The sequence below is a fragment of the Schistocerca piceifrons genome, chromosome 2 (genome assembly GCF_021461385.2).
Source record: "Schistocerca piceifrons isolate TAMUIC-IGC-003096 chromosome 2, iqSchPice1.1, whole genome shotgun sequence".
NCBI lineage: Eukaryota > Metazoa > Arthropoda > Insecta > Orthoptera > Acrididae > Schistocerca > Schistocerca piceifrons.
Genome location: NC_060139.1, coordinates 896,074,016 through 896,362,373, shown reverse-complemented (window position 1 = coordinate 896,362,373; position 288,358 = coordinate 896,074,016). Strand labels below are relative to the sequence as shown.

The following is a 288,358-nucleotide window of genomic DNA, read 5'->3' as shown; positions in this document are numbered from 1 at the left end:
ATTACTCATCACACACTGGGGCTTGAAACTTGGTAAGTAGACTTTCATGTAGTAGATGGCGCCTATCTTCAACACCATTCTGACAGTTCACGTTTTTCAGCTTTTTCGTGACGCCTTCCTCTGCAACAGGGGTGTATATACTTGCTAAAACCATGGGCCACAAACCCCATAGTGTGACTACGCGAGAACCGCAAGTTCAAAAATATTGTGCCATGAGGCAGCTTACAATTCCGAAATGGGATACCCCTGCCTCAGCGCCAGCTAGACTGGGGTCAAAAGAACCAACTTGTATAAGGGTCTGTTCTTCCCATTTTGGGAAAGCGTGAAAGGTGAGTAAAAAAAAAAAAAAAAAAAAAAAGAAAAGAAAACATTACGAGAACGAATGGTGAGGTTCAGACCACCATCCGATCAATAGTTGGTAGCATTCTCGCATGCCACCGCTGGCCGCTGTCTGTGCATATCTAATCTACAAGGTCACTATTAAGAAACATCAAATGCAAGGGTTCCAAAAAGCACCTGAAGCTATTACTACATCTACCGATGACTCTGCATCCATCCTAAGAAGAAATCCAGTCGTAAATTTCGCTTGATAGCGCGTATGATAACATTTTTATTTTTTGGTAAGGGTCAGCGTGGTGCTGAATGGTTCAAATGGCTCTGAGCACTATGGGACTTAACTGCTGAGGTCATCAGTCGCCTAGAACTTAGAACTACTTAAACCCAACTAACCTAAGGACATCACACACACCCATGCACGAGGCAGGATTCGATCCTGCGACCGTAGCCGTAGCGCGGTTCCAGACTGTAGCGCCTAGAACCGCTCGGCCACTCCGGCCGGCGGTGCTGAATAGAACGCTTTTCGGAGGTCAAGAAACACTGCATTGATCTGACTACAGAGACGCATGGTTACGTAAGAAAAAAAAAGAGCGAGTTGAGTTTCACATAACCCGTATTTTAGAAATCCCTATTGGTTAGCATGGAAGTGGACGGTCTATTCGAGATACCTCATTGGGTTTGTGTTCAGAATGTGTTCTAAGTTCCTATAACTGACGGATCTCAATGACAGTGGACGGCAGTTTTATGGATTACATTTGCTTCGCCGGCCGCTTTGGCAGAGCGGTTGTAGGCGCTTCAGTCCGAACCGCGCTGCTGCTACGGTCGCAGGTTTGAATCCTGCCTCGGGCAAGGATGTGTGTGATGTCCTTAGGTTAGTTAGGTTTAGGTAGTTCTAAGTCTAGGGGACTGATGACCTCAGATGTTAAGCGTCATAGTGATTAGAGCCATTTGAACCATATGAACATCTGCTTCACTTCTTGTAACCGCATGTGACCTCTGCTTACTTTCAACTACTGACCGCTATTTTTGTTCAGGAGATCTGTAATATTTCACGGTTCAAACTCGGGTTAACTCTACCGAAAATACCGCATGGGATCTAAAAGGGATTCCTACGGATTGTGGGGTCTTATTCAAATTGAACGATTTCCACTGTTTCTCAACGCCAATTAAACTACACTGAGGTGACAAAAATCATGGAATACTCCCAAACATTATATCTGACCTTCTTTTGCTCGGTGTAGTGCAGTAACTCGATGTGGCATGGGCAGAAATGTTGAGCCAAGCTGCCCCTATAGCCGCCCATTACTGCGAAAGTGTTGCTGGAGCAGGATTTGTGCACGAACTGACTTGTCCCGTAATGAAATTTTCACCCTGCAGCGGAGTGTCCGCTGTTATGAAACTTCCTGGCAGATTAAAACTGTCTGACGGACCGCTAGTCGAACTCGGGACCTTAGCCTTTCGCAGTCAAGTGCTCTACTGACTGGGCTACTCAAGCACGACTCACGACCCATCCTCACAGATCAGTCGGTACACAGTTTTAATCTGTTAGAAAGTTTCATGTTCCATAAATGTTCGATGGGATCCTTGTCAGGCGATATGAGTGAACAGAGCATTCTCTCTAATTTTCCAGAACGTTCTAAAGTTCTTCAAGCCTAATGTGAATAACTGTGGCCAGTGAAAAGACATCGTTGTCTGGGAACATGAAATCCATGAATGGCTCCAAATGGGCTCCAGGTAGCCCAATGCAGATAATGACCGGTTCAGTTGGATCAGAGGACCAGGCCCGATCCACGTAAACACAGCCAACACCATTAAGGAGCCACCACCTGCTTGCATACTGCCTTGTTGACAACTTGAAGCCATGGCTTCGTGGGATCTGCGTCACACCCAATACCTAGCATCAAGTCTTATCAACTGAAACCGTGACTCATCAGACCAGGGCACGGTTTTTCAGTCGCCTAGGGTTCAAGCGATATTGTCACGATCCCAGGAGAGTCCCTCCAGGCGATGTGCTCTTAGCTGAGGCACTCGCGTCGGTGATTTGCCGCCGTAGCCCATTACCGCCAAATTTCGCGGCACTGTCCTAAGGGATAAGTTCATCGTACGTCCGAAATTGATTTGTGCGATTACCTGACGCAGTGTTGCTAGTCTGCTGGCGCTGACAACTCTAAGCAAACGCTGCTGCTCGTGGTGGTTAAATGAAGGCCGTCCCCCGCTGCGTTGCCTGAAATGTAGTATTCTCGGCACACTCTTGGCACTGTGGGTCTTGAACACTGAATTCTCTAACGATTTCCGAAATGGAATGTCCCGTGCATCTAGTTCCAACTATCATTCTGCGGTCAGAGTCTGTGAGGCCATATTCACGTCGGAAAGCGTTTCACATGAGTCACCTCATGTACAAATGACAGCTCCGCCAGTGCAATTGAAGGTTCTGTAAATATATAAGTATGGTCTGAAGTACTGAGTTTGTTATTGTTAAGCCTCAGCTGTGATAGTAAATCAACTATCGTACAGTGAAGTTAGGGCTGCACTGCGATAGTAATTATTTGTCATAATGTGTTCAAGTGTGTGTGTGTGAAGCCTTACGGGATTAACTGCTAAGGTCATCAGTCCCTAAGCTTACACACCACTTAACCTAAATTGTCCTAAGGTCAAACGCACACACCCATGCATGAGGGATGACTCGAACCTCCAACGGGGCTTTGTCAAAATGAAAAGGGAAGTCTTTCATACTGTAGAAGTTAGCAATCTGACTGCAAGAATTTTGAACAGTATAAATTGTCTGAATAATTGACTTGGACATAAAACCTAGAGACAATTGCTTTGCAAAATTCGATCACGAAAATTGTTTCTCAATAACGTAAGTTGGCCCTGACTTAATGAATAAAACAATCAAAATATTTTCTCCTTACCTCTAATCTGCGCAAATTTGGATAACGCGTTGTTGTACTGCTCTGTCTTGCGTGCCTCTATGCTAAAGCTGCGCCGGCTTTTGTGGCCGAGCGGTTTTAGGCGTTTCAGTCCGGAACCGCGCTGCTGCTACGGTCGCACATTCGACTCCTGCCTCGGGCATGGATGTGTGTCGTGTCCTTAGGTTAGTTAGGTTTAAGTAGTTCTATGGGACTGATGACCTCAGATGTTAAGTCCCATAGTGCTCAGAGCCATTTGAACCTCAGATATTAAGTCCCATAGTACTCAGAGCCATTTGCTAAAGCTGCAAATTACTATCTATCTGCAGAGACACTCGATAGGTGCAAGAGTTCTTCGTTAACTGCAAATCGTAATGCTTGGTTGGATCATCTTCTAAAAATAATTATAAGAGAAATGTTGGTAAGAAAATGAAATGTGCGCATAAGTGACAACACACTGTTTTCTTCGTATATTGAGAAAAAGTCCTCAAGGCAGATTTAAATTTAATGAACTTCTTAACCTCCAAACAATACACTATCCTATCACTCAAATGTAACAACTTTCGGCACAGTAATCAAGTTCGTTCGATGGCGCATCAATAATAAAGAGTAATAACATAATTATTGTATTTACCTGACATTCCATTAGATTTCTTCCTTCACAAATCAATCTCGTAATCATGTTGATTGAGCAAAAGATACATTTTAATTTGAATCGGAATATTTCCATAGCTTCCTGACTAACACTGCTTAAAATTATCAGCCTTACTCTAACACAGTTGTACTTCGACGCCACTAGTTACCAGAGCTAAACATTGTCTGCTTTGCTTAAACGCAGCTAAACTTCGACTGCACTCGCTACCAGAGCTAAACATTGTCTGCTCCCACTGCGCCCTCACGCATCGCAAAGATGTTAGCTTAACTTCTGCGATACAGCTTACAACATCGCTGCTCGCTCACAATTGATTCAGATACCAAAAATTCACATACCATAATTATACATGACACCTATCACATCGCCCCTTTATACGTTGAGTGCGCGGTACTGCCGGCATCTGCATATGTCCATATTAGTATCCCATCTCTTTTGCCGCCTCAGTGTAATATCAACGTCACTCATCTTTGTAGTGGTTCGGGAATTAGCTAAGGACTGTACTCTTGTATGTCACTTGGGAAAGGAACATCTGAATGCGAAGCCCCGTATTTTTGACTTTGCTTTGCTATCCAATATTTCAGTTCTTGTCATCCGTAAGTATATGACACAAACTTTTATGCCCCTACAGAGTTTGTATTTTGTTGTTGTTGTTGTAGTCTTCAGTCCGATGTCGGGTTTGATGTAACTCTCCATGCTACGCTATCCTGTACAAGCCTCTTCATCTCCGAGTAACTGCTGCTTACTATACTAGTCTCTTGGCCTAATCTCTACAGTTTTTACCCCCCCCCCCCCCCCCCCACACACACACATCCCTGCAATATTACAATACTAAATTGGTGATCTGTTGATGCCTCAGAGGGTCACCTACCAACTGATCCTTTCTTTTACTCAAGCTGTGCCACATGCTTCTTTTCTCCAGAGTCCTCTACATTACCTCCTCATTGGTTACATGATCGCCCACCTAATCTTCAGCATTCTTCTGCTGCAATACATTTCAAAAATTCTGTTCTCTTTTTGTCTGAAAAGTTTATCGTCCAAATTTCACTTCCATCCAAAGCAACAATACAGACAAATACCTTCACAAAAGACTTCCTAACACACAAATCTAGATCCGATAATAACAATTTTTTCTTCTTCAGAAACGCTTCTGCTGCCATTGCCAGTTTTCATTTTATATCCTCTCTACTTCGGCCATCACCAGTTATTTTACTGCCCAGTAAGCAAAGCTCTTCTACTGCTTTTAGTGTCTCCTTTAGTAATCTAATATCCTCAGCATCACTTGATTTAAATCGACTATATTCCATTGGTCTTATTTTGCTCTTGTTGATGTTGACATATATCCTCCATTCAAGACACTGTCCATTCCATTCAACAGTTCTTCCAAGTGCTTTGCTGTCTCTAACAGAATCATAATGTCATCCGCAAACCTCAAAGTTTTTATTTCTTTTTCTCGAACTTTAATTCCTACTCCTAGATTTTCTTTGGTGTCCTTTACTGTTTTCTATTTGCACAGGCTACAATCCGTCTCGCTCCCTTATCATCAGTGCTTCCATTTCATGCCTTTCGATTCCTGTAGCTGCCGTTTGGCTGCTGCGCAAGTTGTAAACAGCCGTGCGCTCCCTGTATTTTACCCGTGCTATCTTCAGAATTTCAAGGAGTGTGTTCCAGTCAACATTGTAACAATCTGTTTTTAAGTCTAGAAATGCTATAAACGTAGGCTAGCCTTTTCTTAACTGATCTTCCAAGGGAAGTCGTCGGGTCAGTATTGCCCCGCATGTTCCTATATTTCTCCCGAATCCAAACAGATCTTCCCAGAAGTCGGGTTCTACCAGATTTTCCAGTCGACTTCTACATATGACTCATGTTAGTATTTTGCAACAGTGATTTATTAAACTAATATTTCGATAACATCCACATCTGTTAGTACCTGCTTTCTTTGGAACCGGAAATTACATCCCTCTTGAAGTCTATGGATATTTCCCTTGTCTCATCAGCAGTCCTGACGGAACGTCGTCTATTCCAGAGGCCTTGTTTCGACTTAAGTCTGCCAGTGCTCTATCAGTTTCTTCTCGCAGTACCATATCTCTTATCTCCATCTGCGTCCTCTTTCCTTTTTATAATATTGGCTCAAATTGGTTTCCCCTGTACAGCGCCTCTATGTACTCCTTGTGCCTTTCAGCTTTCCCTTCTTTGCTTAGTCCCGGTTTTCCATCTGCGCTCTTGATATTCATATAGCTACTTCTCTTTTCTCGGAAAGTCTCTTTAATTTACCCATAAGTGGTATCTATCTTTCCCCCTAGTAGTATAAGCTTCTATATGCTTACATTTGTCCTGTAGTCATTCATCCTTAGCCATTTTTTGCTCTCGTGTCAATCTCATCTTTATACGTTTGTATTCCACTCTGCCTGCTTCATTTACTTCATTCTTATATTTTCTCTTGACATCAATTAAATTAAATATCTCCTCTGATATAAAAGGACTTCTCCTTTTTGACCCTCTTCTGCCTTCACTATTTCATCTCTCTAAGTTACTCATGCGACTTTTACTGTATTGTATCTTCTTCCTGTAGTCAACTGTTGCCTAATGCTCCCTTTGACTCTCACAACAACCTCTACTTCTGTCAACTTATTCAGATCCCATCAGTTTAACTTCCCACGTTTTAGCAATTTGAGCAGTTTTAATCTGTTGTTCATAGCCCATAAATTGTGGTCAGAGTGCACATCTGCTCCTGTAAATGTCTCACAGCTCAAAATCTGGTTCTGAAATCTGTCTTACCATTAAGTAATCACCAGAAACCTTCCGGTGCCTTCATCACTCTTCCACGTGTTCAGCCTTCTGCCATGATTCCTAAACCAAGTGTCTACTAGACGGCTTCCTCTTTCATTTCTTTCTCCCAGTCTATATTCACCTACTACGTTTGCTTCTCTTCCTTTTCCTACTATTGAATTCCAATCCACTATCACAGTTAAATTTTCGTCTCCATTAAATAGTTGAATAATAATTTCTTTTACCTCATCATACCTTTCTTCAATCTTTTCATCTGCGGAGCTAATTGTCATATAAACTTCTACTGCGGCGGTGCGTGTGGGCTTATTGTCTCTCTTGGCTACGATAAGGCGTTCACCATGCTGTTCATAGTAGCTTACCCGCATTTTAATCTGCGTTATTGAACACACCCCTGTATTACTCTTAATTATTTTTATATTTTTGACACTATACTGACCAGAAGTCCTGTTACCTCTGCCACCGTACTTCACTAGTCCCCACAACACCTAACTTCACCCTATTCATTTCCCTTCCTTTAAATTTTTTACCCTACTTGTCGCAATAATCCTACGTTTCGATCTTTGGAATGCCAGTTTTGTCTGTCTTTATATCGACAGCTTCCTGAGTAGTCCCTCCCGGAGATCCAAATGGAGGACAATTTTACCTCCTGGACATTTTAGCCAAGAGAATGCCATCATCTTTTAACCATGCAGTGGAGCTGTATGCCCTTGGAAAAGATCACAGCTGTAATTTTCTCTTGCTTTCAGCCGTTCGCAGTACCACAACAGCAAGGACACGCTGGCTGGTGTTAGAAGGTCAGATCAGGCGATAATCCAGACCGTTGTCCCAGCAACTACTGAAAAGTCTGTCGTCCCTCTTCGGAAACCATTTGACACGCAAGGCACCACGCCGAGGCAAGGTTCATGCTTCTTGGGGGAGAACAACTGCATATGATCAGAATTTCAATGGGTTTTGTGACAAGTGTTTCGGTAGTATTCTGTTGCCAGTAGCCGTCGAAGGCTTCACGCATAGCCCTTTTGACGCCAAAGCTCGTTTTAGTCAGCATCTTGTAGCGGAACGAAACTCTTAACTAACTAAATGCTCATAATGTGCTAGGGCAGGAGTAGAAAGTAGCGAGAAGACAGGTGCCTGCCAATAAAGTGTTTGAAGAGCCGGGGTGGATAACTTCGTAGAGTAGAAACTGTCGCTCAACTCCTTCCTGGTGTTGCGATTTTTCCGTCAGTGTAGTTCTTAGCAGTCAGCAAGTTATGTTAGAAGACATCAGTGTTTCAAACTGAGTGCATCAAGCACCTGTGGAAAGTTGCATAAATGTATGGCAAAGATAAAATATATCGCAAATTACTAATGTTTCGCTATGGCATATTATACGATTAAAATAGCCGAAGAGAATCGGTGTCCTACAAAGTCATCCTGAAAGGTGTAATAATTTTCTCGAATCACAGATATTGCAGATTTAATTAAAAAGACTAGTAATTTGGTAGGAGGAACTTGTGCCAGATTGGCTGGAACAAACATCTTTTTAGCGAATTAGACTTTTGACGAGACCACTCATGAAATAGACTTCTTCCTTTAGTGATCGCGGGCAGTGGGTATGCTCTTTCAGGACGCGTGGCCGAGGCAAGCAGCATCTTCATTTATTGCTTATTTAGCCTGACCAGATTAGGGTCTTAGGATCCTCTCGTACTTCTGACCAGGAACAACATATACCAAATATTTTACAAAATATTCCCATTAATAATAATAATAATAATAATAATAATAATGGTAAAGGGCATTTAGAATTATGTAGATTAACTTAGCACACTTGAAGCCGTGTTTAGTATTATCAGAAGCGGAATGGGTGAAGGAATAGGACAAGATTGAAATGACACTGAAAGTCTCTGTTAGGAAAGAGCAGAATATAAATGGAGAACTCTGCCAACAAGGGAAATGGGAAAGTTGTCGAGGAAGGGGACTGATGTGCTTGAGCAGCATAGAGTATGGAAGAGCTGGCTGTTGTGATACAGACGTGTTTTTAAGCTTGGAAGGAGTTTAACTGCTTTTATATTTCGAGGAAGACTGCTCCTAAGTCGGATTGTTGATACAGAAACTGACAGTGAATGTGACAGTGTTATCTGATGGTAAAGAGAGTATTTCTGTTGTGCTATTCAGATGGTGGTGTAAGAGTTAAAGAGTAATAAAAGCGATTGCAGTGACTGAGAAACGGTAGACCAAACACAGATTGTGATAGTCTCTACGCTTATCGGCAGGTAGCCATGATAATTGTTTGTAGCCTGGTTTGATACGGTCGGAAGAGCATATGTCCAAATGGATCACAGACAAAGATTCATCAACAGTTCCAGCCTGTGTGAGGTTTCATACCAAAGTCCTTGGAGAGTGGCATCATAGTAGTCAAGTATGGAGAGGATAGGTGTCTCTAGAAGCTTCTTTTGAAGTTCGAAAGAAGCTACTTTTCTATACTTCTGTTGCGAGTTCTTATAGGCTGCAGTTGAACACACATCAAAGAAAGTGTTGCATCACCCCAGTTGCCAGAACTCCTGAAGATAGACGTTGACTGTGAGTATTGTATCACAGACACAGTCCCTTTGACTTTTCAGAAATGTCACTAAACCCACCCAAAGATGTAAACAACCATGCATAAGGAGCGCTTATTAGACGGAGGGGTCCGACAGCCGATCAGTTCCAGTCATTCCACTAGGAAGGAGGCACACGGCTAGTGTTGTCTGTAGTTCAACAATACCTAGACGGTCAATACCGCGATTCGATCGCGTCCGCATTGTTACATTGTGCCAGGAAGGGCTCTCAACAAGGAAAGTGTCCAGGCGTCTCGGAGTGAATCAAAGCGATGTTGTTCGGACATGGAGGAGATACAGAGAGACAGGAACTGTCGACGACATGCCTCGCTCAGGCCGCCCAGGAGCTACTAGTGCAGTGGATGACCGCTACCTACGGATTATGGCTCGAAGGAACACTGACAGCAACGCATGTTGAACAACCATGACACCATGCAGCGCGGTACAGTTGGGCCCAGTAACATGCCGAATGGACCACTCAGGATTGGCATCACGTTCTCTTCACCGATGAGTGTCGCATATGCCTTCAACCAATCGTCGGAGACGTGTTTGGAGGCAACCCAGCAGGCTGGACGCCTTTGACATAATGTCCGGCGGCTGCAGCAAGGTAGAGTTTCCCTGCTGTTTCGGGATGGCATTATGAGGGGCCGACGTACGCCACTGGTGGTCATGGGAGGCGCCTTAATGGCTGTACGATACGTGAATGCCATCCCCCGACCGATATTGCAACGATATTGGCAGCATATTGGCGGAGCATTCGTCTTCATGGACGACAATTCGCACCTCCATCGTGCACATCTTGTGAATGACTTCCTTGAGGATAACGACATCGCTTGACTAGAGTGCCCAGCATGCTCTCCAGACATGAACCCTGTCGAACATGCCTGGGATAGATTGAAAAGGGCTATTTATAGACGACGTGACTCACCAACCACTTTGAGGGATATACGCCGAATCATCATTGAGTAGTGGGACAATCTGGACCAACAGTGTCTTGATGAACTTGTGGATAGTACGCCACGACGAATACAGGCATGCATCAATGCAAGAGGAAGTAGTGCTGGTTATTAGAAGTGCCGATGTGTACAGCAATCTGGACCACCACCTCTGAAGGTCGCACTGTATTGTGGTACTATATGCAATGTGTGGTTTTCATGAGCAATAAAAAGGGCGGAAATGATGTTTATGTTGATCTCTATTCCAATTTTTCGTACAGATTCCGGAACTCTCGGAAGCGAGGTGATGCAAAACTTTTTTTGATGTGTGAATGTTCACTGCAGTCTAAGTGAATTATCCCCAAGTTCTTTTCAGGAGAAGAAAAGGTGAATTCTATGCCATTTAAGATAGAGATTCTTGAACAGTGGGGTAAAATGTCTTCTGTGCGCGACTAAGACTACTGGTATTTTAGATGGGTCAAGTTTCAAACCTATGCTCTGTGCGCACTTGATAGGTCAAATAAATAAGCGTTTACATGTTAGATGGCTATGCACAGGCTTGTTGCACTTGCACTTAGGTATAACAGAATGTCGTCAGCGTATATGTGATGCTTGCAATGGGAGAGAATAGTTCACGTCACATTAACATAGAACGAGAAGAGTAAAGGGCCCAATACTGATCCTTGTGGGACCGCTGATACTACATCCCTCAATTGTGACCATTTTGTTCCACTCATTGCATACCATTGGCGAGATGTAAGGTACGAGTGGAACCTGTACACATGCACTTGCAGAAAAACTTTGACTTGTGAGAGTGTTGTTGTTGTAGTTGTTGTCTTTAGTCCTGAGACTGGTTTGATGCAGCCCTCCATACTACTCTATCCTGTGCAAGCTGCTTCATCTCGCAGTACGTACTGCAGCCTACATCCTTACTTGTGAGATTAACAAGTGGAATGTCAAAGTCGACAGTGTCGAATGCTTTGCCGAAATTCAAAAAGCACATAAGTCACCAGTTTTTTTTTTTTTTTTTTTTTTTTTTTTGTCCACAGCTTATTTCAGTTCGTCAGTCTCTTTTTTAACACTATATTGCAGTGCCTGAGTTGTTCAGAAGTACGATGCAACATTCCTTCGGACATGCATGCATCATATTTCTGAACAACACAGACACAACAACGTATTTATCCAGCGACGTTGGTAAGCGACTTTCAATTAAAATGTCTCTCCTGTACGAGAATATACATAATGGATGTACAAGTGCGGGTTGTAAACACATGGTTGAAGACATATGAAAGTTTTGATCCGGCCATGAAGGTTGCTTGAATGGCCTACTGGTAAGGCGGTCGCTCGCGATGAGTGGAAATCCGGGTTCGAGACCCGGTTCACCACCAATTTTCATTGCCGTTATTTCATTATACAGCTGATGGTGCTCAATATTTGCACCTGTGGATACATTTCATGTATTTTTATAAGAGTAGTCGTCCTGCTGCGCATTTGCTAAAAAAAAGCAGGACTGCTATTCGTCTAAAAGATTATTTGATGTTAAATAATTAGTAAGCTGTTTGTGGTTTGTCTACGATATTTCAATGCTTGGTAAGATGGTTGCCGATTGACTTGCTCCATTGGTTTTCGCCGTTAAGGAAGAGATTGCTGCCTAGATAATTTCGAATAAATAATTGCCGTTAAGATATGAATATGACCTGAGCTCCGTTAACTGAGGACATACAGGGTGGTCCATTGATAGTGTCTGGGCAAAATAACTCATGAAATATGCATCAAACGAAAAAAACTACAAAGAACGAAACTCATCTAGCTTGAAGGGGGAAACCAGATGGCGCTATGGTTGGCCCGCTAGATGGCGCTGCCATAGGTCAAACGGATTTCAACTGCGTGCGGTTGAAGCGGTATTGAATAGCATATTTCATGACAGGTGGATTGGTCGTCGAAGCACCATACCATGGCCCGCACGTTCACCGGATCTGACGTCCCCGGATTTCTTTCTGTGGGGAAAGTTGAAGGATATTTGCTATAGTGATCCACCGACAACACCTGACAACATGCGTCAGCGCATTGTCAATGCATGTGCGAACATTACGGAAGGCTAACTACTCGTAGTTGAGAGGAATGTCGTTACAAATATTGCCAAATGCATTGAGGTTGACGGACATCATTTTGAGCATTTATTGCATTAATGTGGTATTTACGGGTAATCACGCTGTAACAGCATGCGTTCTCCGAAATGATAAGTTCACAAAGGTACATGTATCACACTGGAATAACCGAAATAAAATGTTCAAAAGTACCTACGTTCTGTATTTTAATTTAAAAAACCTACTTGTTACCAACTGTTCGTCTAAAATTGTGAGCCATATGTTTGTGACTATTACAGCGCCATCTATCACAAAACGAAAAAAGTGGTCCAACTAAAACATGCATTTTTGTTTAGGTACCACACGAATATGTAATAAAAAATGGGGGTTCCTATTTAAAAAAACGCAGTTGATATCCGTTTCACCTATGGCAGTGCCATCTAGCGTGCCAACCATAGCGCCATCTGGTTTCCCCCTTCAATCTAGACAAGTTTCGTTCTTTGTAGCTTTTGTTTGACAGTTATTTCGTGAGATATTTGGCCCGGTCACGATCAATGGACCACCTGTATATTGTAGATGGTTTGTGATACCAATAATAATAGAAGGCAGTGTTCTTTAAACTTTGCTTATTCTGGACTGTGAGCCCAGTAGCAACGTTGGCGTTTTATTAATCCTTGCTAATATTATTTCACATGCCGTATGCTGTGGATGGGTGCATCCGTTGTGCGACAGGACACCGAGGTGAATTGGCGTGTGTCAATTGTGTTTGTGCAGCAGAAACAAAATCACGATCCTCTGGTGTCACCACTGCGCGGAATCCACACGCGCAAGCACAGAACGACCAGTACTACTATTAATATTACACCATCGCAATCTCTGTCTGTGCCTTTGTCTTACACCTATTGTGGAGCAGTTGCTGTATATTTATGGGTTTCTTTACGAAGATCACCGAAGTTAAGCGCTGTCGGACTGGGCTAGCACTTGGATGAGTGACCATCCGGTCTGCAGAGCTCTGTTAGCAAGCGGGGTGCACTCAGCCCATGTGAGGCAAGCTGAGGAGCCACTTGATCGAGAAGAGGCGGCTCCGGTCTCGTAATTTGACGTACGGCGGGGAGAGCGGTGTGCTGACCGTACGTCCCTCCATACACACATCCATTGACGCCTGGGGGCTGACGATGACACAGCGGGTAGTCGGTACCTTTGGGCCTCCATGGCCTGTTCGGGCGTAGTTCAGTTCACTTCATTACGAAGACTGTTCAAATGTTCAAATGTGTGTGAAATCTTATGGGACTTAACTGCTAAGGTCATCAGTCCCTAAGCTTACACACTACTTAACTTAAATTATCCTAAGGACAAACACACACACTCATGCCCGAGGGAGGACTTGTACCTCCGCTGGGACCAGCCGCACAGTCCATGACTGCAGCGTCTTACGAAGTCTGTACGCCATTGTATTATAAATAAGTGACACATAAATAAAATGTCTGTGAACTAAGTGTCGATAATCTGCAGGGTTTTCTGCATTTCTCAGCCCTGTGTATTCAGTAATGAAGACTGATAATTGCGAAAGAGAGCTACAGATGTCGTCTACGACGCCAATGATATATTTATCAAGCAGTAATAGGTCCATCTGAGACTGAAGTACACTCGTGTAATGATATTAGCTGTTTTATTTATCCACCTACGTTTCTTCAGATTCCCGCTAAATATTTGTGGAGAAATGTAGAGAAACGGACGCCAGTAATACTTTAAAAATTTCTTAAAAAGCCTTACTTTATGGGTATGATGTAATGATGGCAACCACCTATGTAGATATTTTGGGCAATTCATAAACTTGAACCGACACATATTTAATACGAAAACTGTGTACACATTGCTACCACGTTTTCTTCAAAAGCAGCTCTCAACATCTTGGTTTTTTTTCTATTCCTTCTCTCTTACTAAAAATCCAATTTGGAAGCTGTTTTGTTGACTGCGAAATGGCAACAGATCGACTTCTTACAAACATACTGTATTGTACAATCATAAAGCGGAATCAATGAAGAAGAAAATAGGAAATAGTATCAGTTATTAGTTAATTTTGATGCAAGTCACACGTGGCATATTTTGGCATAAACTACTTTTGTTATCGACAGTAATTACGTTTTTCTCCAAGTTGCGAGATAAAGAGCTCGGCTAGCGCCTACAAATGGCCGTCTAACAATGACAAGGCCAGGCAGTAACCACAATAAATAACCCAACATATGTGTGTGTTTTCCTATCTCTGTTTTTCTGGAAGGTATCTGCCGCCTTTGTAAATTACAGTATGGTTTTCATTCTGAGTCAGTAGTCGAACCACCGAAATGTCGACGCTATTGCTGTTTATGTAAGCGTTTTTCTGTAACGGATAAGCATTTCCTAATATGAAAACTATCAGTTTTTCTAGAAATGAAAACTAAACTGAACTCCGCCATCAGGCTCCGTAGACTAAGCCATGTCGACCAAACGCCGTTCATGTTCTCCCACGTGGCGTTATGCAGATGCGGTATGGGGAAGGGGGAGGGGGGCATGTGGTCAACACACCGTTCTGCCGGCCATTGTCAACTTTTCAGACCTTAGAGTCGATAATTGTCATTCGGGTAGCTCCAAAATTGGCAATCTGTGCGTCAATGTGCAAAAACGGAACCATTATTGGACGGCTTTGTTGTCCGTCCGTCTGTATGTCTGTCTGTCCTACTGTTAAAACCCCTTTTTCTCTGGAACAAGGATACGTGTAAAGATGAAATTTATGGCACTTATGAAGCTCTGTGGTTCCTTTTTGATAGTAAGAAACTGAAGCTTCTAAGTCAATGCAATCAACAAATACGTCACATATTTTGACACTCGTAAACTCACTGATTAAAACCTGTAAGGATGCTTCGGTTGATCTACAATCACGAAATTCGCTAAGAAGCAAGGTCTCACTACCAAAGGAAAAAATCGAAAGCTTGTTAATTTGTAATTATATCACACGAAAAAGTTTTTGTCATTTGTTATTAGGCAGTCTGTCTGACCGTCTGTTAAGACCCCTCTTTCTCGCGAAGTTGATGAAGACCGAAAAGATGTTTCCCATTGATCTAGAATCATGAAATTTCGTAAGAAGCAAGGCTTCACTGTAAACCCCCCCCCCCCCCAAAAAAAACGAAGATTGTTAATTTGTACTTAGATCACAAGGAAAAAAATTGTCATTTATTATCAGCCTCCAGAATGAGATTTTCACTCTGCAGTGGAGTGCGCGCTGATGTGTAACTTCCTGGCAGATTAAAACTGTGTGACGGACCGAGACCCGAACTCGGGACCTTTGCTTTTCGGGTGAAAGAGCTCTACCATCTCTTTTTTTCTTTTTTTTCATTTTGATCGTTATTGTTCGTTGCGTTTGGTCGTAGCGGATGTCACATGACATCCGTTGAAGTTCGTCGTTGATCCTTTCACTCAGTTTTTTTATTACAGAGCACAGCTAACCCTCTGGCCGAGCTACCCTGCCGGCAAACCATCTGAGCTATCCAAGTACGACTCACTCTCCGCCCTCTCAGCTTTAATTCTGCTAGTACCTCGTCTCCTACCAAAGGTCCTGAGTTCGAGTCTCGGTCCAGCACACAGTTTTAATCTGCCAGGAAGTTTCATATTATCATCCTGTTTGTCTGTCCTGCCATTTGATTTTCTGAGAAACTGGTAGACATATCAAGTTAATATTTATGTCACATACTGAAATCTATGGTTCAAAAATGGGTTCAAATGACTCTCAGCACAATGGCACTTAACATCTGAGGTCATCAGCCCCTAGAACTTAGAACTACTTAAACCTAACTAACCTAAGGACATCACACACATCCGTGCCCGAGGCAGGATTCGAACCTGCGACCGTAGCGGTCCCGAGGTTCCAGACTGAAGCGCCTAGAACCGCTCGGCCACACCGGCCGGCGTCTATGGTTCTTTGGTCTGCTAAGTCAGTGTGATCATACGATCGGCCATTATGTCACATATTTTGATACTTGCAGAAGTATTCATTGAAACATAAAGGGCATTTCCCATTGACACAAAATGATTAAATTTGGGTAGACGCATGGTTTCACAGTACAAGTTAAGGAAAAAATTCCGAAAATTTTTAATTGGTAATTACGTCGCAGCGGAAAATATTTCTTTTGTTGTCCTGTTTCAAACCTGACATCAAAACATTTTCGAAAGTCTTGGAATTGCTTGTACCAGTATCTTGCGAGTATTAGTGTCGATAACAGACAAAAATCATCGAGATCCTCGATTCACGGATTGGATGAATCGCACCTGGCCATTTTTTTCCTCTTACTTTAGGTCTGTTTCTCCGTCTTTGTGTCATCAGTGGTTCTTGTCACATGACATCTTACCAAACTTCACTGAATATGCTGACCAAACACTCTGATCTACTGTGCCAGTAATATACAAATTATTATTTAAATGCCAAAAATGAACAGGGCGATCCATCGTATTTGGGTTGTATTATGGTCGTTGGTTTGCTACAGCAGCTATTCTGAGTGATTTTTGCAGGCGATTTTCCACCCTTGTTTACGCAAATACACAGCTGCTCCATAATGTCTGCCTCAGAAAATGTGAAACACAATAGGATAATATACAGAACAAAGTTTACATGATTCGCAGACAAATGGCGCGCAGGACATTTCTGTCTTAGGTTAATTGACAGTAAGGTGGTAAAATAAAAATAAACTTATCATGAAAACAGCGGACTCTTTACGATGACATAAAGGCTAGAAGAAGCATATCGGTAATTCAAGAGGTAAAAAGAAAGAGACCTCTGATTTAGATTCTACTTAGAGTACCGAGGCGTATTTATCGTATGTAAAATGGGCGATCGAAATCCTTCATCACCACTTTTGGCCTTACAAATGACAGTGTGAACAATACAGGGTGAGTAACTAACTATTGCCACCTAGAATAAATCCGAAAGTATGATAGTAGATGACAAAGTTTGCGGGACAAACGTTGCGTGGGACAACGGGGGCCATAATATGACGTTGGTTTTTTGTTGCTAGGTGGGGTCGCGTCGGAGATATGAAGGCCAACATTGTTTATTTAAATGGGATGCTATAGTTTGGTACTCATTTTCTGATAGCGGCTATCGAGACGGATCCAGTGGTGTGTAACAGTAAGCTCCTTGAAGATCAACGAAGGTCAAAAAGGTGGCAAGAACGTCCATTTACAGAAGGTGTTGCCGGCCGCTGTGGACGAGCGGTTCTAGGGATTTCAGTCCGGAACCGCGCTGCTGCTACGGTCGCAGGTCCGAATCCTGCCTCGGGCATGGATGTGTGTGATGTCCTTAGGTTAGTTAGGTTCAAGTAGTTCTCATTCTAGCGGACTTATGACCTCAGATATTAAGTCCCATAATGCTTAAAGCCATTTGAACAGAAGGTGTTCGAAGTGATGACCATTGGTATCAATGCAGTGCTGTAATTTTCTTAGCATGGATTGAGTGCATTCCTTATCACATAGCACGTGCTCTGACACGTCTCTCTCGACGGTCGCGGTGGTCTAGCGGTTCTAGGCGCGCGGTCCGGAACCGCGCGACTGCTACGGTCGCAGGTTCGAATCCTGCCTCGGGCATGGATGTGTGTGATGTCCTTAGGTTAGTTAGGTTTAAGTAGTTCTAAGTTCTAGGGGACTGATGACCACAGATGTTAAGTCCCATAGTGCTCAGAGCCATTTTTGAACATCTCTCTCGTATATCGCGCAAATATTCGCCGAATACAGCGTATCCATCTAACGTGCCGTTGTCATGTAAACACCATTCGACGGTTTCGCAATACAGCACTAATAGGAACATTAAGACTAGTATCGTCGAATCAAGCGAATGTCAATGATGTATTCCTTCGAAGAACAGGTCGATAAAATGGTTCAAATGGCTCTGAGCACTATGGGACTTAACTGCTGAGGTCATCAGTCCCCTAGAACTCAGAACAACTTAAACCTAACTAACCTAAGAACATCACACATATCTATGCCCGAGGCAGGATTCGAACCTGCGACCGTAGCGGTCGCGCGGTTCCAGAATGTAGCGCCTAGAACCGCTCGGCCACTCTGACCGGCACACGATGACATGCTTGTCCATTACGGAGAATGCCAACGAAATTCAGTGCGAGCTGGAGACTTACACGCTGAAAGATATCCTCAACGTACTCACCCTACACGTCGTACATTTAAATATGTGTATGATAAACTGAGAACAACTGGATCTTTAACGCATCGGAAACATATCCGAAAAAGGAAAGTTACTAACAAGGAAACGAAAATTGGAACTCTTGCTGAAACGTCCCCTTAGAAAAATTTATGAATGACTGTGCTGATAAACCCCTTACATTATTTGATTTTCAAACAGTTGAGCAGAACTGAGCGTACTCAGACATTTCACTCTTTACCTATTCTGATCAACACTAAACTGACACACAATATTCTTAGTGCAACGCAAAAGAATGGCCCTGACTAACATTAAACTATACCTTTCACAAATCACTTACCTCACAAAAATCTTCGTTACTCGAACTACTGCAATACAGCGAGCGCCACTACTGCCAGCTAAATAAAAGATTCAAACTACTGAAGGCACTAACTACTCATAGGCATAGTTAGCAAATGAAAGATTTTGATAGAGAACAAACAATGTATTTACCTCAATAGTGTTCAAGAGTCATAATATATATAGCAGTTCATGACATCCAGTCTTACAAATGTACTGTTTCTGATGGACACACGTCCAGATCATCCACTCTCAAAAATCCGCCATCTCACTTCCCCACATCCACCACTGCTGGCGGCTCACCTCCAACTGCGCAACGCTATGCGCTGTTAACATCCAGCTGCCCAACACTACAATAGCGAACAACAATGAAAACCAGCCACAGACTGCACACAGCACAGCCAGTCATATAGAGCGCTACGTGGCGTTACCAATAAAAAAAGCTAAACAGCCTACTTACATAGCCCCCATGCTCCCCACAAAAAATTTTACAAATTGTTTTGGGGACTGGCCAATACATATTTGTTAAAATTTTTTCACAATTACAATAACAAAGAAATCAAATGCACACACTTATTGATACAATGTTGGTCAAAAGCTAAATTTTCTCACAGTTCATAAAGACAGTCCTGATCATTCATCACATTAAAATTGCAGTTTTTTTTTCTCAAAGTCTGAGCAGTAAAAGAAAATGCACACGGAAGTAGTGGATTTCCATGCAGTCTTGAAGAAGTAGTGTTGTCCTTCCAACGGAAAGACAGTGCTGACTCTTAACATGCAAACAGGTAATGGGCCACAACAGAGCAAACCCACAGCAGAGTCAGTCGAAGTTTTGAAGAATATTGGTAGGTAGGTCATCACAGAGCAGACCCACTGTAGTCCTGGAAGAGATTATAGTATTAGTGGGCCATCAAAGATGCAGACCCACGTTAGTCCTTGTAGAGACGGCCAGCAGCCATCTGTTGCGACTGTGCAGGTGCACAATCACCATTGAAGAGTCTTGCGGAGAATATAGCAAGTCCATGAATCACTACTTGTGCACCCACAAAAATTTTTTTTTGAAATGTCCTTAGAACCAGCAATGCTGTTATCCAGTCCCTTGCTGAATTATTAACACACGTGCAAACACTAACAGTCCCAACTTCTCACATATTGTGCATTACTATGACCAACAGAAACGTGTGCAGTGAAACATTCTTTTATAGGGATTATTGAAAGTCAGATAGCGTTGCGCTAAAAATATTTTGGGTCAGTTTAATGTTGATCAGAATAGGTAAAGAGCAAAATGTCTGAGTACGTTCAGTTCTGCTCAGCTGTTTGAAAATCAAATAATGTAAGGGGTTTATCAGCACAGTCATTCATAAATTTTTCCAAGCGGACGTTCCCTTGCCACTGTGGTTCGAGATCCTTGTGTTAGTTCGGGTCAAATCGCAAGGGAATCTGGCAAGAGCCAGAGAAGTGCTGTTCGTGTTCTGCATCGCCATAAATATCATCCTTACGGTATCAGTCTCCACCAAGAATTAACTGTTACGGATTGTATGCGTCGCATTAGATAACACATTTATTAATTTGCTTTTATTTACTGACGAGCCTACATTCACGAACCATGGAAATGTTAATTTGTACAACATGCACTATTGGACAACTGAAAATCCATGTTCGATACGGCAAGTTGTACACCAAACTCTGTGGTCGGTCAATGTATGTGAACCGTGAATTTACTACTTTCAAAATCTTTTCTTAAATAATTTACTTTATTTACTGGCGATTCATCAAAAACATGGACACATTTAATCATACTAGGTGAGCGTGAAAGTAGTTGCCAGCAAGTAACTGATGGAATATTACTTATAACAAATGTAAATTTATTCCTAAAAGCCTTTTCAAAACAGATTTAAAATTATGAGCAGAAAAGCACACTCGAAATATCAAGTCACAGTTTTATTTAGAGGCAAGAACAATATTAACAGCAGAAGTCTTCGGGCTGAGAAGCTTGCCTGCTGCCTCTCAACACGGCCGTAGTCATGACCGCTCACAACAACGTCTGAAAGAGTACAGTGGTGCAAATCTGCAACACACCAGATTACTTTAAACAAAAATTTTAACAACTCATACAAACATGTCAGCCGCGCGGGATTAGCCGAGCGGTCTAGGGTGCTGCAGCCATGGACTGTGCGGCTGGTCCCGGCGGAGGTTCGAGTCCTCCCTCGGGCATGGGTGTGCGTGTTTGTCCTTAGGATAATTTAGGTTAAGTAGTGTGTAAGCTTAGGGACTGATGACCTTAGCAGTTAAGTCCCATAAGATTTCACACACACACACACACACTCACAAACATGTAAACTATGCACTCCGTAAGAGGAGTGGAAATGATACAACCCTCAAATTATTTGCCACCGAAAGTGCAATTTGTTTTTATTTTTTTAAAGGACTCTTACAGTGGAAGGGTGGCAAGCTTATAACCTAAAATGACTATTTAAATAAATCCCATAAAATGCGGACTTACATAAAATGTACAACATGCTCTACATTACACGTATACCACCTCGCAAGATCATAAGCAAGATAGAAACATATTTCAAGAATTCGGTCTTTAAGCAATAAATTCGTTAACACCGAATCCGACAAACATGACAGAGGCAGCTATTAACGTATGGCAGACCGACAGACAGACTGACAGACACTAACTACCTAACAAATGCGGACGACAGACAGACGAGCAATCTGGGGACGAGAGACTGACCAAGAAAACAAGTAAAATTTAACAAGTAAATGAAACGACATATCACAAATCAGTTAACTTCTAAAAACTGCGATACCTGGCGAAGACGTGGCTCAGTACCCCCAAAACGCTCTCCCGAGCCGTCCGCTGCCAGCCGCTTCAACGGACGCAGGAAGGCGCGCCGATCTCCCGTCTCATGGCGTCGCAGCTCGCCCCGGCCAGACCGATGTCGTCGTTTGACTCCTGTAGCTCTCGTGTCGGCCGCGAAGCCACTCCTCCCGCAATACGACGCGGCCACTGGACTCACTTGGCGACCTCACATGCGCCGACGCTCCAGGCGGACAAGTCATCTTGCGTGCCAGTGCGCAACCGACAACCGATCGATCCAACCGCCAATGACCATTGCCTAAACGAACTCGAGCAGACTGGCGGCCTAACACATACAAGCACTCCGGACGATAGACAGACACTGCCCCACACTGAGCCGGCTGACCAACTGACTAGCCTCGACTGCCCGACTCAGGCTGACAGACTGAGCGACTCAGACTGACTTCCTGCCGAGCTTTTTTTTGTTTTTTTTCCTTTATTGAATTTCAATTCCCCCCGAAGGGGGCGGGCTGGCAGCAGCTTAGTATGCCGCTCTTCAGCATACATTGTTAGAAAGATGAAGAGAATAAATAATAAAAACAGGCGATAAAATCGGAGACTTAAAGAGTAACATGGCGAAAAGAAATCGTGGAACTTAAAACAAAGAACAGAGGGATGATGACGCTAAGAAAATACATACAAAACAGACAGGTAAAACAATAGACAGACAATTAAAAAAACACGGCGACAGTCTGGTTTCTGTTCGCAAAAGACATAAAATTCACACCCAGCGACAGCATGGTTTCTGTTCGCAACACGAGAAAGACGAACAACACTGAACAGTCACTGGAACACTGCACTAAAAAGTTGGCAAATGTGACATACCACAGCCGAGAGCAGGTGGGGGGGGGGGGGGGGGGGAAACTGGACAGATGATGGGAAAAAAAGGGGGGAGCCGGGAAAGGAGCTGATGGAGGATGAGGACCCATAAGAGGGGTGGGGGGCGTTGGGCAGACGCGACAGGGAGTGGGGTAGGCAGAGGAGGGGAATACAAAAGGACTCAGGGGGGGAAGGGAGATAGGGAGAGGTTTAGTGGGGAGAAAACAGGATGGAATGGGGGAAGAGGGAGCCCAGGGAAAGGACAGAGGAAAGGAAAGGAAGGGGAGTGAGGACCAGAGTTGATAGGAGGGATAAATGGAGGGAGAGAGGGCATCATCCGGGAGGGGGAGTTGATGGAAGCCACCTTGGGAAAGGAGATGTAGGGTGTAGAGATGGAGGGTAGGGGGGACACAACGGTGAAGACGTAGCAGGGGGCAGGGATGGGAGAGGAGAGGAGCAACCAGGGGGTGAGGGGGTTCAAGATGGCGGGAGGTGTAGAGGATGCGGATATGTTCAAGGAATAGGAGCAGATGGGGGAAAGGAATGAGATCATAGAGGATCTGCGTGGGGGATGGGAGGCGTATACGGAAGGTGAGGCAGAGTGCATGACACTCAAGGATCTGGAGGGACTTACAGAATTTGGGGGGTGGGGCAGATATCCAGGCAGGACTGGCATAACAGAGGATGGGACGGATTAAGGATTTGTAGGTGTGGAGGATGGTAGAGGGGTGCAACCCCCATGTCCGGCCAGAGAGGAGTTTGAGGAGTCGGAGGCGGTTGTGGGCTTTGGATTGGATGGAGCGGAGATGAGGGATCCAGGTGAGGTGACGGTCAATGGTGTGGCCAAGGTAGGTGAGGGTGGGGGTGAGGTGGACAGGACGGGCGCAGACAGTAAGGTAGAAATCCAGGAGCCGGAAGGAGCGAGTGGTACGATCTACGATGATTGCCTGGGTCTTGGAAGGGTTGAGTTTCAGGAGCCACTGGTTACACCATGCAGCAAAAAGGTCAAGGTGATTCTGGAGAAGGCGTTGGGACCGTTGGAGGGTAGGAGCGAGTGCGAGGAATGCGGTGTCATCAGGTGTACTGGAGAGGGTGGGGGGGTTGGGGCATATCTGCAGTGTACAGGAGGTAGAGGAGAGGGGAGAGGACAGAGCCCTGGGGCACACCTGCAGAGGGGTAGAAGGTGTGGGAATTGGCATTATGGATGGTAACATAGGAGGGGCGGCGGGAGAGGAAGGATCCTGCCGAGCTCATAGCGCCCCTTAAATGCACTTGAACAGGCAACTTTTCCCCTTTCCCACCACAGGGAGACACCAAAGCTGCGATTGCCACAGAGGCGCCAACGCCAGAAACAGACAGCGATTGCTTTACACTACGTGCTGCGGCGCGCTCTTCAAAGTAGCAAATTTTACCACGGCTCAGTATGATGTGGGACTCTGGAGGTCAGAATTATAGGCTCCTTTTTCATCGAAGGAAATCTTAATGGTAGGAAGTACATCACATTCCTGCAAGAAACATTAAGTCTGTTATTGGAAGAAATACCTTGAGGAACAAGGGACAGAATGTAGTATCAACACGATGGGTGTCCGGCACATTTTATGCCGATGGCTAGATATGAGTTGCAGCGACAATTCCCAAAACGTTGGATTGGATGCGGAGGAGATGTGTCGTCGATGGCTCTTCCAACAGACTTGACGCCTCTGGATTTTTTCTTGTGGGAATTCGTAAAAGGCATTGATTATAAAGACGTTCCAACTACACCTGAAGATATGCGAGAAAGAATTGTCAGAGCAAGTGCTTCGACAAGTGCCAATGTGATAAGGAATACCACTCAGTCCATGATAAGAAGATTGCAGTACTGCACTGATACCAATGGTCATCACTCCGAACACCTTCTGTAAATGGACGTTCATGTTACCTTTGTGATCTTCACTGACACATCATTGGATTTGTCTCGATAGGCGCTATGAAAAACTGAGTACCAAACTATAGATCCTATTTAAAAAAAAAAGTCGACCTTCATATCCCTGAAGCGACCCCACCTAGCAACAAAAAAACGAGTGTCGTATCATGACCCCCGTTGTCCCAGGCAACCTTGGTCCGCGAAACTTTTCAGCTCCTATCATACTTTCGGAGTTATTCTTGGTGGCAATAATTAGTGACTCACTCTGTATAATGTATATTGGAGCAATATTAAGTTTCAGGTTCAACTACAACTCTCCATATTGAGTTGCAATATAAAAGTAACACAGAAAAGAAGACATAAGACACTACTGGCCATTAAAATTGCTACACCAAGAAGAAATGTAGATGATAAACGGGTATTCATTGGACAAATATATTATACTATAACTGACATGTGATTACATTTTCACGCAATTTGGGTGCATAGATCCTGAGAAATCAGTACCCAGAACAACCACCTCTGGACTCAATAACGGCCTTGATACGCCTGGGCATTGAGCTAAACAGAGCTTGGATGGGGTGTACAGGTACAGCTGCCCGTGCAGCTTCCACACGATACCACAGTTCATCAAGAATAGTGACTGGCGTATTGTGACGAGCCAGTTGCTCGGCCACCATTGACCAGACGTTTTCAATTGGAGAAAGATCTGGAGAATGTGCTCGCAAGAGCAGCAGTCGAACATCTTCTGTATCCAGAAAAGCCCGTACAGGACTTGCAACACGCGGTCGTGCATTATCTTGCTGAAATGTAGGGTTTCGCAAGGATCAAATGACGGGTAGGTTCAAATGGTTCAAATGGCTCTGAGCACTATGGGACTTAACTGCTGAGGTCATTAGTCCCCTAGAACTTAGAACTAGTTAAACCTAACTAACCTAAGGACATCACAAACATCCATGCCCGAGGCAGGATTCGAACCTGCGACCGTAGCGCCTTTAACCTAACGGCCACTTAGGGCGGCATGACGGGTAGAGACACGGGTCGTAACACATCTGAAATGTAACGTCCACTGTTCAAAGTGCTGTCAAAGCGAACAAGAGGTGACCGAGACGTGAAACCAATGGCACCCCACACCATTACGCCGGGTGATAAGCCAGTACGGCGATGACGAATACACGCTTCCAATGTGCGTTCACCGCGATGTCGTCAAACACGGATGCGACCATCATGATGCTGTAAACAGAACCTGGATTCATCGGAAAAAATTATATTTTGCCATTCGCGCACCGAGGTTCGTCGTTGAGTACACAATCGCAGGCGCTCCGGTCTGTGATGCAGCGTCAAGGGTAACCGCAGCCATGGTCTCCGAGCTGATAGTCCATGCTGCTGCAAACGTCGTCGAACTGTTCGTGCAGAAGGTTGTTTTCGTGCAAACGTCCCCATCTGTTGACTCAGGGATCGAGATGTGGATGCACGATCCGTTATAGCCATGCGGATAAGATGCCTGTCATCTCGACTCGATGATACGAGGCCGTTGCGGTCCAGCACGGCGTTCCGTATTACCCTCCTGAACCCACCGATTCCATATTCTGCTAACAGTCATGGGATCTCGACCAACGTGAGCAACAATGTCGCGATAAGACAAACCGCAATCGCGATAGGCTAGAATCCGACCTTTATCAAAGTCGGAAACGTGATGGTACGTATTTCTCCTCCTTACACGACTCATCATAACAACGTTTCACCAGGCAACGCCGGTGAACTGCTGTTTGTGTATGAGAAATCGGTTGGAAACTTTCCTCATGTCAGCACGATGTAGGTGTCGCCACCGGCGCCAACCTTGTGTGAATGCTCTGAAAAGCTAATCATTTGCATATCACAGCATCTTCTTCCTGTCGGTTAAATTTCGCGTCTGTAGCGCGTCATCTTCGTGGTGTAGCAATTTTAATGGCCAGTAGTGTAGACAAGAATTCACAGTAGTATTCTAGTTTGCTATTGAAAAGCAATTCATTTGCCAAGATCGCTATGTTAACACTGTGGTGACGTCGAAGATCTAGAGCGGCGCAAGAAGTATCGACTACCGCAGAGATACTGCACAGCAAAGCGGTATCGCGATGCGCCAATGGGATGCTGGGAAGAAGGCGTACCTTCCGTAGTTCCGAGGTGCCACCTCTGCGTCTCTGCTATGAAACAGCGTCGCGAGAGGCCAGGAGGGCAGTTCTGTTCGAAGTAGGTCCCTGTTCACTTCCAGGAAGTTGTGTCGTGCTGCCTACTCGTCATGACACAGACCGTGAAGAGGCTTCCTTCTCGTATGAATTGTGCCTACACGCCAACGCTGTCAGAGCTGTATCAACAAGTGTCTACGAACTGGCTATGGTGAAGGCACATTACACCGTTCTGAACTTGTAACAATTCACCACTCGGTACTCCCGGGTCATTTAGTATGTTCAAATGGTTCAAACGTCTCTAAGCACTATGGGACTAAACATCCGAGGTCATCAGTCCCCTAGACAGAACTACTTAAACCTAACTAACATAAGGACATCACACGCATCCATGCCCGAGGCAGGATTCGAACCTGCGGCCGCAGCAGCAGAGCGGTTCTGGACTTAACTTAGTGTGTTCTGAACAGCATGTTCATATGTGCTGTTTCATTGTTGTAGCCGAGCTCTGCGAGCAAAGATCAGTTTACTTTTACTAGAATAAAGTATTACTTCTTCCGAGTGTTCTAATTGCTATGACAGTGAATATGCCTGTGTTCTTCTTTTTACGATGCAAAGTTCCTTTGCACACACATGCTTGTCCAAATGAACAGGCATTGCGACGACCACAGCCGTTTCGAAACACATCAAATAAATTCGCAAATGCAAGTAAGGACTACCATCGGCTATAGAATACAATGGCGACAGTGAAAATTTTTGCCTTACCGGCACTCGATGCCGGATTTTCCGATTATCGCGAGCGGTCGCTTTAGCATTTGGCTACCCGTGCACGACCCGCGATCGGACCCAACTTCCATATGGCGTCAACCATGTGTCTACGATCTGTTCTCGTACATCCATTATGTGTATTCCCATACTTGTCAGACGTTGTACTTAAAAGTCGCTTGCCCGTATTCGGCAGATAAATACGATAATGCACTGCTTGCATTATTCTGATTACAATGGGAAGTTCCTTTAGACATTAATCGGGTACAGGTCGTATACACATGGTTGAGGGCATATGGAGATTTGGATGTGACCGTGGGTCGTGTAAGGATAGCCAAATGGTAAGGCGACCGCTCACGATACGGGGAAAATCCGGGTTCGGGTGCCGGTCCGACACAATGTTCATTGTCGTCATTTCATTCTAAGCCCATGGTAGTCCTTATTTGCAACGGCGAGTTCATTTGATGTTCTAATTATTGATAGCCAGCTCAGTGTCCAAGAAGTCGGACACAACGAACACTATCACTTGGTTACTAGTTTCGGTGATATGTATTGCCATCCTTCAAATGGCTCAAATGGCTCTGAGCACTATGGGACTTAACATCTGTGGTCATCAGTCCCCTAACCTAAGGACATCACACACATCCATGCCCGAGGCAGGATTCGAACCTGCGACCGTAGCAGTCGCGCGGTTCCGGACTGCGCGCCTAGAACCGCTAGACCACCGCGGCCGGCTATTGCCATCCTTCCATTCATAGAACTGAGCAGTGGTTGTTACGTTATACAGTGCTAACACCACTCTGTCACATGAAAACTATACCATATTCATAAAAACTAGCGGAATTACAATGATATGCCCTGGTGTTCGATCATGACACTGTAATACCTCAATATTTTATGAATATTGTACACCCTTCATGTGACAGTACTGTGTAAACGTTGTATGACGTAACTACCGCTGCCCGGTTTTATGGGTCTGAGGATAGAATACGTATTGCCGAAACTAGTAATTCAGTAATCCTGGAAAATAAATTAGTTAAAAAAAAACAGACTACAATACCAAATTATAGATCGCCTCCTGCTCTGAATGATCATGCCAGGAAACCATATTGTCAGTAGCTTTAACGTGTTTTTACCAAAAACACACAGACTGACATCATTCTGGTGGCAATCTGAGGAAATAAGTTATGAATTTCTGGTAAACCGCTTTTTTTTGTCAGGAATGGTGCTAACCGTCCACTTCCAAGCCAAGGTGCAGCTCCGGATGTTGAACGAGACGGTCACAAGTGATGTCAGTCATCAGGGGAGGCAGCCCATTACGTTTAGGCGAGGGGGTTATTGCAGTTGCAGCTGACGCATGATGGCTAGTGAATCATTTCAACGTGGCCACCGACATCACCTGATATGTGGACACCTGTGATTTCCAGCATCTGCTTAATCATCAGCTGAGAGGCGTCAGCCTGAGGCTGGGCTGCCTTCTCTCATAGTTAATTCATTTCTTCATTCTGATAAGCAGATTTTGAATCTAATTGAGACACAGAGAATCATAAGAGCCCAAGGCATAGAAACAAAGGTTTGAGAGAAATAGGTGTTTTTCAAAATAAAATTTGTATGCAAACTCATAGGTTTGACTCTTTTTTTTTTTTTTTTTTTTTTTTTTTTTTTTTTTTTTTTTAGCCAAGCCTCTACATCCTGTACCGATACCGAGCGAGGTGGCGCAGTGATTAGACACTGGACTCGCATTCGGGGGAGGACGACGGTTCAATCCCGCGTCCGGCCATCCTGATTTCGGTTTTCCGCGATTTCCCTAAATCAGTCCAGGCAAATGCCGGGATGGTTCCTCTGGAAGGGCACGGCCGACTTCCTTCCCCATCCTTCCCTAATCTGATGAGACCGATGACCACGCAGTCTGGTCTCCTTCCCCAAACCAACCAACCAATCTACATCCTGTAGTTCCTACAAAGATCATGTGCCCACTTTGTATTACGAAATTATAGTTAATATTTAGGATTAATAGTGTTCATGTTAATCCACAAAATTTTCATGTGAGGGCTAGCGGCAATAGTGTCTTTTCAATTGTTATGTAGTTTATAATTATTGTGAAACTAGAATCAGAACATAAAGAACAGATACTAAATGCAGCAGTCACGCAATTACGATCGATCCCAACATTCGTGGCCCTCAGTATCATCATTTTCATGAAGCACGCTCTCCGCCATGAGGTTCAGGTAAATGTAGGCATGAAATCTAGCAGTTTTGTTAAGTCTACTTGTTTCAAGTTTGATCTAGCCGTTTTTTTAAGTCTTCGTGTTTTCAAGGATGCTATTTGCCTTCCACCTACATATTTGGACACAATGTTTCGCAAGGAAACTACAAATTGTGGGGAAATTTAAAAAGTGGTCTCCCTCGATGTGAGCTGAAGAAAATGGTGGCTTTCCACGACTCCAATGAAGAATATGTTAACATCTTCAACTTTTGTAGTTCTGTCATCCTCAGTTGCTTATAACATTGCTGTATGTTGATAATATTTACCTTCTTGTACATACATTTGGACCTCCAATCAATTGCTGTTTATTGAACTGACCAGCCAAGTCAATATCAATCGCCTTCAAACTGCGATACACAGGTACACTGCGCCGCCAGCGACGACGGTAACCACGTCGCACGTTGCTGTGGCACGTTAACACAAGTGAACGTAGCAAGCCAACGCCCAGCGAGACACCCAGAGCTATGCGTCCGCACTCCTCGACGTTCGCAGAGCGAATGACGCTCCGTGCTGCGGCGCAGCTGGACCCCAGTAGCGCTTATCGCAACCACAACATCCGGTCGCCATGCGCTCGCACAGCGCCAGCACGCCTTATCAGTCCCCACTGCCGCGACCGGAAGTGTATTATAGCGCAACACGGGCCTAGTAATACTACGGCCCGTGTTACCCGGCAGCCTCGTCCACGATATATAGGATATAATCAGTTACCGCAGTTTGCTTTTCTATTGTGTAATAATTTAAAGTTCTACTTACAGGTTTCATGGATTGTTTCTACACTTTGTGTTTTTTCCATTTTATAATTGCCATTTGAAAAAGAAGATCATGTACATACCATCACATACTCAAGCGAAAACAAATACCATTATAGACACTCACACAAGCTGGGCCATATATTGCGTTTCCAAGGATGTCCTCCGGCAATGCTGGGTGATAATGTTTCCCTGTGTTGACATTCTTCTGCGTTGCATGAAAAGCAGGTACCGCTCTTGGCTATGCTTTTTTTCTGTTTTATGGAGGCGAAAAGCCCCAGTCTGCCACAGAGCCTGGGAAAAGATTTGATTGCTTGATTGTCTGTGTCCATTGGTTGACTCAGAAAATTTCCATGGGGGTGGGGGGGGGGGAGATGTAGCTTTGCTCTTACACTTTCCATTCGACTGAAACTAGCCCTCGGATCGGCGGATGAAGGAGCACTAAACTATAATACCGAAGACTGAAGCAGAGAAGCAGAGGAGCCCTGGGGAATGGTGGGCACTCTAGGAGTACAGTTGTCTCAGTTTCTGGTTTTCATGAAGCACTCTTCGTGCTCACCCTGAACTTAGAAAAAATTGTCGCTGATGAGCTGCAGAGGCGGAAGAACGTCGGAGATGCGGGACATCAGGCTGTCCCACAATTATGTTTTCATCTCATCCGGTTGCGGCAATGCGCGTCTTACAGCCTCAGTTTCCAGTACACAACTGGTAAGATGTGTCTTTGCCTTGGGGCTTCGAGACTATGATGAAGTTTGAGCGTGATCGGACCATAGGTTGTTTCCAATCTGAAATCGTCATTCAGTATATGTAAATGATGGTGTGGCTCACCAACTATATATTGGGACAGTGTGGTGTCTCAGGCTGCATATAACAACACAGTTAGATTCGTGTAACCAGTCACCTATTACTAGCACATTCTTGCCACCCTTGAGTTGTACTGATTAACTGCCTCAGTGTTTGTGTGTAGTGTGATCTCATTATTCCACCATATGTCATGCGACGCTAAATGACAGGGACAAAATTTGCAAATTGCTATACCTTGGTTATCTCATGTGAACACAAACAATCAAAATAAACCTTATAATTCCACCGAACCTTGAATTTTAATTTAAGTAATCAGAAATTGTATCCCATTTCCTGGCAGGTAGCTGTTGTAAATGTAGAGGTACCGACACAATAACCCATTTACATGGCCATATTTTGATATCATTTATGTAACTAATTTTCATTGAAATAATTTGCATTTCTGTTTATGGTGGCGCGAGAGTTATGGTGATGTATATCGTGAGTCAGTTATGGTAAAATAAATGTCTTATCAATGCTGTGGAAGCAGATAGGCCCGGTGTATCGCACAACGTCATCGAGCCCACAAACAGCTTTAAGCTTTAAAGTCTGCGAGACTCAGTTATCTACATTGCCGAAGCTAGTACCACTGTAATAAAGCTTTTAGTAGCCTTTGCTAGCACACATAAAAATAGGTAATAAAGCTTGAGAACGTTGATGTTTCAAGCAGCAGGTAAGGACGTGGTTAACGCCGATTGCCGAAACAGCAGCTGCTGGCAACGGGCAAGATTTTCTGCGGAGTTCCGTCCTATTCAAACGTTACGCCGTGGTGCTCGTTAGAAGGGAATAAATGTACCTGTGTCAGTGAAAGCTTCAAATGTACCACAGTGGCCTTTTACAAACAAAAAGAGCCCAATGATAAAATCTTCACCACGTAAATAAGTACGATAGATTATTGATCTCACACTCTTTTATTTGTCATCTCTTTACGCATTTCAGTGCTTTTACTATTCTCGCAACAATTTTCAGGTATTGCGACATTTTTTTTTGTACTACTTCACACACTGCGCAAAAAAAAAGCTGTACATCATCCTTACACTAATATCAATTGGCTGGACTATATTAATTTTCTTGTACCATCCCGGTGAGGCAACTCCCCTATCCTTTGCGTCTGTTTGTCCGTGTAATTTATTGTGCCTTCGAGACTTCTTTCGTGCGGATGTTTGTTTATCGTCAGTTTATTGTGCCTTCAAGACTTCTTCCGTGTGTGTGTGTGTGTGTGTGTGTGTGTGTGTGTGTGTGTGTGTGTGTGTGTGTGTGTGTGCCTGTTCATCGTCACTGTCGCCATCTCGCCACTGTTTCGTCACCGTTCCACTGTCACCGGCCTGCCGTTGTGGCCGAGCGGTTCTAGGCGCTTCAGTCTGGAACCGTGCGACCGCTACGGTCGCAGGTTCGAATCCTGCCTTGGGCATGGATGTGTGTGATGCCCACAGGTTAGTTAGGTTTAAGTAGTTCTAAGTTCTAGGGGACTGATGACCTCAGATGTTGAGTCCCATAGTGCTCAGAGCCATTTGAACCATTTGAACCACCGTCACCTCCGCCACCGCCACTGCCACCACCGCTTTCGTTAAGCATTCAACGCCACTATGCCTTCTCCAACCACTATCATTGTTTACACTCCTCCTCCCAATCCCCTACTACCAACACTTGGAGCACTTCCTCTTTCCATCAGGACTATTCCCCTTTCCCAGTGCTCTTCTCTCTAGGCACAGGATACTCAGTAGCACTTTCTTTAGATCCAGCACAAGGACCAGCATCATTATGTACAACTGGGTCACGAGAACTGCTATCACCATACATCGATCCACCTGAGCTGTCACCAATGACTCAGCAAGATGTTTCCGCAACAGCTTCCTGTACTGTGGTACCCTCTTCATCCAAGCCTCCTTCCAAACAATACCATTATCTGTTACCCCCCAGTTGTGCCCATCATACCCTGCTTATCCACATCCATCCGCAAGATCACCAAACGACTCAGTTTTGTTGCTGCCCCCACCCCTGATCTCAAAAGGCACCAGACGTCTTGGACTGCCAGGTCATCCATTACATTTACTGAATTGCAAATCTTTCTTATCTCCCATCGTGAATCCACATTCCTCAAATCCAAAACCCTCCTCCTCGAAATCAGAAAATATATCCTTTTCTTATCTATCAATCAGCTCATCCTGAGAAGAGACTCCCTCCTCATCAAATCCTCTGATCCAGTATTCCACAAACTATTTCAGAAGATCCTCTGTGTCACTTTCGATCACTATGACTACCTCGCGCACTTTCCCACAGCCACCCAGACCAAACAAGCACAACCTCCTTGCTATCCCCTCACCCTCACCACCATGATCAAAGTGATCGACTCTGAGACCAGGATAGAGGTGGTGGTGTCTGAGCTCAACTCCTATTCTGATCTCTCACTCCAGAAAACACTCAATATCTCCTATGATTCTGCCTCAACCTTCAAAGTTCACATCTTCACTGAATCCCCTTCCACAATCAACCACCTTCTCCTCAGTGAGACACTGATCTACAAATGATAACGTGCTGTTGAGCCATCCAAATCCCATCCTCAATCCTACCAATGGCAAAGAAGCCTAATCTATAATGACCACCTAACCATTGATTGTAAAAACCCACCCACCTGCCCCTACTGTAAAGCCCACAGTTCCCTAAGCAATATCCTAACCTTGCTTCCCCTCTCTCAAGTAATACCTGTAGCCTGCATCAACCAACCAATTCTCCCAAGTGCAAGGCTCAACCTACATCTTCGAAACATGAGTTGACAGTTCCCATCAAACCTACTGACAATCTCCTGCACCCCAACAACTGCCTCCATCCTCCTGCCACAGCTGAAGACATCATTTGCTTTACGACTATAGTTCTTCAACAAATTCACCCTTTCCACACACCTTAAACCAAATTTCCCTTGCTGCCCACACTGTCTTCCACCTCAACACACTAGTCACCTATTCCTGCAATAAGGTCCAGTACCTTTTCCCCCAACTCGATACTTTAAACCTATATGAGCCATCCATCCCCATCACCCTTTCTCTCCCTAAATCAAGACGCAACAGCAGTATAGTATCCTATTCCACAATATATCTGCACATTTTCAGCCAACGAACACCTCTCCACGCACACACCCTCTCCTAGTGCACACACCATCTCCTACAACCATGTTGATGCTTTCATCATGAATGAAAGCTTCCTCCAACCTCATCATACTATCTGAAGTTTGACATACATCCTCCACCAAACAGATAATCCATTTCCCATGGCCTGAGGTGGAGTTGCTCTTGGCCATCACAAGAATCTCCCTGTTTTGCCACACTCCCTCTACAACACTCCTACTGAACACCTTATTCTCATCCTCTTCCTCAAAACCGTAACTATTACCTGCGCCGCTAACTATATCTGGCTACGCCATCCCACTCCATACGACTTCCTCACCTGCATAGACCATACCATTTCAACCTATATTATTGCTGCTGTCTTTAACATCCATAGCCAGTCCCATGCTGAATTCCAGTGGTGGTATCTCTCTCCCACTACATACCTACACTGAAAGCAGTTCCAGTCCTGAAGTTATCTTCGACTCTCCTACCCTCCTTTGGAGCATTACTGTAACAACTCTCGACCCCATCGTAAGGGATCATCTTCCTGTCCTAATCACCATCCCCCACACCACACTCCTTACCAGTACACTCACTCCTCCCACCTCTCCCAGACACATTCAGGACTACTCCTGTGCTAACTGGGATACCTAGAGCGAATTCACTGTTATCAAACTCAGAAGCTATTCCTTATCCTTCCAAGACTCCCATGACATCCACCATGCTGCCACCCTCCTCCAACAGACCTTGTCAAACGCTGTAAATCAGACGCCATAACACCGACGAAACCATCTACCCGCACTGTCCTATACCCTCTCTATGTCCTCTTCTACTCCTATGTGAATCCCGTCGCATTTGATGACCATTTCTGCAGACCCATGACCTAAACACACTCACATGCCACTGGCAACTACTACGACACATCCGAAATCTGCTGAATGTAAAGAAACGACACCTTTACCACCAAACATGCACAAACCTTAACACTACGCTGCCCATAAACTCTTCCAGATACTGGAAGGCATTTCACCACCACACTGGAAACAGCTCTGCTCCCTCCTAACCCTCTTGCATGATAATCACCCTCTTCCCGACAGCCTAAGCCAAGACAACCACTTTGCGTCCTACCTCTCTGACACCTTCACCGCCCCTGATGACCCCCACTTCGATTACTCCTTATCCCCAACAGTCTACGAGTCTAGCAATACCTCTCTCCAAATCTTCGCTCCTAGCTTCCAGTACCTCAATAACATCCCAGAGACAGAACTCAATACTCCATTAACAGCACATGACATTCAAAACAAATACTCCATTACAAACGCAACATGGCTCCCAGTCATGACTGCATCACCTACAGACATCTGACAGAATGCCTTTTCTCCTTCGTGGAAACCCTAGCCTCCGTTTGCAATGTAATCCTCCACACGGGTTTTTATACTGAGCTGTGGAAAACTACTCAAATCCTCCTCTTCCTCACACTTAATAAATCTGCCACTGACACCTCCTCCTACCGTCCCATCGTCCCGACCTCCATGTTTAGCAATGTCCTTGAGTCAGTTCTATCCTGACGTATCCATAAACACCTACAGCAACACTTAGCCATTCCTGTCCACCAAAGTGACTTCCGTCCCATTTTTACTCTGATGGCCAACTCCTGTACCTTACTCATTTCATATCTCACCAAATGAACAACTGAAATCCGCCATTTTTTTCTCCCTAGATCTTGAGAAAGTTTATGATTGTATATGGCATTGTGAGCTCCTCTTTAAATTCCTGATCTATGCACTTCCTATAAATTGTGTGCACCTCATCGTCTCCTTTCTCTTTAACCTCCTGTCTTATGTCACCATCAACAACTCCGACTCCCATATCTTCTATCTCACTGCTGGTGTGCCCAAAGGTTCTGTCCTCTCATCTCTCCTGTATCTCATCTACACTGACGATATTGTCCAAGGCCCCTCCTCCTGCTCATATCGTCCAGAATGTCAGGGACACTTCCTTCATCGCCCTCTACCCTGCCTTCCAGAAATCCCGACGATTACTCCAGCTCCATGTCAATCAGTTCACCTCCTGGCGCAACCAGTAGTTCCTCAAAATCAACCCTACCAAAACACAGGCAACCATTAAAGGCCAAACAACCTGCAGCTTCTGTCACCACGACTTTTAACTTACCATTTACGAGCATCCTATCTTGTGAACCAACATACTAAAATACTTCAGACTAACACTTGATCGCCAACTTACATTGAAGCCTCATCTACTACCTATTCAACAGAAAGCACGCAATGGACTAAAATTACTAAAACTACTAACCAGCCAAGCTTGAGGATCGCATCCTTCTACAATCCTCTGCTCCACACATATTCAGCCCTAATCCAACCCATCCTCTTCTATGCTAATGTGGCATGGATTTTCGCTCCTCTCTCATCGCGCCTTACAGATCCTCGAATGGCATGCACTCTGCTTAGCCTTTTTGATCCACTTACGTTCCCCCACCTGCATCCTCTACCAATTTATCAAATTCCCCAGCCTATACTTCCGTCTTGAACACATCCAAACACCCTTTCGTTACCTGTAAACTCGACAGTGCCGAACCTCTAGTTCCCCCACTGCTCAAGATCTGGTACTCTGCCACACCTCTACCACCACACTCTCTCTCTCCGTGCCCTCCACATCCTCTCCCAAAGAAACTTTAATTGCCTTCCATTACCCGACTGTGAGATCAGCAGTGTTATACACCCATCCTACCAGATCTAGAAGGTCCCTACCACCCTACCTGTAGTTAGGACTCCCTTCCCTCCATTCCTCTCTGCTCACTTCCTAAGTCTGGGTTTGGAACTACATCACTCTCCACTCTTTCCCCATCCCTTTCCAGACATCCATCTACAAAGCCCACTCCAATACACTACCTTTAAGTACTATGTTCCCCTGATTCCCTTCTCCCTGGCAGTCTATTTTAACTCATCTTTTCACTCATCCATACATCTCTTGTAATAAGTGATACATCGGCCGTTCCTTTTTAGTATAGGCAACTGTCTATCTGTTTCCATATTTTCATGTGCGACACTCATTTTCCATTCATCTGTGTCCATATTTTAATTAATCATCGAATTAGCCTTTTATCTTTTAACATACGCAACTGACGATTTGTCTTTTTATTGTACAAAGAGTTTATTTTTTCAAACGTCATGTTCAGTTTTTACATTATGTTTTTTTTTTTTAAATTTTCTCTCATGCCGCTGAAGAGAGGCAAATTGTATCCTCTGACAGCGCACCCCCTTCCCTTATGGGGCAGGAGGTTGGGGAGGGGGGCTGGGGGTGGGATGAAATTACAAAAAAGAACACACACACACACACACACACACACACACACACACACACACACACACACACACAGTCTCCGCCATTATCCATCAGATCATTTGCATGTTTCGGCAACAGTAAGAGTCGTACAAAACTCTTGTTGAGCGCACCTGATGTTACTTTGACATATGACAATTTCGCCCTATATGTCTACTTTCAACAACACGATGCCCAACTCCCTGGCGTCCACATTATGTCAAAAGGATTCGAAGGAAGATTAGGAGTTAACATAGCGTCGACGGAACTGACAATTGTTAGCGTCCATCCCGTCGTTCGGCGTCCACGTCTTCGTGATTTGTCAACTTGTGTATTATCTGAACTTTGTAGCCGGAAGCCACTTCCTGGCCTACAGACGTCAGCTAACGTAAAGGGGTAAGAGGTGTGCGCAGTTGTGTGAGAATAGCTTTGATCAGTATATTATTGTATTTAACTCTTTATAAGGTACATTGTATTTTCTGAGTCTGAGATTTGGGACCAGCCGAGTATTTGCCTAAACGAGCATCGAAAACCACCTGCAGTGGAGGGGCACCACTGTTGTGGGCCGGCCGTAGGAATCCAATGGACGTCCAAGACGTCCGAGTCCTCCGATCGGTCCTCACCGGTGGCCAGCCCAGTTACTGCTCACACTGAGGTTGACCCCTCACCTGTGGTCGAGTGGGAGGTCGCACCGGAGCGTAGCAGGCGGCGAAACACTTCCCAGACGGTCGCACGTAAGGCCTCCCCGGTTTATTTGACAAACAGGTTCCAGGTAATGTCTGTGGCCGATACTATCGCTGAGCCAGATGCTGTCGCCTGTCCTGTTTCAGAGGAAACCTCTCAGCCTGCAAGATCCGGACAATCACAGAGGGTGGGATTATTGATAGTTGGGAGCTCCAACGTTAGGCGTGTTATGGAGACCCTTAGGGACATGGCTTCCAAGAATGGAAAGAAAACCAGTGTGGACTCCGTGTGTATAGCGGGTGGAGTCATTCCAGATGTGGAACGGATCCTCCCGGATGCCATGAAGAGCACAGGGTGAAGCCAACTGCAGGTGGTTGCTACGTCGGTACCAATGATGTGTGTCACTTTGGATCAGAAGAGATTCTCTCTGGTTTCGAGCGGCTAACAGAAGTGGTAAAGGCTGCCAGTCTAGCTTGCAAGATGAATGCAGAGCTGACCATTTGCAGCATAGTAAACAGGACCGATTCCGGACGTCTAGTACAGGGCCGAGTGGAGGGTCTGAATCAGAGGTCAGACGGTTCTCCGACCGTGTAGGTTGCAGATTCCTCGACTTGCGCCAAAAGGTGGTTGGGTTTCGGGTTCCGCTGAATAGGTCCGGTGTCCACGACACGCAGAAGGCGGCTACACTGGTTACAGGGGCTGTTTGGCGTGGGCTGGGCGGCTTTTTAGGTTAGAGGGTCTCGGGAAAACACAAGAAGGACACGCCGAACACAAGAAGAACGTAGATACAGGAACCATCGGTATAACGGTTGTAAGTTGTCGTAGCTGTGTTGGGAAAGTACCAGAGCTCCAAGCGCTAATTGAAAGAACTGATGCTCAAATCGTTATAGGCACTGAAAGCTGGCTAACGCCGGAGATAAGCTCAGCCGAAATGTTTGCGAAGGACCTAACGGTGTTCCGAAAGGATAGGCTAAACACGGTTGGCGGTGGCGTGTTTGTTGCTGTTAGAAGTAGTTTATCTTGTCGCGAAACTGAAGACGCTAGTTCCTGTGAGTTAGTATGGGCAGAGGTCATTGTTGGCAACCGACATAAAACAATAATTGGATCCTATTACTGACCTCTCAATTCAGATTATACAGGTGCTGAAAGGTTCAAAGAAAACTTGAGTTTGATTCAAACACGTAACCGAGTGACGTATTATAGGTAGTGGAGACTTTAATTTACCCTCGATATGTTGTCGAAAATACGTGTTTAATTCCGGACTCAGTCATAAAACATCATCCGAAACTGTGCTAAACTCATTCTCTGAAAATTATTTCGAACAGTTAGTTCATGAGCCCACGCGAATAGTAAACGGTTGTGAGAACACACTTGACCTCTTAACAACAAATAATCCTGAATTAATTAAGAGCATCAAAACTGATACAGGGATTAGTGAACACAGGGCTGTCGTAGCGAGATTGAGTATTGTAACCCCCAAATCCACGAAAAATAAACGAAAAATATACCTACTCAAAAAATCAGATAAAAATTCACTTGACGCCTTCCTGAGAGAGAATCGCCAGTCATTCCAAATTAATAATATAAGTGTAGACCGGGTGTGGCTTGAATTTAAAGAAAAAGTATCGGCAGAAATTCAGAGATTTATACCAAATAACAAACGACGGAGATGATCCTCCATGCTACACAAAACGTGTCAGAAGACTGTTGCAGAAATAACGAAGCAAACATGGCAAATTTAAACAGACGCAAAATCCCCAAGAGTGGCGATCTTTTTTAGAAGCTCGATATTTAGTGCGGACTTCACGCGAGATGCTTAAAACAATTTCCACAACGAAACCTTGTCTCGAAACCTGGCAAAAAATCCAAAGAGATTCTGGTCGTATGTGAAATATATTAGCGGCAAGAAACAATCGATGCCTTCTCTGCGCGATAGCAATGGAGATACTATCGAAGACAGTTCTGTCAATGCAGAGTCACTAAACACAGCCTTCCGAAATGCCTTCACAAAAGAAGACGAAGTAAATGTTCCAAAATTCGAATCAAGAACAGCTGCCAACATGAGTAACGTAGAAGTAAATGTCCTCGAAGTAGTGAAGCAACCTAAATGACTTAATAAAATCAAGTCTTCTGGTCCAAACTGTATACCAACTAGGTTCCTTCAGAGTATGCTGATGGATTAGCTCCATGCTTAACAATCATATACAACCGTTAGCTCGACGAATGATGCGTACCCGAAGACTTGAAAGTTGCACAGGTCACACCAATATTCAAGAAAGGTAGTAGGAGTAATCCACTTTACTACAGACCCATACCATTAACGTCGATATGCAGCAGGATTCTGGAACATATATTGTGTTTTGAACATAATGAATTACCTCGAAGAAAACAGTCAAGATGGGTTTAGAAAACATCGTTCTTCTGAAATACAACTAGTCCTTTATTCGCATGAAGTGTTGAGTGCTATTGACAAGGGTTTTCAGATCGATTCTGTATTTCTGGATTTCCGGAAGGCTTTTGACACTGTACCACGCAAGTGGCTTTTAGTGAAATTTCGTGCATATGGAATATCGTCTCAGTTATGTGACTGGATCTGTGACTTCCTGTCAGAGAGGTGACAGTTCGTAGCAATTGCCGGAAAGTCATAGTAAAACAGAAGTGATTTCAGGCGTTCCCCAAGGTAGTGTTATAGGCCCTTCGCTGTTCCTTATCTATATAAACGATTTGGGAGACAATCTGAGCAGCCGTCTTCGGTTGTTTGCAGACGACGCTGTCGTTTATCGACTAATAAAGTCATCAGAAGATCCAAAAAAAAAAAAAAAAAATTGCAAAACGACTTAGAAAAGAGATGTGAATGGTGTGAAAATTGGCAGTTGATCCTAAATAACGAAAAGTCTGAGGTCATCCACATGAGTGGTAAAAGGAATTCGTTAAACTTCGGTTACACGATAAATCAGTCAAATCTAAAGGCCGAAAATTCAACTAAATACCTTACGAACAACTTAAATTGGAAGGGACACATAGAAAATGTTGTGGGGAAGGCTAACAAAAGACTGCATTTTACTGACAGGACACTTAGAAAATGTGACAGGTCTACCAAGGACACCGCCTACACTTTGCTTGTCCGTCTTCTTTTAGAATACTGCTGCGTGGTGTGGGATCCTTACCAGGTAGGACTGACGGAGTACAACGAAAAAGTTCAAAGAAGAGCAGCACGTTTCGTCTTATCGCGAAATATGGGAGAGAGTGTACTGAAATGATTCACGATTTGGGCCGGACATCTTTAAAAGAGCGACGGAATCTTTTCACAGAAATTCCAATCACCAACTTGCTTCTCCGAAGGCGAAAGTATTTTGTTGACACCGACCTACATAGGGAAGAACGATCACCACGATAAAATAAGGGAAATGAGAGCTCCTACGTAAAGATATAGGTGTTCATTCTTTCCGCGCGCTGTGCGAGATTGGAATAATAGAGAATTGTGCCGCGCGGGATGGCCGCGCGGTCTCAGGCGGCTCTTCACGGTCCGCGCGGCTCGCCCCGTCGGAGGTTCGAGTCCTCCCTCGGGCATGGGTGTGTGTGTTGTCCATAGCATACGTTAGTTTAATTTAGATTAAGTAGTGTGTGAGCTTAGGGACCAATGACCTAAGCAGTTTGATACCATAAGATCTAACCACAAATTTACAATTTAGAGAATTTTGAAGGTAGTTCGGTGATTCCTCTGCCAGTCACTAAATGTGATTTGCAGAGTATCCATGTAGATGTAGATGTGAAACAGCAATTCGACTGGCCTGTGTGGCAGGTGCTGAGTAAGTGTTTGTGGTGACCAAACACCTAAGGTTATTAGTTTGCTATTCGCTCGATCCTCCAAACTAGGGCACCTTCCCTATACTGACGTGAAACTGATAGTTGTGAATAAAGCACTATCACGCAGCTATGCCACTTTTGGAAACAAGTCATCACTCTTGAATTTTTAATTGTTATAATTTTTATGACAATTTAGATTGTTACTGATTGTTGAATTTTTTAATTGTTATTCACAATTTCTGCGAGCTGTGGTTGCCAAACTCATGGAGCTGTTTGCTGGTTGGAGACGGGAAACAAAGAGAGACGGACACAGTCGGTCATAGGGGGTAAGAGAGACGAATGTTGGGGGGAGTTCCGGTAGTAAAAGCACGGAGAGGCTACGAAGGCTAAGTAGTGACTGCTCACTCAAATCGCTGAATCGCTGTCTCCTGCACACTGCTCACAGTACACGTAGACTGTGGTAAGCATAGCTCAGAGCTCCGGTATATCAGGGCAAACGAGTGTGTATTGCAGTTCAATTGCAAGATACCCATAACTGGATCATATTAAATATGCTTTCTCAGTGCTTTCTCAGATCTTCAGGATTATTGAGTGTTAGTTACATACAAAGAGTCACCGTGACTGTTGCTGCACCCATTCCACGGATTTAGATGTGAGATATTATGCGCCTCCATCTCTTTCTGTAACTTTGCGAATTGAGAACTTTAGTTTGCAGTTCTTACAGTAACGTCTAGTTTACACGACGACACTAGGTTGCAGGCAACTGCGCTACCCGCCACTGCGCATGCGCGCCGCGCGTTTACGCAACTCGTTGGTGAAACTAAACACTTTCGGCGTGTTCCAACTTTGGCGACACTCATTGCATGAGTTTTGAGGTTATGTTTGTCCGTAGAGTGTAGAAAAACTGAAATATGAAGTGGGGAACGGAGAATAATGTTTATTTTTGGATATCTAAGCTTGGCATAGGTGTTTGTGGGATTTCAGTGATGCTGATTGCAAAAACAAGCAACATATTGCTGCCGCTGAGATCGTCATGTGCGATTATAACATAGATGGTTTGACAATATCTGAGCTGCAGTGCAAAATTTATTGAGTTAGGAGCACACATACATCTGAATTAAGAAAAATACAAGCAAGTGTAATTCTAGCTGTGGCAATGCTCTCGTCTACAAGACTAAAATCCCATCGTTGGAGTTGGCCAACTGTTTGTTAAGGAATATTGTTGACAGGAGGGAAGGCTATACAAATTCAAGAAGCAGCATTCTTTATTCAATATCCATCTTTCTAAAATGTCGCTGCAGTGCTCCCCATTCACATATGTTAGAATTTTGAAATATTACCACTGTAAAAATCTCTCTTCAAGAGAGTAGTCTGCAAACCATTCTCTTCTTAATGCGGCCTGCTTCGAGTAATTATTGTTGCTAATGTTAATAATTATTACTGTTAATGTTAATAATTATTGGTGTTAATGAAAAAGCGTCATCACTAACTAAAACCGCATCTTATAGCATACTGAGTGTTCTCGATTGTAATACATACAATGTGACATGTAATTTCAGTTCTGGCGACAGTGCTTCATGCATTACAATATCTTTATTCCTTATCGCATAATTAACTCTATTTATATGAATCGTTAACAGCTCTGGTGACATTCTAAGATAATTGAAAGAACTTCTGGGGTCTTCCACTACAAATTATTTCAGCAAGGATGCTGAGCAACCGAGCTGACGTCTTTTCTTGATCCAGTCACGAATCGAAACACGTTTCTTATTTAGCGATTGCATGCAACAAGCTTTAACTCACATCTCGTGCCTCGTGCAGCTGCCAAAACTTTCATTTTAGACACGACTTAGGAACTCACAAAACGACGAAACTGAAGTATATACTGGTTTCGCCGTGTCTACAGTCAAATAAGAGACCATTTGCGTGCAACTCATTCCAAGCAACGAGTGGCGCAACCCAATGCCGTCGTGTAAACTAGGCTTTAGGTACATCTTTGACGGGGGGTTCAAAAAGTACAGGTAACACATTGTTTTCCTCTGCCAGTTTCAGCTGAAAAAAATACACTATGTGTTGCGAGACATCGTGGGATATTTCGCTTCATTCCTATGGTTTCATGAAGTTGCGATAGTGACGGAGCTATATGTAGGCTTCAAAATGGCGTCGGTAACGGAGGTGCGACCCAAGCGGAGAACTGTCATTGAGTTGCTTTTGGTAAAAAATTAATGCATAGCGGATATTTATAGGCGCTTGCACACTGTCTAAGGAGATGTAGCAGTGAACAAAATCACTGTCAGTCGTTGGGCGAGGCGTCTGCCATCATCGGAACAAGATTAGGCAAACCTGTCCTATCTCCCGTGTGCCGGCCAGCCGCATACAGCTGTGACTTCTGCAATGTTGGAACTCGCGAACACTCTCATTCGAAATGATAGACGGATCACAATCAAATACTAGCGCTGACACACTCGTCCACCAGTTGAGGTAGTAAAGGGTGTGTGCCCGCTGGATTTCTTGCCACCTAACAACAGACCGTACAGAGAAAAGGACCATCGCTTGCGCTTTACGAGGCTGGTCGTGACACTTTTTTGTCGAACACCGTCACAGGCTATGAAACGTGGGTTCATCACTTCGAAACAAAACGACAGTCAATGGAGTGGTGCTCCACCCCCCCACCCCCCCCTCCTAAGGAAAAGTGCAAAACTGCACCCTCAGCTGGTAAAGCCATGGTGACGATCTTCTGGGACTACGAAGGCCTTCTTCTCTCTGATGTCCTCCCTCATGGTACAACGATCAACTCTGAAGTGTATTGTGCTACCCTCAGGAAATTGAAGACGCGACTTCATTATGATCGTCGCCACAAAAACGCAAACGACCTTTCCCTCACAATGACAGAACGAGGGCTCACAGAAGACCACTCATCAGAGAGGAGCTCACAAAACTTCTTTGGACTGGTTTTACTCATTCACTCTACAGCGCGGATCTCGCAGCTTTCGATTTCCATCTGTGTGGCCCAATGAAGGATGCAGTCTTCTGGAAGCAGTACGTGGATGACGGGGAGGTTAGTGACGCAGCAAGATGTCGGCTCCGACATCGACAAATAAGGGTGGCACCGTGTGTACCTACAAACCCTCCCAGTAAGGTGATGTAAGGTCGTCACAATGAACCGAGGTTATAATGAAAAATAGGTTTTTTTAGCCAAACGTGTGGGGAATGGTATGGCGTTTTGGAATCCTGAAGAAAACCAACATGATTTCAGCAAGGATATGTGTTGCATTACTTACTGAACGCCCCTCGTAAGGTTGTTGTCCACATAATTGCGTTTTGTTGCATTATTATTCACGTATGTTTCATAATAATCTACGGTAATATAAAAATGTTTAGTTAATTATCGCAACCTCTGCCTTTAAATCATAAATATTACGTCAATACCTCAGCTTCAGATTCATTTCTGTTGTTGTTGTTGTTGTTGTTGTGGTCTTCAATGGTGAGACTGGTCTGATGCAGCCCTCCATGCTACTCTATCCTGTGCAAGCATCTTCATCTCCCAGTACTTACTGCAACCTACATCCTTCTGAATCTGCTTAGTGTATTCATCTCTTGGTCTCCCTCTACGATATTTACCCTCCACGCTGCCCTCCAATGCTAAATTTGTGATCCTTTGATGCCTCAGAACATGTCCTACCAACCGGTCCCTTCTTCTAGTCAAGTTGTGCCACAAACTCCTCCCCAATTCTATTCCATAACTCCTCGTTAGTTATGTCATCTATCCATCTAATCTTCAGCATTCTTCTGTAGCACCACATTTCGAAAGCTCCTATTCTCTTCTTGTCCAAACTATTTATCGTCCACGTTTCGCTTCCATACATGGCTACACTCCATACAAATACTTTCAGAAAGGACTTCCTGACACTTAAATCAATACTCGATGTTAACAAATTTCTGTTCTTCAGAAACGCTTTCCTTGCCATTGCCAGTCTACATTTTATATCCTCTCTACTTCGAACATTTCAATTATTTTGCTCGTCAAATAGCAAAACTCATCTACTACTTTAAGTGTCTCATTTCCTAATCTAATCCCCGCAGCATCACCAGACTTAATTCGACTACATTCCATTATCCTCGTCTTGCTTTTGTTGATGTTCATCTTATATCCTCCTTTCAAGACACTGTCCATTCCGTTCAACTGCTCTTCCAAGTCATTTGCTGTCTCTGACAGAATTACAATGTAATCGAACATCGGGGAGAGGCTACAACCCTGTCTCACTCCCTTCCCAACCACTGCTTCCCTTTCATGCTCCTCGACTCTTATAACTGCAATCTGGTTTCTGTATACATTGTAAATAGCCGTTCGCTCCCTGTATTTTACCCCTGCCACCTTTAGAATTTGAAAGAGAATATTCCAGTCAACATTGTCAAAGGATTTCTCTAAGTCTACAAATACTAGAAGTGTAGGTTTGCCTTTCTTCTAAGATAAGTCGTAACGTCAGTATTGCCTCACGTGTTCCAATATTTCTACGGAATCCAAACTGATCTTCCCCGAGGTCGGCTTCTACCAGTTTTTCCATTCGTCTGTAAAGAATTCGCCTTAGTATTTTGCATCCGTGACTTGTTAAAGTGATTGTTCGGTAATTTTCACATCTGTCAGCACCTGCTTTCTTTGGGATTGGAATTATTGTATTCTTCTTGAAGTCTGAGGATATTTCGCCTGCCTCATACATCTTGCTCACCAGATGGTAGAGTTTTGTCAGGACTGGCTCTCCCAAGGCCGTCAGTAGTTCTAATGGAATGTTGTCTACTCCCGGGGCCTTGTTCCGAATAAGGTGTTTCAGTGCTCTGTCAAACTCTTCACGCAGTATCGTATCTCCCATTTCATCTTCATCTAGATCCTCTTCCATTTCCATAATATTGTCCTCAAGTACATCGCCCTTGTATAGACCCTCTATATATTCCTTCCACCTTTCTGTTTTCTCTTCTTTTCTTAGAACTGGATTTCTATCTGAGTTCTTGATATTCATACAAGCGGCTCTCTTTTCTCCAAAGGTCTCTTTAATTTTCCTATAGGCAGTATCTATCTTACCCCTCGTGAGATAAGCCTCTACATCCTTACATTTGTCCTCTAGCCATCCCTGGTTAGCCATTTTGCACTTCCTGTCGATCTCATTTTTGAGACGTTTGTATTCCTTTTTGCCTGCTTCATTTACTGCATTTTTATATTTTCTCGTTTCATCAATTAAATTCAACATTTCTTCTGTTACCCAAGGATTTCTACTAGCCCTCGTCTTTTCACCTACTTGATCCTCTGCTGCCTTCATTACTTGATCCCTCAGAGCTACCCAATCTTCTCCTACTGTATTTCTTTCCCCCGTTCCTGTCAATTGTTCCCTTATGCTCTCCCTGAAACTCTGTACAACCTCTCGTTTGGTCAATTTATCCAGGTTCCATTTCCTTAAATTCGCACCTTTTTGCATTTTTTTCAGTTTTAATCTACGGTTCATAACCAGTAGTTGTGGTTAGAGTCCACATCTGACCCTGGAAATCTCTTACAATTTAAAACCTGGTTCCTAAATCTCCGTCTTATCATTATATAATCTATCTGATACCTTCTAGTATCTCCAGGATTCTTCCATTTATACAACCTTCTTTTATGATTCTTGAATCAAGTGTTAGCTATGATTAAGTTATGCTCTGTGCAAAACTCTATCAGGGGGCTTCCTCTTTCATTTCTTAGCCCCAATCCATATTGACCTACTATGTTTCCTATCTTTCCCTTTTCCTACTCTCGAATTCCAGTCACCCATGACTATTAAATTTTCGTCTCCCTTCACTACCTCAATAATTTTTTTTATCTCATCATACATTTCATCAATTTCTTCATCATCTGCAGAGCTAGTTGGCATAAAAACTTGTACTACTATAGTAGGCATGGGCTTGGTGTCTGTCTTGGCTACAATAATGCGTTCACTATGCTGTTTGTAGTTGCTTACCCGCCCTCCTATTTTTTAATTCATTATTAAACCTGCTCCTGCATTACCCCTATTTGATTTTATATTTACAACCGTGTCTTCACCTGACCAAAAGTCTTGTTCCTCCTGCCACCGAACTTCACTAATTCCTATTATATCTAACTTTAACTTTAACCTATCATTTTTAGGGACATTAAATTGAAGTCTTAGTAATTTCGTTGCGTACATTTTATTCAGCTCTGGATCTCAAGGATGTACCTCATTCTAGATTAATTCTTGTTACATTCTCACACAAACGGAGTTTTGCAAGCTCAAAAAACTTGTAGACTCTCCTCCTCGTCGAATTCGAGTAATTATAAAAATCAGAGGCTGAGTTACACGGCTTAAACGTGACGTCTCCTGATGGTGACCAATTTTTTGACCACTGTGTTAACTGCAGGCAATGAGACACGTGATTCCAGTTCACCTGCTTGAGAGAATGAATTTTCCTCTGCTGTGCTGAACCACAGAGCCGTAGACGCTATCGACAGAGGACAGAGAGTTATTAAACCCCGACAGAAAATGAAAAGAAACTTTCGTTCCGAGGCAGAGTGCCTGTTTTACGGCGTGAGTACGGTTGTACGCGAAGAAGTTGTACGGTGGCGAGGACAAAGGAACCATTCTATGGCCGCTTGGCGCTACCATGTTATCCCCGGCAGATATAACGAAGGCCGTCAATTTAGAGAAGAAGTGATAATGCGCTGCAACAACGTTTTAGTGCGTAACTTAACAACCGGCTAGGCGACCCGGGTATTGGGAACCGCGAGCGGACAAGGTAATACGGCTGTATCGGAGCAAGTCTGCCCGCGATAAGGCTCATAACGTCAGGGGAGGTGGCGGTGGAGGCTCCGCGACGCCCTCCTAGCGAGTAGCGCACCGTCTGACCAGTTAGTCCTCACCGCTCACCCGGTTCACTCCTGAGGCTGCCGAGGTCCACCCAGGTACGTCCCGCTCGCATCTCTGCTGTTGCATTTTACGCTCCTCTCTCTCTGTGTGTATGTGTGTGAGTGTGTGTGTCAGTCCTTTATTTTAATGGCTTTAGATAAGGACTCCCGACCAGAATTTTGCGTTCCACTTCGTCAAAATATATGACGGAAGAAAGATAATAGAGTTTAACGTCCCATCGCCAACGTGGTCAGTAGAGAAGTAACACAAGCTCGGATTGGGGAAGGACGAGGAAGGAAATTGCTTTGAACAATCTAAGGAAATCACGGAAAACTGAAATCTGGATGGCCAGACGGAGAACTGAACCGTGGTCCTCAGGAATGCATACTGCATGTCCTAACCACGGCGCCAAATATAGGCTCCCGTCTGATTGATCAGTAGGGTGGCTTACATTCGTAGATGGCATTTTTTGCTAACAATGATCGTGTGCCGTTAACAAATACGTTCAGGTGCGCCGGCTATTGAAAATTAATGTTGTTGTTGTTGTGGTCTTCAGTCCTGAGAATGGTTTGATGCAGCTCTCCATGCTACTCTATCCTGTGCAAGCATCTTCATCTCCCAGTACCTACTGCAACCTACATCCTTCTGAATCTGCTTAGTGTATTCATCTCTTGGTCTCCCTCTTCGATTTTTACCCTCCACGCTGCCCTCCAATACTAAATTGGTGATCCCTTGATGCCTAAGAACCTGTCTACCAACCGATCCCTTCTTCTAGTCAAGTTGTGCCACAAGCTCCTCTTCTCCCCATTTCTATTCAATACCTCCTCATTAGTTATGTGATCTACTCACCTAATCTTCAGCATTCTTCTGTAGCACCACATTTCGAAAGCTTCTATTCTCTTCTTGTCTAAACTGTTTATCGTCCACGTTTCAGTTCCATACATGGCTACACTCCATGCAAATACTTTCAGAAACGACTTCCTGACATTTAAATCTATACTCGATGTTAACAAATTTCTCTTCTTCAGAAACGCTTTCCTTGCCATTGCCAGCCTACATTTTGTATCCTCTCTACTTCGACCATCATCAGTTATTTTGCTCCCCAAATAGCAAAACTCCTTTACTACTTTAAGTGTCTCATTTCCTAATCTAATGCCCTCAGCACCACCCGACTTAATTCGACTACATTCCATTATCCTCGTTTTGCTTAAGTGTCTCATTTCCTAATCTAGTGCCCTCAGCATCACCCGACTTAATTCGACTACATTACATTATCCTCGTTTTGCTTTTGTTGATGTTAATCTTATACCCTCCTTTCAAGACACTGTCCATTCCGTTCAACTGCTCTTCCAAGTCCTTTGCTGTCTCTGATAGAATTACAATGTCATCGGCGAACCTCAAAGTTTTTATTTCTTCTCCATGGATTTTAATACCTACTCCGAACTTTTCTTTTGATTCCTTTACTGCTTGCTCAATATACAAATTGAATAACATCGGGGATAGGCTACAACCCTGTCTCACTCCCTTCCCAACCATTGCTTCCCTTTCATACCCCTCGACTGTTATAACTGCCGTCTGCTTTCTGTACAAATTATAAAAAGCCTTTCGCTCCCTGTATTTTACCCCTGCCACCTTCAGAATTTGAAAGAGAGTATTCCAGTCAACATTGTCGAAAGCTTTCTCTAAGTCTACAAATGCTAGAAACGTAGGTTTGCCTTTCCTTAATCTTTCTTCTAAGATTAATATTAAATTAATGTGGTTTCTCTAAACTGCAGTTCACAAATGTGTAAGTGAGTGCTGGGTGCTGGGTCAAGCGGAAAAAAAGTCTGGCTTAGAGACGATCAACAAAATGTGTATAGCAGCTATACAGAAGCAGTGTAAAAGTCGTGGGTCGCGACACGAACACGATAACTATACAGGTTTCATTAAATGAATTCGCAATTGCGAATGACAACCATCAGCTGTAGAATGAAATGATGACAATAAAAATGTGTGCTTGACTGGGATTCGAACTTGGATTTCTCGTTTATCGCGAGCTGTCACTTTTCCGTAAGGCTATCCGAAAACGGCTTATGGCCAGACCCAAACATCTGCATGTTGTGAGCCATGCGTCTACGATCTGTACTCGTATACAGGTCAGACGCTGTACTTGAAAGTCGTTTACCCGGTATCGGCTGGTAAATATGATATTACAGTGCCTCTGTTATTCTGAATACGATGCAGAATTCCTTTAGACATGTATGCATGTCCAGTGGAACTTTCCATCGTAATCAGAATAACACAGGGACTGCAATATCGTATATACAGGTTTCATACCATATAAGTGTTTTTAATCTACGTTATTAGATTTAAGAGCAGAATTATACAAAATTTTAAGGAAATGAAACGTTCCATATTCAATAGTCTTAACATAAATAACGATACAAGTGCCATCATATCCATTTTCACTCAGTTCACAAGATTCTTGTTTTCCTCTTTTACAAATGGAATCATTTTACCAAAAGCCCTTTTTGTTTTCTTCAGACATCCTAAGTTCACGGTGTAGTGTTTCCAGCTGCACCTGTTAAACATCAGAAGGCTCCACGTTCCTCGTCAAGATGTAATGTCCGTGAACTCTTAATCTGCATTGAGAGTTGACCGAATTTTCAGTATCTCTAGCCTTTCGGCAGTCAGTCTGGTCGTCTGTGCTTTTGAAATAATCGTATTGGTGAAATTCATGTGTAGTACGCCTAGATTCAGCGACGAGGCTAGCTAAATGTTTCGAAACGTCACACATGGTCATCCTCTTTCGATTCTCAATGTGAGCAAAATCACGATCGCAAGACATCAAAGAGTGTCCTTTCGCCAAAAATATATATTCCGTTTCCGTAAAGTAACCCTTTTCTCATAGGGAAGTAAATGAATCTGTGCAAGTAGTTAACTAGTACCCCATAGCATTAAAATACTTAAGAATTACTTGCGTTGATTCCAAGTTTTGTAAAAAACATTAAAATGACGGTCAAGGTCTCCTGGTGCTTGGGAGACACATTAGCTGAAACCACAATATCGTCACTTCGGGTGTATTCCTTTCCTTCGCTGCCTACTTTCTTCCTTTCACTTCGAGCACTACCTTCGCTTCTCTTCCTCCGTTTTGGCGCACTTTTCCTTTCCATTTCGCAGTATCGTGCGTTATTTACATATAATAATTACTTCACAAAAGCCCTGTTGCTACATACAAAGCAGAGAGCTACTTCAGTTGTTATCAATTCACACAAGTGCACTCCAAGACGCTAAGAGTTCGCGCATGACTCATTAATTGAACATCGATGTTGGCCTTAGACACGACTACAGTATTTAGACAGCTACAAACACTGTTTCCCGCTGTTTTGGCGCTTGTGTCGGAACATATGTTATTGGCCTTGGCATTTACATCGGAAATTGACCAGTAACTCGGATATTACTTTTTTGGTGCTTGTCACAAATGTTGAAAACTAACCACTTTTGAAAAACCAGTTTCTGTATTTTTGAATGAGCACCGCTTAATAAAGGTAAACAAACTATTGTTCACTGCGTTCTATTTTCCACAGCAGCTATTTAACACAAAAAAATCCACAATCTGCATATAATTGTTTTATTTTTTCAAATCTTTGCGTAATTTCTAATTCTAAGCCACAAACAATGTGTTCCTACGAGTAGTGGGTCGTTCGACGAAAATGTTCGCCACAGTGTAAAGGATGAAGTTTTCTGCTTCTGGTTTATGGACATGCACGATGGCGTTGTAGTTCAGTTTCTCTTGCTTCATGGTGTTGCGCAAGTAAGTTTTCAATCTTCTAAGGGCGGAGAAAGAAAGTTTTGCTGTAAGTTTTGAAACTCGTATAGGATTAGAGAGATCTTTATCAATTCACCGACGTGCATGTTTAAGGTAAAGGACCTCACTAAGTCTTCCGCATTTTCAAAGAAACAATTTTTAAATTTACTCTCATTTAACATCGTATTTCTGTGCAAAGTAAATCTTTCTGGGTCAAAGTCGGTTTTATAAAATTCTGTTACGTATATGCATCTTTCGTTTTGGAAAGAAGAAATGTTTGCGTTTCTTTGAAGTGAGTCAAAGCAGCTTCAGAAAATCGATCCTTGAAACACTGAATCACACTGTCTGAAACCTCAAAATAAATTCTACGGTTGTAACCACGGAGGCAATAGAAATCTTTCGAACTTTTGGAAGTTTCGGATCTTCAATATCAAATAATTTTTTGGCCAATTCCAAGAGAAAGCTCCATACCTCATGGAAACTTTCATCAGTTCGAGATGACTCGGACTCTACTAATATTCCATGGCCTTTTGGAGCTGTCGAGATAAATTTTGCAGAAAAGCGTTCAGATTTCCAACTGGCTCTAAAATTTTAATAAGATTTGTACTGACAAAGATAAAAGCAAAAGAACACAGAAAGTTTCGGAAACCTTTAGCCTTAATACCTGTATCGGATTTTTCGAGCTCGAGCACCTCAGAGAACAAAATGAAGCTCGTAATTGTGGAAAATAGTTTTCAGCGGACTTATTCAGCCGGCCGAAGTGGCCGTGCGGTTCTAGGCGCTGCAGTCTGGAACCGGGAGGACGCTACGGTCGCAGGTTCGAATCCTGCCTCGGGCATGGATGTGTGTGATGTCCTTAGGATAGTTAGGTTTAACTAGTTCTAAGTTCTAGGGGACTAATGACCTCAGAAGTTGAGTCCCATAGTGCTCAGGGCCATTTGAACCATTTTGGACTTATTCAAATGCACCGACTGACATGGCGAAAAGGTCGAAGAACTATACGCTGAACAAAGTTAGCACCTTGGAAAGATTGCACATACTTAAATACTGCCAGTCGCTTGGCTGGGCGAGTAAAATATTGGTCATTTCTTTCACATTTGAGATTCTCACCATGGTCTCATTCGAGATTGTGTCTTGAATCACATGGTTCAAAGAAGAAGCCAAACAGTGAACATGCAGAACTGGCAGCTCACTTTTTTTTATTTCTGCTTACAACCCAGAAAAAGTTCCGGTCATCTTTGCCTCTCCGTCAGTAACAATATCTCTGAATGACATGATGTCTGCCGGCCGGAGTGGCCGAGAGGTTCTAGGCGCTACAGTCTGGAACTGCGCTTCCGCTACGGTAGCAGGTTCGAATCCTGCCTCGGGCATGGATGTGTGTGATGTCCTTAGGTTAGTTAGGTTAAAGTAGTTCTAAGTTCTAGGGGACTGATGACTTCAGAAGTTAAGTCCCATAGTGCTCAGAGCCATTTTGAACATGATATCTAAAGAAAAGCGCGTGAGAAGATCCATTAAAATTGTCAACAATACTGGATCTACAGTACATTCAGTATTATAGAAAAAAAATTCATTAATTTGCAAATCATCACCACTGAGACGTCTAAAGCAAATCGAAACATGCCCGTGTTGACAGACGTCGCTAGTTTCATTTAAATGATACCGTGTTACGCAAAATGTAAACTAAAACTTACTACTCTACAAAGGATGGTACTGTGGGAATAAATATCTTTCGACGCAAAGCAGGCCGTTTTCCGCGAGACAGATAACGCTGATCACTTATTAATTGTTTATGGAGGACTGAGAAGCCTGATTGCATGGGCCAACGGGACGTCAAAATTGGCATAATTGACAGATTTGAATTTATCCTAAGTTTTTCTTTTTTTTCATTTATGGTATTTTTCTTCCTCACTTTGTGTGCGTGAAATAGAAATTCGGGGTACGATCACTGTTGCGAGACTTCCTGCTCATTGTTGGGTGCCGGATAGATTAACCGAAACTAACGCCCCTTTTATTTCGCGAATCGTTGGAAATATCGGAACGACGTTTTTGGCTAGTGGTAGTAGGCAGAGGGCGGGTTACTTTCGTTGTACAGGCAGTATTCTCACGTCTTGTATCAACCGAGATTCTGAAGCAAGAATGTTATTTTAAGTGGAACAATGAAGTGTTTTAGCGGTTTTCGAAAGCTCTTGGAAACAGGAAGGCAACGATGTAACTCAAGTCACTGTCGACGTTGAAACTCATAGCACAAATATCCGAGAAACATGCTAAAATTGAATTGCGATGCCGCCGGAAACGGCTATTGTCACACCTCCAAGGGTGACTCCCATTCCAAGCTCCGCTATTGTTTCAAGGACTCTTATCTATTCACCTTGTTTCCACAAAAGCTATTCACTTAAACATGAGTATAAACACAGAGCTGCAATAAATATGTTGTGCAGGTGGAGGCTCTGAGCACTATGGGACTTAACATCTATGGTCATCAGTCCCCTAGAACTTAGAACTACTTAAACCTAACTAACCTAAGGACAGCACACAACACCCAGCCATCACGAGGCAAAGAAAATCCCTGACCCCGCCGGGAATCGAACCCGCGAACCCGGGCGTGGGAAGCGAGAACGCTACCGCACGACCACGAGATGGGGGCTTGTGCAGGTGGAGGTGGTGAGGTTTCTTTTGCTGTAAACAGTGCTCCTACCTGCCGAGATGTTCTCAGACTAGTTCTAATGTATACTATCATTGTTGTCAGTGAGTTTAATAGAAAAAGGTTGTTACGTTTTTTTTTCTAGAAAACAATTTTCTGATTTTTCAGTCAACTGGTGTAAGGTAACTCATTTATATTACTCTTCTTGCCTCAGTTACACGTTGAATAATGCTACTTTTACATATTCGATGTTGAAATCACGTATTTTGTCCTAAAAGTATAGTTCCTTGTTGTTTCTTTCGATCTGATAGTTTCATGTGCCGACAGGAAAAGTGGTCAGTGACTTTCATATACGATACGTAACACTACATGCATCAGGTTTACCCGTATACCGTTTTATATACAAAATTATCATGCGTCATTGTATACTTTTGTGACGATTTTGAATTAATTTATCAATAAATGACTCATGGAACCAACCGCTTGCTCGAAGTCTATGTAACTTTTTGGCTGCATAAATCATTTATTGAAAGTTTTTTTTTACGACTGTTGCTGTCAGACACGTTTCAAATTGCAATTAATTTGTATTATTTAAAACCATCTCTGCTCTGTTGTATTCGACCTAATACAGATAACCGACTGCAAACGGTCTGCTGCAGCCACTTGACATTGTTACACATACTAGGGCAACAAATGCTTAGAAAATATATCCGGAACTCAGAACAATCAACATGGAGGGGGCCCTGGCCACATTATCCCCTTACGCAGGAAATGTAAGCCTTCGGAAAAATGCACATAGTTCCTATAAATTATTTTCTTTTTCACTTAAAATATTTGGTATGATACGTTACAATATGTAGATTCGAAATGTGTAAGTGACAAATGTCTATCAGTAATCGTGGTTTGGTAAAACTTCAATCTCGCTTAGGCGTATCGGAGTATCGTCTCAGTTGTGTGACTGGATTCGTGATTTCCTCTCAGACAGGTCACAGTTCGTAGTGATAGACGGTAAATCATCGAGTAGAACAGAAGTAATATCTGGCTTTCCGCAAGGTAGTGTCATAGGCCCTCTGCTGTTCCTGATTTACATAAATAATGTAGGTGATAATCTGAGCAGTCCCCTTAGATTGTTTGCAAATGACGCCGTAATTTACCGTCTAGTAAAATCATAAGACGATCGGGAGTGATCTGGAGAGAATTTCTGTATGGTGCGAAAAGTGGCAATTGGCACTAAACAAAGAAAAGTGCGGGGTCATCCACATGAGCAATAAAAGAAATCAGATAAATTTTGGGTATACGATAAATCGCACAAATCTAAGGGCTGTCAGTTCGACTAAATACCTAGGAATTACAATTACAAGCTACTTAAATTGGGAAAACCACATAGATAATATTGTGGGGAAGGCGAATCAGAGACTGCGCTTTGTTGACAGAACACTTAGAAGATGCGACAAACCCACTAAAGAGACAGCCTACATTACACATGTCCGTCCTCTGCTGGAATATTGCTGCGCGGTGTGGGATTCTTACCAGGTAGGATTGACGGAGGACATCGAAAAAGTGCAAAGAAGTGCAGCTCGTTTCGTGTTATCGTGCAGTAGGGGTGAAAGTGTCACTGATATGATTCGCGAGTTGGGGTGGCAGTCACTGAACCAAAGGCGGTTTTCTTTGCGGCGAGATCTATTTACGAAATTTCAATCAGCATCTTTCTCTTCCGAATGTGAAAATATTTTGTTGACGCTCACCTATGTACGGAGAAATGATCATCATAATAAAATAAGAGAAATCACAGCTCGAACGGGAAGATTTAGGTGTTCCTTTTTCCCACGCGCCATTCGAGAGTGGAATGGTAGAGAAGTAGTATGAAAATGGTTCGATGAACCCTCTGCCAGGCACTTAAGTGTGAATTGCAGAGTAACCATGTAGATGTAGATGTAGTTTTAGGCGCACACTTTACCCCACATACCCCTACACAGGGTAGCACTTTTCTGAATGAGTAAGCATTGCGGTTGTGGAATTCGCAGTTAAACAGATCTTACGACCTGTCGGTGGTCTGAAATTAACCCAAATCAATAGTCAAAAATTAATTATGTGGTACGGGCGTGTGTTGTATACAGCAGCTCTTAACAGTTTAAATATTTTTACTAACACCATTCTGATAAGCTAATAGTTAACAGAGTTCCGTTTACATGATTGGTAGCTGACCCTTTATGTGTGTCGTGCAAACTAGAGGCCAACAGGGTACACGTTTTATCTTGGCAGCGAAGGCCCTATCTTTTCGTTGCATATAAGGACAGAACCTTGCCCCACATGGCGAAGTTTACACCGGTTTAGCCGACTCCGGCAGTCCGCCCTTTCAAATTTAGTATACTTCTCTGACAATTTTGCGAAAAACATCAACGAGAGTTGTGTCACCTTACGATGCGCACTAGCACACCACTTCCGGGCCAACTCGCTTCAAAACCTGGGCATTATAAAACAAAATCCTATAAAACTGTGTTTTTATTAGATCCTTCGGGCTGTTTATTAGGAATTCGATGTCTGAATTATAAAATTTAAAATGACATCTCCAGTTTGGCAGATCAAAAATTTGGATTTAGTGGATTGGAATAAAACTTAGGGTATACAGAATTGAGATCGCTGACAACGAATCAGGAGTTAAATTTGCCGTATTGAAGTATTTTATTCGATACTTCACATTTTTCAGTCTAAATCACAGTCACATTCGTAGCTTGTGTCTTTATTACTTCCGGAAGGGCCACTGTTGGATTGTCCATCGGGAGAGGTCCGAAAAGCAGGTGTCATATGTTTATCTTCTTCAGTTATTATTTTCACAACTCTCGGGCTGAGTTGATACGAAGCTGCCAGAAACCGATGGAATGCGATATCCATCGTTTTATCAAGGGAATATTTGCATGTAAAATCCCCTTGGTAAAGTTGGGTTCAAATGGTTCAAATGGCATTGAGCACTATGGGACTTCACTGCTGAGGTCATCAGTCCCCTAGAACTTAGAACTACTTAAGCCTAACTAACCTAAGGACATCACACACATCCATGCCCGAGGCAGGACTCGAACCTGCGACTGTAGCGGTCGCGCGGCTCGAGACTGTAGCGCCTAGAACCGCTCGGCCACTCCGGCCGGCTCGGTGAAGTTGGGTATCCTATTCCCTGCTTCCTGCGCATCTTCAGACGGTCGATCAAACGGGAACGGAGCAACTTCGGTTAAGGCATATCGGGCGTCAAAACTATGTCGACTGATGTCGCCAAGAGGCATTACTGCAGAATGTTGTGGGTCCGGAGATGCTGGCACCCGACTTTCGAGAAATATAGACTTTTTTCGGAGTTCTTAATAGACTTACTTTAGTTTTAGATTTATATGTACAAAATTTCAATAATTCTGCAGCATTTCGCGAAAAAAAAACAATATTATTCAGGAAAATTTTAATCTTGTAAAAACTTATTTGCTAATTTACAAAAAAGTATGATTACAAGAATTACGAATGTCTCTCCAAGAATTCTACAGGAAACCCTATAACACGTGATTGTGCAGAAAATAATGTACGAGATTAAACTTCCTGTCAGATTAAAACTGTGTGCCGGACCGAGACTCGAACTCAGGACCTTTGCCTTTCGCGGGCAAGTTCTCTACCAGAAGAGTTTCTGTGAAGTTTGGAAGGTAGGAGACGAGGTACTGGCAGAATTGAAGCTGTGAGGTCGGGTTGTGAGTCGTGCTTGGGTAGCTCAGACGGTAGAGCGCTTGCCCGCGAGTGCCAAAACTCCCGAGTTCGAATCTCGGTCCGGCACAGTGTTTTAGTCTGCCAGGAAGTTTCATATCAGCGCACACTCCTCTGTAGAGTTAAAATCTCATTCATTACTTTACGAGATAATTGCAATAATGAGCGACCCATTTTTACCGTGTGGAACTGCTGCACGGTCGAAGAACGACCGTCTCCTAAAAACGTGAAAAATGTGCACACGAATACATTTCAACTCGTTAACTACACTATTAAGGTAGCAGGACAGCCATTCACAAAAGTGGAGCAACGTAGAGGAAATATTGTAGCCAACGATTTTGGATAATATCGGCAGTAGTTTAATGTCGATATACTTCACTGCATATTATAAACATACATTCTGGAGTGCTATGCATCCTATTTTGACAACCAGGGAGGATCATAGTCATGTATTAATAAACAGGCCACGCTAACAGTACCTGAAAAATGTGTCGCTGTCCGATTCACTGTTCGCTGTCCAGTGTCACGGCAAGTGTTGTATCGACTGGAATGTCACCGCAGCATTGGCCAAGTACGCACTAGTGCAATTTATACAAGACTTCGAGGGACTAAAGTCGGAAGGTGCATCTTTTTTTCCTAATCTGTCCATGTTTTGAAGCCGGTTGGCCCATTGGGAAGCAGATTAACGAGTAGGACCAGCGTGGAGGCGATTTTTAGGCTGTTTTCCACATCCGACTAAGTGAACATCGGTCTGGTACTTACGTCCCTCCTCATTTACATAATTCCCAAACGTATCGAAAACGTTCTCACAGTTTCACGTGGGATACCACTAGACGTAGACAGATGGGGGAGGCAGGGGAATGGGGAGGGGGGGGGGGTTGGTGACATGAACGGTATCCGTCCAGCCTCTGCCCCTAAAATTCTCAAATGCAATTCAAAATGCTGGCCCCGTGAAGATAAGGTAAAGGGCAGGGAGTCGGTTCCGAATGCCACAACAAAGATTCACTTTCAATTGTTGGTGGCGGAAAGGAGTCGAGCCCACGGCAGGTGATTATAATTGTGCTGAGATCAAAAGTGGGCACGTCACTGCACAGTAGTTTTGAAATATATTGAAACAAAACTGAATAAACATTAACAGTATTATTTCTAAACCTTATAGTTACACCCACAGGCTCATCAGGAAGACTACAATCGTAAACCAATATATTTAATCGCACAGTAAAGGCAAATAACAGAACATGTTAATAGAAAGCTACTGACAGCTTTCCTTTTTGATTTAAAGAAGATTCATTTTATCATAAATATCATGTATCTAAATAAATAGTAGATTTCCAAGCAAAATATTCTTTTTAATCATGTCAAAATATTCATAAACATTCCTATTATTTCTATAAACATCCATACTTAAACAATACATATCAAGATAGACAATATAATGGAAGTCAATATCCTATTTAGTGCCTTAGCTTCTAGCATGTGAGTGTTAAATGCACATTTCTTTATTTAATAAACAACCCTGTCTATTTCGAAGCATACTCGATGTTCATAAACTTCCCACTCTCAGTAACTGTCCCAAACTTCTCTTCCATATTCATTCTCTTCCTCTCCATTAGTCACTGTATTAATGACAGACATCTTTAGGATATTATCAAAATACTCACGAAACTGCAAAGTGATAACGTCAATCATGCATGAAGAATTCTGTAGTGTCTCAGGTTTCAGCGGAATGACGTCCATGTATGCTCTCGGCACATTACAAAAACGAGAAACTGTCCTAGTCTTCACTGGAGGAAATTCATTTTTCACCATTCTACTGCTGTTGGGTGAAACAGAGGAACATTACGGCTGAACAGTGTATTCAAATATTTTGTATTATGTAATAGGCCAATTCCCTCCATTCAGTGTTACAGATTTCTTAGAAAACGAATCTAGATGTTTGTGATAGTCAATAAATGCGTCTTTTGTGTACACCTCAACATGCATGTGTTTCCTTAATTTCTGTATTACTGTAGGCCATTGGGGGAGGGGGGGATATATACAGGGTGTTACAAAAAGGTACGGCCAAACTTTCAGGAAACATTCCTCACACACAAAGAAAGAAAATATGTTATGTGGACATGTGTCCGGAAACGCTTACTTTCCATGTTAGAGCTCATTTCATTACTTCTCTTCAAATCCCATTAATCATGGAATGGAAACACACAGCAACAGAACGTACCAGCGTGACTTCAAACACATTGTTACAGGAAATGTTCAAAACGTCCTCCGTTAGCGAGGATACATGCATCCACCCTCCGTCGCATGGAATCCCTGATGCGCTGATGCAGTCCTGGAGAATGGCGTATTGTATCACAGCCGTCCACAATACGAGCACGAAGAGTCTCTACCTTTAGTACCCGGGTTGCGTTGACAAGAGCTTTCAAATGCCCCCATAAATGAAAGTCAAGAGGGTTGAGGTCAGGAGAGCGTGGAGGCCATGGAATTGGTCCGCCTCTACCAATCCATCGGTCACCGAATCTGTTGTTGAGAAGCGTACGAACACTTCGACTGAAATGTGCAGGAGCTCCATCGTGCATGAACCACATGTTGTGTCGTACTTGTAAAGGAACATGTTCTAGCAGCACATGTAGAGTATCCCGTATGAAATCATGACAACGTGCTCCATTGAGCGTAGGTGGAAGAACATGGGGCTCAATCAAGACATCACCAACAATGCCTGCCCAAACGTTCACAGCAAATCTGTGTTGATGACACAAGCACCTTCAATTGGGCCAAGTGGCGGTGAATCGAGGAAGTACAGTACATACTGACGAAACTAAAATGAGCTCTAACATGGAAATTAAGCGTTTCCGGACACGTGTCCACATAACATCTTTTCTTTATTTGTGTGTGAGGAATGTTTCCTGAAAGTTTGGCCGTACCTTTTTGCCACATCCTGTATATACTGTCCTGTTTCCTTTTTCATAATTCCAAACTTGTCAGATTCCTATCACAAGTATTGTGGAAATGTCCACGGGTTGGAAACACGTGTGGGAAACGTTGGAGAATCTTCCACTATGAACTAAAGTGTGCCTAAATTGAACCATTGTGTGATTACTGTTCTGTCCTGTACAGACATCTGAAAATGTATACAAAGTTTTCACACCAGAGACCACATGTTTTCGTTATGTAGTCCATAAGGAGAGAAACCACTGCATTAGGACCCTTTTTTGTTCATGTAGATGAAAGCTTTGTTATCAGAAAACCTATGAATGCTTAACTCGTGTAAATAGTCTCCGAACTCGTCTGACGGTTCCATCACCGAAGCCATTTTTAAACCTCGCAGCTGTTTTCTGCATCCCACTACAGAGCAATATAACGACTTGTCTCTGTGTCAAGTCCTCTTTCTGTACGAAACAGAACTTTAACATTGGTTTCGACAAGGAAAAAAATCACTGAACAAGTCCAATTATAGAACCAACAGATGTGGAATCTTGTTAAAACGACAACTAGAGTAATAACATATGTAACTTAAAAATGATGAAAAGTCCTGTTTTTGATCTCAATGCCTCAATTGCACCTGTCGCCCTCAGACGTTGCCGCGATCGGTACAGAACACAGGGTTATTCAAAATGATATAGCCACTTTCAAATTATTGTCAGAAACGTTTGTATTGAGGTTAGTTACTATATGTGTACATGTATGGAAACAGCAACTCATGTTCAGAAATGTTCAATGTTTGAATGGTCAGTCTCAAGGTAAGTGTCCAGTCGGTCAAGACTCGCGCCGAAGTGTCCACATCTCTCTTTTAAAAAGTATTGCGTGACTCTGGCTCAACGTCATCAAAAACTTTTAAGTGCCATTTTGGTTCGACGCGACTACTATTTGTGAGATGACAAACACTCCGCCAGTAATCTGTTTCTTCCCACGTCCATTGCTGCAAATCGGGCATAACTTATGCAATGACAGCGTACAATCGATTTTTCAGGCCTGGTAAACATACACACTGTCTTTAATGAAACACCAAAGAAAGAAATCTAGTGGTGTCAAGTCCGGGCAGCGACGTGACCATGCGACTGGCACTTCTCTGCCAATACACCGATTTATTATCGAGTAAACCTCTAACTTCCGCGATCCCGGCTCGGCCTTCTTCATCAATATGTGAAATTAAAAAGTTTTCCAGCATATCCAGACACGCAATACATACAGTTTTCTTCATGAAGAAGAAAGAATCGTACACTATAAATTTGCTAGGGGCACAAAACACATTAACTTTGGGGCTGTCACGAACGTGTTTCAGGCTTGCATGTGGATTTTCGCTGCCCCATATTCCGCAGTTTCGTCATGCCACTGTTATGAAATTTTGACTCTTAGCTGGAGATTAAGCTTTTGACAATGTTGACTGGAATACTCTCTTTCAAATTCTGAACGTGGCAGGGGTAAAACACAGGGAGCGAAAGGCTATTTACAATTTGTACAGAAACCAGATGGCAGTTATAAGAGTCTAGGGACATGAAAGGGAAGCCTCTCCCCGATGTTATTCAATCTGTACATTGAGCAAGCAGTGAAAGAAACAAAAGAAAAATCCGGAGTAGGTATTAAAATCCATTGAGAAGAAATAAAAACTTTGATGGTCGCCGATGACATTGTAATTCTGTCAGAGACAGCAAAGGACTTGGAAGAGCAGTTGAACGGAATGGAAAGTGTCTTGAAAGGAGGATATAAGATGAACATCAACAAAAGCAAAACGAGGATAATGGAATGTGGTCGAATTAAGTTGGGTGATGCTGAGGGAATTAGATTCGGAAATGAGACACTTAAAGTAGTAAAGGAGTTTTGCTATTTGGGGAGCAAAATAACTGATGATGGTCGAAGTAGAGAAGATATAAAATGTAGACTGGCAATGGCAAGGAAAGCGTTTCTGAAGAAGAGAAATTTGTTAACCTCGAGTGTAGACTTAAGTGTCAGGAAGTCGTTTCTGAAAGTATTTGTATGGAGTGTAGCCATGTATGGAAGTGAAACATGGAATAGAAGCTTTCGAAATGTGGTGCTACAGAAGAATGCTGAAGATTAGATGGGTAGATCACATAACTAATGAGGAGGCATTGAATAGGATTGGGGAGAAGAGAAGTTTGTGGCACAACTTGACTAGAAGAAGGGATCGGTTGGTAGGAAATGTTCTGAGGCATCAATGGATCACCAATTTAGTATTGGAGGGCAGCGTGGAGGGTAAATATCGTAGAGGGAGACCAAGAGATGAATACACTAAGCAGATTCAGAAGGATGTAGGTTGCAGTAAGTACTGGGAGATGAAGAAGCTTGCACAGGATAGAGTAGCATGGAGAGCTGCATCAACCAGTCTCAGGACTGAAGACCACAACAACAACAACAACAACAACTGGAGATTATTGTGTTCAGGAATGTGTCGTCATCCTGTATCTGACGCAACATTTCCGCAAATATTTCCCCACGAGCAGCCTAATCTGCATCACTAATGTGCTTTGCCATTGTGGTTCCGTGTGATTTCAACTGCAGACTTTTACACTGTACTCGGCAAATAGTCTTTTGTGGAGCGCCCGTCTCGCGAGACGCAGGTCGCGTTGATTTTTTGTGGACTGAGGGAAAAGCTCTTCCTAACCTGTTCAACAAAATCATCAACATGTGGGCGACCTGGTGATTTTTCATGTCGCGGTCAATAATCCGTCTCAATAAAGTTCTTGCCCCAAGAGTCAATTGTAGGCCTTCTTGGAGGTTCTTTAGCATATTCGGCACGAAACTGATGCCGAACAATTGTTTCAGAGTTCGTTTGTATGAAACCAAAACAAACAGGTAACACGCCCAGCACCAGTGAAAGTAGTAGTCTGGCGCTCCTGGTGGAGTAATGGTGTACTTATGCGCTACGTGAATCAAACTTGAGGGTGTTTGCAAATCTACCCCTTCTGTAAATTATCTCAATAAATTCCTATATCATTCCAAAGTTGTGTAGCCCTTTTTGACTCGCTCTGTATGCCTTCTTGGCACAGATAGAAATGTCTCCATCCGGACAGGCCTCGGAAGGTCCAACGGGACCGACCGACCGCCGTGTCATCCTCAGTCGATGAGTGCCACTGGGTGCGGATAAGAAAGAACATGTGGTCAGCACACCTCTATCCCCGGCAGTTTTCAGCTTTCATGACCGCTGTTTCTCACTTAAGTAGCTCCCCAGTTGTCATCACAAGGGCTGAGCGCACCCCGCTTACCAACAACGCTAGGCAGACCTGGAAGGTCACCCATCCAAGTGCTAGCCAAGCCCGATTGTGCTTAACTTCGGCGATCCGACGAGAACCGCTATCACCACAGCCGCGAGGCCGTTGGCTGGTGGAGACCTAGGGCATTTTAAATAAGGTGGTAGAAAACCACAGACCAGTTTCTTGTAATATAAACCAACTGTTCTACGTTGACTTTGTCTATTCCGAGTCTGTGAATTAGTAATTAAATCTAGTTGTTGTAAGAGGGAATATATAAATTCCCTAGTTAGCAGAAAGCACTATGTCGTTGAGTGTCGAAATCAAGATTAGAAACGACCGGCGAAGCCACTGAGCCGATAGAGAGTGACATAGGCCCTGTGGCAGTCCGATATAGAGTGTCATATGTGTCGAGTGATGATATCGACAATGAATGCAACCGTCAATGTTCTGGGCACTCGTGGATGAATGCTGATATCAGTCCTTCCCTTGACCCTCTCTCTTTCATGTTGTATGTCTCCAGACAAAAAAAAAGTATGATGAAGCAGACACAATATTCCAAATCAAAAGTATTTGTACTTTTTAATGTCCCAAACGTGTATCTAAGCATTTATGCCATCCTTAAATCATTATCTTTGTTTAAGGCAGTAAAACGTTATATCGGACATCATTTGTAGCTCAACACACAGATTCATTTCGTACCCTGAATAAAAAATCATATGTGTTGTAGCAAAATGGGAAGGTTTCAGACATTTACATATATTACTAACGTTTTTGGTGAGTAACAAACACAAATAAAACGATATTTCATGCTTGAGAAAGAATGATCACGTGAAAAATTTCTGAATTCGTTTGTCACAGTTACTGCATTTATAAATATCCGATTACAGTTTCATTATGACCGTAGTCGTTAATGATATGGTGTATAGCTAAGAAATGCTGTAAGACAGCAATTTGTTGGTACGCCTATACCAAAGACGATGATGGTATGAAGGTGATCAATGTCTGTGTTGCCGGTTGCATGGGGGCTTAATTAAATAAATGATTGAAAATGATTTTTTTTTTTCGTTGCTGTATGTCCGATTACGCTGTGTCTCGTAATCGGTTGGCCCTGACTAGTATTATTACGCAATCTGACTGCAAAGAACAATGTAAGAAAATTTTCGTAAACACAGTTAATTAATTAAGTCCCCAGCAACTATAAAACCTACAAAATCCAAGCACAAGAGTAACTGTTCTGTATGTGGGAGTGTGACTCAACGCCCACATCTGGCACGGTTCTTTTCCGACAAGACAAGAATTTTTTAATACCAACTATACTGACGTGACAAAAGAAATTTAGAAAAACTATAATTACGCAAGAAAATCACAATTACACTCTAATCCAAGAACACGAGCCAGATGCTTTGTTGACTGAACCTGTAGTGACACATTATTTCAGATACACAACTAATAAAGGAACATTATAAGTTTTACCTTTATATATATTGACGAAATGCACACAATACAATAACATCTGCTATCTCTCCCATCAAATAACTGCATACAACATGGAACAACACTCTTTACTACAACATATCCCTCCGATTTCACGACAAGCAGTGCCCACTAGCACATCTCGGTATGAACTCTCAACACACACTGTCCTCTACGAGCTCTCTGGTAGCACTGACTGCCACGAACTCTCAACAGGCACTGTCCTCTCCGATCTCTTAACAACCACTGACTGCTATGAACTCTCGACAACCACTGACTGCTATGATCTCGTAACACGCACTGTGGAGGCGGCTTAATAGTACTCTTTGGCGCACTCTCTGGCGCAGTGGCACAGTGTAGCCACCTTTCACGGTTCCTCAGTGAATCGCAGCGATCTTTCTGAAACCTGTTGTAAGCGTTTTTCTGTGTCCCAAGCATTCTGCTTTCATAAAGCTTGAAAATGCCCATGTGTCGAAATTGCAATCGCATTAAATAATGGAGCCAAAAATAATAGCCAAGCGCGGAATGATTTCATTTAAAAATGTGCTTTCAAGACCATGTCGCCAGTGCCGTATCGATGGCAACGGTCGTATATGCAGTTTAGTCATCCAAGCCCAACAGAGGCAAAACGTAGAGCACAATGTCTTACAGGAAGATATGTCTTTTGTCTGTAACAGCTTTTACAAACTGGAGAATACTGATGTCTGAGGACAATTTGTGTGATGAAATGAAATGATCGTATGGCACTGATAGCCGGGTGTTCCCATTTGGGGAGTTCGATCGCCGAGTTGCAGGTCTTTTCTGTTGACGCCATATTGGACAGCTTGCTTGTCGAGGATGCTGAAATGATGATGAGGACAATACAACACCCAATCCCTGAGCGGAGAATATCTCCGACCAGGCCGGGAATCGAACCGAGGCCCGCTGCATGGCAGTCAGACGCGCTGAGCGTCACCTAAAAGGACGGCCAATTTAGATGATAATAGACTTGAATAAAAGAAACAAATTCTACACTTTCTGGGTCACTGTTTTTTATTCACGACAATGTCGCAGCTTGTGAGAGAATATTCATTCTTGCCAAATTTTGTAATAAACTGACGCAAAGTCAGTCTTGGTGCACTGTCCTTGGTGAGACATGGATCAACAAAGATTACCTGTATCTCTATCCATATCATCTCGTTAAACACCCTGACTACTCTTATTACCATACCAGAACGTTTCCAAACAGCATCCCTTTCGGTTATCTGAACCGGAGGTACCTCAGCTCTTTTACACATAGCGATGTCTTATCACGCAATACTTCTAAAGTAACTGCCACAAAAGTTCTGTAGGCTGGGCTGCACAGCTGAGCATTCTTACTCTTGAAGCAACTAAAATGCCTTCCATTCGGCATTCCTCGCCGGAATTCTCCAACACATTGGAAAACCATATTCAGCAGTTGTCCAGCGACCAATTGCGTTGCTTGGAGCTTTAGCTTTACAGTTTCCTTCATCACACTGCAATTACCATTTCATTAGAGCCAAACTAAAGGTGTTCATTCTGTAATTTTTCAATGCCCATGATTCACTTGTCCTTGCTATGAAGTATAGACGACAAGACCTTTAGCATCAAAGCTTATTATTATACCTCAAACAGAACCTCTGCATTCTGCTCGGCCATATGTATAAAATAAATAATGTGAAGTATTGATGCGTCACGGACCCAACCGGATAGCCCCGTATGTTAGCACGCTACTTTCCGGGATTCAGTGGATCGAATTTGCCTGGCAGATTAACTTCAGGGGTCAGCGTGCAAACGTGTACCAGGCCCTGATCTGGCCGGTCATGGAATATGCGTGCCCTGTATGGGGATACGCGGCGAAGCAGCACCTGGACAAACACCAGAGGCTGCAGAACCGCGCCCTCAGGAGGACATTGCATTTACCTCTTGGATTCCCCACAGATGATCTGCACGCCGCAGCTGAAATCCCACTCCTGAGAGAGCGTTTCCAAGATCTGGCAAGGGCCTTCTATGAAGGTTCTTCCAGATCAGGAAACGCCCTAATCCACCCCCTAAGTCGGTATGACATGTCCCGCGAAAAGCACAAGCTCCCCAAGACGCTCTTCGACGATTAAGTCGAAGAGAAAATCCCAATACCCAATCCCTTAATCCTGTTCTCTCCTAATATAACACCAATCATCTCGCCTACCTCAGGCAAGTACCAGACACAAACAGAACAATCATCACATATCACAGACACCAAAAAACTACACAAATAAATCACATACACACGTACACAGGGGAGTAAAAGCCCAAAGTCTACAAACTCCCCTTCACACTTCCCCACAGAGGGGAAAGTAAAAGATGAGAGCAGCAGGCTGGTCAGCGTAAATGTGGTTTTAAAGCGGTTCCCCACATCCGACTAGGTGAACACCAGGTTGTTACCGACGATCTGCCCCCAATTACACGATTCCAAAAATTTCGAAAACGTACACACATATGGATTGGATGATACTAGATACAGACAGATGGGGCACACAAATCCCGTGCCTGAGCACCTAGAGCTTGAGGAGCTATGAACACTTGTTCATCTTCGCAACCGTGCAACACGTCTCCGCTACTGTCGTATACATTTTACAGCCCGAGTTTACTGAATGTTTTTTTCTTGTTTTGGCTGTACCATCACCTCTGAGGGTTGCTTACCCTACAATTTTAGCAGCAGCAGTATCTATACATGTATGCCACTGTCAGAAGTATAAGAGCCATTTCGCTTATATATTTCGACTCCTTCGTTTTTCGGACCAGTGACCCCTACCTCAAGCAGATTCATTTACCCATCTACGTTATTCCTGATGGTTTGTTACATCATCATAGATTCACACTGCACGTACATACACACTATTTACAGGCGCCGGCGCCTATAATTTCGACGCTCTGTAGCGTCGCTGGGCGATGATTCCGGACATGGGTTCCTGTCCCCATTTTGTTCCTTAAGACACCTTCTACATCCGCTCGAAGTCTGTCGGTGTAATTTTTAACACCCTGTATAATAAAACTTTCTGGCAGATTAAAACTGTGTGCCGGACCGAGACTCAAACTCGGGACCATTGCCTTTCGTGGGCAAGTGCTCTACCATCTGAGCTACCCAAGCACGACTCACGCCCCGTCCTCACAGCTTTACTCCTGCCAGTACCTCGTCTTCTACCTTCCAAACTTAACGAAGCTCTCCTGCGAACCTTGCAGAACTAGCACACCTGAAAGAAAGGATATTGCGGAGACATGGCTTAGCCACAGCCTGGGGGATGTATGCAGAATGAGATTTTCACTCTGCAGCGGAGTGTGAGCTGATATGAAACTTCCTGGCAGATTAAAACTGTGTGCCGGACCGAGACTCAAACTCGGGACCATTGCCTTTCGTGGGCAAGTGCTCTACCATCTGAGCTACCCAAGCACGACTCACGCCCCGTCCTGACAGCTTTACTTCTGCCAGTACCTCGTCTCCTACCTTCCAAACTTTACAGAAGCTCTCCCGCGAACTTTGCAGAACTAGCACTCCTGAAAGAAAGGATATTACGGAGACATGGCTTAGCCACCCTGTATGATATATACAATATACAGGGTGTTTCAGCACGGCTGTTGTCCGTTGAGCTTATGGATTGCACATCGCTATCCCCGCCATTTTTACGGCTATCTCGAAGCAGGACCGGTAATTCTCCTTCAAGAATTCACTAAATTCTCTTCATGAGGTTGCGTACACTTCATTTCAACAAACGGAACGCAACCTATGAAGTCGTGTTAGCAACAGAAACGCGATTGCATTTGTAGACCTGTCGAGCTTGCGTTACGCACGAGTAAATGGACAACCTGTTTGTGAAGCCATCACTCACGAAGCTATGAACGTCATTATATGTTATGTACATGTTGCAGTGTTATCGTAATGCAAGAGTAATAAACGGGATCCGCTGTGTGCAATAATCTACCAAGTGCGTCTTGATCATATTGTGGTTATTCGTCGTTGTACCACTCCCTCGACACGGTGAATCTATAATTCTTATACATAACCTTGCACGTCTCTATATCAGCTCTTAAAGTATCTCCACATCCGTCCCGGTAGAATCGTCGTCCAGTTGTCCGGTCCGAAGGCTACAGTTATCAGCGAACATTCATGGTCACACCTGAAAACTGTGTCGACACTGTTTCGTACCTTGCGCGACTAATCTTTGGAACCAGTTTGCGTTCACTATCAGCTTTCAACTCTTTCTGACCAATGGATACTTCACGTGTTTCGACTAATGGTGGCGGACAAGGAGGAGAGGGGGTGTGGGGGTGGAGAGGAAATCCTGCTCTATTCTCACCGGTCTATCGCTGTAAGTTATAATCGATGTTGCGCATCATTAGTGCATAAATGAAGCTTTGCAGCTCAACGTGAACACTCAACGTAGTTCAGTTCAATTTCAGATTTGTCGAGTAAATGTACATGAAGTATTTCGAACATGGTTTTATGGAGTCTAATGGCCTAACTTAATTCAGAACATGAATGGAATGGTAGGGAACATCGATATCTTCCAGAAGCTTATGAAGTCTTTATCGATATCGCCCATGCATCCTTTGCGGATGCAAACTCAAATGGTGCAAAATTTTGACATCAGTGCTACGGAACAGCTAGAGGAACATACTCTGCTTTACGAAGAAATTATTTCAGCGAAGAGCAAAGGAGGATGGCTAACAATTCATCCGGCATTTACACAACATGAAGAGGAAATATTGAATCTAGTTGATGATTTCTGTAGGAGATGCATCGAAGTCTGAAGACTGCTGAGAGATTGAACAATGACCCTACCAAATTGTCTGTCTACATTGGCGAATCATCTAACCCGTCGATTACTGGTGAGTGGTTAAATAAAACGCTACAAACGTTCATCAAACCTTGTAAGAGATACTGATGAAAAGAGCACTGAACCATCGCAAATATTTGTATTGGGATGCAGGAAAAAGTCATTAGAGTGTATGGTTATGGGGGCATCAGATCTGGATAAAATTCTTGTGAAATAGAAGGGACATTTTAGAAATGTCCCTAAAATGCAGATACTGCAATTTTTTTATCTCTGTAGAAGACCATTAAATGCTCGAAGTCTGCATAAAGACTGTTGGAATTTCTATGAGATTAGAAATAAGGGCGTTAATCCAGAGAACATCCGACGATCTCGCCCTTACATCATACGCAGAAGAAATTTGAAATAATGCTCTTTAACCCTATAACACACTTCACTGAGACACTTCTAATCCATCTTCAGACTAGAAATATACTAGCCAAGAATCTATTAATAGAAAATCTCCCCCAACCTGCAGAAGCTGGTTTCTAGTCATGAAATATCACCGGAGGGGTCTATGATACCGTATAGCACCAATTTATTATGTGCTAAGTTGGTCTTTATTTTCGAAATACGGCTTCGACAGATATTACTATAGTATTCTGGTCTGTAATATAAAGCATATGCATGACATGTATCTCTTTTCATGATTTGCGACGTAATATTTGACAAATTATTTTTACGACATTACAAACAAGGGAAATGGAAACTGAGCATTTACATGTCTTCAAATATGTTTTGTTACAGTGTGATTTGGAACCTCATGCCATGCTGTCTTTATCGTGGATAAAATATAGCACACTGTACAAAGGCTTATCAGAATGAAACACTTAACAATTACAAAGCACATTGTGCACATTGCCATGTCCATATACGTGGTGCTCAGAGATGATAGTTAATTCTTAAAAATCATAGTATACAGTAAAATGCGCATTTGCACATATGTTTGTGACATGTTCCATACATTGAGGTTAAACCTTAGACGAAGTATATGGTGGAAACCGATGACAGTGTGGCAAAGACAAAGCATGTACAGTGTCTTACAGACTCGATGTATGTAACGTGTCCTGAAAACGTAAACAAGTGCGTAAATGTCCATTTTACTGTATATTGTGATTTTTAAGAATTTACCATCATCTGTGAGCTCTACGTAGACGTACATGGCCATGTGACAAGGCGCTTTTTAATTGTAAACCATATCGTTCTGTAAAAAAGTAAAAAAGGTTTCTGAAGGACTTAAAAGCAGAATATCCATTTCCGCTCTTTGTAACACCGAACAAAAATGTTTTTGAGAACGAAATCTTTAGCACTTCATACAAATACTTTCAGAAAAGAGTCCCTAACACTTAAATGTAGCCGTGTATTGAAGTGAAACATAGACGACAAACAGTTTAGACAGGAAGAGGATAGAAGCTTTTGAAATGTAGTGCTACAGCAGAATGCTGAAGATTAAGTGAGTAGATGACGTAACTAATGAGAAGATACTGAACAGAACTGGGGAGAAAAGAAATTTGTAACACAAGCTGACTAGAAGTACGGATAAGTAGGAATCGGTTGATAGGACACATTCTGAGACACCAAGGGAGTACCAGTTTAGTACTAGAGATAAGTGTGGGGGGGGGGGGGGGAGGGTAAAAATTGTAGAGGAAGACCAACAGCTGGATACAGTAAGCAGATGCAGAAGGATGTAAGTTGCATTAGTTATTCGGAGATGAAGGGACTTGCACAGGATATGGAAGCATGGAGAACTGAATCAAACCAGTCTTCGGACTGAAGACAACGAGCAACAACAGCATGCATTATGTTACAGACGAGAAGATGACAGATTTGTAGAAACCGTTCGTCAAAAATAAAGGCGAATTTTTGTGATCTTCTCTTTTGCAAATTTTTTACCCAGTGAAACATAGATCCCTCCCTCTAATTTCTCAGTGTGAGAAAATTAAATCATATTATGTATGAACATAGCGGCTTAAGATAAATTTCAATCTGTTACCACCATTTTAAGGGATCTTTGTACCCTTGTAGTAAGGGGAGAGGACTGACGAACAGCCTACCACAGAACAGTGTCCTATATCTTCCTTAATTTATACGCCAACGATCAGCCACTTCTCCACAGTTCCTGTGCGTCAGTGATCTGTCGCTTTCAGATCGAAGCGAGAGTTTCAACAAAGTGATTCTAGGTTTATGGGCTTCTCGTCTACGAGACATCCTGAAGAAGGCTGCCTGCAGTGGCAGCCGAAACGTCGGTAGCTTTACCACACGCAGCGGCAAACCAAGGACTCCGGCCGCGAAAGGCTTGCGGTTTCGGCTCAGCATAGTAAACATGATTATTGTAAGGTTTACCATTCGAATTAAATCCACTGAAGAAACAGATACGTGTTTTGCAACTGAATGAAAGGGAAATTAGTGACGGATTACGAATACTGGGAGTGAAGTAGGTGGGAAACGACCCGAAGGAAAGCGAGTCACCGAAATATTTGGGTGCCAACTTGGACATCTTGTTTGCAAAGCGTCTACATACTACTGCGTTTTAATTATGGCTTTGTATTCCAGGCACTCAATGTGCAGTGGGCTCTTGCAGTGAAAGAGTAAGGCCATCATGACTTTCCCAGAGCTGCTGCAACTGCTGTTTCGACAAAGCTGCTGAAGTTTCGCTGGGAAGCCCTCACACATCCTCATCCAGTCCTGATCTCTCTCCGTGCGATTTCCATATTTTTGGAGCCCTGAAGAAAGATATCATCGATTTGCTTGGGACGAAGAGACGCCTGCCTGGGTACTCTGCTGGCCATTAGAATTGCTATACCACGAAGATGACGTGCTACAGACGCGAAATTTAACTGACAGGAAGAAGGTGCTGTGATATGCAAATGACTAGCTTTTCAGAGCATTTACACAAGGTTGGCGCCGGTGGCGACACCTACAACGTGCTGACATGAGGAAAGTTTCCAACCGACTTCTCATACACAAATAGCAGTTGACCGGCGTTTCCTGGTGAAACGTTGTTGTGATGCCTCGTCTAAGGAGGAGAAATACGTACCATCACGTTTCCGACTTTGATATAGGTCGGATTGTAGCCTATCGCGATTGCGGTTTATCGTATCGCGACATTGCTGCTCGCGTTGGTCGAGATCCAATGACTGTTAGCAAAATACGGAATCGCTGGGTTCAGGAGAGTAATACGGAACGCCGTGCTGGATCCCAACGGCCTCGTATCACTAGCAGTCGCGATGGCAGGCATCTTATCCGCATGGCTGTAACGGACCGTGCAGCCACGTCTCGATGCCTGAGTCAACAGATGGGAACGTTTGCAAGACAACAACCATCTGCACCAACAGTTCGACGCCATTTGCAGCAGCATAGACTATCACCTCGGAGACCATGGCTGCGGTTACCCTTGACGCTCCATCACAGACAGGAGCGCCTGCGATGGTGTACTCAACGACGAACCTGGGTGCACGAATGGCAAAACGTCATTTTTTAGGATGAATCCAGGTTCTGTTTACAGCATCATGATGGTCGCATCCGTGTTTGGCGAAATCGCGGTGAACGCACATTGGAAGCGTGTATTCGTCATCGCCATACTGGCGTCTCACCCAGCGTGATGGTTTGGGGTGCCATTGGTTACACGTCTCGGTCACCTCTTGTTCGCACTGACGGCGCTTTGAACAGTGGACGTTACATTTCAGATGTGTTACGACCCGTGGCTCTACCCTTCATTCTATCCCTGCGGAACCCTACATTTCAGCAGGATAATGCACGACCGCATGTTGCAGGACCAGTACGGGCCTTTCTGGATACAGAAAATGTTCGACTGCTGCCCTGGCACAGCACATTCTCCAGATATCTCACCAATTGAAAACGTCTGGTCAATGGTGGCCGAGCAACTGGCTCGTCACAATACGCCAGTCACTACTCTTGATGAACTGTGGTATCGTGTTGAAGCTGCATGAGCAGCTGTACCTGCACACGCCATCCAAGCTCTGTTTGACTCAATGCCCAGGCACATCAAGGCCGTTATTACGGCCAGATGTGGTTGTCCCGGGTACTGCTTTGTCTGGATCTATGCACCCAAACTCCGTGAAAATGTAATCACATGTCAGTTGTAGTATAATATATTTGTCCAATGAATACCTGTTTATCATCTGCATTTCTTCTTGCTGTAGCAATTTTAATGGCCAGCAGTGTATAATCATGGTTCCATACAATATACAAAAAATAATCGAATCACTTCCTACTGTAAACACTCCAGCACTACAATTTTTCACGTTCGATCATCCTCTTCGTCAGTAGATTACACTTTCCTATGGAATGGCCGAATGGCATTATTGGCCGGGAGACCCCGTCTAGGATTGTTCGGCCGTCTTGCTCAAGTATTTGTATTTGGCGCCAATTCGACGAGTTGTGCCTCTATGAAGATGAGACGATATGATTAACACAAATACAGTCCTCGACGGAACAAAAACTCTGACTCAGCCGAGAATCGACGGCGTGATTCTACGAGTTAGAGATGATGGCCAATAGGCCACGAGCGGTGAATACACATTCCTGTACTGTCTATTGTACGTTTCATAAAGTTATTGATCCTGCCTCTTTCACTTTACAAGACGTTCACACTGTTCTCCCATTTCAGTACCACTATCTTACACGTCTAAAAGCAATTTTCGGTAAATTTCTGTCTCGGTACTGGATTCAACACTAGTATGCTCGTCTCTGCGCCATATACAAGCTACATGTACCTAAGGTGACATCGCCTAACTCATCTGTTTGGCGGGATATCCGCTCTTCCTCCTGAATGACAATTTCCAGAATTGGAATAGGGGATTTAGATGATCCTTTCTCTACCTATTCTGAGCTACTCGACCGCCTGGCACGACCTGGAACGGAATGACCACCTAAAACTAGCTGTATGAAAAACAGTTGCCAGGTTGAGATGCGATGGGAGACTCTGAAGAAAATGTAACTCACCCACAAAAAAAGTGATTTGTAAATTCCTCGCACGACCGATTCATCAGTCTGCGACCCTCACCAAGTAGGCGTAGTAATAGAAGGGCTAAAGAAAATCCAACGGAGAGCAGTTTGTTTAGCAAGCGCGAAAGCGTCACAGCGGGTTGAGCAAACTCGAGCGTCAGACGCTACAAGAGAGGCGATGTGCATCACGGCCAACACACTACTGTCACCAACATATGTCTTCCGAAATGACTGCGTTCCTCCCCGGCATGATTACAGATTGGGACACGGGTGAGGAGAAATGATTGTGATGTCAGAAGTACTCCTTCCAGCCCCCTCTCCTCGTTCTCCCCCTCCCCCCCCCCCCCCCCCCAACCCAGGGACACATGTAGCTTCCGGTATAAACAGGGTGTTTCACAGTTTATGTTACACGCAGGAAAAATGTACAGTACACATGGGCTCTAAAATGCATGCCTGTGGAGCTATGAGCGATTGTTCATCTTCGCTACTGTGAAACATATCTCCTCTATTGAAAAAGTGCGCATAGCTCGTCAGATATCATTTTAGATCCCATGTTTACTGGCTATTTTTTCTTATTTTGTCCATATTACCACCTGTAAAAGTTGCCTACCCTACAATCCTAGCAATAACTGTACCAGTACATGTATTCCACTGTCAGAGGTATCAGAACAGACTTCGCTTATAACTTTCGACCAGTTCGTATCCCGTGCAGGGACTCTTACCTCAGACTGATACATTTATCCTTCTCCATCGTCCTAGTAAGTTTGTCACACTATCATGGAAATACGCTGTATATACATTTACAGGCACCGGCGCCTGTAGCTTTGACCCTCTATAGGGCCCTTGGATGACGTTTCCGCACATGGGTTACTACGTAAAAGCTGATCTAATAAGACTGCTCGACAACGTTTAGCAGTGTGTAACATGAGTTGTGAAGCACCCTGCAGATGTAAATAAGCTCATTGTTTGAAGGTCAGTGATGACCAATATGGAACATACAGATTAATTACAAGGTCTCTTAAACCAGACTAGACATGCAAGCTATATTACCTTTCATGGATTGCTCCACCTGACATTCAACGTGATATTGCTGCAAGTTACCTCATTTGATCAGTTCCATTCCACATCAGATAATGGCCATTGACCTCCAACACACTGACTGATGTAAGGAACTCTTCTCTGCGCTTTACAACATATATGGGAATGAAAACCAGTGTCGCACCATGAAGCCGTAATTTTTTCTTTCGACCTTGGGCCTCGAAGTGAGATTGCCCCTTGGTATGAATTACAGGTTCCTTGGAAGTTGTTCCAAAGACCGCGAACCGGATTTGGCAGAACCTAGATCAGTCCGTAGTAATCGAGCCCCCTAAGGAGACCTGTTGATATTGTGGTGGTAAGCCTCAAAGAACAATACACACCATAGATTGATATGTACACCTAAATAGCTGTACAATGGTTGATTAAACGCTGGCTGGTAGCGGTGCCATTGGCGTAGTCAGTGCTCTGGTTGACTCACTGTAAAAAAGATGTAAGTACGTAAATAACTGGCACCGGTATAATACTTAACATTAGTCAGAAAACATGACTGATTGACCAGTTCATACAGTATAGCAGGCGTTTACATACAGCTATTAAAACTACTAAAATGTGAAACTGAATGAAAAGTGTAATAGTCTTCTGTTGCTTTATTTATTTAAGTCAATTAGAGACACACACAACCGGTTTCGGAATTTTTGAGTTGCATCTTTGTTGTGTACCTGTACAGAAAATTTATAAATTAATGCTTTAATAATGGAAAAATCGATTTATCTGAGATATCTTAAAGTGCTTAGTGAATTGAATTAAACAGTGAAGGAAATATTAAGCATATAATTAGGAAACTAGGTGTGGATCACTTACGCCCCACAAACAACGGGCCTCAACGTATTTAATAAAGAAGATTGTTAATTTCACACCAAAAGAAGCATCCTTACAATTGCTATATCACTGAGTACAGGGAGCAGTTACAGAATGCCGCAGAGTAACATCTGACGTAACTAGGCAAAGCTCTCAGCCTTCCTCAGTTAATAAAAAACATAGGTTTGCACACGAATATACAAAAATTAGTTAATTGTCGTCTGTTGCATTGAGTGAAAGATTCGTTCCTCGGTCTGTTGTATATCGTTTGTTAAATTGTTTCCTCTCGTAGCGCACAATTTTCAAAAATCGTAGCGAGTTTGTTTCGACATGATTACTTACAAAACTGTCGTTATTCACGCTGTTACTCGTCCACCTCTTATCCTCAGCTGCTCACAATTTACATCTCATAACATTACTGTGATTCAGTGGAATGTTGTGAATACGTACGGTTATACCTTCACTGGGTCAAATACTTTTGGCGTTAGTACTAATAAAACCCGTCTACTGATCGTCCATAAAATTATATTGTTCTCAGACTTCAGAAAGAAAAGACTAAACAGCGCCTACCGTTAAAGTTAGTAACGCAAAATGCCACTATCAGCTCACCGGCTGGTACTACCTTCTCCATGACAAACATGTGCCACCAGCCGCGATAACTGAGTCGTGAATATTGTTCGCAGCGCCAACCAGCTCGCTCTTGTCGGAAACCTATAACTATTTCACGACCAGGTTATAGGTTACACGTGACGCAACGAGGCAATCAGCAGTTCCACAGCTAGTTTTCGTATTAGGACAGATACAGGTAATACAAAAATTTACGCTCTTCAGTGAATTGCTGGAAGTGCGGGATACAAATTGGAGACTGATTGTCCTACTCCGGTGCTTTCTCAATATCACTTCAAGGAAATGTTTGGAAAGTACCTCCGAAAAAACCGTCGTTCCTCATCTCTGCTCTTGAAAGCTTAAGTTCTGTCTTCAAAGATAAACCTTAGCCTTGATTTTTTCACCCTCTGAGTTAGTTAAAGGACAAACTTTTATCTATAAAGGGTCAGTCAACAACCACAACGTCTGTACATATCAAATAATGTAATATGGTAGCATGGAATGTCACTATTAACGACGGCGTCAAGTATTCCTCTAAAAATCTATAAACATTTATGAGTGAAGTAGCTTCAATTAAGTACAAATATAAGATGTTTAGTTTACTTTTGGCGTCTTGGAAGACATTGGCGTATACACTCGAAAAATAGCAAAAAAAAAAAAAAGACAAACCTGTTACGATCTTAGCTGTGAACGTAGAACGTGAGCATGAGTCCAGACATTGGGGTACTAAGGGGAATATTTCACAGCAGCGTCCTGTACGTAATTCACTCAATAAAAGCACCGCTCATTCCCAGAATCCTTCAGTCAAATCTAAGTTTTCCGCCTTTCTCACCTGCTACGGATAGACTTGATTCGTCCGTTTTGTATGCCATAAAACCTTAAAAATGTGACTCACTTCTGACGTTTACTGCTAATTTTGAAACCGATACCTATAGGCATCTTTCTGCTGGTTATGAGACTACCTCGCATTAATCCAAACGTAAAGAGAGCAGTCATTAAGGACACTAAATGATGAGTGATGTCTAAAGCGTTCCGCACCTCCTTAGAGTTACTCAGCGATGGCATTTTCTCGTGGACAGTTAGTTTGTAAACTGTCGATATTATGAGTGATAATTTCATTATTATTGTAATTTTAACTCAAAGCCGGAACAACATAAAATAAGAAATTAAGAGACGTCGTGGAATGGAGGTAAAATTTGATGTGGAGTCTGTAATGGTTCTTTATTTACGTGACCGTTACGGCACTCCAACCTCAGTTCTCGATACCAGTAATATCGTACTATTTTTCTGCGAAGTAACAGACATATTTTTGTCACAAAATTCACAAAAAAAAAAAAATGGTTCAAATGGCTCTGAGCACTATGGGACTCAACTGCTGTGGTCATCAGTCCCCTATAATTTAGAACTAATTAAACCTAACTACCCTAAGGACATCACACACATCCATGCCCGAGGCAGGATTCGAACCTGCGACCGTAGCAGCAGCGCGGCTCCGCACTGGAGCGCCTAGAACCGCACGACCACCGCGGCCGGCACAAAGTTCACATTTGGTTTTATTAATGTATAGGTACTCCGATGTATCGATGTATTACAGTGATATGGTTCTTGTGTGTATTCATTTCTGTGAGACTGTCATAATCTTTGACCGTTCTGGCGCGAATGCGCACAGAGCAGTCCTTGGTTCACTTTGCAGAAGTTAAGTTGTTATTTCGCTTTGTAAAAGAACAGTCAAGTCTTGTGTTTGGTTAAAGGGGAAATTAAATATATGAAGATTGATACAAAACTGCTTTCTTGATGATGTGACAGTTAAGAAGAAGTTTATGTGAATTTACAAGAAGTTTAATAAAAATGTGGATCGTGAACACCAAGTCAAAAATTATTTCTACCATACCATTGTTCTGATCTGGGATTGTTTGATCATTAAGAATTTCCTGAAAAACGCATTTGTTAGGTCTTCAAATATTGCTAAAATACAGATCTGGACCTTCTAGCAGTTAAAGTGGAATCACCTTAGAATCAACAAGATGAGCCATAACAACTTTGACGAAATCTACGTGGGAATCCATTCAAGATAAGTGCCAAAATTAATGGCTTTTTTACAGTGACTTCATTTTTTCCATTCTGACGATACCATCCACAGTCAATAACATTGTTGTTGCCCGATAAAGCGAATATATGCTGCGTGAGCAACATTATTAATCTGATTTCTAACCTACTTTGCAAGTGGTGGTATTGTTAGAAGTCTGAGAAGGTGAGAGAACAGCAGGAATGAAACGGCGATTTGGACCAAATAAGCTCACCAGCCATTCCTAGAACTATGACAGGTGAAGGGAGGTCAGGGCGGTGGAAGCGAATGGCATTATACCCCTCCTTCTACCGTCTCCCCTCTCCACTGTCCTCCTGTCCCTTCCCCTACCCTCTCCAACAGTCAGAGCCCTGTGTTCCACCGACCATTAAAAATTAAATACCCATCAGCATACACCCCATGTTGTTCCGTGCATTCCACACCTGAATCTATTCTTCTACTCGATATTAAGCAATGCCTCTTTCTTGCGAACCCATCAGCGAGAATGCTTGTAAACCAACAAATGATGTTTACATTTTGGAAATTCAGAGAGGCATGATAGGTGTAGGTTACAAGAAAAAATCCAACCTCGACACAAATCCACAGGGTAATTGCCATTTTAAAACCTGATAGTATGTGTAGGACACTGTACTTGGCGTCCTAGGTGGAATGGCCAATATTCCGAGATATGAACAGCAAAGATCATTCAAAGCAATAAAGTCTAGTAAATGTGGGACTTCACAAAGGCCTTCAATATACTCTTTTCCCCTGCCTACTGTGTCCTCCGAGCTTGACAGTGGAGTTACTATTGCACGTTTAATGTTATCATCTTTACTTTTAACTTCACTAAAGGTTGTTTTGATTTTTATGTATGTTGAGTCAGTCCTCCCCATGATCCTTTCTTTTTTGATTTCTTGCTGCAGTTACTATTTATTTCATTCTGAAGGGATTTATATTTCTGCATTCCCACATTTCGCGAGACATTTTTGTACTTTCATCTTGAAGTATTTCTTCTATTATACAAGGTTTTTTTAGCAGTTACCCTCCTCATGCGTATGTTTGTCTGTGCAACATCTGTGATAGCCGTTTTAGAGACTTCCGTACTTTTTCAATTGAACTGCCTAACCTGGTGTTATTCATCGCAGTATCCACATCCTTAGCGAACTTCAAATGCGCCTCATCATTTCTCTGTACTTCAGTATACCACTTCTTTCCACACTTATTTTTCTGTACGATGCTCTTGAACTTCAGTCTACTCTTCACCATTACTACATTGTGATCTGAGTCCGTATAAGCGACTCGGTACACCTTACAATCCAACATTTTTAGAATCTCTGTCCGAGCATGATGTAACTGAGCTGGAATCTGCCTGTGTCTCCAGATATTTTCCAAGTATACTACCTAATATCAAGATTACTGAACAGAGTGTTCGCTATTGCCATCTGGAATTTATTGCAGAACTCCATTGGTGCTTCTCTTCTCTCATTTCTACTGCAAAGCCCATTTTCTCCTGTAACCCTTTCTTCTATTTCTTCCCCTACAACCCTACATACTGAATTACCCGTCCAATATCATCATATACTTCCTGTATCTCTTCCTCTTCTCCTTGCGACGTGGGCATGTATACCTGAATTACTTTTGTCGGCTTTGGTTAGCTGTTCGAATCTGATGAGAACAATCCTATCACTGAACTGTTCACAGTTGCTTACTCTCTCCCTACTCCCCCATTCATACCGAATCCCACTTCAGTCGTACCATTTTCCGTTGCTGTTTTGTCGACATGTGTTAAGAGGGACAGTAAAAGATATACAATAACGGGTACTCCGGCAACAAATGAGCAGCGCTACTGCACAGTCCCCGTGGACCAGGGTGGTGCTGCCGCTGCTGGTTATCCTTTGTGTTTTACCGTCCTTGTTAGTAGACATCGATAGAACGAATAGCTCCCTGGACTTATTTGGAACCGCTGTACCTAATGGGCGAGTAAAATTCCGCTTTAAAAATCATTTCGTTCATAACGGGAAACAAACGGACGCTCTCTGTCCACACTGTGGGTCTCATGAAAGATGAGATGAACAATAATTGTTTGGGCGGACTCCAGCTATACATTGCAGAAATGAATAGCAAATATTTGCCGAAACACCGCGGAATATGAGCCTTACCACTCTTAGGAGAGACCCCAATAATAAACCAGTACTTTACCAGTCATTTAAATGTAACAAACAATCATATCTCAATATTTTACCAGCAAAACGGTCAATCTTTATCGATGTTCTCTGTATCTCCCACTTTCAACAAGCATAATTCATTCTTTGTACCACAGACCGGATGAAAAATTAAATGTTTCAAATTAGAATGTCTTTATTATTTATCAAAGCACAAATGGCTGTCTTATTGGTACTAGTGATGTAATTTACATGTTTAGGTTCACTTGTCAATGAGGATAGTTCGATCATTGTCCCACACTTGGCATACTTGGTGTAAGCCACAATGCAGCCTCAAATAAAATATTTCCTCATCTAAATGGTCTTAGTTCTGTAGGTACGTTTGTTGTTGTGGTCTTCAGTCCAGAGACTGTTTTGATGCAGCTCTCGATGCCACTCTATCCTGTGCAAGATTCTTCATCTCCCAGTACCTACTGCAACCTACATCCTTCTGAATCTGTTTGGTGTATTCATCTCTTGGTCTCCTTCTACGATTTTTACCCTCCACGCTGCCCTCCAACAATAAACTGGCGATCCCTTGATGCCTCAGAATATGCCCTACCTACCAGTCCCTTCTTCTAGTCAAGTTGTGACACAAATTTCTCTTCTCTCCAGTTCTATTCAATACCTCCTCATTAGTTATGTGATCCAATAATCTAACCTTCAGCATTCTACTGTAGCACCACATTTAGAAAGCATCTATTCTTTTCTTGTCTAAACTATTTATCAGCGACATTTCACTTCCATACATGGCTACACTCCATACAAATACTATCAGAAACGACTTCCTGACACTTAAATCTATACTCGATGTTAACAAATTTCTCTTCTTCAGAAACGTTTTCCTTGCCGTTGCCAGTCTACATTTTAAATCCTCCCTACCTTGACCATCATTAGTTATTTTGCTCCCCAAATAGAAATACTCATTTACTACTTTTAGCGTGTAATTTCCTAATCTAATTCCCGTAGCATCACCAGATTTGATTCGACTACGTTACATTATCCCCGTTTCATCTTATATCCTCCTTTCAAGACACTGTCCTTTCCGTTCAGCTGCCATTCCAGGTCCTTTGCTGTCTTTGACAGAATTACAATCTCATCGACGAACCTCAAAGTTTTTATTTCTTCTCCATGGATTTTAATACCTACTCCGAATTTTTCTTTTGTTTCCTTTACTGCTTGCTCAATATACCGATTGAATGACATCGAGGATAGGCTACAACCCTGTCTCACTCCCTTCCCAACCACCTCTTCCCTTTCATGCCCCTCGACTCTTATAACAGCCATCTCGCTGCTGTGCAAATTATAATTAGCCTTTCGCTCCCTGTATTTTACCCCTGCCACCTTCAGAATTTGAAAGAGATTATTCCAGTCAACATCGTCAAAAGCTTTCTCAAAGTCTACAAATGGTAGAAACGTAGGTTTGCCTTTCCTTAATCTTTCTTCTAAGATAAGTGGTAGGGTCAGTATTGCCTCACGTCTTCCAACATTTCTACGGAATCCGAACTGATCTTCCCCGAGGTCGCCTTCTACCAGTTTTTCCATTCGTCTGTAAAGAATTCGTATTAGTATTTTGCAGCTGTGGCTTATTAAACTGATAGTTCGGTAATTTTCACACCTGTCAACACTTGCTTTCTTTGGGATTGGAATTATTATGTTCTTCTTGAAGTCCCAGGGTATTTCGCCTGTCTTATACATCTTACTCACAAGATGGTAGAGTTTTGTCAGGGCTGGTTCTCCCAAAGCTATCAGTAGTTCTAATGGAATTTTGTTTACTCCCGGGGCCTTGTTTCGGCTTAGGTCTTTCAGTGCTCTGACAAACTCTTCACGCAGTATCATATCTCCTATTTCATCTTCATCTACAGTCTCTTCCATTTCTATAATATTGTATTCAAGAACATAGCCCTTGTGTAGACTCTCTATATATTCCATCCACCTTTTGTTTTCCCTTCTTTACTTAGGAGTAGCTTTCCATCTGAGCTCTTGATATTCATGCAAATGTTTCTCTTTTCTCCAAAGGGCTCTTTAATTTTCCTGTAGGCAGTATCTATCTTACCCCTAGTGATATGTGCCTCGACATCCTTACATTTGTCCTCTAGCCATCCCTGCGTAGCTGTTTTGCACTTCCTACCGATCTCATTTTTGAGATGTTTGTATTCCTTTTTGCCTGCTTCATTTGCTGCATTTTTATATTTTCTCCTTTCATCAATTAAATTCAATATCTCTTCTGTTACCCAAGGATTTCTATTAGCCCTCGTCTTTTTACATACTTGATCCTCTGCTAACTTCGCTATTTTATCCCTCAAAACTACCCATTCTTCTTCTACTGTATTTCTTTCCCCCTTTCTTGTCAATCGTTCCCTAATGCTCTCCCTGAAGCTCTCTACAACCTCTGGTTCTTTCAGTTTGCCGGCCGGAGTGGCCTAGCGGTTCTAGGCGCTACAGTCTGGAGCCGCGCGACCGCTACGGTCGCAGGTTCGAATCCTGCCTCGGGCATGGATGTGTGTGATGTCCTTAGGTTAATTAGGTTTAAGTAGTTCTATGTTCTAGGGGACTGATGACCTCAGAAGTTAAGTTCCATAGTGCTCAGAGCCATTTTTTTTCTTTCAGTTTATTTAGGTCCCATCTCCTTAAATTCCCACTTTTTTGCAGTTTCTTCGGTTTTAATCTACAGTTTATAACCAATAGATTCTGGTCAGAGTCCACATCTGCCCCTGGAAATGTCTCACAGTTTAAAACCTGGTTCATGCATCTCTGTCTTACCATTACATAATGTATCCGAGACCTTCCAGTATCTCCAGGCCTCTTCCATGTATACAGCCTTCTTTTATGATTCTTGAACCAAGTGTTAGCTATGATTAAGTTATGCTCTGTGTAAAATTCTACCAGGCGTCTTTCTCTTTCATTCCTTACTCCCACTCCATATTCACCTACTACGTTTCCTTCCCTTCCTTTTCCTGCTATCGAGTCCCAGTCACCCACGACTATTAAATTTTCGTCTCCCTTCACTATCTGAATAATTTCTTTTATCTCATCATACATTTCATCAATCCCTTCGTCATCCGCGGAGCTAGTTGGCATATAAACTTGTAAAACTGTAGTAGGCGTGGGCTTCGTATCTATCTTGGCCACAATAATGCGTTCATTATGTTGTTTGTAGTAGCTTACCCGCATTCCTATTTTCCTATTCATTGTTAAACTGCATAACCCCTTTTTGATTATGTTTTATAACCCTGTATTCACCTGACCAGAAGTCTTGTTTCTCCTGCCACCGAACTTCACTAATTCCCACTATATCTAATTTTAACATATCCATTTCCCTTTTTAAATTTTCTAACCTACCTGCCCGATTAAGGGATCTGAAATTCCATGCTCTGAACCATAGAACGTCAGTTTTCTTTCTCCTGATAACAACGTCCTCCTGAGTAGTCCCTGCCCAAAGATCCGAATTCAGACTGTTGCCCCTGCAACTACTGAAAAGGCTGCTGCCCCTCTTCAGAACGGCATGTTTGTCTGGCCTCTCAACAGATACCCCTCCGTTGTGGTTGCACCTACGGTACGGCTATCTGTATCGCTGAGGCACGCAAGCCTCCCCACCAACGGCACGGTCCATTGTCCATGGGGGGTCTGTAGGTATATAAAGCTCAAATTAGCTAAAATAATCTTTCAGCTACAGGAATAGTGCAGTTATTGTCTAACTTACCTTTGACAGCTGAAACTTGACTGTAGACTCTCAAATTAAGTCGTTTCCATGTTGAATTGACTGAATGATTGTGCTATGGAGCACAAGTTATCTAAATAATGTGTCAGCTACTGGAAGAGGTATTGATTAACTTACAGTTGACGCCTAAAACAAGACTGGACTCTCAAATTAAGTACCGCAATGATATTTACACGTCTAAATTGTTCTGTAATAATACAAAACTCATGTGGATAAAAAGTAATATGCTGCAGCAACGGTTGACAGTTGTTCTGTGGCCTAAATGAGGCTACGTTACAAAAGTTAGCTTACCAATTACTATGTCAGGGGCGAAGAATACAATGCTTTTCTATAATTACATTTGATCTTGGACATATCAGTGGTAGTTCGTTTATCCACCGATGTCTCATTTCACGACACTTTAACACAGCAAAATGCACTGTAAGTAGTGAATTTAAATGAGATATTTAATGCGATGTATCACTTAAACTTCCAGTTTTTGTAGTGCGCAAGAATAATTTCATAATGCACCTAATACGATATGTTATCACAATACAGTGAAAGATAATAATGAATGAAGTTTCACACAGAGAGGTAAGTTCGACATCTCAAAATTCAGTCTTTGCACCAAACAAGAATTGTCTGTATTATTTATCAAAATACATAAAGATTTGGAGTAGAAAAACTTCCGCAGGTCGCTCGTCATAATATGGAAGTACAGCTGCAGATCACTATTATGAACGAAAATTCAATCTTGGCACAAAGTAAGATTTATTCTATCAAATATTTATTTATTAAAATATGTGAAGATTTGTTTTATAACATTACAAAACTTGTGGCACTACTGAATTTTCTTAGAAATGAAACTGCACTTTTTGAGGACTGAATTATGCTATCATACAGTGGAAACTTCATGCCATTTCTATGGCGTAGCGTACTGAATAGTAGAGGGTTGATTTCAGTTTCTTTTCAAAGTCATTTACGTTTAAATCAGTCGCTATAATGTTGGTATGTCTTTGAAAAGTTGTTTAAAGTGGTAAAATAATGTAAAGAAGAGCGAATAAATAGATATAATTACTTGAAATTATATGTCTCTACTCTCCCCCTAAATAGTACCACGGCCAAGTAATATGGAGGAAGCCCGACCAATGACCCTGAAACGCCACTGAAACTCGTTTAAATGAGATTAACTGTCTCTGTCACTGTTGGTAGAGTATAAAACGATTGAAATATGATAACAATAATGACGATGTACTGTTACTGATTGATTTCCTATGTGCTGTACAGTATTGCTTGGAGCTCTAAAATACCTCCAATGATTGCTGGGATGACCACCTGGCGCCACTGGCAGCAACATGATTAAGTCAATTCACTCATTATAGTTTCACTAAAACATATGTACACAAGAATAAAGTTTGTGTTGAACTTACACACCACTGCCAATACTCTCGCTTTTGACTATGACAGGTGACATAAGACATATATGTGCACACATTCATACTCACATGAAGACAGGTACAAATATGAAATCATAATGACGTATGTATATGTAACTACTTGTAAAGAAAAACTGTTTATCTTATTCTTCTTTTACAGTATGTAATTGTACATCAACTGTGGAAGAGCACTCTGTACGTTGTATGACAATTTGAATGATGTGTGTAACAAGTATTGCCTATCGAATCATTGGTTGTGCGTTAATATACGCAGACATTCTTGAATCAACTTCACACATGGATAAATGTGAATTATTGAATTTCTACGCTACTTTCGCAAAAAATTAAAGATCGGAAGGAAACAGTAACATCAATTTATTATGAGACTTTGATTGTATTTTATAGGAACGCATCTTTCAAATTCTTTTCGTTAAATATATCTGGACTTGAAAAGTTGTAAATGGATGAGCGTACAAAACTATTTCGAGTTCACAGTATTATCCACTGGTGTAAAAGCAAAAAAGTTCTTTTATGTAGTACTTTACAGTCAAGCATGTAAGCTTTCGTAGCCAAGTTAAGTGGCCGGACAACTTTTGACTTCCAGACACGTTAAGTTTGAGCGAGAATTAAAATATATTTAGCCTAATTATTATGCTTTGAATAACTATCTTTAACATTCACTGTTATTTACATTTATCCAAATTTAATTAATGTTCAAGCAGAAACCCTTTTACGAGATAACTATTACGGAGATGTGCAAAACAAGGTTCGATACCAAAGGTAAATATTCTTTAAATACTAATTTTTGTATCTTTTCTGTGCAATTATGTATTGTATGTAAATATACGTTCTCTATGGCAAAGCAGAAAACAAACTCAGGACGCCAAATACAACAAACAAACAATACTGCAATTTTCCATTGGCTCAGCTGGGATGTTGCTGTTGTAGTTCACAGTCGCTGGAGTCAGTGTGGCAGATCTTTAGTTGTCACCAGGAAGAAGACTTCAAGATATTGGGGTGCTGTCTTGTCAACAAGTACATTATTTTAGCAAATTGAAAACAGTTATTCAGTTTTCTACTTGATTCGCAGTTCCATCTTAGAACTCGCACTGTCAAAATAACATTTTAAATTCTTGTAGAAAGGATATGGAACTAGGGTCTTCTGGGGTTGAAAAATGAACGCTACTTTAAGCACACAAAAATGGATGCCCACGTAACGATGTATTTCAGTGGTGTAGCGTCAGTTTCATTTCTAACTTTCACTTTTCAGTTTATGTGGGCGTCGGTACTCTCATCAAATAAATTAACGATAGCAAATCTGTCCACAGATCACTTCAGATACCAAATAACCAATAATAGTCACTTTTCGCATCACTGTCTCTATTACCATTGTAGTTCACAGTCTCTCTTCAACGAAGAAAAACCTGATAACTGTTCAGTACTCTGTCTCAGCGAATTCATCGTGTACTCAAATTTTTCTCGTACATGCAATGTCTCGATAATCTTCTCAGCTTCTGTATAGATCCTCCACCCAATCGTATGGTTTTACAGTCATGCTTCTTGAGTCCTCTTCTTTTTCCTTGAAACCGTTCCCTCTTACAAATCCAGTTCTTCGTCGAAAATATCGATGTCGTATTTCTTCCAGAAACTTCGAGAACAGTGCTGCTATGTTAGTTTTCTGGAAACTTCTGTGTTCCGATCGTTTCTATATATCAGACTGCTTTCTCCTGCTCACAACTGTAATACTCTCGACGACTAGTGATCTTTTTAACTTTCACCACCAAGAAAACTGCTTCTCTTTTGGAAAAATTGACTCCCTTTTCACTAATTATATGATATGTGCTCGTCTGTATGTCCTTAGGTTACCGAAACCTCACACCGACATACTCCCTTTTTTGTCACTTAAAATTTTTTCGGAGATAAAACTTTTCCTACTGGACCACAGAAGATTCTTTCATTTCAAGTGCGTACAATTAAACTTACATAAAACACTACAACAAATTTGTAAGATACATTACATTTCGTTTATGCTTAAATACAAAATATGCAGAATACGAGTGGTGGCCAGAAAGTAAGTTCTGGTCGGTCGCGAAATGGAATACACACTCAAAATCGGATGAAACTTTGCACATATGCGTTGAACAGTGTCTCCAGTATGCCCATCGATCTCCTCACGTTGCACATTACAGTTCTGAGCACGTAAACATGACTAGAAAATAGTGTCTCCCGCGAAGTATGGGTGCCTGTCGAAAGATTCCACCTTATCTCATACAACCCCACATAACGTAACTGCAGTGTATTTCCTTATTCACGATAATTCACGGGCGCACTCTGCAGGGGCTACGAAGACGCTCCTACAGTATCTTTTCGATGGGAAGCGTTTGATAACCCGCTATGCAGCCCGCATATGGCTCTCTCTGATTTTCATCACTGCTCGCTTGAACCGGCGGTTATGAAGACAACATTTTGGTTCCGACAACGAGCTGCAGACCACCTTAGAGAATTAGCGGATAGCACAGGCGGCTGCCTTCTATGGCCGGAATGAGGGAGAGCAGGTACAATGGTATGACAAATATCTAAGTCGGAGTGACGACTAGGTAGGGAAATAGCTGGAATGTTTAGCTAACTGCGGCAAATAAAACATTTCTGATTTTCATTGATTTTCACCGTGGTTTCCATCTTGCGACCGATCAGAGCTTACTTTCTGGACAACCCGACTAAAAAAGGTATCAAGGGTGTGCAGAATATATGCAGGTATCATTACATGTGTGGTTAAAATAATTCAAAACGCACTGTGTTATTTTATGTCAGAGAAAATATCCGTTATAGGGTGTAGTCAAAAGCATAGCAATGCTAGATTATTACCTGTACGAATGTTTAGTACTACTGTCCACTGTGCTATTTCATTGAAGTGTCATGTTGTTTCCATTGTGTGACATCATAGGTAAGTCCCTGACAAGTGCACTTTAACCTGAAAGTTAGGTCAGTTGTACACTCTGCGTTTTGTAATATTGTTGGACATGTCTTTACGTATTTTGATAAATAATACAGACAATTTTATTCTGGTGCCAAGATCGAATTTCCGTTCATGATGAAGAATCGGTAATTGTTCTTGGGTACTACGTTAAGCAGTCCTTACGCGTTTCATACTCGAAATCTTTACATTTAAGTAATAATACAAACTAATTTATTTAGGTGCAAAGATGGAATTTTTGAGATATCGAACTTTTCTATCTGTGAGGAACCTTGTCCATCGACTGTCTTTGACCGTGTTCTGTTTAAAATATTTGATGCAGTACAATGTTATATTTGAGTACGCTCTCTTGTGGCAAAGTGATGTAAAATGTGTCGATGTTGGATAAACATTCAGTATGTCGAAGATAAAAATTATTTTAAAAAGTTTTATTAGTAGGGTAGTAATATTAATCTTATTTTTCTTCGTACATTATCTTTTCCCCCCAAAAATGGTTCCCGATAAGTCCGGTTTTCGTAATGTAGCCTCATTTGCGCGAAAGATGAAGTGTCAGCGATTACTGTAGTCTGTTATTTCGTAGCAACATGTGTTTTACACTTTTGTAGAACGATTTAGACGTGGAAATATTACTGTGGCTCTTATTTTGTGAGTCCACAGTCCTATTTAGTGCGTCACATACAAGGTACACAATTTTTGCACCCTTCCAGGAACTGACACATTAATATGTGTTTTTTAGAGCAATAATATAGACACTTCAGATGTAATAGTAACGTTTAAATAACCATTACGTACGTGCTTATGTAATATATCTGATAAATAAAACAGATTGTAGGTCTTGAAAATACTGGTAGTTACACCATGATATCAATATCTTTATGCATTTTAGGTGTATAAATAATATTGTCATGAACAATTTGTGTATGTTTACACATTTTTAATAAACTTTTAGATAAGGTAATAACACTTGACAAGCATATAATTTTAACTAACCTGTATTTTGTACAGGTATACAGCCATCTCATGGACAATTTAGATTTGATAATATTTACTTTGTGGTTTCACTGGGCCTCAAACCAAATGTTGTACAATGATTGCACTGTGCTCATTTACAAGTGGGATGCACAGAGAACAAAGCTAGCGACAGGCTGGATCTTTATTGGAAGAGTAAACTGTGCTTATGAGTGTGTGTGTGTGTGTGTGTGCGTGCGTGCGTGTGTGTGTGTGTGTGTGTGTGTGTGTGAAGCCTTCTGTTGGCGAAGACAAACAACAAAATCGTCGCTGTTTGGCGCTGCATTCGTTAGGAGCACAAGGCAGCAGCTGACTTTATTTCGCATTTTGAAGTTTTGCAGAAGAGTAATTGAAGAAAAACTCATCTCCAGCAGCAAATAATTTCTAATTCCTCAATACAACACTGCATAAGTGAATGTTTAAGTATTAATGGCGAGAATGTTCACATGCATTCTCATATTTCATAGCCAATGCTACATAGTTTCGAACATTTTAATGTCGGATGTCACAGTAGAAAGTTTTTGTATGAACTTAAATACATTTGCATCGAGATTGTGTTTTTTGTTGTGATCTCTGTGTATTGCATATGTATTATTGTTATGACAATGTAATGTTCTGTAATATACTGATGCACGATTCCAGTTTTTTTCCTTGGGATCTGTACTTATTATGCTTGTTGAAACTCCCATAAGAGACATACCATTTGTTGGCTTAGCAGCCAACATTTGCATCGAGATTGTGTTTTTTGTTGTGATCTCTGTGTATTGCATATGTATTATTGTTATGACAATGTAATGTTCTGTAATATACTGATGCACGATTCCAGTTTTTTTCCTTGGGATCTGTACTTATTATGCTTGTTGAAACTCCCATAAGAGACATACCATTTGTTGGCTTAGCAGCCAACATTTGCATCGAGATTGTGTTTTTTGTTGTGATCTCTGTGTATTGCATATGTATTATTGTTATGACAATGTAATGTTCTGTAATATACTGATGCACGATTCCAGTTTTTTTCCTTGGGATCTGTACTTATTATGCTTGTTGAAACTCCCATAAGAGACATACCATTTGTTGGCTTAGCAGCATCCTGAGTGATTTGTTTCCAAGAAAGAGGCCTGGCTTCCGATGAAGTTGAAAAATAACGACACATGTGTATTACAGATAAGAAGATGAGATACATACTGATGGGTGGTTTCGTCTTAATTGCCAGTAAAATACTGGGACAATGATTCGTGGAGATGGCAGGGGAGGGTATGTGTGGTGAGAGGGGGGAGCGGAAGAGGGGGGAGGACATGACAGATTGATGCTGTCCCCACCCTACTGTCCCTTCCACCTTCCGCCGTCTGAGGAAAGGCTGATTTGCGTATTTCGTCCCAAATCAAAATTGCATTTCTACTAAGGATGTTAAGTAACACGGTTGGATACGAATTAATTTTGGATGTTGTAACCACTCTATTGCTGAGAGGTACCTAGTGTAAAAGCTGCCGTGTAAGAAAACAACGAATGTGCAATGCCTAATTTTAGTAACTGTTACACACACCAGTTCAGGATGCGCACGTGCGCACTAAAGGGTGATACTGTGAGTATATTTGCTTGGAAAATAGAGAGGGCATAAAAGAAATAGAGAGTGAGGAAAAGAGAGAGAGACTGAAATGAGGCGAAGATCAATCGATGAGTTTTATAGCGTGCGAGCATGTATAGCTTAGAGATTTCTAAGTAACGTTGCAGAACTGTTGTTACAAATAGTGTTAAAATACTTAATACATTGGTTTGATTTCAAAACAGGCTGAACATCGAAATGTTAGTAATCAAAAAATGAACTGAAGCTCTTTTATTATTAACGTACTAGCTACAGTAAAATTACGCTCTCCGACAAAAACGTTTGTAAATTCCTTAGTGTAACTACACTGAAGGGCCAAAGAAACTGATACACCTGCCCAATATCGCGTAGGGCCCCACGAGGACGCAGAAGTGCCGCAACATGACTTGAATAATATCTGAAGTAGTGCTGGAGGGAACTGACACCATGAATCCCGCAGGCCTGTCCAAAAATCAGTAAGAGTACGAGGGAGTGGATATCTCTTCTGAACAGCACGTTGCAAGGCATCCCACATATGCTCAATCATGTTCACGTCTGGTGAGTTTGCCGTCGACGGAAGTGTTTAAACTCAGAAGAGTGTTCCTGGAACCACTCTCTAGTAATTCTGTACGTGTGGGGTCACGCATTGTCCTGCTGGAATTGGCCAAGTTGGAATGCACAATGGACACGAATGGATGCAGGTGATCAGACAGGATGCTTACGTACGTGTCACCTATCTGAGTTGTATTTAGACGTATTAGATGTACCATATCACTCCAATTTCACGCACCCCACGCCATTACAGGGCCTTCACCAGCTTGAACAGTCTCCTGCTGACATGCAGGGTCCATGGATTCATGAGGTTGTCTCCATACCAATACACATCCACCCGATCGATAAATCTGAAACGAGACTCGTCCGACCACGCAACATGTTTTTCCAGTCATCAACAGTCCAATGTCGGTGTTGACGGGCCCAGTCGAAGCGTAAAGCTTTGTGTCGTGCAGTCATCAGGGGTACACGAGTGGGCCTTCGGCTCCGAAAGCCCATATCGATGATGTTTCGTTGAATGGTTTGCTCATTGACACTTGTTGATGGCCCAGCACTGAAATCTGCAGCAATTTGCGGAAGGTTGCACTTCTGTCACATTGAACGATTCTCTTCAGTCATCATTGGTCCCGTTCTTGCAGGTTCTTTTCCCGGCCGCAGCGATATCGGAGAGTTGATGTTTTATCGGATTCCCGATATTCAAGGTACACTCTTCAAACGGTCGTACGCTAACATTCCCACTTCATCGCTACCTCGGAGATGATGTGTCTCATCGCTCGTACGATGACTATAACACCACGTTTAAACTCACTTAATCTTGACAATCTGCAATTGTAGCAGCAGTAACCGATCTAACTGCTCCAGACACTAGTTGTCTTATATAGGCGTTGCCGACCGGAGCGCCGTATTCTGTCTGTTTGATGACAAATGCTTTCATCAGTTTCTTTGGCGCTTCAGTGTAAATAAATTTGCATGCCAGGAGGCTCTCTCAATAGCAGTGACATACCACAAATTTCATTTTCGACTTAATTCGAACGCAAACATTCATAGAGGCATCAACCAAAGACGTAGATGTTCTGTTACGAGAGCAAGATGTCCAAAAAAACGAAGAAGTAATAGAGAACTTCATTGGAGACTAATTTTGTGTTTTAAAGTCACAGGTCATTGATGTTTTGGAAGTGAGTCGAATTAATCATATTTTGCGCTGTTTTCAACTTTCCCTTTGAACTTAATTTCTTTCAACACAGATCATAATACACATAAAATTATGTGTTTTGTGCTTTTCCTGCTTTTCTTTAAGGAACTCTGCGTCCGCTAAATTATGAGGCGTTGTTCCTATTCTCAGCTTTCAGCGTCAAATTAATCCATTAGCTTTTTCCATGAGTGACTACCTGACATTCTTGATGCCACAATGTGGTATAATATGTCAAAAATTTCATGACTGCACCTTGGATGTTTCGGGACAAACCGAATTTATGCGCTCTGCAGGACGTCACTTTCGATATAAAGGACATTTTGAATATTGATTAGAGATAATTTTATTGTTTTAACAGCTGAACAGCACTGAACTGGATCTTGAATCAGCAGCGGCAAAGTTGTAGGAGTGGAGATTAAAAATAAAGGAGAGCATCGTCAGACCTTTATGAAAAACAGTTACGTTTTGAAGATGTGAGAACGTATCACCAAAGTTGCAACGCTTGATTTAGTTAAAAACGTGTGTCTTCGTTTAATAATGAGAGTTGGACTTATATTTCCGGGAGAATAATAATCATTTTATATTTTATTATTCTTGCAATAAAAATTTATGCATTAGTTGTGTGAATTACTTGGGGCAAAATCATAAAATTACAGTCAACAAAATGATTTACAGGACCCTACAACTTTCTGGAGATGGTCTGTACATCGAGCACTCAAGGGAAACAAGATGCTAACATTCCAGTACCTGAAGATTCTACTGATCCAGGAATCGAGTCAATCATCCAACAGGTCTGTAATTCATTCGCACCAGTTACTCTTTTTGTAATGAAATCATCTTCACAACTTCTTAGCGCGATTATTACTTGCTAAAGAAGTTTAATATTAATTTTGATCCGAAAATAATGCTTTAAACTGTTGGCTGTGGTGAGCAGGAGTACTAGAGGAAGACTGAACCAATATCGTTGACTTCATCCTGGTATTTTATCGACCTCTGGCTAAGTGTAGATCAAAACATAGCATAGATCCTGATACAGTCAGTCACGACTACACAAAGATGGGCTATGATACTGACTTCCTTATTCTCCTAAATGGAAATTTAGTGCTATAAAATGTTTAGTTGTTTGTAAAGTTTCGTACTTCATTTGTATGTGTTGTGGTTAACCATGCTGGCTCGTGCTCGTGTTATAACAAACTCTGTATGGCACCAATCTTTATAGGTAATGATAATATTACATAATCACGTGACAATGTTACGTAGTTCAGTGGAGCTTCCATTTATTATTAAATGTAAGACATACAGAATAGTGCCAATGCTTTCCTAGTACTCACGATGGCCTCGAAGATTGAGATATGGACGTCAGGAAGGAGAAGCCCCCACATAAGATTTAGCAATCGTTAAATCCTTAAACTGATCCCTCATCACTCGGCAGTACAATGCAGTGAAGGACCCATAAGTACGAAGGTGTGCTGAAAAGTAATGCCTTCCGGTGTTCTATGTAAAAACTCTTAAAGCTTTTTAAATAAAACAAAGATTATTAATATTCTACATCTTTATTCTTCAAGTCTACATATTTATTTCTCAACACAGGCGCCCTGGTGACGTGCACATTTCTTCCAACGAGACACCAGTTTGTTGAAAGAATGTTTGACTTTGTTGACGGAGCCACAACCTCACCCCTGCCTGCACCGATTCGTCACTACCAAAGTGAAGTAATCTACGTCTACATTCGTACATACATTATGTGATCAAAATTATCCGGACATTCACACAAACATACCCTTTTTCAAATTAGGAGCATTGTGCTACAACCTACTGAAAGGTACACCATATCTGCGACCTCAGTAGTCATTAGACATCGTGAGACAGCAGAATGGGGCGCTCCACGGAACTCACGGACTACGAACGTGGTCAGGTGATTGGTTGTCACTTGTGTCACATGTCTGCACGCGAGATATCCACACTCCTAAACATCCCTAGGTGCACTGTAACCGATGAGATAGTGAGTGGAAACGTGAAGGGACACGTACAGCACAAATCGTACAGGCCGACCACGTCTGTTGACTGACAGAGACCGCCGACAGCTGAAGAGGGTCGTAATGTGTAACAGGCAGACATCTATCCAGACCATCACATAGGAATTCCAAGCTGCATCAGGATCCACTGCAAGTACTATGACAGTTAGGCGGGAGATGAGAAAACTTGGATTTCATGGTCGAGAGGCTGCTCATAAGCCACACATCAGGCCGGTAAATACCAAACGACGCCTCGCTTGGTGTAAGGAGCATAAACATTGGACGATTGAACAGTGGAAAAACGTGGTGTGGAGTGACGATTCACGGTACGCAATGTGGCGATCCGATGGCAGGGTGTGAACGACATCTGCCAGCGTGTGTAGTGCCAACTGTAACATTCGGAGGTAGTGGTGTTATGGCGTGGTCGTGTTTTTCAAGGAGAGGGCTTGTGCCTCTTGTTGTTTTGCGTGGCACTATCACAGCTCAGGGCTACATTGACATTTTAAGAACCTTCTTGCTTCCCACTGTTGAAGAGCAATTCGGTGATGGCGATTGCATCTTTCAACACGATCGAGCACCTGTTCATAATACACGGCAGAGTGGTTACACGACAATAACATCCTTGTAATGGGCTGGCCTGCACAGAGTCCTGACCTGAATCCTAAAGAACACCTTTGGGATGTTTTGGAACGACGACTTCGTGCCAGGTCTCACCAACCGACATCGATACCTCTCCTCAGTGCAGCACTCCGTGAAGAATGGGCTCCCATTCCCCAAGAATCCTTCCAACACCTGATTGAACGTATGCCTGCGAGAGTGGAGGTTGTCATCAATGCTAAGGGTCGGCCAACACCCTATAGAATTCCAGCATTACTGATGGAGGGCGCCACGAACTTGTAAGTCAGTTTCAGTCAGATGTCCGGATACCTTTGATCATACAGTGTGCATCGCAAGCTACCCGTCCCACTACTTGTTATATCCTTTCCTGCTCTACTCTCAAATATAAAGAAAAACTACTGTCTATATGCCTCCATACGAGACCCAATTTCTCTTGTCTTCGTGGTGAAATACACGTTGGCGGCAACAGAATCGTTCTGCAGTCAGACTCAAATGCCGATTCTCTAAGTTTTCTCAATAGCGTTTCTCGAAAATAACGTCGCCTTCACTCCAGGGATTCCCCCTTCCCGAAGCATCTCGGTAATACTTGCATGTTTTCGAGCCTACTTGTAACAAATATAGCAGCCGGCCTCTGAACTGCTTCGATGTATTCGATCCATCCGTCATGGTGTGAACCCCAGACACTCGATCAGTACTCAAGAATGGGCTGCACTAGTGTTCTATGCGCAGTCTCCTTTACAGGTGAACCACATTTTTCTAAAATTATCCCAACAAACCGGTCGATCTTTCGCCTTCTCTACTGCAATCCTCGAAGATGTTCTCTAAAATTTGGAAAGAGATGAAAATCTGGTGGGGGCACGATCGATGAGAGTGAAGCAAGGCGTCGTACTGCTACAGTTGTCGCTGGGCTTGTGTTTAGTCTGTCATTGTCATGCTGAACGAGAGGTTGCTCCACGTGTGGACGAATTCTTGAAATTCAAAACTCGATTACAGCACTCTGTTTCTCACGCACCGACGTAGTTACGTTACGCACTATCATTTTATACATTGCAATTTGGAGCCCTCTAGCGGGGAGGAGGGGGGGGGGTGGCGTGAAAAATATAGAGACATGAAGAATAAAGACGTAGAACACTAATAACATTTGTTTTATTTAAAAAAGCTGTAAGAGCTTCCTTATAAAAAATTCAGAGGCGTTACTTTTCAGCATGCCATTGTAGGTGTAGCTATAGTACAGTATTAATGTGTTTATTGTGTATGTGTATTGCTGATGATAAGTAGCATTACAAGCTTATTGTAATGCATCGCTCTCTCAGTCAATAGTTACTTGTGAATTACTGAACGAATAATAATAAGTTATCTATTTAATTATTCATCTTCGACCAAATGGCAATGGAGTGACCTAGTGTTACAGAACACAACGTTTCAAAACCGTACAATCATTAGTTTCACATCTGATCAGTTTTCTTCACATTAAGTTGCCAGAGTAATTAATTGTTGCCCTAGAGAAAATAATAAGTGACTTAAACTTCAAATTGAAATTACACATTTAATTTGAAAACGACATTGAATTAGGGCTAAGATCATCAACAATTTAGAGTTTGCGCTTGTAGGAAATATGTAGCACTATTCAGATCCAGATCATTGCTTAATGACCCATTGGTTCCAGCAGTCCAGCCAAAACAGGTAATACATTATCACTGAAATTATTTCCACCCTTCTGTATATGTTAAATGTATATTTAAATGATTTTTGTTCAATATGCATGGTATTAACGCAATTCGGAAGAAACTAGAATTTTTTGCGTTATCTGCTATAGTGGACTGATAGTCTGGTGCTTATTAAAACTACGTACACAACATGTCTCAGTACTACATACTTTCATTTCTCAGGCTGTACTCTTGTAACCGAATACCACGGCCAAGAGTAAAATAGTTTCTTTCTCATTTACTATCCTGTGGCTTTATTGCATCTGTTATATCTTGGCTGTTAACCTAACAGAATCCGACAAATGGAAAAAGAGACCCGTATTCGATTTAGAATTTCAGATAGGCACTCATTTTCAACTTGGCACCAAAGGTCTACACAACGTTACTTAGCCAACAGTATTTTTCTACCCCCATTGTGGAGGAAATCAGGGGATGTAAAAATCCAAGTAAACCTAGGGAGAATCAGTGTAAAAGTCAAGCGAAAGACGTCGCCAGTGTAATTGCTTTTTTAATTGAAATCTTTGTCATCCTTATGAGCGTTTTTGGAACCTTAAATCCAACCGCTCCACATCCATTATCACTTTCAACCGGATTATACGACCAAAAAATGAGTGATTGAAGTGGTCTCAGACAATTTCTCCTGTGACTCCCATACCACGGGGAAGCAGGTCTAATTACTCTGCTGAGATATTTGTGGTTGAAAGAAGAGGTTGTGGTTGAAAGATAGAAGTGAGAGGACGTCATTCTTGGATCTGAAGCTTTTAAAAAAAATCATGAGATCTTAATACATCTTACACAGCATGTCATATCCTCTGAGGATGACCAATGTCATGGGATAGCGATATGAATATATACGGGTAGCAGTAGTATCGCGTACACAAGGTATAAAAGAACAGTTCGTTGGCTGAGCTGCACAGTGCCAAGAGAGTGCTGAGAATGCCAAATTCCACCTCTCACCACGGACAACGCAATGGCCGACGTCCTTCACTTAACGACCGAGAGCAGCAGCGTTTGTGTAGAGATCCCAATGCTAACAGACAAACAATACTACGTGAAACAACCGCAGAATCAATGAGGGACGTACGACAAACTTATCAGATAGAACAGTGCTGCGAAATCTGGCGTTAATCAGTTATAACAGGAATCGACCGACACGAGTGACTTTACTAACAGCACGACATCACCTGCTGCGCCTCTCCTGGGCTCGTGACCATAGCAGTTGGACCCCAGATGACTGGGAAACCGTGACCTGGTCAGATGAGTCCCGATTTCCGTTGGGAAGAGCGGATGATTGGGTTCGTATGTAGCACAGACCCACGAACGCATATACCCAAGTTGTCAACAAGGCACTGTGCAAGCTGGTGGTGCTCCATAATGGTGTGGGCTGTGTTTATGTGGAATTGACTGGGTCCTCATTGATTACATCGTTACGTTCGGCTATCTGAAGGCCATCTGCAGCTTTTCATGGACTTCATACTCCATAACAACTATGTCATGTCATAGGGTCACAATTGTTCGTGACTGACTTGAAGAACATTCTGGACAATTTGAGCAAATGATTTGGCCCCTCAGATGGCTCAACACGAATGCCGTCTAACATTCATGAGACATAACCGAGAGGCCAGTTCGCGCACAACATCCTGCACCAGCAACACTTTCGCAATAATGGTGGGCTATGGCCCACTTCTGCAGGGGACTACCAGCGACTTGTTGAGACCACGTCACGTCGGGTTTCTGCACTACGCCAGGCAAAAGTGCATAAATGTGTATACGTTATGGCGAATTAGCGTGCCAGATCTGCAAAGTGAAAACATGGGTCTCAAATTAGAGTTGAAGTGAGCCTACATTTTCTGGAAACACTGGTTTATACTATCCCTATGTAGTAGAGTTGTGTTAAAATGTTTGGTTTATGCTACAATTACATTGTTCATCGTACTAAGTTACACTCTCGAGTGGCATCGAAATTCCGATGTGCCTACTTTCTGAAAAACGTGCATTTTGCTGTGTTTTACAGTAGAATGTGTGTCATTCAGGAGTTTGATACAATCAAACAGGATTTTTATGAAAGTCAGCATATGAAGTATCCTGCAAATGAGCATCAATTATAATTATTTTGTTAACAATTTCCTCACTAAACATGTTATTTTTAAAAGTCTGTATGGCATTTGTGATAGGGAGCACTCTTTCTGCAGCAGCATTAGTTCCAGCTAGTACAAACATAGTAATGAGTTACAAATTTTTGCAGCTGATATCTAGAGAAACAAGGATGTGGGAAATGATAGACGACTTTTCAGCAGCTTACTAAACGGTTCTTGATTCACGGTTTTTCACTTTATATACATTTCTAACGTGGTTAACTTCCTCAAAAATTCGTCTTCACATATATCTTTAAGAAAAGTTTCCCCAGACTCTGACAAAATTTAAAATTTTTTCTGAACCGTCTTCCAGAGAAGAGGATATTTGAGCTGAATCCGGTTAAGTGGTTCCAGCACAAGAAATGGGTAAGCCCATTTTTCAATACCGTCAATTAATGTTTCACAAAGTGAATTTGAAATTTACAAGAAATCAGTATCTTTCAGCAAGTCATCTTATTGCAGTGCACTTATTAAAGACTGAATCCTTCCCGGATTTCATTTAGCTTATCAGTATTTCTAACTCCTCAGAAACTTCATCTACTGACGTAATTCGTGCCTCAGCAATCCTTATTGTTGATGAAACATTTTCAGTCTGCTGTGAATAAAATAAAGCCAAGGATGTGATCACTAAAGAATGCTTTTAAGATAGTAGGACATTGTTCTTAAGACAAAAAAAATAAGGTTTTCGTCCCCTGTATATACACGTAAGTAATTCGGTTAATTCTCCAAGGAAAGCCATCCGCTTTTAACAGTACCAAGCGCCTGTTTATATTCCACTCCAAGAAAGTCTCGAAACTGATTCAGTCCTTCATCACGAATGGTTTAAACGTGGAAATGCTGAAATATTTTTTTTTTTTTTTTTTTTTTTTTACAAAGGTTTCGATGTCTACTGGCGGAATATCAGCACTAGTTTTTATTGCATTACGCACCGTGTGCGCTGCACAAATTACACCATTATGTAGCTCTTCAGCAATGGTTTAAGTCTTGTAAAAACATAATTTTATTCCTTTCCTTCCACAACTCCAAACTTGGTGTTGCAGCTGCCACCACAGAGTGCAATTATTTTATCCCTCAGATGAAATTTATTAGAATTTCCATTTACTATAATATCAGCCTTTCCACCTGTTATGTTTTGGAAGTCTTTCACCTTTACTTGACTGCTCTTAACTGACACAAAATGTTGAAGAAACATTTTCATCAATTTTACGCTTTTGTTATTAGAAGTAATCACCATATCTGAAACGTACTTCACTTCTTTCAGCATCTCACAGATCTGATACAATGCGTATCGAACCAACACATTTACTATTACAGATTCACACTTAGTTCTGGACTAGGTAAATATCTTCTCAAACTGCTTTCTGATGATCGCAGCAGTGTAATTCATTGAACTGAATTGTTAAGTTTCATTGCATGAAGGCTAGGCGGTCTTCCTCAGCAGCCACAAGCTTTCTTCGTCTTTTGTAATAGCTTCGGAGGAGGAGAAAATTAATGTTTGATGTCCCGTCGACGGTGCACAAGCTCAGATTAGGAAAGGATGGGGTAGGAAACCCCATCGTCCATTTTCATAGGAACCATCCTGGCATTTTCCTGAAGCAACTTAGTGAAATCACGGAAAACCTAAATTAGGATGTCCGGACGCGGATTTGAAACGTCGTCCTCCCGAAAGCGAGTCCAGTGTGCAAACCACTGCGCCACCTCGTTCGATTGTTTGAAACAGCTACCCTGTGTTTCTTCACATTAACGTTTTCCACAACACGAGTTCGACCTCCATGGTCGAGTGAGAAAGTCCATTTACACAACGTACAAAATATTTCTCGCTTTGCTGTCCTAATTTCAGGAAATACACAGCTAATTTTTTGTTGACTTTCCTGTGAAGAGTTTTCAGCATATCTCATCAAGTAACATAACTGTGACTCTAACGGTCTAAAACCAAATTTTAAACACGACCACCTGGAACAACAGACAATGTATATAGAAAATGTACTTGGCAAACTACTCGCCATGTGAAAGTACCAACCAATGTACTCAAAAAATCTGTCTCGTTCAGTTTATTTTAATCGAACAAGTATTATTCTTTAAATGTGATCACATTTGTCAACCAGCGGGTTATGTTACAAGTTAGTTAAAAACACACTGTTTCGAAATATGGGGGACGGTTAATGAGAAACGAGACAATATACTGTGCGTCCCAAATGTGTTTTGTTGGGAAGATCCTGTAAGAAACTGGATGCCTGATCACCCTGATGTGTGTTCCAAACCTCCTTCTAAACCAATGGGTTGATTCTAACCAAACCTAGTGCACGTATCACTTATTGTCTGGAAGTATGTACTGCCAGCGTAAGAACCATCTTCCACTGGGTTGGGAGTGGTGTGAAAACTGGGTTCATAAAAGGTGAAGAGAGGGGGGGGGGGGAGGGGGGGGGGGGAGAGGGACAGGGAAATTTGGAAATTTGTGGTAATTTCTAAGGGACCAACCTGCTGAGGTCATCGGTCCTTAAGCTTACACACTACTTAATCTAACTTAAACTAACCTACGCTAAGGATAACAAACACACACCCATGCCAGAGGGTGGACTTCAATCTCCGACAGGGGTAGCCTCGCAAACAGTGACAAGGTGAGAGAGGTGGGAGATGGAGTTGGATGGAGAAAGGGGTAGGAGGAGATGGACGGACAGAAGGAGGAGGAGAAGATAGAGGGGCAGAAGGATAGACAGACAGAGAGGGAGGAGGTGATAAACAAAGTGAGGGGGAAGACGAGACGTTTGCAACATATGTGGCATACATAGGGTAGAAAGCTAGTCATATCACATATACAGGGCGTCCCGCCTCAGAGTCATTAAGAGCATTGTTTCTGATGTTTAGACAGCTACTCGCAATTTCACGAAGGAAAACCAGTGCTCGGGCAGTCACAGCACCTCCCTGGCCTGCACTGACTGCTACGACGATGCAGCAGCGCTGCTGATTCGCTGCTGGGGTACTGGTTGTTCTTTGTGTTTTATTGTTTCTGTTAATGGTGTTTCAGCAGATATTTGCGATATTGTTTTGGAATGTGTTACTGAAGTCAGCCCAGACTACTACTGCTTCTGCGAAGCCCAGTGTCGTCAGTAAGCATCGATCTGTTTCCCGTAACGAAGTCTAGTGGAATTGTGTGAATGCATTGTGTCGCAGCTAAGTGAATTCGAACGTGGGCAAATGTAGGTGTTCGTAATGTGGGCGCTTCTGTAACCAAGATAGCCGAAGTGTTTAGTGTGCCAAGAGAAACGATATCGACAATTTATGCTGCATACAGGAGAAACAGAAAAACATCATCCACTAAATAACACCGCGGACGGAAGTGTGTATTGAGTAATAGTGACAGACGATCATTGAAGATGTGACGAAAAATAAGAAAACGACAGCTGGTAAAGTAACTGCAGAACTGAATGTAGTGTTGGTGAACCCTGTCAGCACCAAAACACCACGAAGGGAGCTCCATAAGCACGGATTTACTAGGCGAGCCCTAATTCCAAAACCAATCATCAGTGATGCAGATGCCTGTAACACGAAAACGTAGAACCGAGCTATAAAATCTGGACTGTGAAGCAATGGAAGAAAATCGTTCGATCGGATAAGTCTTGTTTCATACTGTTTACAACTTCTGGTAGAGTTTACGTCCCAAGATTGGAACATAGAGGCGATGCAGTAATAATTTGGGCAGCCATATCATGGTATTCCACGGGCTTCATGGTTATTCCGCAAAATCTCACTACTTCCAAGGACTATGTGACCATGTTGGCTGATCCGGTCCATCTCATGAAACAAAGCTTGTACCCCAGTGGCTACCACAGACTCAATATTATTTAGGTTTTGTGATCTACTTTGGAGAGATGGGTCAATGATCGCAGCCACCTCCATCATCATTATATGCTCCTGACTCTATTTAGCAGGAAAATTGCTATTAGATTCCCTTGAAACCATACAGGATCTATATTTATTCATTCCGAGACGACTGGAAGCTGTTTTGAATGCATATGAGTCTTCTGCAACGTATTATCATGGTAATGTATCGTATTTTTGTTGTTTCCGTAGTTTCGTCCAAACTCTATGTTCTGTACTTCCTTCTAAATGACTCAATTGATTTCGAACATGTATCACACATACCGCTTACTGTCTACAAGAAAGCACTGTTGGGGTAGGAACCACCTACCAAACTTTGGGGTGTGGGTGTTGGGCAAAAGGGGTGAAGTAAATAAATGAACCGAGAGAGAGGTTAAGAGAAGATGGACAAAGAGAGGGGGAGGTGATGGATATAGACAATGGGAGGAGGAGGTCAACCGAAAGATGAGGTGGTGGAGATGGACAGAGAAATGGAGAGGAGGAGATAGACAGAGAGATTGGGATGAGGAGATCGTCACAGAGGTGGGAGGAAATGGATGAGACATGGGGAGGAGAAAGTGGACAGAGAGAAGAGGAGGAGGAGATAATGAAGTGAGTGGGAGGAGACGGATTGACTGAAAGGAAGGAAGAGATGAACGGAGAGAGGAAGAGCTGGACAGAGAGGTGAGAATGGACAGAGTGTAGGAGTAGCAGGCAGGTGGAAAATGGTTAGTGGGCGGGTGTAACTGAAAGAATGTGTGAATAGGCAGGTGGAAGAAGGTATGACATAGAATAGAGTGAGGGTGTGAGGTGGAGTGGAAGAGTGTGTTTTTGGAAGCAGGTTAAAGCGTGGGGAGGGGGATGAGGTAGGTGGAAAAGGGGCAGGTTGTGAGTGTGATATCGTTTCTCAATACAACCCTATCACTGTCTTACAGTTGGCAATGGAATTACAAATTTTTCGTCAGACACCGGCAACAGTCATGTGGGATCCAGCGAACCTAATGGTTCACGCCTACTGAGCCATGCCTCCAGCGGCTCTGGATAATGGGTGCTCTCTACCGCCACAATATAGGATAGCACGTGGAACCTCTTCACTACGTGAGGCTATACAGACACCACCTAAGCGCCGCTCTAACTCCATCGTTCGTACTTTAGTACGGAGAATCTCTTCCTTGTTGGCAATGAAAGCTGAACCCTGTTTCTTGTTCTGTTATTTGTAATGAGTCTTCGTTCGCTTGGATAAATACAAATAAATCTTCTGTTTACTGTGTTAACTTGTTCGCTAATCATTTCTGCTTCTGTCTAGCTTTCCGACAATGACAGTTTCTGCACCACTACGTAGCCAACATCTCCTCACCATTGCGTATGTTGTCGTACGCAACAGTTATAAGGCAGGTGGAAGAGGGCAAGGTTGTGAGGAGGTGGGTGGGACAGATTGTGGGGAGGCAGGTGCAAGAGGGAAGAGAGAGGTTCAAGAGGGAGGTAGATTAGGGAAGAGGTTTAAATTTTTCCTGGTTGTTGAAAACATGTACCATCTTGGATTCGATTGGAATACTTAAAAAATATTTAGTGTTGTTGCCCTTTGTTTGTGCATTCCAGTTTGTCAATCAGGTCGTGAGAATCAGCACTTCAGCGGGCCAATATTTTTGTCTACGTGTTTCGGGGCCTAAGTGCATGGCACAGGATATAGTACACTCTGTCTTCAGGCCACGAGTGGCCTACCGGGACCATCCGATCGCTGTGTCATCCTCAGATGAGGAAGCGGATAGGAGGGGCGTGTGGTTAGCACAGCGCTCTCCCGGTCGTTGTGATGGTATTCTTGATCGAAGCCGCTACTATTCGGTCGAGTACCCCCTCAATTGGCATCACGAGGCTGAGTGCACCTCGAAAAATCGCAACAGCGCATGGCGGCCTGGATGGTCACCCATCCAAGTGCCGACCACTTCCGACAGCGTTTGACTTCGGTGATCTTACGGGAACCGGTGTATCCCACACGATATAATACCACAAGTAAACTTAAAATCATCTCTGGAGTTGTATGGCAGGGTATCAGATACATATGTGTGCAATACATCTGTCATTCTCGAACGTGGGTGAAGACGTGGGTAAAAAGTTAATATAATATATTTGTTTATTTTCCTTACACTGGCCTAGAATTTAACAAAACCCCGAATTGTGGGTTAACTACAATGTCTATAATGTCTCATCATTCCAGTTTTGTCTTTATTCATCTTAACGAACATAAATGTCTGCTAGACGCATCTTACCAAAACAAAATCACACCGCTGATTTTAGGTCAACTAACGTCCTACCGCAAAACCAACAGAAATGGTTCCTTAGGTTAGTGACAGATTATCTGTCACTAACCTCCTATCCTTCCGATACGTCCACCTCCCCATGGAATGTTACGTCTAGTGCCCAACAAACTTCCTAACTAGTACATCAATGATGTGAAAAATTTAGTAAAGCGTAAGTCGAAAAAAAGATCACACCAGACAAGACACTCATCAATGGTATCTTTACAATAGGTAAAAAACGCCCGTGAGCAGTCTTTGACACACTTTCAATGAAGTAGCACTGGTAACAGTGACGCATAGAAGCATGCCGATCTCGGTCTGAGCCGACAGATGTGGCCTATCAGCACCTCATCACCTCACCATTCCGACTTCTTGAATAGATACAGGAAAAGAGATATCTTGGTTTAGGAGGTTCACTAAATTTAAAGGGGGACGATTGGAAAATAGAGGGGCACATATACGAAGTTTCTTAGCTTCAGAAGCAAGCCTGGAATGAATGGCCGCGAAATGGATCTCTGCCTGGTGGAGTGCGTGTGAGTGACGAATAACACGACTAGAAAAATGACTCATTTCCTAACTGCTCATGGTTTACTTAACTCGTATTAAGTGAATGGAGTTGACGAATTCCCCATACTGATTATATAAATATAATGACTATCCATGAACGGCCTAAAGAAAGAATGGCGAAGACAAAATAAATTATAGCGAAAATATTTAAACAATATAAGATGATGACATTATCTTCGAAAAGCTTACTCGCGGATATCATGGAAAATAAAGGAGAGACTTTTTCGTTATAAAAGTGATTTAGGTGATGCTAGAAACTATCGTTTCGTCTTGCACAAAGACGATTACCGGCTGCATGTGAGGGTGCTTGCAATAAAGGTTTCAGAATTAAGATGCAAACCTGTAGCTCAGTTTTCGTGGACATCCTGGGACGATAAAAGGTTAGTCACAGATGTGCCGCGACGGAAATTATAAATTCAGAGACAGATGGACACAAACAACCGTGTTTGTTACAAAGTCAGTTCCGAAAACAGCCAACTGAACTGCCCATAAGACATTCGTGGATCAGTGTATGCTCACGAAAACCAAACCTAGGTGATTTGTAGATTGTTTCGAAACGTATCATGCATGGGCACGGTCGTTATTAAAAACGTACTTTAGACTTCTTACAGCCTTGAGTAAAATAACAATTGTATGGAATGGATGTTGTTGTTGATAGTTGTTGTTCTCGTCCAAAGACTGCTTTGATGTAACTCTTCACACTAGCCTATTCCTTGCAACCCTCTCCGTCTCAGCATAGTTACTGCAAACTCATTATCGATTTGAGTAAATTAACAGCTGCGCAGAATAGAGCTATTATTGTAGTTGTTGTTGTTTGTCGTTGTTGTCCGAAGACTGGTTTGATGCAACTCTCCGACCTAGTCTATCCCTTGAAATGCTTTTCATCTCAGCATAAGTATAGCAAATTCGTTATTGATTTGAATGAAATACAGTTGTACGAATTTGAAGCCATTTTGACTATATTTCGATCGTGACTGTCTCAAGAAATATGTAAACGTTCTTTAAATTACCGCTACCTTACCTAGATATAATCAAAAATAATTTATTAAAAGGTCAGACTACGTCCACAGCTGAAGTAGTTGAATTAACAGAATTGCTAGAGCTTGTTCTTTCACACAATTATTTCACATTTAATAGCAAAATGTACAAACAAGATGTAGGCGTAGCGATGGGAAGTCCTCTAAGTGGAATCATTGCAGAAATTTTCATTAACGACCTTGAAAATAAACTTGTCAACAACAAAGACATAATAACCCAGAGAATAGTACACTACTGCAGATATGTCGATGACACATTCATTGTATACAATGGAATTGATGAAGAAATAGAAACTCTATTAAACAGATTCAATAATTTACACAACAACATCCAGTTCACCATAGAACATGAGAAAGATAACAAAATTAATTTTCTAGACATGACAATATGCAACGCAGACCAAACCCTAAATATCAATGTATACAGAAAACTAACATACACAGACACAGTCATTAATAAATCTTCCACACATCCCAACTCACATAAAAAAGCTGCATTCAGATCCTTGTTAAACAGAGCACAGAAATTCCCACTTAATGCTGCCGACTATGAGACAGAAATGAACACTATCAAATACAATGCACATAATAATGGCTATCGCGAACATAAAATAGACACACTATCACAACGTACAACAAAAAATAACAACAAACAATGTGGCACAGCTTACTCACACAACATCCAAAAACCCAAGTACATAACGTTACCATGTTTAGGTCTCCTATCAGACAAAATAGACAAGCTGTTTAAAAAAACAGACATCAGGATCACCTTTGCCACCAACAACAACTTAAAAAAGAAACTGATACATGACATCTCACATCCCACAGAGAAACTTAACAAAGCAGGAATCTATAACATTACATGCAGTCATTGCAACAAATATTACATTGGCTAAGCGGGAAGAAATTTTAAAATACGCTTTAAATAAAAAAATTACTGTTTCAGACTTGGCAAACCGAATAAATCAGCTTTAGCAAAACAAATAAATGAAACAGGACATAGTGTTACAATAGACAACGATCTCAAGGTACTACATAACTTAGAAAAGGGCTGGAAAATGGACATTTTGGAAGGAATGATCATATTCATCTATGGCCACATGGGGAATAACGAGATCCTGAATGAAATGACATACTTCAAAAATTCATATTTCTTTTCCAATTTCACTACAGCACTCTTAGAATAAAAGATATGTAACATGACAGTCGTTTGACTCTAACCACATCAATAGCTTAGAAATATCTAAAATAAATAGTTTATATCATGATGTGTTCAACCTACATCTGTAATACGATAACAAGATGTGCAGAAGATGTAAACATCTGACACCACATACATCTACAAATCGATAGCCAAATCTAAACCAGCTGTATTTCGACCGCCATCTTGTACACTGCACTGAAGGTTTGTTCGTGATCAGGTTTCCAAGTTACTGTTACGTTAGTGAAAATTTGCGAACAGTGACCAAGAAAGCCAAGAGAGCCACGGAAGCAGAAACACCTCAGCGCATCACAACGGGACTGCCACGCCAGGAAAACAAAGTGAGTGACCGTTACAAAACATTTTCATGTAAACATCAGTCCAACTTCAAAAGTGGCATGGCCTATTACTAAGTTTTCTCTTCTTCCGCAGGATAACCACAGCATTTCTGAAGAGACTATGTAACATCAGTATGGCCTTATTGTAAAATAGTTTTTGTAATGCAATTTAGCCTGAAGATGAGGTATTCCCTCGAAACATGTCGCTAAATAAATAATTAATACAATAGTTGACAAAGTTTTTGACTGGTAGCGGTATTTTAAAAAACCTTTACAATTGTACGAAATGGAACTGCTGCTGCTGTTGTTGTTATTTGAAGCCTGGTTGGATGCAGCTCCCCACGCTAGGCAAACCTTTCAAGCCTGTTTATCCCACCATAATTATTGAAATCCGCATCCATTTAAAACTGCTTACCTATGTCATCCTCTGCAAATTTTAACCCACTCCAACACTCTCATACAGTATCAAGCTGACCATTCCTTGATACCGCAGGGTATGTCCTATAAACTAATCCCTTCTTTCAGTCAAGCTGAACATATCTTTCCCTTAGATACTTAAAACTTCGTAAGCCAGCCAAGAAAACCTTGCCACTTCTTGCACTGAAGAACCAGAGAACCTCGTACACCTGCCTAATACAGTGTAGGACCCCAGCGAACACTCAAAAGTGCCGCAACACGACGTGGCATGGAATCGACTAATGTCCGAAGTAGTGCTGGAAGGAATTGTCATCACGAATCCTGCAAAGCTGCCTACAAATCGGTAAGAGTACGAGGGGGTGGAGATCTCTTCTGAACAACAGAAAATGTATTCTTCCAAGCACAAAGTGTGTGCAAAACAACTAAAATTTCTTTATTTGCTATTCTTATATATGTTTTTTTATGAGTGTGTGGTCTTCAGTCCTGAGACTGGTTTGATGCTGCTCTCCATGCTACTCTATCCTGTGCAAGCTTCTTCATCTCCCAGTACCTACTGCAACCTACATCCTTCTGAATCTGCTTAGTGTATTCATCTCTTGGTCTCCCTCTACGATTTTTACCCTCCACGCTGCCCTCCAGTACTAAATTGATGATCGCTTGATGCCTAAGAAACTGCCCTACCAACCGATCGCTTCTTCTAGTCAAGATGTGCCACAAACTCCTCCCCAATTCTGTTCAATACCTCCTCATTAGTTATGTAAGCTACCAATCTAATCTTCAGCATTCTTCTGTAACACCACATTTCGAAAGCTTCTATTCTCTTCTTGTCTAAACTATTTTTCGTCCACGTTTCACTTCTATACATTGCTACACTCCATACAAATACGTTGAGAAAAGACTTCCTGACACATAATCTGTACTCAATGTTAACAAATGTCTCTTCTTCAGAAACGCTTTCCTTGTCATTGCCAGTCTACATTTTATATCTCCTCTACTTCGACCATCATCAGTTATTTTGCTCCCCAAATAGCAAAACTCCTTTACTTAGATGTTGTCTACTCCTGGGGCCTTGTTTAGACTCAGGTCTTTCAGCGCTCTGTCAAACTCTTCACGCAGTATCATATTCACCATTTCCATAATAATGTCATCAAGTGCATCACCTTGTATAGACCCTCTATATACTCCTTCCACCTTTCTGCTTTCCCTTCTTTGCTTAGAACTGGGTTTCCATCTGAGTTCTTGATATTCATACAAGTGGTTCACTTTTCTCCAAAGGTCTCTTTAATTTTCCCGTAGGCAGTATCGATCTTACCCCTGGTGATATACGCCTCTACATCCTTACATTTGTCCTCCAGCCATTTTTGCTTAGCCATTTTGCACTTCCTGTCGATCTCATTTTTGAGACGTTTGTATTCCTTCTTTTAATTTTTTTTATTTTATAAACCAGCATTATATGTACTTCCCTAAGTCTTGATCATTTACAGATATGATTCAAAGGACGCCATTGGCGGTATGATGGAAGATAGTCTATGAGGGGTAGTCAAATGAAAACCGAACACACGCCACAATGGGAGCATGAAATCGTTCCATTCAAAAGTAATCAACACACGCATTAAGACTTTCATCCCACTGGGAGAACGCGGTTGGCCGCTGACGGATCCACAACCACATCCACTCTTGCACTTACTCGTCCGACTGAAATCGACGTCCTCGCATGTCTCTCTTCAGGTCGCCAAAGATGTGAAAGTCACACAATGAAAGATCCAGGTTGTACAGAGGATGTTGCAATGTCTCTCAACCACATCGCTGACATCCAGCCTTGGTGCTGTATATGTCGTGTTGGGACAGGTGCTATCGTGCAACAGAATGCGTGTGTCCGACAGTATTGCTGGACGTTTTGACTTTATGGCTCATCACAGTTTTTCCAAAGTGTTCTCATAGCTCTGTTCACTGATTGTGGTTCCATGTTCATGGAATTCGACGAGTAGAGAGCCCCTGCATTCAAAGAAAGTCAACGTGATCTTACCGGACCTTTCGTGAACGGCTTTGGATTTCTTTGGCAGAGGACATGTGGGATGTTTGCACTTCTGGCTTTTCCGGTGGCCCTCGGGCAGTCGGAATGCTGTTGGACGGGATTACCCGGTTACACAACAACCCCCGCATCAACACTGCCAGTAGGACGAAGGCTACGCTTCAGTAATTTGGTTGGGAAACACTGCAACATCCTCTGTAGAGCCAAGATCTTTCACAGTATGATTTTTTTGGTGACCTGAAGATAAAAATGCATGGACGTCGGTTTGAATTGGACGAGGAAGTGCAAAAGTGAGGAGCCGTCAGAGGCATAAATGTATTACGTGTGAGATGATCACTTTTGAATGGAATCATTCAATGGTCCCATTGTAGAGGGTGTTCGGCTTTCATTTGACTGTCCCTCACATTTAGGGTAGGACCGATAAACTTCCTCTTCGCTGTATATACCGGGTGATCAAAAAGTCAATATAAATTTGAAAACTGAATAAATCACGGAATAATGTCGATAGAGAGGTACAAATTGACACACATGCTTGTAATGACATGGGGTTTTATTAGAATCAAAAAAATACAAAGTACAAAAAATGTCCGACAGATGGCGCTTCATCTGATCAGAATAGCAATAATTAGTATAACAAAGTAAGACAAAGCAAAGATGATGATCTTTACAGGAAATGTTCAATATGTCCACCATCATTCCTCAACAATAGCTGTAGTCGAGGAATAATGTTGGGAACAGCACTGTAAAGCATGTCCGGAGTTATGGTGAGGCATTGGCGTCGGATGTTGTCTTTCAGCATCCCTAGAGATGTCGGTCGATCACGATACACTTGTGACTTCAGGTAACCCCAAAGCCAATAATCGCACGGACTGAGGTCTGGGGACCTGGGAGGCCAAACATGACGAAAGTCGCGGCTGAGCACACGATCATCACCAAACGTCGCGCGCAAGAGATCTTTCACGCGTCTAGCAATACTTTTTTTTTGGTTCTAATAGAACCCCATGTCATTCCAAGCATGTGTGTCAATTTTTACCTCTCTATCTACATTATTCCGCGGTTTATTAAGTTTTCAAATTTATACTGACTTTTTGATCACCCGGTACATGATAAATTGTGTACATTACAACACGAGTCCATCACAGACGCTTTCTGGACACATTTTCGTACTCTCTTCAAACCAAAATTTTCTAAAATTTTTATTATGAACTCGTCCGGACATTTTTCACCTGCCATCTTCCTTCACAAGCGCAGTTGTAGTCGTTGTGAGTGAGGCAGTGAGTAATGGTTCAAATGCCTCTACGCACTATGGGTCTGAGGTCATCAGTCCCCTAGACTTAGAACCTACTTAAACCTAACTAACTTAAGGACATCACAGACATCCATGCCCGAGGCAGGATTTTTGGTAACATACAACGACTGATCTCTATTACTTAAGGTATTTATATATCATACTCATTTTTAAAAAATGCAGCCTATGTACGTCGGAACATTTATTAGAGTCTCGTGTAAAAATCTGAAGTAAAATGGGCTAAATTTTGGACAGCAAAGCTAAATAACGACTTGTTTTTATATAGTGGTACAGAGTAAGACAGAAGTTACACAGACATCTTCAGTCGTCTCTAGTCAGCGTACTGTTCCACATACATGTGGGATACTTGACGTGCTTCCTCGCGTCGGTTATCTCTTGCACTGGTGCCACTGCCTATTATGTACCTCATTAGTATTGGTTTCACTTACTCGACGGCCGTGAGATAATACGTGCCCTTCGAGTTCCTGCCGTCTCAGTAATCAAAGTCTACACACCAATGTAGTACATTCAGTTACATGTAGCGTTCAAAGCAACAGCCGGCTATGAGATAGCTCTACGTGACTGAAGGAGATTGTGGCATGCCGGTTTATTTTTTTAATCGTGTCCATATTGAGTGGGTCACTGGCAGTCAGAATAAGAATACCTATAGTTAACGTAACGTATATTTGAGTTTGTATTACTGCTTTTGCGAATGGTTTCTAAATGAATCCACAGGGACGATATGTGTATGCAGTTTTCAAAATTTTTTAAATTTTGGGTACATTTTTGCTTGTTATTTAGGACTATAATCTATTTTAGGGATTATGAATTTATGGAAGTTTCTAGATAAGCAACTACACTACTGGACATTAAAATTGCTACACCAAGAAGAAGTACAGATGATAATCGGGTATTCATTGGACAAACATACTATACTAGAACTGACATGTGATTACATTTTCACGCAATTTGGGTGCATAGATCCTGAGAAATCAGTACCCAGAACAACCACCTCTGGCCGTAATAACGGCCTTGATACGCCTGGGCATTGAGTCAAACAGAGCTTGGATGGCGTGTACAGGTACAGCTGACCATGCAGCTTCTACACGATACCACAGTTCATCAAGAGTAGTGACTGGCGTATTGTGACGAGCCAGTCCCTCGGCCACCATTGTCCAGACGTTTTTAATTGGTCAGAGATCTGGAGAATGTGCTGGCCAGTGCAGCAGTCGAACATTTTCTGTATCCACAAAGGCCCGTAAAGGACCTGCAACATGCGGTCGTGCATTATCCTGCTGAAATCTAGGGTTTCGCAGGGATCGAATGAAGGGTAGAGCCAGGGGTCGTAACACATCTGAAATGTAACGTCCACCGTTCAAAGTGCCGTCAATGCGAACAAGAGGTGACCAAGACGTGTAACCAATGGCACCCCATACCGTCACGCAAGGTGATACGCCAGTATGGCGATGACGAATACACGCTTCCAATGTGCGTTCACCGTGATTTCCCCAAACACGGATGCTACCATCATGATGCTGTAAACATAACTGAGTGCATCCGAAAAAATGACGTTGTGCCATTCGTGCACCCAGGTTCGTCGTTGAGTACACCATCGCAGGCGCTCCTGTCTGCGATGCAGCGTCAAGGGTAACCGCAGCCATGGTCTCCGAACTGATAGTCCATGCTGCTACAAACGTCGTCGAACTGTTCGTGCAGATGTTTGTTGTCTTGCAAACGTCCCCATCTGTTGACTCAGCGATCGAGACGTGGCTGCACGATCCGTTACAGCCATACGGATAAGATGCCTGTCATCTCGACTGCTAGTGATACGAGGCCGTTGGTATCCAGCACGGCGTTCCGTATTACCCTCCTGAACCCACCGATTCCATATTCTGTTAACAGTCATTGGATCTCGACTAACGCGAGCAGCAATGTCGCGATACGATAACCCGCAATCGCGATAGGCTACAATCCGACCTTTATCAAAGCCGGAAAAGTGACGGTACGTATTTCTCCTCCTTACACGAGGCATCACAACAACGTTTCACCAGGCAACACCGGTCAACTGCTGTTTGTGTATGAGAAATCGGTTGGAAACTTTCCTCATGTCAGCACGTTGTAGGTGTCGGCACCTTGTGTAAATGCTCTGAAAAGCTAATCATTTGCATATCACAGCATCTTCTTCCTGCACGTCATCTTCGTGGTGTAGCAATTTTAATGGCAAATAGTGACTGACTAGGTAAAACGCGAATTTTCATTCAAAAGTATGACATGAAATGGTGAGTGACTGAAAACTACTTGTGGTTCCAAAGTGAAACCACATTCTTGAATAAATTGATTGTTTACCTTTTTGCCGATTTCTTCTGTATTCGTTGCTTACTGTGATAATAAAGGTTATTACGATAAAAAGCGAAAATTATATTCCAACCAGAAGCACCTCCTGAAAATAACTGAGGATTTACTTTTTGCCAATTTCTTCTTGTGTTTATTGCTTGCTGCTATAGTGAAGATTACGTTTGTGATGAATTTTAAAAGCAATTTGTTTTGATATTGTTGGGATTCAAAGGACTGAAGTACACTGCAGGGCCAAAGAAACTGGTATAGGCATGCGTATTCAAATACATAGATATGTAAACAGGCAGAATACGGCGCTGCGGTCGGCAACGCCTATTGTGTAAGAGAAAAAATGTCTGGTGCAGTTTTCAGATCGGTTACTGCTGCAATGGCAGGTTATCAAGATTTAAGTGAGTTTGAACGTGTTGTTGTAGTTGGCGCACTAGGGATGGGACACAGCATCTACGATGCATCGATGGAGTGGGTATTTTCTCTACGACCATTTGTCGAGTGTACACTGAATATCGGGATTCACGTAAAAAAATCAAACTCCGACGTCGCCACAGCCGGAAAAGGATCCTTCAAGAACGGGACAAACGACGACTGAAGAGAATCGTTCAACGTGAGAGAAGTGCAACCCTTCCGCAGACTGCTGCTGATTTCAGTACTGGGCCTTCAATAAGTGTCCGCGTGCAAACCACTCAACGAAACATCATCGATATGGGCTTTCGGAGCAGAAGGACCACTAGTGTACACCTGATGACTGCACGTCACAAAGCCTTACGTCTGGCCTAGGCCCGTCAACACCGGCATTGGACTGTTGACGACCGGAAACATGTTGCCTTGTCGGGCGAGTCTCGTTTCAAATTGTATGGAGCTGACGGACGTGTACAGGAATGCAGACAACCTCATGAATCCATGGACCCTGCATAACAGCAGGGACTGTTCAAGCTGGTCGTGGCTCTGTAATGGTTTGGGGCGTGTGTATTTGGAGTGATATGGAACTCTTGATATGTCTCAATACGACTCTGAGAGGTGACACGTACGTAAACATCCAGTCTGATCATCTGCACCCATTCATATTCATTGTGCATTCTGACGGACTTTGGCAATTCCATGAGGGCAATTCGACGCCCTGCACGTCCAGACTTGCTACAGACTGTCTCCAGGAACACTCTTCTGAGTATAAACACTTCCGTTGGCCACAAAACTCCCCAGACATGAACGTTATTCAGCATATCTGGGATGCCTTGCAATATGCTGTTCAGAAAAGCCATGAAAACATCTCCCTACGAGAAGCGCGGACGAGCACAAGTAAACAGTACAACCTAACAAATGAAACATTCCACTACGACCCCACGATGGAATATAACAAACATGTAGTAATCGAAAAAATTGACAACATCTACCAACTTCAGTAGAGAAACACCAGGATTCTGTTGCGTGAATGGAAAAATTCGTTTACCACGAATGGAAGCACCTTCGCTGCAATTTTTACGTTACATGACCAGGGAAACTCCAGAGTCAAAACACTTTCTTCAAAACATAAAAGCGTCCACACAATCTCGTGTCAACTCCGTGGGCGAAGCGGTGTATCCCAGCTAGTATCGAATAAAGCGATGATAAATGGCGGCAGTTACCATCGTTTGAGCTCCCGGCAGGTATTGAAACAAAAAGTTCTGTGGATATTTATTGGTCACAACTGATGGCTAGCGAAGAAGGCGAGCAGAGGTTAACTTTTAAAAAATTGTCTAGTTTTGTGTTGGATGTTATTTCACGTCCGTACTCGAATACTGATGGTGAACTTTCATTTCGCCAAATCAGATTAATGAAAACGAAAACACGAAATAAAAGGTGAATTCGACTGTAAACAATGTACTCTTAGCGAAACAATGAGTGAAAGAAACACAAAATGCACAACTTATGAGCCGTCACCGAGTGAATGTAGTCGTATGAACCTAGCACTACACAGAGGAACCCACAGCTCAACGCAACTTCGATATATAAAAAAAAAATCACGATTGTATGGTTAACACAGATGAGGAGGAATCTGACAGCATTTTCATGCCTAACGAGTTTTAAGTAATAAAAATAGCGACAGTATGATCATAAGAATGACTGGTATATCATTCAAAGAAAAAATCGTGTTAATTCTATAACTGCTCCTATAATTGTCAAAGCTTCGTACCTAATATGATGTTGTTTGCATAAATATTTATATTTTCTGGGTGTTTTAATGTAAAATACATATTAACTTAATCATAAGAAAATTGCCGCTCGTTTTATTTGTCTCTACCCTTTCGTTTCCAATTTCTTCATAAATTCAACATGTTGGCGCACTGTGTACAAATTCTTGTATAGTAGTGCATTATTCGAGTGGATTGCAAATATTGCCCGGTTATTAAATTCTGAGTGGGAGACAATGATGTGTTTTTCCTTTTTATGTATGTACATTTTAATGACAGAAGTGAAGAGAAAATAGCTTCGGCTATGTGTGTCGTATTCTTCGCCGAGTACAATGGCGAGAAGAGTGCAACTACAAGGCACTCACTTTCTATGTGGCCCTCCGTCCCATAGTTCTGATCATAATTTTTCAGTATATCTCAGAAAGTTTCGTGCGCCTCACAAATGTTGCCAGTTTTTGCGATCTGACACTGCACAGCGCATTTTGGTTTTTGCATTAGTAACAGCATTGCCTTTTCGTCATGTTGATTACATTCTTCGAATAAGATGACCTAAACTCTAAAAATAAAAGCGCTGATTAATTTCTGCGAGCTTCAGGGCACAGAACAGGGACAGCAAATATTTGGTGCGACGTTTAAACAGCGTTTATCTTCCTAAGACTGGTGGAATTCTTCTCCCCTCCACGTGCCATGCTTCTCGCCGACATTTGTTTTTCCCTTTTATCTCGTCTCATTCGTCGATACGATGACCATAGGTAAAGGGGTCGCTGCATGTGGAGGAATTTGTAAGAGAAAATGCTGACGTAATTCAGGTGAGGCGCTGCTAATCCACAATGGGCATGCATCACGTACGCCTAATGCGTCTCGCACCGATTAACTGCTAAGGTTTAGATTTACGCTGAACTAACATTGATCCGTGAAAACATATTATCCAGACGATCGTCTACGAACGCATGACTACTTAGTAACAAGGAATACAATACTTAATTCCGACCCGGAACGATTGTGTCACTGTGAGGTCGCTGATGTTGGCAGCAATGAGAAAAATAAGTGAGTGGACGCAGAGTGTTCGGGATGGTACCGATACGTGATGGAACCTAACCAGGAGGGAGGGCATCGCACAACTTTTCATGGTACAGTTGTAATTGTCGTGCATAAACCATGACCTTTAATTCCAAACAGTTTTCGTTGATTCGAAAAAAGTGGTATATTTTACAAGAGATCGACTATAAAGTATACACAAACAGAATTGACACTCAGTATTATGTATTATTGTCATTATTTATAAGTACGACAGTTCTGGTTAAATCTGATCTATTTACGATAATTTTACCCCATGGTTCAATAATTGCCTCATTTCACGTTGGGAACACTGGTACGGAATAATTGTCAGCTAATATCTGCTGCGCTAGTAACTGCTAGCATATTGCCTCTAAGAATCAAGCACTGTAACAGAACCCTCTTCTTAAATTCTTCTTCATTTGTACATAATAATTTAATAAAAAAGAATTTTCGTTCAGATGTACCTAACTGCGACGTTAAAAACCTGCTCACATTTTTTGGACAATAGTACTGCCTTCTTAAGGATCAGTCTCGTCCTTGTGGTTACTGTTTATTCCATAATTACAGGTTCTGACGTGTGGAAGCAATGAATCAAAGTAGCTACTAAGCTGATTTTTTAAAATCGTTCTTTAATTATCGGTAATGAAGTAACGTACAGGAAATCTGAATTTTGCAGCCGTCCTCTAGTCGACCAGTAAATAAAAAGTTAATTACTGGGATACCTTCCGGATTTGTAATTTTAACTACAATTTTATTATTCCGTGAGACTACAGTACTGAGAATGACAGTGAAAGAACCTCGTGTGTACTTATGTAGCCTGTAAGAGAGATCACAAAACAAAATCGTATAGTCAATAGTAGCATGGATATTTTTGCTTAAACTTATCTCCGAATATGTCATTTTAGATGAAAGATTCCTTCTTTGGTTGTAGATGACACAACGTAAGCGATGGTATTACGAAGCGATCGTAATTTTGCAATTCAGTACTTACATGAAGCTGTATAAAATTACAAACAGACGAAAGGACCTCTTACCTGCTGATTACACGACTGGTGATCAATCAATGGAACGACACGCCGTGTACCTTTTGGGAGTATGTGCCTTGACATATTTAAATTGTAATTGTCTGATGAACCTAGCTGTGCGCAACGAAGATTATAGGTTCAAGTTCTTCGGAAGAATACTGACGAAATAAACTGAAGCGCCGAGGAAACTGGTATAGGCATGCATACTCAAATACTAAAATATGTAACGAGGCAGAACACGGAGATGTGGTCGGCAACGCCTGTAAAATGGAAGTGTCTGGCGCAGTTGTTAGATCGGTTAATGCTTCTACTATGGCAGGTTATCAAGATTTAAGTGAGTTTGAACGTAATGTTATAGTCGGCGCACGAGCTATGGGACACAGCATCTCCGAGGTATCGATGAAGTGGGGATTTTCCCGTACGATCATTCACGAGCGTACCGTGAATATCAGGAATCCGGTAAAACATCAAATCTCCGACATCGTAGAGGCCGAAAAAGATTCTGCAGGAACGAGACCAACGAAGACTGAAGAGAATTGGTGAACGTGACAGAAGTACAACCCTTCTGCAAATTTCAATCCTGGCCATCAACAAATGTCAGCGTTCGAACCATTCAACGAAACATCATCGACAAGGACTTTCGGGGCAAAAGGCCCACTCGTGTACCCTTTATGACTGCACAACACATAGCTTTATGCCTCGCCTGGGCACGTCAGCACCGATATTGGATTGTTGATGACTGGAAACATGTTGCCTGGTCGGACGAGTCTCGTTTCAAATTGTACAGAGCTGATGGATGTGTATTGGTATGGAAACAACCTCATGAATCCATGGACCCTGGACGTCAGCAGGGGACTGTTCAAGCTGTTGGAGTCTCTGTAATGGTGTGCGGCGTGTGCAATTGGAGTGATATGGGACCCCTGATACATCTAGATATGACTCTAACGGATGACACGTACGTAAGCATCCAGTCTGATCACTTACATCCATTCATGTCCTTTATGCATTCCGGTGGACGTAGGCAATTCCTGCAGACAGTGCGACACCTCACACGTCTATAATTGCTACACAGTGGCTCCAGGAACACTTTTCTGATTTTAAACACTTCCGCTGGCCACCATACTTCCCAGACATGAACATTATTGAGCATATCTGGTATGTCTTGCAACGTGCTGTTCGAAAGAGATCTCCATCCCCTCGTACTGTTACGGATTTATTCTTACAGCCCTGCAGAATTCATGGCGTCAGTTCCCTCCAAGACCACTTCAGACATTAGTCGAGTATGCCACGTCGTGCCACGGCCCTTCTGCGTGATCGTATGAGCCCTACACGCTAAAATATCTTCTAAAATCAGAAAAATCTGGTATCTAGTATACAATCATAATTTATCTTGTAGCAGGTGAAAGCTAAAATATTTTCTAAAAACAGAGAAGTATACATAAACATGTAGTGGTAAAAAAAGTAGGCCGAAACACACCATGTCGTTAAGACTACAACCATGTAGAGGTAAAACAACAGATCGAAACTCAAAATGTTGTCAAGACTGTAACTTGAGTCGTATTTCATAATCGTATGTACAACGTCAGATATGAGACAAAGTAATCACGCAGTAACGTTTACTGACATTATGCTTACACAGCAGGAACCTAGTAGACTGCTGGATTGCAGAGTATAGAGCCCCATTTGCAGTTCACTACCTTCCTAGCAGGTAAAAACTAAACTATTTTCTAAAAACAGAAAACTGTGGTTACTGGTATAAAATTATAATTTTCATTTGTATGGAGGTAAAGCTACAATTTTTTTCTAATAACAGAAGAGTTACGTAACAGTACAGAAGTCAATCCCGCGTCCGGCGATCCTGATTTAGGTTTTCCGTGATTTCCCTAAATCGCTCCAGGCAAATGTCGGGATGGTTCCTTTGAAAGGGCACGGCCGACTTCCTTCCCCGTCCTTCCCTAATCCGATGAGACCGATGACTTCGCTGTCTGGTCTCCTCCCCCACAACAACCCAACCCCAACAATACAGAGGTAAAACAATAAGTCTAAAAAGTTATTCCATTCCATTTTGGCGTGGTGATACAGCAACCTTATCGTTGCTACTATTTAAAAAACCCAGTCGCAGATTCCACAGAACTCAACAACGACGCGTTTCGCCGGATACCTGATGATGCCCTATCCGGGAGAAACACATTCTTGAGTTAATAAAGAACGTTATGAAACCTACGACTGCTTTTTAAACTGTAAGTCGAAAAAAGCAAGCCGCGCTGGCTTAGCCGAGCGCTGCAGTCATGGACTGTGCGGCAGGTCCCGGCGGAGGTTCGAGTCCTCCCTCGGGCATGGGTGTGTGTGTTCGTCCTTAGGATAATTTAGGTTAAGTAGTGTGTAAGCTTAGGGACTGATGACCTTAGCAGTCACATAAGATTTAACACACATTTGAACATTTGAAAATAACAACATGTTGTTAAGACCGGAACCTAAGTCGTATATCAAAATTCTATCTATGTACAACATCAGATACAATACAAACTATTCATACAGTAGCATTCATTGACAATATTCTTGCACTCAGAAACCTACTAAATGACGTGATTGTACAGTATAAAGCCCCATATGTAGCTCATTATGTAGGTGTCGAAGAGGTAATCCTTCATATCCTTTATGTTTACAGATGGCCCGTTATTACTCAATATGAAAAAGTTAACCAGACGAGTGACTCTATGAAATACTTCCTAACATTTAATTTTGTGTTCCACGTTAGTATCTTCCTAGTTACACTTTTTGTTTTTGATAGATTGCATTTTATATCCTTTCTACTTCTGCCAGCGTCAGTTATTTTGGTGCCAAAATAACAAATCTCAACTATTACTTTAAGTGTCACATTTTCTAGCATAATTTGCTTAGTATTGGCTGAACTAGTTCGACTACATTCGATTAACCTAGCTTTATTTTTGTTGATATTCCAGTTATAACGCTACCCGTTCCGTTTAACTGCTCTTTCATTTCCTTTGCCGTCAATTTGCTGCGTTTTTATAATATCTCTTTACTGAAGTTCAAATCAGTACCTGGTGTGTTATCGAAGGATTTTTACGGTGCTTGTCTCTTGCCCTACTTCTACCTTCGCTGTCAACACTACTGCCTCCGTCAAAGGTACCCATTCGTCTTCTGTTTTATTCTTCTGTCGTTGCCATATACTCCCTTCGAAACTCTCAACAGTGCATTCCACTACACAGACAAAATAAATGCGTGACTTGCTTTTCTAATCAGAGATCGGAAGACTGAGAACCAACAGCTGGGATGTCATATTTGTCACCACAGTGGGACTCATGATTTCGATACTGTGTCGTGCAACGCTATAGCGACGTAGGTCGGGCCTGGCTGTTTCACCAGTCGTGCGTCAGCAGCACTTGCAGAACGTACACAGAGCTATATTACTGATATCACTATCGGCTTTGTTCTCCGTGCTAGCCTGTTTCAGTGGCCTTCATTGTTGACTTGTTTAGCGATAGTGGACTCTTGAGTTCTGTAGTGGTTCAGAAAGTACCTGACGTAGGACAGAAAACGTTACTCACGGCCGGAATCTATGGCCGAGCGGTTCTAGGCGCTTCAGTCCGGAACCGCGCTGCTGCTACGGTCGCAGGTTCGAATCCTGCCTCGGGCATGGATGTCTGTGATGTCCTTAAGTTAGTTAGGTTTAAGTAGGTTCTAAGTCTAGGGGACTGATGACCTCAGACCCATAGTGCGTAGAGGCATTTGAACCATTACTCACTGCCTCACTCACAACGACTACAACTGCGCTTGTGAAGGAAGATGGCAGGTGAAAAATGTCCGGACGAGTTCTTAATAAAAATTTTAGAAAATTTTGGTTTGAAGAGAGTACGAAAATGTGTCCAGAAAGCGTCTGTGATGGACTCGTGTTGTAATGTACACAATTTATCATGTACCGGGTGATCAAAAAGTCAGTATAAATTTGAAAACTTAATAAACCGCGGAATAATGTAGATAGAGAGGTAAAAATTGACACACATGCTTGGAATGACATGGGGTTCTATTAGAACCAAAAAAAAAGTATTGCTAGACGCGTGAAAGATCTCTTGCGCGCGACGTTTGGTGATGATCGTGTGCTCAGCCGCGACTTTCGTCATGTTTGGCCTCCCAGGTCCCCAGACCTCAGTCCGTGCGATTATTGGCTTTGGGGTTACCTGAAGTCACAAGTGTATCGTGATCGACCGACATCTCTAGGGATGCTGAAAGACAACATCCGACGCCAATGCCTCACCATAACTCCGGACATGCTTTACAGTGCTGTTCCCAACATTATTCCTCGACTACAGCTATTGTTGAGGAATGATGGTGGACATATTGAACATTTCCTGTAAAGATCATCATCTTTGCTTTGTCTTACTTTGTTATACTAATTATTGCTATTCTGATCAGATGAAGCGCCATCTGTCGGACATTTTTTGTACTTTGTATTTTTTTGATTCTAATAAAACCCCATGTCATTACAAGCATGTGTGTCAATTTGTACCTCTCTATCGACATTATTCCGTGATTTATTCAGTTTTCAAATTTATATTGACTTTTTGATCACCCGGTATATACAGCGAAGAGGAAGTTTATCGGTCCTACCCTAAATGTGAGGGACAGTCAAATGAAAGCCGAACACCCTCTACAATGGGACCATTGAATGATTCCATTCAAAAGTGATCATCTCACACGTAATACATTTATGCCTCTGACGGCTCCTCACTTTTGCACTTCCTCGTCCAATTCAAACCGACGTCCATGCATTTTTATCTTCAGGTCACCAAAAAAATCATACTGTGAAAGATCTTGGCTCTACAGAGGATGTTGCAGTGTTTCCCAACCAAATTACTGAAGCGTAGCCTTCGTCCTACTGGCAGTGTTGATGCGGGGGTTGTTGTGTAACCGGGTAATCCCGTCCAAGTTCTTGACCGATTTATTCGAAATGTATACATGATACTTCAATAAACGTTCAGGTTGACATTACCTGTGTACTGACTGATTCATCATCGCCTAGGTGAAACCGCTAAGGACAGAAACTTGAAATTTGGAGAAGGTGTAGATCTTATACTGTAGGCGTCGTTTAAGAAGGGATTTTTCGAAATTCCACCTCTAAGGGGACGAATGTTTTTTTTTTTTTTAGAAGACTCTAGTAAGGCAATTTTGGAGCTCGGACTACGAAAATTAGTAACTGGTTTCTTGGTCAGAAATGAAGAAAGGCGTGTTTCAGCATTTTTGGAAATTTAATGCTATGGGAGTGAAATGGTGTGTGAAAACTTTTATTGAAAATACACTCCTGGAAATGGAAAAAAGAACACATTGACACCGGTGTGTCAGACCCACCATACTTGCTCCGGACACTGCGAGAGGGCTGTAAAAGCAACGATCACACGCACGGCACAGCGGACACACCAGGAACCGCGGTGTTGGCCGTCGAATGGCGCTAGCTGCGCAGCATTTGTGCACCGCCACCGTCAGTGTCAGCCAGTTTGCCGTGGCATACGGAGCTCCATCGCAGTCTTTAACACTGGTAGCATGCCGCAACAGCGTGGACGTGAACCGTATGTGCAGTTGACGGACTTTGAGCGAGGGCGTATAGTGGGCATGCGGGAGGCCGGGTGGACGTACCGCCGAATTGCTCAACACGTGGGGCGTGAGGTCTCCACAGTACATCGATGTTGTCACCAGTGGTCGGCGGAAGGTGCACGTGCCCGTCGACCTGGAACCGGACCGCAGCGACGCACGGATGCACGCCAAGACCGTAGGATCCTACGCAGTGCCGTAGGGGACCGCACCGCCACTTCCCAGCAAATTAGGGACACTGTTGCTCCTGGGGTATCGGCGAGGACCATTCGCAACCGTCTCCATGAAGCTGGGCTACAGTCCCGCACACCGTTAGGCCGTCTTCCGCTCACGCCCCAACATCGTGCAGCCCGCCTCCAGTGGTGTCGCGACAGGCGTGAATGGAGGGACGAATGGAGACGTGTCGTCTTCAGCGATGAGAGTCGCTTCTGCCTTGGTGCCAATGATGGTCGTATGCGTGTTTGGCGCCGTGCAGGTGAGCGCCACAATCAGGACTGCATACGACCGAGGCACACAGGGCCAACACCCGGCATCATGGTGTGGGGAGCGATCTCCTACACTGGCCGTACACCACTGGTGATCGTCGAGGGGACACTGAATAGTGCACGGTACATCCAAACCGTCATCGAACCCATCGTTCTACCATTCCTAGACCGGCAAGGGAACTTGCTGTTCCAACAGGACAATGCACGTCCGCATGTATCCCGTGCCACCCAACGTGCTCTAGAAGGTGTAAGTCAACTACCCTGGCCAGCAAGATCTCCGGATCTGTCCCCCATTGAGCATGTTTGGGACTGGATTAAGCGTCATCTCACGCGGTCTGCACGTCCAGCACGAACGCTGGTCCAACTGAGGCGCCATGTGGAAATGGCATGGCAAGCCGTTCCACAGGACTACATCCAGCATCTCTACGATCGTCTCCATGGGAGAATAGCAGCCTGCATTGCTGCGAAAGGTGGATATACACTGTACTAGTGCCGACATTGTGCATGCTCTGTCGCCTGTGTCTATGTGCCTGTGGTTCTGTCAGTGTGATCATGTGATGTATCTGACCCCAGGAATGTGTCAATAAAGTTTCCCCTTCCTGGGACAATGAATTCACGGTGTTCTTATTTCAATTTCCAGGAGTGTATATCGTCATTAAGAACTACTAAAGTATTTTTAAAACTACATCTTTGATAGTTGGTAGTTGACTTCTCGGCTAGAGATGAAAACACAGATGTTTGTCTATTCAGCCCCTAAGGGAATGCAAGAAAATTTTTAAGAAAATATCTCGTTACATTAAAAAAATTTAAACGTAAATCTATGAAAATTGGTATATCGCTTCTGGGTTAGGTATAAAGAAATGTTTGTTAGGGGACGAAAGTTGCTATGGAAATATCTCCCCAAGAACGCAAAAGGCATGATTAACAAAAACTTTGGACTCCAGCTACCAGAATCGCTATTTCGTCAGAAGTACATCTGGACTTTACCATGCTTATGTGACCTTAATATGCGTGAAAAACCTAGAAGGTGTTGCAGTTTGTGAGCATAAAAACAAAAATATCACTGCAGACCATACAGTATATGCGAGCGAAGTGGTGAGTGCTATCTCGTGAAGTTCTTCCCTAATCTACTTGAAATTTCTGTGCGGTACTCCAATACACATTCAGACGGATGTACCTTGTATATTTTTTTAAACAACAATGTAAAGGTTTTCTGTTAAAACTGGCTGCGGGAAAGAAAATGTTTTGTATGCTGTGCTGTGAAAAATGCAGTTCCATTTTCTTTGGTGCAGTCAGTTTAAACTACAATACCAGGGAATTTAAACATTAGCCAAACTCTTTCTTCCATACATATTCTTTCTCCTTATATATAATTTTCAACGGATATTGTGTACATATCTACGTGCTGCTTTGTTGTCTTCCTCGCAGTTGGCTCCGACAGAAAACACGAAAGTTATGTTTATGGCTTATTGGTTTATGATTAATGGCTTATCGGTTTATGATTAGAACGCTACTACGAAATCTGAATCGTCTGAAACTTTGTTATCCTACCAGTTCGTAGATTCAAATGCTATGCGAAATAATGTAGCTGAAGGTACTATGCTCACAGATACAGCAGAAAGGGAAGTCTGTCATACCCCGTATACAACCGACCTTTTCATTTTAAGCGACTTCGATTCCCAATTAACAGTGCTCAAGGTCAGAGAGAGGGGAGAAGTGGAGATGGACAGAGAGGGGGTTAGAGGAAATAGATAAAAAGAAGGGTAAGGAGGAGACGGACAGAGAGAGGGTGGAGGAAGTGAAGAAAGATAGGGCGGGGGGACGAGAAGATGGACAGGGGGAGGGATTAGGTGGTGATGGGCAGAGAGATGAGGAGAAGGTGGAGATGGATAAAGAGGAGGTGGAAGATGAGATGGACAAAGAGGGCGGAGAAGGAAATAAGGACGTAATTCCTATACCCATAATTATGTAGCAACAGTGCAGCATTGCTGGGTTCGCCAGTAGATATTAAAAACATCAAAATGCCCGAAGTGATCAGAACATACACAACTTAAAAATGCCTGAATTATTCGTAGCAAAGTGGCCACAGAAAGCGCTCATAACACTATTGAAAGTCAGAGTTGTTGTCAAATTAGTACAAATTGGATAATAAGGCAGAATGTTCACTCTGATGATTAAAACATGATTTAAATACAAAGTAATAATATGTAAAAATAAAATAAAAGTTATAATGGCAATATGGGATAGTATATCGGAATAGCGACCTGAGAATGTGTAATGATCTTGGGTTTAAATAGTCAATGGAAAATAACTATATTTTTTGCAAACTGATCGTAATGATAGCGAAATAAATCACATACTATGTACAGCCGTGGACAAAACGAGCGAGACCCCTCGCCTTTTCGTTATGCTGATCCGCACACCTTTAATGTCCGCTACACAGCATAATAGGAAAGGCGACAAAGTGCTACTAACATACTATGCACAGGCGTGAGATTCACAAACCATCCGAACTTTGTCAGACTGTTTTCAATCATGTGTAAGACTATATTAATGCTGATTTGTGTGTTAAACACAACACGTAAATATAAGATATAAATGAAAGACGAAACGCTAATTAGTACGAACTTTACAAATGAAAATGAATTTCAGCTTATCGAGATAACATAACTGTTTTAGTAAGACGAAGTAACCAAGATCGTTACGAATTAGCAAAATATTATGCGCATTCGGCCGCGAAACGGTCTGTGTCAACGTTCAGACCAGTTATACTGGATTACCGTTTCTGAACTACCATGAAAGTGTGCCAATTAAGCTATGCGTGAAGATTTATAACGAAATTCAGTTAAAAATGATTCAGTGCCACACTGAAGTCAATTCAGTTATTGACAGAAGCGGAAAAAGTAGGCTGTAACAGGTATGAAATTCTACAGGAGTTTCTTATTGACATCCACAGGGCGCCGATGCAGAATAAAGGTAGCAATAAAACGTATTGGGGGCGCGAGAATTTCTTAAAATCGCTTTACTGATAGTCTATCTGCCTCCATCGAGCGAGATGACGCAGTGGTTAGCACACTGGACTCGCATTCGGGAGGACGACGGTTCAATCCCGCGTCCGGCCATCCTGATTTAGATTTTCCGTGATTTCCATAGATCACTCCAGGCAAATGCCGGGATGGGTCATTTCAAAGGGCACGGCCGACTTCCTTCCCCATCCTTCCCTAATCCGAGCTTGTGCTCCGTCTCTAATGACCTCGTTGTCGACCGGACGTTAAACACCAATATCCTCCTCCTCCTCCTCCATCGAGATTAGAACCGAAAACAAACCAGACCTCCCTTGCAGTAGCAAACACCTTTCACTACGCTATCAGACAGCCCAGGCAAACAGCCCTCTATTACTACCCCAGACATGAAAAAGCAGGCAGTTTCACAATGAAAATGGCGAATTGTTCTGCAGTTTCTGTTGCATAGAGTTTTCTGGACTCAAAAACATGAATTTTCTTCCCTCATGTCACCGCTTATATGACAATCATTCGGGAAGTTTATCAAAATAACAAAATACTGTTATTAGCGAGTTAATGTAGTAGGATAATTCTGCACCACCCCAGGAAATAAACGGCTACATACCTGCCAAACGGATTCTACAATGTTTCGAATTCTCCAGTAGACTCTCCACAACCAGAAAACGTTCATTAGCGGAAATGTTTCTTACCCTAGCTAGCAATGGGGATGCTCGTACATCTAAAATGCGGTGGCATTAATACTGGAATCGGAATTACCCCGTATGTAGGCAAATGGATTTTATTTGCATTCCTGTAAAAGTGATTTGTATCGAAATCGTAGCTACGATTAATTGCTGCTGTATCGACTGTAACTAGAACATTTCGAATAAAGAGCACGGGGAATTATTCATACGGCCCTCACCTTCGGTAAGTGTCGTAGGTATTTCCGTTGTTAGTCTCACTTTCTTGACCGTCTCTCTGTCTACCCAACCCTTAAAACCCATTTACCTAGAGTACGGATAGACATAATAATCGGAAATATATTGCACTTCCTGCGTTATACGGTCCCTTGGTGGTATAAAAAAGTGAGCTTCTATGTCAACTCAATCTAAAGATACGGCCGCTTATGTAAAGAAAATTTACGCTAAAAGTAAAAAAATGGCTCTGATAATTATGCGACCAAACTGCTTAGGTCATCAGTCCCCTAGACCTAGAACTACTTAAACCTACCTAACCTAACACACATCCATGCGCGGGGAAGGATTCGAACTGACGGCGCAAGCAGCCGCGCGGTCTGCGATACGACGACTTTGAACGCACGGCTAACCCGCGCCGGCAAGCTGTTAATATCATCTGGTGTTGCTAAAAAGTTGTTCACTTCTGGTGTATGATTTGCTGCGCAGTTCATTTAAGATAGAATAACTAAAATATACTTGATGTTACGGAAGAGAAAGGACGCCTAATTCATTTCCCCTTGTCTTTATTTATGATGTTAGAATCGCAATCTGAGCATACGTACTACCCATAACCACAGTTTAGCGCCAAGTCACAGTTACTGATATGCGAATACAACACATTGGCTTGTACTTGAGGGATTTCGTTTCCCACGATGTGGTGGCAGATGATGCTGTGGCATCTTCGAAGCGCGAGCTTCGCTAGTTCTGTCCCAGCACATCAGCTGAGAGAACGTTTTCTTCCTGCTGCTAGTCTAACGCACAATGGCAACACTGCAGAATTCGTTTGACAACTATGTGACCATCGATTTACGTTCTTGTGTGGTTCATAATTATGTTAGTAAATCCACTCGATATTTTTATGTCCTTTAAATTACATTTGCTACATGATTCGCACTGAAGACGTAGAAAATGTATTATATTTGGTCCAGGAAACACGTTCCAACAGAAACTGCTGCTTACATTGACATTTATGTTGCGAATTAGTCGTCTCATCCATCACATGGACAACGAGGATGCTCTGTTTTGCAACAGTTGCTACATAGCTTAGTGGTATTGTGTGTCGGTGGCGTTGCCAGTTTACATACTGTGCATGAAACACAAAATAAAAGCGTTGGATGCCTACAGTGATCAGTCTACTTGAAAAACGTTCGTTGTCGTCCTTATTTATGTAACTTGCTCTTCGCCCTCCAATTTGCAATTTGTGGAAAAATGTTTTACCTTGCTAGTCCTAGTTTCAAACTTTGTCTGACTACTATAGCAAACTTTTGAATCTACTGGACACTTGAATTCTCTATATTGATTCTGAGAGTTTTGTTATTCCTCTTGTTATTTACTGTCTCAGTGTCATCCGTGATAATAAAATTAAAGGGAGTGGAATTAGGTTCCTGATCTCTACACTGTGTATTACAATTCTGCGCTGCTACGTAAATTTTAAAGGTTATATTCTTTATGTAAAACAGAGTATTGGTTTCAGTCCTAGGATCGACGATAAAATTCAGAAATACAGTAACAGAATAGTCGCATGTCGATTATAGCTCCTCACTATCAACAATAGTTGTTACCCATAGTTTTGTATTTGCTATTTGACCGTCGTCACCCTTTAGAGACCAACCTGATTTTTCCACAATGCCATTTTTGACTTGCTTCTTAATATGTCCTATAACTACAGATTTGTTGAAAATATTGACTGTTACATACGCTATTCCACAAATTAAAAACTTCCAGATATTCTTTATATCTTGTAACTTACTACCGTTCACTTTCACCGAAGAAAAGATTCATAATAACAAAATGAAATCATAGATTAGAACCTCAAAGTATACTGTGAATGGTTAAAATGAAATGATCCAAAAATCATCTTCTTTTCTGAAAAACGTTACTGTTCCAGAGAACTTCGGCAACTCTCACAATTTTTTACACCTCTGATGTTTAGCCACATGTGGACAAACAGCGAGTCTCACGAAGCAGCACTCTTTAGTGGTCACAAAATAAAGCCTCAAAAATCAGGAAATAAAACTATTCTTCTACTGTTGCTCCGAATCGCATGTACCAACTGCCCTCTGCTGCGACAACGACTCGAAGTCTGTTGGGTATCTGATTTTTCTCTTCTTCTTCGGGCCTTCTTTCCTCCCCTTCTAGCCCAACCTTCGCTCTCCAATCACGCCTTCATCGGCGAGCTTCTCCTCAATATTTTTCATTTGTGCTGAATTGCTTTTTACCCTTCTTGCATATACACGTGTGTCATGTGCTTTTTAGAGACTGCATGAATATATGAATATTTCTTCTCTTAGCAAATTAAATCTTACATACCTTGTTGTGAATTAATTTGTTTGTCCAGATTCCACTTACTGCGTTTCCTTAAAATTATATAAAATATACGTCTGTAAAAAAAATAACTTGAAACATCTGTTGCAGCTGATTGGCTAAGGTCTGAAAAAAAAACCACCTCTGCTGACGCTGCTTATTATCGCATATAGCCTCCTTCGGCTTCCACAACGGCTCGAAGTCTGTTGGGCATTAAGCCCAAAACTCTAGCCACATAACTAGGAGATTCAAGTAACTCATTCCAAGCGTCATGAATCACATCAGAAAGCTGTCGGCGAGTCGACGGTGACTGTCCCATTTCCCGTGGTGCTCTGACAATTTCTGCCCAAATATTCTCAATTGGATTCATGTCAGCTCCTTTAGGTGGCCATTCCATTACAGAAATATTGCTGTGGTCTTCGAACCACCTCTTAACCACCCGTGACATATGAATAGGCGAGCGATCTTGTTGGAACATGATCTGATCATCACCAAACCCTCTGTCGCAGAAGGTAACATCACGTTTTCCAGAATGATACGTAATTGGGCGCATCGAGTCTTCTTTCCACTTTCCAAAGGAGCCCACACCCTTCGCTCGATATCCATGCCTACACTGTACCGACTCCCTGCCTCTCCTTCGGTAACTGTAAATATGTTTTGGATTATACTTAGCACCTTTTGGTCGGTAAACAAGTACTTTTCCGGTTGATGCCGTAGAGAAAACTTTTTCATCCTTGAAAATCACTCGCCTCCAGAACTGGAGAGGTTTGTCGACATTTGCAGCATCAAAAGCTCGGTGGGAAACAGTCAATGTCTCGTTCACAGCAGCGCTTCTTGCTCTCAGTTCACCTTCCCTTGTACGAGTGACGGGCTTACTGCTAACATTGAGACCCAAAGTCTGCTGAATTTGTCGTGCGTTGACAAATGGGTGATTCTCACGGAAACGGCGTATCTGCCGATCCTGAGCTGCTGTTGTTTTGCGGCGACCGCTATGAGGCCTTCCATTCAGGTTACCACCCTCTTCCTTTCGTCTAATCCACCTGGCTGCCATCGACTTTTGAAGACCCATAGTTCTTGCTATTTAGCCATTTGAAAATCCCTCTGCATGGAGTACTATTATAGCGCCCTTGTCTGCCTTAGCCAGATGGGCCATTTAGCGTTGACTGAATGATTCGTCGCGGTTAATATCTGCTGCGAAAACAGCGCTAGTAGGAAAGAGACTGCCTTCTCCACGACTGCAGCCACAACGCAATGGCCAAGAATGTGTAACACGAAATCGATGGCATAAACGAAAGATCGAAAGTCCGTACCCGTGTAATTACATAGTGGAGCAAATTAGAATCTGTAATTTTTCTCTGAAGGGAATGGTCCGCTCTTGTCATGTCTTATCTTGATAAATATTACATGAAATGAAATGTTTACGTTTTGCATATACGGCAGGCCTAACGCAAGAAACGTTTTCTGAAATATCTGAGGCAACCTGAAGAGCACTCAGTGAATTTTAGCTGTAGAAGGTTGCCTTATAAGAAGGAAAACTTGTTTACCCCCGCTCGCCGTGTTTCCAAGTGGCACAGTTTACGCTGAGGCATACATAGTTCTCGCCGGGCGTGGGAAGCGACTCGACTAACGAGGGGAACTCGCCAGGTGCCATAGGCTGATTGTCCGGAAACTGTGCTCAGTGAAGGAGAGGACAAAATAAGCGAACATGTGTTTCGGCTTATCTGCAGACACTCGACCGTTGCCGAGAAAACGACGATATAAGTTATCAACGTGATGTTGCTATAGTTCAGATACCTTTTTGCGCCCGAGAATGCAATTGAAGCGGTGGCTCAGTGGCTACCGTCGTTCCTTCTCAATTTTGATTCCCAAGTTCGAGACCATAATGGTTTCTATTATTATTATTTTTTCCTCTCTCTCTATCAGAATTATCTACGAATGTTTTTTCCAGTTTATGTTGAAATAATGTTGTCGTTATTCGTCAATTAGCTTTCCGTGTGATTAATGAATTTAAAAAGATAATAAATGAATGAGAAATCAGTGTGAAATATTTTTGAAACTCCTTACAACCTGCAAGGTTGCAAGGACATACACAAATAGTTCACATCATTTTCTCATTCATTTATTTTTCTAACTTCTTTCATTACACAGTAAATTAGTTGTCGAATAACTACAACATTATTTCAACACAAATTGGAATAAACATTCGTAGATAATTCAGAGAGTGAGGGAAAAACAGGAACAAGCGGATTTCGAACTCGCAGCGTGAAGTTCTGAAGTTGCGACGGTAGCCGCTGAGCCACCGCTTCAATTGAATCCTTACACACTAGTATCTATACTATGGCAACAGCACAGAAGCGGTCGAGTGTATGCAGATAAGCCGAGACACGTGTTCGCTTATTTTGTCCCCTCTTTCACTGAGCGAATTTTCAGCAAGATCGGGGTATGACACTTGGCGGGTCCCCCGGAAGTGGTGTGCGTTGCGATTCAGTAGACAGAATGCGTCCACTTCCTCGACTACTCATTGACATGTTTGGAATCTTTGGTTCTCGTAGTGGCAGTTTGCATTATGAGGGCTGGTTTTCCTGATAACGATCTACTAATGGACTTTTCTCCTAATTTACGTTACTGTATAGTAGACCTACTGCAACGACTTGAACCGGAAATGTTTGTTTATTTGGATAGTCCGCTTCTTAGTTGCCATACTTCGCTATAATATTTTCCTTTATTTCAGAATGGCAAGTTTAGATGACCACTGAAACTTGGTAACATCGGTAACAATTTAATACTTTGAAACAGTTACGTGTGGTGTACGAGGAGTGAACTCTATTGTATGAGGAATGCACTAAACACGAAAGCTGCGTCCAGTAACAATAATTAACTTTCGGTTACATGAAAAAACACAAGTCGAAGAACTGTCAGTTCATTTCAGTATCCAATAAAACTTAAACTGGAAAGATCGCAAACATACTTTTGTGGGGAAGGCAAACGAAAGACTGCGATTTATTGGCCGCACACTAAGAATAAACACCAGGTCTACTGAAATAACTGCCTACACCACGTTTGTCCGTCCACTGCTATAGTATTCCTGCGCGGTATGGGATGCTTGACAGACGTGATTGACGGTGCACGCCAAAAACGTCCAAGAAACGGTAGCACGATTTCTAATGTCATGAAATAGGGGAGAGTCCAAGATTTAATAAGCGAGTTGGGGTGACTTTCATGAAAACAAAAGAGTTTTACGTTGCCGCGAGATCTTTTCACGAAATTTCAATCACCGACAACTGTTGGACCATTAACAATAAATTCTTAACTACTTGTTATGGTACCGCAGTATCTGTTAGCGTCTTCAGAAGTGGATATCGCATACGACATTCCTAGGGTGTTCATAAGTAGATATTGCAGACGACTTCGAACAAAATATGTAGCTTCGTAAAAGTTCTGTGACCAAACGATCTGAGTTGCTGGCGAATACATTTTATCCTCACTAGACAGTACATATTATCATTACGCATGAGGTGAAAAGGGTTTCGGCGGATTTGGTGGCCGAGCGGTACTAGGCGCTTCAGTCACGAAACGCGCGGCTGCTTCAGTCGCAGGTTGGAATCCTACCTCGGGCATGGATGTGTGTGATGTTCTTAGATTAGGTAAGTTTAAGTAGTTTAGGTCTATCGAACTGATGACTTACGCAGTTTGGTCGCATAGTTCTTAGAAGCATTTTTTTTACCTTTCGCGTACATTTTCTTTACATAAATGGCCGTATCTTTGGACTGCGTTGACATAGAAACTCACTTTTTATGCCACCAAGGGACCGTATAATGCAGGAAGTGCGATAGATTTCCGCTTACTATGTCTACCCGTACTCTAGGTAAACGGGTTTTAAGGGTTGGGTAGACAGATAGACGGTCAAGAAAGTGAGACTAGTAGGATTCCACTTTTACCGATTTAGGTTACGAAATCCTAACAACGAAAATAGCTACGACACTTACTGAAGATGAGGGCCAGATAAATAATTCCCCGTACTCTTTATTCGAAATGCTCTAGTTACAGTAAATACATCTGCATATTAATCGTAGCTACGCTTTCGATCCAAATCACATTTACAGGAATGCAAATAAAATCCATTTGCCTACACACGTGGTAATTCAGATCCCAATATTAATGCCACCGCGTTTTAGATGTACGAGCATTCCCATTGATAGCTAGTGTAAGAAACATTTCGGTTAATGAACGTTTTCTGGCTGTGGCGAGTCTAATGGAGAATTCGAAACATTGTAGAATCCGTTTGGCAGGTATGTAGCCGTTTATTTCCTGGGGTGGTGCAGAATTATCCTACTACATTAACTCGCTAATAACAGTATTTTGTTATTTCGATAAACATCCCGAATGATTGTCACATAAGCGGTCACATAAGCATAACGAAAAGGCGAGGGGTCTCGCTCGTTTTGTCCACGACTGTACCTCAGCGTAAAAGCAATGACATCACGAAGAAGCTGGTGATATTCTAGTTCTACTGCGTACGTATCACTTGTGGTAACGGTAAGTATAACATTTGCTGTTCTTCATTAAAAAATCTACAAGTGAGCGACGAGATACACTACACAAGATTTAGCTTTAAATTTGGAAATTTGTGGTAAGGACTATGGGACGTAACTGCTGAGGTCATCGGTCCCTAGGCTTACACACTAATTAAACTAACTTAAATTAAGGATAACACACACACCCAAGCCAGAGGGAGGACTCGAACCACCGAGGGGGAGCCCACGAACCGTGACAAGACGCCTCTGCCGGCCGGGGTGGCCGAGCGGTTCTAGGCGCTTGAGCAACCGGAACGGTCGCAGGTTCGAATCCTGCCTCGGGCATGGATGTGTGTGATGTCCTTAGGTTGGTTAGCTTTAAGTAGTTCTAAGTTCTAGGGGACTGATGACCTCAGAAGTTAAGTCCCATAGTGCTCAGAGCCATTTGAACCATTTGAAGACGCCTCACACCGCACGGCTACCCCGCGGGGCATTTACCTACAGGGAGCGATGAAATTGGCGTATTTTAATATGTAGGAGAAATCAGTGTCTCAGCATCAGTTACGTGCCATATTGGGATAAATCGTTTGGTGAAGCGATGTCGTAGAGATAAGACCTTTGCAGATGCGTGATGTCAGTTACTGGGGCGCCTTTGTAACTACTAAAGTTATTTGAAATTTTTGGTGCCACAGGTCTATTGGCGTAAATTTTTTTGTGTTAACTAGTAACTTCTTCCACAGTCCATATGGTGGGCTTTGAAAAGCGGCCTGATGCTCAGAACTTAGTAAATTCTCGAACGCATTCTCGAATCAATCTGTCACTGCACTTAGCAAAAGTGAGTGAAACGTTTTTATTCGCTACACAGTACCCACACTCTGTTAAGGACGTTTTAATTTGGACAACGTATTCATGCCTGCAATTCAGTCAGTTATCAGGAAGTTCCTGCAACAACACTAAAAACAGTATTCGGGCAGTGCGAGATGTGTGTGACCGCCCCGTCGACACCATGGTACCCACAGAACTTTTGGTGGATCACACACCTTATGAAGCCCTTGTATCACCCAACTGTGTGTAAAAGAGTGGTATGCTTGCAGTAAGCATGGCTGCCTTTATTTGATCTCTGCTTCCTTCGCACAGGAAGCTTCTGAATATCTGCTTTGCTGATTATCTGCACAATTAAAAAAAATAACGAAACCTGATTAATTCTGTTTTAACTGGAACAAAAATTTTAGTTTGGGATACACAACTATGCATGTGACTCTTGTTTTACTACCAGAAGACATTTCGGCCCAAATCCCACCGTCGGATACAGTTTTTCGTTGTTTCCTATTTCCTCTTCGAGTTGAAAGCCTGCCCTCCTAGTTGAACCTGCGAATCTATAAGAATTTATGAAAATGGTTTTTATGCCCTGAACTCATCATCATCATCATCATCATCAGCCAATTCAATCATTAAATGGTGTGCCCTGAACTATTACACTTTATATCGAGTCTGACCCATATATTATTAAATGCAATGTGACTGAAAATATTAAAGTTTCGGAGTGCCAAGAACTTTAGAAAAGAGGAACGAAGTAATAAAAAGGGGAGGAGGAGGAATTTAACCAGGATTAAGCACGACAAAACTGAAATTAGAATTTTCTCTGTAGACCTCATGAAGGTACTAAATATGCACTTAACGGAATTGCATCTTATGGTTACAATTCGTGCAATGCAAGTGTTTTTGCAATCTGTGCCCTTCTTCATCTAACAGTAAACTGAAAGCCCTGGACTAGTGTGGCAACGGGTGTTATATCGATGTCTCCGTCTCCGCTGGTTCACGTCTCGAGTTAATTGCAGCACAAATTTTGGTACATAAGTAAACATTTTATTTAATAAAACTGCGGTCTCTGCTCAAGGCAGCACATTTCATCACAGCTTACAATACATTTAAAATGAATGTTGTACGTTTTGAGAAAATGTCTGTTGAGTGAATTCGTGTGGACGTATGGAACATGTGGAAGATTAACTTGAACAAAAATCAGGAAAAATGATAACAAGCTCATAAAAATCTCAGTTATACTCAGAGTATTACAATGACGAGTATTTGAGTACAAGATAACATATTTCATGTACAAATAAAGGGCTATTTGAAAAGAAGGAACAAATTTCAAAAATTTTTTGCTTCCAAACTACAAAAGATCCAAACACAATTTCAACGTTCCTGGAAAGACAAAAGTTAAAATTTTTCTGTATTAAATGTGAGCACCATGTGTTGCACGACAAGTATCAAAACGGTGGCTCATTTTCCGCCACACACGAAGCACCTGGTCTCTATTTACCGAATTCACAGCTTGAACAGTGCAATGTCGCAAACTTCCAAGAGTGTCAGACAGGGGGATACAAACGTGGTCTTTCACGTAACCCCACAGACAAAAGTCGTTAGGTGTGAGGTCTGTAGATCTGCGAGGTCACCGTCAGTGAAGTTCATCTTCTGGTCCTCCGCTTCCAAGCAAACGTCCTGGAATGGTGTCATTCAGGTAACGTCGGACGTGCTTACAAAAATTCTCTAAGCAAATCCAGTATTCTGGATTGGAAGAGGAGGAACAGAAGACGAATTTCATCGACGATAGCCTCCCAGTTCTCCACATCTCACACCTTATGACTTTTATCTGTGTGGTTACGTAAAAGACCGCGTTTTTGTCTCCCCCTATGCCTGACACTCTTGAAAGTCGGCGACATCGCATTGGTGAAGTTGTGATTTGGTAAGGAGAGACCATCTGCTTTGCGTGTGGCAGGAAATGATCCACCGTTCTGATATTTGTCGTGTAACGCATGGTGATCACATTGCATGCATAAAAATTTGAAAGTTTCTCTTTCCAGGAAGGTTGGAATTGTGCTTGTATCTTTTGTAGTTTGGGAGTAATAAATGTTTGAAATCTGTTCCTTCTTTTTGAATAGCCCTGTATATTTTCCTCAGGCCACGAGGCTTTATATCGCCGCCGAATGCAATAAAAGAAAATCACCACATATTAGATATTAATACCTGAAACATCATTTCAGCCGTATATTCTAAAGACGCCGAATGCGCGAACGAAGACCTAACATTGACAACATGTAAGAGAACTGCAAAATATATAGGGGAAAGAAATCAGATGCACCACAATCTGAAAAGCTACTAGTGTACGATCACATACAGGCTGTTACAATAAGGTACGGCCAAAATTTCAGGAAACATTCCTCACACACAAATAAAGAAAAGATGTTATGGGGACATGTGTCCGGAAACGCTTAATTTCCATGTTAGAGCTCATTTTAGTTTCGTCAGTATGTACTCCAACGTGATCAAATTGTAAATTTTCACAATCAACATGTGTGGGCTGACGAGAATCCGCACGCAATTGTGCAATCACGTCATCAACACAGATGTTCTGTGAACGTTTGGGCAGGCATTGTTGGGCCCCATGTTCTTCCACCTACGCTCAATGGAGCACGTTATCATGATTTCATACGGGTTACTCTACCTGTGCTGCTAGAACATGTGCCTTTACAAGTACGAGACAACATGTGGTTCATGCACGATGGAGCTCCTGCACATTTCAGTCGAAGTGTTCGTACGCTTCTCAACAACAGATTCGGTGACCGATGGATTGGTAGAGGCGGACCAATTCCGTGGCCTCCACGCTCTCCTGAACTCAACCCTCTTGACTTTCATTTATGGGGGCATTTGAAAGCTCTTGTCTACGCAACCCCGGTACCAAATGTAGAGACTCTTCGTGCTCGTAGTGTGGACGGCTGTGATACAATACGCCATTCTCCAGGGCTGCATCAGCGCATCAGGGATTCCATGCGACGCAGGGTGGATGCATGTATCCTCGCTAACGGAGGACATTTTGAACATTTCCTGTAACAAAGTGTTTGAAGTCACGCTGGTACGTTCTGTTGCTGTGTGTTTCCATTCCATGATTAATGTGACTTGAAGAGAAGTAATAAAATGAGCTCTAACATGGAAAGTAAGCGTTTCCGGACACATGTCCACATAACATATTTTCTTTCTTTGTGTGTGAGGAATGTTTCCTGAAAGTTTGGCCGCAGCTTTTTGTAACACTCTGTATAACCGCCGGATGCAATAGGCAAAAGAAAATCATTACATATTAGATATTAATACCTGAAACATTATTTCAACCGTATATTCTAAAGACGCCTAGTGCGCGAACGAAGACCTAACATTGACGACATGGAAGAGAACTGCAAAACATATCGGGGAAAGAGATCAGATGCACCACAATCTGAAAAGCTACTAGTGTACAATCATGTAAATGCAGCAAAAACGTGCAGAGTCAGCAACAGACAGACCATAACTCAAAACGAAGTCAGATAAGTGTGCCCCTTTTCACAATCACAAGACAGAGTTTCGCGTCAGATCGACACTCCGCCATCACGACAGCAGGCAGAAGAGAGTGTCTTTGAGAATCTATCGTTGCAATGTGCCCACTGCTGATTTTCGGTCTTTATGTTTGCCTATCCCTTTCCCTAGGAGACAATAGTCGACAATGTCCAGACCATTGCTTTCGTCGAGAAGCGCGTTTAATGCAATAGCCTTAAACACTGAAATGTAGAACGTTTCTTAACGACATTAAATAGCAATTTCCGGTAAAAACATGTGTATTCTGGATTATCTGAGTTTTCGGTTGTTCATAAACTTGCGGATCAGCATTAATTCGAAAGTCAGGAGCTTGTATTTGATTAATTTTCGTGTATGCTTTTTGCAGGCGGGAGGATTTGGCCGCTTCCAGAAGCTGTTTCTATTTATCTACAACTTTCTGCTGCCATGTGCCATGGGGATGAACTACGTGAATATCGTGATGGCGCTCACTGCCCCCAACCACTGGTGCCATGTTCCAGGCAGAGACGAGGCAAACCTCACCGTCGACCAGTGGAAGTCGCTCACGTTGCCCAGGTACGCAAAGACTTCTTACGTCAGCTTTTTCTTCCAGTTAGCGTATGTCCCATAGTTTCCGACAAACATGAAATGAAAGTAGCAGTAAACAGTGCATTTTTGTGCATGTTTTTACAGACTTTCTTTAAGAATTACTTGTCATTACAGGTCTCTGGAACTTTTAAAGTTCATTCTCTAACTTCCATCGCGTCAAATACCCACCACCAAAGATAATTTTATATCATTTATACTACTTAGTAATCTGTTCTTCTGACAAATACCTGTCTGCGAGCTGTGCTTCTATACCCCTTTACTACTGTGTTGCATTTGAATTTCGTATGGGCTCATAGACAAAAAAGAAATGAGGCGTCCTTCATTTATAAGGGGTTGGGTTGTTTCGGGAAGGAGACCAGACAACTAGGTCATCGGTCTCATCGGATTAGGGAAGGATGGGGAAGGAAGTCGGCCGTGCCCTTTCAGAGGAACCATCCCAGCATTTGCCTGGAGTGATTTAGGGAAACCACGGAAAACCTAAATCAGGATGGCCGGACGCGGGATTGAACCGTCGTCCTCCCGAATGCGAGTCCAGTGTCTAACCACTGCGCCACCTCGCTCGGTGGTATTTATAAGGTACTGTGCCATCAGGCTTCTGACTTGCCTGATTTGGCGATTCGGCCCTCCAAGAATTTCACTCCTTGGCAACCTCTTCATCTCAGAGTAGCACTTCCAACGTACGTCTCCAATTATTTGATGGATGTATTCCAATCTCTGTTTTCCTCTGCAGTTTTTACCTTCCACACGTCCCTCTAGTGCCATAGAAGTTATTCCCTGATGACTTACCATACTGTCTCTTCTTCTTGTCAGTATTTTCCATACATTCCTTTCCACGTCGATTCTGCGGAGAACATCTTCATTCCTTGCCTTATCAGTCCACCTAATTACCGGCCGCTGTGGCCGAGCGGTTCTAGGCGCTTCAGTTTGGAACCGCGCGACCGCTACGGTCGCAGGTTCCAATCCTGTCTCGCGCATGGATGTGTGTGATGTCCTTAGGTTAGTTAGGTTTAAGTAGTTCTAATTTTTAGGGATTGATGACCTCAGATGTAAGTCTCACGGTGCTCAGAGCCATTTGAACTACCTAATTTCCAACATTCTACTGTAGCACCATACATCAAATACTTCGATTCTCTTCTGTTCCGATTTCCACCCGTTCATGTTTCACTACCATTCAATGTTGTGCTCCAAACGTACACTCTCAGAGATTTCTTCCTCAAATTAAGGCCTATGTTTGATACTAGTAGACTTCTCTTGGCAGGAATCACCTATCCGCCAGTGCTAGTCTGCTCTTGATGTCCTCCTTGTTTCGCCCATCATTGGTTATTTTGCTGCCTAGCTAGCCGACTTCCTTAACTTCATCTACTTCGTGATCTCAGTCCTGATTTTAAGTTTCTCCCCTGTTCTCTTTTCTGCTACTTCTCATTACTTTCGTCTTTCCTCGATTTGCTCTCAGTCCACATTCTGCACCAACTAGACAATTTATTCCATTCAGCAGATCCTGTATTTCTTCTTCACTTTGATTGAGGATAGCAATGCCATTAGCGATCTTATCACTGGTATCCCTTCATCCTGAATTTTAATTCCTTCTTGAACCTTTCTTTTATTTCCTTTATTATTTTTTCGATGTATAGATTGAACAGTAGGTTGTACTTCGTTCTAAGACAGGTATCTACACCTACATCTATATCTACGTACATAGCCGCTTGTCAGATTTATGAAACGTCCCCTTTTTAAAACAATTATTCATGACTGTGCTTAACCTGACACACAATATTTATAGCGCAACGCAATCTGACTTTCAGAAATCCCTACAAAAGAATGGCCCTTACTAACATTAACCTATGCGTTTCACAAATCGCTTACCTCACAAAAATCTTGGTTACTCGAACTACTGCAATACAGCGAGCGCCACTACTGCCAGCTAAATGAAAGATTCAAACTATGGAAGGCGCTAACTACTGATAGGCATAGTTAGCAAATGAAAGATTTTAATAGAGAACAAACAATGTATTTACCTTAATAGTCATAATATATATATCAGTTCATGACAAATTACAAAACTCCGCCGTCTCTCTCCCCACATCCACCACTGCTGGCGGCTCACCTCCAACTGTGCAACGCTACGCGCTGTTCACAGCCAGCTGCCTAACACTACAATGGCAGACAACAATGCAAACTAGACACCGACTGCACACAGCACAGCCAGTGATTTTTATACAGAGGTGGCGTTACCAATAAAAAAACCTAAACAGCCTACTTATAGTATCTACACCTACATCTACAACTACGTACATAGCCGCTTGCCAGATTCGGTGCATGGTGGAGGGAACCCTCTACCTTAACTGTCGTTTCCTTTCCTGTTCCATTCGCGGAGGTAGTGGAGGAAAAACGATCGTCTATATGCCTCCGTATGAGCCCTAATTTCTTGTATCTTCGTGGTCCTTGAGTGAAATGTGTGATGGCTGCAGTAGGATCGTTTTGCAATAAACTTCAAATGCTGGTTTTCTAATTTTTCTCAGTAGTGTTCCACGAAAAGGACGTCGCCTTACCTCCAGGGATCCCATCTCCGTAACACTTGCGTGCTGTTCGAACCTATCGGTAACAAATATAGCAGCCCACCTCTGAACTACTTCTGTCTCTTCCTTTAATTCGACCTGGCGCGGTTACCAAACACTTGAAGAAAACTCACGAATATGTTCCACTAACGCCCTATATGAGGTCTCCTTTACAGTTGAACCACACTTTTCTAAAATTCTCCCAATAAATCGAAGTCCACCACTCACCTTCGCTACCACAGTCCACACATACTCTTTCCATTTCATATCACTCTGAAATGTTACGCCAAATATTTAAAAGATTTGGCTGTGCTGAGCAGGACACTGCTAATGCTGTATCCAAACATTACGGGTTTGTTTTTCTAATCATCCGCAAGAACTTACATTTTTCCCAAGTGGAAATTTTGTCTGTATCATCTTGATCGTCTTACAGTCACTCATCTTCGAAACACAGCATCATTAGCAAACCACCGCTAATTACTGGCCATCCTGTCTGCCAGATCATTTTTGCATACAGAAAATAATAGCGTTACTATCACACCTCCCCTGGGGCACTCCTGATGATAAGGTTGTCTCTGATGAACACTCGCCGTCAAGAACAACATAATGGGTTCTATTACTTAATAAGTATTTTTTCCACTCACATATCTGGGAACATATGCCACATGCTCGTACCTACGTTAACAGGCTGCAGTACGGCACTGTGTCAAATGATTTTCGGAAATCTAGGAATATGGAATATGCCTATTGCCCTTCATCCATAGTGGGCAGTACATCATGTGAGAAAATATAAAGCCGAATTTCACACGCGCAGTGCTTTCTAAACTGTCTCACTTCTTCAGCCGGGAAAGCGTTCTTTATGCCAAATTACGTCGAGCAGCTTGTAACCTCTCCACAAAAAATAATAAAATAAATATTATGGATAGTGATTCTAATTTTAGTGTAACCTCCCCACAAAATTCATTCTTTCACATTTAACATCCACACAAAATTTGTTTCCCATTTAATGTACACACAAAATTCTTTTCTCATTTAATGTAAGCTCGAAACAGAAAAATTCTTAAACCTCGTAATAAAAAATAAATTCAGTAACCTGGTAAATTTTGGACGACAGCAGTGCTGCGTCATGGCCCTGTAAGATCATTCTGAATAAAAAAGCAAAAATTCTTACCTCAATAAAGTCGCCAAATATCTGCTCTTACAATAAATTTTTCCGGCACAGCTCTGTGCAATGCTGGCCTATGGATTTATCATTTATGAAAGGAAGCAACTGATTTTTCTTTTGCAACAATCGGAATGATCATGGATTGGAGAAATTAGTAAATTCTTTGAATTGAAATGAATGCTTGTAAAAAAATTACTTTATATGACAAAGATTATTATTAGCACATTTTTAAAACATTTGCATGGGAATTCAGATAACATTACTAGATATGCGCGAGGCTGCTTTTTACCTTATACAATAATACTCAGGCTCCGGCATCGCTGCACTGCGACCAGCCCAGCCAACACGATACACTATACCAGACCAGAGCCGACTGCAGACTAGCGCAGACTAGAACAACTTACTGCTACAGCTACACAGTTCCTACTCAGTCAACACTGCTCTCTGGTCAGCGATTCTCTTATACCTCGCATATCGCAGGCAGCGCATGAGCAATACATCGAAATTACATCTGCTCGGACCTCTTACAAGCTTAAACAGGGTTACTGCTTCTATGCAGCGCCACAACCGCCAGCTGCAAGTTGCAAACAGTCCACCTCCCATCATTTATGTAGTTCCTCTTCGTCTGAAGCGAAATCACCGTAGCCCGTCTTTGTGGTTTCTCTGTAGTGACTGTAGTGTGGATGTTGGTTCTTCTTAGTGGCCCTATTCCGTTTCTCCGCAGAGTTGGCCTGTTATTCCATATTTGACATGGTTAGAGATAATGGGGAATCGGAAGAAGGAATGAAGAGGCCAGGGCAGAGCCACCACAGTCGGCATGCCCAGAGATCAGCTGACGATGTGGACGTATCCTACACAACCACAATGGACATGGTCACCACCAGACATCAAGAAGCAGCAGCCACCACTAGCGAACTGACAGAAACTATGGGATGACACGGCACGTACACCACGCAGCGTCGTAGATGCAACTGCGATAAACGCAGCCACAATACCTGCACCCAAGAATGCCTAGGTTCCTCATCTCCTATTGAAATACACAGGGGATCAACCATGGGCAGAACTGAAGACCACCATCATAGCGGCCTCACAAAGGGGCTTCAGCGCAAGGGCAGAAGGTGACAGCGGAGGTGTACACATTCCACTTTTAAATCGCCTGTGCTCGCCTGTTAGCTAGTCAGGCAAGCTGCCACACGTTTTCAGCCGAACGGGCAGGTTGCTTTACTCCCGTCCAAGACAAGCTATGCCAAATCCAAGCAGGATAAAGGAATCTTGTTTGCTTGCTCGTTTTCCCGCCGTGATACGCCACGTTAGAGTTTATTCTGTGCGCTTTCACTGTAGTGTTTTGAGTAGTGCTTGGACGTTTTTTACCCTAGTACCGAATAACATGGCCCAATATACTATATATATTCATTCTGGTTCATTGTAGCCCAGAAAACTGTGGATTTTTTTGTCTTTTTTTTCGTTTTCGGCGTTTTTCTCACTTATTTATTTCCTCGGATATGAACGGTTTTCTTTGCGACTTCACCCTCTTTCAACTACTACTGGCTATTCTCAATTCTAACCATCACCGAGTCACCTCTAATACACGTTTTCGATCGTAATGAGAACCATATCTAAAAGTCAAGATTCTTTGCAATGAAGAACCTGAAGATGTCTATTATACTGCAACGGCAACTAAAGTAAGGTTTCGGGAGTCTACTTTCTGCAGACTTAGTGTTTTTCAGCCAAATATGAAACCAATGATGCCAGTCATAATGACTTTTCCCAGGATGTGTATTGTGGTTTCGCCGAATTCATTCTAAGTGTTCAAAATAGATCATTCTACAGTCCCAAAGTGTATTTTAGCAAACAAGAATCTAAAATGTACATGTGTGAAAGAAGAAGCTTTCTTTCATACTAAGCTTTCTCCGCACTACGTTGCATATCACCAGAATATGGATTTTAACATCGACTGTATCATATGTTTTTCCTATTTCTCTCTGCCACTCCCACTCTGACGTAACGCCAGCACGGCACAGGACAAGAATTTGTGGCGTGCCGCATCAAACCAGTCTAAAGACTGATGATTTAAAGAAAGGCCAGCACACCTGGCTGACTTTGTCAAAACTCCACTCTCCATTGTTGGTGGCGGACAGTGGGAAGTGAAACATTGACAATACCAGAATACCAGCCACTCGCGCTGGCGTAACGCCGGAAACATTGTCAAACGAACGTCGACCGAAGAACCCAAGATGGAAGCCAACAGGCAGTTTGTCGACAAGTGGCCAGAGAAGCCTTAACACTTTCGTATTAAACTCATCATCAGCTCGCATTAGGACCAAAGCGACAGTCTTCTGTTTCCACTTTGTATATTGCAACTTCCCGTTTGCTAGCGTTGTAAATCTGAGTCACCATCCATTTATCATGAGTGAGGTATTTTTCTTAGAAAAAGGATTAGATGTTAGCGTTATACAATGGATATCTCTGAGAGGAGTAAAATTTTTTGGAAACCATAACATAAGAATAAAGAGGTAAGCGGCTATTATCGACGTAAATCGGTAAGAACGCTATCTCTTCTAACACGAAAGACGGTCTACATTACAGGCTCACGTGTATTTTGCCATTCTCGCTAGAGTAAGTTTAGAATTTCAACAGCGCAACGAACCTAAGAAACTGCTCTGTAACAAGCATCATGAAGTTGATGTTTATTCTATTGAATACGCTCACCAAATAGCCAAGTTAATCCTGTGTTGTTTGCTTGTATGTTTCAGGAAAGCGAACATTTACAGTCGCTGCAGCATGTATGCCGATCCGGGAGACAATCCTCATATTATCGGGTCTTCCATAGAGGAAAACATTACAGGTATTCAGCATGATGAAGTGCATGTAGTTAAAGAGAGAGTTATATGATAAACGTAACGGCACATTTACGTGCTTTAGGAACACTGTCCTAATTATATTGTGTGTCAACAACAGAGAGCCTAACTTTCTATGTTATTCCGAAGATATAAAGAGAAGAAGAGGAAAAGATTACTGAAAACTGTAATAATGATGAAGGTAGCAGAATATGTGTAGCGTAATTTTCATCCCCACCTCGTATTCCTTCTGAATAATACGACCTTCCATGAAGTCATCACTCAGTGACCTCACTAACCTAGCAAACCATCCTCTGGCTGTTTTGATTTTTCCACATCTCAAAGGCTGTACCTCCAAAACTCCGTCAGACAAGGGCTACCAAACTACTTAACTTTTTGGGCCCTCTGACTACTTCAATTGCTAAGCAGGAATGGCTATAGAACAAATGTTGGATTTAGAGGCATATACCGTATCACTAGGGGAAACAGAGGTCGCCTAGTGGAAAATTAAAGAGGCATTTGAAGAAAAGAGAAGCAGCTGTATGAGTACCAACAGATCAGTTGGAAAGCCAGTCCTAAACAAAGAAGACAAAGCGGAAAGGTGGAAGGAATATACAGAGGGTTTATAAAAGGCAGATGAACATGAAGGAAATATTATAGAAAGGAAAGAAGACGTAGATGAAGATAAGATATGATACAGCGAAAGAAATTTTCTATAGCAGTGAAAGACCCACGAATGAAAGAAAGGCCTCTGGAGTAGACGACATTCTGTCAGAACTACTGATAGTGTTGGGAGAGCAGTCTACGACAGAGCTCTTTCAACTGCTGTGCAAGATGTATGAGACAGGCAGAATATCCTCAGACTTCAAGGAGAATATTTTACTCCAGTTCCATAGAAAGCAGGTGCTGACAGGTGTGAGTGCTACCGGATTACCAGTTTAATAAGTCATGGTTGCAAAATACTACCATGAATTCTTCATAGAAGACTGGAGAAACTGGTAGAAGCCAACCTCGGGTAAGATTAGGGTGGATTTCGGAGAAATGTAGGTAAACGCGATGCTGCAGTGACCATATGAATTATCTTTCAGGATAGGTTAGGGAAAGACAAACCTACGTTTACAACATTTGCAGAATTAGAGAAAGCTTTTTCAGCGTTGACTGGAGTACAGTCTTTGAAATTCTGATGATAGCAGAGGTAAAATACAGGGGGCAAAAGGCTATTTAGAATTTGCTCAGTAACTATACGGCAGTTGTATGAGTCAAGGGGCATGAAAGGAAATAATTAGTTGAGAAGGGAATGAGAAACGGTTGTCGCCTATTTCCGACGTTATTGAATCTGTACAGCGAGCAAGCAGTAGAGGAGAGAAAAGAAAAATTTGGGGTAGAAATTAAAGATTATGGAGAAAAAATAAAGACACTGAGGTTTTCCGATCCATTGTAATTCGTTCAGAGACAGCAAAGAACTTGGAAGGGCAGCTGAAAGGAATGGACAGTGTCTTGAAAAGAGGATATAAGCTAAACATAAACAAAATCAAAAGAAGAGTAATGAAATGTAGTCGAATTAAATCCCACGATACTGTGGGAATTAGATTAACAAAAGAGAAACTTTTAAGTAGTGAATGAGTTTTCTTATTTGGCCGGCAAAATAACTGATGATGGCCGAAGTAGAGGGGCTATAAAATGTATGCTGGCAATAGCAAGGAAAGCATGTCTGAAGAAGAGAAATCTGTTACCATCGAATATGGACTTGAGTGATAGGAAGTCTTTCCTGAAGGTATTTATATGGATTTTAGCCATGTGTGTAAGTCAACGTGGACAATAAACAGTTTAGACGAGAATGCAATAGAGGCTTCTGAAATGTAGTGCTGCAGAAGAAAGATGAAAATTAGGTTAATGAGTAAGTACTGAATAGAACTGGGGAGAAAAAAAAATGTGATGCAACCTGTCTAGTAGAAGTGATCGGTAGGCAGGACACATTCTGTGATCTCAAGGGATCACCACTTTAGTACTGGTAGGAAGTGTGTGTGTGTGTGGGGGGGGGGGGGGGGGTTAAAATCATAGAGGGAGACCAAGAGATGAATACAGTAAGCAGATTCAGAAGGATATAGGTTACAGTAGTTATTCGGAGATGAAGAGGTTTGCACGGGATAGAGTAGTTTCGAGAGATACATCAAACAGGCTTCCGACTGAAAACAACAGCAACAGCAACAACGATGACAACAACTGACTACTTCAATATCGAAGATATGCGGGCCACTTGTTGGATCGGAGAAATACAGGGAGATTATCAGCAAACGAAATGAGCTACATTGGAACGTATAACAATACTACAGGGAACTAAAAGACTAAATGTGTGCTTTTTATTGTATTTTGATTGAAACGGGGCACGATTCAAGTTCACTCCCTACCAGAGGGAGCAGTTTGAGTACCTTACACATCTATCCGAAAAAGCTATTTTTTGGGTGCAGCTGATATTGAGAATTATGAACAGCATATCACTTGCAGACGGATTTATTCAGTCGTGTGACCCCGTTATATTATTCAGGTAATCATTATGGGAAGAGCTGCGGTCAGTACTGCATTATTTGAATTAGCAGAGGAGATATGTTGTAATGTAACATATATTTAGTAACCATACATGAAATAAGCTAAAATTCCAGAGGAACCTCGCTGTTCGATGATAATACGAGGCCGTTCTGGAAAGTCATACCTCCGATTTTTTATAAGAAACCTACTACAGCTTTTTAAATGAAACAAACGTTATTAACATTCTACATCTTTATTCTTCGTGTCTACATTTTTATTTCTCAACATAACATTCCTGGCGACGAGCACCTTTCTCCCAACGAGAGACTAGTTTGTTGATATTGTCTTTGCTGAACGTTCCACTCCGTTCCATCTCACCTCTGCTTGCATCGCTTTATCCCTATCAAAATGAAGTCCTAGAAGGTGTTCTTTAATTTATGGAAACAAGGTGAAAATGAGGTGGGGAAAAGTCGAGGATGTATGATGGATGACCGATGACAGAGAACCCAAGGTGTGGGATTGCTGCACGTGCCCATGCACTCGTGTCTGGTCTGCACTGTGATGCTGAAGGAGTGGGTGCTTCATGTGTGGGCGAACTCTTCGAATGCGAATCTCGATTATAGCACTCTGTTTATCACGCATTGACATAGCTACGTTGCACACCGCTATGTCAGACGCTAGAATTCGGAGCCCTCGAGCGGCAGAGAGCTGCAAATATGTAGACAAAAAGAATAAACATGTAGAATGTTAATAATGTTTATTTTATTTAAAATGCTTTAATGGTATCCAAATAAAAAATTTCGGAGTAATTACTTTTGAGCACGCTCTCGTAGTACTAGATGATCCAAATGCAATGACATTTATAATTGTGTTTGCTAAGATTTGGTCAGGTTTGTGGATAACATGTGACTCATTTATAATCAACTGGTATGTGTACAGAATAGACAACGAAACCTTATTTTCAGTTTAGTGAAGGATTAGGGGACTATTTTGATCCAAAGGATGGATCTGTTTTGGTAGTAGACAGAAGACGGCGGGTAATTACGATGGAAGTAAACGCACACTCTAACCTCTGGTGTAGTGGCATTACAAATGTCAAGAATTCTCACCTAATGGACTCAAATAGTGAATGCAATGTGCCAGTAAGCATGTCCAAATTTCAGAATAGAGTAGAATATAATTTTAGTGAAGAATGAAGTAGTTTCTGATATTGTAAAATGGTTGTTGGCTGAAGGACATCACAATCCATCACTTATGATCTGTTCGACGGTGTAAGCACAGGGATGTACGGTTCAACGCTACAGCATTAAGAAGGCTGGTTGTTCACTACTGAAAAGCAAGTTTAAGCTGATAGAAATGGAGGCAGATGGTATGACAGCAGATAATAGAACTGACGGCTGCGTGGAGTACAAGGTCCATAAAGAGTGTGCCATTATCAGTGCAATTACCAAAGCTACAAGAATAGGTTCGTTTAGAGACCATCGTTGTTTAGAGTACAAGGGAGAGGTCATTAAAACCAGAGGTGATTGGTGGAGAAACAACATTTGCAATGAAATGGCCCTAAATGCCTGTGGTGTACCGTGCCCGATAATGATAAGTGAAATATTGGAGCCTTACATGTTGTTAACTCTGTGAAGGGAAAATGGAGAAATGACCAAAGACTGATAACAGCCTGCTGATATGCTGATGCAAGAATTTTTACCGAACGGCAGGGTCGAGGATGAAGATAGTAATCAGAAATAACTTCGGGGAGAGATGGATAACGATTACGATAATCGTACAGAAGCGATGTCACTCACTCAGGAAGATATAAGAGTAGCTATCATACAGCTGAAAAAAAAAAGAATATCTGCAGGGCCTGACAACGTATCGACCGAGGTGCTTGAGGCGTTAGAAGATAAAATAACATCAAATCAAATCAACGATTGCTTGAAGCAAGGAAAAATTTCAGTGTCATGGAAAATAGCTGAAAATACCAATCTTAAAAGGCGGAAGATAAAGATCCTACTATCCTACAGTCATATCGAATCATTTTTGTAGGAAATTTACTGTAGTTAGCCGGCCAGAGTGGCCGAGCGGTTCTAGGCGCTACAGTCTGGAACCGCGCGACCACTATGGTCGCAGGTTCGAATCCTGCCTCGGGCATGGATGTGTGTGATGTCCTTAGGTTAGTTAGGTTTAAGTAGTTCTAAGTTCTAGGGGACTGATGACCTCAGAAGTTAAGTCCCATAGTGCTCAGAGCCATTTGAACCATTTGACTGTAGTTGAATTTTGTACTGGGATGCACTTTCGCTAGAGGCCTCCGTTTTCGAGTTATTCAAGAATAACGTGCAAAAGTGACGTTCAAACGCACCCCCACTCCCACTCGTAGCACTCAGAGATCACTACTTATGGTATGTTGCTCGTGGCACTCCCCTATACAACTGCACAAAAATTTGTGACTGCACAAATTATTTACCACATTCGACCTTTTTTGGTCTTCATGGACTGGCCTCTTTACACCACCGGCTTAGTCGGGTATTTACATTTTGTAAAATTGACCTTTGTGTGAATTTTATCTAACAATTTTGCGATTTTAAAAGCATAAAATAAACAATTACATAGTTGTACTCGTCATATCTTCTGACTACGAAACTACTGCGCATGTAACAGTTAAGTTTTGATCGAATTGTCAACGTAACTGGTTTTAGCGTAATGTTTACAAAAGTCGTTTTTCTTTGATTATTCTCGTGGGCGTGTTTAAACTAATAATAGCCCAGTCAATAGAGACCAAAGGAGGTCGAATATCGGGAGTACATTACTGACCATTAAAATTGTTACACCACGAAGGTGACGTGCTACAGATGCGAAATTTAACCGACAGGAAGAAGAAGCAGTCACATGCAAATGATTAGCTTTTCAGAGCATTCACACAAGGTTGGCGCCGGTGGCGACACCTACAACGTGCTGACATGAGGAAAGTCTCCAACCGATTTCCCATACACAAACAGCAGTTGAGCGGCGTTGCATGGTGAAACGTTGTTGTGATGCCTCGTGTAAGGAGGAGAAATGCGTACCACCACGTTTCCGACTTTGATAAAGGTCGGATTGTAGCCTACCGCGATTGCGGTTTATCGTACCGCGAGAATGCTGCTCGCGTTGGGCGAGATCCAATGACTGTTAGCAGAATATGGAATCGGCGGGTTCAGGAGGGTAATACGGAACGCCGTGCTGGATCCCAACGGCCTCCTATCACTGGCAGTCGAGATGACAGGCATCTTATCTGCATGGCTGTAACGGATCGTGCAGCCACGCACGTCTCGATCCCTGAGTCAACAGATGGGGACGTTTGCAAGACAACAACCATCTGCACGAACAGTTCGACGACGTTCGGTTACCCTTGACGCTGCATCACAGACACCAGCGCCTGCGATGGTGTACTCAATGACGAACCTGGGTGCACGAATGGCAAAACGCCATTTTTTCGGATGAATCCAGGTTCTGTTTACAGCATCATGATGGTCGCATCCGTGTTTGGCGACATCGCGGTGAACGTACATTGGAAGCGAGTATTCGTCATCGCTATACTGGCGTATCACCTGGCGTTATGGAATGGGGTGCCATTCGTTACACTTCTCGGTCACCTCTTGTTCACATTGACGGCACTTTGAACAGTGGTCGTTGCATTTCAGATGTGTTATGACCCGTGGCTCTACCCTTCATTCGATCCCTGCGAAACCATTTCAGCAGGATAATGCACGACCGCATGTTGCAGATCCTGTACGGGCATTTCTGGATACAGGAAATGTTCGACTGCTGCCCTGGCCAGCACATTCTCCAGATCTCTCACCAACTGAAAACGTCTGGTCAACGGTGACCGAGCAACTGGCTCGTCACTACGCTTGATGAACTGTGGTTTCGTGTTGAAGCTGCATGGGCAACTGTACCTGTACACGCCTTCCAAGCTCTGTTTGACACAATACCCAGGCGCATCAAGGCCGTTATTACGGCCAGTGATGGTTGTTCTGGGTACTGATTTCTCAGGATCTATGCACCCAAATTGCGTGAAAATGTAATCACATGTCAGTTCTAGTATAATATACACTCCTGGAAATGGAAAAAAGAACACATTGACACCGGTGTGTCAGACCCACCATACTTGCTCCGGACACTGCGAGAGGGCTGTACAAGCAATGATCACACGCATGGCACAGCGGACACACCAGGAACCGCGGTGTTGGCCGTCGAATGGCGCTAGCTGCGCAGCATTTGTGCACCGCCGCCGTCAGTGTCAGCCAGTTTGCCGTGGCATACGGAGCTCCATCGCAGTCTTTAACACTGGTAGCATGCCGCGACAGCGTGGACGTGAACCGTATGTGCAGTTGACGGACTTTGAGCGAGGGCGTATAGTGGGCATGCGGGAGGCCGGGTGGACGTACCGCCGAATTGCTCAACACGTGGGGCTTGAGGTCTCCACAGTACATCGATGTTGTCGCCAGTGGTCGGCGGAAGGTGCACGTGCCCGTCGACCTGGGACCGGACCGCAGCGACGCACGGATGCACGCCAAGACCGTAGGATCCTACGCAGTGCCGTAGGGGACCGCACCGCCACTTCCCAGCAAATTAGGGACACTGTTGCTCCTGGGGTATCGGCGAGGACCATTCGCAACCGTCTCCATGAAGCTGGGCTACGGTCCCGCACACCGTTAGGCCGTCTTCCGCTCACGCCCCAACATCGTGCAGCCCGCCTCCAGTGGTGTCGCGACAGGCGTGAATGGAGGGACGAATGGAGACGTGTCGTCTTCAGCGATGAGAGTCGCTTCTGCCTTGGTGCCAATGATGGTCTTATGCGTGTTTGGCGCCGTGCAGGTGAGCGCCACAATCAGGACTGCATACGACCGAGGCACACAGGGCCAACACCCGGCATCATCGTGTGGGGAGCGATCTCCTACACTGGCCGTACACCACTGGTGATCGTCGAGGGGACACTGAATAGTGCACGGTACATCCAAACCGTCATCGAACCCATCGTTCTACCATTCCTAGACCGGCAAGGGAACTTGCTGTTCCAACAGGACAATGCACGTCCGCATGTATCCCGTGCCACCCAACGTGCTCTAGAAGGTGTACGTCAACTACCCTGGCCAGCAAGATCTCCGGATCTGTCCCCCATTGAGCATGTTTGGGACTGGATGAAGCGTCGTCTCACGCGGTCTGCACGTCCAGCACGAACGCTGGTCCAACTGAGGCGCCAGGAGGAAATGGCATGGCAAGCCGTTCCACAGGACTACATCCAGCATCTCTACGATCGTCTCCATGGGAGAATAGCAGCCTGCATTGCTGCGAAAGGTGGATATACACTGTACTAGTGCCGACATTGTGCATGCTCTGTTGCCTGTGTCTATGTGCCTGTGGTTCTGTCAGTGTGATCATGTGATGTATCTGACCCCAGGAATGTGTCAATAAAGTTTCCCCTTCCTGGGACAATGAATTCACGGTGTTCTTATTTCAATTTCCAGGAGTGTATTTGTCCAACGAATAGCCCTTTATCATCTTCATTTATTCTTGGTGTAGCAATTTTAATGGCCAGTGGTGTAGTTTTATGTAGTCGGAAATTTTAATCCTGTGGTAGGAGGCAATGCCAGGAGCAACAGCCGGCCGAAGTGGCCGCGCGGTTCTGGCGCTGCAGTCTGGAACCGCGAGACCGCTACGGTCGCAGGTTCGAATCCTGCCTCGAGCATGGATATGTGTGATGTCCTTAGGTTAGTTAGGTTGAACTGGTTCTAAGTTCTAGGGGACTAATGACCTCAGCAGTTGAGTCCCATAGTGCTCAGAGCCATTTGAACCAGCCAGGAGCAACATGATAGAAATTCTGACCGCTGACGAATGTGAGGATGGAGGTGCGTCTGTAGGTCACCGTTTGTACGTTTTTCTTGAATGACTCGAAAACTGTCGCCTCCAGCGAAAACGTGTCCATCTACAAAATTTAATTACATTAAATTTTCTACGGAAAGGTCCTGTTCATTTTTTCTGTACGACTAATAGTTTGCGCGTAGCGAGCGAGAAAATATGGAAATCTCTCGCATGGTCTTTGAAGGCCAGATACAACGTTGTGGATTGCATAAAGGGACATCAGATGGGACAGCTGAATCACCCAGTATGATTGGTGTCAGCTAAATAAACTAAAAGTGGCTGTACAAAAAACGGTTCATATATTGACAAAAGGACTCTTATCGCTGACAAGAACTCCTACCAAAAAATTAGTAATCATTCTTGATGAACTGTAAAATTTTCGAGCCCATGTTAAAACAGATTAGTTACCATGCCGTCTTAGTTATGGAAAAGATTATCAATGTACGCAGAATAAATTTAAACTGTCTTTTCAAATCATATGAACTTACTGGAACGTATTTTAACAGACGTCATGTGATATGGAGCAAACGTATGGGCTCACAGATTGAGAACCGCGCTATTTGCCCTGGCAATCTGAAGAGCACAGTGAAGTATAGCGATAAGATTAGCTCGAACATCTCGAACAATACCAACAGAAGCTCTTTGTTTTATTATTGGGGTCTGGAAAAATGATTACATCATACGCTACAGGGGTCCGATGAACTGAATAAAGAAAGAGGTAAAAGAAATCTAAAGCCATCGCAGGAGAGTAGGCAGACAACATGTTCGAAATAATGAATAAGCTATCATTAGAGTGGCGAGGAGCCTGGAGAAGCAGTGCTACTGGGAAATGAGTCTATTAAATATTTCCCGATTTTGAGGAAAGGTTGTTAATGGACGAAATTTACCCGTTAAGAGGTTTTTTACTTTTTGTAAGTGGGCATGGTCCACATCTCACCTCCATTAAATAGAAGGGAAAGTAACATTTGCGTTTGTGAGCTGACAGGAACTTTTAAGCATGTCGTTATCGGGTGTGAACTATAGGCAGATATCACAGATGGAGAGGGAGGACTATTGGAAAATAATAGTATTTTGCTATAGTTAGGGGCAGTGGATTATATGGTACTAAACAGCTTATCTGAAAAGGTGTCGTAACGTGAACTGGAATTATATTTGACAAGACAAGATTCAGCTTCAAGACGATACCAGGTACGAGTCAGCCCAAGTGAAATAGCGTCACACATAACCCTTGGATAGCAAGAAGAGCATCTGTGGTACTTCGGAAGAGAAGCTGCAAAAATCAAAGTATGGGACTACGCTTTGGTAAAACGAACATACTGCGGGTTGATACCCGGATCAGATTATAGTTTACATTTCGCATGAGATTAATTTCAGATTGTTTAGAGTGGTTATATAGTAATTCCAAGACGGAACGGATGTCCAGTAATACAAAGATGGTGCGCCTTCTGTTTCCAGTCGTGCACGTATAAGAACTGCGATTATTTTAATCAGTTTTGCTGTTAATACAGACGGCTCCTGGAGCAGCTTGTGTAGCCCAGCATGCAACGTTTTAATGCCCTTATATGGTGGTCAGGAACACTCTGTAAGGGTGTTTCAGGGGAAGTTGTACTGAGAAATGATTGTTAAGGAAAAAATTCGATTCGTTGAACCGTTTCCGAGCTACACTCCTGGAAATGGAAAAAAGAACACATTGACACCGGTGTGTCAGACCCACCATACTTGCTCTGGACACTGCGAGAGGGCTGTACAAGCAATGATCACACCCACGGCACAGCGGAAACACCAGGAACCGCGGTGTTGGCCGTCGAATGGCGCTAGCTGCGCAGCATTTGTGCACCGCCGCCGTCAGTGTCAGCCAGTTTGCCGTGGCATACGGAGCTCCATCGCAGTCTTTAACACTGGTAGCATGCCGCGACAGCGCGGACGTGAACCGTATGTGCAGTTGACGGACTTTGAGCGAGGGCATATAGTGGGCATGCGGGAGGCCGGGTGGACGTACCGCCGAATTGCTCAACACGTGGGGCGTGAGGTCTCCACAGTACATCGATGTTGTCGCCAGTGGTCGGCGGAAGGTGCACGTGCCCGTCGACCTGGGACCGGACCGCAGCGACGCACGGATGCACGCCAAGACCGTAGGATCCTACGCAGTGCCGTAGGGGACCGCACCGCCACTTCCCAGCAAATTAGGGACACTGTTGCTCCTGGGGTATCGGCGAGGACCATTCGCAACCGTCTCCATGAAGCTGGGCTACGGTCCCGCACACCGTTAGGCCGTCTTCCGCTCACGCCCCAACATCGTGCAGCCCGCCTCCAGTGGTGTCGCGACAGGCGTGAATGGAGGGACGAATGGAGACGTGTCGTCTTCAGCGATGAGAGTCGCTTCTGCCTTGGTGCCAATGATGGTCGTATGCGTGTTTGGCGCCGTGCAGGTGAGCGCCACAATCAGGACTGCATACGACCGAGGCACACAGGGCCAACACCCGGCATCATGGTGTGGGGAGCGATCTCCTACACTGGCCGTACACCACTGGTGATCGTCGAGGGGACACTGAATAGTGCACGGTACATCCAAACCGTCATCGAACCCATCGTTCTACCATTCCTAGACCGGCAAGGGAACTTGCTGTTCCAACAGGACAATGCACGTCCGCATGTATCCCGTGCCACCCAACGTGCTCTAGAAGGTGTAAGTCAACTACCCTGGCCAGCAAGATCTCCGGATCTGTCCCCCATTGAGCATGTTTGGGACTGGATGAAGCGTCGTCTCACGCGGTCTGCACGTCCAGCACGAACTCTGGTCCAACTGAGGCGCCAGGTGGAAATGGCATGGCAAGCCGTTCCACAGGACTACATCCAGCATCTCTGCGATCGTCTCCATGGGAGAATAGCAGCCTGCATTGCTGCGAAAGGTGGATATACACTGTACTAGTGCCGACATTGTGCATGCTCTGTTGCCTGTGTCTATGTGCCTGTGGTTCTGTCAGTGTGATCATGTGATGTATCTGACCCCAGGAATGTGCCAATAAAGTTTCCCCTTCCTGGGACAATGAATTCACGGTGTTCTTATTTCAATTTCCAGGAGTGTATTTAGCACTGGAGTTAGCCAATCAGATCGTCGCGCGCGCAGACTACCATAGACACTGTCACTTAATTTGTTCTGCGTCTGGTTTCCTGAAACCGAGCAAGCACAGCTTTCGCTCACCTAGCTTAAATTTATCACATAAGAAAAAGGCACATTTTAACTGGTGATGAGCGTTTAACAAGTGGTAACTCACGGACCCACAGATGTTTGTAAATTATGGTATTTTAGTGCGTGAAGTGCTTGAATTTGAGCGCGTGCCAAATAAATTGAAAACTGTCGAGTGTATCGAATTTTTTTGCTAACGATTATTTCTCAGCGCAGCCTACCCTGCAAAATCTTTACAAACTTTTCAGACTGTTACTGACCATCCCGTATATACGTAACCTGTTAGTAATTTGTATTTTGAACCATCTGTGTAGGTAAGTCTCACTTACCTCTGTTATTAAGTTCCTAGCGGTTTTTACTGTACCGTGTTGAATTCGATGTTGTAATGGGTACATCAGGTATTTCAAATTCCAAGATATTGCCAAATGTTCAGCCTGGTAGCGCTAGAAATTCTGCTCCGAAATGGATTAATCAGCACACCGTTTAATGTCGATATATTCAAGAACCAATGGCAGTAGTGGAAATCAAATGTACAGCACATTTACATCCACGTCTACATGATCACTCGGCTATTCACAGTTGAGTTTCTGGCAGAGTGTTCATCGAACCACCTTTAAGCTACTTCCCTACCGTTCCACTCTCGAACAGCGCGCGGGAAAAACCAACACTTAAATATTTCTGTGCGAGCTCCGATTTCTCCCATTTTATTATGATCATTTCTCCCTATGTAGGTGGGCGTCAAAAAAATATTTTCACTCTCTGAGGAGAAAGTTGGTGACTGAAATTTCATGAGAAGATCCTATTGCAGCGAAAAACACTTTTGTTTCAACCCCAGTTGATGTATCACATCCGTGCCACTCTCTCTCCTATTTTTCGATAGTATAAAACGAGGTGCCCTTCTCTGAACTTTTTCGATGTCCTCCGCCAATCTCATCTGATGCGGATCCCACACAACACAGCAATATTCTAGAAGAGGGCAAACAAGCGTAGTGTAGCAGACCCTTTAGTAGACCTGTTACATTTTCTAAGTGTTCTACCAATAAATCTCAGTCTTTGGTTTGCTTTTTCCACAACTTTATGCATGTGATCTTTCAAATATAAGTTATTCGTAACTATAATTCCTAACTATTTAGCTGAGTTTGCAACCTTTAGGTTTGTGTGATTTATCGTGAAACTGAGATTTAGCGGCTTCTTTTTAGTGCTCCTATGGATTACTTCTCTTTTCATGATTTAGCGTCAACTGCCACTTTTTGCACCATATAGATACGAGGGTGAGTCAAATGAAAACCTTAAATTTGTAATAGCAAATCGAAGTTTCGCACCGTTCTCCTGTAGGTTGGTAAGCGTGCTACAAACAGCGAGCAGAATGGCCGTAGGTGGCAGCATAGTGTAGATGCCCACATACCGCCGCAGTATCAGGATAAAGATGGCCTCCCCACTTGCGACTTGCACCAGGGAAGAACAGCGTTCTGTTATTCGGTTTTTGCGTAGTGAAGGTGTGAAACCTATTGAAATTCATCTATGAATGAAGGTTTAGTACGGTGATGCATGTTTGTCACAGCAGCATGTCTACGAATGGAGTAGGAAGTTCGCAAATGGCGTGACTTCAGTGGAAGATGCCCCTCGTCCAGGTCAGGCACAACGAATTGTGACTCCACAAAAACACTGCAGCAGTTGAATCCATAGTGAAGGAAAACCGCCGAGTGACACTGAATGACATTGCAGCATGTTTACAGATTAGTCATGGCTCAGCACACCACATTGTGCATTATGTGCTCTAGTTTCACAAAGTGTCTGCAAGATGGGTGCCACGGCAGCTGACTCCTGAAATGAGAGAACGACGCGTTGATACTTGTGAAGAACTTCTTCTTCGCTTTGAACGAGAAGGTGATGGCTTCCTTGCAAGAATCGTTACTGGGGACGAAACAGGGTGCACTTCCACCAACCGGAATCGAAGAGAGCGAGCAAGGAATGGCACCATTCTTCATCACCAAAACCAAAGAAGTTTCGAACAGATCCATCAGCAGAGAAAGTTATTCTCACTCTCTTTTGGGATGAAAAAGGCGTCATTTTGGAGCATTACATGCCTAGAGGGACCACTGTCACCAGTGCATCATATACAGATCTCCTAAAAAATCATCTGCGCCCTACAATCAAATCAAAGCGACGTCGATTGCTGTCAGCAGGTGTCCTTTTGCAGCATGACAATGCAAGGCCCCACACCGCCCGTACAACAGTTGCAACAATCACAGACTTGCATTTTGAGTGTCTTTCTCATCCACCATACTCACCAGACCTTGCCCCAAGTGATTTCCATATGTTTGGACTACTCAAAGACGCAATGGGAGGAAAGAAGTTCAGTTCTGATGAAGAGGTACGCCACGCGGTGCATGAGTGGTTGCGCGGATTACGAAAAGAATTTTTTTCTTAAGGAATTTATTATGCACTTTGTAAGCGCTGGAGGACTTGCATTGAGCGTGGGGGAGATTATGTTGAAAAGTGATACAGCTTTGTGCAACTTCTGCACAATAAATAGTATTTCAAAATATATTTAAGGTTTTCATTTGACTCACACTCGTATCTTGTCTTATACAACGGTAAAGCCTTCTGGAAATCTAAAAATATGGGACCAATATGATCTGTGCCACCTGCCACAGCCACCTCAGTTTGGTTTATTTCACTATTCTACACTTTCAAATTACATTAATGTGACCACACGTCAAAAGCCTCAATAACCACGTTTTGAAGCTCGAACTGCAGCGAGACGTGCAAGAAGAGAGTCAATGAGGTTCTGGAAGGTGTCAACAGTATGTGGGGCCTTGCCGACTCCTGTGACATGGCCAGCTGCGATAGGTTTCTCGGTTGAGGGTCCACGGCACGTACAACCTGATCGAGGTGGTCACACAGACTCTCTAAAACTAAAACTAAACTCCCCCCAACAGGCCATGAAGGCCCAACGGTACCTACCGGCCAGCATCCTCAGCCCACAGGCATCACTGGATGCGGATATGGAGTGGCATGTGGTCAGCACACCGCTCTCCCGGCCGTATCTCATTTTCCGAGACTTCTCAATCAAGTAGCTCCTCAGTTTGCCTCACAAGGGCTGAGTGCACCCCGCTTGCCAACAGCGCTCGGCCGACCGAATGGTCACCCATCCAAGTGCTAACCCAGCCTGACAGCGCTTAACTTCGGTGATCTGACGGGAACCGGTGTTACCACAGCAGAAAGGCCGTTGGCCACACAGACTCTCGGCTGCGTTTAAATCCGGGAAGTTTGGTGGACAAAGGAGTACGGTTAACCTATCCTGGTGCTCTTCGAACCATGCACGCACACTGCGAGTGGTGTGACACATTGCATTATGCTTCTGGTAGACACCATCGTGCCGAGGAGAAAACAAAAACCTGGATGCAGGGGTGGACATGGTCACCAAGAATAGGTGAATACTTATGTTGATTTATTGTGCCTTCCAGAATGACGAGATCATTCAGGGAGTGCCGCGAAAACATTCCTCAGACCATAACGCTCCCTCCTCCTGCCTGGACTCTTCCGACAGTCCACTGGAGATCTGTCCGATGGAGGAAGTGAGGTTATTCATCTGCAAAGGCCGCCTGTCGCTACCCTCTGGACGTCCAGTTGTGGTACGGGCGTGCAAATTCGTTCGTCGCCATTGACCAGCAGTCGGCGTGGGTGCGTGAACCAAGTGCCTGTTGCGAAGGCTCATGCACAGCAACGTTCGCTGGACGGTCGTTCAGGAGATGGTAGCCCCTTGGTTCATCTAGGTGGTCGGCTACTCAACAGTCGCACGTATATTATCCCGTACACGTCTCCACAGTCGCCGTTCACTCCTGTCATCTATGATCTGCCTCGGCGCTGGTTCTGCATAGCACCATCTTGCCACACACAGTATATTTCAACCGCGACAGCACGCGAACAGTTTCAAAACAAAGCCATTTGAGAAACGCTGGCCTGAAAAACATTGATTATGCCCCTTCGGACGTCAGATAAGTCTCTCCATTTCCGCCGGCCGGTGTGGCCGAGCGGTTCTGGGCGCTTCACTCTGGAACCGCGAGACCGCTACGTTCGCAGTTTCGAATCTTGCCTCGGGCATGGATGTGTGTGATGTCCTTAGGTTAGTTAGGTTTAAGCAGTTCTCAGTTCTACGGGACTGATGACCTCAGATGTTAAGTCGCATAGTGCTCAGAGCCATTAGAACCAATTGAACCATTTGATTTTCTCAATTTCCGCATTACGACAACGACCGGACTGTTTTTCACGTCCCCCAACGCCCCACGCTTTGTATACCCTCCATTGCAAGTGGTGCCCGTGCCGTCTGTGAGTGGTTATTGCACATTGACTTCGAACAAAGGCGGTGGTCACATTAATGTTGTAAGGTGAAGTTTGTTTCTGCTAATCCTAGAATTGAGAACAACTCTGTAAGGTGAAATGACAAGTTTAATGTCGCAATATTTCTCACAAAATTACAGCTTTTACACAGTTTTCAGCTCGCCAACATAAAAACAGCACAATAGATAACGCATGTTGCCAACATCAAAAAGTGAAATAATTTTATACACAACAATGTAAAATATTAACTCTCTGGAAGAACATTAATCCTAAGCGCAATAATATGAAAGTTTAATTGGAAGTTTCTTTAAAAAATTGCTCTTACAGATACGTTATGATTTTAGCCAGTACTACGAAAATCGTCCGATTCCGGTTCAAAGTTCGGTACTATTTAGGATGACAATCAAGTCTACAGTGGATGGTTAGTCAAGTGACAAATTTGAGCGCAAGATTACTCAAGGCCGCTCGAGTTTACAGTAGACGCAACCTGGTGAACCAACAAAATGGTTCAAATGGCTCTGAGCACTATGGGACTTAACATCTATGGTCATCAGTCCCCTAGAACTTAGAACTACTTAAACCTAACTAACCTAAGGACAGCACACAACACCCAGCCATCACGAGGCAGAGAAAATCCCTGACCCCGCCGGGAATCGAACCCGGGAACCCGGGCGCGGGAAGCGAGAACGCTACCGCACGACCACGAGATGCGGGCGCTCCGTTCTGCACGACGCCAATTCAGAGAAGAATCCCTGAAAATTTCCCTCTTTTCCTACTCATTGCAGAAGTGCCCCCCTCCTCTTGGATTCCTTTTTCACGTCACGGCGTTTTTTGGCCAATAGGAGCGTTCCTCTTATTTTATAGAAACTGTGTCTACCAATCGCAATGTCCCTTCTATCAAACTGCATCGAAACTTCAGTATTTTTTTTCCTTCCTAGTGCGTTTCCGCCAATTGGACGTTTTGTGCCCGTTATAGACGCCAAAGTACATTGACCTTTCCGTGTGTCGCACTCGCTGGACGAAAATGCGTAACTTGCTTTTGTTCGTATCCCGTTGGAACTCCGAAACGCAGCTTTCTAAAGCTTTTTCTCTGTTTCTTGTGACGCCACTACACGCGGTCCTCTGGCCTGAATCACTTGGCCTGAATCACTTGGCCTGGGGTCGCTGCCCTTGGTCCTGCCACCCCTTTTAAGTGGTTTCTGTCGTAACTCCCACAGGGTGGCTTCGCTACACCGTTGTGGGCCTGGCTTTTCAAAACTAAAAGCGACTCTCGTTCCCTGTTCCACTTTCCGCTCAAAGACATGCATTGTATAGGAACGGTGTGTTAATTACCGTCAATTGGCTGTTATCCCTTTTTGCATTACATACAAATGTTCTCATAACCGCCGAATTACATTAGGGGTCATCTTCACCTTCTCGTTGCAATGTGTAAAGGTCTCACGTAAGGTGCACATCTGACCATTTATTCTGCCACCTTACAGTGTGACTGGACCATATAATAAGTGAATCTTTCTATAAAAACTTCAATTTACGTTTTATTGTTATTGTTAATGTGTATTTTGTTAATGAGTAAAATATGCTGTGAGAAAACTTTAGGAAAGTAATCTGGCACTACACATTTGTTGGACAGAGTGTCAATTCGGCTGGGAGTACGACCGCACGTGGTACACGCAGACTGCGGTCTCCCAGCACAACTGGGTGTGCAACGACGCCATCAAAGCCTCCATCGCGCTATCGCTGTCCAGCCTGGGGCAAGCCGTGGGCCTGCTGGTGTTCGGACAGCTGTCTGACGTGTGAGTACTGCGCATCTCACTGACTACAGCTCAGCAAATTAAAACGAAGCACTCAGACGAGTCAGAGATCTAAACTCTTTCAATACTACGCTCTCCTCATTAAATGGTTTCCGCAATAAAAAGGAACGTAGCAGCCTCTGCCTTTCAAATGCTTTAACTGCACAGGGTAATGGATAAATCTCTATCTATTATAAAAAGACTGAGCACATTACAATATGTTGCAAAAAGCTGAACGTCCAAATGCGTTTTTTTTTTTTTTGGAGTTCGTATCTTGGGTTCTACTGATCACAGGAAAAGGGGTCAAGTGTTTTGAACAGCCCTTGTCCCGACGGCCGTTTGTATACTTGTCGGAAGAACAAGCAACTGTAGCCATGCCACAGTACAGGCCCAAAATTCAAACATACAACTTTCCTCCAACACAGAGAAATTGAGTAAATCGGTTGGTTCTTTTACATTAGGTGTGGTCTAGGGTGGACCTTGGGCGGCTTATAAAACTACCATTTGTTCATCAGCAGTTCCTGAGAAAACTCCGAAAAAAATACGATTTTTGGACACGAAAAATACCAATTGTGGTCGAGGCGACATCTATAATTTCTACTCATGGCAGATCGTCGATATTTTGACCATATGTTCTTAAGCTGATATTCTCGGGGAACTTCGAAACATTTTCCGACGTCATTATCAATTACCAATATCCAGAGGTTCAAAGTTACTGTACGTATTCCAGTAAAATATGCACGTAATATCCGATCTCACAATTAAATGTAGTTTTAACTGGCGTAGTGGGTTCTAGAATCATCGCAAGGATCCTGAGGTCACCAAAATATGTTTGTAGTCAGCATTTTTTCACCAATTTCGTGACGTGTTCTATCTGTATAATGGGCACTTCACTCCTATACAAATATGCCCAGAGTGCAGTGACAAAAATTGGCGGAAATGTTCTTAACATGTCTGAAAAGAACTTAAAATTATGTAAAACTGGGAAGACTGTAAATTTGGTAGAAAATTTGTAACAACATTTTCACTGTTCCAATAAAAAATTATAAGCCAGTAAGTTTCGATGAGCATAGGGAAAGCAATATCAAAATTGTGAAGAAAAAAGTTTAGAAGATGAAAACATGCTTACGTTTTGTAAGTGAAGTTACAGTGCAATCTCCTGTATGTGATCAGATAAGAGGAAACACAGATGCCAACCAAAAATGCAAAGTACTGCAAATAATCACTTATTTATGTAAGAAACGAGAAATGAACTGTTTTATAAGCTACAAATATCACATATCAAAAGAAAAGTGTATGTTTCTAGATCCCACTGAAGAAGTCTTAAAGTAACAGGCGAAACGCGTCTGGAAGAAATAAAGTACACTGCAGCAAGTAAAGGCGGTTTTTATTTACAAAACGAATATTTCTGTGCTTGCTGCGGATGATGGTCACGCAAAGAAAGTTGTTAATAAACAGTTTATTTACTTTTTTCTCATGGCTCCCAGCTTCCAACTCATTCCAACGGGAATTCTTGATGCAATGACTCCTGGACAATTTTTTCCCGTCGAGGTGGTGTTTCATCTAATTGAAACGTTACATCTGGCTGTATCTCATTGAACCGAGGTGTAACGTAATTCTGAAGCATTTGCAAGTACACCGTATCAGTAACATACGTTTTACAAATGAAGAATGAGCAGATGTCTTTGTCGTACATTAGTGCCCACCGCACACTGGTCTTCAGGCTGTCCTTTACGTGCTGCTGCACCAGTCTCCAGACGTTACATCTATTTACCATGCCGCCCCCCCCCCAAAAAAAAACAGGACATTGATAGTGGCGACCAATGATCATGAGGGTGTGGCACGGAACTCACCGCTGGCCGGTGTGGCCGAACGGTTCTACGCGCTTCAGTCTAGGACTGCGCGACCGCTACGGTCGCAGGTTCGAATCCTGCCTCATTGCACGGATGTGTGTGATGTCCTTAGGTTAGTTAGGTTTAAGTAGTTCTAAGTTCTAGGGGACTGATGACCTCAGATGTTGAGTCCCATAGTACTCAGCCATTTGAACCATTTGAACGGAGCTCACCAATTCGGCTCAAGCTTTGTGAGTAGAAGCAGGTAGATGCCCCTTTCAAGTTCCAATAATGTTTCACCTGAGTTGCCTGTAGGAAAACCTAAAACGCTTTCTGAAGATTTACAAGCAGAGTATAAGGCATCTATGACCAATACTTAACGTATTGCAATGGCCAAAAGCAGAGAATGGGCAGTTAGTCAGCTCGGGTTAGATTCTCACTGCTATCACGTTTTCTTATTTCATTCATTTTATTTATTCTTATTACATTCATTTTATTTAATTTAAATATATTTCATCATTTCCAGTTACATACATGAAATTAATATGTTCGATTTAGTTACGATTACTACCCCTTTAAGTTAAAAGGGTATAGGTGGTGGTAATAAAAACGAATACATCAGGAAATTTAATATGAAACTGCGAAAAGATGATAATCGTGCCAGGCATGCCATTTTTTTTGAACAACGTAGTTTTTGCAGCTATGTATACAGAACCCATACTCTCCGCTCGCTTCCATTGAAAAATGTTGCAACTGGCAATAGAATAACGTGCAGGATTTCAGAAATCTTACTCTTGGTACCACAAATTTCATCACGTGCTGCATGCCTGCAAATTTAGCACAAAGTGCTTCTTGATGTATAGAATTATGATTACCGTCCGTCAATCGTTGTAATTTCTTGCTCTTTCATTGTCAACTAAATCTTTAAATTCTTTCTGCATTGTACTGTAATGCCACGAAATGTCGTTAGACTGCCTCTTTTTGTGCAAAAAGTCACTAGATCTATAATGTCCTTCATGCCAGATCAAATAGCGAAGGTTAAACGGCGCTGACGTCACGATTCGGCCGAAACTAACAAGGGAACCTCCCCATCGCACCCCCCTCAGATTTAGTTATAAGCTGGCATAATGGATAGGCCTTGAAAAACTGAACACAGGTCAATCGAGAAAACAGGAAGAAGTTGTGTGGAACTATGAAAAAAATAAGCAAAATATACAAACTGAGTACTCCTTGTGCAAGATAGGCAACATGATAGAAGTGGTCCCGTGGTCCCGTGCTTTGCGTGAGCAGCTGCGGAACGAGAGGTCCTTGGTTCAAGTCTTCCCTCGACTGAAAAGCTTACTTTCTTTATTTTCGCAAAGTTATGATCTGTGCGTTCGTTCATTGACGTCTCTGTCCACTGTAATAAGCTTAGTGTCAGTGTTTTGCAACAGCACCGCAAAACCGTGCGATTAGTAGACGAAAGGACGTGCCTCTCCAATGGGAACCCAAAACATTTGATCGCCAGGTCATAGGTCAACCGATTCCTCCACAGGAAGACACGTCTGATATATTCTATACGACACCGGTGACGGCATGTGCGTGACATGACAGGAATATGTTGTCGACCCACCTAACTTGTACACTTGGCGAATGGGTAAAACGATCCTTCTACGCCCGATTTAGGTTTTCTTGTGGATGTGATAATCACTCCCAAAAAAGTGCTGAAAACATAATAGTTTCTGACATAAACTAAAACAAATGAATGCAACAGTTTCACAGTCGCACAGCTTTCCCTGTGCTCTGTCAAAACATATGTTTTTAATGTTTTCAAATTTTTTGGTGTTTAGACCGTCAAATCCTGTATATGTCCAAGTAAATCTCAACATGTCCTGGAATTTTGGAGAGCGAAGTTGATTATGTGTGAGTGCCTGAACTTTGATAATTGTCTGAAAAAAAAAAAAAAATAAATAAACTTCTCACTTGAGGAAAGACTTGAACCAAGGATTTCTCGTTCCGCAGCTGCTCACGCAAACCGCGGGACCACGGCGCTCGTGAGTTCACGTTATCCTAGACGTTGCCTATCTTGCACATGGACTACTCAGTTTGTAAATTTTGCTTATTGTTTTCATAGTTCCACACAACTTCTTCCTGTTTTCTCGATTGATCTGTGTTCAGTTTTTCAAGGCCTATCCACTGTGCCAACTTATAACTAAATCTGAGGGGGGTGCGATGGGGAGGTTCCCTGGTAAGAGAGTTGTGCCGACCGCTGTTCCCGAACTTACGAGAACGACCGAGTAAAGCCGAGTGGCATGCCGGGCGTTGGCGCGCACGCGCCCCACGCACGCTGCACGTGTGGTCTGGCACCACGTGGCCGGCCCTGTGCTACATCTTAGTGCATTAGGTTAACCTAACGGCGCAACAATGTTACGTCGCGCATTTCCTGATGACCTACTGAAACTATGTCTGTTTTTGTCCCATTGTAGCACGTTGGTAAAATTTTCCACCAGGAGCCAGTAAATGTTGACACATCTGAAAACACTGTTTTGTTGTTGAAGATGTTGAACGTCTCACGATGCCATTCTTCTATTCAACTGTACCCCTATTTAGAAAGGAAGAAAGGATGTTTGCGTGTCTTAGTCAACTTAACGTCTATTGGCGGTTTCCTGTAAGTTGTTTTGAATCTTTGTTGTACCCAGATTGGAGATTTTGTCTCAACCAGCCACGTTTTTGCTTTTCCCTACACTGATGCCTGTATTTTGTGTTTTAACTGGTATTAGAGCTCCCGGCGACAGGTTCAGGAACTGAATCGCACCATCACTGAAACGGCCGCGCGTGCCGTCTGATTGATTTACAGAAGCTCTCCTGCGCAGGAGAGCTTCTGTAAAGTTTGGAAGGTAGGAGACGAGATACTGGCAGAAGTAAAGCTGTGAGTACCGGCCGTGAGTCGTGCTTCGGTACCTCAGGTGGTAGAGCACTTGCCCGCGAAAGGCAAAGGTCCCGAGTTCGAGTCTCGGTCAGGCACACAGTTTTAATCTGCCAGGAAGTTTCGTATCAGCGCACACTCCGCTGCAGAGTGAAAATCTCATTCTGGATTCCACTGTTTCGTTTGTCTCAGCCAGCGTCAGTAGTATCGTTGGCCTGTGTCGTTTCATGTTGACGTGAACGTTTAAGTTTCGTTCCTTTGTTCGTTTATTTCGTTTTTCGCTACTTCCTGTACTCGGGTAGGCGCGCCGGCCCCAGATCGAATCCGTCCAGCGGAGGGCCGATGTGCCGGCCAGCCTGGATGTGGTTTTTAGGCGGTTTTCCACATCCCGCTAGGTGAATACTGGGCTGGTCCCCATGTTCCGCCTCAGTTACACGGCTCGCAGGCATCTGAACACATTCGCACTATTCCATGGATTACACTCGATGCAGCCAGTTGGGGTACAGTAATTCCGTCCCGGGGGTACGGGATGGTGGCAGGAAGGGCATCCGGCCACCCCTTTACCATTAACATGTCAAATCCGATTAACGATGACTGACCCTACGTAATTGCAGGACAAGGCTCAAGTGATAGATAGAGTTCGTTTATTTCGCTTTTGTCACTTTTAAAATGCTAAGCCATGAAGACCGTGTGTTTTTAGTTGAACAAGTGTTCACAGCTGGCGGTAAATACGCAGTTTCAGTTCGTCAAACATTTAATTCAGTTTCCCCGGAGACAACACTCCCACATCGCGATTATGTGCGAGATTTAATTAAGATATTTCGAAGTACGGGTTCAGTGACAGATGCACCGAAAAGTGGTCTTCCTAGCTTTTTGTCTGAGGATAAACTACTCGATATTTCCGATAAAATGTCCATGAATCCGAACAAGACAGTAAGAAAACTCGCCCAGAAAATCGATGTTAGTGTCGGAACGGCCCACACAGCTGTAAGGAAAAAATTAGAACTTTTCCCAAACAAAGTGACAGTCGTGCAAGAACTGAAAAATACTGATCATGGCAAGAGACTGCATTATTGTCAATGGTTCAAAATTTCGTTCAACAAAATGGAACGAATAATCTTAATGAAACGTTTTTCACTGATGAGGCGTGGTTTCATTTCTCCGGGTACATGAACTCACAAAATTCTCGTACGTGGAATACTGCAAATCTATTGTGTATTCGTGAGGAACCACTTCATTCTGTGAAAATAGGAGTTTGGATTGCAATTTCTAGACGTCGGACTGTGGGTCCCATATTTTTCAACGAAACAATAAACGCACAACGATACTGCAGTGATATTCTGTACCCATTCATGGGAGAACTTGTGTTAAGTGAAATACTGAACGGTTATTTTCAACAAGATGGTGCAACCGCGCATGCAGCTCACGTTTCAATGTCACTGCTTGCTGATGTTTTTGGTGATCGCAAAATTTCACAGGCACTTTGGCCTCCACGATCGCCTGACCTAACACCACCTTACTTCTTCTGCTAGGGTGCAGCGAAAGCAGCTGTCTATAAAAAACTGTCCAAAATCCATCGATGAATTGAATACTGCAATATCCAATTTCACTGCTAATGATAGTATGGATGCAAGGTATCGTATTTTACGGACTATTAGACATACTTTTTTCTTCGAAATTGCCTCCAAATTCATCTACATCTACATGCATACTCTGCAAACTACATTTAAGTGCCTGGCAGAGGGTATGTATGTATGTTAACCGGGGACCTAGAAACGACGGAGAGGCTCCGTCCCCGCCGCAGCCGCAGTGGTCCACAATCCCACGACGACTACCGCAGTCCACTTCACCCCTCTGCCTCCCCACATGGAACCCAGGGTTATTGTGCGGATCGTCCCCCGGTGGACCCCCCATGGAACGTCTCACACCAGACGAGTGTAACCCCTATGTTTGTGTGGTAGAGTAATGCTGGTGTACGCGTACGTGGAGAACTTGTTTGCGCAGCAATCGCCGACATAGTGTAACTGAGGTGGAATAAGGGGAACCAGCCCGCATTCACCGAGGCAGATGGAAAACCGCCTAAAAACCATCCACAGACTGGCCGGTTCACGGGACCTCGACACAAATCCGCCGGGCGGATTCGTGCCTGGGTCCAGGTGCTCCTTCCCGCCCGGAAAGCAGTGCGTTAGACCGCACTGCCAACCTGGCGGGCTCTGGCAGAGGGTTCATCGAACCACCTTCACAATTCTCCATTATTCCAATCTCGTTTAGAGCGTGGAAAGAATGAACACCTATATCTTTCTGTACGAACTCTGATTTCCCTTATTTTATCTTGGTGATCGTTCCTCCTTATGTAGGTCGGTGTTAACAAAATATTTTCGCATTCGGAGGAGAAAGTTCGTGATTGGAATTTCATGAGAAGATTCCGTCACAAAGAAAAACGCCCAAATCCTGTATCATTTCTATAACACTCTCTCCCATATTTCGCGATAATACAAAACTTGTTACCTTTCTCTGAACTTTTTCGATGTACTCTGTCAGTCCTTTCTGGTAAGGATCCCACACCGCGCAGCAGTATTCTAAAAGAGGACGGACAACCGTAGTGTAGGCGGTCTCCTTAGTATGTCTGTTACATTTTCTAAGTGTCCTGCCAATAAAACGCAGTCTTTGGTTAGCCTTCCCCACAACATTTTCTACGTGTTCCTTCCAATTGAAGTTGTTCATAATTGTAATATCCAGGTATTTAGTTGAATTTACGGGTTTTAGATTAGACTAATTTATAGTGTAACCGAAGTTTAACGAATTCCTTTTAGCACTCAGCCGGCCGTGGTGGTCTAGCGGCTCTAGGCGCTCAGTCCGGAACCGCGCGACCGCTACGGTCGCAGGTTCGAATCCTGCCTCGGGCATGGATGTGTGTGATGTCCTTAGGTTAGTTAGGTTTAAGTAGTTCTAAGTTCTAGGGGACTGATGACCACAGATGTTAAGTCCCATAGTTCTCAGAGCCATTTGAACCATTTTTTTTAGCACTCATGTGGAGGACCTCACACAGGTGCGTCTTATACTCGAAATTAATGCAAAAATGTCGAGTGTTTGATTTAAAATTCCCGCCAGAATTAAAAATGGCCTCTCTCTATCTGGCAACATTGGACTCAACTGCAGCAGTAGCAAAGCGGCGATGTGACGAACATGAGTTGCGGGGATTTACGAGCCTCCTAATACTATCTCCCTCCCGACCCGCCATTACAGACAAAGCACTGTCTAGCTTATAATGCGTCATTGCACTTTACGGTGCCAGTGAACTCGAATTCAAAGCGATTTGTGTTTTCGGTAACAGTACAATATTTTTGTTAGTATCTGGTTTCGTAATGGAAAAAAAATAAAAGGTTGTAAGTAGGCTGTTTAGGTTTTTTGTATTGGTAACACCTCGTAGCGCTCTGTATGAAAATCATTGGCTGTGCTGTGTGCAGTCTGTGGTTAGTTTGCATTATTGTCTGCCATGGTAGTGTTGGGCAGCTGGATGTTAACAGCGCGTAGCGTTGCGCAGTTGGAGGTGAGCCGCCAGCAGTGGTGGATGTGGGGAGAGAGATGGCGGAGTTTTGAAATTGTAAGACTGGACGTCATGAACTGCTATATGTATTATGACTATTAAGGTAAATACATTGTTTGTTCTCTATTAAAATCTTTCATTTGCTAACTATGCCTATCAGTAGTTAGTGCCTTCCGTAGTTTGAATCTTTTATTTAGCTGGCAGTAGTGGCGCTTGCTGTATTGCAGTAGTTCGAGTAACGAAGATTTTTGTGAGGTAAGTGATTTGTGAAAGGTATAGGTTAATGTTAGTCAGGGCCATTCTTTTGTAGGGATTATTGAAAGTCAGATTGCGTTGCGCTAAAAAATATTGTGTGTCAGTTTAAGCACAGTCTTGTATAATTGTTCAAAGGGGACGTTTCAAGGTATTTGTATGACGTGGGCTGGAAATTGGCAGTAATAGCATATGCTGAAGAACATGGAAACAGAACAACTGAGCACGAACATAAAAAACCACTCGCTATTGGCGGGCTATTGAGTAAGAACTGAAAGGAATGAGAAATACTAAATGTGCAAATAAAGGAATGAATGTAAAATGGCCAAAACTAGAAGATGACGTATTGAAGTGGATTCAAGGGCACAGTCAAGATGGCATCGGAATTCATTCAAAAACGATTCAAATACACTCTTGTAAATTAGCACTACATTGGAACTTAACAGACTTTAAGTTTGGACTTGTTTGATGCTACAGGTTTATGAAGCTTCATGTACTTAGCATGCGAATCAAAATCAAAATATCTCATAAAATGCCACAAGAATTTGAAGAGGAAATATTATCTTTCCAACGCTTTATTAGTCAATATCGAAAGAAAACCCGTGTCGACCTATCCAAATAGCGAAATTCCTCTGACATTTGATATGTCGAGTAACAGAAGTGTTGCCATGAAAGGTGCTAAAAATGGTTCAAATGGCTCTGAGCGCTGTGGGACTTAACATCTGAGGTCATCAGTCCCTTACATTTAGAACTACTTAAACCTAACTAACCTAAGGACATCACACACATCAATGCCCGAGGCAGGACTGAAGCGCCTAGAACCGCTCGGCCACTGAGGCCGGCGAAAGGTGCTAAAACTGTAAGTATAAAAACAAGTCGATATGAAAAAATGCACTACACTTTTGTCTGTTCATGTTGAGCTGACGGTACTAAACATAATTCAATGATCATTTTCAAGTGCAAAACAATGGGAAAACCTTGTGAAATACCGCCACTTGTTGTTCTTGTTGTTCATGTCCATAACAAAGGTAGGATGGACGAGGGCGGTATGAAATTATGGGTTAACAGAGCGTGGGAGAGGAGGAAAGGTACTTCATTGCAGAGGAATTCTCTTCATTCTCTAGATTAGTTTTGTAGTTTGTTTTATTTTATTATATTAAGTGTATAGGTATGGTGTTCTTTTAATCATTGACAAAGGTCTTCTTAGGCACTTGTGGGTTTTATTGTTCTGAAGAAGGTGTAGTTATCTACGCCGAAACCTAGGTTAACGCTTAACACTAGGTGCTTTTTTCGCAATCGAGGCGGGTTTTTAGTTTTTTTAATATATTAACCAACGATGGCTGACGCGCTGCGATGTTGACGGTTCTTAAGTTTTGTAGTTATTTGAAAAATTCTGTGAAAGAGATATTGAGACAGGGAAATTCAGAGCTTGCTGTTATTCTGGGAGGACTTACTTCACAATTACAACCTCTTGATGTCCCGACAAATAAACTATTTAAAGCGTATATGAGAGAGAAAAGGAACAAGTGGATGACGGATGAAACACAACATGGATTCACGCCAAGGGGAGTTTCAAAAGGACCTACAATCAAAGAAGTGTGTTAGTGGATTAAAAAGTCGTGGTCTAGAGTGAGAGAAGACATTACCGTTAATTCTTTCAAGAAGTGTGAAATAAGTAACATCTTGTGTACGAAAAAGATAACGATGAGAAAGAAGAAGAAGAAGAAAAAGAAGAAGAAGAAAATCCAGATGACGATTTTCAGGGATTTTAAAGGTCAGTTCGTTTTTATGAAATAAGATTTTTTTCATCTGGCTTTGCAATGTAAATATGTTATTTAAAAAAACTGCTTTAAAATTAAGGTGTCTCTTATAATCCGTAGCGTCTTATAGTCCGTAAAATATGGTATTCACAACTGAAAACTTCTGTATGATCGATATATGGTTTTCAGGTAGAACATCATTTTTTTAGACTTTTAGTGACATTATTATTCATCTGCTGGAAATTATTATTAAATTGTAAAATGTGTGAAGTTCGTTCATGTGTAGGTTTACTAAAACTGGTTTCCTGATGAGCGAGCTGCCTCTTTAGGGCTTCTCACACTGTATGAAATACGCAACACACCCATAACAGGTGACCTACTGTTTGTTCACCCTCTCCATGCGTACAAGCAGCACTTGGGGCTAGCTTGAACCAACGATAGTGAGACATTAATTTTCCATTCTCGTTTAACACTGTTGTAAGATTAGATGACTGTGGTAACCTTATGGGAAGACGGCGTTTATCAGTAGAGATAAAAATCTTTCACGATCGCCCCTTTCTTTCTAAGTGCATCGTAACTTCCTTCTGATCACAGAAGAAACGATTCTGTTGTATTTTCTGTTGCGTTTTCTAGAGTTGATTGTTTGGCTAGTGCATTCCCAGGATTTCCCACATGTGCTTTTGCCCATTAGAAGCTTTCATTCCATTTCCTCTGACGCAATCCCCTCATTTTGATTCTGACCTCTATTAAATATTTATGATTCCTGGCATGTTTTTAATGAATCCAGCGTAATTCGAGTGTATGTGCATATTACAGCTGCAATTTATTTGTTGTAAGTTCTCTAGTTTATCGAAGACTCACAAGACTGCCGATTGTTCCCGTTGGTTAATGGTGGACTCATTCTTTAGTGCAGGGCTGCCCAACCTGTGGTCCGCGGACCCCTTAGGGTTCCGCCGGCTCTTTCTAGGGGGTCCGCGGCCGCCTTTCACCAAATCGTGTAAAATAATGAGTAAAATTATTGAATAAAAATGTGAAAATCAAATTCATCATTTTTTTTTTTCGTGTGAAAAACATGTGTACTTTTACTTCAGGTCGTATCCCCGAGCAGCCTTTGCGGTTCCTAAGCGAGAACGTATACACAGTTTAGTGCCGGAGAATGCGGATTCTCTGATCGACTGTTTCGCAATAATATGGGGGTCGATTGTGCGCCAGCTCACGGCGCTAGATGCGCTGAAACCTTTTACGCATGCGTGGAGCGAGCTATGTCGACCAGTCACAGCGCTCGCTGGCACGCATGCGGCCCCAGGCATCACTATTTCACAAGTCGATTTTTGACCAGGTTATTACTTCTAACATGGATAGGTGGCTGAAGTCAGGATCATTGAAGAAGGGTGCAGTTTCTCCATCGCCTTCACAACAAGGGAAGTTTCCAGTTGAAATGAATGAGGAGGGAGGACGACCAAAGGAAGACTTTACATACATTTGAACATTTTTCTTCGGATTTCACGAAAAACCACACACACACACACACACACACACACACATGACTGTTACGAAATATGCATGCTCCTTACGCAACAGTAGCCAAATAGTGGAAGTGAACAGACCATAAGCGACAGCTTGTCAACAGCGAACAGTTTGGACGTGACGTTGATTGCTCTTGGAGGAAGAAAGCTCCATCGTGTGAAATTTCAATTACCACAAATTTTAATCAGGCTATAGTGTGTTGAACAAAGGGAGCAAATCCACTAGTAAGTGTCTGGATACAGTGAGAATTCAAATTGGATCGTTAATTTCAAGTTATTTTCAATCATCTCTAAACCAAAGACTATTGATACTTCGAGGGGGGGGGGTGTCATTGGGAACATGGCACCTGCATTAAGAAGCTTTCAGTTCTCATGGGTTTCGCTCTGAAATTTGAAGTTACTGTGCTCTTGACTGACTAGGGGTCCGCCATGGATTTTCGACTGAAGAAGGGGTCCGTTAGCTGAAAAGGTTGGGAAGCCCCGCTTTAGTGTGTACTTCAACTGATAGGAAGATGTGCCGTAAATGATTATTGCCACTCCTGAATCTGTTCCGTTCTCTGAATAGCTAGGCAGATGTGCCGTTTATGATTATTAACAGTCCTGAACCTGTTCCGTTCTCTGAATATGTCTCATAGGTATAAACCTATTGTGAATATTCCTTGAGTTCTAAACTTTCTTCTAAAGTTATTGTACTTGCTGGGCGGGGCACTGTTTGAAATCTAAAGGAATGTCTGCGTGTTCGGTTTTTATAATATTATTCAGCTCTTGCCTGGGGTTTAATCATAATTGATGGTCTAAGGCCTGTTAGAGTGCACACGCTTAAGTAAACAATTACATGTGTCTCTGTTATTTTGTTGTATCCTTTTGATGACTAACGGCGTGCGACCACACTGCTGCGTAACTGCGACCGTGTCTTCCTTGCCCGCCAGCGTGGGCCGCCGTCCAGTGTTCCACGTGGCGGCGGTGTGCGTCCTGCTGGGTCGCATCGGCTGCGTCTTCTCGTCCGACACTTACTGGCTGTTCGCCGCCGCCATCTTCCTGGGCGGCAGCAGCTACGGCGCCTGCTACAGCACGACCCTCACCCTAGGTAGGTACCAATGTGCACCGGCTGAATACACATACAAATCAGTGAATCCGGCCTCACAATACTTCATCAGTGCAGTCTACTTTGTAATGTAAGACTATTCAAAAACTCTTATGAAGTACTTCATACAGGGTGGTCCATTGATAGTGACCGGACCTAATATCTCACGAAATAAGCGTCAAACGAAAAAACTACAAAGAACGAAACTTGTCTAGCTTGAGGGGAGAAACCAGATGACGCTATGGTTGGCCCGCTAGATGGCACTGCCATAGGTCAAAGGGATATCAACTGCATTTTTTAAAATAGGAACCCCCATTTTTATTACATATTCGTGTAGTACGTAAACAAATATGAATGTTTTAGCCCGCATCTCGTGGTCGTGCGGTAGCGTTCTCGCTTCGCACGCCCGGGTTCCCGGGTTCGATTCCCGGCGGGGTCAGGGATTTTCTCTGCCTCGAGATGGCTGGGTGTTGTGTGATGTCCTTAGGTTAGTTAGGTTTAAGTAGTTCTAAGTTCTAGGGGACTGATGACCTAAGATGTTAAGTCCCACAGTGCTCAGAGCCATTTGAACCATTTTTATGAATGTTTTACTTGGACCACTTTCTTCGCTTTGTGACATATGGCGCTGTAATAGTCACAAACATATAAGTACGTAGTATCACGTTTAACAATTGCGGAAAAGGTCGATATCGTGTTGATTTATGGCTATTGTGATCAAAATGCCCAACGGGCGTGTTCTATGTATGCTGCTCGGTATCCTGGACGACATCATCCAAGTGTCCGTACCGTTCACCGGATAGTTACGTTATTTAATGAAACAGGAAGTGTTCAGCCACATGTAAAACGTCAACCACGACCTGCAACAAATGATGATGCCCAAGTAGGTGTTTTAGCTGCTGTCGCGGCTAATCCGCACATCAGTAGCAGACAAACTGCGTGAGGATCGGGAATCTCCAAAACGTCGGTGTTGAGAATGCTACATCAACATCGATTGCACCCGTACCATATTTCTATGCAGCAGGAATTGCATGACGACGACTTTGAACGTCGTGTACAGTTGTGCCACTGGGCACAAGAGAAATTTCGGGACGATGACAGATTTTTTTGCACGCGTTCTATTTAGCGACGAAGCGTCATTCACCAACAGCGGTAACGTAAACAGGCATAATATTCACTATTGGGCAACGGAAATTCCACGATGGCTGTGACCAGTGGAACATCAGCGACCTTGGCGGTTAATGTATGGTCCGCCATCATGGGAGGAAGGATAATTGGCCCCCAGGTTATCGATCGCAATCTAAATGGTGCAATGTATGCTGATTTCCTACGTAATGTTCTACCGATGTTACTACAAGATGTTTCACTGCATGACAGAATGGCGATGTACTTCCAACATGCAGGATGTCCGGCACATAGCTCGCGTGCGGTTGAAGCGGTATTGAACAGCATGTTTCATGACATGTGGATTCGTCGTCGAAGCACCATACCATGGCCCGCACGTTCACAGGATCTGACGTCCCCGGATTTCTTTCTGTGGGGAAAGTTGAAGGATATTTGCTATCGTGATCCACCGACAACGCCTGACAACATGCGTCAGCGCATTGTCAATGGATGTGCGAACATTACGGAAGCGAACTACTCGCTGTTGAGAGGAATGTCGTTACACGTATTGGCAAATGCATTGAGGTTCACGGACATCATTTTGAACATTTATTGCATTAACTTGGTATTTACAGGTAATCACGCTGTAACAGCATGCCTTCTCAGAAATGATAAGTTTATAAAGGTACATGTATCACACTGGAGCAACCGAAATAAAATGTTCAAACGTACCTACGTTCTGTATTTTAATTTAAAAAAACCTACCTATTACCAACTGTTCGTCTAAAATTGTGACTATTACAGCGCCATCTATCACAAAGCGAAAAAATTGTCTAACTAAAACATTCATATTTCTTTACGTACTACACGAATATGTAATAAAAATGGGGGTCCCTATTTTAAAAAACGCAGTTGATATCCATTTGACCTATGGCAGCGCCATCTAGCAGGCCACCCATAGCGCCGTCTGATTTCCCACTTCAAGCTAGACAAGTCTCGTTTTTTGTAGTTTTTTCGTCTGACGCTTATTTCGTGAGATATTAGGTCCGGTCACGATCAATGGACCACCCTGTATAATGAATTTATGTAATGACAACTTGAGTCAGAAGGCTGTGGGTCAAAGACTAATGATGAACTGATCAACGAAAATATCTCCGTTAATAATCGTTGGGGTTGCAGCTACTTTACTCGTGAGCCAGCATAGTGTGGCGAAGTTATTTGAAATATCTGCGAACAACCAAAGAGTCATCCGTCGTAAACAAAAAACACTCTAAGGAAAAAGTGCAGTGTGCTGACCACACGCCACTCCTATCCGTATCCTCAACTGAGGATGACACGGCGGTCGGATGGTCCCGATGGGCCACTTGTGGCCTGAAGACGGAGTGATAAACAGGTATTACACATAAAAAGGACCTCATTCATTTACATCAATGGCGATGCTGTTTTTATATACCGTACGATATTAATTTGTGAACGTTTGGTCTAGGGTGCTAATATCAGTCAACTTATGATAGAAACCTCTACGAATGCGGAACAAAGATGGATTTTGTGCATCGAAACATGCAAAAGGTGACACATTCGTATACTACACAATATGATGTTACTTTATCTGGAAAATTACTGACAACAGTCTTCTTTTGCTTGCTAAAGAGCACTGGCTCATTTGGACCAATGGTGCAAAAAGCAGCTGATGAATACGCACACAAATACAAAAACGTTATGATGAGGTCTTCTAAATCTAGCAAACTCACAACAGTACTGTACAGGAAATTTCTAATTGACATCTTGAGGCCGTGCGGTTCTAGGCGCTACAGTCCGGAGCCGAGCGACCGCTACTGCCGCAGGTTCGAATCCTGCTTCGGGCACGGATGTGTGTGATGTCCTTAGGTTAGTTTGGTTTAATTAGTTCTAAGTTCTAAATAGACTGATGACCTCAGAAGTTAAGTCGCATAGTGCTCAGAGGCAATTGAACCACTGACATCTTGAAGCCATTCGTGAGAGACGAACAATTTCTTTTGCTCCTCATGGGGAGGGCAAACGAACTCAGTTTTGTACAACGGAGTTTTTCAAGATAGAGGGCGTGTGCCAACGTGCAGTATTAAGGCCATTCCTCCAAAACGTACTCCGCTGGTGCAGTCGTGCTACGTTTATTTTTACAGATAGGTGAAAAACCTTATATAAAATTGCTCGTACATCACCGAACACGATAGAGATAGCGTCAAGAGAAGATGCATAGAAATTCAGTCAATCGGTGCGATCAGTTAGCTGTATCACTGTTCGACGATATGATCAGATATGGGTGGAACGCCGCGAAACTATGTGGTGGATGTAAATCAAGTTTGTTTTGCAGTAGGAACATTGAAAAAACAATGGTCATGAAAAAGTCTCCGTTCTTTACGTGTGATGTGTGTCGCAATAATTATCATCCTTATTCGCGCAGTTCCCCACACGTGTAAGAAATGTAAGTACAACAACAATGTCAGATTACTCTTATTTGGTTCAAAATGGTCGTGTATCCTATTTTGTTTCCAGTGTCCTTTTACAAATATTTTGTTTTCCTATTTTTGGGGACAAATATTACACAAATAATATGTGAATCATTTAATACTGACAGTTTTGAGAATCATAACAAGTCTGTTGTTAGAGTTACATGGGAATAAAAAAAAACACCAGCAGAATAAAAAAAAACACCAGCAGCCAGGTTCGATCCAGAGACCTTACTCCTATGACACTAAGCACTTAATCACTTGGCTATGGTCTCTCTGCCTAAATCTTTCAAACATTGCCTCGGAATCGGGTGAGAATTGCGCCTTCCTCTTTACATAAGTTGAAGTTCCAGCTATGTTCTAAACCCACTGTCAACGTGAATCAAATCCGTGAGCGCAAGTACGTACGGTTCCCTTGTGAACGTTAATGTACTTCCTTCTTTCGTTGAGCAGTTGAATTATTTCTTCCGTTAATAAAATTTTCTTCGACATTACCTTCCTTGTACCTACTAAGCAAACCTGCGCCTTTTTTGGAGGTTGATAGGCGGTATTAAACAGCAACAGTGTACATTGGTACCTGAGCAATATACAACTTAAACTGATATGTTGATAGCAGGATTCTCAACAACAAACTTTATTTACCAGGCATCGAAACAACCACCAATGGTAATAACACATAGACACAATTTTATTACAACTTACTAATTGTTCAAATAATAAATAAAGACAAAAATTCAGGAAAATCTTACAAAGCAATAAGCGTAACGTTTAAGAATATATACTTTAATTTAAGACTACAGCCGGTGATTTCCTTCAATAAAAGAATTTCTTTTTAACTTGGAACTTATGTTTTAGCTTATGACAAAACATAATTGCACAATACAATTTTCTTTTCTTAAAGAAAGAAGAAAGAAGTTTTAAGGAAAGACTTTAGACATATTCTACTTGTTCGGTGCAAATATTTTAGACGAAATTATCTGACAGAGGACTAACAAGCCTGGCGGCTCCGAAACGGGTTAAATTCCTTGAATAGTTTAAAACAGCAAAAATCTTATTTACAAAATTTCGTAGATTTAGAATACATGCATCAATTACAGTAGTGCTCAAACTCAGCAGCCTTCCGCGGTCGTAGTGCCACTTCGTTGTACTGGTGGCGCGGCAACGCAAGAGCCGCAGCCCAGCCGCCTTTCAAAGCAACAAGTTCCTTCTGTAACACATGAAACGAACCATCAGAACAGAACCCGTTTTACGCCAACTGTAAAGCCAGCCATCCTTTTGCATGCAAGATGTTAAATCAGATATTAACGTACAGCCTTGCAAACAGCCAATAAGACCGAAGTTCTTAAAGCAAATTGCAATACTAAAGCACGTAAGACATTACTATTGCATCTTTAACCATCAAATGATTTAAGTAGGAGGCTTGCTGAAATACTCTAGCAGTGCGCAAAGCAGTAAAAGCGTAATTCATTACAGGGTTAAGATGAAATTACATCCTTAGAATGACAACTAAAATGGCATTGCATAATTTGAGTTGCTTGGGCACAAAGTTGAGCAGAGGTAAGAAGTACGTAATCAAGTACTGCAAGAGAAGCCTTTACCAGTAATTTGGTTGACTTACAATTAAGATTACACATGCTGCTGTTCAGCACAACAGACTTCAAAAAACATGACAGAATTTACCACAGTCGCGCTTATAGAACTTGCCAGGCATTGGGCTTTAAATAAAGAAATAATATGCAGCAAATTTTCCCGGACGTACGCTCTACACAGTTTGAACAATTTGCACAGTTTTCGTAAGTTAGACAAAGTAAATTACGCAATAGGCACAGCTAGTACTTGTAAGTACTGTAACGTCCCCTTTGGATCTAAAGAATCACAGTGCTGGAAAAACTCTTACGTTATTAGATTTTCAATCAGCTGAGCAAAACTGAACGTACTCAGACATTTCTCTCTTTACTTATTCTGATCATCACTAAACTGACACACAATATTTTTAGCACAACGCAATCTGACTTTCAATAATCCCTACAAAAGAATGAATCTGGCTAACAATAACCTATACCTTTCACGAATCACTTACCTCAAAAAAATTTTCGTTACTCGAACTACAGCAATACAGCAAGCGCCAATACTGCCAGCTGGATAAAAGATTCTAACTGCTGAAGGCACTAACTGCTGATAGGCATAGTTAGCAAATGAAAGATTTTGATACAGAATAAACAATGTATTTACCTTAATAATGTTCAAAAGTCATCATATATATATATATATATATATATATATATATATATATATATATATATATATATATATATATATAAATTCATGACATCCATCTTTACAAATTTCCTTTTTCTGGCGAACACACGTCCAGATCGTCCATTCTCAAAACTGGCATCTCTCTCTCCACATCCACCATTTCTGGCGGCTCGCCTTCAATTGCACAACGCTACACGCTGTTCATATCCAAATGCCCAAAACTACAATAGCAAATATTCCAACAAAGCCAACCAGCCACAGATTGCACACAGCACAGTCAGTGATTTTCATACAGAGTACTACGTGGCGTTACCAACATAAAAACCTAAACGGCCTATTTACAGTACAGCGGCACCTACAGGGCAAGGAACTCCTATACACAAACGCAGCAGCACATTTAAGGTAGCACAGCTCAACGCGAAAGTCGTAAAGGGACACCCAACAGTTAATCGTACAAGAACGATCCTGGATGGGGAAACAGCTTACCCACCACAATATACACAGCTACAGGTGGCAGCGGCAGACAGAAGTGTTGGCACGGTGATAGGATGCACACGGTTGCATTCAGGCCTCTGCACGGCTACACTGTCCTGGACGTAGCAAAGCCCTACTTCCGCTACTAGCGTGAAGTGTCACGCCACATCGTCTACTCACGGGCGCTGCTTCCGTACTCGGCCAAAACAAACTACGGGCTCGCACGGCCCACCACCGACCACGGCAAGCTAAGTACTGCAACGATGACGACTGACAGGGCCTCTGCCCTTTCTCCGTAACCAGCGTCTCGCTGTTGCGCCGACCCCCGCTAAATCGTTCCGCGCGTGCATAAATAAACGATTGCGACCAATCGCACCGCGACAAAGCGCGGGTGCGAGAAAGAGCTGACACAGTAATCGTTCCAGACATAAGTTACGGTTCGTAAACAATTAGTAAACAACTCTTGCCACTTAAGCTGTTCAGAAAACTGATAGTTAATGCCCCAACGCTCTTCCAGTTCGTTCACTTAATTGACACAGGCGATAACAGTAAGATCACCTGAGACAAGTTCCGATAAAATGGTTCAAATGGCTCTGAGCACTATGGGACTTAACATCTGACGTCATCAGTCCCCTAGAACTTAGAACTACTTAAACCTAACTAACCTAAGGATATCACACACATTCATGCCTGAGGCAGGATTCGAACCTGCGACCGTAGCGGTCGCACGGTTCCAAACTGAAGCGCCTATAACCGCTCGGCCACACCGGCCGGCACAAGTTCCGACCATTAGTCTTTCCTCAAGTTGGAATCCACGACAGGAAATGTAATAATGGTCGGAAACTTGACCCTCAAAACGTCAAAATGGTTATGATACGAGGTGTGGCTAGAAAAAAACCGGACTAGTACTGGTGAAACAATAAAACGAATGCAATAATGCTGAAAGTCGCGTGGCCTGTCACGTGACTCTCGCTCCGCCTACTGCTTGAGTTTCATCTGCCTCCTGCAATCAGTCTGCCCGTGGCGTCTGTTTTAAGTAGTTGACGTTTTGTCTGTGCGTCGGAAAATGTTGAGTGTACAGAAAGAACAGCGTGTTAACATCAAATTTTGTTTCAAACTAGGAAAAATCTGCAAGTGAAACGTTTGTAATGTTACAACAAGTGTACGGCGATGATTGTTTATCGCGAACACAAGTGTTTGAGTGGTTTAAACGATTTAAAGATGGCCGCGAAGACACCAGTGATGACACTCGCACTGGCAGACCATTGTCAGCAAAAACTGATGCAAACATTGAAAAAATCGGTAAACTTGTTCGATCGCCGTTTAACAATCAGAGCAGTGTCTGAGTTAACAGGAGTTGACAAGGAAAGTGTTAGGCAGATTCTTCATGAAAGTTTCAACATGAACAAAGTGTGTTCAAAAATGGTTCCAAAGTGTCTCACAATTGAACAGAAGGAACGCCGAAGAATGATTTGTTCTGACATCCTGGAAAACATTGAAAGTGATCCCACCTTCTTACAAAATGTTATTACTTGCGATGAATCGTGGTTTTTTACTTACGATCCCGAAACTAAACGCCAATCGATGCATTGGAAAAGTCCTGGTTCTCCACGACAAAAAAAAAGCACGAATGTCAAAATCGAAATTCAAGGCAATGATGATTGTTTTTTTTTGACATCAAAGGGATTGTGCACATTGATTGGGTACCAGAGGGACAAACAGTGAATCAGCATTACTACATTAGCGTCCTGGCTACACTACGTGAGCGAGTACGGAGAAAACGGAACGATTTGTGGAGAAAAAAGTCATGGATCCTTCACCAAGACAATGCCCCAGTTCACAGTGCGTTGTCAGTGAAGACGTTTGTGGCAAAACACAACTTTCCCATCTTAGATCATCCACCCTACTCGCCCGCATCTCGTGGTCGTGCGGTAGCGTTCTCGCTTCCCACGCCCGGGTTCACGGGTTCGATTCCCGGCGGGGTCAGGGATTTTCTCTGCCTCGTGATGGCTGGGTGTTGTGTGCTGTCGTTAGGTTAGTCAGGTTTAAGTAGTTCTAAGTTCTAGGGGACTGATGACCGTAGCAGTTAAGTCCCATAGTGCTCAGAGCCATTTGAACCACCCTACTCACCTGATTTGGCCCCCTGTGACTTTTTTCTTTTCCATAAAGTCAAGTCAGCTTTGAAAGGAACTAGATTTGAGACTGTTGAAGCAGTAAAAGAAAAAGCGACAGAAGTAATGTATGGACTTACCGAAAATGATCTGCAGCATTGCTATGAACAGTGGAAAATTCGTATGGAGCGGTGTAGAGACCGAGGAGGAGAGTACATTGAAGCAGATAACATGAAATTGTAAATAATTGTAAATAAATGTTTTTTCCAGCATCAGTCCGGTTTTTTTCTAGCCGCACCTCGTATAGCAAGGTAAACGGACAATAGTCCCTGCAAGATGTTACGCCAATTTAAATACAGAAGTCGGTCACTGAACAATTTTCACTACTACATAAAGCGACGCTGGCCCCTTTCAACGATTAGTGACTTAAGGCAAGCAATACGAAATCAGCAAGTAAATGTTGGGCACTAGCCCCTTCAAATGTTAACCAAATTCGAAAATAGAAAGGTTGAGTGGGCACTACCCCCTTTGAATGATAATTGATTAACAACAATTAATGCAAAAAAACAGCAAATAAATGCCGGGCACTAGCCCCTTCAAATGTCAAAATAATTTCGATATAGAAAGTGTAAGTAGGCTGTTTAGGTTTTTATGCTGGTAACGCCACGTAGCGCTCTGTATGAAAATCAATGACTGTGCTGTTTGCAATCTGTGGCTAGTTTGCATTGTTGGAATATTCGCTATTGTAGTGTTTGGCAGTTGGGGGTGAACAGGGCGTAGTGTTGTGCAGTTGGAGGTGAGCCGCCAGCAGTGGTGGATGTGGGGAGAGAGATGGCAGGGTTTTGAGAGCGGACGATCTGGACGTGTGTCCGTCAGAAAAAGGAAATTTTAAAAACTGGATGTCATGAACTAATGACTTTTCAACACTATTAAGGTAAATACATTGTTTGTTCTCCATCAAAATCTTTCATTTGCTAAGTATGCCTATCAGTAGTTAGTGCCTTCAGTAGTTAGAATCATTTATTTAGCTGGCAGTATTGGCGCTTGCTGTATTGCAGTAGTTCGAGTAACGACGATTTTTGTGAGGTAAGTGATTCATGAAAGGTATAGGTTATTGTTAGTCAGGGCCATTCTTTTATAGGGATTATTGAAAGTCAGATTGCGATTGTGTGTCAGTTTAGTGTTGATCAGAATAAGTAAATGTCTGAGTACGTTGAGTTTTGCTCCCCTGTTTGAAAATCAAATAACGTAGAGGTTCTCCAGCATTGTCATTTATAAATTTTTTCAAAGGGGATGTTTCAAAAGAATAAGCGGGCGCTACCCCCTTTAATGAGTAGTGATTAAAAACCAGTTAATGCGGGAAATTCAGCAGTAGATGCCGGGCACTAGCCGTTCAGACGGTAAACAAATTTTAGTATGGCATGAGTAAGGAGGCACTAACCGCTTTAAATGATTGGTGATTAAAAACAATTAACACAAAAAAAATCAGCAAATCGATGCCCCGAACTAGCCCGTCCAAACGTTAAACGAATTTCAGTACAGAAAACATAAGGCGGGTGCTAGAGCCATTTGACCTTATCTGACACACTATTAACTGGGCAATTGACTATTACTCGTAATAAAACAGCTACGAGTCAACAGAAATTTGCATCAATTTCACGTCACTAAGGGAGTGCTTGGAGGATTTTACGAACCAAACCTTCAAGCAATTTGTAACTACCACAAGTGCAGTGTCGAAAGTATGGAGCCAGTTAGCAGTCGTCAAAAACACTTCAGAGTGGGGGGGGGGGGGGGGAGGGAGGGTACATGGCGTTGGAACTGACGCTACTGCCCACAGCAAAGTACCACACCAATACAACTTGCCGCGTAGTTAACAGCCAACACATTATATAAACAACCAGTTTGAGTTCTAAGAAACAAAAAAAAAAAAAAAAAAAAACTATATGAGATAACGCATTTCAAAGAGAAGAGGAAATGCGAAACCTGCGTAATGAACAGTGATCTAAAAAAAAAAGAAAGGTAAACCGGTTTGTGACTTGGTACTGCTCGGCACAGGGGAAGTGCTAAACAAAAACAGTGCCTGGCTCAACCAGAGTGGGGCGTGGTCGGACACCTCGAAGTCCAAGAATAATAACACCCGTCAAACAGCCTTTGCTGTTCCGGACACGCCTACAACAAGCGGACTGTCACTTACTGTGCACTCTCATTTAACAATGACAGACCACAGGACTTCGTCACGAGGAATATAACGGTTCTCACCACAATTCCTTCCAGTGCTGCCGCTGACAAGTTCCGTGAGCCACAATTAACTGCTGTCAGCGATATCGTACATCGTGCTCCCGCGAGCGAGCACACACTTGCGCTCCCTTCTCGTCCCCTCGGCATGAACCCTCTCCCGGACCCACCTCGCTCCACCCGTGGCTCGCTCTAGCGACTGCCATCGTCACACGCAGGCGACTGGACACGGTTCTAACTCACACAAAATTTTGTACATGGCTGCACGTTCAGAGGCCGTCAATAGTTAGAATTGGAAGAAAACAGCCCTCGGTCACTATTTTTAACGAATTAACCGGGTTTCGACACTGCTAGGAGTGTCATCCTCAGAATTTAAATCAAAGAATGGTCTATAACATGGTCACAGAATTATGACTAAAAACGTATGATACAGATTTTAAGTACAGAATCACCGTGCAAGAATGGCGGTACTTATATGTCATTTATAAAATAATAAATATGCTAAAAGGGCATCAGTCACAAAGAAATTTAAGATAAAAAATTGCTCGTCATCACAATTTTTTATCTTAAATTTCTTTGTGACTGATGCCCTTTTGGCATATTTATTATTCTATAAATGACATACAAGTACTGCCATTCTTGTACGGTGATTCTGTACTTATAATCTGTATCATACGTTTTTAGTCATAATTCTGTGACCATGTTATAGACCAGGGCTTCCCAACCTTTTCAGCTGACGGACCCCTTCTTCAGTCGAAAATCCATGGCGGACCCCTAGTCAGTCAAGAGCACAGTAACTTTAAATTTCAGAGCGAAACCAATGGGAACTGAAAGTTTACTAACGCATGTGCCATGTTCCAAATGACTCCCCTCTCCCCTCCCCTCCCCTCCCCCCCAAAGTATGAATAATCTTTGGTTTAGAGATGAATGAAAACAACTTGAAATTAACGATCCAATTTGAATTCCCACTGTATCCAGACACTTACTAATGGATTTACTCCCTTTGTTCAACACATTATAGCCTGGTTAAAATTACTTGGTAATTGACATTTCACACGTTGGAGCTGCCTTCCTCCAAGAGCAATCAACGTCACGTCCAAACTGCTCGCGGTTGACAAGCGGCCGCTTGTGCTCTGTTCACATCCACTGTTTGGCTACTGTTGTGTAAGAAGCATGCATATTTCGTAACAGTCGTGTGTGTGTGTGTGTGTGTGTGTGTGTGTGTGTGTGTGTGTGGTTTTTCGTGAAATCCGAAAAAAAAGTTGAAATGTATGTAAAGTCTGTGGGACTTAACTGCTGAGGTCATCAGTCCCTAGTCTTACACACTATTAACCTAGGTTTGACTTCCGCTAAGGACAACACACACACACACACACACACACACACACACACACACACACACATACCCAAGGGAGGTCTCGAACTTCCGGCAGGAGCGGCCGCGCAATCCACGACGACATGGTGCCTTATACTGCGGGGCCATTCCGCGCGGCTGTGAAGAAAAGAGGCAGACCGATGTCCTCCGGATACAAACACATCACGAAAGAAAAGAGGCCAAGGAATTGCTTTTAAAGGACTAAGGTGACATCTGTTGTGCAATGTGTGGGAATACATTCACCCAGTGTACAGGCGTTTCCAAAACCGGATTTCGTAAGCCGATGTCCCAGTTCCGCTTTTGGTTGGTCAGGTAAACACTTCAAAATCGATTCTGGAAATTTGCTTTTATAAAGTCGTTTTCCAGTTCCACAATCGATTTTCGTGTCCATGTAAACAGGTCCGAAAATCTAGTTACTTCTACGTCTTTGCGTATCTGTCAGTCCATAGCCGGCAGCTCCGGGCGGCGTTGCAACAGTGTACTGTCAGTTGGTAGCTGGCAACTGGCAGGCAGCGTGGCAACAGTTTAGCCACAGCTGACAACTTCTTCTTGGTTACTATATCGTGGCAGTCAGCCTCGACTGTAAACAAATTAGGAAAACAAACAAACAGTCTCTCTTATTTCTATATAAGCAGACAAAGCATTTCACAGAACGTAAGACTTTTTTTCTCAAAGGAAACAATTCCGGCAGAGGAGGATTACCTTTTACAAGGTGGCACGTGAAAAGTCCTCGTTTGTTTATGCTAGTAGCCAGCTGCCTCAATATAGTGTCCGAGTAATAGCAAGTAATTGTAATTGAAGTATAGGCAGGTCATATTTTAAACTGAGAGGACGGAATATTATAAAGAAAAGAGATTAGCTTTAGAGATCATTTTAATTTTCGTAACAAAAAATATAAATGCCAACAGAATTCAATTAATAATTATTTTGTAAATGACAGAAGACAGAAACAAAATTCCTACAGAGTTATAGTTCAGGTACATTCACTGAGCATCTATGAAGAAAAATGCTTTCTTCTTTACTATAGATGAGTCTGTAGGAATAATAATGGAATCCTAATGTGATGGTTGAGGGTATTTCTGTTGACACAATTTTGAAAAGTTCGGTTCAATTCTTGACAACTGGGGACGGATGTCTGGTTCCGCATCTAGACAGCTTCGGTACTTAGTTTTGTGGGCAGCATAGATCGAGAATCCCGATTCACATATGTATGTTGTGGCAAACGGAAGAAGTACACGTTCTGCCTTTTTAACAAGGGGGTGGTATTTCTTGTTATCCAAACGGATCCAAAAATGTGTGTAACCGTCAATGTCAAAATGTGATTTCAACAACTCATATTCATTTGATGATAGAATGTTCGGCTTTTTGGATACAGTGAATGGGTTGAGCACCCATTCGTATTTCTGCAGCTTCACATCTTCAGCTGTTGGGAAATAATGCTCCAACAATGACATGAAGCGTCAGAGATGTAACAGGACTTGATGAAACAAATTCTTCCCAAGCGCCAATGTTTTGTTTTACAAAAACTCCTCGAGAAGAGGAAAACGCTCGACCTCCCCCTCCTCGATACTCTCTGCCCAAAAATTGATTTTCCTCTTGAATGCTCGAACTTTGTCGATAGCAGTGACCTTTGTTTCACTTTGCCCTTGGAGTGAAATATTCATTTCGTTCATTTTGGAGAAAATATCTGACAAATAGGCAAGTATACACTGCCAATTTTCGCCATTAATAAGGTCTGCTAATTTGGTGTTACGCTCCAAAAGGAAAGCTAAGACTTCCAATCTTAATTCGTACAACCGAGAGAGTGCATTCCCACGTGAGAACCACCTCACTTCTGTGTGGAGAAGCAGGGAACGATGAAGGCTTCCCATATATTCATACAGTATTGTGAAAACTCTTGACGTAAACGGCCTTGATTTTATTTAGTTAATGATTTGAATGGATTCGTCTAAAACTTTCTTGACCGAAACAGGCATTTTTTTCGTAGCTAAAGCGTATCTGTGGAGAGCACAATGACTACTGCTTCAATTCTTGGCGTTTTCTTTTATTTTCGTTATTGCTCCGACTGTAGGACCCGTCGTAGCTTTTCCACCATCTGTGCACACGTCTATGAAATTAGAGCATGAAATTTCGTTAGTCGTTAAAATCATCCAATAGACAGAATATTTCAGCACCTGTTGTGTTGGCAGGTAGTGGTCTCCACAATAAGAGGTCCTCCTCAGAACATCCAGAATATTCATAACGGACGAAAGCCAATTAAATCGCTAATCCTGCAACATCAGTGGATTCATCTATTTGCAAAGAAAATGAACTGTATTGGATGCGAGAAACAAGAGTACCTTACACATCATTTGACATGTCAAGAATGCGCCTCTTGACAGTATTGTTTGATAATGGCACCGAAGATACAAGCTTTACTGCCTTTTCGCCTAGCATGCAAGAAGCAATATCATTAATGATGTGTCGACAGAAGTGCCGACACAGTGTTATTTTGAGGGGGCCGATATGCACGCTATAAGCTCACGCAGAATATCTTGAAGTCTGAAACAGGACGCTCAATGAATGATATAAAGAAAAGTACGTTGCTTTGGGAATACTTAACTTTAATCCATCCTTGTTGTATACATCGTTCTTGTTGAGACATGCTTTAGACGATAATTATCAATTGCTATGTAAGGCTAATGGCGCCTTGCTAGGTCGTAGCCATGGACTTAGCTGAAGGCTATTCTATCTGCTCGGCAAATGAGCAAGGCTTCGTCAGTGTAGTCGCTAGCTACGCCGTCCGTACAACTGGGGCGAGTGCTAGTCCGTATCTCGAGACCTGCCTTGTGGTGGCGCTCGGTCTGCGATCACACAGTGGCGACACGCGGGTCCGACATGTACTAAATGGACCGCGGCCGATTTAAAGCTACCACCTAGCAAGTGTGGTGTCTGGCGGTGACACCACATTCCTTCCCCGCAAATCGGCGAAAGGTCGTGTTATAAGGCTTCCGCCCGCCGTGGGGAGGACCCCATGTTGACGTATGCGATGAGGTGGGGAGCCTAACAACAGGCGAGGCTGTGCCACCCGCACCCGGCCATTCGGTACGAGGGGATCTAGGAAACGCCTGAAAACCTAGTCCAGGGTGCACGTCAACATGCGGTGTATGCGCCCGTAAAGAGACAGGAGGGGCCGAACGGTCGACCTCCATTGCGTCGGGGTACCCGACGCGCGATGACGCCATGTGGTCTGGAGCGGGCAAGAGTTCCATGGCGGAGGACAGCTGGTCACGGGAAGCGATCGGCGGCGCGTGACCCATGGAGGCGCTTGGCGGCTGCAGCGAAGCGTCCACTGCGGGCGGCGCCAGCTGGAGGACAGGCGGCGGCGGCGGAGGCGGCAGCGGCGCGTCGCCATGGGGCAAAATGGAAGGCATCGGCGGTAACACCTGGGGATGAGGCGAGCCAGTAGATGGGTCCCCAGGGCGCCGACCGGACGGCACCGTCGCTGAAAGCAGACGGGGAGCAGCAGAACCCGTGCGACGACAGAGGCGCAGCTGAATGAGATGCCGACGCACCTCACCAGAGGCCCCCAAAATCAAATACATCGCACGGCCGAGGCAGCGAAGAATGCGCCCTGCGAGCCAACGCCGTGAACCGCGATAGTTGCGATAGAATACAACGTCGCCTGGAGCAAAAGCAGGAGTCTGCCGCTGCACAGGAACCCGATGCGGCGGATGCAGCAAAGACATCAAGGTTCGATGAGGACGACCGTGGAGCAACTCAGCCGGCGAGCGACCATCTCGGGGCTGAGAGCGATACGATGACAAAAAGAGCAACAACGCGTCCTCTCGAGAATGCGACTCTTTCAACTTCAACATCTGTGACTTGAAAGTCCGGACCAATCGTTCAGCGGCACCGTTTGACTGAGGCGAAAACGGCGCGGATGTCAGATGTTGAATACCATTGGCCTGGCAGAATGACTGAAATTCAGCGGACATGAATTGTGGGCCACTGTCGGAAACAATAGTCTGCGGAAGACCTTCAATGCAAAAGATAGCAGACAACGCTTGGATGGTGGCAGAGGACGTCGTGGAAGACATCCGGAGAACAAAAGGAAAAGTACTGAAGGCATCTACCAGAACCAACCATCGAGCATTCCAGAATGGACCAGCAAAATCGATGTGCAAGCGTTGCCAAGAGGAAGTGGCTTTTGGCCATGCAAAGACTTTCCGCGGCGGTGCGGATTGTTGTTCGGCACACGCCTTGCAAGAAGAACACATATTCGTAATCGCAGCATCGATTCCGAACCAAGTACAGTGCAGACGAGCAAGTTGTTTCGTTCACACTATACCCCAATGTCCTTGGTGAAGAAGCCGTAAAACAGAGGACTGTAACGAACGTGGGACCACGACTCTGGACTGATCATTATCAGAACGCAACAACAAAACACCACGTCGTACAAAAAGTCTCTCTTTATGAGCAAAAAATCGGCGAACCAACGGATCCTCGATCCGAGACTTTGACAAAGGCCATTGTGTAGCAACAAAACGCAAAACGGTAGCAAGGACAGGGTCAGCAGCTGTGGCTGTAGCTACACGACGAAAATCAATCGGAAACGATTCGACCACTTCATCGGTTTCCGAATCAATGAACATGCAAGCAAGTCCGGAAGAATCGAATGCTCTATCCTCAGCAACAGGCAAACGGGACAACGCATCGGCGTTTCCGTGCTTAGCAGTGGACCGATACAAGATATCGTAGCGGTACTGCGAGAGGTAAATAGACCAGCGAACGAATTTCTGCGCTGTACACGGAGGTACAGGCTTGTTCGGATGAAAACGCGACGTCAAAGGTTTGTGGTCTGTGATGATGGTAAAGTGACGACCATACAAGAAATCATGAAACTTAGTAACACCAAAGACGAGAGCCAAAGCTTCTTTCTCTATCTGTGAGTAATTTCTTTGCGCAGACGAGTGCAATTTGTACGCAAAGGCAATAGGGCGATCATGCGACCCATCTTTGTGCGCAAGCACAGCACCGATCCCATCCTCGTCGCCATGTGATGTGTCGACAGAAGTGCCGACACAGTGTTATTTTGAGGAGGCCGATATGCACGCTGTAAGCTCACGCAGAATATCTTGAAGTCTGAAACAGGACGCTCAATGAATGATATAAAGAAAAGTACATTGCTTTGGGAATACTTAACTTTAATCCATCCTTGTTGTATACATCGTTCTTGTTGAGACATGCTTTAGACGATAATTATCAATTGCTATGTAAGGCTAATGGCGCCTTGCTAGGTCGTAGCCATGGACTTGGCTATTCTAACTATCTGCTCGGCAAATGAGCGAGGCTTCGTCAGTGTAGTCGCTAGCTACGTCGTCCGTACAACTGGGGCGAGTGCTAGTCCGTATCTCGAGACCTGCCTTGTGGTGGCGCTCGGTCTGCGATCACACAGTGGCGATACGCGGGTCCGACATGTACTAAATGGACCGCGGCCGATATAAAGCTACCACCTAGCAAGTGTGGTGTCTGGCGGTGACACCACAATTAACACACGAGTTATGAAATTTTCTGCAATGGTATGAGCTTTGCCTGTTTTTGCCTCTCGATAACTAACCAAGAAAGAAGCTTTTAATGAATTGCCATTAATTGTTTTTGCATGAGTTTTCATGCAATGCTGAGAAGCAGCTAGTTCAGCACTCTTCCTTTTGAAAAAATCGATGTCTTTAGCCTGGAAATCAGGGTGAGTACCCTCTAAATGACGGCGCAAGTTAACTGGAGCCATTGAACTGTTTCGGAAGGACTCGCGCACAAATTACACACTGAGTTTTACCCTCCTTTGTCTCCATGAAGCCCATTTCTGAATAGCTTTCGTTGTCCTTGCGCTTCTTGGTTATCCCACTTCCACAGGATATTGCAACCAGTGGAGTACTTGCAGCGTTTTCACATAATAGAGCCCGCTGAGGAGCTTCTTGTGATTGTTCTTCCTTTGGTCGCCCTCCCTCCTCATTCATTACAACTGGAAACTTCCCTTGTTGAAAGGCGATGGGGAAACTACACCCTTCTTCAAAGATCCTGACTTCAGCCACCGATCCATGTTAGAAATAATAAACTGGTCAAAAATCGATTTATGAAATAGGTAGTTCACTGACAAAGCAAGTTTAACATTTAATGATGCCTGGGGCCGCATACGTGCCAGCGAGCACTGTGATTGGTCGACAAAGCTCGCTCCGCGCATGCGTAAAAGGTTTCATCGCATCTAGCGCCGTGAGCGGACGCACAAACGACCCCCGTATTGTTGCGAAACAGTCGATCAGTGAAGCCGCATTCTCCGGCACTAAACTGTGTATGCGCCCTCACTTAGGAACCGCATAGGCTGAAGCAAAAGTACACATGTTTTCACACGAAAATAGAGATGAATTTGATTTTCACAATTTTATTCAATAATTTTACTCATTATTTTACACGGTTTGGTGAAAGGTGGCAGCGGACCCCCTAGAAAGAGACGGCGAACCCCTAAGGGGTCCGCGGACCACACGTTGGGAAGCCCTGTATAGACCATTCTTTGATTTAAATTCTGAGGAAGACACTCCTAGCAGTGTCGAAACCCGGTTAATTCGTTAAAAATAGTGAACGAAGGCTGTTTTCTTTCAATTCTAACTCACACCAACTAAAAGGGCTCGTTTTCATGCGCACGTGCCTCCATCCCACCAATGCGCAGTGCGATCTTTGGCGAAAACCGCTCCAAATATCGATACATCGCACCGGATGTATCAGTATGTATGTTTTCCTGTCCAAACCTGTTATTACCAGGTTGAGAGCTGTCGATTCATCCTCAACTGGGCTCTATACTATGGTACTTATTATCGCAGTACCTAAAGCGTTAGAGAATTTCAGACACACCTCGTTATTGCCCAATACTTCAGTATCTCATTTCTTTCCACACAGATTTTTTCTGTTTGGTGTTTATTCTTCGTCATTAATAGATTGCGATTTTTCGAAATCTATATCTCACCATGATGGAATCCAGCTGGTGTGTTCTCATGTGTACGGGTCTTTTTTAAGTATGCCTCCATCTCTTGTGATTTTTGAACAGTGGGTTTGTTGTTAATAGCTGAAATTTATTGCAGAACTTAGCCGTTCTCCTCTCTCATTCGGACCACCAAGCTCATTCTCTCGTTCATGATTAGCCTATCATCTCTCATGGACATGGACATCATAGCATCACATACGAACACTTCAAATTTTGCATGATTATGTCTTAGCGTGTACATGTCTTGGACCTATACTAGAGTTGATCGTTTGTGACACCCACTCAGATCCAATACAGAGTAGGTAAGACAAGCTGTAGCCTTTTAGGCATGCCCTGGACGACAATACTCACGGCGACGGCTACTGGAAGGCTATTTCCAATTCATATATAACATTTCAACTGTCATTCTTCAGCACTTAACGTTACACTGTTTGTGAGCTCATCCTGGAGGCCCATTAAAACTGTAACGCAATTTGTCTTACTGTCGGACTGGTCCCGTTTGTTGATGTGTGCAGTATGACAGCTGGTGCCAGGCCAGGAGACTGGCATGGTGGTGATGCTGGAGGTGGACACGCCACGAGACTGGTGACTTTTGTTTACAGCGGGAGAGCTGGTGCCGGGCAGCAAACGCGGCCTGGTGACGATGACGCAGCTGACTGGTTGGGCGGCGGGCCACATGGCGGCGCCACTGGTTGCGCTGCTGCTGCCGGACTGGCGACACTTCACTGCCGCCACCGGCGTCTCCGTGGCTCCCTTCCTGCTCGCCGTCTGGTGAGTGCGACCGCCGAGCAGCTACCCATGCCACTGCACGATGCGCGATGCAAGACACGGTATGTCGCAGAAACTACCTGTGTTGGCAGTGTGCAAAGAAACGTAGTGCAAGCGACTTAACTGGTTCACATTGAGACGACAGGGGTACAACACTGACACGTGCCTCTGTCGTATCACACAGCCCTACACAGAGTGCTGGTGGTTCCACGCGACTTGTGTCGCATGATACATGGGGAGAGAAATTTTTCATTATTGCCTAAAAACAAATTAAAAGGAAGGTTCATCGTTGGCCGTAATATTGATGCTTTATTGATAGCAGCCGGCCGGAGTGGCCGTGCGGTTCTAGGCGCTACAGTCAGGTGCCGAGCGACCGCTACGGTCGCAGGTTCGAATCCTGCCTTGGGTATGGATGTGTGTGATGTCCTTAAGTTAGTTAGGTTTAATTAGTTCTAAGTTCTAGGCGACTGATGACCTCAGAAGTTAAGTCGCATAGTGCTCAGAGCCATTTGAACCATTTTATTGATAGAAGAATCGGCTTTCGATCACACAGTGATCATCTTCAGTGCTGGAAGCTGTGGTGTACAAATTAAACTCGGACACTGGGATCAAGTTATCAATAACCAAAACTGAGAAGCGATCACAGTAACTCATTGTGATCGCTTCTCAGTTTCGGTTATTGATAACTTGATCCCGGTGTCCAAGTTTAATTTGTACATCACAGCTTCCAGCACTGAAGATGATCACTATGTGATCGAAAGTCGATTCTGCTATCAATAAAACATCAATATTACGGCCAACGCTGAACCTTCCTTTCAATTTAACATATATGGTCGTTGTGAACACAGCACTCCATGGAGTCGCCAATCAATAAAAACAAATTGTTTTATGTAGATGAACTAAATCTACATCTGTCTAAGTAGTTAGCTTCATTATAAAAAATATTCTTTTCCTGTAAAATACTAAAAACCACAGTTTTGGAATTTGTGGGTGTTCTCTGCTATGTAGTCTTTCTAATCCCATTATGAGGAAAATATTAAGTAAAAATAATCATTTTTGTATAGCTTATAGTCTGACATCAAAGCTTAATAATAATTTTTTTTTCCATATTTACTGTGAAATCTACATCTGCATCTACATGGATACTCCGCAATTCACAATTAAATGCCTCCGCAGAGGCTTCATCGAACCACCTTCACAATTCCCTACTATTCGAATCTCGTATAGCGAGTGGAAAAAACCAACACCTGTATCTTTCCATGCGAGCTCTGATTTCCCTTGTTTTATTATGGTGATAGTTTCTCCCTATGTAGTTCGGCGTCAACAAAATGTTTTCGCATTCGGAGGAGAAACTTGATGATTGAAATTTCGTGAGAAGATTCCGCCGCAACGAAAAACGCCTTTGTTTTAATGACGTCCACCCCAGATCCTGCATCATTTCGGTGACACTCTCTCCCCTGTTTCGCGATAGTGCAAAACGTGCTACCCTTCTTTAAACTTTATCGAATACTTACTTACTTTGTGTTCTTCCTTACGGCAGGTCTGGTTATGGGGGAAGCCTCGTCAGAGAGGTCCACCGTATGAGCGTCTAGGGAAGTGATTCCATTTATGGTTTTCCGTTGCCTTCTACTGATTGATGATGAAATGATAATGAGGACAACGCAACACCCATTCCCTGGGCGGAGAAAATCTCCGACCCAGCTGGGAATCGAACCCGGCTTTATCAATGTACTCCATCAATTCTATCTGGTAATGATGATCGCACCCCGCGCAGCATTATTCTAAAAGAGGACGGACAAGCGTAGAGCAGGCAGTCTCTTTAGTAGATCCGTTACATCCTCTAAGTATTCTGGCAATAAAATGCACCCTTTAGTTTCCCTTCCCCACAACATTTTCTATGTAGTCTTTCCAATTTAAGTCGTTCTTAATTGTACTTCCTAGGTATTTAGTTGAATTTACGGCCTTTAGATTTGGTTTATCGTGCAACCGAAGCTTAACGGATTCCTGTTAGCACTCATGTGGATGACCTCACACTTTTCATTATTTAGGGTCAACTGCTAACTTTCGTGCTATACTGAAACCTTTTCTAAATCGTATTTCAATTTGTTTTGATCTTCTGATGACTTTACTGGGCGGTAAACTATAGCATCATCTATGAGCAACCTATGACGGTAGCTCAGATTGTCTCCTAAACCGTTTATGTAGATAAGGAACAGCAGAGAGCGTATAAAGAGCCTATAAAATTACCTTGGAGAACTCCAGAAATCACTTCTTCCATCAAAAATTACGAACTCTGACATCTCTCATACGAAAACATGATTGAGACGGTAAAGAAAAACGCCGCACATGTTTTTTAAACTGTGCAGCGAAGAATGTAGTCAAAAAAATGGTTCAAATGGCTCTGAGCACTATGCGACTTAACTTCTGAGGTCATCAGTCGCCTAGAACTTAGAACTAATTAAACCTATTTAACCTAAGGACATCACCCAAATCCATGCCCGAGGCAGGATTCGAACCTGCAACCGTAGCGAACGCTCAGTTCCAGACTGTAGCACTTAGAACCGCACGGCCACTCCGGCCGGCAAGACTGTAGTCCCTGGACAGTTTACGTTTGGTGCGTTTTAAGTCATATATTATTGCGCATAGAGTGTAGCTAACATATCGAAATGTCTTTAACTCTGGAAGTGTCGGAAGTTCCATGCGGAATTTCGCGGATGATGCTGTAGTATACAGAGAAGTTGCAGCATTAGAAAATTGTAGCGAAATGCAGGAAGATCTGCAGCGGATAGGCACTTGGTGCAGGGAGTGGCAACTGACCCTTAACATAGACAAATGTAATGTATTGCGAATACATAGAAAGAAGGATCCTTTATTGTATGATTATATGATAGCGGAACAAACACTGGTAGCAGTTACTTCTGTAAAATATCTGGGAGTATGCGTGCGGAACGATTTGAAGTGGAATGATCATATAAAATTAATTGTTGGTAAGGCGGGTACCAGGTTGAGATTCATTGGGAGAGTCCTTAGAAAATGTAGTCCATCAACAAAGGAGGTGGCTTACAAAACACTCGTTCGACCTATACTTGAGTATTGCTCATCAGTGTGGGATCCGTACCAGATCGGTCTGACGGAGGAGATAGAGAAGATCCAAAGAAGAGCGGCGCGTTTCGTCACAGGGTTATTTGGTAACCGTGATAGCGTTACGGAGATGTTTAATAAACTCAAGTGGCAGACTCTGCAAGAGAGGCGCTCTGCATCGCGGTGTAGCTTGCTCGCCAGGTTTCGAGAGGGTGCGTTTCTGGATGAGGTATCGAATATATTGCTTCTCCCTACTTATACCTCCCGAGGAGATCACGAATGTAAAATTAGAGAGATTAGAGCGCTCACGGAGGCTTTCAGACAGTCGTTCTTCCCGCGAACCATACGCGACTGGAACAGGAAAGGGAGGTAATGACAGTGGCACGTAAAGTGCCCTCCGCCACACACCGTTGGGTGGCTTGCGGAGTATAAATGTAGATGTAGATGTAGATGTAGAACGACAATACCTCTTTCAGTTCTCGAGAAAATATGTGAGGTATACTGGGGCTTGTGCTCGACGAGGTTGGCAGCTAAGTGCCTAACATGTGGCTGTTGCTACATACTGTGCCCATATATGCAGAGTGTGGAGCTGCGGCTGCCTCGTAACAGGAATTTAGATTTCACATCTCCTTTACGCCTGCTACAGAGTTCCCTGAAATCAGGAAACATAGACCGAAGACAACATCGTCAGCTGATGATGCTGACTCGATGTTTTTTTTCAGTTTGTGTTCCCTGATTTCAGAACACTTTGTGAAAGGCGCAAAAGAGATCTGAAACCGAAATTCCTGTCACTTCTGTACGAGCAGCTGTATAAAGCCAAGGACGACCTTTCGGGATTTTCCTTAGCGCCATAGGGTTCTTTTATTTCTTCAATAACGTCGTCTGCCCCTAGACAGAGTGTAGCACACAGTGCTACACCATCGCTAGCAACGTATCTCCCTTCAATTCGAACAACGTTTCTTCTGAATACTCCTCAAACTGAATCATATGCTACTCTGCAAAAGTGAACGGTTGTGAAATACTATACTAGATTTACAAATCTGTAAACATTTCTATGTATGTATCGCACTGAATAAAGTACCATGCTAGACTGTATTACAAAAAATTAACTTTTCATAATGGCACTTTTAACGTCATTCGCACACTTCCATCAAATTACCGTATAGTAATGAGTAGATCCTCAGCAGGAGAAGTAGCTAATAGAAAATTTGTGTCCTGCTTTGCCGGAGCAGCTGATAGTAATTGCTCCAAAAAGTGGAAACTGGCTGGATTCACTCAGTAGAACTCATGGAATTTGTATTCGTATTGGGCCAACCCACGAGAAAGAACTGTTGAATATTGTTTGATATTTATATTATCGTGTCGGTACACCCAGTACTTCTTTCTCTTTTCCAGTTTCTTGACCTGTAAATAATGATAAACCACAATAAATTCCGCTCGGAAGAGCTCCACATGAGTACTAAAAGGAAACCACTAAATTTCCGTTACACGATAAATCACACAAATCTAAAAGGTGTGAAATCAACTAAATACTTACGGATTACGAAAACGTAGAACTTAATTTCAACGATCACACAGATCATGTGAGGAAAGTGAACCAAAGACAGTGACATAGTGGCAAAACACTTATAACTGCAACATTTCTACTGAAGACTGCCTACGATACGCTTGTCCGCCCTCATCTGGAGAAGTGCTGCTACGTGTGGGATCCTTATCAGATACGACTGACGCAGGACATCGAAAAAGTTCAAAGAAGGGCAGCTCGTTTTCTAACATTGTGAAACAGAAGAGAAACTGCCAGCGATGTGATACGCGAATTGGGGTTGAAAAATCATAAAGACCAAGGCGCTTTTCGTTGCGTCAGTATCTTCTGATGAAATTTCAATGTTCAGCTTTTTCCTCCGATTGCTAAAACATTTTGTTGGCGCCCATGTACACAGGGAGAAGTGATCATCAAAAAGAAGTAAGAGAAACTGGAGCTCGCACTGCAAGATTTAAATATTCTTTTTCCCCGCACGCTCTTCGAGAATAGAAAGGTAGAGAATTAGCTTGACTATTGTTCGATGAATGCTCTGCCAGGCACGTAAATTTAGATTACAGTGTAATCATGTAGATGTAGAAGTAGATGATTGCAGCTGAAACTGGAGCATGATTCGTGCTGTCTTGTTGCTTGTCGTATGGCGAGTCGCATCTCGCATCGCATATCCTACTCATATCGTATCATCCTGTAATATTAGTATCTGTTTCGATAGCTTAAATAAACCTACATTCGATAATCTAACCATGCAGGTTCATAAAACCCATCTGTGTAAAAATTTCTTAGATCGTCGCTGAGCAGCGACTACCTGATATTTCAAAGAATACCTTACGCGCCACAGCGTGGAATACGAATTATTCATAAATTGTATCGATAGAGATATTTTGTGTTTCTTATTTTTTGACAGCTGAAGAACTGTAATCCTCTTCTGTTAACACAGTCGTGATATTTTTTAAAGACGGCGGACGCGTATATTGCGTGGTCCGCAATCACTAACGAGTTATCATAAAATATTACTATTTTTCAGAGCTATGTAAGAACGTATGGGTGCATCTAAGATGAAATATCGAAGATGTTAAAGGACTTTATTTAAGGAAACAGCCAGAAAGATAGAAAATTGAAATCGTATGTTAGCAATTCTGACTAAGGTAATTAAATAAGTTAGTGTGCTCTCAAATGCAGTAGTGCCTGCTTATTACTTAAAGTATTTCTATGCTATCCATCTCCTATTAATAGCAACAGAAATAACGGTATTTTTATAGTTTTCATACAGCCACCATGGACGGACTGCATGTCGGCAAACGTCGTAGTTAAGGTAGAAGGCGCGTTGCTATTTACCTTGTTTGTGGTTTAAATCAAACTTCTTTTAATGTGTGGTGTAGTATAGCAAAGAAAATTTCCAGCTGTGTATGGTGCCTTAGGTTTCTTTGTTCGTAGTTGCTATCCCTCATATCTGGTCGTGATCGAACATGATCACGACACAAATAAATTAAGCGGCAATGCGAAGTCTGTTCTTAATCTTGAGAACGCTACGCCTTCTGCAAACGATTTCAGGTGACAAACTATCACATACAGTACTTAAGTTTTAGAAAAGTGTTTGCTCTTCCCGCCAAGAAGTGGTGCAAAAGTCACAACAGATTTCTGAATCTTCACAAGAGAGTAACAATCTAATAAAAATATAATTTTTTTTAAAAAAAGAAATGCACCACAGTCTCAATGCCAACACAAAAATGTCACAGTGACAGGCGTTGCGTCTCTTCGCGTCACCTTCATTGCAACGTCTCATATTGCGTATCGTGCCATGTGCGTGAACCGCGCGTATGTTGCATGACTGTGTAGACTCACCTCTTTCAACGCGGACAGCGAACACCGCCGCTACCGTCCCCCCTCCCCTCCCCCTTCCATGAAACATACACACACACACACACACACACACACACACGCGCGCGCGCGCTCGCGCATGCGCGCGCACACACACATAGAGAGCTTGAATGTAATTGAAGATAATGGATCAACGTGTGAAATACTGACTGCACTTGCCCTTCGACTATTGAGGATTCCGGTCTGTCTATTGCGCAAACGACAAATCTTTTTTTATTGCTCAATTACGTTTCAGCACCTTTATGCCATTATCACTGGGTACTTGTATTCACAAATCATTTGTAACCTTTCCACTATGTTTTGTTTCTGTATGGACTTTAGCCCAACTTTACCTCCCACTCCATAAAAGCTTACGTACTACCAAAACTATGTCCCCACAAACTGTTATCCAACTTAACCTCGTATCCTAACCTTTGACTAAACAGAACCCTATTTGAATTGAACTATAACTTACCGTAATTCAATTTGTCTCTACATTAAATGCGCAAATCAACTAAAACAGTTATCTGGCTCTAATCAGGCTTTCCACTTAACTCGCGTCTTGTCAACGTTGTTGCAGATTTCTCGAAAGCACAACAGCAAACAGCAAGGAGTCGGCTGCTAAACTAGGTTCCTATTCCTGGTACAATTTCCAAACTGTACACAAACAGTTCCATACCATATGGTAGAATGTGGAAATGCGTAATGATAAACAGTGGGATGGAAAGAGCCTCTATTCCAATGCAATTATATTCCAGGACAACGATTTTGGAATGAAGTGTGTATTCAAAAAGACAGAGTAATACTTCGTGTGAACTTCACACAAGACATTGGACTGAACAATATAATGCTTAACAGAGTGAACAATGATCTAAAGAGGGTACAATGTTAACAGAGAATTTCTATAAAAATCAAACAGCTTGATCAGTTAATATGTTAATGCATAACTCAGGGAGGTATGGTGGTCCTTTCAGCTCTGAGCAAGTTAACTAGCTAACAACAATCATTCCGGCAAACTAGCTGCGTAATACTGCAGTCCTACCTCAAACTTCTTCTCTTCAAAAAATAATAACATTATTCAACATTTATATTCATTTCACCTTTCAACGTGTGCATAATTTTCAGCCTTGCTGTCCTCTACAATCAATCTTTCTTCATCTAACATATACAATCACAAGTCCACATAGCACTACAGAATACGCCCATCAGCTACCGCATTTCAACTAAGAATGTATCAATACTGCGCAGAGGCAAAGGCTGTATCACGACAAGACTACAGATACTTAACAGTAATGTCATTTGCTCTTTCTCTGACGTGCACATCGATAACATACAAAAATCGAAATAACATGACCATTTTACACATTCTTTAATTCTGAATCTCTTGGATGTTCAGTATATTATATTTTTGCTTGCCATAGTTATTTTCTTTGTTCCTGTCCTCACCTAGATGCTCTTCTATCAAAGGCGAGTACAGGAATACGACCAGCTCTCATAATGAATCTATGTGACAGCCAATCATGGGGCGGTACCTCCCTCCACGTTATTTTTGCATTGAACGCAATTCATAATGTACCGCTCCCTCACAGTTGACCTGGTGGGAGACCGACACTGTTTGCGATGAACTGATGTAATAATTTTTGAAATAAACAGAACATACGTAAGCTAAATGCAGAGCTGCGAATCTTGGACTCAGTTTTTGGTAAACTGTGATGTTTCTCAGGCAGACACAGTCTGTTGGAGGGTTGAATCCCACCTCTAGCGCTAAACTTGTTGCCCCCTTAGTTATGTTTCCTGTGTCACAAGGAAAGCTATCCTATGTTACACTTTTCGTCTTGTTTACACGTTTGAGTATATTGTGGTTGCAAAACTTGTTTTATGTCTGAATCAGTCCTCTGAGCCTACGTAACTTTGTACCAGGGTACGACGTAAACTAATATCTACTTTGAACTGTCAAAACAAACTGTAATCTGTAATATAATATTGCCATTGTTGAGATGACTGTATGGGCACATTCCGAAATTTAAAAAAAATTACGAGAGACAGCTTGGGCATAAGGACAGCGAAGCGGAATGCTGCGAGGAGAGAAGGTGTGGATGGAGACCCCTTGCTGCATGCCAGATGCACAGCTTCTCATCTGATCGCCTTGCAGTTGAAGGCAACAACATAGCATGCACTGGCTCAAGTGTCTGAGACCTGGGTAGCCGTAGAAACTGATTGAAAAGTATAGTGGTAACATCTTCGTACCTTTTCACACCCCACGTGTGAGAGAGATATTGTTACAGATATACAGAAACGTGGTATAGGAATACTATAAAATAAAGGTAAGGAATTTTTGAATGTCATAAACATTTGTAACTGGCCACAGACAATTTAATTATATTAACATACATTAGCATATACTATATTTCTATCTTTCTGACCACGACAAGGAAAGATCACCATATTGTGCACGAAGTACATCTGCGTCTGCCATCCGAGCATAAGATCTGGACTACCTGCTACATTCTCGTGCATCCCACACCACTGGTGGCATACTACGAGCAGCCGGAATAGCGATTTACCATCCCATGAGTTGTTGTTGTTGTGGTCTTCAGTCCTGAGACTAGTTTGATGCAGCTCTCCATGCTACTCTATCCTGTGCAAGCTTCTTCATCTCCCAGTACCTACTGCAACCTACATCCTTCTGAATCTGCTTAGTGTATTGATCTCTTGGTCTCCCTCTACGATTTTTACCCTCCACGCTGCCCTCCAATGCTAAATTTGTGATCCCTTGATGCCTCAAAACATGTCCTACCAACCGATCCCTTCTTCTAGTCAAGTTGTGCCACAAACTCCTCTTCTCCCCAATTCAATACCTCCTCATTAGCTATGTGATCTACCCATCTAATCTTCAGCATTCTTCTGTAGCACCACATTTCGAAAGCTTCTATTCTCTTCTTGTCCAAATTGGTTATCGTCCATGTTTCACTTCCATACATGGCTACACTCCATACAAATACTTTCAGAAACGACTTCCTGACACTTAAATCTATACTCGATGTTAACAAATTTCTCTTTTTCAGAAACGATTTCCTTGCCATTGCCAGTCTACATTTTATATCCTCTCTACTTCGACCATCATCAGTTATTTTACTCCCTAAATAGCAAAACTCTTTTACTACTTTAAGTGTCTCATTTCCTAATCTAATTCCCTCAGCATCACCCGATTTAATTTGACTGCATGAGTAGGCTGCCATTAACACCGCGAGAAGACAGCTGTGTCTCTTTTTTTTAATGTCATTTCGTTCTGTATTGTTCGTTGCCCTTTGTTCGAGACGGACGTCCTATGACACCCATTCAGGTTGTTCGTTGATCCATTCACTCAGTTTTTTTATTATGTCTCGAGAGATGCCGTGACCGGTGAGCATGGACTGCTGACAGATAGCGTCACCTTGTGCTCAGTGATGAATCACAGTCCTATGCTACATCAAGTTATCATAGTACCAAAAATAGAAAACAGTCTCTGGTGTGAGGTTTTTAATTAATAGTGATGCGCTTTGCGCGGTTATCCGTAAATAGTAATAAATATCTTGTTACATAACAGGTTATTGGCGAACCCGTCTAGCACCGATTTGTGGGACAGCTGAAATGAAGGTGAGAAGTAAAGGGCTACACTTGCCCTGAACAGTGGAGACCACGTTACTCATACTTAAAAGCCATTGATACGTTGACAAGCGAATACCGCAGTCGTCGGATATAAAAAAATAGGAAAACTTGAAATGGCGAGTGAGAACCTCTAAGTTAAAAGCGTAAATTTGCAACATTAATAAGAAATTAAATTTGCGTGAGTGCAGGCGCGAAGATAGGTTAGCGATCATAGCCATGAATCAGGGTGGTTAATAGATACCGCTCTAGGCAACGCATATGCTGAAGCTAGTGGGACACGTAGTAGACTGACTTGAGAACGAAACTCAGTTAAAGCGCCGAGTGGCGGCCTGATAGTAAAAAGGGCGTGAAACAAATAAAGTAAATGCTGAATTGAAATAATGGAATACAACAAAATACTCGTAATGATCAAAAATAGGCGAACTAGAGGTGACATGGAAAATAATTATTTGAGTGAACTGCCAACTAGTAAGATGGACCTAAATGTCAATCTAAATGACTATGGAGAAGGAGGAGGGAAGGGAAACAGGATGTGTGAAAAGGGATCATGTGTAAGGAGGTTGGGGGGCACGTAGAACCATTGTTAACGTATGAGGCCGAAATGGGGTGGAGTAATGTATCACAGACGACGATCGTCGGCGAATACTTTGGTACAGGGGAAGAGGTTTCATTCCTCTAATGTTTCGGAGAGGCACAGCAGTATTACCCACAACAAAATGGTGTGGGGAGCCAAGTCATGGCTGCAAGTGATTGAAAAAACTGTGACGAATCATTGGTACATAACGGATATCCTGTGTCCTCATATGTTACTTTTAAGGCCACAATACCATGATTCCATTTTTTAACAGTACAACGCTCGTCCGAACATGGTACGTGTCTTTATAAAATGTCTGCACGATGCTGATGTGCTGCTATGGCCAGTAAGATCCCCAGATCAGTCCTTGTTAGAACGTACAGGGTGACAATTCTTAAACTATATGAAAAAAAACGTAAATTAGTTACAAACTACAGCGTGCACACATTTTATTCAACATGTAAACGTCACCACAGATATTCGGATTTAGACTACGACGTGATCGCTGTGCCTGTCATCCTTGGCGATGTTGTGGCGCAGACGAATAGCTAAATTCTGCATGACCCGCTGAAGTGTCGGAACATCGATGCTGTCGATCACCTCCTGAATGGCTATTTTCAGCTGAACAATGGTCTTGGGGTTATTGGTGTACACCTTGTCTTTGATATAGCCTCACAAAAAGAGTCGCTTGTGTTCAAGTCCGGAGAATATGACGACCAATCGAGGCCCATGCCAGTGGCCTCTGGGTACCCCTGAGCCGGAATACGGTCCCCATGGTGTTTCTCCAGGACACCAAACACTCTTCAGTTTCGATGGGGTCGAGATTCGTCTTGCATGAACCACATCGTGGCGAAATCAGGGTCACTTTGGATAATAGGGATTAAATAATCTTCCATAACAGTCATGTACCGTTTGGTAGTGACTGCGCTATCAAGGAATATAGCACCGATTGTTCCGGGACTGGAAATTGTACACTATACCCGCTAGGGGTGAAGAGACTTCTCGACTGGGAAATGTGAATTCTCAGTCCCCAAAATTCACCAATTTTGCTTATTGACGAACCCATCCAAATGAACGTGGGCTTCGCCACTAAACGAAACCATGCATGCGCATTCTAATTCCTATCATGCACCGTGGCCAACCGTGCAGTTTCAACGTCCTAACGCAAGCCGCTCAGAAATTATGACGATTTTATTTCATATACACTGAAGAGCCTAATAAACTAGTACACTTGCCTAATATCGTGCCCTCTCGAACACACAGAAGTACCGCAACAAGACGTGGCATGGACCAGACTAATGTCTGAAGTAGTGCTGGAGGGAACTTACACCATGAATCCTGCAGGGCTGTACATAAATCTGTAAGAGTACGAGTGGGTGGATATCTCTTCTGAACAGCACTTTGCAAGGATTACCAGATATGCTCAATAATGTTCATGTCTGGTGGCCAGCGGAACTGTTTAAACTCAGAAGAGTGTTTCTGGGGCCACTCCGTAGCAATTCTGAACGTGTGCGGTGTCGCATTGTCCTGCTGAAACTGTTCAAGTCCGTCGGAATGGACAATGGACATGAATGCATGCAGGAGATCAGACAGGATGCTTACGTAAGTGTCATCTGTCAGGGTAGTATCTAGATGTATCAGGGGTCCCATATCACTCCAACTACACACGCCACACACCATTACAGTGCCTCCACCAGCTTGAACAGTCCCGTACTGACATGCAGGGTCCATGGATTCATGAGATTGTCTCCATACCTGTACACATCCATCCGCTCGATACAATTTGAAACGAGACTTGTCCGACCAGGGAACTTGTTTCCGGTCATCAGCAATCCAATGTCGGTGTTGACGGGCTCAGGCGAGACGTAAAGCTTTGTGTCGTGCAGTCATCAAGGGTACACAAGCGGGCCTTCGGCTCCGATGATGTTTCGTTGAATGGTTCGCACGCTGACACTTGTTGATGGCCCAGCATTGAAATCTGCAGCAATTTGCGGAAAGTTAGAACTTCTGTCACGTTGAACGATTCTTTTCAGTCTTCGTTGGTCCCGTTGTTGCAGGATCTTTTTCCGGGCGCAGCGATGTCGGAGATATGACGTTTTACCGAATTCGTAATATTCACGGTACAGTCGTGAAATGGTCGTATGGGAAAATCCCCACTTCATCGCTACCCCGGAGATGGTATGTCCCATTGCTCTCCCGCCGACTCAACACCACGTTCAAACTCACTTAAGTTTGATAACCTGCCATTGTAGCAACAGTAACCGATCTAACAACTGCGCCAGACACTTGTTGTTTTGTATTGGCGTTGCCGACCGCAGCGTCGTTATCGGCCTGTTCATGTATCTCTGTATTTGAATATCCATGTCTATACCAGTTTCTTTGGCCATTCAGTACATAAATGTGCAATAACGGATGTAACACGACTAGCAATGGTATCTAGGCATCATGGAAATTCAATGCCAGGGAATAAATAAAATAAAAAATAAATAAAGAATATGTGTCCTGTTCCATAGCATAGTGCAGAATGCCCCAAAGTTTTACGACCCGCCCGATATCGGGTCCATGAGACACTCACGTTATTGATCTTCTTGCAGCTGTGACAGTTTCAAAGGCAAGACGTTTTAACTGTTGTGGTCAGGTGGTTCCCGGAGTCGCCGCGGTGGCTGGCGGTGCACGGCAACGCGGAGCGCGCCCTGTCGCAGCTGCAGGCTATCGCCAAGTGCAACGGCTGCCAGCTGCCGCCGGACACGGAGCGGGTGCTGCACAAGCTGGCCAGCCGGCGAGAGCGGGTGTACGGCGTGCCGAGCCTGTTCGCCACCCGCGACATCGCCATCACGTCCACGCTCACCTGCGTCGCTGGGTGAGTCGCTGTCTTCCTCCTTGTATTGTGAAGTAGTGAGAAGCGACTCTTGTTACGACGTATAACAGTATTTCAGTTGTTTCCTTCATAACGGTAGAGGTCAAAAACAGAACGAGTATAAAACTTCCTGGCAGATTAACACTGTGTGCCCGACCGAGACTCGAACTCGGGACCTCGGTACTGGCAGAAGTAAAGCTGTGAGTACCGGACGTGAGTCGTGCTTCGGTAGCTCAGTTGGTAGAGCACTTGCCCGCGAAAGGCAAAGGTCCCGAGTTCGAGTCTCGGTCGGGCACACAGTTTTAATCTGCCAGGAAGTTTCATATCAGCGCACACTCCGCTGCAGAGTGAAAATCTCATTCTGGAAACATCCCCCAGGCTGTGGCTAAGCCATGTCTCCGCAATATCCTTTCTTTCAGGAGTGCTAGTTCTGCAAGGTTCGCAGGAGAACTTCTGTAAAGTTTGGAAGGTAGGAGACGAGGTACTGGCAGAAGTAAAGCTGTGAGTACCGGACGTGAGTCGTGCTTCGGTAGCTCAGTTGGTAGAGCACTTGCCCGCGAAAGGCAAAGGTCCCAAGTTCGAGTCTCGGTCGGGCACACAGTTTTAATCTGCCAGGAAGTTTCATATCAGCGCACACTCCGCTGCAGAGTGAAAATCTCATTCTGGAGAACGAGTATAGCTCGCGCAAGATATGGCGGCCGACGCGCAGTGACCTTCGTTCGAAGCACTGGGCCTTGATACGCCTAAGCATTGAGTCAAACAGAGCTTGGATTGGGTGTACAGGTACAGCTCCCCATGCAGCTTCAACACGATACCACAGTTCATCAAGAGTAGTGACTGGCGTATTGTGACGAGCCAGTTGCTCGGCCACCATTGACCAGACGTTTTAAATTGGTGAGTGATCTGGAGAATGTGCTGGCCAGGGCAGCAGTCGAACATTTTCTGTATCCAGAAAGGTCCGTACAGCTCCTGCAACATACGGTCGTGCATTATCCTGCTGAAATAAAGGGTTTCGCAGGAATGAAGGGTAGAGCCACGGGTCGTAACACATCTGAAATGTATCGTCCACTATTCAAAGTGCTGTCAGTGCGAACAAGAGGTGACCGAGACGTGTAACCAATGGCACTCCATACCATCAAGCCGGGTGATACGCCAGTACGGCGATGACGAATACACGCTTCCAATGTGCCTTCACTGCCATGTGCCAAACACGGATGCAACCATCATGATGCTGTAAACAGAACCTGGATTCATCCGAAAAAATGACGTTTTGCCATTCGTGCACCCAGGTTCGTCGTTGAGTACACCATCGTAGGCACTCCTGTCTATGATGCAGCGTCAAGGGTAACCGCAGCCATGGTCTCCGAGCCGATAGCCCATGCTGCTGCAAACGTCGTCGAACTGTTCGTGCAGATGGTTGTTATCTTGCAAACGTCCCCATCTGTTCACTCACGGATCGAGACGTGGTTGCACGATCCGTTACAGCCATGCAGATAAGATACCTGTCATCTCGACTGCTAGTGATACGAGGCCGTTGGGATCCAGCATGGCGTTCTGTATTACCCTCCTGAACCCACCGATTCCATATTCTGCTAACAGTCATTGGATCTCGAACAACGCGAGCAGAAATGTTGCAATACGATAAAATGCAATGGCGATATGCTACAATCTGACATTTTTGAAAGTCGGAAACGTGATGGTACGTATTTCTCCTCGTTACACGAGGCATCACAACAACGTTTCACCAGGCAACGCCGGTCAACTGCTGTTTGTGTATGAGAAATCGGTCGGAAACTTTCCTCATGTCAGCACGTTGTAGGTGTCGCCACCGGCGCCAACCTTGTGTGAATGCTCTGAAAAGCTAAGCATTTGCATATCACAGCATCTTCTTCCTGTCGGTTAAATTTCGCGTCTGTAGCACGTCATCTTCGTGGTTTATCAAACGTAATGGCCAGTAGTGTATTTTACGGAAACTATTAGGTAACAAAAAATCATTTTTGCTTTACTTATAGCTTTATATGTCAGGTTCATATGCCCATCATTTCGTTAATGGTCATACTTATTGTGATATTTCCGTTAAAGTAAGATACTTCCCACAGTTCGTAAAAGTGTGCAATGAAAGAAGCGGTCGCTGTGATTTCGCTTTTGGTGCATATTACATAATATGTTGTTGTCTATGAAACTGAGCTAACATATTGAATTTTTGTTTAATCTTGGGTAGAGGTATCTGTCAGCAACCAATCTCGAGAAAACTGATCTGATGTAGCACAGTCATTTGCGATAGCGCCGCACCAGCGATAAAGCCAGAGTGAAATATCCACTATATTTCTCATGTTTCATAAACGATTTGAGATATCTAAATGGGATTTTAGGCAAATGATGCCACGCAAAGCGGATAGTATTTTGCCGTATCGTTGTACGTAAAACTTCATTATCTTCCTCGTTTTTCCGATAACTACAGACTTTTTTAAGGGCCATCGATAGCTGGTGAAACGAGAACTGCTATGGGCTTTGGAACAACATAAGTCAAGACACTACAGGTTTATTTTGTATCAAGGATGTGCTTTTTCATAAGCTACTCTCCTTACTTTTCCCCTGTTCCTCACTCAATAGACTTAATAAACCACTGTTTAGAATTCTCTGGTAGTTGTGTATGCACTATATGTTATTGAGATGAGACAAAAAAATGGTTCAAATGGCTCTAAGCACTATGGGACTTAACATCTGAGGTCATCAGTCCCCTAGACTTAGAACGATTTAAACCTAACTAACCTAAGGGCGTCACACACATCCATACCCGAGGCAGGATTCGAACCTGCGACTGTAGCAGCAGCGCGGATCCGGACTGAAGCGCCTAGAACCGCTCGGCCATAGTGACCGGCTGAGATGAGACAGCGTAAACTCCGCGTATTTTGTCAAAAGAAGAAATTTTTGACTAGCCAACCAGACAAATGTGTACGTTTTACTCAAAATTCGCCCGTCATGACACTTCTCTGGAAGTTTCAAATGGTTAACAAGCCAGGCGAAAATAAATCTCGGTATTTTCGGCGGAATTCTTTTTAGATACTAACAAAAGCAGAGGTGCAGTAGATCTTGTCTTAATATTTACAAAAAAATATGAGTGTAAGCTACAATTTAAAATGGTAGTATCCCCTCCAGCGCTCAGCAATTCCCCTACCGCTCTCTGAGCTATCCCCACCACTACCACCCTGCCCACACTTCCCCAGCTGACTGCGCATCTACCGGCCACGGCATTTTGCGTATGCTTTACGAGCACACTGGTGAGGGTTGCATATGTTAGAAATCAAGGCGTCACTGTTATGTCGGTGCTTTACTGGATTCCTTCGTTCCCAATGTGGTTTCGTGATTACGTCGCGTCTGAGAATGGTGGCGCTGCAGTCACCTCCTACTCATCGCCTCGCTCTCCCTTACTAAAGGGTGCAGGAGGGTGAAGCCGTGACGTAGCATGCACACTGTGTGTATGTTGCTGCTGTTATAGTGTAGCGCAGGCAGAGCGAAAAATGACCGACTTTCGGAATCCTATGTCCTCTAACAAAGCTATGTCTAGGGTGCAGAGAGTATAAGACGAAAATTAAATGATGCAATGAACACAGCTGCAAATTTACTCCATAATAGGAAGAGTGATATCTAGAAAAAGCTTGATGCTATAGTCCACAATTCAGATAGGAACAAATACCAAGTTCGTCCACTGGAAACAAAATTGTTTATTCTTGTTTAATAAATGTACAGTTGCATATCTAGCGGCCATATCGTGAGTTATCGTTTCCTTCCAGACTCGTGAACTCGCTCTACTGTCTATGTTGCCATGGCTCATTTGTACCCGACAACAGACGCAAGCGACGAGTTTTCAGTTAAATGGGCGGCAATGCACACTGGCGAGTCGAGTCTTCAATCGCACAGAGACGGCAAGTTTGCGGGCCAACGAGACATACGGGCCCTGCAACGAACTTGTGACGTCATACTAGTCAGCTTGTCGCCACACTTCGCGAACGCTCACCTTCATGCAAGGCCCACGCGAAATCAATATTGGACTGAAAAGGTACTGCTAAAGGTCAAAATTGTCGTGTGCCATCGAGGACTTGCATGCACTTAAACGTGCAGTCTAGAACTATTAAACTCGTCTAAAGTAGTTACTCGCTCTCGTAAAGCCGGCCGCGGTGGCCGATCGGGTCTAGACGCTTCGGTCCGGAACCGCGCGACTGCTACGGTCGCAGGTTCGAATCCTGCCTCGGGAATGGATGTGTGTGATGTCATTAGGTTAGTTAGGTTTAAGTAGTTTTAAGTTCTAGGGGACTGATGACCTCAGATGTTAAGTCACATAGCGCTCAGAGCCATTTGAACCATTTTTGACACTCGTAAGACCTGCAGTGTCACGTGCTGTGACGTAAGCACCTCAACCTGTCTTCCTCGTGAGCTCCAGCGAGTTCAGAGATGACGGCATGAGACCTGCTGGCGCGTCTAAAGCGAGCAGGTAGACGTCATTGCTGATATCTAGACCAGTACTGTGAAATACTGAGTGGAGACATATTTCCGGTGATGCTATAACTTTACGCAAGACTTTTATTTTTCCCTATTGGCTAATTTCAGCCTCACTCCCATTATCAAGCATCTGTATGTAAATACCGCACTAAGTTAGAGCGTCAGCTCAAACATGTCTTCACTAAACCAGCTGTGGATAATCCAAATCCAGTTGTCAAGAAAATAATTGAAAGTTGCGTGGCAAGACGTTCAGGGCTTTCATACCTTATCAGCACACAAAAATTAAAATGGTTCGACAATGCTGGCTTGATCATGCCTCGATATTCTTTCCAGTATACTAATTTTGGTTTTGAGGTATAGTCTACAATCAGTTGACATGTGACCACTTGATAACGACCATGATATTGAAATTGGCCAGTTGCAAATGAAAGTGTTACGTGATGTTACAGCCTCAATGAAAACGTGTTTTTAGGTAATTAGTGAAACGATATATTTGGAAATTATTTAAAAAAAATGGTTCAAATGGCTCTGAGCACTATGGGACTTAACATCTGTGGTCATCAGTCCCCTAGAACTTAGAACTACTTAAACCTAACTAACCTAAGGACATCAGGCACATCCATGCCCGAGGCAGGATTCGAACCTGGGGCCGTAGCGGTCACGCGGTTCCAGACTGAAGCGCCTAGAACCGCACGGCCACACGGGCCGGCGGAAATTATTTGTTTCATATTTTACGCTGAAATAAAGTTTGACTGGTCACATTATGAATAGAAACTCCACAGTTGATAATTGTAGCTGGATAGATCTACCGGGAAAACTCATTAAGAAACTAATATAAGTTGGTGCTAATCATGCTCCTAATAGGAAACGACAGATTCAACGCGAAAGATTCAAAAATTAAATTATCAGTCGCCATCTAACAGAGAAGAAATAACACTTCCTGTCATTCAACTTCCCATTTTAGGGCTTTTCTTTCTTCCTTTCTCACTAAGAATCTTTTGATAAATAGCATTGTCAGAGCATTTTGTTTTGTTCTGAGATGCTATGTAAATAGCAAAGCAGATAGGACAGTCCGAGAAAGGCAAGTGTGACAAACCGGCATATACCCGTATATCTTCTTCCCAGACTTCTATTATCTATCGTAATCCAGCAAACTACTTGATTCGTCCATCTGCCAGCCGTTTGCCTGATATTATGCCCAGAGCACTTCAGTTTCCATTACAATAAGATAGTGATAAAAAGTGGAAAGTCTTATAGTACGAACACCTTGACTGAACGCTGCCAAACTGGTATTCCAGATTTTCCATGCCTATGGGATATGTAGATTGATCTTTTAGCCGTACGTGAGCATGTTTTCAGTGCAGAAAAAACCATTCCCACAACGAAGAATTTTTTGAGTGCATGGTGGTTGTTGAGTTTATTGGAAATTTTCAAGTGTATATTGCAACAAAACGTTCCCAGAGAAAAGGTCGAATCATTGGCATGAGTGAAGTAATTACCTTGAGTGACATGGAAGCATCAGACCCACAGATTGCGCAGACAGATGAGTGTAATGTAATGACTGCAGAACGTTTGATCAAGAGATGAATTCCGAACAACAGTGTGGTAACAAGAGTAGTCACTGTTTTTCTAGAAGGGTGATTGGTTCCGAAAAATAGACGGATGATAATAGCTAAAATCCAAACACATGTTACGGGAACTGTGTCAGCACCAAGTGTCGGGAACATATTACTGAAAGCTTGCTTAAGTTTTCAATTTACTATGCGCCGTTTAACGCTGAAAACATAGCACTGACTCCAGGGACTGGAATGCTGTGGGGCCAGAGTCAAACTGGGCACTAAGTGCCATTCAATGGTGTTAAATGATCAGTTTCGCTTGTGTTTGTGGCAGTCAGATCTATGATGACGTGTCGGTGAACGATCTGGTCGAAACTCGAAGGAAGTTGTGATTACCGAGACCTTCTTTCTAGAACTCCTGGCATTTTGTTTTAGGGTTGGAACGGTGTTTGTTGGGGGGAGAGGCTATGTTATCGCCATTATGTGGCAAGAATGGTGAAACTGTATTTATATCCATTATGAACAAGCTACAAGTGGTTTTCCCAGCAGGAAAATACAAGAACGAACACTGCATTTCACACTACAGAAGCCTTGAATAATGTACGTATCCTTGACTTTTCAGTTCCCAAATTTGTCACCCATAGAGCACATCACGGACCCGATTGGGAGACTACTTTCAAACCAGCTTCCAGGCAGCAACCGTCATGAACTAATACAGCACATATTTCAGGCATCGAATATAGATTTCAGTGTCAGGAAGTCGTTTCTGAAAGTATTTGTATGGAGTGTAGCCATGTATGGAAGTGAAACGTGGACGATAAACAGCTTGGACAAGAAGAGAATTGAAGCTTTCGAAATGTGGTGCTACAGAAGAATGCTGAAGATTAGATGGGTAGATAACATAACTAATAAGTAGGTATTGAACAGAATTGGGGAGAAGAGAAATTTGTGGCACGCCTTGACTAGAAGAAGGGATCGGTTGGTAGGACATGTTCTGAGGCATCAAGGGATCAGCAATTTAGTATTGGAGGGCAACACGGAGGGTAAAAATCGTAGAGGGAGACCAAGAGATGAATACACTAAACAGATTCAGAAGGATGTAGGTTGCAGTAGGTACTGAAGATGAAGAAGCTTGTACAGGATAGAGTAGCATGGAGAGCGGAATCAAACCAGTCTCTGGACTGAAGACCACAACAACAAAACATTTCAGGCATGGCAAGGTATTGCCCACGATGGCATTCAGATGTCAAACAAGTACGATAGTGTATTTGCGCCTGTGGTGGTCACAACTCATAGTAATCTTGATGATGGATGTCAGTTCCATACGGAATAAAAGCTTAATCGTTTAATAGCAGTTTCGTTTAGGTCATCGCTACCAAGTTTCATAAATATCGGTGTAGCGATGTATGGTGTAACACTTCCGATTTCTGTAAGTGTACATTTAGTCATTTTTTCCACTCTACTTTGGTCCCTGATCTGTTTGTTTGTTTTCCAGTTTCTTCTAATTGTTGCATATCTTCCTTGCTCTATCTACACTTATAAATGAGCATCGTTCAATTTTTCTGTAGTTTCAGCATTAAAATTCAGTGATTGTGAGCTTTCTTTTTAAAACACAATGGAAACCTAGCTTTGGAAACGACATGTAGCACTTCAAGTGGACGAGGTTGACCTGTGCTCACTGACAACAGTAATTCCTATCGAGTTTGAAAACAATTCTCATTGACAAGACGCGTAGCTCGTCTCTGGTCCCTCTCGGTTAGATTCTTTTTCACAAGCTTTGTTCTTGCACCGTGTTACACGCCTGCGAACTGACACATTGGGCAGTCCAATTTGATACATCAAAAAATCGGACAACTTAATTCACGCTATTTTTCAAAACTGAACATACTCGCCACAGGGTGTTACCCAGCATCCATATTTGTAGAAAATACGAGAGTGAAAGCGGAAGCTTCGTTAAGACCGCTTACTCGGTAATTAGGAGAAGTGATCTTAAGACGGACAACACTGCCCTAGATGGGCAAAACAGTCATTTACAAACGGAAATTAAGTCTATTTTCATTCACTATATATTGAGGAGTACGTCCAAAAACAATAGTCGCTCTGGTCTTAAAGTCGATCCACCTTACCGTTCTTATTCCATACAAAGAATTTGCGCATGAACACCACTTCTGAGTTATGACCTACATTACCAGCGGATGGTCAAATGACCCCTGGTATACGTTACAAAAGCTGACAGTGTGCTCTTTTAATGGGCACACACATATATTGGCTAGTCAGCTGAAAATTAGGTTTTATATTAAAAATTGTGTTTCTTATTGTAACGATGTAATCAGGTTAAGGTACTTCTAAGACTCGATATTCATACAATTGTTCTCTTATTTTTATGGACTTTGTTTTCATGTACTTTGTTTCGTTTATATGTTGCCGTTTTAATTTTTTTAGTCATCGGCCTTTTGACTGGTTTGATGCAGGTCCTCACGAATTATTCTCCTGTGCCAACGTCTTCGTCTCAGAGTAGCACTTGCAACCTACGACCTCTATTATTTGTTAGATGTATTTAAGCCTCTGTCTTCCTACTCGGTTTTTACTCTCTACAGGTCCCTCTAGTTCCATGGAAGTCATTCCTTGATGTCTTAACACATGTCCTGTCATCTTGTCCCTTCTTCTTGCTATTGTTTTCCACATTTTTCTTCCCTCTCCGATTCTACGCAGATCATCTGCTTTCCTTATCTTATCAGTACACCTAATTTTCAAGGTTCGTCTGTAGCACCACATCTCAAATGCTTCGATTCTCTTCTGTTCCGTTTTTCCTACTGTCCATATTTCACTATCATACAATACTGTGCTCCAAACGCACATTCTCAGAAATTTCTTCCTCAAATTAAGGCCTTTGTTTGATACCAACAGAAGACTTTTCTTGCCCAGAAAAACTCTTTTCTCCAATGTTAGTCTGTTTTTGACGTCCTAGCTTCGTCTGTCGTGGGTTATTTTGCTGCCATCAGTCCAGATGTTAAGTTTCTCGCTGTTCCCATTTCTGCTTCTTCTCATTACTTTCGTCTCTTTAGATTGTCTCTCAATCCATGTTCTGTATCCATTAGATTATTCATTCCATTAAGCAGTTCCTGCAGCTCTTCTTCACTTTCACTGATGATAGAAATGTCATCAGCGAATCATATCGTTGATAGCCGTTCATCTTGAGTTTTAATTTCACTCCTAAAGTCTTCTTTTATTTCCATCAATTTCTTCGATGTATAGATTGAACAGTAGGGGTAACAGACTACATCCTTGTCTTACACTCTTTTTAATCCGGGCACTTCATTTTTAGTCTCACACTCTTATTATTACCTCTTGACTCTTGTACATGCTGTATATTACCCGTCTCTCCCTATAGCTTTGCCCTACTTTCCTCAAATTTTCGAACACCTTACAGCATTTGACAATGTCGAATGCTTCTTCCGGGTGACAAATCCTATGAATGTATCTTGATTTGTCTTCAGTCTTACTACCATTATCAATCGCAGCGTCAGAATTGCCTATCTGGTGCTTTTACATTTCCGAAAGCCAAACTCATCGTCCTAAAACACATCCTCAGTATTGTTTTGCATTGTTCTGTGTATTATTTTTCTCAGCAACTTGGATGTATGAGCTGTTAAGCTGATTGTGCGATGATTCTCGCAATTGTCAGCCCTTGCAGCTTCCGGAATAGTAGGACGATATTTTTGCCGAAGTCAGATGGTATACCGCCAGACTCATACATTCTACATACGAACGTGATACTCGTTTTATTGCCACTTCCCCCTGTGATTTTCGAAATTCTGATGGATTCTTATTTACCCCTTCTGTCTTAACTGATCATAAGTCCTCCAAAGCTCTTTTGAATTATGGTTCTAACTCTGGATCCCTTTTCTCTTCTAAATCTACTCCTGTTTCTTTTTCTATCACATCAGACAGATCTTCCCTCATAGACGCCTTTAGTGTATTTTTTCCATTTTCTCGCCCTCTCCTCTGCATTTAACGGTGGGATTAGCGTCTTAATTTTACAATCATTGCTTTTAATTTCACCGAAGGTTCTTTTAATTTTTCTATATGCTGAGTCAGTCCTTTCGACATTCATTTCTTTTTCGATTTTTTCACGTCTTTTTGCATGCGGCTATCTCATATTTAGCATCCCTGCCCCTCAAGTTTATTTTCTTCCTCAGCGATTTGTATTTTTGTATTCCAGAATTTCCCGGAACATTTTTGTACTTCCTTCTTCCTTCGATCAACTGAAGCATTTCTTCTGTTACCTATAGTTTCTTCGGATCTACTTTTGTGGCGGTGTTCGTAGCGACAAGCAATTCGCTGTAGAAACGGCTTACGAAGTCACCGCCACACTTTTAATAGCGGGCCGACCGGTCCGCTGGAACAGTGAACAGAAAGATGAAAACCCAAACACTCTGATTAAATAAAAGTCGGTACTTATCTTTATTAACGAAGATACAGAAGTACAGTAGTGAACTCCGTGTCTACAGAAATCTGTCTAGTTCGAGTCGGAGCGGCTAGGTCAGCGTCGGCTGACGACAAACAACAACTCTGCTGCGATGAACACACAACTGACTAGCACGTACACAATTCGGTGGCGAGTATACAACTGAGCGGCGAATACAGAACTGTCCTAGCGCTCGCGACTCCAGCGCTTAAGAACCAGAAGCCAGCGGTGGCGCGCGCAGACTTGCGGCGATTTCCTGTCTCGCTGGCGCTGCTTATGCGGACGGCGTCCGGACTTTGATGCTGCCAACCTTTTGGCAGCGGGCTCGGGTGGCATTACTGGCTAGGATATAACATCTACCATCTTTGTACCATTGTTTTTCTTCTCAACTTCTGTGACTGCCCTTTTTAGAGGTGTCCATTCTTCTTCAGTTGTACTGCCTGCTGAGCTATTTCTTATTGAAATATCTTCAAGCGGATCTCTTCATTCCTTAGTGCTTAAGTACCCCACTCCTGTGCGTACTGAGCCGGCCGCGGTGGTCTAGCGGTTCTAGGCGTGCAGTCCGGAGCCGCGTGACTGCTACGGTCGCAGGTTCGAATCCTGCCTCGGGCATGGATGTGTGTGATGTCCTTAGGTTAGTTAGGTTTAAGTAGTTCTAAGTTCTAGGGGACTGATGACCACAGCAGTTAAGTCCCATAGTGCTCAGAGCCATTTGAACCATTTGAACCTGTGCGTACTGATTCTCATGACTAATCTGTTAAACTTCAGCCTTCTCTTCATCATTTCTACGTTGTGTTCTGAGTCTATATCTGCGTACGTCTTACAATCAGTATTTAATATCGGAATATCTGTCTGACCATGATGTAATCTAACTGAAATCTTCCCTATCTCCCGGTCATTTCCTATTACATCTACTCCTCTTATGAATCTTGAACAGATTATTTGCCATTACTAGCTGAAATTTGTTACAGAACTTATTTAATCCTCCTCCTCTTTCATTCCTAGTACCAAGCCCATACTCTCCCACAACCGTTTCCTCCACTCCTTCCCTACAAGTGCATTCCAGTCCCCCATGACTATTAGATTTTCATCTCCGTTTACGTACCGAATTACTCGTTTGGTATTCTCATATACTCTCATATACTCTCTCTGTCTCTTCAGCTTTGGCTTGCAACAACGGCACGTATACCTGAACTGTCGTTATATGAGAACTAACTATCCTTGACGGTGTTGGTTTGTTGTCGATTCTGATGAGAACAACGCTATCACTGAACTGTTCACAGTCATACAATCTCTGTCCTACTTTCCTCTTCATAATGGATTCTACTCCCGTTATACCACTCTTCTTTCCATTTCACTTCACTGAACCCCCAATACCTAGAATTATCCTTTCGTTGGTAATTGCATCTTTTTCTCATGGGCACCTTCCCTTTGATACTCCCCTCCCGGAGATCAGAGTGGGGGACTATTCCGGAATCTTTTGCCAATTGAGAGACCATCGTGGCATTTTTTTTCTATTACAGGCCACATTACCTGTTTTTAATGCAATAGTTTCCATTTCTTTCTGCATCCTCATGCCGTTGATCAGTGCTGATTATTCCGCCTTTAGCGTCAGTTTCACACCCCTTGGGCAAGAGAGTGCCCTGAAACCCTGTTCGCTCCTCTGCCCTCTTTGACAAGGACGTTGGCAGAATGAGGGTAACTTCTTTGCCGGAAGTCTGCGGCTGCCAATGCTGATTTTTATTCATAATTTGAGCGGTGGCAGGGTTCGAACCCCGGACCAAGGACGTTCTCAATACTAATCAAAGACGCTACCCTCCTTTTTTCATTTTGTTCAGTAATGTTCTTTGCGTTTGGATTGTGGGACGTCACAGAACATCTGTTCAAGTTGATCGTTGATTCCCTCACTCAGTTTTTCTATTACAGAAGCCCAGCGCCTCTCTGACCGAACACGCTGAGGTAACGTGCCGGCTTCCTAGACCACAGCCTGGTAGCCATCTACCAGTAAGTCAATTTAAGCCACCTGACAGGATATAACTGTGTAAACTTTCTCGGCTTGTTAACTGATGATATTGTCGTCAGATCTGCAGAAGGATCGTATGATCATCTCGACATAATATTTACGCGGTCGTTCTGATTGCCACCTTCACGTCAGCAGGAGGTTTAATCTCGCCATAACTAATACCATGAACGGCAGTCCTTTTACAAGCCACGAAGAGCCAACAGTGTGTGTGCCAGAAATCGTCGTTGTTGCCCCTGAGCGCTAGTAGAGAGGTACAGGGCCACAGTGGTAGACTCTGTCGAGTATCACGGTCAGTATATTCTGCCCCTCCATTTGAATATAACATAAAAAAGGGTTCTTAATCTTGCTTAACCGTCACTTGACACAACACTGTGGAGTAATATATGTGGCGTAGCGAAAACACTGACAGCAACGAGAGCATCAGTCATAGATCAAACTTTGTACATGTAAGAATAAAAGAAACCAAGGGCAGTGTACGTTAAGCCCACTCATAACGATCTGTACTTGGAGGTGCCTAGCTGCCACACCCCTTCACAAACTATGAGCGTACATAAAACTTTACTACATTGTCCCATGTTGTGTCCATCACTGGCAGCCTACAGGATGAATTGATACACTTGGAAGAGGTATTCAGTAAAAAAGTATATGTGCAAAACATCAAACTGAGAGAAAACATTAGTCCGACGAAAGAAAGAGGAAGAAGAAAGAGGTGTTAAGTCTACAGTCTTTCTACGGTACACTGGAAATGTTTCCTCAGAAACTGACAGAATAATGAAGAAACATAAAGTGGATGTGATCCTCCTCTCACCGGCCAAGACGGCAGCTCCTCTAGGAGTTCCAGTGGAGGAACTGCTTTTACGAAAGGTGGGTGTTTATGAAATTAGCTGTCAGAGTAGTAAAAGACACCTAGGACAGACAATACGTCCAATCAAGAGCGGCGCATCCAACACTAGCGACACACCCGCTTTCTACACCCCAACAAATCTGCGATGGCTGAACGTCCACTGGATATTCCAAGGATTACGGGAAAGTCAAGATAATGGACACAGCCTCATCCTACTGGGATTCAGTGGTTAAGGAAGCTAAGAAAATACAGCTGGCAGACAGCCTGCTCGACCGAGAACAGGGTTTCCGCTTCGACAAATGATGGAAGTCATTCATTTCACAGCTGTGTTCCCAGAGGAATTACTGTTCTCAGTCTTCGCAGCCTGGCATTCCAACATGTCCTTAATTTTAATAATCAACCTCATAATTCGTAACAACTGTAGATTTTGTGAATCTCTATTTACTTTGATTCAGTTTTAGAATCATAAAGATTACCTGTGACTGACGATCTTGCCACAGACAGTATTATCTTTGATTCATGCGTGTTTACTCCGCGGTATTGTGTCGAATGGTTTAGATTCTGCCAGCGACACACCTTGAGGATGGCTGTAAGGTTATGACCTGAAATATCGGAAGAAGGAACGATACTACCCGGATGCATGCCCGAAAGGTAATGAAATAAAGAAACGTCCTGTTTATATCATTATGTCACATTATTGTATCTGGACAAAAGAGCTTTGCCTAAAACCATTAACAATTAAAAAAGTGAAAAAGATCTTAGTGAAGCTGGCATCTACATCTAGATCTACATCTACATCTACATCCATAATCCGCAATCCACTTGACGGTGTGTGGTGGAGGGTACTTTAAGTACCTCTATCGGTTCTCCGTTCTATTCCAGTCTCGTATTGTTCGTGGAAAGAAAGATTGTCGGTGTGCCTCTGTGTGGGCTCTAATCTCTATGATTTTATCCTCATGGTCTCTTCGCGAGATATACGTAGGAGGGAGCAATATACTGCTTGAATCCTCGGCGAAGGTATGTTCTCGAAACTTCAACAAAAGCCCGTAGCGAGCTACTGAGCGTCTCTCCTGCAGTCTTCCACTGGAGTTTATCTGTCATCTCCGTAACGCTTTCGCGATTACTAACGAAGCGATTACTAACGAATCGCGCTGCTCTCCGTTGGATCTTCTCTATCTCTTCTATCAACCCTATCTGGTACGGTTCCCACACCGATGAGCAGTATTCAGGCAGTGGACGAACAAGTGTACTGTAACCTACTTCCTTTGTTTCCGGATTGCATTTCCTTAGGATTCTTCCAATGAATCTCTGTCTGGCATCTGCCTTACCGACGATCAACTTTATATGATCATTCCATTTTAAATCACTCCTACTGCCTATTCCCAGATAATTTATGGAATTAACTGCTTTCAGTTGCTGACCTGCTATATTGTAGCTAAATGTTAAAGGATGTTTCTTTCTATGTATTCGCAGCACATTACACTTGTCTGCATTGAGATTCAATTGCCATTCCTTAACCATGCGTCAATTCGTTGCAGATCCCCCTGCATTTCAGTACAATTTTCCATTGTTACAACCTCTCGATATACTATAGCATCATCCGCAAAAAGCCTCAGTGAGCTTCCGATGTTATCCACAAGGTCATTTATGTATATTGTGAATAGCAACGGTCGTACGACACCCCTCTGTGGCACACCTGAAATCACTCTTACTTCGGAAGACTTCTCTCATTGAGAATGACATGCTGCATTCTGTTATGTAGGGTCTCTTCAATCCACAAGAGGTGTTGAGGTCAGTAATACAAACAGACAACGGTGGTTGCGATTTAGCAGCCACGGTTCGCCCGGCTGCTCCCGTTGGAGGTTCGAGTCCTCCCTCGGGCATGGGTGTGTGTGTGTTGTCTTTAGCGTAACTTAGTTTAAGTTGGATTAAGTAGTGTGTAAGCTTAGGGACCGAAGACCTCAGCAGTTAAGTCCCATAGGACTTACCACAAATTTCTATTTTGCAATTTAGCCACGTTTATTGTTGGCTCTGATCAGATAACTGAAGTGCAGCTTGGGCTCATTTTGCATTTCAGCACGACGATGATGGTGCTGTACGACTCGACCCTGCTGACGATGACGAACGCGGTGGACAACAGCCCCGTGCTGAACCTGGTGGTGCAAGCGGCCATCGAGGTGCCGGCGTACATGGCGGGCCGCGTCGCCAGCGATCGCATGGGCAGGAAACCGGCGCTCTACTGCGCTCTGCTGGCACTCGCCATTCTCAACACCTGCAGCGCTGCCATCGCAGGTACGTCGCAGAGAGCTGCAGGCGTGTCGCCAGTCCACCTTTTATTGATTTGGTTAGGGTGCGCGGGAGACAGCGCAGATTAATTCCCATAGGTTGGACCTGAAACTAGTCGACGCTCCTTGGCCTTACGATATAGCCCCGCGTGAACAGCGCATATGAACACGGGGCGGTCACTCATTTCTGCCTACTTGGGCTTAGGCAGCGAAGTCTCATGAATGGGCTGGCGGTGGGGTTCCTTGAATAGCCACCCCACTGTATTGTGTCGCAGCTAGCCACCACGTTTCCTCCGCCACGTGGCACACAACACCGCTCCTAATATTCTGTCGGTCCTCCTATTGCCCGGTGCAATGCAACAACTCGACATAGCATAGACTCAACAAATCTCTGGAAGCCCGCTGCAGAAATATTGAGCCATGCTGCCTCTGTAGGCGTCCATAATTTCAAAAGTGTTGCCGGTGCAGGATTTTGTGCACGACCTGACCTCTTGTTCCACAAATGTTCGATAGGATTCATGTCAGGCGATCTTGGTTGTCAAATCATTCGCTCGAATTCCCCAGAATGATCTTCAAACCAATCGCCGCAGACATGACATCGTTGTTTAGGAACGCAGAGACCATGACATCTACACCTAAATTTATACTCCGCAAGCCACCCAGCGGTGTGTGGCGGAGGGCACATTACGTGTCACTGTCATTACCTCCCTTTCCTGTTCCATTCGCGTATGGTTCGCGCGATAGGATTCATGTCAGGCGATCTTGGTTGTCAAATCATTCGCTCGAATTGTCCAGAATGATCTTCAAACCAATCGCCGCAGACATGACATTGTTGTTTAGGAACGCAGAGACCATGACATCTACATCTAAATTTATACTCCGCAAGCCACCAGCGGTGTGTGGCGGAGGGCACATTACGTGTCACTGTCATTACCTCCCTTTCCCGTTCCATTCGCGTATGGTTCGCGGGAAGAACGACTGCTGGAAAGCCTCCGTGCGTGCTCGAATCTCTCTGATTTTACACTCGTGATCTCCTCGGGAGGTATAAGTAGGAGGAAGCAATACAGGGCGTTTCAAAAAGAAAGAGCAGATTTCAAACATTTATTTCTCAAAAACTACAAATGATAGAAACACAATTCCAACGGTCCTTCACTCAATATGAGTACCAAATGTTACACAACAAATATCAAAACTGTACCTCAATATGAGCACCATTTGTTACACGACAAATATCAAACCGGTATCTCATTTCTTGCCACACACGACGCAACTGGTCTTTAGTTACCGAATTCACGGCCGCAACAATTCGATGTCGTACCTCTTGAAGAGTAGCGGGCATAGGTGGGACATAAACACAGTCCTTTATGCACGTTGCACACCAACAATGGACTCTAACTTTGCAAATTGCAGCACACAAAATGATCGTTCCTGTGGTGTCGTCGCCATTTTCCTACAAACAAACGCCAGCGCCACTGCGGATTTGCATGGAACTTCTGCGCGGACCATTGAAAAACTTTGAACCTTTCTCTGACAAGAAACGTTTGAATTGTGTTTCTATCATTTGTAGTTTTTGAGAAATAAATGTTTGAAATCTGCTCTTTCTTTTTGAAACGCCCTGTATATTCGATACCTCATCCAGAAACGCACCCTCTCGAAACCTGGGCAGCAAGCTACACCGCGATGCAGAGCGCCTCTCTTGCAGAGTCTGCCACTTGAGTTTGCTAAAATCTCCGTAACGGTATAACGTTTACCAAATAACCCTGTGACGAAACGCGCCGCTCTTCTTTGGATCTTCTCTATCTCCTCTGTCAATCCGACCTGGTACGGATTACACAATGATGAGCAATACTCAAGTATAGGTCGAACGAGTGTTTTGTAAGCCACCTCCTTTGTTGATGGACTACATTTTCTAAGGACTCTCCCAATGAATCTCAACCTGGCACCCGCTTTACCAACAATTAATTTTATATGATCATTCCACTTCAAATCGTCCAGTACGCATACTCCCAGATATTTTACAGAAGTAACTGCTACCAGTGTTTGTTCCGCTATCATATAATCATACAATAAAGGATCCTTCTTTTTATGTATTCGAAATACATTACATTTGTCTATGTTAAGGGTCAGTTGCCGCTCCCTGCACCAAGTGCCTATCCACTGCATATTTTCCTGCATTTCGCTGCAATTTTCTAATGCTGCAACTTCTCTGTATACTACAGCATCATCCGCGAAATTCCGCACGGAACTTCCGACACTATCTACTAGGTCATTTATGTATATTGTGAAAAGCAATGATCCCATAACACTCCCCAGTGGCACGCCAGAGGTTACTTTAACGTCTGTAGACGTCTCTCCATTGAGAACAACATGTTGTGTTCTGTTTGCTAAAAACTCTTCAATCCAGCCACACAGCTGGTCTGATATTCCGTAGGCTCTTACTTTGTTTACCAGGAGTCAGTGCAGAACTGTATCGAACGCCTTCCGGAAGTCAAGGAAAATGGGATCTACCTGGGACCTTAATCTAATATTTTCTGGGTCTCATGAACAAATAAAGCGAGTTGGGTCTCACACGATCGCAGTTTCCGGAATCCATGTTGATTCCTACTGAGTAGATTCTAGGTTTCCAGAAATGACATGATACGCGAGCAAAAAACATTTTCTAAAATTCTACAACAGCTCTATGCCAGAGATATAGGCCTATAGTTTTGCGCATCTGCTCGACGACCTTTTTAGAAAACTGGAACTACCTGTGCTCTTTTCCAATCGTTTGGAACCTTCCGCTTCTCTAGAGACTTGCGGTAAAGGGCTGTTAGAGGGGCGGCAAGTTCTTTCGCGTACTCTGTGTAGAATCGAATTGGTATCCGATCAGGTCCAGTGGACATTCCTCTCTTGAGTGATTTCAGTTGCTTTTCTATTCCTTGGACATTTATTTTTTCGTTCGTGCGACGATTTAGAGAAGGAATTGCAGTACGGTCTTCCTCTGTGAAACAGCTTTGGAAAAAGATGTTTAGTATTTCAACTTTACGCGTGTCATCCTCTGTTTCAATGTCATTAACATCCCAGAGAGCTGCCTCTGTAGCCGTCCATAGTTTCGAAAGTGTTGCCGGTTCAGGATTTTGTGCGCGACCTGACTTCTTGTCCCACAAATTTTCGTTAGGATTCCTGTCAGGCGATCATGCTGGTCAAATCATTCGCTCGAATTGTCCAGAATGTTCTTCAAACCAATCGCCGGTGACATGGCATCGTTGTTTAGGAACGGGAAGACCATGAACGACTGCAAATGGTCCCTAAGTAGCTGAACATTATCATTCACAATGATCGGTTCATTTGGACTTGATGACCAAGTACATTCCACGTAAATACAGCCCACACCATTGTGGAGCCACCACATGCTTGCACAATGCCTTGTTGACAACTTGGATCCATTGCTTCGTGGAATATGGGCCATATTCGAACCCTACCATCAACTTTTGCTAATGATAATCGGGACACATTTGACCAGATCACGGTTTTTCAGTCGTCTGTGCTCCAACCGATGTGGTCACAAGCAATGGAGAGGCGCAGCGGGCGATGTCGTTCTGTCAACAAAGGCACTCGCGTCGCTCGTCTCTTGTCATAGCCCATTAACGCCAGATTTTACCGCACTTTGCTAACGGACACGTTCGGTGTCTACGATTATTTCATGCAGTTTTGCTTGTCTGCTAGCACTGACAACTCTACATAGACCTTGCTGCTCTCGGTCGTTAAGTGAAGGCTGTCAGCAACTGCACTGTCTGTGGTAAGAGTTAGTGCCTTCAATTTGGTATTCTTGGCATAGTCTCGACATTGTGGGCCTCCCTAACGATTTCTGAAATGGAATGTCCCATACGTCTAGCTCCAACTACTCTCCATGAAAATCTCTTACTTCTCGTCATGCGGCCATAAACACGTCGGAAACCCTTTTACACGAATCACCTGAGTACAAATGACACCTCCACCAATGCACTGCTCCTTTAAACACTGTGTGCGCGATAATACCACCATCTATACATGAGCATATCGCTGTGCGATAACTTCTGTCACCTCATTGTATACTCGAGAACATGGTGCACAATCTGGGTGCAGAGATCCGGACACACTGAGATTCAAAAAATACAGATTCTGCATCAGTAGTTCAATGCACATCAAAAGGCAGAGGGTGCATATCGTATCGCCTTATTTTCTTACCTTGATTATTCTGAAATACGTGATGGTGCATTCAAGCAATAGCAGTCATAACGCCTCCGTGAAAGAGCAAGTATCCCCGATAGTACTGGCAAGCTTTTTAAGTACGAAATAGACAGGAGAGAGAAATGATCAGTTTTTCTTATTTCATTATTTATCGTATAGCGTACTGTAAGAGCTTTTGAATCACAAGAACAGCTATATACATACAAAGATTACTAAACTAATACACTTCGGCACATCTCTGCAGCTTAATATAACACAAATGGCAACTGCTATATGCGAATATCAAGGTAATTTCCATAGTATATCACACAACACGTCACTGTCAGATAATCTTCAAAACGACCTTCTAACGTTGTTGACAAAACATGAGCAACTGTCGTTCAGCACCACTGTCAAAAGATGGCGATAAAAATTGTGGAAAGTGTCTGCACGCTTTTCAGACCCATGCAGATGTGATAAGGAATAGCCCACACTGCCTGACGTTGGCCAGACCCTGGATGCGCGGCAGTTTCAGGCATTACGGAGGAAAGTTTTGCTGCCAACAGCAGCACCCTCCACCATGCGCCATCTGGTGTATGGCGGAATGTAGAATATAGATGTACGTAGAATAATGTAGTGAGGGGAAGAACAGAAAACAAGAGAATGGAAGCGTTTGACACGTGAATTACTGAAGAATCTGAAAAATTGTATGCATTGATTAAAAATGAGGATTTTCTTCGAAGAATCTGCGAGGAAAGGGATATGCGCAAAACACTAATATGAACTAAAGGCAGAACGTTAGGACACGTGTTAAGACATCAGGGAATAACTTGCGTAATACTGAGGAGGGGAAAATGGATACTGAAATGCATCCATCTAATAACTGAGGATGTTGGTTATAAGTACTGCTGTGAGATGATGATGATGTAGGCAGAGGAGAGGAAGTAACCGCGGCGCACATCAAACCTGTCAGAAGACTGATGTGAAAAGAAGGAGTACACTATCTGAATTTTGAAGAAATGATTTTACCTGACGCTACGCTTGTTATCCCTAGCGTCTGCCACTAGAAAATAGTCAACATTCCTCCGAGGTTCTCACTCTGGTTGTACAAACCGGTAACGAGTTGTGCAGAAATATTAGAGAACTATTGAGAAGAGTACAGCGTGGTTTACCTCTCTCTTGGATGAATTACACTCCTTTGGAGTTTTTTGTGACGTTACTGATCAGTTAAGACACTTTCTCAGACACATGTAAAAACATATTTCATAAAATCCGTAAATGAATTAATGTCCATCCGCGGAATGGTTGAAAAAATATATCTTTGTGCTCGAGTACCGAGTCCAGATTGAAAATGACTGATTTGTTGTATGACAACTCATTAATTTAAAGCAACAGTGTCAACTTATTGTGTCAATTTATTTTGTAAATAAACAAACATCACTGTTGCTTACAAGCCGTTGCGCCTAATATGGTGCCAAGTTGAAAAGTAAATTATCTAACCGACAGCTACTACACTCACGCTACTGGTTTGTATGAGAGAACAGCAGCAACGATTGTCATTTTCACCTGAAGAGTTTAACTTAAAAACAGCACTAGCGATGTCTTCCTTTCAGAGTCAACAGGCATTTTAAATATCAGTCTCGTTAACAAAATACCTTAACCCTCCCGGATAGCCTCATCTGTGATGTAAAGAATCGCACCGACGCCTGATCGAATCCACCTGGCGAATTAACGGTGAAGCTCGGTGTGATAACCAGATTGGATATGGTTTGTAGGTAGTTTCCCACAATCCACTATGTAAATACTGGGCTAGTTCCCACATCTCACCTCGGATACACGTTGCGTAAAGATATAGGAAACCATCTCGCACTTGAACGTGTGCTTTATTCTAGATGGAGACAGATGGTGTAGACGATCTCCATCCTGGGGTGCAGGGGCGACGTCAAGAAGAGAATCCGGCCACCCACTGTGCTCAGTATTGCCTCAGCCTCTATAACAATGCACAAAGAAGAAAGGAGAAGATTGGCTATTACCAAATTAAAATATAATAAACAGATATTTTAAATATAGTCCCTTGCAGAATACCAGTTGATTTGGTTTGGAATTCTGATACATAATTATTTGATTGAACTGTTTTGCAAGAAGAAAACAATATTGGTGACTGCAAAAAATTAACACCTCTGTTTTCACCCAACTTTGTGTTGTGATCAGATGAAACTACTCTCGTCCAGCCAAAACTGTGGGTTCTTTGATAATTTTAGGAGAAAGCTTATCAAACTAGAACACATGTAATATAATTTCACTTTATTACATAAGAGAATAAAAGATTTACTTAACTTTGACACAGTACTTTGCCACAGGATTGCTTGATAATATACCTCTGTCAGTGAACATTAAAGCATCACTTGATGCACTGATTAACAAACTGTTCTCTTCAGGTAGAATGTTGTGCCTTTACTGAAGTATAAGTTCAGCAAAATGGTTCAAATGGCTCTAAGCACTATGGGACTTGACATCTGAAGTTATCAGTCCAGTAGACTTAAAACTACTTAAAGCTAACTAACCCAAGGACATCACACACATCCATGCGTGAGGCAGGATTCGAACCTGCGACCGTAGCAGCAGCCGGTTCCGAACTGAAGCGCCTAGAACCACTCGGCCACAGCGGCCGGCTCAAGTTCAGCAGAAACTTTATAACAACTGTCTCTGTGTTGAAAATTTCTCGAGTATTTAGCCAGGTAGCATCGTCCAAAAAGCTCGATATTTCGGCAAGCCGACTTCTTGCCATTTTCAGGCATTGTTGGTGTCTGATTGATCTCTGATGGCTGCCGACTTTATACAATCTCCACCGCTCTCCCGCAGCCTCCTGAGCGCTTCCGAGCGGTCCGCGGTCGGTCGTGGGGGAAGGACGGCGCTGGGTGGTGGGGGAAGGACGGCGCTGGGTGGTGGGGGAAGGGCGGTGCTGGGTGGTGGGGGAAGGCCGACGCCCCGCGACAGATCACGGGCCGCAGTCCTTCCGCGGCTACGGCGGCTTGCGGAACTCTGCCGTCGTGGAGACAATGCTTCTTCTTCTTCAGATGTCCTGACAGGAGCGGATTTCCGTGTTGACTGTCGTTGTGTTTTAATCATACTCAAAGCTGGATCCCAGATTTTGCTTAGCTTGAAACCGCTGTCTTTATTTATTAGTTCGTCACGCAGCCGGATCTCCACTGCCTCTTTGAGGAGACAATCCCAGAAGGTGATTGACTGCTGTAACACTTTTGTGCCATCGAAGTTCATGTCATGTCCAAGTGAGATGCAGTGCTCTGCCACGGCGGACTTGGTCGGCTGTGCGTTGTCTATGTGGCGTTCACTACATCTCTCCTGTACCGTCCGGATGGTCCGTCCTATATATATTTTATATTTTCCTGCACTGGCAAGGGATGATCTAAACTCCCGGTTTCCGGAGTCCTAAGTCGTCCTTGACTGATCCTAATAATGTTTTCGTTTTGGGTGGAGGGCGAAACACGCACTTGACATCATATTTTCTGAGTATTCTGCCGATCTTTGCCGACGTGTTCCCGACATCTGGTATGATCGCTGTCGCAACCGGTTTGTCTTCGTCCTCGGAATGCTGCGGTCTCGACTTCTTCGGTATTAAGGCCTGTTTTATCTGCTGGTTGTTGTAATCGTTCGTGCGGAACACAGCCTGCAAGTGCTGCAATTCAGCTGCTAGGCTGCCACAGTCGGAGATTTCGGGTGCTCTGTGCACCAGTGTGCTTAGAACACCCTCTCCCTGTGAAGGAGCATGACAGCTGGAGGCATGCGGGTACAAATCTGTATGTGTCGACTTACGGTAGACGCTGTGTCCTAGTGTGCCATCTGGTCTTCGCTTGACGAGCACATCCAGAAATGGAAGCTGGTTGTTTTCTTCTACCTCCATCGTGAACTTGATATTCTTGTGCAGCGAGTTGAGATGCTGCAGAAAGTCTTGGAGGCGTTGTCGTCCGTGCGGCCAGATTACGAATGTATCGTCTATATATCGAAAAAAGTAAGAGAGCTTGTAGGCTGCCGACTCCAGAGCTTCTTCTTCAAAAGCCTCCATAAACATATGGGCCACTACTAGTGATAGCGGACAGCCCATCGCTACTCCATCTGTTTGTTCGTAGTAGTTCCCATCGAACAGAAAGTATGTTACGTAAGTAAGAATTCGAAAATTTTCGTTACTGTTGGTCCAAATTTTTCTCCTATGAGGCTTAGGGAGTCTCTTAGAGGTACCCTAGTAAACAGGGATAGCACGTCAAAGCTCACCATGAGGTCTTCTTGGCCCAGTCGGAAGTTCTGGAGCTTCTGGACGAAATGCGCGGTGTCTCTGATGTGGTACGGACATTTGTTCATAAAGGGACTGAGCATCGACGTCAGACGTTTTACTAATTCATATGTTGGTGCTCCAATGTTGCTTACAGTCGGGCGGAGAGGCAATCCCTCCTTATGGGCTTTAGGTAGTCTGTAAATTCTAGGAGGTGCAACTGGTCGTGGCCGAAGTTTCTTCACCGTCTTCTTATCTTCGAAGGCATGCTGGAGAAGCTCAATAGTTTTCCTTTTCCCTCTATTGGTAAGATCGTCTTCGATTCTCCGGTAGCTGTCGTCTTTTAATAGGTCGTACAACGTTTGCTTGTATACATTATATGGTAGTAGGACCGTGCAATTCACTTTATCTGCTGGGAGGACGACAGTCTCGGCATATTCTCGGAGCCGCTTCAGTGCTTTCCTCTCTTCCTTGGAGATCTTTGGCTTCGAGGGAGCCACCCTGGTGAGTACACGGCATGTTTCCCGTCGTATTTTCTCTGCAGCGTCACGTGGAAGTGCAAGATCTGTCGCGGGGCGCCGCGCTTCCCCCACCACCCAGCGCCGCGCTTCCCCCACCACCCAGCGCCACCCTTCCCCCACCACCGACCGCGGACCGCTCGGAAGCGCCCAGACGGAGGCTGCTGGAGAGGGGTGGAGATTATATAAAGTCGGCATCCATCAGAGATCAATCAGACACCAAGAACACCTGAAGATGGCAAGAAATCGGCTTGCCGAAATATCGAGCCTTTTGGACGACGCTACCCGGCTGAATACCCGAGAAATTTTCAAGATTTCTGTACGCCGAGAAAACCTCAGATCACACAACTGTCTCTGTCTTACACGGTGTTGCTGACTCTTTCAGATGCAGTCACGGACTGGGGCTTAGCTCTTGCACGCTCAACCTTCTATTGACCTGCAGTTTGAGGGCGCTGCTGTGCTTAGAAGGGAAACGTGCTCTTCAGGGGCGCCACCGATACATTGTTGCGGATCGCAGCGAAGCCCCGCAAACGTCTGTGGTAGCGATATGGGTTGCCAACCTCGGCGTGCTACTGTGATATCTGGACGATACTATACTTTCTAATAGCCAAAATAATTTGCTGAGCCGTGTCATTCACTTCTACTGTGTGTCTAAATGTTCTTCCTGGTATCAGACTCTAGCTATGATTAACGTCCTTGCAGCAAATAAAAGCTTTCATGTTGTTGTATTAAGTAATTCAGTATAAATTACGGTGTAACCTATTAATTTCATGACGGTATTGATGTGAGCACCTGAGAAACAGCCGGCCGGGGTGGCCGAACGGTTCTAGGCGCTACAGTCTGGAACCGTGCTACCGCTACGGTCGCAGGTTCGAATCCTGCCTCGGGCATGGATGTGTGTGATGTCCTTCGGTTAGTTAGGTTTAAGTAGTTCTAAGTTCTAGGGGACTGATGACCACAGAAGTTAAGTCCCATAGTGCTCAGAGCCATTTGAACCATTTTTGAACCTGAAAAACAGCTCCATTTCTCCTTGCATTGGTAAAGACCGTTCTGTTCCTTTGCCAGCACGATAAATGAAACTCAGTAATATATAATTTTTTTTTTGACTGTGTGCTACATGAAGTGGTTTGTTTGAGTATCTGCTGTAGAAGCTGAAGAGGAACCTGTTGCTTTCGTCCCACACGACAATATTTCATTGAAGAAAGTTAAACACTGAAACGGTTATAAAGGAAATTCGATTAAAGTGGAACAATAAGGCGGTTCTTTCAAAATGCAGCCTGATGTCTTACTTTTTATTTCTTTTAAGGATTTGCTGTATCAGGGTTTGAGACCCCAGAGAATGTTGACTGGCCGCCGTGTCCTCCCCTGCCTTGTGGCGTTGTGCGGATGTGGTATGGAGGGCAAGTGATGAGTACACCGCTCTCCCGGCCATTTTGTCGGCTTTCCAGACCGTGGTGCCGCCACTTTTCATTCAAGTAGCTCCCCATTTGGAATCATAAGGCTGAGTGTACTCCGTACCAGTCCCCCCTACCGAGGGAAAATCCTTGATAGCACTGGGAATCGAACCTAGATCCCCCGTATGGCAGCCATTCGTGTTGGTCATTTAGCTATGCAGTCGTACTATTTCTTCTACCATGAAATGGAAATCGCTAAACAAGAAACGATATCCGCATTTGCGCTATAAACCTGGCATATTTGGTTACTTTTTTTCGTCAGACCAAACAAAGGAGGTAACGTTACATCTTCTACTGCTGTTATTCTACAGCTTGGCTTCGTGCACTATCATAGTGAGAACTACCGAGTTTTCGAATCCGGTGATGCGTGTTGCAAGATGTCACTGGGTGTACGGGTATACTTTTTCTAAATGCTTTTGATAGCCACCCAGCATCCCCTCTCCTTAAGCAGGTCACCTCACGATTCAAATGTATGATAACGATGTAACCGCAAGGGAATGGAAAGGCAGGTTGGCCCTGACACATGATTCGTAGCTGTTGGTATTGTACAAAATTAATAAGCGTGAAAGTAGCACTGCGGAAAAGTGTCTACTGGAACCAAACGAGAGCTCAGAAACAGTGCGATTTTTTGAAAAATTAGTCATATTTATATTTTCACTTGACAAATACAAGTAAACAAATTCCGTATTTTAGAAGAACTGAGTGTAGGACCTGAGTACACGGAAATAATCACGTTAAACGCTAGGGTGAGTGGTATGGCTAATAAAGGAATTGATATTACTCTGGCAACAAAGCTTCGCACAGAATCTAGCTGAATTTAAACATTAGATCGTTCTGATCATGATGATTGCATCGACTTCACAAGTGGGTTGGATCAGCATGCAAGAAAACACAGCAACAAAGTCATAGCCAACAGGTCAATTACAAAACGTGATCGATTAATTACCCAGTGTCAAAACGCGTCTATTTCCTCCTGTGTATTACTTGGTCGCCACATTGGCACGTAAACTTACACAAGTTAAAGTGTGCTGAGGTCAGATGGTGTTACAGCAGGTGATGGAGTGATACATGGCACGCTACGTCAGCTGCTGCTCTCTCCACCGCAGGTGTTTGCGAAGTCCACGATCAGTGTGCCTCAGGAGGAGGCTCAGTTCCATCATTAAAAAATTGTGGCTCCTGTTCCTGCCCTCGCGATGCCGCCAAAATTGTGTGCAAGCCAATCTAAATGAACGACTCTAGCTCTGCCAATGGGAAATATCGTCTCAAAAATGGTGCGTTCATTCCGCAAAATAGCCTGATGATTTTTGAGAAGTTGCGAATTCCGACGAATGATAAGAATAGTCAGCCACTGTTCCCATACGCCGCCCAACGGTAACACAGCCTCACCTGTCCACTAATACTCCATGTGGAGAGTGTTTGTCAGAAAGTTGACCAATAATTTACAAGCGACATATGTCCTTAATTTTACATTACCAGTGTTGTAGCAAGCGACGTTTTAGGCTACGCTGCAGTTTTTACTCCTTTTTCTTGTTTTATGACATTTACTTCTGGCAGCACGTAGTCGATACAGTTTTGCTTTGTTTCATCCTTTGCTGAGTGATTATTTCTTTTTCGGTACTCTAGTGAGAAACTATTGACTCTGAAGGTCTAAAGCGTGTATCAAAAATAATGGCGCAAACTTACACGGCTGAAAATACACGATAATTGAAGCACAAATGTCCCACAAAACACGGGTCCGCAAACGAGCTGCTTGCGTGATAATCACTACTGTGTCGTTCGAAGCCGCCACTGACGTCATTGTAAACATCGTCCGGTTTCTCCCTTGCGCACTCGAGGCCGTCCTCCGTTCGCTGTTTACACAATGGAACATTGCCGTGAGGTGGAGTTGGAATCAGACCATACGCGCAGAACGTATAGGACGGATACAGTACACAGTCTCAGAGGGTAACAGACGCGTCTGAGGAGTATTACGTGCTCAAAAATGTTCAAATGTGTGTGAAATCTTATGGGACTTAACTGATAAGGTCATCAGTCCCTAAGCTTACACACTACTTAACGTAAATTATCCTGAGGACAAACACAAACACCCATGCTCGAGGGAGGACACGAACCTCCGCCGGGACCAGCCGCACAGTCCATGACTGAAGCGCCTAAGACCGCACGGCTAATCCCGCGCGGCAGTGCACCGTGTGCCGTATTGTAGTTACAATGGAACCGAACAGTAACGAAGAGTATGCGGATATGCATTTCGTGTACGGTAGGGCTAATAGCAATGCACGGGAGGCTGCACCCTTGCACCAAGAAACATATACTGATCGAAGACACCTCGAAAGTCGTATATTTACAAGGGTCCATCAGCGCCTGAGAGAACACGGTGGTTTTGCACATGGTAGAGCAGGAGGTAGGCTTGCTCGCATTGCGTCTGAGGTTGAGGATATGGTGTTGGAAGCAGTGCAGCCCTCTACAGGGACTTCGAAGAGAATTGCCACACAAGTGCCTGTTCTAAGTCACAGCTGTGTATGGAAAATTTTACATCGCAATTAACTGTGGACTTCATTTTGTCAGTGGCTGCAACAGCAGGCTGTAGTCGATCCTCGTTTCACATGTAACATTTTATTTAAAGACGAAGCAGGATTCACATGCGATGGTGTGTTTAACTATCATAATACACGTTTGTGGTGTGATACCCACGTGCTGTTCATGAGTCACCACATCAGCAACGTTTCTCACTGAATGTGTGGTTAGGGGTACTAGGTGATCAACTCATTGGGCCACACATTCTTCCACCACAACTTAATGGACGGAGGTACCTTAGCTTTCTGCGGCGTCATATTCCAGGATTGCTTGAGAACGTTCACCCACAGCAACCTCAGATGGAGCTCCGGCACATTTTGCTGCTGGCGTGAGACGGCATCTAACGTGCAGATACTGACAAAGATGAATAGGTCGAGGCGGACCTGTACCTTGGCCTCCAAGATAAACTGATCTAAATCCTTTGGATTTTTGCGTTGGGGTCACCTCAAAAGCAAAGTATACACCACACCCGTTAACACGGTTGAAGAACTGGAGCAGATAGTTGTCCATGCTTGTCAAGAATTCCAGAATGATCCAGCGGTTTTCGAAAGGAATGAAATTCATTGCAGAGACGAGCACAGTATCGCATCCAGATGCAAGGAAAACACTTCGAACACCTCCTTTAACAGGTACCCCATACGTGAAATGCGAACTAATTGCGACGTTCAACAGAGTAGTAAAGTCTAAATTTCAAATTAATGTGTACTAACTACGACGATGTTTGCAATGACGTCAGTGGCGGCTTGGGACCATACAGTCGTGATTATCTCGCAAGCGGCTCGTTTGCTGACCAGTGTTTACACACTTACACACTTACGAACTGTGTCTTACAATTAAAGGGAAACACGCATAGGCTCCAGCTGTCAGACTGCACCTCCGATACGTCGCTCGTTCACAATGATACCCCCCCCCCTCCACCCACACACCTAGCGCGTGTCTGTGAAGCTACAAGCCAAGTTACTTTGAGCGCAGTCTTCTACATAAACTGCAAAAGTAATTTTACCAGGTAATTTAATTACAGCACATTAATGAAATTTGAGGAGATCGAGAAAGCGTTATTTTTTGCATTCTTCGTTTAATAAAAAAAAAAATATTCGGTACCCTTAGTTTTGGGTTAAACGTTTTTCACTGTATGTGCATCAGAATTTTAGCCATCATTGTAATACATGCATTCATACTCGTGGCCTTTACCGTAAGCGGTTACTACGAAAAATGGTTCAATTGGCTCTGAGCACTATGGGACTTAACCATCTGAGGTCATCAGTCCCCTAGAACTTAGAACTACTTAAACCTAACTAACCTAAGGACAGCACACACATCCATGCCCGAGGCAGGATTCGAACCTGCGACCGTAGCGGTCACGCGGTTCCAGACTGAAGCGCCTAGAACCGCTCGGCCACACGCGCCGGCGGTTACTACAACCACAGATTGTTGCTTTAATTATGTCTATACAAAACCAAATAACAACTATTCTTGCATGTGTGGTGTCTGTTTTTTCTGACGTTTCAGAATAATAGTAATATCTCGGCCCTGGCAGCACTTCACGATATGTCCAGTGTGGATGCAACCTAGGTCCAATATGTTGCAGGAACCATGAGACATACTGTGAGGAGTGAGGAAACTGAACAGGGGGGGGGGGGGGGGGGCACAACGAAAGTAGTGTGCGACAAGCTGGGACTTCAGGTTGGGCGGGAAGCGTTCCTGGGTAGCCGAAGCGTTAACGCGACCGCTTGCATAAAATGGGAAATCAGGCAAAAATTTTCACTTGTCGCCATTGAATTATTTCAACGCCTTCGCGTGGCTGACGTCGGTATTTCTCTTTCTTGCAATATAATAATTTCCGACCCTTAGATCCTTTCTTCAGAGTAGTCAGTGTAGGCTCCTCTACTACTGTACAAGTTTCATCCTTACGAGACACCAACGAAGCGCGTGGGAGCGTTGTCGCCGCTCACCATTAGGACAGCAGAGCAGTACAGTTGCTGGTTTGTTGTCAGGCTGGGACGTGGTGTGGGCGGAGATGACGCTGCTGGCGCTGAGCAAGGCGTTCATCTGCGCCGCCTTCTGTCCGCTGCACGTGCTGGCGCTCGAGACGTTCCCTACGTGTCTGCGCCAGACGGGAATCTCCTTCTACAGCATGCTGGGAGCCGCTGCTAGCGTCGCCTCGCCATACCTCGTCTTCCAGGTAACTACTTCTGTCTCTTCATAGGCGTCTCATTCCCCCCTCACCCCACATGGGTGGAGGGGCGAACTGTCAGAGAACAAGTATCCCGCTTTTCAACCATTTGGACTTAAAATGCATAAATTCGAAACGTAATTAAAAAGGTGAGATGCTTACGAATGCTTAAAGAACTACACTACTGGCCATTAAAATTGATACACCACGAAGATGACGTGCTACAGAGGCGAAATTTAACCGGCTTTGATAAAGGACGGATTGTAGACTATCACGATTGCGGTTTATCGTATCGCGACATTGCTGCTCGCGTTGGTCGAGATCCAATGACTGTTAACAGAATATGGAATCGGTGGGTTCAGGAGGGTAATACGGAATGCTGTGCTGGATCCCAACGGCCTCGTAGCACTAGCAGTCGAGATGACAGGCATCTTATCCACATGGCTGTAACGGATCGTGCAGCCACGTCTCGATCGGTGAGTCAACAGATGGGGACGTTTGCAAGACAACAACTTTTGTGGCGGTGTTCGTAGCGACAAACAATTCGCGGTAGAAACGGCTTACGAAGTCACCGCCACACTTTTAATAGCGGGCCGACCGGTCCGCTGGAACAGTGAACAGAAAGATGAAAACCCAAACACTCTGATTAAATAAAAGTCGGTACTTATCTGTATTAACGAAGATACAGAAACACAGTAGTGAACTCCGTGTCTACAGAGATCTGTCTAGTTCGAGTCGGAGCGGCTAGGTCAGCGTCGGCTGACGACAAACAACTCTGCTGCGATGAACACACAACTGACTAGCAAGTACACAATTCGGTGGCGAGTATACAACTGAGCGGCGAATACAGAACTGTCCTAGCGCTCGCGACTCCAGCGCTTAAGAAACCAGAAGCCAGCGGTGGCGCGCGCAGACTTGCGGCGATTTCCTGTCTCGCTGGCGCTGCTTATGCGGATGGCGTCCGTACTTTGATGCTGCCAACCTTTTGGCAGCGGGCTCGGGTGGCATTGCTGGCTAGGATATAACAACAACCATCTGTACGAACAGTTCGACGACGTTTGCAGCAGCATGAACTATCAGCTCGGAGACCATGGCTGCGGTTACCCTGGACGCTGCATCACAGCGCCTGCGATGGTGTACTCAACGACGAACCTGGATGCACGAATGGCAAAGCGTCATTTTTTCGGATGAATCTAGGTTCTGTTTACAGCATCATTATTGTCGCATCCGTGTTTGGCGACATGGCAGTGAAGGCACATTGGAAGCGTGTATTCGTCATCGCCATACTGGCGTATCACCCGGCTTGATGGTATGGGGTGCCATTGGTTACACGTCTCGGTCACCTCTTGTTCGCACTGACAGCACTTTGAATAGTGGACGTTACATTTCAGATGCGTTACAACCCGTGGCTCTACCCTTCATTCGATACCTGCGAAACCCTACATTTCAGCAGGATAATGCACGACCGCATGTTGCAGGTCCTGTACGGACCTTTCTGGATACAGGAAATGAGCGTCTGGTCAATGGTGGTCGAGCAACTGGCTCGTCGCAATACGCCAGTCACTACTCTTGATGAACTGTGGTATCGTGTTGAAGCTGCATGGGCAGCTGTATCTGTACACGCCATCCGTTATTACGGCCAGAGGTGGTTGTTCTGGGTACTGATTTCTCAGGATCTATGCACCCAAATTGCGTGAAAATGTAATCACACGTCAATTCTAGTATAATATATTTGTCCAATGAATACCCGTTTATCATCTGCATTTCTTCTTGGTGTAGCAATTTTAATGGCCAGTAGTGCATTAAAAGATGATTTTTGTCGACGGCAGGTAAGCTGTAGCATCTATTTATTTCGTGAATAGTTGAAGTTATCGGTAACTGGTAATATATGGAAAATAATGTAATTTTGTTTCACATTTAATCCTCCTAACTACTGTATGAACCGAGATACTGAAACACTATTAAAAACAAAACCATTTTGCTCCTTGGTTGTTATACAATCACTATCATTTGAATCATAAGATCAGGTGTTTTGGTGATGCGACATTTTCATTTGCTAGTCCAATCATTGTAATTTTACACTGTCTTGCTGTAGTTGGTGTATGCAGAAATGAGTCTGTTATTTAAATACACTCGAATGAGAACGATGCTACATACTCATCAATGGTTTAAATTAACATTACTGCTTTAGTGGTGCACACGAGAAATGATGGGAGTCGATCTTTGTGACAGCGGAACAACTGGAAGAGCTTCTATACAGCTGACTCCCATCTCAGCTGCTCGCTTGTTTGCTTTCGTGATGGTTCGCTGCAGACTCTCCATCTTCTTGAGCTTCCATTCCCAATGATGGCAACAGCCACTCCATCCTCCATACACACTGTGTGTCTCTATCACTGGCTGCCAGAAGCCAATCACACCCATTTTGACAGATGCCAATGCTCACTGGCCAACTTCCGGATGTAAACAAGACCAGACGATGTGCTATCGATGACTGGGTGCCACATGCAGAGTCTTGCCCTGCCGTTACTTCCCATGGCGCTGGCTCCAAGATGTTGACACTTCCTTGCCCCACACCAGACTGCTCTCTGCTGTCACATACGGCTGCTCCTCGCCTTGCCTTGGATTGCTCGGCTATTTTGCAATTTTGTGTTTGCCGTGACGTGGCTTGAACGCATCACCAGCACTGACGTCAACAGACAAGCAGGATGGTACTTCAGCTGAACGTTGAATCACTAATTCACCACACAGTGGCATATGTAAGTAAACATTAACACTCACATTACACAGAACAGTGCATTACGTGGGTGGATTCGACAAATACTGGGTAGTGTCGAATATATCTCTGTAGAGCAATGTGCTGAGTGATGCATTTCGAGTTTCTATGGTTGTGTATGTATGTCACTACGGGAGTAATGTAACTTCAAATTGTTGATGAGCATGGAATGCAGTTCTCGCTCGAGTCCACTATGACAGCGGCAATATATATTTCAGCGACAGAAGCACATTTGTATACACCCATCACAGTGTAACATTACAATGATGATGATGTTTGGTTTGTGGGGCGCTCAACTGCACAGTCATCATAGCCCGTGCAAAGTCCCAATTTTTTCACAGACGAATTTTTGCACAGTCCTATCTAGTCACTGTCGCGAATGATGAGGATGATGATAAAATGATGACGACAATAGAAACACCCAGTCCCCAGGCAGAGAAAATGTCCAACCCTGACGGGAATCGAACACAGGACCCTGTGATCCAGAGGCAGCAATGCTAGCCTCTTATTTTTTTTTTAATCTCATTTTGTTCGTTTTAGTTGTTGCATCTGCTCGGGGCGGACATCGCAAGACACCCGTTTCACTTCGTCGTCGATTCATTAATTCTGTTTTTTCATTACAGAGGGAAGCTAACCCTCTGACCGAACTGGCTGAGCTACCATACCGGCGTCTCTAGACCACGAGCTGCGGACGTGTAACACTACGATGACAGGTCTAGCACTTGAAAATGGCACATTGCCGACATCAGCTGATAACATGATACAGGTGAATGTGGTCATACTACAGCCAGGAGGAAAATTTAATGCTCTTTTAATAATTTTGTGGCTCCGGCATCCTATATGGAAAATCGTTACTGAAGCACTATGTTTCTTTTTTTTTTTTTTTTTAAAATAGAAGCATTCGAAAGCTGTTGATGACGTGAGTACAGTGACGTAAAGCTTGCTATAGTGTGTGTAAAATAAGTTGCGACTTTCGACAGCTCAGTACGGAGCGAGTGGAGGGAAGCGTAGTTGCCAGAATGTGCTGGGCGCGTCAGCAAGGGACCACAGTATACGGTATGCTAAGTATACTCGGCACGGAACCTTCCAGGCTCGCTTGACGGTGTTAACAGAAAGCCGTGCAAGCTTACCTATCTTTCTCAAACGTTTTTGAGGAAACTATTCGGTAAAAACTCCAATCCTCTCACATCTTATGATTTAATTCGTCAGCTTCGTGATGAACCGGCTATTATTTCGTTAATGGTCATAGTCATTGTGATATTTTGATAGTAGGTAATTTACTGCAAAAAATTCTTAATTTGCAGTGAAAAATAGGTATCGCTATGAATTTGTGTTTGTTGCGTGATAGGTCACATGTTGCTGCATATTAAATGTAGTAGGTAGATAATTATCCTTCAAACTTCTAAGGATATTGCCGTTTGTATCTAATTTAGAGAAAATTTAATGTATTTAAAGCGCTCCATGACGAACTCGTGCTTCACTGAACAAACCAGAATAAAATATTCATGAATTTCTCGTATCTCATAAATGGTTTGAAGTATCCAAACAGGATCTTGGCAAATGATAGCGCGCAAAGACGAGAGTGTTGTGCCGTACGATTAATATGCGAAACTTCCATATCTACTTCGATATTCAAACTATAATGTAATTATTGAGAGCTATCGATACTTGGTGAAACGAGAACTGCTGTGGGTTTTGTGACAATGTAAGTGAAGAAATTACAAGTTCATTTTTATACTAAGAATGGGCTGTTTCATGAACTATTGACCTGACTAGCATTCAGTTGCTATTATAATATTACACTATTTCAGGATTCTGTCGCAATTTCAACTGCATTAGAATGTTAGTGAGATCAATATTTATGAACTCTGCTGTGTTTTGACAAACGAAGCAGATTTTAACATGGCAACAAGAGAAGTAAAGTATTCGTTAAAAATCGTTACAGTCCTTCATGAATCAATGTCTCCTGAACTACTTCTTGGTATGGCTGACAAATCAAGACCAGTGCTGTCGCGCAACATTTTCAGTGGCTTCTTTGGTCAGCATTTAAACATCACTGAGAGTAAACTTCTTGTTTCTTTTTTTGCCACATTACTTTTCACCTAGGCCCATATACTCTGTCGGATTTAAATGAGCATAATACGGAGGAAGCCTGATTAAATTATTATCTTTACCGTTAGCCAGTTCGCTGCTCCGGTAGCGTGAAGTTTTGGCTTGTACAGCAATACAGGTTCCATTATCTTCGCCTTACACATGCTAGGTTCACCTTTACCTCATGGAACATTTCTTTGTACCTGAAAAATATCCGTTATCCTTCACTGTATTGTTGAAACTTTATGCATCACGACAGAGTGATAATGCGTTTTGTCCATTACATTTGTCGGATTCCGCGAAATGTTTTGCAGCAGAAAGTTATCCTCCCAGTTCATGAACGTGTTCGACGACACTTTTATTGAAAATCTCGTATTCATATGTACTGCACCGTTGTTGTTAATGCCAATACAAGAAACTTGTTCATAATACCTGATGACTAAAGAACACTTCAGTGCCACGAAATACAATGTTACAAGGAGAGCAGACGAACGTTGATGCATCTAATGCGTGCTGTTTATTCATGGTCTGGCAACAGGGGCGCTTTACTAGCCGATCCACTGGTGGCATGGTGGGGAAACCCGTCTCCCCATTGGTGTTACCTGGGCAACAGCGTGACGTCCCGCTACAGTCAGCCAAACGTCAAACCTCGCAACTAATTTTAAACATACAGTAACTGAGGCGATGATACTGTTCTCAAAAGTTTCTGAGACATGGATCTAAATTGAAAGGCAAGGCAATCGGAATCGGCTATTGCAGTGAGAACACCAGCAAGTGTGGCTCTTGGACCACACTCCGTCGTTGTATCGAGCATTTCCCATGTTTACTTGTATTCACAAGAGTTGTTCGCTTTGACATGAGTATGTACGTAACTTCTGAAACACTTTCCCCGAGCACCTTCTGATACACTAGAAGCTATAATATAGTTTACAACTCTTGTAGCTGATCCTGTATCTATGATGTATAAAGTAGGGCGGAAAGGCAATAGTTTTGGTCTTAGTAGTGCAGGCTTCCCATCTTGCTGCATATAACGACAGATTCTCACATGACAGGCCTGCTTGGGGGAGTTTATGCCGCAAATAGAATCCACATTCCTTGCGATTAAGTTTCAGCACGTATTTCAGTCTTAAGAGAATTAACTAAATGACGTGCCCCTCTGTATACTATGGTTTGCCAGAAACCCTATTTTTCTATTATGAACCGTTCACGAAACAAAAGGGTAGTTGCATCTCAACAGACCTCACCCTGTATTCAAATATAGCAATTAAAATTATGAATTTGAAACTTGACATGTCTGCTTCTGCGTGGAGATGTATAACAGTGGCTTCCCTATAACACATAATTCCACAACATTACCAATTCAGAACTCTCACTCTGCATTGGTAATAATTTGCTGTCGGAGACTGCTTCTATTCATGAAACTACAATCAAATTTAGTACAGCTTTTTGGTAATGATAAACGACATTAAGGGTCAATAAAATTATTTATTGTCATCGAAACACCAGTCTTAAAAAGGTCGCTGCAGACCCTCCAGAGACTAACATCGGGTATAATTAATATAAAACAAGTATATTTGCAAGATGAGACGCCTAATATATTTGTTGTAGATAAATAGTCAAGACAGATACCCTTGTTCATTTATGACTCACCTATGGTTGTAACAGGTCTACTCCAAATATAGCTTAAGTAAAGTGCTTTATTAAAGAAACCTCTCAGATTTTATTGTTTGAATAGATAGTAATGATAGGTACTGAAGCTCTGGGAAAACTATATAATTGTATGTACTGTGTCTTGCCAAAATTTAGTGTTAGTCTAATTTGTTGATATTTTCATAGTCAGTGGTCATAGTCATATCAGTAGGATGTGTTACTGTTTTTTTTTTTTTTTAAATTGCCGTACATGTTTTTACAAGTCGAAAATCATTAACATGTATCAAGTAGGATAGAGGACTCGAATATAAACGTACATGGTTGCTTCAAATTCAGAATTCCTGCCACCAAGTAATGGACATGAAAAACATACACAGCCATTTCTATCGTGTGCCTACGCTGATTACTATCGTATCTTATCAAAATGTAATGACAGTCTTTTTGTTCTGAACAATTGGTCGATGTTTTAGACTTTTCCGTTAGCTGTCCTTTCTATAAGAGGAATAGTAGTATCTCTCTCAAACTACCATAATTTTATCATCTGTATTAAGGAAAAAATTTTCACCTGCGTTATTGCAAGTCGAAGTTCGTTAATATGTATTAGAAACAGCACAAAAAACAAATGTGCTCTTCGATAGGCCATAACAGATGGCGTCAAATTCAGAAAGCCTTTTGCCATGAGATGGGTATGAAACTCATTCACTGTGTTTTCTGTCACACCTTATTTACAGGATGGCCTGTAGTTATGTACAGTTCGTTTCACTGACTGTAGCATTTGTAATTATGGATAGATAGTTTCGATATGGTAACAATGTGTAGTCTGAGCGTGGGGATAACGGTTACTGGCATTAGTGCAAGCCAGACAGCATGACGGAGCGGTTGTCTCTGAAACAGGGTGCGCATTGAGGTGCGTTTGTATACTGCAACAAACAATTACGCGGAGGTGAGACGGAGGATGACAGTCGAGTTTGGAGGAAATGGCGCATCTGTGTTAACAATCGCTAAAAATAAACAATAAATTTGACACTACTGGTAGTATTTTGCATGCGATGGGAGAGGGTAGGCCGCAGAGTATGCATACTGATGATAAAAGGGCTTGTGTGGTGGAAGCCGTTAACTCGTCCCATGATAAGCAGGAATCCCATTAGCGCATGTCCAAAGAGTTGAATATTTCACGCACAACACTGCAGGGAGTAACGAAGGATCTAAAATTTAAGCTATATCAGCTTCGTTGGATAAAATATCTTAACGAGGATGATCCGAATATACGCTTGGAGTATGCAGAAAAACGGCTGGGAATGGCGAAGGAAAAGCAAGGTTTGCAAGAACACGTCGGAGTGTTTTGAAGGACAAAGTGTATGAACATCACATACAGAATTTTGCCGAACTACAAGAAGCTATCACAGACGAGTTTTACCGGATAGCAATAGGGTCTGTTACGCTGCTTGTGACAATGTTGATCTTCGTCTCCAAGCATGTATCGATTTGGATGGTGTGTTGATGGACCATGCCATGGAGAAGAGAGATTAAGTCTCTTTTAAGGCTATGAGAGTAATGTGTTTACGTTCAATTTTATGTTAAACTTACTTTACTAGTTTCTTTACTGTAGTCTTTTAAATATCATTTATATGTTTGTGTGCCACAGATTACGTTAAAATGCGTTATGATGACCCAGTTGTCGCTGATTTTCTCTCCTTGACAGTGTCTGGAGCGTTCATAAACCAAAAGTGATATGGATCGTTAGCTTCAGTTGCACTTTTTATTTACATAACTGACCAGTGATAAACGTCTTTTTTTTCGTCTGTTGCATTAAGACCTTCTGTGTAATGTGGGAATATTTCTAACATTGTGCTGTATGTTACAGGGTCAAAACAAAGATGTTCAGATTCCGTTCCTAGTAATGTCTGCACTAGCTTCAATCGGCTCAATTCCCGCCTTCTTCCTCAACGAGACCAGGAAACGGCAAATGCCAGAGACCTTGGCAGACGTCAACAGAATGAAAAAGGCACTGAAAGTGAGGAAACTCTCGGCGCCAGATCTGACACCAGAGTACGTCAGCAACGGCAACGTCGGAGAAGATGGAAACAGCCAACGTGGCCTACCTTAAGTTGCTGTTACGGTTGTAGAACTGCAGAAGTACTACCACCGTGAAAACAGAAAAGTAAAACTTGTAACAAAACTAGATACAATTTGTGAGTATGGGTAATCACGGACACCGCAAATACTGAGCTCTCCTTCAAAAATCCAGACTTTTTCAGCTCTTGTATTATTTTAATATTCTGTACACAATAAGTTTTCTAACATTGTGATCTCTAACAAGAATTAAAAAAGATGTGAATTTGAAATATTGTTCCTCAGTGAGCTATGAGCCTAGCCCCATGTCGTGGTGGCTGCGGCGTTCTGTCCATTTGATGTTGTGTTTTGTTCCGTTTTTCGCTTTCTTATCCCTTTCTCTCTTTTTCCTTCGCCTCACGACATTGGTAATGAAAATTTTGTTTCATATTTCATTCAGATTCTTTATGATTAAAGCTAAATGATTACAATTGAAGGTAGAAGATTTCTTCTTTCTGTAATCTCTGCAACAAATTAACAAACATTTTGTCTGTGTACGCTTTCACCTTTTGACCGGTAATATTTTACAGCCTCTCTTTTCTGACAGCCCCAAAATTTATTTAAGGCACAAGTATTTCTCGTGAGAAGTATCATGTTAAATTTTTCTTTTTATTGCAAGGACACACTTATGGTAAACTGAAGCAGCTGACAGAAATGACGTAATAAATCACCAAGTAAGTAAGAAATTGTTTTCGAAGATAAATGTGGAAAAAAAACGTGAGATACAGCGATATAAAAATCAGTTTTGACTGCGCGGATATGGCTGTCCACACACGTTTGCACTAGAGAGCGAGAGAGTGAGAGAGAGAGACAGAGAGAGAGAGAGAGAGAGAGAGAGAGAGAGAGATGCGTGCACCCACATAAGAAAATAGGTGCATGTCATAGAGGAAGATAAGCTAAACAGCATTGAGAGTCGTATAGAGAACCGACAAAGCTAAGCACAAATGTAGACAGATAAAAATGAATACTGAAGCAAAATAGGTTATTCAGATTTAGGTATGTTTTCAACATTCGGTCCTTATACAGTAGATAAAAAATACAATTAGTTTCAAGTACGAAAATGAACAAGTAACACCTGCACAACTAGAAAAAAAGGAAAAAGAAAAACATTTACATTACCATACCTGGTGGAGATTTGTTGGAAAAATATGTAAGAGATTTTATAACAGTAATCTTAAAAGAAGCTTTGGCTCAGAGAATAAACTGAGACTAAACACAGAATACACAAAACTAAAAGGTATGACTAGTCAGCTACTGTGACGTTTTCTATACTATACAAACAGGACAAACATTTATTACAAGATATAACTTCTCCACACTAAATACACACCTTAGATAACAATAGCAGTCTTTGGTAGACAGAAGCCATAATCTTTTAGTTCTTCACATAAAAGAAAAAGGATAATTACTTGAATATTGCAAACAATACAAATCGAACTTCAAAATAATGTATTGAACATTTTGAAAATATTCTTCTTAATGCACATAATTAAGATCAAAAGACAGCTGTAAATTTACATTCAATAAAAATCTACTTAAATAGTGGATAATAAAGTGTGACAGAGTGTATCTCTGATATCATAAATGTAACAAAACAAAATATTATTATGGTTCACATATACCGTTAAAGATATGAAAATATTAGTAAATATAAACATACAGTCAATAAATGTACGTTTATAATGGTTTGATTTTCCACAGGTAAGTACCAATTAAAGAAAAATAAAATAAAATAAAAAAGAACAAATTACAGTTATGACAAAATACACATACAGAAATGCATTTCATACAATTGATTGAAGCTATGGAACAACGTATAGAAAAAATATTCACTTTAGACGTTTAATTTCGTTGATAAAAGGAATGGAATATCATATACATATATTGTTATTTGATGTTAAATCTGTGAGATGAGTGCAACAATGCCTATTCCATAAAAATGTAAGTGTAACATGGTAAACGGGGTGACCCTGTAATACTGACACTTAATTTTTTATATCTGGTTGAAGACAATGAAACAAAGTTATGACAAGTATTACGTCATATGGTTAGTACGAGAAACATTTTCATTTGTTAAGATACTGATGCTTTATAACAGGACAATGTTCCTTTCTAGAGTCACTTCGGTACCTCTTATGGACTCATTAATACAATGCTTGAAAATGTTCCCCAAACAGCCAAGCACTGTTCTCAGAATCAAAGCTACTTGTGCAGCTCACTTTCGGCTTTAGTGCCATAATAATCCCTCATACCTTAAGCTAAAACTGAGACCTTGTTATTGTTGCAGCACAGAAAGATAAAATATAAAATTTTTTGAAGTTTTCTCCAGCTAGTTAAGCCAAGTCAGACCAAGCCAGTGTGTCATATAGCAACGAGAATGACGAACAGGCAGAGAGCCGATACAGCAAATAATATTGCACGCCCAAAACCCTGTTGCTTTACCTCATCCAACTGAAGAATATGTAATTCAGCAACATGATCTCACTGAGGGGGCATCATAATGTCATTCTGACATCTCAGCACAGTCCTGCAGAAACGAGTAAATGTTCCACGAGAACACTTATCCACCTGCTGACATGGGGCAAAAGCACCATGCTGAAGCACTGGAAGCCACTGTTGCAACACTGAGATGCGGCAAAGAATGCTGATGAGCCCAAAAACCAGGACACATGTGGTCATCTACAGCAAGATTCGTAATGTCATTACCTCAGACAGACTCTAACAAATACTGAGAATTCCAAGACCATATGCGATTCAGTTACAGCGAGCTAGTTATGATGCGGATCCTATGACGTGCGTCCAACCGTTTAGATGACTTCTACCTTCGAGACTGCTGCAAGCACGTCTCCCAAACCAAGTCGCTGTATGCTGCCAACACCTTATCAACTCATGTGAAGTCTTCAGGGGACTTCTACCTCTGGGTGGTTGACAGATAACTGATAGTGTTTGGTACACCGTCAGTCTGTCGCTATATTTGGGAGGCATGCTAAAGGCTGCTACGCCTGATTTGCACTACCATCAACATCCCATCAGAGTTCCTGGTCTTTACTTTGACCTCGACGAGAACACCTTAGTGAAATGCAGTCGACGATATTGTGGACGACGCCATTTTATGAGCTATGCATGCCGCTCCTACCCTGCATGGTGCCACAATCTTACATAAGCAGCTGCAATGGAGACAACAGTCTCGACGATCTGTTGTGGTGCAAGAGTCAAGGCTGCATGCTGCATCCACGTCCTCACCATGGCCACTGAGAAGAGGATTCAATTGTAACACTTAAATCGAAGGTGCGTATGTCTTGCTAGTGCTATTTCATTAGTACACAGAGCGCGAACTGGCCTTCACCACAGTATTCTACACTTCACCATCCTGCAACCATAAGGGCGTCAGTCCAGGCCCTTACATTATTTTGCGAAATGCGCTCCTTAGACTAGTACAACAGGACACTTATTAACGCTTGGTGATGTGTATATTACGGCAGAATTCGAGTTCTTTCTTGTATTTTACGATAAGGATAAGGAATGGTGGCGACAGAAGATGAATTACATAATCTCGATTACTGTGTCACAAATGATTCATAGAGCTGAAGTTGTACTGAACATGTAAATAAATTGAAGACACAGGGAATAACACTTCTCCATACCAGATGCGGTAGACAAACTGCTGATATGAATGGGGCCTTTAGAGCACTATGTTTAGTAATCCTAAGAACTTTCTAAGGATTGGGTCCTGAAAAATGTTCAAATCTTATGGGACTTAACTGCTAAGGTTATCAGTCCCTAAGCTTACACACTACTTAACCTAAATTATCCTAAGTACAAACACACACACCCATGCCTGAGGGAGGACTCGAACCTCCGCCGGGACCAACCACGCAGTCCATGACTGCAGAGCCTTAGACCGCTCGGCTAATTCTGTGCGGCGATTGGGTCCTGAAAAATTAGCAGTTATCGTTTTTTTTTCTAATAGGTTGCCAATTTCACTCTTTCTGCGAGGCAATAAGACGTAAAGATCGATAATAACGTATCGTACAACTAGGTTTCCTAACACACACACACACACACACACACACACACACACACACAAGCGCGCACAGAGGTACACACGTACATCATTTCAGTGCTATTTATGAAGTGTGAGAGCAAATAATAGAACAGGCAGCTACAAAGAAGCAAGTTCACGATTTCTGAGGTCGGTAAATTCCCTGTGAAGCTGTGAATCAACTGAGTAATGACCCCTGGAGGAAAATAGTGAACAGCACTACGGGTGTTGTCAGATGGGCAACCAGAACCAGGGCGTTGTGGAAGAATGCATGAGAAAATTAAATACACTTGCGGAAGGGAACAGGACTAGCTGAGGCAGAGCAAAACAATTAGACTTCGAACAGCGATGTGAGTGAGTTTCCATTACCATTACAAATCTGAAAAGAGATCAACCGACAATACACCGTGAGTACTTTTTTCAGACTGTAACTGTTAACATACTGCTAAATTATTTTGTTGTTGGATGGTACAACAAGTTAATAATTGAAATTTTTAACACCTAAAAACTATGAGTTTTCTACAGTATATGAAAAAAGTTTCCGTTTCCATTGTAACAAATTACATGAAGATATTTCATTGCGTTAGATACTGAACAGATCTTTTCCATTTGTCGAATTCAGCACCAGAGACTGTAGGTAAATTTGCACTCACAGATGTGACGCACATTGTCCCGTTTTCTGTTTTCTCTTTTCGGCTGGCGTCTGTGCGTTTTAACGGCCGGGGTCCGTATGCCAGATCCGGAAACACAGTCATTTGACTACATGAACTTTCAATATGTGTGCCTGCGGTAAAGAAGAGGGTGGAACCACATTTCCTTCAACAGGTACAATGCTATATGTCACCAACGTCTATCACCATCGGTTGCTACTTTCTGACGTATCACAGTACTGCTTCGCTTGAAAGACTTGAGAATATATCGCCTTTTAGTTAAAAGAGCAGGCCAACTTTTTGTTGATGTTCAACGCATTACATTTTACGCTGTGGCAACATCCAAAAGTAAAATACAAAAGAAAAGCTTCTCTCATTTTCCCCTAAACGAAATACAAACTCTCAGTAATCCTGGAACGTTGCGCAAGAAACTAAGGGTGCAGCGTAGTAAATGACCTGTGAGAACGAAGCGCTCTGTCGTGAATTTTTCATATATATATGTATCCGTGTGTGTGTTGTGTGTGTATGTGCTAATAATGCGTAAGTTCACATGAGGCTACACATTAGATATTCAATACAACTTCGTTTCACGGGCAAGTATTTTCATTTTTGATTTTGTTAAGATGTCCTAATTCACGTTCCCTATAAATAAATCACTTTGGAGTATGTGTTTAGACGTAAAATAAATTAGGAACAGCTCGGTGTAAAGCACCTTAATCTTTTACTTTTAGACATATCGTAGGTTCTCGTGGAAAAACACCTTTTGCATGGTACACTTATTATTAACTGAAGGCCGAGCACTTTTTAACTGTAAAATTTTCCGCACTTGAACAACAGAGAGCCATGAAGCGGCAACCATAAGAATCTGTCTTGATATCGATACCACTCTTCGCAAAATGAATGAAATTAACTTGACTTCAGTCTGTTTATTGAAGAAATTAATTGTAACCATCTACTTTTTGCTTTACGCCACGTAATATTGGGGTAATTTGAAAAAGTCTCTGCCTTCTTGCAAATGGCGGCCAGCAGTACTAATTAAAACTCGTGCTGTACCTCATGTCATTAAACTCTGAAAAAATTACATTGAATTTTTCATACATGTAGGGGTGCTAATCCTACTGAATGAAAAGATTTTGTTATCATAAACGGCATATATTTTACCAGAAAACGTTACAAGATACACACCTCTCCATGTACGTCTTTCTCATAAAAAGTTTCGAACCATAGTAAACAGATTATGAAAATCTATTTCTCTTGCTTTCATTGTTCTCAGTATCTTTGCTACAAAACATAGATTATCATGAAATATCGATACCGCTTTTCATAGACATCACAGTGAAACAATTAATACTTTTATGTACTCTTTTGTACACAGAATAACAGTTCGTTTTATTACCTAAATATTTCATGTCAACAATACATAAATGTTTTTCGTTCTCAAAGGGCCAGCACAATGGCCCCCTGTTATTACTGGACAACAATTATATGAAGTTTTATGAACAGGCATTCCACACGCACTGTTCGTTAAATAGTCACGTCACAGTTTGTCACAATGCACTCGTAAAAACAAAACGTCAAGTTCATAACGCTTTGTTACGTGAGCACTCTTAACATCAGTTGTGGGTTCGTTATCGTATTTGTTTTAACCAGTTATTAATGATAATTTCATGCAACATTTTCAGATACATAGTTTCACATTTATAGTGTCTTCACAACTTCATCTGCTTTAAGTAGTTATCAACTAATCAGTTTACCAAGCCTTGTCAGTTACACACCATTACACTGATTGCGAGTTGAAAATTATGTTTAAAAATAATCAATTAGTATTTAACGATAGCTACTACATAATAGTCTTTGTATTGTTATTTGCAATTACTTGCTCATTATATTAATGACTTTTTGCCCGTTTTTCACCATAGTACTGCAACCAATGAAAATAGTCTGGTAAGGTTTAACATTTCCCGGAAATATACGTGTTAACGCCCCTGTTCGACCTACGGGCCGTGGTAAAAAACCAAGGATGACAAAAGCCAGCCCGAAGTCTTCAGACTGTTTCCATCTGAGAATTCGCACCATAGTTACCAATTTAGTTACCAACTAGGCTATTAAAGTTGTTAACGACGTTTTAAAAATTCAGACTACGAAGTTCCTGAAGCACCAGTACAAATATACGTTTCTTAAAAGAAGTCGTTGCACCTGCTTTCAATTATACTGTTCTTAGAATCTCAAGAACGCAAATATGTTGTAGAAAGTACTATTTTTGTTGGAAATCTTGCAGCAAAGTACATAAAGTTTCTTCTTCGGGTTTCTGTGCCGGAAATCCTGACTCAAGGCACAGGAAAAGATACTAGTAGATTGACGTGGTTGGCCGGTGAGCTGCGATAAAAATACAGGACCACACATCATCGGAGATCAGCAGTTGCAGGCGGCTCTGCTTGGGTGCGGGGAATTCTGTTTCTGGCCTTGGAGGTTTCACACCTTATTTCTTCATCAGTGTCACTGGAAGTTTCAAGACATCTTGCTGGGCATCACTGATGAGATCCTTGAAGGACAAAGTCTTTGGGAGTGCAAAATTTAGTCCGTTTTCTCAGTGTCACTAAGATGTTTATCTGTGAAAACAGCGCATTACATCTGCATAGTTTATATTATTGAGATGATTGGCATGTAAGGCGATGGAACTTGGAAGTTTCCACACAACAGTCTGCTGCCGCTTTCAGTCCGGAAACACCACAATTAGAATACTGTTTAACGTTTCCAGTGCTTGTCGAACTTATTTACGCAAACAGAATTACGCAATGCTATGATGGGCACCTCTCGGGAGGGAGGGGTTAGTTAACCAAGCAGGGTTCCTGTTAATTTGGTTTTGGTGGTGGGCCCATGACTTAACCGTTTTAGATAAGGGGTAACTGCTCTTGCTTGGACGTTGGCAACAAGAGCAAGGCTGCCAGCTAAAGGAGAAAGAGGGGACTCTGACGATGATAAGACTTGCACTTATAAAGTATGCAAATGTCACCTGCAGTCTTTGTGCAATTGCCTTTGTTATTGATAAAATCTGTGCGAAATGGGATAGACGTGATGCCAGATGGCGTTAACAAGATGGACCCACTGTACCATGTCTGATGCTCACAGGGGTTGCCACAAATGTTTGTGGCGATCGCTTGAAGGAGGCTTTCATATTTGAGGCTGCTCACTATATGTCACACATGAAGGTGCTCCCCAAACGTTTGAGATTGTCCAGTAATGGCAATGGGGCCACACTCTATGCTGGAAGATCTCTACCAACAATCATTGCACCAGATTTTGCAAGATTCACATGGTTGCCTGCAGTACACCCATATCAGGTGGTTCATTGCGTTGCCTGTTGCACTTCATCCCCTAATCAAACCATGAACACCAGGTCATTCACATATGCATGACAGATGAAAGCATGCCCCCTCATTGTGATCCTAGGCAGGCAGCTCCACAATCCGTGCAACAGTGGCTGAAGGGCGATGCCATAAAGAAGCATGGTTATCCATGGAGAACTGACTGTATGATAGTAACAGGGCACACCACACAGCCATTGACCAGCACCCGCGATGTGGGAATTCAGAGAGGTTGAAAGACAATGTATATAAATGTGTGTGGGGGAAGACCATCTGTTGCAGCACTGTCATGACTCACTCTACCGAAGGTATGGTCGAAGTCCACCGTTACTAAGGCATTGTGGTTCAAATGGCTCTAAGCACTATGGGACTTAACTGCTGAGGTCATCAGTCCCCTAGAACTTAGAAGTATTTAAACCTAACTAACCTAAGGACATCACACACATCCATGCCAGAGGCAGGATTCGAACCTTCCACCGTAGCAGGCGCGCGATTCCGGACTAAAGCACCTAGAACTGCTCGGCTAATGCAGGTAGCTGCGATAACCACCGAGGGCTGTCTGATCATTAGAAATGTTTGGAGGGAGATGCCCCAAAAACGGTTGCCAATATTCCACGTAAGACACAATTTGATATCATCAACAGCCGATAATGTCCAACTCTCTGACACCTAGACGGCTTGTGGACCAGGACAAGTGGAGGGGCAGGTCATTGGTCATCGGTTCTTCACACATCTCAGTTCAGTGTGAAGCCATGGTTTTGTGGAAAGTGCAGTAAAACTCCAATGAAAAGAAATCAGGGCCCAGGAATTTGTTTGGCGCTCATTTGTGAAGAGCATCTGTGAAGTCATCAGCCATAATCATTCTTGTAAGAATGTCTGTAGCTGCTCAGTGGAGGTTTCCGGTCAGTGAGTGGAATACATCATCCACTGCTGAGGTGTCCTGCTCCTCTATGCATAGAACTGTTTGTAGTGACCCATAAAGGCCCCTGTGATACCACTGTGGGGTTTTAATTGGCCACAGTCTAGCATGTCGAGGGCATGGACCAGCGTCTTCCAACAACGTTGCTTCTCTTGGACAATGATACAAGGACGGGGGTTCTCCTTGTACCCAGTCCTGACATATCGCACATACCATTGTTCCTTCAGAGCGGTGAAGGTGGTGATGCTTAATAGAAATTATCTTTATCTCAATCCGCAATCGTAATTCATCATCGATCGACTTCAAGCTGGCTTGGTGCACTCAAGTCACCACAAAAGCATTGAAGTACATGCTAGAACAGTTGTTCCGAATCAAGTCGTTTTCATTAACTGCCTGCATTTCAGATCAAAGAGATGGACGACATTCAGCTTGCATGTTCCTTGACCGCACCACACCTTTTCCTGCTGGATGGAAACAGTGCAGAAGTAGGTGGTAAGGCCAGAGAAGGCTTCAGGCCACAGCTCAGTGTCAAACATGGCAGTTGTGAGTCCTTGGGAAACACTGATAGGGTCAAGACTACTCGTTGAATGGCTGGTGACATACCTGTATCCAGACTGAGCTCCATGCATGTGATACACTAGCAGCTTGAGTTCCTGAGATGTGGTAAAATGGGATGTTGGTCCTTCTGGGATGGCACACAACTGAAGTGCCACTAAGAATAACATGGTCGTAGTGGCCCACAGACAAAAGGATGACCTCTTTCAAGTAGACTTGCAAATGTTCCCATCGCCTGGGTGTGCCCAAGGGAGCATGAACATTGACGATTTAGACGCCACTGAAGGTCACAGCAAAACCCCTAGACGATGGTAAGTAAGTCACTTCATCAACTTCACTGCCTTCTTTTAGAAGTAAAGCCATCCCACTTCCACTGTCGACACACAGTGAGAGATAAACAACATAATCATAGGCAGCAGGAAAGGTCTCTAGGCGAACTTCGTACTGGAGGGCAACATCGAGATCCAACGCTATCAACATTTTGCGAAGCAATTATACTATGACAGGCATGGCAATGGTGTTGATACTGAGTGAGCCAATCCTGTAAGCCTCTGGCTGAATTGTGACTACTGCAATGTTCATTGAGACAGGAAGAGCAGCAGCGTACAGGAGTGTCACCCCAGCTACTGGCACATACCTAACCAGTGCTTAGTCGATTAGCAGTTATGAGGTGCAGTAGCTACATTCACTGCCGTCACAATGACAGGTCTTTCGGCTTTTATGTCATCCAACCACAAATAAATGTGTGGATACAGTGCGTCCAAAGGTGTTGCTGTGTCTGTGGTGGGAGAGTGGCACTGGCTCAGCTGCTGTTCAACGTCCATAAGCGCAGAACCCGGTGGGTGCGATGATAGTTTTACCCCCGTGGGCTTGTGACTCCGCCACTGAATCGTCCATCAGGAGATGATTTTGCTCAGTGAGATCTTCGTTGTCTTAAGAGTGTGTCCTGCATGTGTCAGGCAGGGTGATCTGACCTTCCCAACGTCTCTTTGGCAATCGTTGCTTGTGTATATTATCTTCCAAACTGGTTTAAATGGCTCTAAGCACTATGGGACTCAACATCTCAGGCTTTCAGTCCCCTAGACTTAGAACTACTTAAACCTAACTAACCTAAGGACATCACACACATCCATGCCCAAGGTAGGATTCGAACCTGTGACCATAGCAGCAGCACAGTTCTGGCCTATATTATCTTCAGTGTCCAAAAGCACCTAGGGGCCCAGACACAAAAGCACTGGTAGGCATGACCACAGAGCCGAGGTGAATCCTGTAGATTGCTCACCACCACACAAGACAGGCAGAGTAGGATAGGGAGTGGGCATGGCATCATTTGGTCCACAGTACCCTGAGGCACTATTGGAGATGGCGATGGTTCAGTAACAGGAGTCTGTGTGGATCACGGTTGAAGGTCGTTTTGGAGGGTCTTGACAAAAGTCAGCACGAGCCTCTTTAGGGTGGTTGTGAACCATTCATCCACAGTCGACAACTGTGTAATTTTGCATTGCATACAGCTGGAATGGAGGCATCCTGCTTGGCCATATCTCACTTCTCTGGCTACCCATAATAAATTATAACTGCATAGCACCTATCAGTGTATATATGTAGGAGTGCACATGTTTGGTTAGCTTGATGCAGATCTGTCCTACCCCATTGAGAACAGGGTACGTGGTAAATTCAGCCCACTTTTCGGCTGTATGGCTAATCGCCTTCCCATACAGGCAGAATGAAGGTACTACCATCTCTAAACGGATCTCAAAAGGGAGTTCAGATACACAGATCATCTGCAGGCCAAGTCCCACATGTTCAACTGTTATGTCACAGATGCGACCATCAGAGTGATGGAATTCAAGTTCTAGTTTCATGTAGAATTCTATCACACACTTTCTCATTAAACAGTTTCTCATACACAACACTGATCACTGTAGACAGATGGAAGCCAGCATGAACGTTATAATACGTCTTTACTTCATGTCATAAACTTTGATTTCAAGTGCTTTCGGTCGAGCATATTCAGGTGAAAAACTGATCCTCACTGTTAATTTGTAGTGGGCTTAAGCCATTCTCCACGTAAGAAAATACAGGGCACTAAGACGACTAAATCGCATAAACAACACCGTGCACGACTTCCTGGTGCGGACATAAACAAGACGCCTGTGCTGCTATGCTGCTGATGGGAGACGGCCATTCATGGACAGCAGAAATCCCCTTATGTCACTGAGTGTCTACCTCCTGCACTCACACAACTGCTGCGACTGTCGCCCAGGGTGAGACTTGTCTATGCTCGCCTCAAGGACATTGCATAGTACATCACTAAACATGGACATAGCAAATAGTATTTTGTGCCAACTCAGATTCTGACAATAATAATAAAATCTCCTCCGTGAAGTGCAGGATGAAGATGGTTAGTCTTGGAGGTGTGCTCAGACAGCCTAAGTGGTTAAGACGACAGCTGGCAGACAGCAGGAAATGTAGGTTCGAATCCTGGCCCAACACTAATTTTGATTTTTCATTAGTAAATTGTACAACATCAATCTAATCATATTCGTAATTCCAAATATATTTCTTCCATTAGTGAAAACTGTATGTAAAATACACTAGTGCTACCAGAAATGGCTTCGTCATTATACATATTTATCATTGGGCCTTAAGCCATTTGTGCAGTTGCCAAGTATAATCAATTGATATCCAGCTATCTGTTAATGCGCAATGCTGTAGGGCAATTTACAGTTTCTTAGCTACAGCTTAGTACTTGGATTATCTGATAATTTCATTTTGGTCCTCCAATGTAGGGTGACCTTTGTTTTCTTTAATTATAATATTATTCTCATGCACTTCAAGGACTGTGTTTTAATGCATATTTTCTCAATGTAAATGGTTTAACTTTCTTGTTAGCAAATTCTTTTCGAGTATCCTTTATTTTGTGCTCCCATTACCTTTTCCCTCCCTAACCAGTTCCTTACCATCTCAGTTATATGAATGTTACCATTTATGAAATCACCTGGTCCATTCACTACAGTTTACAAATGGCTAAGCTCATGCAACTGCTCTAGACAGATAAGGGGTAAATAAAATTATTGTTAGTAACCCAGAAATTTGTTATATTGTTTACTAGCTGTAACCAATAGAAGCACTCGCATATGAGTGGATTTGTTGTGATAAGCGATGGTAAGTAAGCTACAGTATTCGCAATAACACCAGCAACCCTCACGCATTTGCATGTTTGAATAAGCAGAGCTCATGATGTGCTCCCCTCCTCCAAGCTGTCCCAAAGCAAGTTCAAAGGACAAAGAGTAAGTAGCTTTTTAAAGCAATAAATATTATCCCTTATATCGTAAACTTTTTAAATTATGTTTAAGGTTTTTTCCAAGTCACTAAGTGCCCTTGTTTCAAATACTGGATGAATAAAATCTTGGTGGCCTACACTCCTTTTCATTCCCCAACCCTATCCTTCTGAAAGGTAGTTGGTTCTTACCCCGACAGCGATTATTTACAGACAGTAACCGATATGTGTACTAAGTTTGATTGAAACTGGTCCATTGGTTTTGGAGGAGATACAGAACATACATTGATCCATATGTACTTAAGTTTTACAATATATTTGGATATCTTATTCTACGTAGATACGGTGCTCAAAGCTATACTCAAGTTACCTGCGAAAATCCCATGAAAATTCGCCAGCTAGTTTCGTAGATTAGCATGTTCACAGACAAACAGACAGACACGACTGTTTTACAGATTTATTTTGAATACAGATTATTGGTAACGATGGGCCGTCTGTGAAGCATGCTAAAATCAGTGATGATAGCCTATAATTCGTGGATCATCTTTTAAAAATGGAATATGTACTGGCGCGATAGGCAGTCGTGGTGCGTTTAAAGTTCCCAAAGAGTTTCTGCTGCAAGTTTCCCAGTTTTCACCAACAGACTGTGGGAGCTGAAATGTATCACTAGTCTGTAAATTCCTATTTTTGTTTTCACAAGTCCGTCTTCATCACAAGGATTTATTACACTTTATTACCGGTTTCGGCATACTGCCATCCTCAGATCTGTTACAGAGATAAATATCGTGTACGCGACAGCTTCAATAAATTAACTCTAACAAGTCTTAGAGATACATAAAATGTTTATAGCCACGTTTAGCAGCTATTCATACGATTAAAATATTTTGATGTAAATCATCGTCAAGTTAGGAAAGTGAGTACATGGTACGAGTTGGTAATACTCAGATTGCGTCTCGTATTTCTACAAGAGACTAATACCAGCAGAGGGCACTTTAGCTACAGCACATGTTAGACCAGTGTCGCCAATGTGATGATTAAATTGAGACATGCACAGGTTTAGTTAAATTTTTTTTACTTACTTCCCATAGCAAAACGAGCGTCTGAGAATAAAACGTAACTGATGTGAAATTGGATTCATACTTAAAACACCATAAAAAGTACAAATACTGATATAATAGAGCCACGAGCCTGAATAGGTAAAACATACAACCTCTATAAGCTAGTATAAAAAGCGTAACAATATAATAAAATATCTGAAAACTCTTCCAACCTGACAGATCAGTAACCATAAGCATAACTGTAGTACAATTAATAAAAATAGTAACTATACGTTACAAGTCAAAAAAACGATATTCGATATACTATCCAGCGTGTGGTCTCGATGGCGACATGTCGTAGTATCCTTGTTTTCCTGTGGTGGGGCTTACGGAGGAAGGCGCAGTCTCCTCGTCGTCGCCGGCAGGCGCTACTCAAACTAGTAGGTCTCTGAATATACCAAAATAAGCATTTAGATTGAACTGATTCATTTATGTCGTCAATTAATAAGTTTGTGCCAAGTCACGCCACGAATGAGGTAAGACTTCCTTAAAACAAAATTACGCACTATGAAAGATATGAAAATAAGATTCAGCAAATTTTGTTTGGATGAGGAGATTGTTCCTAAATACATTAATGTGAGGGTTAATAATAATTCTGCAGCAGCGGTACTTGTGAAACGTAAAAGTGAGATTCCAAGGATAAGGACTGAGATTAGGGAAGCATACAAGAGTAAAGAAAAGTGTAATTTGTAAGCTGTGAGACTTCAGTTACTTTTAGGCACGTTACTCTCGCCGTTACAGTTCTCATATATTTTTAAGTGTGTTAATAATGTAGCGGACAATGAACAGAGAAAGATCGAAATGAGGCATAGAAAGAAAATTTATAATTTGCAGGCGAAAAATAATGTAAAAATAGACAAAAAGCTGGAAAGCAAACATGAATTTTCTGACAGTGTGAATAATGTTACGAACATAAAAATATAGGATAATGAAATGGATCTTTTGAACAAGGATTTACATTTTAGTATCACTCCGAAATTGATCCCAGACATAATTAAAAATATTATTGTGGATGTGAAAGTTGCGTGTGACGTGGCCAAACTCAATAAATTCGATCAAATGGACGTAGCAGTAAAAACTAATAAATGTATATCCAAAGTAGGCTTCTACGAACGTAAAAATGCAAAACATTTAGAAACACTTAGAAACCTAAATCAAAAATTGGAAATGGATAAGGATTTAATTACGAGGGGTGACAAAGGTAATTCGGCTGTCGTCATTTATGATTGCGATTACATTCATAAAACCGAAAAGTTTCTTGCATTTAATAACGTAGTTGAGGACAAGAGAAATCCTGTGAACAAATTGCAGTCAGATATAAGGAAAGTAACTGAGAGAAGTATATTTATATTTCCAGATGTAAAAGAGAAGCGCAGATTAAAAGTGATGAACCTGTACATTCCTGTGCTTCGTTCGCAAAATTAAGTTACACAAGAAAGGGGAACCGATTCTATCGATTGTCAATAATATGTCGTGTCCTAATTACAAGTTGAGCCGGGAGTGCAACAAGAAACTAAGAGCAGCGTATACTTAACAGAAAATCATTTAATGTCAGGAATAGTTATGAATTTGCAAATGAGATTAAAGATGTGCCAATCCCAGCTGGAGCTGCATGGGCTTCTTTTGACATTGTTCGCCTATATACCGACGTCCCAATAAACGATACTTGGGAAATTATAAGGAAGAACTTGCTAACGTATAAGAAGATTAGTCAGGGTGAAATAGTAGAACTTTTGGAAGTTTTACAACTTGTGATGTCATTTAACCATTTGAAATTTAACAACAACATTTTTAATCGGAAGGACGGACTCGCAATGGACAACAGTTTCTCTGGTACTTCAGCTGAGATATTTGTAAACGAGCTAGAAAATAAGTTTTTTAAACAAAATCCTGATGTCTGGGAGAAAATTGTCTATTACAGACGATATGTAGACGATGTCATACTACTGTACAAAGGTGACGAAAGTGAAATACGCGCGATAGCGGAAAGAATGGGTGAGGTGCACGAAAAAATTAGATACACAGTGGAATTTGAAGAAGAAGGAAGCATAAGTTTTTTAAAACATAAGTTAACTAAAAAGAGATAGAAGTGTAACATTAGCATATTTAGGAAGGCAACGGCCATAGACACTACTGTAAATGCGAAATACTGTGACCCAAGAAAGCATAAATGGGCGTACTTCAGAACTATGATCTGAAACGTCCCCTTTCATCAATTATACATGACTGTGCTTAAACTGACACACAATATTTTGTTAGCGCAACGCAATCTGACTTTCAAAATTCCCTACAAAAGAATGGCCCTGACTAACATTAAACTATACCTTTCACAAATCACTTACCTCACAAAAATCTTCGCTGCTCAAGCTACTGCAATACAGCGAGCGCCACTACTGCCAGCTAAATAAAAGATTCAAACTATGGAAGGCACTAACTACTGATAGGGATAGTTAGCAAATGAAAGATATTAATAGAGATCAAACAATGTATTTACCTTGATATCATCATATATAAATATAGCAGTTCATGACAAATTACAAACCTCCGCCATCTCTCTCCCCACATCCACCACTGCTGGCGGCTCACCTCCAACTGCGCAACGCTACGCGCTGTTCACAGCCAGCTGCCTAACACTACAATGGCGAGTATTACAACAATGCAAAGCAGCCACAGACTGCACACAGCACAGCCAGTGATTTTCATATTGAGCGCTACGTAACGTTGCCAATAAGAAAACATAAACAGCCTACTTACATAGAGAAAACATAAACAGCCTACTTACATAGCCCCCATGCTCCCCACAAAAAATTTTACAAATTTTTTTTGGGCAGTGGCCAATAATGATTTGATAAAATTTTTCATAATTACAATAACAAAGATATCAAATGCACACACTTATTGATACAATGTTGGTCAAAAGCTAAAAATTTCCCACAGTCCATAAAGACAGTCCAGATTGTTCATCACAGTAAAAATGCAGAGTTTTTGTCAAAGTCTGAGCAGTAAAAGAAAATGCACACAGAAGTAGTGGATTTCCATGCAGTCTTGAAGAAGTAGTGTTGTCCTTCCAACGGAAAGACAGTGCTGACTCGACATGCAGACAGGTAATGGGCCACAACAGAGTAAACCCACAGAAGAGTCAGTCGACGTTTTGAAGAATATTGTTAGTTAGGTCATCACAGAGCAGACCCACTGTAGTCCTGGTAGAAATTACGGTACTGGTGGGCCACCAGAGGTGCAGACCCACTGCAGACCTTGTAGAAATAATGGCGTTGGTGGGTCATCAAAGATGCAGACCCACTGTAGTCCTTGTAGAAATAATGGCGTTGGTGGGCCACCAAAGATGTAGACCCACTGTAGTCCTTGTAGAGATGGCCAGCAGCCATCTGATGTGACTGTGCAGGTGCACAATCACTATCGAAGAGTCTTGCGGAGAATATAGCAAGTCCATAAACCACCACTTGTGCACTCACAAAGTTTTTTGGAATTGTCCTTAGAACCAGCAATGCTGTTATCCAGTCCCTTGCTGAATTATTAACACACGTGCAAACACTAACAGTCCCTACTTCTCACATATTGTCCATATACTATGACCAACAGAAACGTGTGCAGTGAAATGTAACTTACAAGTTAATAACAAGATGAACTGGTGTCAATTACAATTTTATAAATTTACAACATGAAAATACAATTACAAAGGTACAAAATACATCATTAAGGAACATAATAATACAGATAACATTTGTAGTACAGGCTTTACAAAAGAATAGAAATAGACATATACATCAGTGTTACAGGAATTATGACATGAGTACATACATAAAAGATCGAATAACTTTCGAAACATCAACTTCACGCATGAGCATTAACACAAAACAGAATAAATAATGTCTAAACATCTTTACAAAGTAAATAACACATTATTAATGCCAATTGTATTTGAGGATAACAGTATTCCTCATCATAGTGAATGTAACTTAGTATTAGAAGAGAAAAAAGTTCTATGAAACAGTACACAGAGACAGGAAGAAAACAAATACACAAGGGTACACAAACATATAGTGGGATAACACAAAAGGGAAAGGGCAGGGTTTGTTTTCAGTGTAACATTTGGTACTGCAGTCCAACCTAAAACTTCATTCCATAGATCTTTCGTCTTATTTCAAAATTTGTTTCCACCAAAAAAATCCTATCAAGGCATGCTTTCTGTATTTATATGTTCACATATTTCTTACCTCATTATTTATTTCCAAGAAAATCCTACGTAAACCTGTTGTCCCTAAACACTACTTTTTTGCTCATATCCTCTTTCAAAATACTTTTTTTGGCCAAACCATTTTCTTATAGCTTCTCAATGCATTTCTTCCAATTCATCACATCTCGTTCTCTCATATAGCCTACCCCATCTTAAGCTAACTTAAATCTACTGAGCTCAGATGCTAAACTAAGGGACGAGGCAATGCAGCAGCACAAAACAATTAACACAAGCAGCAATGACAAAAAATACAGATTGGCAAAGCTAGCAGCAGCAAATGTAATAACTTATATCAAAACATGACATAGCTCAAGCAGAAAAAAATATTACACTAAAAATGGCCATGTCTAATACCTATGTCACATCTTAACACTAGAGTGATGCATCACAATTTATTCTACAAAAGAAATTACCAAGTACTTGAAAAGAAAATTATGAATGCAGTTCCTGTGAAGGTAAATGTAGCTTTGTGCTCCCTCATTTTTTTGAAAAAAATTATTATATACTCGATCTGTAGAGAGAAAATATTTATATTAGTACATCTATAAAATTTTATTTTAACCAATGCTGCAGTGCAGCTAGAAACTAGATATCAAATGAAATAAGCAACTATGTACAAAGCAAAGCGTAAGAACATCGTTCAATAGTCATTTGGCATTTCATAAGTAGTAAAAAAATCTCTCATCTAGAAAGACAGTAGTCATAGTCAGGTGTGTAGACAAACTATTTCTTGTCATTTCATTAGGCATTTCAGTAAATATCAGAAAGTACGATATGTTTCCAAGTAATTAGCGTGTCGGATTTGCGATGCTTTCTCTAAAGGAATGACAATGGCCAGGATAATGGCCTCCCTTTTTTTTTCCTTCCTGTGCTCTGAAAGGCACGCACCAATGGCCCTCTCTCCAGGCTTCCAACACAGCTGGGTGCCCACGACGCATTACGTGCAGGTGGTCACTTAACTTTCTTACGGAAATATTTACGACAGCAGTTTCCGCTACAGTGACAGTCTCACATAAAAATATTTCACAGGTCAAGAATTAGCGTTGCAAATCTGTAGAAAGAAAATCCTATAAATATAAGTGTCCAAATAAAATATTCATCAGCATTGTGATACAGTCACGCATTTACGCACATTTCATAACTCTTAAAGTACGATTCTTGGTTTCCAACATACTTCTTATTCCTCATATACGGTAGCAACATCTTATTGATCATAAACATATCTCAACAGCATAGTACACATCGTCGTCATAATAATAACATCATAATACCTCAGTCAAATCTCAAAATCGTCGTAGCTTCCTCCAATAATTTCAAAACCTAAAAAAAATTCTCTGCTCATTTCAATAGTGTCATCTACCTCAAACGTACTTTAAAATCATGCTCCCTTACCAAATACATCATTCAAAGCTCTCATAGTATCACAATGATTCCGAAAAAATATCAACAGTTTACAAAGTACAGACAAAATACAGTTTCATAAGTGTGAAGTTACCCAACTGTGTATTGCGTAAACATGTGTCACTGATGTAGTAAAAAAATGTTTATCTCTCAGTTAAATGATCAGATAGCTGTGTAATTTATGTGTTAGAGAAATATGGTACCGATGTGTAAAGTTGTATAAGCAAATACCATATTAGCTAGGGTTCCTTGTGGTTGTCACACACATGGTACACAAAGTAAGCGTGTACCCCCCTGAGGATTAATGTAATTATACCCTCAGGTGTTACAGATTACAGCAATGAAATGAAATGTATCACTTAAAACCTTTGTATCATTGTACTTCAAATATCTTTAAAAATAAATGTTTTAAGTACAAAATTAATCACTCAAATGCGTGTCCCGTAGCGCTAAATGTGCGTCTTGCTGTAAGATAATTCTGTGGAAGTGTCGTACTTATCGTCCTGCGAAAGCTAAGTTCTGCAGAAGTCAATGTACTTACCTCATGATAAACAAAAGTGAAATGCTTTATGTATAGATATCTTAGTTATTACGCTTATTGCCATGATGAAGAAAGTACTGTGCTGTAACGTATTGTTGTGCTACGGAAAAGGCAATCTCATTGTAGCTATATCACAAAAGTTACTACTAAAACATGTTTTACTTTGCAGAATAAAACAGAAAAACTGTGCAGAAATAAAACAGAAACACTACAAAAGCAACATTGTAAATTGTCACTCATTAGAAGCGTCGTGATAAAACCATGTAGTTGTCACTTAAACTAACCACTGTGTCGTCTGGTATCTCACAGAAAGTACATTAAACCCAGAATGTATTTTCAAGTAAACCAAAATGTTGCATTAAAATCTCATTAGCAGTACCAGTATGTGTCCTAAGTATGTAAGCCTGATAGTCGTTACGTAATCGTGCAACTAACAAGCAAGAATGTACAAATACAACACTGTGTCATCTGTTCACTATAACAATGCATTCGTAATTTCTGTTTAAAAATGTTCCCTAGGTTCTAGACTGGATATTTAACTTCAAACATTGTTGCATGTTAACAGTTTCTTAAGTCTGACAAAGCATACTAGAAATGTGAAGTGGAAAGTTTTATGGCAAAGACAAAGTTAAAAAGCAGATTATCTTTCAATAAATGGTTTTACATGTGAAATGTGGTGTAAACCTTTACTCTTCCTAGTACGCAGAGTTTCAACTTCAACGCAATTATCATGTGGTATACGTCGGATTCTGTATGGTCCATTGTAAACTAGAACGAATTTGTGACTCAAGTGTTTCTTCTTATGTGAGAATGAATGAGCTTTAATGAGAACTTTCTGACCAATATACAATTTCTTTGCATTTGCTTTACCGTGTAGTTTTCTCCTTTTGTCTGCTGCAGATTTTATATTTTTAAGAGTCAAATCAATTACGTCTTTGTGTCGAAGTTTACGTGTATTCGGGAAAGGTACAAGCTCTCTGATTCTGTTCGGTGGTTCTTCATTCTTCAGTACAAGAGTAGGTGGTAAAGCAGTGGAATCATGAGGCATTTCATTCAGCACGTTTTGAAATAAGTGTAAATATCTGTCCCAATGCTGATGCTTTCTGTGACAATAAAGCCTGCAAAGCTTATTGATTTCTTTCATAATCCGTTCGGAGGGGTTACAATGTGGTGAGTACAATGAAATAAAAACAGGTTTGATTTTATGGTTGCGAAGCATGCGTGACCAAACAGCAGATCTAAATTGCGGTCCGTTATCTGAAATGACTTTAGCAATGTGGCCAACTTCACGCAAGAAATTTTTTACAAAGGCATTGGATACAGACCGTCCAGTGGCTTTACGTAACGGTGTGAAAGAAACAAATTTTGAAGTAAGTTCAACAGCGACTAGAACGTACGAAAATCCATTAGATGTTCTGACAAGCGGTCCCAAGAGATCAACAGCAGCAAATTCTTTTAATTTAGAAGGAATGATAGGAAACAACGGAGCACGATGTGAGACAGTAGATGGTTTCGCCTTTTGACAAAGTTTACAAATGGACAAGACTCTTCGAATTCTCTTTTCCATATTGTTAAAATAACAAGTCGTTCGAAGAATATAACATTTTCGTGGACCAAAATGTGCGTAGCTGAAATGAATGTACCAAATGAGCTTAGTAACAAAATCGTCTGGAATGCAAAGTACCCATAGCTTGTCATCAACAGTGCAGCGTTTGAAGAGTATGTTGTTTCTAACCAGGTAATAATGCCGAATCTGAGTGTATGTCTTTTCATGCCATTTATTTTTGATGTCTTTCCAAATCGGATCTTTATCTTGTTCATGAGCAATGTCCTTTAAAGATGTGGTGATGAAGTTTTCAAAGGCGACTTTCTGAATGTAAAGAATACTGAAATTTTTCTCGAGGTTGCCTTGTGTGTTACTTTTCTCGAGCCCAGCCGGTGCGCGTGACAGCGCGTCCGCAACAATGTTCTCCTTGCCGGGAATGTAGACTATTGTAAAGTGGAATTCTTGCAGAAACAATGCCCAACGTTTTAACCTGTCATGATTTAATTTTGAAGACATAAGAAATTGTAATGCACGATGATCACTGTATACTTTTACGTGCTTACCAGAAAGAAAGAAACGGAATTTGTTAAATGCCCAAACGATAGCTAAAGCTTCTAATTCAGTAACGGAATAATTTTTTTCAGATTTTGTTAGCACTCGGCTAGCAAAAGCAATGGTTTTCTGAACAGTAATGTCATCTTCTTTGGCTTCTTGAAATAAATGGGCACCAAGACCGACTTTGGAAGAATCCGTGCTAAGGCAGAAATCTTCTGACAGATCTGGATGAGCTAGTATTGGCGCGTTAAGTAACGCTTCTTTCAAAGAACTGAATTCCAACTGTGCTTGTTCGTCCCAGTTCCAAATAGTATTTTTTCCAGTGAGAGAACAAAGTTTTGGTGTAACTAGAATTTGCATATTCAGAAAACGACGGTAAAAATTTACGAGACCTAGAAAACTGCGGACTTGTCTTTTTGTAGATGGAACTGGAATGGCTCTGATTGCTTCTAACTTTTCAGGATCCGGCTGAATGCCTTCAGAAGAAATAATATGTCCCAAAAACCTCACCTTTGACCTACCGAATTCAGACTTTTCCAAGTTAACTGTAATTCCAGATTCTGCAAAAATACGTAACAAACTGTTGAGGATGCGATTATGTAGTTCCCATGAAGCTTCTGCTATTAGAATATCGTCCACATATAAGGTGATGTGACGTTTTAAGAACTCAGGTAATATGGAATTTAGCCCGCGAATGAATGCTGCTGAAGAAATGTTCAAACCAAAGGGAAGTTTCCGAAACTGATAAAAAACGCCGAAACAAAGGAAAGCTGTGTATTTTCTACATTCTGGATGAAGTTCGATCTGATAAAAGCTGGATCTGAGATCAATGGAAGACAACACTTTTACACCATTAAAATTTTGAAGAAGTTCTTCCAACGTTTGCGGCCTGTCTGTTTCAGGAATAATGATCGTATTGATTTGTCTCGAATCTAAGACAAGCCTGATCGATCCATTTTTCTTCTCAACAACATGTAATGGATTGTTGTATGAGCTTACTGCAGGCTCAATAATGCCCTCGTCGAGCATAGATTGCATTTCTGTTCTAACACGGTCCCTATAATGTGCTGGAATTACATATGGTCTAACACAAAATTTAGTATGCTCACGAACACGAAATTGGTATTGAAATCCCTTGATTGTTCCTGTTTTGTGAGTAAAAACTGTGGAATGTGCTTGTAAAATCTCAAAAAGGTCCTGCCTATCAGTGTCATTACAATTCTCAATTGTTTGAATTTTATTCTGAATTAACTTATTAGTGTCAAATGCGCCGTCGATATCATCCCTGTCAGTACTTGCAGAATGATTGTTAGCGTCAAGTTCCGTCGAAAATTCCGAACTGTTGTCTAACAGGAGGTAAAGCCGATTAATTTCTTCGTCATGGTTTGAGAGCCAATCTTCAAATTTCAAAGCTACTGACTTACCTTCTTTTTCTAAAGTTATTTCAGCATCGTGAAAGTTTAAGATTGCTTTGTATTCATTCAAAAAGTCTACTCCCAGTATAATTTCCGTCGACAATAATGGAACAATAAGAAAGTTCATAGAGAAGCTGTGGCTTTGACAAAAGAATTCTAAGTTGGTTTGTTGGCGTACATCTACACTTTTTCCAAAGACTGCACCTTGTAATTTAATCTTACGTAACGGAAGTGTGGGGCAATCGTTCGATTTGTTGCATTTGCTAAAGGCTGTTTCACTGATTACTGAAATGGGACTGCCACAGTCAAGTACTGCCGTAAATTTTACGTCATTTACTGTAATGCAAATCACAGGATATGCAACGTTGTTATGTTTTATGTCGTGTTCTTGGAGTAAGATGTCCCTAATATCTTCCATTTTTACGTAATTACTAGCTACGGCAGCTGCGTCGTTAGTGTCATAAGAACGTTTTGTGGCTGCCAGCGGTGTGAGTCATTGCCTATTGTCTCTTTGTTGGCGCGCGTCGTTATTGGGATTTGGAGACCTAACTTCTACAAATTCACCGTGACGAGAGGGCCCTGCCCTGTTTAAGTCCCGCCAGTTCTGATGCAATTCAGGTCTGTCGTTACGATCACATCGTCTGTCGTCATGTCGGTAGTTCCTGTAGTTTCTTTCTTGTCGGTTAAGTGGTGGAGAATTTCTCCCTGAATCGTAACTGCGCGCTGGACCGTTGCGTCTAAAGTTATTCTGTCTCCCGTAATAATAATTATTTTGGTTCCCATATTGCCTGTTTCTCTGATTGTCTCTGTGATAGTCACTACCGCGAAGAGGTGATCTTTCCCTGTAATTATTACTTCTCTGCCAACGGTTGTCGTACGGGTGGTGTCTGTTTTGGTCACGATATGTGTTGTGAGAATAGCTTTGTCGTGTCCAGTTATTATTTCTTTCATCGCGGAATTGCGACGGATGTGATCTGTAATTGTTGTGCTCCTGCGTTCCGCGATTGTCACTGTCAATTTCCAGTTCTTGTAACAGTCCCTGAAATGCTTCAATGTTGTCTTTGCAACGTCCTGCCAAAATAATATGTCGTAAATGTTCAGGCAGTTTGATTAAGCAAATGCGGATGAGTTCTGAGGGGCTGTATGGGTTTGAAAGATACTGATTCTTATGCAACATGTCTTCAAAATATTTCACAAGACTGGAAAATTCAGATTGTTCGAAACGTTTCATCATTATGAAGCTATGTTTTACTCGATCTTGTGTGGCTTGAGACCAATATGCTGAGAGGAAGGCATGGTAAAACTCTCCTTCAGTGTGGCAATCGTGAATTACCGATCGCATTCTTACAGCTGGTTCATTCTCCAAGTAGCCACACATAAATTCTAATCTGTGCTCTAATGACCAGTTGGGAGGAAAACAATGAGAGAATTGATGGAGCCATGCTTGTGGATGAATGTCGTTGCCAGAATTCTTAAATGTTTTGAATTTACATGTAGTAATGAACAGCTTATAGTCAAAGTCATCATGTCGGCGAGTCGCATATCGGTCATTGTTACGTCGTTTCGGCGGTTCCATTTCAAAATTCGGTGCACCTTGCCAATTTCTTTCATAACTTCCGAAATGCCCTGTGTTATTATTTTGTGGCTGTTCCGTATTTCTGTGTCCCTCTTCCCGTATTGGGGCGCGAGTATCCTCTGAAATACGTAATTCTTGTATTACCTGTGTCAGCTGATCTTGTACTTCTCGGATTTCTCTTTTGTACTGTGTATTGATTTGATTTTGATTCTGTTTGAATTTTCTAATTTGTTCATACTCTTCTGTGTCAGTGAAGGCTACAGGACTTGTGTCATTCAGATCATCATCTACCTTTGTAGATAAGTTAGTGACCTTATCCGAAAGTTCGGCTACTTTCTCCGATAGTGAACACATTTCCTCAGCGTGTTTTTCTGAACCAAGTTTCAGAGTGTCCATTTGTGTTGAAATCGTATCTACTGTGTCCTTTAAGTTTTCTTGAGTTTTTGCAAGTTGCGTAACCGAATCGGTAGATGCAACTGAGTCAATTTTAGCTTGCAAGGTGTTGTGATTTTCATGAACAATGGTTTGCAGTTCTTTTATGGCTGCTTCGTGATTCTGTAATACATTTTCATGCCGCGAAAAAACGGGTTGAAAATGCTCACAAATTTGTGTTTTTATGTCATTACAGACTTTTTGACATTTCGATTCAATGTTATGTAACTCACTAGTTAAATCTTCACGTGTTTGTTCAAGTGTGGTGTCTAACTTTTGAAGATTTTGTCCCATTGCGTCTAACTGTTGCTGTGTTTGTCTCTGGTGTTGTTCCATTGTGTCTAACTTTTGAAGATTTTGTTCCACTGTGTCTAACTTTTGCTGTGTTTGTCTCTGATTTTGTTCCATTGTGTCTTAACTTTTCAAGCTTTTGTCCCATTTGTTGCATTAATTGTAATAACAATGCACTGGTGTCTGAAACATGTTCCTCAGTGCTTTTCGGCAGTGAATTTGCACCGGCAACATTCACATTTTGACAAGCGGAAAATGTGTCTTGACTCATTTGAGAAAACGGTGAGAACCCAAAACCTGAGTCTGTAGTATTTGCAATATTGTGTTCTGTCATTCCCGATTCCTGAGGCGAGCTGTTGCCGACCAATCGATCGATAACGCTTCCCTGTTCACTACCTGTTTCACTGTCTACACCATTGTTTGCCGCCCGCTCCATTTCCCTATGCACAATTACCAAATTACTACTTTGAACATTAGTTAATTCATTACCCAGTGGTGCTGGCAAGCTACGCTCGTCGTCACTATCATTTCTCAATTTACTTTGGAGCCTAGTGTTACGTTTTTCACACGCCATAATTGTCACAATATTTCACACGATAACACAGAAAAGCACAATTTGAAGTGCAAAAATAGGAGAACACATTAACATAGCACTGAAAATAATATCTAGTTAATTGCAAGCGTAGCTGCGAAATACTTGGTGCAAATCTATATGCATGCCACAACTGTTTTACTGTACAACAATGAAAGGCTACAACTACAAAGGGGATTCTCTCTACAATTACGCGCTAGCAATAAACAAAAGCTACACTAAATACACAAACTACAAGAAAAAATCAGAAGATTCCAGTGAGGTATCCTAGGCTAAGGGTCGACATATGAAACGTCCCCTTTCAACAATTATACATGACTGTGCTTAAACTGACACACAATATTTTGTTAGCGCAACGCAATCTGACTTTCAAAATTCCCTACAAAAGAATGGCCCTGACTAACATTAAACTATACCTTTCACAAATCACTTACCTCACAAAAATCTTCGCTGCTCAAGCTACTGCAATACAGCGAGCGCCACTACTGCCAGCTAAATAAAAGATTCAAACTATGGAAGGCACTAACTACTGATAGGGATAGTTAGCAAATGAAAGATATTAATAGAGAACAAACAATGTATTTACCTTGATATCATCATATATAAATATAGCAGTTCATGACAAATTACAAACCTCCACCATCTCTCTCCCCACATCCACCACTGCTGGCGGCTCACCTCCAACTGCGCAACGCTACGCGCTGTTCACAGCCAGCTGCCTAACACTACAATGGCGAGTATTACAACAATGCAAAGCAGCCACAGACTGCACACAGCACAGCCAGTGATTTTCATATTGAGCGCTACGTAACGTTGCCAATAAGAAAACATAAACAGCCTACTTACATAGAGAAAACATAAACAGCCTACTTACAGATCAACCGGATACTAAAACTACAACTTGCCCATAATGACTAAGTGGAAGAATTAAGGGTGATTGGACAAGTAGCTAAGGCTTATGGATATAAACATCGCGATGTAATGAAACTTTATTACAAACTAAAATAAAATATATGTGACAGGAAGGAATGAATAGAACCAAAGGGCAGGAAGTTTGTTGCTATGACGTACAATGGGGCATTTTCCGACAGAATTACTCAGACTTTCAGAAAAACGAAAATAAAAATTGGGTTTCAAACGAAAGGTGCAACTGATTGTAAGCTACGGTACAAAGTTGACAACGACTGCAATAAATATATGGGGTCTGGTGTTTATAAGATCAGCTGCCAAGACTGTGACAGTTTTTATATCGGTCAGACAAGAAGGAATTTCCAGACTCGTTTTCGAAAACATACGTATAATCAAAACAAGAGCGCTTTCGGTACACATTTATACAGAGAAAGACATTTAGTATGAAGCATAGACAATAATATGAAAGTGTTGCATAGGGTGCCAAAGGTACAGTTGCTGAAACTACTCGAAGAAATGGAGATTTCTGTGCACAGAAAAGGACAACCGGAATTACTGTTGAATGATCAGAATGAGTTCAGTCTAAATGCTTATTTTGGTATATTCAGAAATCTACTAGTTTGAGCAGCGCCGGCCGCCGCCGACGAGGAGACTGGGCCTTCCTCCGTAAGCTCCACTACAGGAAAACACGGATACTACGACATATCGCCATCGAGACCACACGCTAGATACAATATCGACTATCGATTTTTTGACTTCTAACGTGTAGTTACTATTTTTATTAAACGTACTACAATTACGTTTATGGTAACTGATCTGTCTGGTTGAAAGATTTTTTAGATATTTTATTATATTGTTACACTTTTTATAGAAGCTTATACAGGTTGCATGTTTCACCTATACGGGCTAGTGGCTGTATTATATTAGTATTTGTACTTTTTATGGTGTTTTAAGCATGTATCCAATCTCACACCAGTTACGTTTTATTGTCAGACGCTCGTTTTGCTATGGGAAGTAATTTTTAAAATTTTTTAACTAATCACTGTGCATGCCGCAATTTAATCATCACATTGGCGACACTGGTTTAATATGTGCTCTAGCTAAAGTGTCCTCTGTTGGCATTAGCCTTTTGTAGAAATACCAGACACAATCTGAGTATTACCAACACGTACTATGTACTCACATGTCTAACTTAACGATGATGTACATCAGAATGTGTTTGTCGTATGTATGGCTACTATACGTGTCATTAACTTTTTATACTTTTATATCACTAAGGTTTGTTAGAATTAACGTTAACTTATTGAACCTGTCGCTTACACAATATTTATCTTTGTAACAGATCTGAGGATAGCAGTATGCCGAAACCGGTAATGAAGTGTAAGAAATCTGTGTGATCGAGACGGACTTGTGAAAGTGCCAAAAATGATTGCGGACTTATTTACCGTCTTTATGTCTTCAATTAATAAATTCTTATTTTGCAAGACAGATGCATATTCCAAAACATTATAAACGCAAGAATCATGTGAATCTCTTTAACGCTTCCACTCATAACCACATAAATTTACCATTTATGGTACATTAAAAACTTTCTAGACTAGAAGTAGCGTTACTGCTTGTCATCTTTCATTTGGAGAATGTTAAGGCTGTCTGTTACATCCTATAGAGAAGTTATCCGTGCACTTAGTTTGTTTTTCACAATTCAGACCAGTTTGAAGTAAAATACCGAAAGTGGAGAAAGAGTTCATTAACTTCTAGTCGAGTGACGAACAATTAGAGCTCCTACTTGTCATACAGGCAGACTGTCCGCCCCCGGAAGCTGAGTGGTCAGCTTGGCAGACTGTCACTCGGCGGTAGGGTGCCTCGCTGGTGGTGCTGCAGCTATTGCTCGAACGGTCAAGAACACGCGAAATTCCAGAGCGTAGTTAGAAGAGGCAAGAAGACACAGCCGCATGATAGAAGCCACAGCCATCGCAAAAGGACTATACTTGAAATCGTACAGGAAAGGGCGTGGTCTATTCATAAATTTAAAAAAAGCCTATAAGCGGTCCTACCAGATCGACCACTCACAAATACTGATCTTCTTAAGTTTGTTAGAAGAAAATTGAACATTCCAAGATTCCGTGTCATCTTTACGCGGGATACATTACCGAAGACTATGTGGGAAACTGGTGAATGTGGTGTTGTGAATTTAGATGTTGCTGGAGGCCCCGGCATCCACTGGGTGACCTATGTTATGAAAAATGCTGATACAGTCTACTATTTCGACTCATTTGGTGACCTGCAACCGCCAGAAGAATTATAAAGGTACTTCACTCATAGATGACGTGTTTTCTACAATTTTCAGATCAGGACTTTAATATACACCTCTGTGGGCATCTACGCATCATGTTTCTCTTGACGTGTACAAAGAAGGAGGAACAGCCTATATAACGGGCAGCTCTAAACATTCATTCATCAGTTGAGGTTTAGATGCAATGTCGTACACTCTGACGTTAAAAGAACGATCATCTGTATTGTGCGCAAATTACTTCCCGCCAATTGATTTGAGCATTGGTGAATGGAGTATTGCATTGATTAGACTGGAGACGTACACAGCATCCCAAATATCACCGAGACTAACAACAAACTGCGCAAAGTAACAATGCGGACATGATCGAACCACGGTATTGACCGTCTATACATGGTTGAACTACAGACAACACGAGCCGTGTACCTGCTTCCTGGTAGAATGACTGGGAGTGATCGGCTGTCGGACCCCTTCCGTCTAATAGGCGCTGCTCATGCATGGTTGTTTACATCTTTGGCCAGGTTTAATGACATCTCTGAGCAGTCGAAGGGACTGTGCCTGTGATACGGTATCCACGGTCAGCGTCTATCTTCAGGAGTTCTGGAAACCGGGATGATACAAAACTTTTTTTGACGTGTGTGTTTACGGATTCTTCCCCTCAGTTGCAACAGGGTACAAGATTGTTGAGACTCCTGCCAACGCAATATACCTTCCAGAGACAGATCAGGCATTGGATTATTTGGAAGTGCGTATTGTGGACCAGAATAATCAACTGGTTGACTTTCGTGGTGAGGAAAACATTGTACAATGGAGGGGCGTACAGTATAAAACCAGTTCATGAAATCCACAGCACATCACTTTACTACTGAACCGTCCAGTGATAACACGTGCGAACTACGAGTTTCTTAAGGCAGTTGGCTTGAAACCACGGAATGTCGTCCTCACTCAGTATAACCAGTCCAGTAGAGCCTGATGAGAGGATTATGCGTCAGGAATACTTCTCGAATAAACCTGAAGTAGAAGGAGGAGGGTATCTACTCAGTCCACGGAAGTTCAAGGAGCTATCACCGATAATCGTAACACACAGCTCGAAACAGAACGAGATAATTAAGTCTGGACCTACAGATGTGCGAACTGAATTCGAATCTTCGACAAATTTCCCAGAACATACTGCCGCGTATGCTTTAGTTCTACATGACCGTGTGATCAACTACTGATGGCTCACCGGTGTTGTGCAACGATCTTATAAATGAGCAGGTGCTACGCCATCATCAAGGCGTGAAAATCACTGCAGATGCCCAGGGTTTCTACGATGGTGAGCGTAGACAGTTCATATTTTAAGATGTTGCATTCGTAGCGTACGCAGAAGATGCATAAATGATAGAGACATACTCAGCAAACATTGCATCACTGAGATCTTTCAAATATGTGAAATGTGCTAAACTCAGGAGAGTGCAAAGTAGTTAACACATTTCTACCATGGAATTCACTGGAATGATCCTGGCATACCGCATAAAGATATGTTAACGTTGCTTCAGTTATTCGACCACGCGGATACCATCAACCACTGAAGGGGAAGGAGAAGATCTCATGGCTCCATCGAATCCTCAAGTTTGCCGCTATTCAAGACCTGGAATTCTATGGGTGTCCTCTTCTCCATCGACTCAAGAAGAAGAAGAGGTGTGAAAGTAGTGTTGCTGTGTCTACTTATGAAAATGTAAAATTACTTTTAAGTTGGATGAGAAATAAATCAATGTTTACCTCACAACCTCTGTGTTCTTTTTCTTTCAAGCCTGTTCCCGCTTTGGCAGTGTACAGTTTTAACCACATGCTATGTCTACGGTTTTCTTCAAGTACAGGAGATAGAATTTTAGACGTGTCTGCTATATATCTTTGAGAGCAGACACGGTCACGTGCCCCCTGCTCCCATAGCCCAATTCGTGCTGCACGATAGGCATAATTCCATGTAACCATTCTACATTTTTTTATCTTCCATCTTAAACTTCACATCCTCAATAACACTCATCTTCAGCAAAAGTAATGTCATTAGTGACCTGCACGGCCTTTATATACGTACATATACATAATGCCCTTAAGGGATTTTTTTTTTTTTGTAAATAACAATGAAGAATTTTGTCTTCTTTTATTCAGTTCACACAAATACAAAATAGTTCTTGAGGTATAATATAATTGTTGAGGTACAATGTAGTTTTTGAGGTACAATATAGTAGCCATGAGTGACTCTGCTATTCCAATGCAGAAATACTTTTAACTTACGCGCTACAACAGTAACACTGGTCGGAATTCTTCTTTTGCAAATCTATGCAAAAACCTAACGCACAGGAACTTTCTTTACTACAACTAAATTCCACAGCACCAGTAGCATAGCTTTTACAATAATTGTGATGGACTGTGTGTTGTGGCGTAACAAGCTAGTTACGCCACTATGAGAAGGGAGCCGAAAGAAAGGGACGCGTACACACACGCCGACTGGCGTGAATTCTGAAACAGGATAGTATTGAATGGTAGCAAGAAAAGTACGTAGCTGCTTTATACTTAACTTTTAATCTTTGTTGGTTTACAACGTTCTTCTTGAGACATTTATACGATAACTCTCAAACTAGGTAAGGCTAATGGCGCCTTGCTAGGTCGTAGCCATGGACTTAGCAAAAGGCTATTCTAACTGTATCTCGGCAAATGAGAGGAAGGCTTCGTCCGTATTGTCGCTAGCAATGTCGTCCGTACAACTGGGGCGAGTGCTATATCGTATCTCGAGACCTGCCTTGTGGTGGCGCTCGGTCTGCGATCACACAGTGGCGACACGAGGGTCCGACATGTACTAAATGGACCGCGGCCGATTTAAGCTACCACCTAGCAAGTGTGGTGTCTGGCGGTGACACCACACTGTGCATGCTTAGAATCTAATTTCAACAGCCCCAATAACAAATATGATACTGGCATACCGTATAAAGATATGGTGACATTGCTTCAGTTATTCGACCACACGGATACCATCAACCACTGAAGGGGAAGGAGAAGATCTCATGGCTCCATCAAATCCTCAAGTTTGCCGCTATTCAAGACCTGGAATTCTATGGGTGTCCTCCTCTCTATCGACTCAAGAAGAAGAATCTCCTTCCCCTTCAGTGGAAGGAGATAGCCTGGGTGATTTTAAGCAGCTACATACTAAACCTGAGACACTGCTGGAGATGACGATGATAAATAATGTATCTCCACTTATTCCACAGCACTGTCGTCAGTTCTGGCAGACATAGTTGCTCTGGACGCAGCAGCAAATTGGCGTGCACATCATGTGAGTTCTGCCTCCACCACACACCCTACATCAGAATCAGCTGCCATACCTCCCATGATTTTTCCACCTAATTCCTTGTATTCGTCTTCGGGCACCCATCGAAACTCACAAATTGGCAGTGATTCCTGCATGGCGTGCCTGTATAAGTTATTTACATCCAGGTACATTATGCAACGCGAATCAAGGGATGCACTGAACCTGTCACCCATCCGAGGGTTATTTCTCTTTGCGTGCTTATGGACACATTTGCAAAGTCCTCCACAGATCCCTCACTCAAAGAAAAGAAGCGCGTCAGCGTCGGTCAATAATTCAATGCAACTCTTTTCTTTCTTGAGCATTGCGTCCCAAGGCAACCCAGGTGCCGTGAACCAAAAGGCAGGATCCAGAGAATATGCGACCATGCATAGACTCCTGAATTTATCGAAAACATCCGCAAGCGAGTGCACGTCTGTGTCCATGTAAAGCTGTGTGCTCTCCTAAAGTTGATATACTGAATTCCCACCAGACATTCACGGCATGCTCATACTCTGCATCCGTTATGGCATCGCCAGTAATGTTGCTGGAGAATGCAGTTTTGTTGGGTAGCCTGGTTTCGCCGAGTTTCGCCATACTATCCACATACTCATATGGCAAAACTCCCTTTCTAGTCACAAGTTGAAACTTTTTGCCGGCCGGAGTGGCCCATCGGTTCTAGGCGCTACAGTCTGGAACCGCGCGACCGCTATTAAGTAGCTATTAAGTAGCTCTAAGTTCTAGGGGACTGATGACCTCAGAAGTGCTCAGAGTCATTTTTCTTTTTTTTTTTTTGAAACATTCCCTTGTCGGGAAATGCAGCTCGAGTGACGTGCTCATCCTCCCAAGGTAGAGTTTCAACAAGTTTCTGGAGTGACGCCTGCATAAAATGTAGCTCATCAAGGAAGCGGAGTGTAATTCTTGGCGTCATTCAGTTGGAGAAAGAACTGTATTTCTCGACGCTGTCAGGTAGGACACTGACCTGACTTTTCTCCTAACCGAAATCAGCCAAGTGCTCAACTAGAAAGTCAGCGTCACACCCGCTTAAACCATGAAAGAAAACGGTTATGTGTCTTGGTATCTGGTATTTCAAATTGCTCGCATTATGAGCTGCACCCCGGAACTTCCCTGTCAGATGACAGTGGGTCCCCACAAGGAGTTTCCGCTTTTCTGTCTAACGGCAGCCCACAGATATGACAGTCCACCGCGTTATTGTACAAATCTCCATTCTCCTTCGATTTGGTCACGGGAACTTTGTCGCTGTAGAGCCAATCAACTTCCCATGAAAGTTTTCCGAGGTCAGTGAGCAGCCTAACGGCGGGATTATCCCTGGCATAATATTTTTAGCGGTTAAGACTGGAATCATATGACAATACAATTTGGTACGCTGCAGCACATGGTACGTGTTTTTCCGTAAAT

At 42.7% G+C, this 288,358-nt stretch overlaps 1 protein-coding gene and 1 pseudogene across 1 annotated transcript; one reads left to right on the top strand and one right to left on the bottom strand.

The window, feature by feature from the left end:
• Nucleotides 1-48,946: 48,946 nt before the first annotated feature.
• LOC124777172 (solute carrier family 22 member 7-like) lies at nucleotides 48,947-254,264 on the top strand. The gene is made up of 11 exons (XM_047252481.1): nucleotides 48,947-49,052; nucleotides 96,544-96,659; nucleotides 143,603-143,790; nucleotides 150,297-150,388; nucleotides 167,960-168,122; nucleotides 180,871-181,028; nucleotides 200,684-200,852; nucleotides 214,188-214,409; nucleotides 229,875-230,089; nucleotides 245,099-245,286; nucleotides 253,656-254,264. The coding sequence occupies exons 2-11, from the start codon at nucleotides 96,564-96,566 to the stop codon at nucleotides 253,896-253,898; spliced, it is 1,734 nt and encodes a 577-aa protein (XP_047108437.1). The 5' UTR covers nucleotides 48,947-49,052; nucleotides 96,544-96,563; the 3' UTR covers nucleotides 253,899-254,264.
• Nucleotides 165,105-165,222, bottom strand: LOC124778225 (annotated as a pseudogene).
• Nucleotides 254,265-288,358: the final 34,094 nt, after the last annotated feature.

Coding starts and splice junctions, on each gene's coding strand:
- LOC124777172 (XM_047252481.1), top strand. CDS start 96,564: ATGGTCTGTACATCGAGCACTCAAGGGAAACAAGATGCTAACATTCCA. Junction 168,123..180,870: donor TTCGGACAGCTGTCTGACGT/GTGAGTACTGCG, acceptor CTTGCCCGCCAG/CGTGGGCCGCCGTCCAGTGT. Junction 214,410..229,874: donor ACGCTCACCTGCGTCGCTGG/GTGAGTCGCTGT, acceptor TTTGCATTTCAG/CACGACGATGATGGTGCTGT.